Source organism: Zootoca vivipara, chromosome 12, assembly GCF_965207765.1.
Source record: "Zootoca vivipara chromosome 12, rZooViv2.hap1.1, whole genome shotgun sequence".
Lineage (NCBI taxonomy): Eukaryota > Metazoa > Chordata > Lepidosauria > Squamata > Lacertidae > Zootoca > Zootoca vivipara.
In genome coordinates, this window is record NC_142595.1 from 51,263,057 (window position 1) to 51,470,153 (window position 207,097).

At 49.3% G+C, this 207,097-nt stretch overlaps 6 protein-coding genes across 11 annotated transcripts; 3 read left to right on the forward strand and 3 right to left on the reverse strand.

The window, feature by feature from the left end:
* The first annotated feature begins 1,541 nt into the window (after nt 1–1,541).
* KCTD11 (potassium channel tetramerization domain containing 11) lies at nt 1,542–15,087 on the forward strand. 3 transcript variants are annotated; one of them, XM_088655604.1, is made up of 4 exons: nt 1,542–1,641; nt 6,480–7,606; nt 7,716–7,824; nt 13,923–15,087. In XM_088655604.1, exon 2 carries the CDS (start codon nt 6,502–6,504, stop codon nt 7,516–7,518), a length of 1,017 nt encoding a protein of 338 aa, XP_088511730.1. In that variant the 5' UTR covers nt 1,542–1,641; nt 6,480–6,501; the 3' UTR covers nt 7,519–7,606; nt 7,716–7,824; nt 13,923–15,087. The 3 variants fall into 3 exon arrangements, with proteins under 3 accessions (XP_088511730.1, XP_034992447.2, XP_034992449.2); XM_035136556.3 differs by lacking the exon at nt 7,716–7,824; XM_035136558.3 differs by lacking the exons at nt 7,716–7,824; nt 13,923–15,087 and adding an exon at nt 11,024–11,461.
* A 4,184-nt stretch (nt 15,088–19,271) lies between these two features.
* On the forward strand, nt 19,272–28,244 carry TMEM95 (transmembrane protein 95). Its single transcript, XM_088655605.1, has 6 exons — nt 19,272–19,661; nt 21,935–21,991; nt 22,160–22,240; nt 24,320–24,340; nt 25,885–25,965; nt 28,025–28,244. Exons 1-6 carry the CDS (start codon nt 19,418–19,420, stop codon nt 28,114–28,116), a joined length of 576 nt encoding a protein of 191 aa, XP_088511731.1. The 5' UTR covers nt 19,272–19,417; the 3' UTR covers nt 28,117–28,244.
* A 10,246-nt stretch (nt 28,245–38,490) lies between these two features.
* On the forward strand, nt 38,491–74,712 carry TNK1 (tyrosine kinase non receptor 1). Of its 2 annotated transcripts, none has more exons than XM_060281925.2 (14): nt 38,491–38,641; nt 45,960–46,130; nt 48,233–48,306; nt 51,870–52,067; nt 54,016–54,168; nt 57,249–57,517; nt 57,753–57,879; nt 60,959–61,105; nt 61,361–61,455; nt 62,695–62,898; nt 63,759–63,835; nt 65,158–65,519; nt 66,356–66,451; nt 67,813–74,712. In XM_060281925.2, exons 2-14 carry the CDS (start codon nt 45,968–45,970, stop codon nt 67,933–67,935), a joined length of 2,088 nt encoding a protein of 695 aa, XP_060137908.2. In that variant the 5' UTR covers nt 38,491–38,641; nt 45,960–45,967; the 3' UTR covers nt 67,936–74,712. The 2 variants fall into 2 exon arrangements, with proteins under 2 accessions (XP_060137908.2, XP_060137909.2); XM_060281926.2 differs by lacking the exon at nt 38,491–38,641 and adding an exon at nt 43,478–44,036.
* On the reverse strand, nt 73,805–100,141 carry PLSCR3 (phospholipid scramblase 3). 3 transcript variants are annotated; one of them, XM_088655606.1, is made up of 8 exons: nt 99,914–100,141; nt 94,161–94,281; nt 84,691–84,971; nt 83,169–83,211; nt 80,282–80,502; nt 78,757–78,918; nt 77,695–77,856; nt 73,805–76,809 (listed from the first exon to the last, which is right to left on the reverse strand). In XM_088655606.1, the coding sequence occupies exons 2-8, from the start codon at nt 94,171–94,173 to the stop codon at nt 76,747–76,749; spliced, it is 945 nt and encodes a 314-aa protein (XP_088511732.1). In that variant the 5' UTR covers nt 94,174–94,281; nt 99,914–100,141; the 3' UTR covers nt 73,805–76,746. The 3 variants fall into 3 exon arrangements, with proteins under 3 accessions (XP_088511732.1, XP_034992160.3, XP_034992159.3); XM_035136269.3 differs by lacking the exon at nt 99,914–100,141 and adding an exon at nt 99,440–99,560; XM_035136268.3 differs by lacking the exon at nt 99,914–100,141 and adding an exon at nt 95,958–96,430.
* A 2,494-nt stretch (nt 100,142–102,635) lies between these two features.
* TMEM256 (transmembrane protein 256) lies at nt 102,636–107,241 on the reverse strand. Its single transcript, XM_035135816.3, has 4 exons — nt 107,141–107,241; nt 106,163–106,200; nt 103,292–103,372; nt 102,636–103,118 (listed from the first exon to the last, which is right to left on the reverse strand). The coding sequence occupies exons 1-4, from the start codon at nt 107,226–107,228 to the stop codon at nt 102,975–102,977; spliced, it is 351 nt and encodes a 116-aa protein (XP_034991707.1). The 5' UTR covers nt 107,229–107,241; the 3' UTR covers nt 102,636–102,974.
* Nucleotides 107,242–124,045: 16,804 nt separating this feature from the next.
* NLGN2 (neuroligin 2) lies at nt 124,046–169,036 on the reverse strand. The gene is made up of 6 exons (XM_035135415.3): nt 164,995–169,036; nt 156,008–156,064; nt 145,000–145,149; nt 134,683–134,868; nt 126,705–127,494; nt 124,046–125,002 (listed from the first exon to the last, which is right to left on the reverse strand). The coding sequence occupies exons 1-6, from the start codon at nt 165,926–165,928 to the stop codon at nt 124,183–124,185; spliced, it is 2,937 nt and encodes a 978-aa protein (XP_034991306.3). The 5' UTR covers nt 165,929–169,036; the 3' UTR covers nt 124,046–124,182.
* Nucleotides 169,037–207,097: the final 38,061 nt, after the last annotated feature.

Consider the following 207,097-nt stretch of genomic DNA (forward strand, 5'->3'; position numbering starts at 1 on the left):
CTTGCTTTATATTTTCTGGGTGCCCCATGATCATATTATAACGGAGTTGTGTTGGATGTTACAAATCAAGCACTGCTTGGAGTCGTTTATTTTTGTTTCCCAATGTATTTCTTATCAATCAAAAAAAATCAGTGTGGAGCGAGCAAATTTTTATTCTGAAAGTGGGGCCCAGGAAAAAAAAGTTTGAGAACCGCTGCTCTAACCGCTATACTGGCTCTCAATTTAGAAGGAAAATCAACTAAAGCATTGAGGATCATTTAAAAATCATCTCCTCCCCCGCCCCCGTTGTTCTGCGCCTGAATTTGAAAGGTGATCTGACGACGCCTGTTTACTCAGGGAGTAAAGGGCCTTCCTGAGTTTGCACAGGACATGATTCACAGCCTCCTCCCTCCCAGTCCCAAGCTGACGAAAAGGGATCTTCCCGTTTTTTTTCTATCCAGAAGAATATTTTTGATAGCCAAGAAAAAGGACTCAGAAATCCCAGGCTGGCTCACTCCTGACGCCGCTTCCCTTCGGGTTTGCTGAGGAGGGAATATTCCATATTCTGGGCTCCCAAACTGATGCAACAGAAGATAACTGAGGAATGTGGGAGAAGATATAATTAGATTCTGCAAATGATGCTTTGCTGCAGTCTTTTAGATCCCAAGCAGCCTGCGGCCTCCTTTAATCTTCTGGCATCTTAGGCGAGAAAGAGGTCATATTGGGCGGCGTCAGCAGGAGAGGAGTGGGGCTCGTGGAGGGCAAAGGAAAAAACAAGACCTTTGCCCCTTTCCTTGTGCTTCTAACATAAGGTGCGCTGTTGGGCCTGAATCCTGCTTGGGACATCGCATCGCCTGACCTGTTGGTTCATTTTCCCAATCCATTCATAGAATCATAAGAGTTGCAGGGCACCCCGAGTGTCATCTAGTCCAACCCCCTTGCAATGTAGGAATCTCAACTAAAGCATTGACGGCAGGTGGCTATCCAACCTGTGCCGACTCAGGACTTTTTGGCAAAGGCACTCTTCACATGCTCAGAAATGCTACTTTATAACTTCATGGAAAGCAGAAAGTTAAGTACTGTATTATGCTTGGAGAAGGGAGGATTAAAGCAACTGGGGAGATCCAGGAGGGAGTTTTTTTAATTATTATTTCCACGGCTAGCGGATCAAGCGCGCTGGGAAACTTGCCCTCCATTTTCCAAATATATATTTTATTAAATTTCCAAAAAGTTCACATCAACAATCCGAGACATGATAGATTTTTCTTTTCTTTTTTTCGATTTCCCATCCCATTTTCCCGTGATGTTTCCTTTGGGGAATCTGGAGGTTCGTGGGGGGTCGGGGAGTTGGGTGCCAGGACGCCTGGGTCCCCTCCTCGCTTCTGGGAGGCGGGACTCCCGGATCCCCCATACCTGTTCTAGGGAGAGGCGCGAGGGCGGAGAGAACGCCCGCCCCGGACGCCTGGGTCCCTTCCCTGCCTCCCTCCCTCCTTCCCGGGCGTCCGTCGGGGCGGAGACCGGCGCCTGCCCGTCCCCCCGGCCGGTCCCTCCTTCCCTTATAAAGGGCGGCCGGCGCCGAGATAAGCTCAGCTGGGCGCAACGCTGCGCTCCACTTCCTGCGCCGGCACCGGGAGCCGCCCAGAGACATCGCCTCCGCTCCAGGTACAGCGACTCCCCCGGCAGGATCGGGCCCCCCCTGTCCTGTTTTCCTCTTGGGTGGTCCTCCCCCCCCTTAGGACAGCCCCCCTCCAAAGGATCCCGCCACCCCCGGCACTCCCAGGCCTTTTTGGGTTGAGTGGGTGGGGGGTGGGGTGGGGTGGCTTTTCCTGGGCTGAAATAGTTCTAGCCGACTAACCGTCCCTGAAATCTTTTCCTGGTACAGCCAGCCTCTTTCTGGAAGATCAAGTTTTTAATTTTATTTTTGGACTTTGATGTCATCTGTGCATTTCCTTCGGGTTGTTTTTGTTGTTGTTTTAGATACAATTTATAAATTTTATATAACAAACAAAAAAACAAAATTCAAAAATTCACGTCATGTATCTTAATTGACTTCCCTCCACTCCGCCTCCTGGTTCCATTACTTATTCATGCACATCATTAGAATCTGATATCTCTTAACAATCCAATTTTAAAACCTCGTTCATGTTGTTACAAGTGACCTTTAGGAGCTCAGCTAATGTAAAACCTATACACAAAAATGACAGAGTATGCATTGAAATTTTTCCCTTTTTGAAAAGGTTGGTTTTGACCGTAAGTTTGGGGGAGGTCTCTCCTGGATTGGGGATTTTTTTTTTAAAGAAGATTCACAGGTTTGTAGAGTTAGAAAGGGGGGACCCCGTGGGTCATCTAGTCCAACCCCCTGCAGTGCCAAACATGGAGCTCAAACCCATGACGCCGAGATGAAACTGATCAGACCTTCTTCCGCCTCCTCAGCTGGGGGCAGCTTTTGCCAACCTGGCGCCCCTCCCCAGATGTTTTGGACTACAGTGCCCATCATCCTTAATCAGCTTGGCCCAATTGTTGTGGACCTTCCCCTCGAATGTTATACCCGAGCTCCTTGTCAAAACTCCCAATTTTATTGCAGGTTTCCTGCTCAGATCCCAAGCTAGGTGTATTGTATTGGAACCCATATTTCGCTCCGCCTCCTGTCCGAATAAAAAAACTTTTCCAAGAAGAGGGCTGCAACATTTAAATTAGTCGGTTGCTTAGATGAATTGTCTTTAAAACTTTTAAATCTTTGAGAAGGAAAAGTCAATTTATTTTAGGGGAAAGCTGATTAGTAAACCTTAAGGGCTTTATGGGAAGGAATTCACACAAAGGACCCCCTGTTGTTATTTTACGGTATTTATACATGCCACTTAATTGATGGAAAAACTCATAAACTGAAATCCCATAAAATATGCATAAGAAAATGCTGGTAAATTTAAAACTTTACAAATAGGGAGATGCAAACTTTATCCAAAAAAGGAGAAGCCAAAATCGACAGTGTTAAAATGATACTAAGTGTGTGTATCTATCTATCTATCTATCTATCTATCTATCTATCTATCTATCTATCTATCTATCTATCTATCTCTAAAATAGAATTATAGGGTGTTCTAGTTCAACCCTGAGCTAAAGAATCTGACAGATGGCTATCCAACCTCTGTTTAAAAACTTCCAATGAAGATTAAAAACCCTCCAGTGTGTAGCTCCTGCATTTGAATGCCCTTTTATTATCTTTTCCTTACAACACATGCTTCAATCTTCCCCCTTTTCCCTTTGTCGAAATTAAATTAAATTGCAAGTTCTCTGGGGCAGAGCTTCCGCCCCTGCCTGGGCCCTGAGATTGCCTGTGCAACCTCCAGCCATATATTTGCAACCTTGAGGTCTAGAAACATTCCCCCCCCCCTCTGAAAAAAGAGAGGCAACAACAAGGACAGCAAAAGAACCAAGCAAGCTTTTCCGGAAGCCTAATTCTGAGGCCCGGACATTGTCGGTGTTTGTGTGAGGAACGCTAAAGTTTCCTGTGAATTTTCGACGGTGTGATGGATTTATGTTTTTAAATGTCTGCTTGGGGAAGCCCAAGCAGCAAAAAGTAATTACCTGTCTCGAGATGAAACAAGCCTGTGTCATAATAGCAAGGCGTCAAAGGGAAATGAATGCATTCAGCTCTTAATGACTGCCCTGACCTCAGCTTCTTCTGGTCTATTTGTAGGAAAGAATCTGCAGGGCAGGGCTGGGAAGTCCAGATGTTGTTGGACTCCAACTCCCATCAGCCCCAGCCAGGCGGGAGCCAGGGATTATGGGAGTTGTAGTCCAATAACATTGGGAGGGCCACCCCCACCCCTGCTCTCCTTTGTTGTTGTTTAGTCGTTTAGTCGTGTCCGACTCTTCGTGACCCCATGGACCAGAGCACACCAGGCACTCCTGTCTTGCACTGCCTCCCGCAGTTTGGTCAAACTCAGGTTCGTAGCTTCGAGAACACTGTCCAACCATCTCGTCCTCTGTCGTCCCCTCTCCTAGTGCCCTCAATCTTTCCCAACATCAGGGTCTTTTCCAGGGAGTCTTCTCTTCTCATGAGGTGGCCAAAGTATTGGAGCCTCAGCTTCACAATCTGTCCTTCCAGGGAGCACTCAGGGCTGATTTTCTTAAGAATGGATAGGTTTGATCTTCTTGAAGTCCATGGGACTCTCAAGAGTCTCCTCCAGCACCAGAATTCAAAAGCATCAATTCTTCGGCGATCAGCCTTCTTTATGGTCCAGCTCTCACTTCCATACATCACTACTGGGAAAACCATAGCTTTAACTATACGGACCTTTGTCGGCAAGGTGATGTCTCTGCTTTTTAAGATGCTGTCTAGGTTTGTCATTGCTTTTCTCCCAAGAAGCAGGCGTCTTTAAATTTCGTGACTGCTGTCACCATCTGCAGTGATCAAGGAGCCCAAGAAAGTGAAATCTCTCACTGCCTCCATTTCTTCCCCTTCTATTTGCCAGGAGGTGATGGGACCAGTGGCCATGATCTTGGTTTTTTTGATGTTGAGCTTCAGACCATATTTTGCGCTCTCCTCTTTCATCCTCATTAAAAGGTTCTTTAATTCCTCCTCACTTTCTGCCATCAAGGTTGTGTCATCTGCATACCTGAGGTTGTTGATATTTCTTCCGGCAATCTTAATTCCGGCTTGGGATTCATCTAGTCCGGCCTTTCGCATGATGAATTCTGCATATAAGTTAAATAAGCAGGGAGACAATATACAGCCTTGTCGTACTCCTTTCCCAATTTTGAACCAATCAGTTGTTCCATATCCAGTTTTCTCTCCTTTAACAACAATTTTAATGCGTCAGAATAGTTGTTTACTCATATGCAAAGGTTCAGAAAAGGGCAAGCAAAACTATTGACTGGATAGAAAGTTTGCAGCGTTTGAGATTTTGGTTTAGACTGAGAAAGGGTAATAGGCAGAAGTGAACAGGACAGATACAACAAAGTCTTTCTTCACATGGCAGGTGGTTTTTAAACTGTGGAACTCCCTGCTGCAGGAGGCAATGACGGCCACCAACTTAGATGGCTTTAAAAGAGGATTGGAGAAATTCCTTGAGGAGGAGAGGGCTATTTATGGCTGCTCGGTGTGACCTGACGTCACAGTTGCAGGTAGAATTGTAGAGTTGGAAGGGACCTCAAGGGTCATCTAGTCCAACCCCCTGCAATGCAGGAATCTCAGCTCAAGCATCCATGACAGGTGGCCATCCAACCTCTGCGTCCAAACTTCCAAGGAAGGAAGGAGAATCTACTGCCTCCTGAGGGTGTCTGTTCTACTGTCGAAGAGCTCTTGCTGTCAGAAAGTTCTTCACGCTTCTAGATTCCAGTTGCTGCAGGAGGCAAGAGTTGCCCTTGTGTTCGAATCCTGCTTTTGAATCTAGAGACTTCCCTCCACCCTTCCCTCGGTTCCACACTTATCCTTTTCTGCTGCATATTTTACATCACCCAATTGATAAATTATCCATTACTGTACATCCAAAGTCTTTGTTATATTACAAGTGTTATTTGAGTCCTGTTAAAGAGTGCAGTTGTTTACAGTGTTCTTCCAAGTACGATGTAAAGGTAAAGGTACCCCTGACTGTTAGGTCCAGTCGCGGGCGACTCTGGGGTTGCGGCGCTCATCTTGCTCTATAGGCCAAGGGAGCCGGCGTACAGCTTCTGGGTCATGTGGCCAGCATGACAAAGCCGCTTCTGGCGAACCAGAGCAGCACACGGAAACGCCGTTTACCTTCCCGCTGTAGCGGTTCCTATTTATCTACTTGCACTTTGACGTGCTTTCAAACTGCTAGGTGGGCAGGAGCTGGGACCAAGCAACGGGAGCTCACCCCGTCACGGGGATTCAAACCGCCGACCTTCTGATCGGCAAGCCCTCGGCTCTGTGGTTTAACCCACAGCACCACCTGTGGCCACATGACCCAGAAGCTGTCTGCGGACAAACGCCGGCTCCCTTGTCCTATAGAGCGAGATGAGCGTCGCAACCCCAGAGTCAGACATGGCTGGACCTGATGGTCAGGGGCCCCTTTACCTTTACCCACCTGCCCACCTAGCAGTTCGAAAGCACATCACAGTGCAAGTAGATAAATAGGGACCGCACCGGCGGGAAGGTAAACGGCGTTTCCATGCGCTGCTCTGGTTCACCAGAAGCAGCTTTGTCATGCTGGCCACATGACCTGGAAGCTGTCTGCGGACAAACGCCGGCTCCCTTGGCCTATAGAGCGAGATGAGCGCCACAACCCCAGAGTCAGACACGACTGGACCTGATGGTCAGGGGCCCCTTTACCTTTACCTTACCACCTGTGTCCCAAATACGATTTAATTTCCCCCTATTCGCTATTAAAGTTTTGCCTCTTCTGATTTCTGTTTTTTTTTTGCGGCCTTTTTTGCCATCTCTGAATAGTCCATCAGTTTGGTCTGCCAGCATTCTGGCAGGTGAGATACTTACCTGGCAGGGGAGACACCTTGCTCACAAATGCTTCTTTCGCCAGGTGAAATCCCTCCTTCGCAACGATGCCGGGCACCTGCGAGGCCCCGGGGCGGACGCCCAGCCTGGTGACCTTGAACGTCGGCGGGAAGCTGTACAGCACCACCCTGGACACCCTGACCCGCTTCCCGGACTCCATGCTGGGCGCCATGTTCCGCGGCCCCCAGCCGGCCCTCACCGACAGCTGCGGCAACTACTTCATCGACCGCGACGGCAAAGCCTTCCGCCACATCCTCAACTTCCTCCGCTTCGGCCGGCTGGACCTGCCCGAGGGCTACGCCGAGCTCTCCCTCCTGCGGGCCGAGGCGGACTTCTACCAGATCCGGCCGCTCCTGGAGGAGCTCCGGCGAGTCGAGGCGGAGCGCTGGCGGCAGAGGAGGAATGCGGTGCTGCACGCCGATGTGGACGTGCGGAAACGCCTGCTGCACTTCAACATCCGCCGCGGGCCGCAGAACTACGAGCTGAGCTCCAGCTGCCTGCACATCTTCACGGCCAACGTCTTCTGCACCGACAAACACTTCCTGGCCCTGCTGCGGAGGCGGCTGGGCCAGTCGGGTGGCGGCGTGGAAGAGGGGCATTCTGGGAAGGGTGTGGGGCAAGCCTCAAGGCGGACGGACTCTCTCGGCCGGCCGGACACCACGGCGAGGGATTCCATCGTCAGCAACGGAGATTTCGGAGGGCAGAAGCGGCGGCTGAGCGGTTCGGGAACCAGCGGCGAGCTGAGCATTTGGCCAGGCGACTCCACGGACGAAGACGAGGCGGAATCGGACGAGGAGGCGTGGGACTACTCCCCGGTGGGCACCAAGACGTGCCACCACCTTTGCCTGGAGTGGGCGCCGCGCCCAGCTGAGCTTCCGGTGACTGAGTACGCCAAGCAGAAGCTACAGCCTCTGACGGTTGGCGGGAGGGAGGTCCGTACGGGCCACAAGTTCCTGGAGGAGGTGCTGAAGGTGGCGCTGGCACAAGGCTTCCGCGTGGATTCCGTTTTCCCCGACCCGGCGGATATCCTGAATGCCCGCTCTTTGCGGTTCGTCCGGCACTGAGCCTTATAACCAAATGCCGGGGGCAGGGGGGGGGGAGAGTAGCAGCGTCGTGGAAAGATCAGCGCCGTCTTAAAGGAAGATGGAGATGGTAAGAAACTGGAGGGGGTGTAATGGAAGAGGAGGGAAGGTTGGTGCTTGTTGAGTTCAGCTCGCTGGGCGAGTTCCATAGTGCTGAACTGTGGAACTCTCTTCCGCAGGAAGCAGCGGTGCTTCTGAACGCAACACGAGGGAAGAGGCCTCTTGGGTTCGAATCCTGCTGGCAGGTTTCCCATGGAGGCATCTGTTGAGAAGAGGATTCTGGACCAGGTGGGCCATTGGCCTGATCCCGCAGGACTTTTCCGATGTTCAAATGCTTGTCAAACTTCACCCAGTGGTGTAAAATTCTGTTCTGAACTCAGAAGTGGAAAGTGCTCACCTCAGCCAAAGTCCTGGCATAATAATAATAATAATAATAATAATAATAATAATAATAATAATAATTTATTACTTATACCCCGCCCATTTGGCCAGGCCTCCCCAGCCACCCTGGGCAGCTTAAGGAGGAATTTACGTGGATTTAAAATCATAAACCTTATGAAATTATAAACGTCGAGTGGAACCTCGGTTTTTGAACTTACAGTGGTGCCTCACTAGACGAATTTAATTCATTCCACGGGTCTTTTCTTATAACGAAAAATTCGTCTAGCGAATCCCATAGGAATGCATTGAATTTTTTTTGAATTTTTTTTTTTGCCCATAGGAACGCATCAATTGAATTTCAATGCATTCCTATGGGAAACCGCGATTCGCTAGATGAATTTTTCATAAAACGAATTCGTCTAGCGAGGCAACCTCCGCTTGAGAAATCCCTTCGTTAAGCGGAAATTTCGTTAAGCAGGGCATTCGTTAAGCGAGGCACCACTGTAATTGGTTGCATAAGACCGTTCAGCTTCCGAAAAGTTTGAAAACCAAGGATCAATGGACTGGCTGCAAAGTCAAAAGGGAAAAAATGAAAAACGCAGCTCAGAAGCCGTTTGGCTTCCAAAAATCGTTCGAAAACGGAAGCATTCACTTCCAGGTTGTGGCGTTTGGGTTCCAAATTGTTGGGCTTCTGAAGCGTTCGACAACTGAGGTTCCACTGTATTTTGTATTTCATAAACTGCCTAGAAGTGTGTTTGTAAAAAACAACAACACAACAACCACCAATCAAGTGTTGTATAGGTTTTATGATATAAATTATCACAAACATTTATTTTTATTTTTATTTTTCCCAAACAAACCTCAAAGCGGTTTATGAAATGCAAAATGAACTTTTTGCAAATTGCCATTGTTTAGCGCCAGGCTATCTGAAGGATTGCCGTTCTCCCCAACGAACCTGCCTGGGTTCTTGAGATCCTCGGGGGATACCATTTTGTCAGTCCCACAACCCTCCCCGGGACGTGGGACAGGGCCTTCTCTGTGGTGGCTGCCCCCAAGCACCTTTGGAACTCCCTTCCGAGAGAAGAAAGATTTGCTCCCTCCTTGGCCACCTTGAGTCACGGTCTCGGGGATGTGTGTGAAAGGCAAAATACAAAGAATAATAATTGTCTATCCATGGTCCCGATAGAGCCCTTTGGATATACCGTATATAATATTTCCTTCCCCTAAATCAGAGATGGCCTCTGCAAGTCTGGGGAAATTTCCCTCTCAAGTCTGGGGAAAATATTTCTGAATTTGGACGCCGACGTCCCGGTTCCTCAACCTGCAGTGGATGTTTCAAAACAGCTGGGGAAGGACGGGAGAGAGAGAGAGACGGAGGCAGTTTTGGAGAGAAAACGTAAGAGGCCGTGCGGCAAATCAGTAACTTTTGGCAGGTTCAGAGTTCAAAACATCGGCAGTCAAAAGTCAGAGCTGGAAGCCAAGCGTTCTCCCTGCTGAGCAATGTTTGCCTAAGGATAGTAAGGGAACGAAGGGAATAATAATAATAATCACCAAAATTAATAATAATAAATTTATTATTTCTACCTTACCCATCTGGCTGGGTTTGAATGCTCAAAGCTACCTTATACTGAGTCACACCAGTTGAGCTCGGTGTTGTCGACACGGGCTGGCAGCAATTGTGGTCCAGGGCTTCAGGAAGGGGGGTATCTCTCTACCTGGAGATACCATCGGGGGTTGAACCCACAACCTTCTGCATCCCAAGCAGGTGCTCTCTCGCTGAGCCGCAGCCCTTGTTTTGAGCTGGGCGGAAGACCAGACCAATGAATTTCAGGGGAGGAGGTTGGCTGCCAAGAACACAGAATGTTCTGGGGTTTAAATGAGAGGTCCTGGGGCTCAGCCTGCGGGAAAGCCTTTCCTCCTGGTCCTAGCTCTGCTGTGGCCGTTGCCGGTTATTCTCTGAAGAGGGACAGGAACTTTGCACGTGTGCAGTGGTACCCTCGCTGTTCCCACTGCCCCGAAAGTGCTCGAGATAAGTTTCTGGCTTGTCTCAGGGGTCAGACGCTGACTCACCTGGGCGAGAGTGTTGCCAGGATCTGGGCGTCGCTTCCTCCAAAGTCGGCCAACCTGTCCTTACAAAAGATAAGGGGAGGGCCGGTCACGGGGGCCCCTCCCAAGCCCTACTCTTGCTCAAAGCAAGATGAGCTGGTTGTGTTTAGTGCAGGCACCCCCAAACTTCAGCCCTCCAGATGTTTTGGACTACAATTCCCATCTTCCCCGACCACTGGTCCTGTTAGCTAGGGATCATGGGAGTTGTAGGCCAAAACATCTGGAGGGCCGCAGTTTGGGGATGCCTGGTTTAGTGGGTTTAGTTGCAAGGATGGGGTGGGGATTGTAGGGGATAGAGCAGGACTTCCACCTGAATTGTGGTTCCATTATTATTATTATTATTATTATTATTATTATTATTATTATTATTATACATAGGGAGAGCCTGCCAGATCAGGTAATAGCCCCCCTAGTCCACTATCCTGTTCTCAGAGTGGTCAACCAACGGGAAACTCACAAGCCCCCCTTCAGATCCCCCTGAGCCTCAGAGTCCCCCTGAGTCGAGGTGAGATACTGTGGAGAGGGCAGGTTTCATCCCTGTGTCTCCCCCCACCCTGTTCTGACCCATTACGTATCCCTGCTCCCTATTGCCCCCCCCCTCCAGACAGGCCCCTACCTCCACTTGGCAATGTTGGTTATTTGGTGGGGGCCTAGGGGTCTGATAATGGCCGCCTTGGTGGTTTCAGTTGCTTGGTTGATGATGTCATTTGGTTTGTGGGTGTGGCTTAGATTTCACAGGAAGGGAGGGGGTGGAGGAGGGTATCACGCCACTTGAGGGCGCTGTTTGACTTGGTGGAAAACCAGGTCTATACCTGCCCAGGTGTGTGATTTGAGGGATTTTTGTCCCCAACAACGCTCGGGGAGTGGCCTGGATCGTTGTGTCAAAATTTCAGGATGATCGGTCAAGCTGTTACGGAGAAAAGTGGAAAACGCAGTTTCACGATTTTTACATTTTTTTATATGTAGATTATTATTATTATTATTATTTTATTTTACATAGGGAGAGCCTGCCAGATCAGGCCAATTGCCCACCTAGTCCAGCATCCTGTTCTCAGAGTGGTCAACCAACGGGAAACTCACAAGCAGGATTTGAACCAAAGATCCCTCTCCCCTCCTGTGATTCCCAGCAGCTCGTATTCAGAAGCATTTGCTGCCTGCAAACGAGAGGCCTCTCCTCTGTGAATTTCTCTGATTGTCTTTCAAAGCTGATCATCGCCGCTTCCTGTGGGAGGGAGTTCCGCAGGCCAGCTAAGCGCTGCCTGGAGGAGGACTTCCTTTTATCTGCCCTGCATCTTCCGACCTTCAGCCTCACGCCATGTCCGCGAGATCTAGCGTTAACGAGAGAGGGAGGAGACCTTCTCTCTTTCCCCGCGCCAGGCAAAATCTTATAAACTCCTATCATGGTTGTTCAAACTTGCCTAATAATAATAAATAATAAAAATAATAATTCATTATTTATACCCCACCCACAGGGCCAGATTTAGGTTTGATGAGGCCCTGAGCTACTGAAGGTAATGGGGCCCTTTATATGTCCAGCTGTCCTTTGTCAACAACAAATTGTCACTGTTTTTTGTGTTGAATATATATGGTCATTTATGGACCACATAGGTTTCTCAAGCCATTTGCCCATGTTGCCCTGCAACCAGTCCATGCAGAATGTAGGCACCCTATATATAGAAAGGAGCAAACTCGTGATATTTTAGGGAGCAGGCTAGCAGGCGGGACCCCTGACTTGCACCATAGGAGCCTACACAACACAAAACACTGTTGCCGTCTGTAGGTTTTATTTTACCGTTTTTTATCTTATGTTTTGGAAATGTACATCCAGGTTTTTTCCCCCTTTAAATTTTTTTGGGGTCCCCGAGAGAGTGGGGCCCTAAGCTATATAGCGTGTTTAGCTTATACGTAAATCCCTATAGTGCCCGCCCGTCTGGCTTGGTTTCCCCAGCCACTCTGGGCAGTTTCCAACAAAATATATTCAAATACGTTAAAAGATCAGTCATTAAAAACTTCTCTAAACAGTTACAGGTAGGTAGCCGTGTTGGTCTGAGTCGAAGCAAAATTAAAAAAAATCCTTCAGTAGCACCTTAAAGACCAACTAAGTTTTTATTTTGGTATGAGCTTTCGTGTGCATGCACACTTCTTCAGATATACTTGAAACAGAAGTGTCAGACCCTTATATATATACAGAGGCTGTTTCATTAGAGAGAAATTTCAGGAACAGACTGGAAAGAGAAGTTGCTGAATTGGAACTCATTACCAAGCTTAAAACCATGGAGCCACCTGGGATGAATAAAGACATCGGATTCTTATCTCATTATGCATGATCAAGCTTTCTTTAGCACCTCAGCCCTTGCTCCCCCCCCCCAGGACTAATTGCAGTCATCAGCAGTCGTTAACAGCGATCTACAGGTTTACCACTCCCATCAGCCCATCACCCATTCCCACCCACCCCCATGCACACGAAAGCTCATACCAAAATAAAAATAAAATAGCTCATACCAAAAGCTCATACCAAAATAAAAACCCAGTTGGTCTTTAAGGTGCTACTGAAGGAATTTTTTTATTTTGCTTCTCTAAACAGGGAAACTAAAAAGCCCTAAACGCTACAGCCATTCCTCATCAGGGAGTTGTTCCATTCCCTTGACCGTTTGGGTTGGACCTTTCCCAACTCGTAACAATCTCCGTTTTGAGGCGAGCTGACCAGAACTGTGCATGCCTTGTTCCAAACAGGGGGAGAGATGGGGGTGAGGTGTGTCAAGGCAAACACTGAGCCATTCTGGCTCTCCTATCGGCCTCTTGAGATCTCGGGGTGGTTACAGAGTGGTACCTCGGACAGGCCAGATGGCCGACGGAGAGGTTGATCTTTGTCCTTCTGGGCTGACAAGCAGGCGATTGTATTTTGGGCTGCCGGCTCCCAGAATGCCAGCCTTTGTTATGGGTCTGGGCTGTGGGGAGCTCAGTTCAATGGGGCTCACAGTCTCTCTCTGGTCGAGATTTCTTTTATTTCATTTTGCTATGTGAGAGAACGGCCACGACAACAGATGGACATTGAAAGGTGGAAAACATTCCAGCTGTAAAATAGGCACGCAGAATGAGTATCGTTGTGCGTGGGTTTGAATAACAAAGTGAAGAATATCCGTGTTGTCCGATTATCAAATTCAGTTATATGAAAAGTGTCTGGAGCAGCCTCAGCTTTGAGTCGTCAGACAGACTACAAATCCTATCATTCCTAGCCAGAGATGATGGGGGTTGTAGTCCAAGAACATCTGGAGACCTGAGAGAAAAGCTCCAGTCCTTGTTGAAATCTCAAATTATCCCTATTTTTTTCTGTTATGATAGCCATATTCCAGAGGGAGTGTCTCTGGGGCAAGATTTGGGACTGTTTTCTGTTGAGTTGCAATTCCTATTTGTGCTGCCCAGGTCACATATATATATATTTTGACATCTTATCTCCATCTGTGTCATCAAAAAAATAGTATTGTTTTGGGCAGCAAACAATTGTTTCTTTAGTAGTATTGATCATTTCGGTATAAATTAAATTCCGAAAGTCTTCCCACCGTAAGTGATCATATGTGCCAAGTTTATTGCATCCCTTCTGGCAGGAATGGAAGAAAACATTTTTGTCTTTTGCAAAGGAGTGCAATAGCATCTGTGTGGTAATTTCGAAGAGTTTTTCCTAAGGCAACTGGAAATGAATTTTAAGGGTTGTAGTCCAGCTGTTTTTTGGACTACAACTCCCATCATCCCTAGCTAACAGGGCCAGTGGTCAGGGATGATGGGAATTGTAGTCCCAAAACAGCTAGTTGGCCAAGTTTGGCCAACACTGGGCTAGATCAACTCTACAGCTCTATGATTCCCAAAGTTTAACAGTCTCTTTTTTATTAATTTTTTTCTAGGTTTTTAAAAAAAGTCTCCTCTGCCTTCGGCTTCCAGTTGCCGCAGCTCAGCTGAATTTCTGGGGTTCTCCGTCCTGCCTGACGTCACTCAAATCTTCCACCTTAGAACCACAGCAACGAAAAACCTTACGAAGGGGAGAATGGGCTGCAGACGGCTGGATGGGTTTCGAAACACACAAGTGCATTTTTGGGGGAGGAGGGGGGAACCATCGCCGTGCAAACAGGCATTTGTTAATGCTTTTCACCGAGGACACTTTGTCTGACATTAGGGTAAACGGGCTGCCTCCTGGCTTCAGCAATTGTGTGCCTTTTGGAAAACCCACAGAGCACTCACAAAATCGAACTTTTGAGGATTACTAGGGAGGTGGGTTGGGGGTCTTAATGATGAAACCGGTTTCAATCCGGTTTGGTTTTCCAAGGACCCCTCTGGCTTTTTGAATTTAGACCTGTTGTCTTGTTCTGAATATGTCTGTCGCTCAACTTCACTGCAAAAGACTGGGTCGTGGTGTGGGGTGGGGGTTCCTTCGCCCCTGCCCAAATCTTGGAGGGGGATTTAAGTCTAAAGATGCCCCGGTTCTGTATCCTGGTTTGTTTGTTTTTTAAGGCACATAAACACTTCTCAGGTGATGGGAATGTGGCTACTGCCTAGGCTAGCCTTCGCCAAACTGGCGACCTCCGGACTACAACTCCCATCGTCCTCAGCGTCGTGCTGGCGGGGCATGATGGGAGTTGTAGTCCCATCGGGAGGCCGCCATGTTGGCAAAGGCCGGTCTAGCAGAGTTCCTGGTCGCTAAGTTGCTGTGAACTTCACATTTTCCTCTCGCATCATTCCCTCGACACGAGAACATCGGGATATTTGCTTTTTGAAGCTGTGTTTTGGTGGTGGGAGACACACACCTCATCCTTCAGAAATGGCAGAGGCCTGTTGGAAGAAAAATATTGCATTTGCTACGGTGCTTCTCAGCGCACCTGGAGATGCCCCCTTTTTCTTAGTGCCCTTTGTGTGGTCTGTATTCTCGTCGGTTAGAGAGCCAAACATCTGTTTCGGGAGAGGAGTCGCCATCATCCTTCTTCCGCCGCTGCAGACGGATGGTGAACAGGTGTGTCGGCCTCGGAGGTTGACCGTGGTGTCACTATACAATAAAGCTTGCTTTTTAATAAAAAATATACAGACTTTGGGGGTGATATTGGGGGTGGGGGTGGAGGAAACTGGCTGAGAATTCCCAGAAAATGCACACCTTTGTTTGTGGATGGGCAGAGAAGCGAATGTAAAAATAAATCAAGCCATGTAGCTCGGCATCCTTGCAGTAGCTTTAGAGCAGGCGTCCCCAAACTCCGGGCCTCCAGATGTTTTGGAACTACAATTCCCATCATCCCCAGTGGTCAGGGATGATGGGAATTGTAGTCTCAAAACACCTGGAGGGCCGGAGTTTGGGGATGCCTGCTTTAGAGGTTCCCCCGATGGCCAAGGTTTGGTGGGGTCGACTTGAATGCAGAGCCCCAAACTCACGGATGAAAGGAGACTGGCAGGCAAATGAGATGAGAAGACCCCTACAGGATTAGGCCAAGGGGCTCATGTAGGCCAACATCCTGGTCTCGCTGTGGCCAACCGGAAGCCCCCCTCCTCCTTCTCTGCCTTCCCAGAAATGCACGTGTTCCTCAATATACCAGCGCGCCCTCCCCATTTGGCAAGCTGTGCGTTTTAAAAACTTATTCAGGTGAAAAGAACTAAAACCAAATCGTGAAGGCTCTGCTTATTTATAATCCCCCAGCTCTTCAACCAGCTCATGTCATGCTGTTTCCTTCTGAGCCCTCTTTGCAGGCTCTCCCAGAGGAACGTGGCTGTCCCCTCTCGGGAGCAGTGTACAGTGGTCCCTTGGTTCTCAAACGCCTTGGTACTCAAAACAACTTGGAACCCAAACACTGCAAACCCGGAAGTAAGTGTCCCGGTTTAAGAACATTTTTTTGGAAGCCAAGCGTACTCCGTTTTGAGTGTTACGCTTCCGATTTGAGTGCCACACTTCTGTTTTGAGTGTCTGCCTGTTTTTGCTATTTATTTTGCATTTTTGTGACTGTGCAGAACCCAGCTCAGCTACTGATGGATTGTGTGACTGCAGTACATTGTTGATTGCTTTCATGTTAATGTGTTTTTAAAAACCTGGAACGGATCAATCCCTTTTGCATTACTTTCTAGGGGAAAGCATGCCTTGGTTTTGGAACGCTTTGGTTTCGGAACGGACTTCCGGAACGGATTAAGTTTGAGAACTAAGGGACCACTGTACTGGGCTAGATCATGTCCAGCAAAAAGGCTCTCCTCCTGGCCGGCTTTTTGAATTGCTCTGTTCTTTAGCAGCTGCTTGCAGCTCTGGGAAGTGACCGGCAGAGGGAGAATCTCTCTCTCTCTCTCTCTCTCTCTCTCTCTCTCTCTCTCTCTCTCTCTCTCTCTCTCTCTCTCTCGGCAGGTTGAAGCACAAAAGAGGCATTACCTGCGTCGTCATCCTGTACCTGCTAAACCTGTTCAGCCTCACAACACCCACACATCCCCCCTCCTCTCTGGATCTATGCGCCAGCTCTCTCCCTGTGTGCATATCTGATGTGGCCCAGCTTAAGCACTCGGCAACAGGCCCCGACACGTACTGCTTAAATATTGAAACTTCTTCAAAGCAGGCCTGGAACGCCGGCACACTTTTGATGTGTAACGCACAGCAAAGTTTCCCTGGATATGGGTGGTGGTGGTGGTGGTGGGGAATGCCCTCTGCACATGCACAGAGGTGCTCTCTTCTCGGCAAGCCGCATGCCCTAAGAGCTGGTGCCTTGGGTGTTTGGAAACACAAGATTTGTAGGCTCGAGACGGGGCAGGAGGCTCTTGTCGCTCTCCCTGGAACGGTTGGCTTCTGCCTCGTGACACAGCACGGGAACGCAAAGACTCTCACCGTCACATGCTCTCACTTTTCTGTCATGCCGTGTTAGAAACTGAGATATGAAAGCTAGGAGCTAAAGGGCATTTTAAACCGAGGTTACGGGCGCAACAACGGAATACCCAGGCGCACTTTTTAAATAAGGTTTGTTGTTGTTGTTTAGTCGTTTAGTCGTGTCCGACTCTTCGTGACCCCATGGACCAGAGCACGCCAGGCACTCCTGTCTTGCACTGCCTCCCGCAGTTTGGTCAGACTCATGTTCGTAGCTTCGAGAACACTGTCCAACCATCTCGCCCTCTGTCCCCTTCTCCTTGTGCCCTCCATCTTTCCCAGCATCAGGGTCTTTTCCAGGGAGTCTTCTCTTCTCATGAGGTGGCCAAAGTATTGGAGCCTCAGCTTCAGGATCTGTCCTTCCAGTGAGCACTCAGGGCTGATTTCCTTCAGAATGGATAGGTTTGATCTTCTTGCAGTCCATGGGACTCTCGAGAGTCTCCTCCAGCACCATAATTCAAAAGCGTCAATTCTTCGACGATCAGCCTTCTTTATGGTCCAGCTCTCACTTCCATACATCACTACTGGGAAAACCATAGCTTTAACTATACGGACCTTTGTAGGCAAGGTGATGTCTCTGCTTTTTAAGATGCTGTCTAGGGCTAGGGCCTTTTCAGTATTGGCCCCAACTTGGTGGAACGCTCTTTCACAGGAGACCAGGTTAATAAGGTTACAAAGCTGAAAAGGAATGAAGTGCAGCTAAAGTATTACAGTGGTCCCTTGGTTCTCGAACTTAATCTGTTCCGGAAGTCCGTTCCAAAACCAAAGCGTTCCAAAACCAAGGTGCGCTTTTCCATAGAAAGTAACGCAAAACGGATTATTAATAATAATAATTTTTTATATATATACCCCGCCCTCCCCAGTCAAAACCGGGCTCAGGGCGGCTAACACCAATAAAATTACAACAAAACATAAAAAGCAATGAATTAAAATACAGATTTAAAATACAGTATTAAAATTTAAAATGCAACCTCATTTTGAGTAGTCAAATTCAAGCCATGAGGGAGGAAAAACGCAGGGGTCAGACTAAGTCCAACCCAAAGGCCAGGTGGAACAGCTCTGTCTTGCAGGCCCTGCGAAAAGATGACAAATCCCGCAGGGCCCTGGTCTCCTGTGAAAGAGCGTTCCACCAAGTTGGGGCCAATACTGAAAAGGCCCTGGCCCTAGTAGAGGCCAATCTAGCCACCTTATGGCTCGGGATCTCCAGAATATTGTTGTTTGTGGACCTTAAGGTCCTCCGCGGGGCATACCAGGAGAGGCGGTCCCGTAGGTACGAGGGTCCCAAGCCAGTTCCAGACTTTTAAAAACAACCCCTAAAACAGCCATTTAAACATGAATTTTACTACAAGACCATGGATCCATAAAGTGAAAGCAATAAACACAATGTACTGCAGTCACACAATCCATCCATCAGTAGTTGAACTGGGTTCCAGACAGTCACAAAAAAAGAGCCGCAAAAACACAAAATAGCAAAAACAGACAAACCTCAGCGTAACACTCCAATTGGAAGTGTGGCACTCAAAACGGAGCACACCCTGTGGAACTCCCTCCCACCAGATGTCAAAGAGAAAAACAACTACCAGACTTTTAGAAGACATCTGAAGGCAGCCCTGTTTAGGGAAGCTTTTAATGTTTAATAGATTATGGTATTTTAATATTTTGTTGGAAGCCGCCCAGAGTGGCTGGGGAAACCCAGCCAGATGGGTGGGGTATAAATATTATTATTATTATTATTATTATTATTATTATTATTATTATTATTATTATTAATTTACCTAGTGACTGCAGACTAGCAGTCCAGCAACTCACAGGACAAAAGGAAAATGGAAAAGAGGGAGGGTGGTAGCATGCCTTGGCCTTTTACCATAGCTGCCAAGTCTCCCGTACTCCCCGGGAAACCCCCGTTTTTCCAGCTGTTCCAGCCGAAAAAAGGGATTTTTTTTGTTTTTTCCAGGTTTATTCTGGCACGGTGGCCATTTTGGAACTGGGCGGAGCATGCTCAGAAGCGACTTTTGATGCTGCTTTGCCCAGTTCCAAAATGGCTGCAGCGCGACTTCTGGTGCGGTGGCCATTTTGGAACAGGGCAGAGCAGCATCAAAAGTAGCTTCTGAGCATGCTCCGCCCAGTTCCAAAATGGCGGCAGCGCTACTTCCGGTCTCTTACTTCTCAGGCCGGAACTTGGCAGCTACGCCTTTTACCAGGTTTGGAAAGGTCACGCCCACTTTCTATCACATGCAAAAGGAAGGATGCTCCAGGCCAGGAGGAACAGGAAACGTCGACTGGTTGGACCAAACATTCCGTCGCTTGTCCACTCTAGGAAAACAAGGAATGTTGTACTTGACTGCTTCTCATGGATCACATCCCACAGTTGTCCCTTTATGAACAGAACTCCCGCCCCCGGGACTCTGGAACCGGTTGCCCAAGTAGCAGCTTAGAACCCCGACCCTAAGAACAAAAAGGGTTCTGGAATGGGTTCCGCCAGCCACGCCTACAGCCTTCCTGGTGTTAAGCAGCTGGGGCCCAGTCATGGCCCTTTCCAAAGCGAGGGCTCTGGGACCTGCCTCTCGGTCGCCTGCGACTCTGGCTCTCCTGCTCCTCATCCTCGCCAGCCAGAGCCCCGAGACCGTGGGGTGCATCCAGTGCGGACTCCACTTCAAGAACCTGAAGATCCGTTTTGCCCACCTCTGCGCCCAGTACCGAGAGCGTTACAACCAGGCAAACTGTACCAGTTATCCCTGGGGTAGAGAGTCCACCCTGGGCTTGGCCTTAGGTAGAGAATCCGGGGCTCTTTGGGGATGTCTGGAAAGGGACAGGATTTATTATTAGCAAGCAGTTAATGGCAACTATTAGAACATAATAGTTTTATAATTAGTATAAAATTTAATAAAATAATATAAAATTGTTTAAATTTATTATAAAATAATTTAATAATTATTTAATAATTATTTTATTATTATTATTATTATTATTATTATTATTATTATTTCTAGGTTATTATTATTATTATTATTATTATTATTATTATTATTATTATTATTATTATTTCTAGGTCTCCTAGTCAGGCAAAAAGCCCAGCGGTTTCTACCTGCACACAATCACACGTATATAATGCCAGAAGGTTCAGGACAAACAAAAGCAATTCTTCCTTCATAGCTGACCTGTGGAACTCAATCCCACAAGAAGTAGGGACAGCTTTTAAAAATTAGCCAAATAAGGGGAGATATCACCACAGTTCTTCGAAGAGTTTGCGTTTTTCAGAATCCGCTGAAGTACTTTCGTAAATTCGTTATTCCTCAAGGGTCTTGACCTCTGCTAAAAAGGGGGGGAATACATTAGCCAAAGGAGCCAGCTTACCACAAAAGTTCACCTTTACAACATCTATACAATTGACTCTCAAACTGTGGGATTGTTGAAATATATACTGCCGGGGGGGGGGAATAAATCAATTTGAGCCGTACTAGACCCTTTTTTAAAAAATAATAATAATCTTTTCATTTGATTTTGAAAAGTATAAACATACAACGAAAAACAGTACAAAATCCAGATAGCGAGAATGCTCTGAATTTCCTGACTCCCCCCCCCATCCCTTCCATGGGTCCTTTCGATTCACTTTTCAACCGCAAATTCTCCAGTTTTTCATCTTCCTAAGTTATCTGTACATTCTGTTACATCACAAGTGCATTTGAAACCCTGCTAATGTTTTGACCTGTTTACAACGATTTTGTATATATAAACATTTCCCATTCTTCTTTAAATTTCTTGCCTTCTTGATTCCTGAGCTTCCCAGTTAGTTTTGCCATTTCGGCATAGTCCATCGATTTGCCTTTCTTCTCTGCTCTCTGGGCTGTCTCCTCTTTCCATAGACCCAGCGCTTTTTTTTCTGGGGACACGCAAAGCTCTAAACATTTTGTGAATCTTTGTACTTTTGTCCATTTGCTGTATTTATTTCCCCCGATTTGAACTATAAAACGGTGGTTTTCTTGAGTCAAAATGAGTGTACCCCTAAACATTTTTTTAAAATAGGAAAAAAGCACTGCATAGACCCATTTTTTTCCAGCAATAAGGGACTAAAGTCTCTTCACCGTAGATCTGCCCCTGGGGGCAATATGCTTTTCTGGGTGTCACAAGGAGGGACAGCACAGATCCTGCACCCTGGTCCTGCTTGCAAGCTTCCCTTTGGGGCACCCAGAAAGGGGTTTGTCTGGCTCAAGGCCCTCCTGCGGGTTCAACGGCTGTGTGGAGATTTGAACCCAGGTCTTTCTCCAACCTGGATTCAATACACCGGCTTCTACACCAGCCCACTCCCATCCTGTGCCTTCCTGCTGTTTGGGAGTTGCAGTCCAAACATCGGGAGTAACAACAACAACAACAACAACAACAACAACAACAACAATTTATTATTTATACCCCGCCCGTCTGGTTGAGTTTCCCCAGCCACCCTGGGTGGCTCCCAAAAGAATATTAAAAACACGACAAAACATCAAACATTAAAAACTTCCCTAAACAGGGCTGCCTTCGGATGTCTTCTAAAAGTCAGATAGCTGTTTATTTCCTTGACATCTGATGGGAGGGTGTTCCACAGGGCAGGCGCCACCACCGAGAAGGCCCTCTGCCTGGTTCCCTGCAACCTCACTTCTCGCAGGGAGGGAATCTCCAGAAGGCCTTCGGAGCTGGACCTCAGTGTCCAGGCTGAACGATGGGGGTGGAGACGCTCCTTCAGGTATACTGGACTGAGGCCATTTAGGGTTTTAAAGGTCAGCACCCACTCTTTGTATTGTGCTCGGAAACGTACTGGGAGCCAATGTAGATCTTTCAGGACCGGTGTTATGTGGTCTCGGCTGCCGCTCCCAGCCACCAGTCTAGCTGCCGCATTCTGGATTAGTTGTAGTTTCCGGGTCACCTTCAAAGGTAGCCCCACGTAGTAATCCAAGCGGGAGATAACCGGAGCATGCGCCACACTGGAGGGCGCCAGGTTGGGGATGGCCGATGTTGCAGACCCCCATGGCTCATGCAAGGCTCCCCTTTATTCCCTCCCACCTGCAGATTACATGTCCCTGGATCTGTTGCTGGAAAAAACGCACCGAGTTTTCCGAGTTATAGGTAAGGAGCCGTTTGGATTGTGCAGATTTCGGAGGGTGGCGCTCCCTTGGGAAGATGGGCGTAAAATGAAGGAAGGGGGTGAAAACTCTTGCTTTTGCATCAGTCCAGAGAAGCTGCTGTTGGTGGCAGCAGTGGGATTATCACCCTCTCATCCCTTCTCCCCGCCAGAAATAAACCAGAGCCTTGCTGACTTCCCAAAGTTTTGGAACTGGCTACATGAAGTTAAGATACCAGAGCTGAGCAGAGAAGGTACGAGAAAGGATGTTCGGTCTGAAACCCAGTCTGTGTTGGGACCGGCTCTGAAATGGTTTTCATACATTAAATTATTTTCATTGTTTTTATTTATGAAGTTGTTTTATTTTTTATTGTTATTTATGAAGTTGTTGTTTTTTATTGAGATGTTTCCTGGTGAGTGATTCGTAAATGGAATGAAAATAATAATAATAATAATAATAATAATAATAATAATAATAATGGTATATTCAGGGTAGGGATGCGGGTGGAGCCGTGGGTTAAACCACAGAGTCTAGGGCTTGCTGATCAGAAGGTCGGTGGTTCGAATCCCCGCGATGGGGTGAGCTCCCATTGCTCGGTCCCAGCTCCTGCCAACCTAGCAGTTTGAAAGCACGTCAAAGTGCAAGTAGATAAATAGGAACCGCTACAGCGGGAAGGTAAACGGCGTTTCCATGTGCTGCTCTGGTTTGCCAGAAGCGGCTTTGTCATGCTGGCCACATGACCTGGAAGCTGTACACCGGCTCCCTCGGCCAGTAAAGCGAGATGAGCGCCGCAACCCCAGAGTCGGTCACGACTGGACCTAATGGTTAGGGGTCCCCTTTCCTTTATATTCAGGGTGATATGTGTTCTAGGGTTCAGCCCCAGAGACACAGCTCTGCCACGGAACGTGCTGGAAAAACAGAGGGTGCTTCTGAGCATATGCAAAGTGTGTTTTCCCTCAAACGTGGGGTTCCGCTTATGCTCACGTGCGCAGCATCAGGACGTTACAATATCACACGCATGACATCGACCCCCCCCAAACCCCTCACAAGCTAGCACCCCTGCCCCTAACTGTTCCCCTATGAAAAACTTCACCACACACCAACTGCTGAAAGGAGGGGGACCTTGTCGCCATATGGCACCTCTGAATCAGAGATTTGCCCATTCGCTATGGGGTGTTGCTGTGAGTATCTAAAGCCCTTAATACCTGGGACCGGGTTTACCTGTGAGATCGCCACACCCAATACAGGCTGCCCACTTGACTGCTTTGATTGGCAGAACTTTTGCTGTTTCCACACGCTACCCGTTCTGCAATGCCGGGAACCGGTTCTTTAGTTGTGGCAGTGCCGACACCTTTGGAACTCGCTGCAACTTGACACCGGGCAGGTGCCCTTCAACTGTACTCTTCTTGGCGCCTGCTAAAACCACTGTCACTTAGCCTTAGACAAGCCTGCTCCGACATGCAGAATGTGGGTGTATGTTTTAATCTATTATTTATTGCTGATTTTTTGGGTGTTTTAAATGGTTGGTTTTTTAAAAACTGTTTTCACTGATAATTTCATTGTTTTGTTCTCTTTGCAACCTGCTTTGAGGGCATAGAAGGGACACAGGTGGCGCTGTGGGTTAAACCACAGAGCCTAGGGCTTGCTGATCAGAAGGACGGCGGTTCGAATCCCTGCGACGGGGTGAGCTCCTGTTGTTCGGTCCCAGCTCCTGCCAACCTAGCAGTTCGAAAGCACACCAAAAGTGCAAGTAGATAGATAGGTACCGCTACAGCGGGAAGGTAAATGGTGTTTCCGTGTGCTGCTCTGGTTCGCCAGAAGCGGCTTTGTCATGCTGGCCACATGACCTGGAAGCTATACGCCGGCTCCCTCGGCCAATAATGCGAGATGAGCGCGCAACCCCAGAGTCGGTCACGACTGGACCTAATGGTCAGAGGTCCCTTTACCTTTACCTTTGAGGGCAGAGAGAGAGAGACAGAGACAGAGACAGAGAGACAGAGAGAGAGAGAGAGGTGTAGATATTATGACATGAATAAATGAATGAATCATAATCTCACTCATCTGAGACAAGAGGGAAGAGGGTAATTTTTCCTCTTAGAATTTGCCCCCTAGGGCAAAGGAGAAATAATCTGATTCAGGCCTGTGGGTGGATAGCAACAGCACTCCCCAGATTTAAAAGCATCATTCGCTCCAGAAATCTTCAGGGTCCTATCCTGACCTCACAATTTCCAAGACAGGGACCAGCCCCAGTCCCTGCTAGCAGGCTGGAAAAACGAGCTCGCTAGATGACTGAGTGTCTCGCAATAAGGCTCTTTTCTCTTTTCTCTTCCAGCTCTGTGTCCTCCGGCTTGCCGTAAGTTCCAGGGACGGGATGGCAGAACGAGAAAAACTGGGATCAAGAGCCCCACCTTTATAAAAGATGGGAAAACACCCCCTCCCTTATTAACGTTCTGCACCCACCCCTGGCTACATCCATAGAATCATAGAATTGTGGAGTTGGCAGGGCCCCTCAGCGGTCATCTAGCCCAACCCCCCTGCAATGCAGGAATCTCAGCTAAAGCATCCATGACAGATGTCCACATTGCTTTAAAGAATTTTTGGTCTATTGCTCAGTTATCTGTGGAAATATCACTATAGCCCATGCATGGGGTCAAGATTAATAATAATAATAATAATAATAATAATAATAATAATAATAATAATAATAATAGGGTCTTTAACCAAGGTACAGTGGTACCTTTGGTTCTCAAACTTAATCTGTTCCGGAAGTCCGTTCCAAAACCAAAGCGTTCCAAAACCGAGGTGCGCTTTCTCATAGAAAGTAAAACAAAACGGATTAATCCGTTCCAGATTTTAAAAACAACCCCTAAAACAGCAATTTAACATGAATTTTGCTCTCTAACGAGACCACTGGTCCATACAATGAAAGCAACAAACAATGTACTGCAGCCACACACACAATCAATCAAATAGTAGCTGAACAGAGTTCCACACAGTCACAAAAACAAAACAAAGCCGCAAAAACAGACAGACCTCAGCGGCAACACTCAAAACAGAAGCGTGGCACTCAAAACGGAGCACATTCAACTTCCAAAAAAAGTTTGCAAACTGGAACACTTACTTCCGGGTTTGCAGTGTTTGGGTTCCAAGTTGTTTGAGTACCAAGGCGTTTGAGAACCAAGGGACCACTGTATTTGCTTAGGGATGAATCAATTAAAAACTGTCAGCAGCCACCGGGAATAGCATCCCTGCTTATTTGGGTGACATGGTTTTTTAAAAACTGAGTGTTGTTGTTTTTTAAATGTATATTAAAAACAGCAGCCAACAACTGCAGCTTCTCTGAGCCGTGATTCTTGTATTGGAGAATCGCTGCTGCCAGACGAAGCTAGGTGGAGCAAGGGTCTCCGATTCCGTATAAGGTGGCTGCCGTCTGGGCTCCTGCAGTGCAGCCCAAACTCCAGGAGAGCGCAAGGTTGGGGAAGGTTGGGCTCCCCCACAAGGCACTTCTCAGCGCCCGATCCTTTGAATCGAAGACGTTGCCAGCCAGGGATCAAACCCGGGCCTCCTCTTCCCTGTGCAAAGCAAGAGGAGCTTGTGGCTAAGCCTGCACTCAGGCACGTGTTTCCAAAAACCTGGGTCTCCACTACAACTCCCGTCGCCCCTAGCTAGCAGGACCGGCGGTGAGGTTAAGATGGGAGTTGTGGTCCAATTAAAAACACCAGTTGAGCAAACTCTGGCTGGCAGAACTCACTGCCTGAAAAGCAGGGGGTGGCTGCTGCTGCTGCTTCTGCCAGCCAGTGTAGACAGCATTGAGTTTCATGGACCTCAGCTTCTGAGGGGGTCCCTCTGCTCCAGGCCCTCCCCTGACCCCCCCTTCCCTCCTGACCCCATTTCCAGAGGGATCAGCCTCGGTGTTGAACTGCACCACTTGCCGGAGAGTGGAGGTCCGCTGCTGGGACATGAAGACCTGCTACCCAGGTGAGGGGCCCCTCTCCCCCCCACCTCTTCTGCAACCCCCCCCTCGGCTGTGCCATTCACCCGCCTCCCTTGGCCAGTCCTTGGCCCCCTCCCTCCCCTTTTATCCTCCAGGGTCTGGCTGTTCCCTTAAATACTTGGCCAGGACTAAGGCCAGATTTACTTCTGGTGGGCATTGCCTTGGGTTCGCGTAGGGCAGGCATCCCCAAACTTCGACCCTCCAGATGTTTTGGACTACAATTCCCATCATCCCCAACCACTGGTCCTATTAGCTAGGGATCATGGGAGTTGTAGGCCAAAACATCTGGAGGGCCGCAGTTTGGGGATGCCTGATCTAGACGCTATACTCCTATTGATGCATCCCAGAATTGCATTGGCTTTTTTAGCTGCTGGATCACACTGTTGACTCATGTCATGTTTGTGGTCTACCAAGACTCCTAGATCCTTTTCACATGTACTGCTCTCAAGCCAGGTGTCTCCCATCCTGTATTTGTAACATTGGAATCTATCCAGTCACAATTCCTCAGGGCCATTCTCAGGATCCCCCCTTCTGTTCCGGGTGCAATCATGAGATTGGAGACCGGTTGCCAAGCCTTTAGGTATGTGGCCCTGAAAGCGAAATTCTGGCTATGGCTCAAACTATGTTTCAGACCGATGGGTTTCGCCCCCCCTGATTCTGAGGGATAATTTTAAATCTCCTTGGGAAACGTAGAGGAAGTGCAGAAGTGCGGTGAGTCCATGACATATAGCGGTGATCGCTCAGAGATTGGGGGATATCGCCAGACAGGAGGACGTAGCCCGCGTGAAATCTGGGATGTTTTTAAGGGAGCAGGTGTATCGGTCTGCACCAGCCCGTTACCTGGCGGATATCCACTACGTGGAATACCGCAGACTACTTACTGCGGCTAGACTGAATGTCCTTGATTTGGCGGTTTCAAGGGGAAGATTTGGAGGAGTCCCATACGGTCAGAGAATGTGCCGTTGTGCCTTGGGTGAGGTAGAATCCACAGAACACATTTTACTGAGTTGTCCCTTTTATAATGATTTACGGCAATATCTTAGAATCATAGAATCATAGAGTTGGAAGAGACCACAAGGGCCATCCAGTCCAACCCCCTGCAAAGCAGGAAACACCATCAAAGCACTCTTGACATATGGCTGTCAAGCCTCCGCTTAAAGACCTCCAAAGAAGGAGACTCCACCACACTCCTTGGTAGCAAATTCCACTGCTGAACAGCTCTTACTGTCAGGAAGTTCTTCCTAATGTTTAGGTGGAATCTTCTTTCTTGTAGTTTGAATCCGTTGCTCCGTGTCCGCTTCTCTGGAGCAGCAGAAAACAACCTTTCACCCTCCTCTATATGACATCCTTTTATATATTTGAACATGGCTATCATATCACCCCTTAACCTTCTCTTCTCCAGGCTAAACATACCCAGCTCCCTAAGCCATTCCTTATAAGGCATCGTTTTCAGGCCTATGACCATTTTGGTTGCCCTCTTCTGGACACGTTCCAGCTTGTCAGTATCCTTCTTGAACTGTGGTGCCCAGAACTGGACACAGTACTCCAGGTGAGGTCTGACCAGAGCAGAATACAGTGCTTATAGCCCCATATTTATCTCAGTTTAGTTCCCGACTAAGAGAACGGCAGGCAGCATATTTGCTCAACAAGCCCACTGGGAAAATAACCTTCTCGGTGGCTAAATTCCGCTTCCTGGCGCTCAAGTGTCGGAAACGTATAATCGAATGTCTTGATGTGGGTTATCTGTAGGAGGTTCCGTAGCGCGGTTATACTTCATTTATGCCTTTATTTTTATATTATTTATATATATATACCGGTATTATATTATATTATTTTTATATTTGTATTGAGAAATGTTTTTCTTCTGACTATCGGTCAAATAAAGTATATTGTTGTATTGTAGATTTAGGTTTGATGGGGCCACCTTCCCATCTCTCTACCCCAAAACCTTCCTGGGTTCTTCCAAGCTCCCCCCCTTTCTTCTTTCTGCCCCACCCCCTGGCATTCGCTTGCCCATCTCTCTCCCTCTCTTTCTCCCCACAGAGGGCGGAAGTCTTGACAAGATCACCCGCTTACTCTGCTCCATCTCTGGGTCATGCCTCTTCCTGGGCACGGTTTCTTGCGCTCTCGAGTAAGTGGGGCACCCCATGGAGGAGGGGGGGCGGGCAAAGGTGGAGGGGCATTGCTGATGGAGAACCTCAATTAGTGTGATAATTGAGAGTACAATGGCACCTTGGTTCTCGAACTTAATCCGTTCCCGAAGTCCGTTCCAAAACCAAAGCACGTTCCGAAACCAAGGCACACTTTCCCATAGAAAGTAACGCAAAATGGATTAATCCGTTCCAGACTTTTAAAAACAACCCCTTACGTAGAAAACAGCCGTTTAACATGAATTTTACTCTCTAACAAGACCATTGATCCATAAAGTGATGATAATAATCAACGTACTGTGCTATAAAATAAAAAAGACAGTATTGTAGATGATAAAAATAAAAAAAAAATAAAAAAAATTTTTTAACTTGCCTGCACTGATGAGAGTCATTGTTTTTTGGGGGGGGGGCTTTTATCCATTTTCGCAGCCACACAATCGGTCAATCAGTAGCTGAACTGGGTAATAATAATAATAATAATAATAATGTATTATTTATACCCCGCCCATCTGGCCAGGTTCCCCCAGCCACTCTGGGTGGCTTCCAACAAAATATTAAAATACAGAAATCCATCAAACATTAAAAACTTCCCTAAACAGGGCTGCCTTAAGATGCCTTCTAAAGGTCTGGTAATTGTTATTCTCTTTGACCTCCGGTGGGAGGGCGTTCCACAGGGTGGGCGCCACTACCAAGAAGGCCCTCTGCCTGGTTCCCTGTAACTTGGCTTCTCGCACAGTCACAAAAAAACAAATTAACTGAAAAAGCCTCCCCCCCCCAAAAGCAAAGCGCAAAAACAAAAGCGCCCAATTTAATCTGTTTCGGGAGTCTGTTTGACTTCCGAAATGTTCGGAAACCAAGGCGCAGCTTCTGATTGGTGCAGGCACCCCGGAAACAATAGCCAACAGCCACATCGGGTGTTTGGCTTCCAAAAAACGTTTGGAAAACTGCCTTTCCTCCAAGGAACATGATCCACTTTTTACCTTCACAACAATCCTGTGAGGTAGGTTAACCCGAGAGCCAGTGATTGATCTACAAGGTCATCACCCAGTGATCTTCGGGTGGCTGAGTGGGGATTTGAACTCGGGTCTCCCAGGTTCCAGTCCGACGCTCTAACCGCTGGCTCTTTTTATGTTTTCTATTGAGGACAAATCAGGGGGTCAGTGTTTGGGCATCTGCATTACAGGTGATGTTGGTTACAACTCACAGAGACAAATTGGGTAGAGTTTCAGACTTGAACCTGGCAAGAGACGCGGGTTCGAATCGCCCGCTCGGCCACAAAGATCCCTGGGTGAGCTTGGGGGGCCTGTCAAATGACTTTGCTCGGGGTTGCTGTGGGGATTAACTGAGGGAGAGATCGATGTACGAGCCACCTCGAACTCCTTGGAGGAAAAGGTGCAATAAATTAATAATAATAATAAATAAATAAATGCAATAAATGATGTTGTTATTGATTAATTATGTGCCAAAATGGTATTGTCACGGTGGAGGCGAGAGATCTGCCGGTGGTTATGGCTCACGATGGCTCTATAGAAGCCACATGTTCTATAGAACCTCCATTCTCAGTGGCAGTCTATCTTTGAAGACCAGCTTCCTGGGGAGCGGGGGTAGGAGAGGTTTGTGGCTCACACCCCTTGCTTGCCAGACTTCCACAGGCCAGCCAGATATAGTTAGGTTTAAATTTCCACATCGGAACAGAGGAATAGAAGAACAGCCTGCTGGATCAGGCCGATGGCCTATCTAGTCCAACATCCTGTCCTCGCAGCAGCTGACCAGAGTCCAAGCAGGTCCTGAGTTCAAGAGCAGCACTCTCCATTGCTGCCTCCAACTGCGGAGCGCAGTGAATTTGCCCTGTCCCCCTTTTAAAGCCATCCAGGCTGTTGGCCATCACTGCCTCCTGTGGCAGGGAGTTCCGCAGTCTAACTGCATGCCATGTGAAGACATCCTTCCTTTCCTCTGCCCTGAATTTCCCAGCCAGAGTCTCTGGATGCAGCCGTGTGTGTGTGTGTGTGTGTGTGTGTGTGCATAGTTTCTGAATGAATCACTGTGCAAAGAAACAGGGGGGGGGGGAGGAGAAAAAACCAGAGGCTGTGCAAACCGGTTTCCCCAATGATGAATATTTTCCTTTCCTCTTCGGCAGGTTTTGGCTCCGCGCGAACACTAGAGAAGAGGAGGGGCCAGGATAGGAAAGGGGAGCAAACTACTTGCAGTCACCCCCCCTCCATAATCTCCTCCTTTGGACATGGGTGGGGGGGCGCTGTATAAGAGTCAAGATACGTGAGGCACGAGCTCGGAGAAGCGAAGCTGGCGACACCAAACATCGTGCAAGCAATGTTCAGGACAAAGAGGTCTTGGCTGTGATTGTGTCCCATGTGCGAAATAACTGCACTTTTTTTTTAAAAAAAAATGCACATGTAATTCAAAAAAACAATTTTTATTGAGTTATATATAGGGGGGGAATAGAAATTCAGATGCAAACAGGAACACTAGAAAGTGCCGATTATCCCCTACACTGCTATAACTCCCTAGATCCTAACATCATGCAAAATTATCCCATGTTATGAAATGTAGATTGATTTATACTGTATTTCCAGGTCAATCAGCCACAAAGGTACTATGCTGATTAAAAAAGCTCCACGGGCATTGGGTAAGGAAATCAAAGAGCGGGGGGGGGGTGTCTTTTAAAAAAGCAACCTCTGTTTGTGTTTAAAACGCCCAATCCGTTAAATTTATTGTCCGATTTAGCGAGTTCCAAATTGAAGCATATCGGTTGGGCGGGGGGAATTTATTTCATTGCCTTTGTTACAAATGTTACGTAATAAAACCGAACCGTGTCTTGATGAATTTGCCTGGTTTTTGAAATACTTATTCGCGCAGCGCATCGATAACCTGCGGAACTCCCCACCACAGGAGGCAGCGGCGGCCACCAACCTGAATGGCTTTAAAAGAGGACTGGGCAAATTCATGGAGGAGGAGAAGGGCTATTGATGGCTACTACAAGCCAATATGTCTATGCTCTGAGAGGGCTCTTGCGGTCGGATCCTGCTCACTGGTTTCCCACGGGCATCTGGTTGTCCCCCTGTGAGAACAGGATGCTGGCCTAGATGGGCCTGATCCAGCTGCCTCTTTGTGAACCAAGTGCACAAATATAGGCTGAAGGGCCTGTTGTTGTTCAACATCTTTATAAACGACTTGGATGAAGGAGTTGAGGCCCAGCAAATGTGAGTTCCGGAATGTGCAAAGGGTGTGTCTGAGCATGTGCAAAGGGCTGCTCACGGATTGGTACCCAGCAGCTGGTGGAGACGGGAGGGGGGCGTGCGGCAGAGATGTGTTGCCGTCAATGCGTTACATAACAGGCCCCAGTTAATTAGTGTTGCCTCCGCCAATTAAATGCTCAATTTACCCATTTGAAAACCTCAGAGGCAAACCGGTGGATTTTCTGGGTGCCTGTCACAGAATACGTCTCTTCCCCCTCTCCCCTTGCCACATCCCAATTGCCCTCTGCACCCCTTTCTGATGGAGGGAAGACACACCCCTTCCTCTCCAAGGTAGTGGCAGTGGTCTCTTTGGGCTTTCGTATAAGCAAAGACCTGGCTCCGGAACCTATGGGGGGACCCTGGGGGTCATCTAGACCAACCCCCTGCCCTGCAATGCAGGGATAATAGCTGAAGGATCGCTGTCAGGGGGCCATCCAACCTCTCTTTTAAAAACCCCAATGAATAAGAGTTTTGCGCCCTTCAGGTTCATATCCAGGACCGGATTTATGTCCAGCCGTCCTTTGTCAACAACCAATTGTCACTGTTTTTTTGTGTCAAATATATGCTGTATGGTCATTTATGGACCTCAGAGGTATCGAAAGCCATTTGCACATGCAGAATGTTGTTGTTTAGTCGTTTAGTCGTGTCCGACTCTTCGTGACCCCATGGACCATAGCACGCCAGGCACTCCTGTCTTGCACTGCCTCCCGCAGTTTGGTCAAACTCATGTTCGTAGCTTCAAGAACACTGTCCAACCATCTCGTCCTCTGTCGTCCCCTTCTCCTAGTGCCCTCCATCTTTCCCAACATCAGGGTCTTTTCCAGGGAGTCTTCTCTTCTCATGAGGTGGCCAAAGTCTTGGAGCCTCAGCTTCAGGATCTGTCCTTCCAGTGAGCACTCAGGGCTGATTTCCTGAATGTAGAATGCAGAATGTAGGCACCCTATATATAGAAAGGAGCAAACCCGTGATATTTTAGGGAGCAGGCTAGCAGGTCTGCTATTACAATTCATAGGAGCCTACACAACACAAAACAAAACACAGATATACTTAAGTATATCTGGCGCCGTGGTGCAAAGATCCCTCCAGCCGCCCGCCCCCCCCCCCCGTTTCCCAGAGTTGTCGACTTTTTTTGCGGGGCTGGAGGAGGCGGGCAGCGGCTGGAGGGTGGCTCCGAGTGCGGAAAAGAGGCAGAGGCTCCGAGCGCGGCGTTGCTTCGGTGATGCCGATAGGCGCTGCGCCCAGTCTCCGCCTCTTCCCTGGCGCCCTCCAGAACTTGGCGCCCTGGCGCCCCACGCCACTTACCTCTATGGGCAAGCCGCCCCTGACTGTTGCTGTATATAGGTTTTATTTTATTTGTTTTTTATCTTATATTTTGGAAATGTACATCCACTTTTGTTTTTTCCTTTAAATCTTTTGCGGGGGCCCCAAGAGAGTGGGGCCCTAAGCTAGAGCTTGTTTAGCTTATAGGTAAATCCGGCACTGAATAAGAGTCTTGCCCCCTGCAGGGTCATATCACTGTAGATATGAATCTCTGGCAGATGGCTGCCTCCCCTCTCTTTAAGAACCTCCACCAGGTGTCTGGAGTGGCCAAAAACAAGCTTGCTCCATCTTCCCTGTGATAACTGACAGCCCTTTGGATATTTGAAGGTGGCATGGAGGAAATAGCAAGCTTGTTTTGTTTTCCCCCTGCTCTGGAGGGCAGGACTCGAACCCGTGACTTCAAGTTACAGGGAAGGAGATTCTGACTGGATTTCTGGTGCGAAGAGCTGTTCGACAGCAGGGCGGTCTCCCTCGGGAGGTGGCGGACTCTCCTTCCTTGGAGGCTTTTGAGCAGAGGTTGGGTGGCCATCTATCACAGATGCTTTAGCTGAGATTCGTGCATTGCGGGGGGGGGGTTGGACTGGATGACCCCTGAGGGTCCCTTTCCAACTCCACGATTTATGATTCTATAATTCTTCCAATTAAGATTTCTCTTCCTCTTTCAAAAATTAATCAGGAGGTGGGGGTGGGGGTGGGGTGTTCAAAAGCCTCCTGTGGATTCAAAGGGGGGGGAAACGCAGGTGACTCCTTTTAATTAAGAAGGGCTCTATTTTTAATCTGCAATCAAAGCCTTTTTATTAGCTAATCACACTGATTAAGCAACGGGGAAGCTTTGAGGTTGTCACTGCAATGCTTGGGGATGTGTTTATGCCCTGGGTTTCTTTCTTTTTAATGCTTTTGAAACACAGAATCTTTATATCTTTTTATGATTAATGTGGAAATTGCTCAGTTTGGTTGTGTGTCTTTTTATGTTTTATTTATTGTTTACGGCAGCTTTTCTAATAAAGTTTTTCCCCCCATGTCGTAACTTTTTCATGGTTCGAACTATGGAAAGGTGGCCTAGAAATAAAATTATGCATGTGTGTATTTCATTTATGCCACTGATATTCCACCGTTTTTTTTCTCCAAGGAGCTCAAAGTGGCAGAAACGGTTCTCCCCCTCCTCATTTAATCTCCCCCCACCACAACAACCCTGTGAGGTAGGCTGGCCTGAGAGGCAGTGACTGGCCCAAGATCACCTGATTAATCAATTTGTTTTTCATTAAATGTAAACACATTTGGTTGGATTGCAAAAACAACCACGGCCAAAGTGGTTTCCAAATAAGATAAAACAAGGAGATGATCAATAAGAAAAATTGATGGAAATCATTTAAGACTTTTGGAAAGCTGAAACAGCAACAGACTAAGGTTAAAATTCACACCAGCATTTCTAAGCACCTGGGTAGGTTTGTTTAACCAAGAACATTTTTAGCAGGTGTTGAAAAGAGCAAGGCGATGGCCCTTTCCTGATATCAAGTGGCAGGGAGTTCCAAGGCTCACTAATGAGCTTCATGGCCAAGTGGGGATTTTATTTTATTTTATTAACTTTCTATTTATACTTTTCAGGTTTGTACATTTCATTAATTTCACAATCATTTTAACATTTCAAAGTTTGACTTCCTTCCCACTCTTTCTGCGGTTCCTTAAATTTATTTTTTGAATATCTTCTGCATATCCAAATTCAGTTAATTTGCTCATTTAATTATCTACTTTAAATATATACTTATGAAACTGCAAGTTATTACAATAACCCTGCCAGTGTTTTTATCTGTTTGCAATTTATTCAGTAAGCCATTTCCACTCTTTTATAAAAAGTTTGTTATCTTGATTTCTTATTCTTCCAGTAAGTTTCGCCATTTCTGAATATTCCATAAGTTTTTGCATCCATTCTTCCTTTGCTGGGACTTCTGCTTCTTTCCATTTTTGGGCAAGTAATTTCCTTGCCGCTGTAGTATAGCATACATGAATAAATTCCTATACAATTTAGGTAGTTCTGTCCCTATAATTCCAAAAAGAAAAGCTTCTGGTTGTTGTTGGGGTTTTTTTTACAAAGGTTATTTTGAACATCCTTTTCAATTCATATAATAATAATAATAATAAAAATAATAATAATAATAATAAATTTATTTATTTATACCCCGCCCATCTGGCTGGGTTTCCTCAGCCACTCTGGGCGACTTCCAACAAAATATTAAAAATACATTAAAACACCAGTCATTAAAAACTTCCCTAAACAGGGCTGCCTTCAGGTGTCTTCTAAAAGATAGTTGTTTATTTCCTAGTAAACTTTAACCTTACTACAAGACCACCACGTATGATAAACACAGGGCCGGATTTAGGTTTGATGAGGCCCTAAGCTGTCTCTGTTTTTTGTGTTGAATATATGCTATAAGGTAATTTATGGACCTCACAGGTATCTCAAGCCATCTGCCCATGTCGCCATGCAACCAGTCCATGCAGAATGTAGGCACCCTATATATAAAGGGACCCCTGACCATTAGGTCCAGTCGTGACCGACTCTGGGGTTGCACGCTCATCTCACATTATTGGCCGAGGGAGCCGGCGTACGGCTTCCAGGTCATGTGGCCAGCATGACAAAGCCGCTTCTGGCGAACCAGAGCAGCACACGGAAACGCCGTTTACCTTCCCGCTGTAGCGGTTCCTATTTATCTACTTGCATTTTGACGTGCTTTCGAACTGCTAGGTTGGCAGGAGCTGGGACCAAGCAACAGGAGCTCACCCCGTCGCAGGGATTCGAACCGCCGACCTTCTGATCAGCAAGCCCTAGGCTCAGTGGTTTAACCCACAGCGCCACCTGGGTCCACCCTATATATAGAAAGGAGCAAACCCGTGATAATTTAGGGAGCAGGCTAGCAGGTGGGGCCTATTTCTTACATCCTAGGAGCCTACACAACACAAAACACTGTTGTTGCATGTAGGTTTAATTTTATTTATTTCTTTATCTTATATTTTGGAAATGTACATCCTGGTTTTTTTTTCCTTTTTTGGGGGGGGCCAAGAGAGTGGGGCCCTAAGCTTTAGCTTGTTTAGCTTATATGTAAATCTGGCGCTGGATGAAAAAATAACCTTTATGTTCCGAGTGGGGATTTTTTAACCCTGGTCTCCCAGGTCTTAGTCCGGCAATAACCATTGGACCATACTGCCTCTCCTTGCTCACATTGAAGAAGGGGCAGTCCCCAACCTGGTGTACTCTCAAGGTTTCGCCTCCCATTAGCTGCTGGGACTCGTAGTCCAAAACCTCTGGCGGGCACCGGGTTGAGGATGGTTGCTGCAGGCTCTTGGACGTGGCCTTTTGCAAATCTCCCCCCAGTCGTGGACCCTGGAGCCCCCTTTTAAATCTGGACCCCCTGGGTTTCTCACCATAGCTGCCAAGTTATCCCTTTTTTAAAGGGATTTTCCCTTATGCTGAATAGGCTTCCTCGCGAGAAAAGGGAAAACTTGGCAGCTATGTTTCTCACCCTCCCATCAACGCCTGCTGTCTGCCCCCCCCCAAAACCCTGTTTTTGCAAAGATCTCAGTCATCTGCCTCATTACTCACCTTTTATGGCTTCCCAGCTGTTTTCAGAGGTGACTAATATAAAGCTCTGGAGGAAACAGACATATCCCAGTGTGGGCAGGTGGGGCCTCCTGTTTAAGAAAAAAAAATGTAAATAAAATAAATCCTTTGTCAAGGTAATGACAGTCCCTTGGAAGGGAAAGCTCTGCACTCTGCATAGGTTATGCAGATTTTTGCTCCGCATTGTGTTTTGCATAATATATTCTGCTATTCCACCACCCATCCCTTCCTTCTAGAGGTCATGCAGAGGCTGAAGATTCTCTCTCTCTCCCCCCCCCCAATTCAAATCTCATTTATTTGCCCTTCTGAGACTTGGGAGATTTCACATGCTTTCTTAGCTTATCTGTTCAACCATAGGGACTAGCCCCTTGGTGTTGTTTTTTTTAAGAATCACGGAACTGTAGATGGAAGGGGTCACAAGGGTCATCTAGTCCAACCCCCTGCAATGCAGGAATCTTTTGCCCAAGGTGCATCTCGAACCCAAGACCCTGAGATTTAGAGTCTCATGCTCTCCTATACAGTATATTTATTTCTCTGGAAGCCGAATGTTATACTTTACCTGGTGTAAACAAAACCCTGGCCTTTAAGGTGGTAATGTTTTTGTTGGAAGCCGCCCAGAGTGGCTGGGGGAACCCGGCCAGATGGGCGGGGTATAAATAATAAATTATTATTATTATTATTATTATTATTATTATTATTAACTTATTTTTCTAAAAAAATATTTAAATACAGTCAGTGCTTTTTTTCCTGGGGGTATGCATACCCCTAAGCATTTTGTGAATCTTTGTACTTTTGTCCATTTTTACTGTATTTATTTTCCCTGATTTGAACTACAAAATGGTGATTTTCTTGAGTCAAAATGAGAGTACCCCTAAACATTTTTAATAGAAAAAAAGCACAGTACAGTGATGCAAAGGGAGAAAATCTGTATTACATTCTTAGATTACAATTATATTTGCTTAATTTCTAAAATACAGAAATTCAGCGCTTTCTGGACTGGTAGCCCTGCCCTGGTAGCCCTGCCTCATAATCCCAGGGGACCAGCCACGTTGGCTGGGTCAGAGGTGGTAATGTTTTGGCAGTAGACTGCGGAACTCCCTGCCACAGGAGGCAGTGACCAAACTGGATGGTGCAAAAAGAGGTTCATGAAGGGGAGAGGGCTTTCGGTGGCCATAACTCATATTGGCCATGCTCTGAAACCATGGGAGGCGAGATTGTCGATCTTGTGTTCGAATCCTGCTTGCAGGTTTCCCAGCTGGTGGACCCCTGTGAGCTCAGAACGCTGGACCTGATGGGCCACTGGCCTGATCCTGCTGTGCTCATCGGATGTTCCCAAGCTCTTTGGCGATCCCTCGTAGCCGAGTAAGATTGTCTTCCATAAACACGGTTTTAACAATAGGTCCGTAAGGGACTGTGGAGGCCAATTCTGGATCCTCACGTCCTTCCACAGTGGGGAACATTGGTTTCCGGGTGGGAGTTGATCACGGTTTGGATTTGCCAAGTGTGCCTTCCTCTTAGCACGTTTCTCCCTTGCGTCCTGAGTTCGAGTGTCTTCAAAGGCCACAGCACCTTTGATAAAGGCTGTTCTCCAACTGGAGCACTCGCAGGCAAGCATTTCCCAATTGTCGGTGTTTATACTACATTTTTTTAGATTTGCCTTGAGAGTCTTTGAACCTCTTTTGTTGAGCACCAGCATTACGCTTTCCATGTTTAAGTCTGGAATAGAGTAGTTGCTTTGGAAGACGATCATCAGGCATTCACACAACATGACCAGTCCAACAAAGTTGATGTTGAAGAATCATTGCTTCAACACTGGTGATCTTTGCTTCTTCCAGTACCCTGGCATTACAGTAGTTCACTTGTCTTCCCAAGTGATGTGTAAAATTTTTGGAGACACCGTTGATGAAATCTTTCGAGGAGTTGGAGATGGCGTTTATAAGTGGTCCATGTTTCACAAGTATACAGTAAGCTTGGTAGTACAATAGCTTTGTAAACGAGTATTTCGGTTTCCCTGCGAATGTCCCGATCCTCAAACACTCTGCGCACTCGCAGGCCTTTTTGCTGAGCCTGTAATCTCACCCAGGGACCTCCCACTCCAGGGCGGAGGCTCCACCTGCTTCTCTCTGCCTCCTGCTTCACACCTGTCCCGCCCCAGGTGAGCTCTTGGGAGGCAGGCGGGCGGGGGGAGGAGCTTCCAACACCCAGCAGACTGGGGCTGGCAGGAGGCGAAGCAGGCAGAAAGAAAGAAAGAACGGACGAAAGAAAGAAAGAAAGAAGGATCCGGAGAGGGGAGGAAATCGCCACAGGTTCCTTCATCCAGGTGAGTGCCCAAGGAGTGAGGGATTGTGGGGCAGCAGGTAAGATTGCACCTTTCCTAATGGGGAAACCTTTGCCCCCTTACCTGTCTTACTTTCTTACGCCCCTCCCTTATCTCCGGTTGGTTCTGTCTATCACCTACTTTTTCTTCTTCCTCTTTTTCTGTTGATCTTTCTCTCCTTCTCCACCCACGCCGAGTTCTCTTCATTCCTCATCTCTCTCCTCCTTCCTGGCTGACCCACTTTATCAGCTTCCTCCTCGGAGGCGGTTTCTTCGACCCCCTTATCATCTCTCTCTCTTAAAGAATGGTAAAGTCGGAAGGGACCCCCAAAGGCCATCCAGCCCAACCCCCCTGCAATGCAGGAACCTCAACACCCAGGAAATCCCCATTCCCAACTTTTTGCTCACCTTAACAGACGGCCGGCTTGCCCCTCGGGGAATAGGAGGAGGATCGTTAATAAGGAAAATTAATGTCTTAATGCAGGAGTTAGACTTCCTGGCATCACTCATGGGTTATTCCTGAGACTGACTCCCCAACTTTGAAGCTCCAGGTTACGAGAGCCCATTTAAGTTGCTATATCATCATCATCGCCATCCCACACCCTTGGAGACGAAATTTTCTGGGGCGACGGTTGCTCATGTTCCCATTTCGCAGACGGAGGGAGGGAACTGAGCCAGGCAGGTAGCAGCATGCACCAGGCAGGCCGAAATAATGTGTCATAAGTGTGGAAGACGAGTCTGCTGGATCAGGCCAAGGGGGCCTAGCTAGCCCTGCGCATCCTGTTCTTGCAGCAGCCAACCACAGGCATACAAGCAGAGCAACATCAATTCTCTCCCCAGCATTCAGAGCTTAAAACACAGCCATCGTGGCTGGTGGCCATGGCTAAGCTCATCCGCTCTTAGAGAGCCCCCCAAGTTGGTTCGACGGGTCTGTGCATCTGGCTGTTAACCAGAAGGTTGGTGGTTCGATCCCACCCAGGGGACAGATAAGCGCAGGATCCCTGCGTTGCACAGTGTTGGGCTAGATGGCCGTTGCGGGTCCCAACTCTACAATTCAATGGTTCGGTGTTTCTAAGAGGGCGGCTGTCTCTTGAGGCAGCGAGTTCCACAGTTTAAATCTGAGCGGTGTGGATAAAAAGACTTTCTTCTTCCCGCTCTGGGTTCCAGTAGGATGAGAGAGGGAGAACTACCCCACCCCCACCGCGACTCTGGTGCCTCTGTGACATTCCCTGCAGGATCAGGCCCATGGCACATGCAGTCTAGCATCCTGTTCTCACAAGTGGCTTAACAGATCCTTCAATGGGAAGCCAGCAATCAGGATCCGTGCACTTGATTTAATTCAATCACACACTATAGGCACAAAGCGCATTCCCCACACACACCACAAAGAATTCTGGGCAATGTAGTTTTACCCCTCACAAAGTTACAGCACCCAGCGACCCTTAGCAAACTACAGTACCCAGAATTCTTTGAGGGGGAAAACATAACGTTTTAAAGTTACAGCCTCATAATTTGTAACCCAAACTCCTGGGAACATTCCGTAGATTCCTGTATTTCAGGGGGTTGGGCTAGATGACCTTTGGAAGAACAGCCTTTACGAAAAGTGTCATGGGCTTTGAAGAAACTCGATCTCAGGACACGAGGGAGAAATGTGCTAAGAGGAAGGCACGCTTGGCAAATCCACACCGTGATCAACTCCCGCCTGGAAACCAATGTCGTCACTGTGGAAGGATGTGTGGATCCAGAATTGGCCTCCACAGTCACTTACGGACCCATTGTTAAAACCGTGTTTATGGAAGACAATCTAGCTACGAGGGATCGCCAAAGAAGAACTTTACAGTTCTGTGAAGATAATCCTACAGTTTGCCCAGATATTCCTTTGACTAAGAAAGACAGCGAGAGTTTGGTGCCGGTTCAAACCTTGCCTTGCAAATCTTAAACTCCCAGGACCGATGTATACATAATCCATCCATTTGAATTGCATTGCGTTTTTAGGTGGGCGGAGCCTCAAACAATGGGAGGAATTAGTGTAACGTTTGCTAACTGTTTGAAAGATCTAATTAACAAAGCATTGGAAGGAAGGAGCCGGCTGTTTGCAAATGCGGTGGGTGGATAGAAAAGAAAGCGGGGCGCATTGGCAAAAACGCTCCAGACCCGAAATTGCAGAGCCGTAGAATTGTAGAGTTGGAAGGGGCACCCAGGGTTCATCTAGCTCAGCCCCCTGAAATGCAGGAATCACAGCCAAGGAATCCCTGACAGAGGATTCCTGTCCTCTGCTCAAAAACCTCCAGTGAAGGAAAGTCCAAATCGTGGACACCTAAGGAAGCTGAAGGTCTGGAGATTCAGGACAGATAAACGAGCAACATCATGCAGCGCGTGGTTAAACTGCGGAACTCCCTGCCGCAGGAGGCAAGGGCGGCCAACAACTTTAAAAGAGGATTGGAGAAATTCATGGAGGAGGAGAGGGCTATCGATGGCTACTGTGCCTCCACAGTTGAAGTCTTCCATGCTGCTGGGTACCAGTTGCTGGAAACCGCAGGAAGGGAGAGTGGGTCTTGAGTTCGAATCCTGGTGGTAGGTTTCCCTTTTCATTTTTAAATAATCTTTATTCAAATTTTTAAAAGACACATACATAACAAAGGAAAACAAAAATGATAATAATAATAAGAAGAATGTTCAAATTATATACATACACAATAATTTTATAAATTATAAAAAGGAGACCAAAGAACAAAAAGAGACATAAGCAATATTGTCACAAATAAAGTAAAAAAAGAAAAAGGGAAAGAAAAATACAGATAAAAAATACAGATAAAAAATACAGATAAAAAAAAGATATAAAAAAATACACCTGGTTGGCCACTGCAGGAACAGGATGCTGGACTAGATGGACTCTTATGTTCTTATGCTACTGCAAAATGAATGTGCTCCAATTTTCCTGCATTGCAGCCTTTTAAGATATATCATGCATGTCCAACAAGTAGATTGCGGCATGTTCCTGGTAGATCTCTGGCCCCAGCAATCTCCTTACAAAAAAGCAAAAAACAAACAAACTTTGTCTTGCTAAAAAAAGCTCCACAACTTTGGGTAGATCATTGCCAGTTTTTTTTACTGTGAGTAGATCGCAGTCTGTTGGGAGATGGGAGACCCCTGATATATATATTCATACATTGCCCATCTATCTGGGTTTTTCCAGCCACTCTGGACAGCTTCCAACACATATAAAAACATAATAAAATGTCAAACGTTAAAAACTTCCCTAAACAGAGCAGCCTTCAGATGTCTTCTAAAAGTCAGATAGTTGTTTATTTCCTTCACTTCTGATGGGAGGGCGTTCCACAGGACGGGTGCCACTACCGAGAAGGCCCTCTGCCTGGTTCCCTTCAACCTTGCTTCTCGCAATGAAGGAACCGCCAGAAGGCCCTCGGAGCTGGACCTCAGGGTCTGGGCTGAGCGATGGGGGTGGAGACGCTCCTTCAGGTCTACTGGGCCGAAGCCGTTTAGGGCTTTCAAGGTCAGCACCAACACTTTGAATTGTGCTCGGAAACGTCCTGGGAGCCAATGTAGATCTTTCAAGACCAGTGTTATGTGGTCTCGGCGGCCGCTCCCAGTCACCAGTCTAGCTGCCGCATTCTGGATTAGTTGTAGTTTCCGGGTCACCTTCAAAAGTAGCCCCACGTAGAGCGCATGGCAGTACTCCAAATGAATCAGGATGCCCCCTTTGTCAAGAATGTTTTTGAAACCAGGTAGTGATGGAGGCGGGAAGGCGTCAAGGAACCAGCCCCTGGCCAGCTTTGGGCCAGCTTTTATTGCAATAAAGCAGCTAAAACTAGCGAGGGGCAGTGTCGTGTAGTGGTTAGAGTGTCGGGCAAGGACGTAGGGGGAGAGCCACGTTCGAATCCCCACTTGGCCACGAAGCTCACAGGGTGGAGACCTCGGGCCAGTCGCTGCCGCTTAGCCTAAACTGCCTCGCTGGGTTGATGTTAGGGAGGGGAGAAATCATGTCTTGGGCTCCTTTGAGATAAAAGGTATGATGGGGAAAAAATGCAACAGACAGACAGACAGACAGACAGACAGACAGACAGACAGACAAACTATAATGGGATCAGGGTTTGGGCTGCCTGCAGATGTCTGAAGTTTGAGAGACGTGGGTGCATAGAATCATAGAATCGTAGAGTTGGAAGAGACCACAAGGGCCCTCCAGTCCAACCCCCTGCCGAGCAGGAAACACCATCAAAGCATTCTTGACATATGCCTGTCAAGCCTCTGCTTAAAGACCTCCAAAGAAGGAGACTCCACCACATTCCTTGGTAGCAAATTCCACTGCCGAACAGCTCTTACTGTCAGGAAGTTCTTCCTAATGTTTAGGTGGAATCTTCTTTCTTGTAGCTTGAATCCATTGCTCCGTGTCCGCTTCTCTGGAGCAGCAGAAAACAACCTTTCTCCCTCCTCTCTATATGACATCCTTTGATATATTTGAACATGGCTATCATATCACCCCTTAACCTTCTCTTCTCCAGGCTAAACATACCCAGCTCCCTAAGCTGTTCCTCATAAGGCATCGTTTCCAGGCCTTTGACCATTTCCGTTGCAATGTGGATAAAATTCATTCATCCCCCCCCCCAACAAAATATAGTCTGGTCCCCTACAAGGTTTGAGGGACAGTGGACCGGGCCCCTGTTGCAAACATTTGCTGACCCCTGGGCTAGAGACCCCGTTCTCCTTGCTCAAAAAAACAAAACAAAACAGCCTAGGCCTTTCTGTCGGGAGGCCGGCTTACGCGTAGTCCGCCGAGCATCTTGTCAATATTTGCTCATGCTTTGGACTTTGACGTTGTGGCACAGGGTGAGGCCACAGAGGCGCTACGGACAGGAGCCGGTTTGGACAACGGCAGGAGGGGTGGGGCAAGGAAGATGGTGGGTAGCGGCTTGGAGGAGAGGAAGAGGCTTTGGGGGGGAAAACAGGATTCCTACATTCCCCCAAAGACTCTCCAATGCTTCACCTCTACTGTACTTAGAAGCGCATTTAAATAATAATTTTTGCTAGCACTGCTTGGCGCCTTTAAGACCCGTGTGGTAGGTGGATGTCCAACAGGTGCTCCACCACCACCTCAGCACATAGGTGCAGAAATGCATTGCAGCGGGTTGGACTAGATGACCCTCGGGTTCCCTTCCAGCGATCGGTGATCAGAATGCTTCTCTGGCTGAATTCCGCCCTCTGAGGGAACTGGGAAGGGGATAACCCCCACTTTTGGGGGTCTGGGCAAGCAAGGGGCTGATCCCCCTGCACCCCCTCATTTATTTATCGCATTCGGATCCTCCTTTTTTCCACCCGAAGAGCTCAAAGTGGCGTGCGTGCTTCTCCGACCCTTCAAGCGATCCCTACAACGACCCTGCGAGGTAGGTTCTAGGCTGAGAGAGGTGGCGACCGGCCCCCGAGGTCCCAGCCAGCGAGCTTCGTGAGGAGTGGGGGAGCTTCGCACCCAGGTCTCTCCCAGTCCGACCCCCTAACCCCTGGGTAGGCAAACTAAGGGCCGGGGGCCGGATCCGGCCCAATCGCCTTCTCAATCCAGCCCACGGACGGTCCGGGAATCAGTGTGTTTTTACATGAGTAGAATGTGTGCTTTTGTTTAAAATGCATCTCTGGGTTATTTGTGGGGCATAGGAATTTGTTCATTCCCCCCCCCCAAATATAGTCCGGCCCCCCACAAGGTCTGAGGGGCAGTGGACCGGCCCCCTGCTGAAAAAGTTTGCTGACCCCTGACCTCTACGCCACTCCCTTCTCTTCTACTGCCCCCCACCCCCTAAGCCCACTGCTAGGGACCCCTGGGCTCCCATAGGACCCAACTCCCCTGCCCCATTGCTTAATTTGGGGCGTCTGAACCCGGTGACTCCTAGCTTTCTTCCCCAGCCCCTCAGGCTGATTCTGACTGTATTGCCTGCAGGTGAGCAAGGCTTTTCTGCCTGTGTGGCATCCCCGGCTGATCTGGAAACACCCAAGTTAGAAAAAGGAAAGGGAAACACCCCCCGCCCCAGGCGAGTCGAGCTTCCCAGGTTTCCCCCCTGCAAGGAACCCAGGAGTCCTGATTCAAGGCTCCCTCCCCTTCCCTGAGGACCCAGGAGTCCGGGTGTCTCCCCAGCAGCCAGGGAGGCCAACCCCTCCTGTCTTGCCGGCTGAGATCCTCCCCCAGCAGAAACAGGTTTGGCCAGGTTGAACTGCTCTTGGCGGTTCAGATTCTCTTCCTTTGGCCTCTTCCTCTTCACACACAAACGCTGGTAAAAAAGGTCAGGCAGCCATCACACAGGTGCAGCTGGTCTTAGGGACCCTGGGTCGCCGGGTCAGAGGGACCAGTTTTCAGGAACGCAGCTGGGCGTCAGGGGGGAATTCAGCAGGCAGAGAGGAGAACTTCCCGTCGCTTAGTGCTTGCTTCTACACCTGTTGAATTTCTGGCTGCTATTCAGGGCCCCTAAGGATTTCGTTTTCTGGGGTTCGTCAGCTGCAATTCCTATGTTACCAGGGGGTTGGATTCGAATGATGATCCTCAGGGTCCCTTCCAGCTCTAGGAATCCCGCCCCAAAAGAACGAAGGTGGATATCGGCTGCGAGTTCGAATGGCGGCAGTCGGAATTTGCTTTCGATGCAGCTGACCTGAATCTTTAATCCATTCTGCCTAGAGAGGAGGAATTAACTCAGGGACTCTTTACAGATCAATCAGCAGCATTTAGGCCACACGCTGAGAGCAAACTCGCTGCAGGAAATGATGACTCGAGTGAGTGAGTCAGGCTACACTAAGTAGGAGGAGGCCCAAATGGATTTTTAAAAACCCAGACTGACTGACCAGGAAAAAGACCCTGTGATAAAGGCAAATTCCATGGCAGGGATCATTAGGAAAATAATTGAAAATTAATCTGCCGCTATCGCAAGGGTGCCCGGACTTGAAATACTGTCTACCGTTCTGGTTGTCTCACACCAGAAAGGATATTGTAGTGTTGGGGGAAGGGCTTCATTCCCTCAGGCTTCCTCAGCTCCACCAGCCAGTCGATACAAGAACAACTGTCTAGAAATTGGCGCCTGCGTTTGGATTTTCCTCTTCCCTCCCTGTCCCTTTTTCCTTGTGTGCTGTGTCTCTTTTCGGATTGCAACCTGTGGGGGCAGGGACTGTCTTGTAAGCAGTTCTGGGAGCCTTTTTGGGCACAAACCCTCTAAATAACCAAACAGCAGGGGTACTTTTGCCCATCTTTAAATTGAGATTTTTATTTTTATTTTGCTAACCACTAGGTCCTGTTTTCTCTCTCTCCCCTCACCTTATAAAAACCCCACCAGGTGCTGTCATGGCACCAGATGATGGCACCGACTGGCTGCTCCAGTTGTTGTCCGAAATCCAGCTGGAGCAGTTTTATGGCAAAATCCGCAACGAGCTTCACGTCACCCGCCCAGGACATTTCGATTACGTCAAGCCCTCGGATCTGGAACGCATTGGCATGGGGCGCCCAGGTAGTTCATGTGTGATGGTGCAACAGGGTATATTTTGGGGGGGTGTGGTTTGCTGAGGCTGCTTGGGGTGGTCATGTCACGGGGGGAAGTCCGTGGTGATGTCATGGTTGTAACACTTGGAGACGGAGGTTAATTGGGAGACGGGGATGAAGAGGGGTCTGGGCACCTCAGAGTGTCTGTGGCAGGAGAGGATGGGAAGCGTAACAGCAAGATCCAATGACAACCAAAGAAACATTTAAGCCAGGCCTAGGCAAACTCCGGCCCTCCAGATGTTTGGGACTACAATTCCCATCATCCTTGACCACTGGTCCTGTTAGCTAGGGATCATGGGAGTTGTAGTCCCAAAACAGCTGGAGGGCCGGAGTTTGCCTAGGCCTGAAATTTTAAGCATTTCAGTGTAGTACAGCATAGAATAGCACCGATTATTATTATTTATTTATTTAGAGTCGGACACGACTAAACGACTAAACAACAACAATTTATTATTATTAATTGCAGAACATGGATAGATGTTTTTCAAAATGAGAGCACCAAGTGATACAGAGGACAATCTAGTTGTGATCCAGTTGTGTTCGACATTATAAAGCACTGCTAGGAGTTGCTTCTTTTTGCTTTCCAATGTATTTATCAATAAAAAAAAAAATCAGTGTGGCCCAAGAAAACTTTGATTCTGAAAGTGTGGCCCTGAGGGGGGGGAAAGTCTGAGATCCACTGGTCTGTACTGTGATTTGCAGCCAGCTCTTGCCAGGCTGACATTGCAGGCACATTAATATGTAATAATAATAATAATAATAATAATAATAATAATAATAATAATAATAATATAATATTAAAGATCATCTCACCCATTTGTGGCTTTTTTGTTTTGTTTTTGGACTCCAGGCAGAGTATTTATTTGTATTTATTTCATAAGATTTATACGCTGACTGATGTAAACAAACAAACCTCAAAGCTGTTTACAAAGAGAATAAAACGATAAAACTATCAGTAGAAGCAGCCCTTTTAAAACACCCGAAAGATAAGATCAGCAATAAACTTAATGCAGACCATTTTGCCCATCTGGAGATTCAAACCCTCCTGCTGCCTCTGGAAGGCTGCCAGGCAAACAACACGTTATAGAATTCGGAAGTCCTGGAAATGGACGTCCCTTTAACTAAATCAAGTTTCTAGTCCTCATGAGGTGCAGAGAGAAGAGCGCTTTTGCACGTGCACAGGCTGTGCATGGCATGAAAACCTGCCAGAAAAGCGGGACAAATCTTCCTGGGGTCAATAGTGGGCACTTTTCGTTTATAAAATGCAATTCTCCGCTTTCCAATGGAACCAGGCAGAGTGGATAAAAATCAATATTATGGTTTTTTTATTTTAAAAAAACCAGGTTTTTTTATAAAAAAATCGTATTAAAAAAACTAAAATGCTTTTGGAGGAAAAAAATTTCTAAAGATAATTTTCTATTTAAGTTATGGTACATTATAATCGAAAGGCTATTTATCAGGAAATAAGGATTTGTTTAAAGTTTTGCATGTGTGCTAAAAAAAAATCATTTAACCACACCAGTTACCAAACATGGATACATATGCTATCATGTTATTGCTTTAGTTAAATAAATTGTTTAAATTGTTGTTAAGGAAATGATTATTTTTCTCCTTCCAATAAAGTACGGCAGAAAAGTTGTCCAAATATAAACAATATTTTCATCATTACCTGTCTTTGCATTTCTAACAGTATAAGCAAATTAGTAATTTTTGATATAACTGTAAAAACTGCTCTGGAAATTTATTATTCCCAAAACTGAAACCTTCATTTGGTTGTAAATATTAAGATGATACCAGCAAGAATGAGTTTTTTTCTGTTTAAAAAAATGATTTAAATCAAGTCTTACTGACTAGGGTTTTAAATTGTGTTTTAAATTTGATTTAAATCAAATCCACCCTTGCACCAGGCATTGGGTAAAGGCTGGGCTCATTTTGTTCCATGGGGTAATTTTGATTTCCAGGGATGATGTGAGCCTTGGGGTCCTAACCAGTTACATCAAAAAAGCCAAAATGGGCCAAGAGTCATAATTTGCAATCATTTGAGACTGAGATTTCATCCCTCTCCTTTAGGACAGAGACGGTTGGAGGAAGCGTTGAAGAGGAGAAGACCTCAAGGCCAGCGCCCCATGTCCTGGGTCTATAAGGTGGGTACTTTCTGCCTGCCTTGAAGAAACACACAAATATTAGGGTCATGGCCATAAAATCGGAAGTAAATCGAGTTAGGGCCAGTCCAGGGACAAAGATGGACGTTCTCCATGTGAAAAGGATCTAGGAGTCTTGGCACATCACAAACTTGACATGAGTCAGCAGTGTGATGCAGCAGCTAAAAAAGCCAATGCAATTCTGGGCTGCATCAATAGGAGTATAGCATCTAGATCAAGGGAAGTAATACGGTAGTACCACTGTATTCTGCTCTGGTCAGACCTCACCTGGAGTACTGTGTCCAGTTCTGGGCACCACAGTTCAAGAAGGATACTGACAAGCTGGAACGTGTCCAGAGGAGGGCAACCAAAATGGTCAAAGGCCTGGAAACGATGCTTTATGAGGAATGGCTTAGGGAGCTGGGTATGTTTAGCCTGGAGAAGAGAAGGTGAAGGGGTGATATGATTTGTTGTTGTTTAGTCGTTTAGTCGTGTCCGACTCTTTGTGACCCCATGGACCAGAGCACGCCAGGCACTCCTGTCTTCCACTGCCTCCCGCAGTTTGGTCAAACTCATGTTTGTAGCTTCGAGAACACTGTCCAACCATCTCGTCCTCTGTCGTCCCCTTCTCCTAGTGCCCTCCATCTTTCCCAACATCAGGGTCTTTTCCAGGGAGTCTTCTCTTCTCATGAGGTGGTTCTCTTCTCATGATATGATAGCCATGTTCAAATATATAAAAGGATGTCATATAGAGGAGGGTGAAAGGTTGTTTTCTGCTGCTCCAGAGAAGCGGACACGGAGCAATGGAGTCAAACTACAAGAAAGAAGATTCCACCTAAACATTAGGAAGAACTTCCTGACAGTAAGAGCTGTTCGGCAGTGGAATTTGCTGCCAAGAAGTGTGGTGGAGTCTCCGTCTTTGGAGGTCTTTAAGCAGAGGCTTGACAGGCATATGTCAAGAATGCTTTGATGGTGTTTCCTGCTTGGCAGGGGGTTGGACTGGATGGCCCTTGTGGTCTCTTCCAACTCTATGATTCTATGATTCCTTCCTGGCAACAGACCCCTGTGTTGCAATATAGACAAGCTGAACAAAATAACACAACACGATGGCCAATAACAATGGCACTGAACCCTATTTATAGACTAATACAAACGATCCAAAATTACAACCAAGTCTCTAAATCTTCTTCACCAGTCATGGTAGAATAATTCAAAAGTTCGATATATACATAATCTGTCACCAAATATCGCCGGAACAGAGTTTCCGCCTAATCAATCTGTTTCGTTCAATGCTTCTTCAGCCAATCTTGATCAATTCTACATCAGCCAGACTTGTAAGAATTAATATGAGAAGGATGCACTTCAATTCCTTAACAAGCCCATCTTACATGGAAGCAAATATAAACGCTGTAGAAAATATCATCTACAATACTGTCTTATTACTTTTACAGCACCAGTACATTCATTATTGCATTCATTTTACGGATCCAGGATCAGTGATGACTACCGTATCATATGAGCACTGATCCAGAGCATATTTTCTACAGCGTTTATAGAATTGATCAAGATTGGCAAATGAAGCATCGAACGTGTTAGAATCATAGAGTTGGAAGAGACCACAAGGGCCATCCAGTCCAACCCCCTGGCAAGCAGGAAACACCATCAAAGCATTCTTGACATATGCCTGTCAAGCCTCTGCTTAAAGACCTCCAAAGAAGGAGACTCCACCACACTCCTTGGCAGCAAATTCCACTGCCGAACAGCTCTTACTGTCAGGAAGGCCAGGGTAGAAATTTAAGAAATTAAGTATCAGTGACTGATAGTTGTTGCTGCCGTTGCCCGAAATACAGTAATCAATGTAATTATTATATACTGTATATTCCTGTGTATAAGACTACTTTTTAACCCAGGAAAATCTTCTCAAAAGTCGGGGGTTGTCTTATAGGCCAGGTTGTATTTCTTATACGGCGAGTATATCCCAAACTCTATATTTTAACTGTAAAAGTTGGGGGTCGTCTTATACGCCCAGTCGTTTTATACGCCGGAATATACGGTATTAGAATAGAATAGAATAGAGTAATAGAATAAATCTTTATTGTCATTGTCCCCTTGCGGGAACAACGAAATTTCTTGGTTGCTATCTCTGTTTTATATAACTAAATTACATTCTCTCTCTTTTTTTGGAAATATTTTTTATTAGTTTTTACAAGAACAAATTTAAAGTAAAAGAAAAAGCCTTTAACCTATCCGTATATGAGATTTTCTGAATCTCATGACTTCCCCCCCATCCTTAAAATAATTTTTCTAAGGCTACATATCATTACGTTCTCCACAGTTTTCATCTCTCTAAATGACCCATATCTTTCGTTTCTTTGCAAGTTATTTTTAAAGCCCAGCTAAGGTTTTTATTTGTTTACAATGGTCTCCTAAGTAAGATACGAATTTCCCCCATTCTTCTCTAAAGTCATTATCTTCTGGGTTCCTGAGTCTCCCAGTCAGTTTGGCCATTTCAGCAGAATGCAGCAGTTTCGGCTTGCTATTCTTCCCTAGTCAGGACCAACATTGAATTACATTCTCAGTTGTAATGGGATGATATGAATGGAAAACAAAAGTTGTATGTTATGTTATATGCTATATGTTTTGTTTTAAGCTAATTATGTTTAATAAAGTTGTTTAAAATTAAAATTAAAATAAAATAAATTACATTCTCAGATTCTCAGACATTTATTGGCATATAAATGACCCACACAATATTGTGGGGGCTGAACTGGGGTCTTTTTGGCTGTCCTTGTGGGAGGAGGGCTAGGGATTTTACAGCGTTCAGCTCTCCTGGGGCAGAAATTTATAAAGCTTTTCCCCACTACCCTTCCTTATTTCTTTCTTTAAAAAATTTTTAAAATTAATTTTCCATTTTTAACAATATTATAACATCATAACACCTTTTATAAAAATTTATGCTCTGCCGAGCTCTCGACTTCCCTCCGCCCGTCTTCTGGTATTTGTAAAACGCATATTATACCCACACGTTTAATACATCTCGATTCTACAGATATCTTAAATTGTGTAAAACTTGAAGCACAAATGGAACGTTCCTTCTTTTAAACGTTGTGGGTTTTTTTTATCTCAGTCCTGCTAGTGTCTTTATATCATAGGTAGGTAAAATAAGGTCCAGGGGCCGGATCCGGCCCAATCGCCTTCTAAATCTAGCCCGCGGACGGTCCGGGAATCAGCGTGTTTTTACATGAGTTGAATGCGTCCTTTTATTTAAAACGCATCTCTGGGTTATTTGTGGGGCATAGGAATTCGTTCATCCCCCCCCCCAATATAGTCCGCCCCCCCAAGGTCCGAGGGACAGTGGACCGGCCCCCTGCTGAAAAAGTTTGCTGACCCCTGCTTTATATGTTTACAGTGATTGTCTAAATATTGAATAAATTTACTCCATCCTCTCTGAAACGTTTGGTGGCTCTGGTTTCGGATTTCGCCCGTCAGCTTTGCCAATTCCGCATAGTCCACCATCTTCATCTTCAACCGTTGTAATTCCCTTTCTTATTTCTGCCCGGACGTAGATGTTCACTGGCACGCGGATCCTGGAAAGCGACGAAGCCCCCAGCCCAGCCCAGCCCTGCCCGACCCCCCGGGCCGATGCCGAAGCTTCTCTCAAGTGCCTGATCAGCGAGTGGGACCTGCGCATCCGCGAGCGGCTGGGGGACGGCTGCTTTGGGGTCGTGCATCGCGCTGAGTGGAGCACGCCCAGCGGGGGAGTGGTACGTTTTCTTCCCCCCGACTCCGGACGCTTTGCTTCTCTACCTGTTGGACAGCCGCCCTCTGGAGCTGGGACCTTTGCTGTTGCATCTGAGCCAAGATGGGCTGTTTGTTTCAGGGGTGGGGAAACCTGTCGAGGGCCGCTTCCCACCTATTGGGGGCCGCGGGTGGGGCCACAGCCCAAAGTGGGTAGAGCCACCCTTTTCCCCTCTCTCTTTTCTCTCCCACCCCTTTCCTTCCCCCTCTTGCTTTCCCTGTGGGCTTTTCTGCCCGCCACAAAATAGGACAACTTAAGGACCGTGGCGGCACCGAGAGCTTGAGATTTGCCTGCAGCCCCCCAGGGAGCTTCGTGGCTGAGTGGGGATTTGAACCCAGGCCCATGTTAAGCATCAGAGATTCCCGATAGAAAGACCTTTGGCCTGACCCAGGGTGGTCAGAATCCTTCCTTTTCTACCCACCCAATAGCCGTCAGTTAATAGACGACTCAGTGGAGCCTCCAGGTCTAGAAGCAGTCTATCGCGCAATATCAGACCCTGGTGAGAAATGGCAGGAGAGAGCTGTTGGCGTCATGATACCTTCCTTCTGGGCATCTGCCAGGCAATGGCCCATCTAGTCCAGCACTGCCTCTTGTGGCAGGGAGTTCCACAGTTCTAACTATGTGCAAAGAAAGACTTCCTTTTATCCACCCTGAATCTTTTCATTGGGTGTCCTAGGGTTACGAGAGAGGGAGGAAAACTTTCCCCTATCCTCTTGCCATGCATAATGCGATAAATTTATACTATGTCTCTTTTTGGTTGCCCTTTCCCAAACCCTTTCCAAACTCTAGAGTGTTGTTGCTGTTGTTATATTTATTAAATTAAAAAGGATGTCATATAGAGGAGGGTGAAAGGTTGTTTTCTGCTGCTCCAGAGAAGCGGACACGGAGCAATGGATTCAAACTACAAGAAAGAAGATTCCACCTAAACATTAGGAAGAACTTCCTGACAGTAAGAGCTGTTCGGCAGTGGAATTTGCTGCCAAGGAGTGTGGTGGAGTCTCCTTCTTTGGAGGTCTTTAAGCAGAGGCTTGACAGCCATATGTCAAGAATGCTTTGGTGGTGTTTCCTGCTTAGCAGGGGGTTGGACTGGATGGCCCTTGTGGTCTCTTCCAACTCTATGATTTTATGAAATTCCTATACGGTGGTACCTTGGTTCCAGAAGTCCATTCTAAAACCAAAGCGTTCCGAAACCAAGGCGTGCTTTCCCATAGAAAGTAACGCAAAACGGATTAATCTGTTCCAGACTTTTAAAAACAACCCCTTAAAAACAGCAATTTAATGTGAATTTTAAACGTAATAATCAATTTACTGTACTAAATAAGATATTACTGTAGATGATAAAAATAAATAAGACATTACTGTAGATGATAAAAATTTAATTTTCCCCCCTTACCTGCACTGATGATAGTCATTGTTTGGATGGGGGGCTTTTATCCATTTCCACAGTCATGCAATCGAATAATCAGCAGCTGAACTGGGTTCCACACAGTCACAAACCCCCCCACAAATGAACCAAAAAAAAGGCTCAAAAACAAAAAAGCAAAATAAATAGCAAAAACAAAAGCCCCAAACTTCAATCCAGAAGTCTGTTCGACTTCTGAAACGTTCGAAAACCAAGGCGCAGCATCTAATTGGTGCAGGCGCCCTGGAAACAATAGCCAACAGCCGCATCGGACGTTCGGCTTCCGAAAAATGTTCAAAAACCAGAACACTTACTTCTGGGTTTACGGAGTTTGAGAACCAAAGCGTTTGAGAACCAAGGTACCACTGTACCACCTTTCATCTGACGATCACCAGGGCGGTTTACAATTTTTTAAAAAAAATCCTCTTTCAGGCGAGGCGACCAGAACTCTACTGGCTTCTAGGCGGGCTGGACAATTCTTTGGTCTCATCCCCTTTTCCCCCTTCCCCAGAAACCCGTCGCTGTCAAATCCCTGCGCTCCGACGTCTCCTGCGACCCAGGCGCCCTGATCGACTTCCTCAACGAGGTCAACGCCATGTGCTGCCTGAACCACCCCAACCTCCTCCGCCTCCATGGGGTGGTCCTAACTCAGCCCCTCAAGATGGTAAAGATCGGAGAGACTTCATAGAGACCCCCCTTACCCCGCAAAGGTCGCAGGACTCCTGGGTCCTCTTTCTGGGCACACAGAACACGTAGGGTGACGCCCGGACACTCTTGGGTTATCTTGGAAGGTGGGGCTTTTTTAAATGGGGGCGGGGGCTAATAGAGTCCAGAATGACTTTTTGGTGCTGGGGGGGATGGATAAGAAAAGGGACTTATCAGGCCTGTTTAGGGAAGCTTTTGATGAATTATTGTATTTAAATATTTTCCTGGAAGCCGCTCAGAGTGGCTGGGGAAACCCAGCCAGATGGGTGGGGTAATAATAATAATAATCCTATATAATAAAGTACAAGTGTCTCTGCGTCCAGTCCCTGTGTCCCTGTGTCCGCGCTACTGCGCATGTGCCCCATGGACACAGGGACTGGACGAACAGACTGCACACACGCGCGCTCTCCCCCCGCCTCCTCCAACCGTTGCTCGCGGCCGGACACCGCCTCACAGCAGGGCACGTCGGGGAAGCGAGGGTGGAGGCCGGTGGAGGTGAATGGGGGAGGAAGGGCGCCTTTGAGGAGCCCGGTCCAGCTCCCGCAGCCGCGGCCCCGGAACCCGATGCCGCCATCTTGATCCTCCTCCGCCTCATCCTCACAACCCTCCCTGGCCCGTGAGAGGAGCGGCGGGGCGGCGGCGGGAGGCCGTGAAGCAGCGACGGCGAGGTAGGCGTTTGTGTCCCGCGGAGAAACGGGGCTTCCCACCTTGCCAATGCAGGGTGCCGCCTCCAGCCAGGCCAGGCCAGGGCGGGGAAGGAGCCTCTCCTCCCCAGCGTAGGTCCTGGGGTTCAGAGAAGCACTGCGCAAGCACTTCTCCGAACCCCGGGATGTCTCCTTCTTGTCGGCGGCTGGGGGAGAGGAAGGAAGGAGGAGAAAGCAGCCCTTTCTCCTCCTTCGTTCCTGTCCCCCTGCCGCCGACAGCAAGGACAGGTCCCGGGGATCGGAGAAGTGCAACCCCGGGATGTTCTAGCGCCCGTTTATTGAACGGGCTGAATTACACTAGTAATAATAATAATAATATTCCTGCTGGTTAACTTTTGGGACGCAATTTCTGTGTCATACACATTTCTAGTGTATGATTTCCCCCCAAAGACTCATGGGAACTGTAGTTTAAGGATGGGCGCTCCTTCCATTTCAACCTCTGAAAACTTTTGTACTCCCTTAAGAAAACTTCTTTCCGTTGGAAAGGAGATTCTGACAAAACATTGGGAAGAGATTCCTGGTGGTAAGGGCTGTTTGGCAGTTGGAACTGACCATTATTATTATTATTATTATTATTATTATTATTATTATTATTATTACAGTTGTACCTTGGAAGTTGAACGGAATCCGTTCTGGAAGTCCATTCGAGAACCAAATTGCGGCTTCTGATTGGCTGCAGGAAGCTCCTGCAGCCAATCAGAAGCCCCGTTGGACTCCAAAAATAGTTCACAAACCGGAACACTCACTTCCGGGTCTGCGGCATTCGGGAGCCAAAACATCCGAGTTCCAGGGCGTTTGACAACCAAGGCGCGACTGTACTTTTATTTGGTCTTGAATTTATATACTGCCCTCTACCCGAGTGTCTCAGGGTGGTTTGCAGAATGAAACCAAGATATAAAACCACAAAATGCAAACTAAAAATAAAAACAGTAACTCAATAACACCCCCTCCCTCCACAAAAACCACATTTTAAAAGGGCATAGGATGTAAATCAGATCAACCCAAGGCCTGGTTAAAAAGGAACATTTTCGCTGGGAGCCTAAAGGTTTATAATGAAGGCGCCAGGCGAACTTCCCTGGGGACAGCATCCCTCAGATGGGGAGCCACCACAGAAAAGGCCCTGTTCTCATGTTGTCACCTTCTGGACCTCTTGAGGAGGAGGCACACGAAGGAGGGCCTCAGAAGATGATCTCAGGGTCCAGGTAGGTTCATATGGAGGGAGGACCATCCTTCCTTGAAGGTTTTTAGCAGAGGTTTGGGTGGCCACCTATCAGGAATTCTCTAGCTGTGTTTCCTGTGGGAATGTTCAGGGAGGCAGGAGAGGATATATTGTTTATTAATACCCTTCCTAACTTGCGCTAGCAAGTTCTTTCACTTAGCAGAGTTTTACGTTCCCCTTTTAAACGCACAGCGAATAGCTGGTTGCAGGCTTGTGTAAGCCTCTCCCTATTTGGTTCCTGGTAAGTTCCCTTATATCCCTCTTAAAAGAATAAACATGCCACAATCTTGTTTAAAGTATATAAAAGAAGTTTACTCACATCAGTTCACAGTGGGAGCCCTGAAGGCAGACTTATACATGTGGAGGGGACCCAGGTGGCACTGTGGGCTAAACCACTGAGCCTAGGGCTTGCTGATCAGAAGGTCGGCGGTTCGAATCCCTGTGACGGGGTGAGCTCCCGTTGCTTGGTCCCAGCTCCTGCCAACCTAGCAGTTCGAAAGCACGTCAAAATGCAAGTAGATAAATAGGAACCGCTACAGCGGGAAGGTAAACGGCGTTTCCATGTGCTGCTCTGGTTTGCCAGAAGCGGCTTTGTCATGCTGGCCACATGACCTGGAAGCTATACGCCGGCTCCCTCGGCCAGTAATGCAAGATGAGCGCACAACCCCAGAGTCGGTCACGACTGGACCTAATGGTCAGGGGTCCCTTTACCTTTATATACATGTGGATCTATCCCATATGGGCATGATCTCAGTGTCCTCTGAAAGCCAACAGAGCATTTCTAGCTAAAAATCTGCTCCAACGACAGAGGAAGTCAAAGAAAGAGTGTGGCAGCATGCCTTGTCCTTTTGTTACCTGGACAGGTAAGGTCACGCCCCCTTCTAGTCACATGCAAAGGAAGTATGTCCAAGCCAGAAGGAAACTTGAGTTTTCGACTGGCTGGACCAAACATTCCCCCGCATGTCCACTCTAGGAAAACAAGGAATGTTGTACTTGACTGCCACTTACGTATCACATCCCACAGTTCCCGCATCGCAGGAGGTTGGGCTAGATGGCCACTGGGGTGCCCCTTCCAACGCAATGGGCTCTTTTTAACCCAGCTCTGCCTCCCCGCAGGTGACGGAGCTTGCCCCCCTGGGCGCCCTCTACGACCGCCTCCGGCCCCCCTTCCCTCTCCACCAGCTCTGGAGCTATGCCCTGCAAGTCGCCCAAGGAATGTCCTACCTCGAGTCCAAGCTCTTCGTCCACCGCGACCTGGCCGCTCGCAACATCCTCCTGGCCTCCGAGGAGACGGTCAAGATCGGCGACTTCGGGCTCATGAGGCCGCTGTCCAGCAAGAGCGATCGCTACATCATGTCTGCGCACCGCCGCATCCCTTTCGCCTGGTAGGAGGTTTTGAACCCACCCAGCCCTGCAAAAATAAATAAATATAAATATCCCCCGCCCTGGGGTGGGGGGATCTGAGCCCCATTCGCACAACAGTTCTTCCTTTCAAAAATGGAAATTTGAATGGAATGTTTTCATGAATGCAATTGGAACCCAGGCCCCAGTCCTGTGCTCTAACCACTGCACCGCACTGCCTGGGTTCTTCTGATTGGCTCTCCCTCCCCTCCTTCGCAGGTGCGCCCCTGAGAGCTTGCGCATGGGAGTCTTCACCAGTGCCTCCGACGTGTGGATGTTCGGGGTCACCCTCTGGGAAATGTTCTCCTACTGCGAAGAGCCTTGGATGGGATACTCCGGACGGCAGGTAATTAATAATAATAATAATAATAATAATAATAATAATAATAATAATGGTTTTGGTTTAAAAACGGACTGCCGGAACGGATTAAGTTCGTAAACTGAAGTACCACTGTACTGTTTTTAGAAGTTTTTTAACTGTAATTGTTTTCAGAATATTTTGATTTGTTTTGCTTTTCTGTGGCATATCTATTTGCTGGTAAATCTTTTTCCCCAAGCTCCTTGGGAAGGAAGAAAATAACAACAACAACAACAACAACAACAACAACAACAACAACAATAATGAATAATTATTATTTATACCCCGCCCATCTGGCTGGTTTTCCCCAGCCACTCTGGGCGGCTTCCAACAGAATATATTAAAAACATGATAAAACATCAGACATTAAAAGCTTCCCTAAACAGGGCTGCCTTCAGATGCCTCCTAAAAGTCAGATAGTTGTTTATTTCCTTGACATCTGACAGGAGGGCGTTCCACAGGGCGGGTGCCACCACCGAGAAGGCCCTCTGCCTGGTTCCCTGTAAGTTCACTTCTTGCAACGAGGGAACCACCAGAAGGCCCTTGGAGCTGGACCTCAGTGTCCTGGCAGAACGATGGGGGTGGAGATGCTCCTTCAGGTATACAGGACCGAGGCAGTTTTGGGCTTTCAAGGTCAGCACCAACCCTTTGAATTGTGTTGTAAGAATCTCTGGACACAAACCACATGGCCGGCAGCTTCTTGTGGGCATAAGCACAGAATAATGGTTCTGCAGGATCAGGCCATTGGCCCATCTGGTCCAGCCTCCTGTCCTCACAGAGGACAACCAGTGCCTATGATGGGAAACCCGCAAGCAGGATTCGAACGCAAGATCCCTCTCCCTCCTGTGGCTCCCAGCAGCTGCTATCCAGAAGCATTACTGAATCCAACTGTGGAGGCAGAGTGTGAGTTTGTCTAATCCGTCCCTGCATCATGTGGGAGGGAGTTCCATGGTTTAACTTTATTTTCTCCTTCCTGAATCTTCCAGCATTCAGCTTCTTGAATGTCCATGAGTATTAGTGTTGCAAGAAAGAGAGAAAAACATTCCTCTTCCCACCTTCTCCAAAATGTTATAAACCTCTATCATGTCGCTTTTATTCACCTTTTCTCTACGCTGAAAATCTCCAAATGCTGCAACCTTTCTGTCTCCATCCCTTTTATGGTTTCAGTTGTTCTTTTATGAAGCTTTCCCAACTTTTCAATATCCTTTTTGAGGTGAGGCGACCAGAACCGTACACGCTATTCCAAATGCGCTCGCCTCACAGATTTGTATGACAGCGTTACAATATCATCAGTTTCACTTTCAGTTCTTTTACTAATGTTCCCTAGCTTTTAATTTGGCTTTTCCATAGCTGCTGCAGTCCTGGAGATTATCGGTTTATTTTCTTTTTTCTTTTTTAGTTTTCACTATATATTTTGTGTGTCTTATATTGTAATTTTACGCCGTGAACCGCCCCGAGATCGACGGATTCAGGGCAGCATACAAATTTAATAAATAACAACCACCTCATGCTTTCCGGATGTTTTGGACTACGAGTCCCATCATCCACTGCAAGCTCGGCCAATGGATGATGGGTGCTGTAGTCTTTTTGGTGGCCTTCCTTTTTCCAGCAAGCCTTTTAAGCGGAGGTCTTCATCCCAGCCGACTGGGGGGGCCTTTGGGAGTTGTAGTCCAAAACGTAGGGAGGGCACCAAGTTGGGGAAGAACCGGCTTCCTCTAACCCTCCAGAAACTGTGTCCCTCCTTAACCTCATTTTTCGCCAGTGACTCCCAGGCTTGTGCAGACAATCGGGGTCAGGAGAGTATTGTGACCCCAGATGCCCTCTTGTGATTCAAGTTTCAATCTGTGAACTTTTGCAGTGAAGCCTCGGGGAAGACCCAGTTTCTTTAACCACACACCCCGTCACACACGACATATGCAATGTAAGGATAAGTGCCATGGCCTAATTTGCAGGGCGGGGTTTGATTATTTCTTTCCATCGCCCTGAAAAAAAGAAAGGACAGGAGGAGGAGGAGGAATATAAACTGGCCACAGAAATGGAACAAAATTTGCACGTACGTTTTATTTCTTTATTGCAGTTCTAGATCCCACCTTTTCTCCTCTAAGGAGCTCGTCCACACAGTTCTCCCCCTCCTTGTTTAATCGGTACAACAACCCTGCGAGGTGGGATGGCCCGAGAGAGGGAGGGACTGGGCCGAGGTCGCAGCCAGACAGCTTTATGGCCGAGCCTGGACTCGAACCTGGGTCTCTTCCAGGTCTGTGTCCAGCAATCTATGTCACAGATTTTGACAGCATTGCAGGGGGTTAGACTAAATGGTCTTTGGGAACCTTACCAGCACTACGATTCTGTGATTCTAAGAGGAGAAACTTTGTAAAGGTGGTAGCAATTGTGTGCTGAGGTTGCAAACCTGAGAGGCGTGAAGCTGTCCTGCCCTCCGTTGGGGTGGGGAGTAAATCCTGACTATTATAGGACCATAGGCAGATTGCACCCTTAATCCCTGCAATTTAGGGATCTGCTGAATCACACGATCGTTCGGCCATTTGTTCCGCTCTTGAATCCACCGCGTCCTGCAAATCTTTCAATTGCTGCACCCTAACGACGACACCTAACTCCTCCTTGGCATGAGACATCTGTCTATGGATCTTTCGCCGCCACCATGAGTTAAAAGGGACACCACAATGTCATCTAGCCCAACCCCCTGCAACACAGGAGGGTTCAAGTATTCTGAGTGGCTCCCAGATTTTCTTAACGGGAATCTAATGTCCGAGGTTTTTAGTCGCCCGCACGATGAACCACCACAGCCTTTTTCCAACCCGGTGCCCGCCAGATGTTTGGGTCTGCCCCTCCTCTAAGCCAGCACGCCAGTTCTTATTTTGACAGGCATAAGAGAGACACTCACGGCTGCAAGATAACCTCTGCCACATTCGATGATGTGGGCTGTGGTTCACGACCGCCGCCGCCGCAACAAATCTGCAGGCTTCGTGGCGTCGCAAGACTCTTGAGACCGTGCATGTAGATAAATGGCGACCTAAATGCTGTCATTTTCCATCCTTTCCTCCCCGACCAGATCATGCTAAAGATTGACAGAGAAGGCAGGCGGCTGGAGCGCCCGGACGACTGCCCGCGAGAAATCCACGCCCTGGCGATGAAATGCTGGGCCCACAGCCCTGAGGAGAGACCCCGTTTCCGGGAGATTGTCAGCCTGCTGCAAGAGGTGAGAGAAGGGAAACCGGGCTGACCTGGGTGCGAATTTCTCCCATAAAAAATGAGGCTTTAGAACAGTGGGTCCCAAAATGGGTAGCAGCAGGGGGGTTGGGCTAGATGACCCTCAGGGTCCCTTCCAATGCTACAGTTCTATGAAAATGATGTCTTCCTTGGATTAGCAAGGAAGAATATCCACCCCAAATCCCATTGCTACGCTCACCTGCCTGGGCTTGTCTCCACCCTCCTCTCTCTCCCTCCAACGCAGCTCCGTCCCAAGGAAGTGAAGGCGTCCCAGGATCTCAACGAACCCGGCTGGCTGCGCCTGGAGGCAAACGATGGCATCACGGTGATCGAAGGCAGGTGAGTCCAGAACGCCTGGGTCCCCTTTGGAAGCGGGGAGTAGGGGCCGGAGGAAGCCCTTTTCCAAAGACTCCTTGCTGCGACCACGGCAGGTCCCTCCTTGTGTCGTGTTGGCTGTTGTGTTGTTGATTTTTCAAGTATCTAGTCCTCAATCTGTACCTCCCTCTGGCAGTTATTTCCCTTCGTTCTCTAGCCTTATTGCTATTGGCTTCTCCCTCCCTCCCTCCCTTCTCCCCATCTCTCCCTTTCTTTCTTTCTTTCTTTTTTTCTTTCTTTCTTTCTTTTTTTCATTCTTTCTTTCTTTCTTTCTCTCTCTCTCTCTCTCTTTCTCGCTCCATCCATCAAGAGAGGCTATTATGTTTGACGTCTAATGTTTGATATTTAATCGTGTTTTTAATATTCTGTTGGGAGCCACCCAGAGGCAGGGTATAAAATTGGGCAGGGTATAAAATTATTACTATTATTATTATTATTATTATTATTATTATTATTATTATTATTATTATTACCCCACCCATTATTAAAAACACAATACACCATTATTATTATTATTATTATTATTATTTATTATTATTATTATTACACACAGCCTGGATAAAGTGGGCAGAGAAACATCAGCCTGAATGTTGGGGTGCTGGAGTTACGCAGTTGGTCGATCATGAGACTCTTAATCTCAGGGTCGTGGGTTTGAGCCCCACGTTAGGCAGAAAGATTCCAGAATTGCAGAGGGCTGGACTAGGTGACTCTTGCGGTCCCTTCCAACCTTTCAAATCTGTGATTCAAAGATTCAGGAAGGATAAAAGCACACAGCGCAGACTATGGAACTCCCTGCCACAGGAGGCAGTGAGGGCCACCCACCTGCGTGGCTTTAAAAGAGGATAGGGCAAATTCACGGAGGAGGAGGAGGGCTGTCGGTGGACACTAGACAGAATAGCTATGATCTCGCTCCATCCTTCTGAATGCCAGTTGCGGGAGGAGAGAGTGGCTCTTGTGTTCGAATCCTGCTTGTGGGTTTCCCGTTGGAGCAGCTGGTTGGCCCCTGTGAGAACAGGAGGCTAGGCTCGATGGGCCATTGGCCTGATCCTGCAGGCATGTCTTGTGTTGTTCGCGAGTCCGGCTTGTGGAAAACAGTAAAGGAAAAGAACAGCGGTCCCAAGTTCTGGGTGCGGTGGACGGTTGGTGATACATCAGGCAGGGGAGGAATCTATCTCTCTGACCCACACCCTCTCTCTCTTCCAGCCCCGATTCCTCAACGTGGCGAGGCCAGAACAGGCGGACGCTGAGAGTGGGCATCTTCCCGTCGTCTGTAGCAAAGGCGGAGGACGAAGCGCCCCCTGCTGGCACACCACAAATCAGCCTCCCCATCCGAAGCTCCTTCGTACACCTAGGCCACGGGGACATCGACCCCGAGCGTGGATGGGGCGCTCCGGACCGGATAGAGGAGTACGTCGTTGTGCGGAGGGGGGTGGGAATGGGGAGCGGTCTTCTCTAGCGCGCATGTGTGCATGCAGGTAAAAAGGTAAAGGACCCCTGGACGGTTAGAGGGCCAGTCAACGTTGACTGTGGGGTTGTGGCGCTCATCTCGCTTTCAGGCCGAGGGAGCCGGTGTTTGTCCACAGACAGCTTTCCAGTTCATGTGGCCAGCAGGACTCAACCGCTACTGGTGTAACGGGACACCGTGACAGAAACCAGAGCGCGCGGAAACGCCGTTTACCTTCCTGTCGCAGTGGTACCTATTTATCTACTTGCACTAGCGTGCTTTCGAACTGATAGGTTGGCAGGAGCTGGGACCGAGCAATGAGCGCTCACCCCGTTGTGGGGATTCGAACCACCACCCTTCTGATCGGCAAGCCCAAGAGGCTCAGTGGTTTAGACCACAGCGCCCCCCCCCCCGAGAGAGAGTTGTGCGCAGAGACCATGCAGCCTGTAACATTACATGCACTGCCCCCTGGTGGTCGCGGGTGAGACTGACCCTAAAGCGAACTTGGATCCGCCGCCGACTGCATTGCGACGCACTTTGCAAGGAATAAAAGAAGCAATTAAATGGCAATTGAAACAAATAACTTAGAACCTCCTGGCAACAATGTTTTTTGTTTTTGTTTTTAAAGGGAAATATTCTGAGCTTCTTCGACAGGAAGATGAGGTTTTAAAAGTTGCTGGGGGGTGGGTGGGGGTGTGCAAAAGGATTTCGCGTTCGCCGGAAGGCCGGCCGGGGGAAGTAGCTATTAGTACAGCTAGGCAATTATTATTATTATCGTTATTTTAAATATATGTAATTAGAGGGTGTTTGTTTTCTACCCTAGGAAGAAACCGAAAGCGCGGGCGGTGAACTCCAACCCCCAGAATCGAGCTGGGGGCAAGCAGCTATTGCAGTTGGCTCGTGAGTGTCTGTTTCAGCCGCCTCTAACCTAGTGACCCTAGATGATATTGATGATAATTAATTGGTGCTCTAACAACTTAAGTCACTCTGAGAGAAGTTGTTGGAGCACCATTTGAATGGCAATGCCCATTATCTGGTGTGTGTGTGTGTGTGTGTGTGTGTGTGTGTGTGTGTGTGTGTGTCAAATCTTTTATTGGGGGGAGTGAATGCTCCGCGGCCCCTAGGCGTTGGCTTCTATTCCAGCAACCACGCTTGCAAGTTTTGCCACTCAACGCCTTTGTGACATTATCAAAGGTGGTATCGAGTAGGGAACAATCAATAGTCAAACACGGATCTTTTTAGGAATGTTCCAGCAGAATATTCCCATGTCAGGGCTGGTTTTCCTGGACATATCCAGGATCCGAAAATAGCTCAACAACTTTTCCACTTTATTGAAATACGGCAATCCTATCCCTTGTTCAAGCTTCATTAAATCCACTTCCCATTTCAGCGTGAATTAAACAAAGTACGATATACAGCTGTCCATGGAGGCACAGGCCAATTCTGTGTCCAGGGCAGCTGTCTATCAGCTCCATCTGGTACGCAGGCTGAGACCCTACCTGCCTGCAGACTGTCTCGCCAGAGTGGTGCATGCTCTGGTTATCTCCCGCTTGGACTACTGCAATGCGCTCTACGTGGGGCTACCTTTGAAGGTGACGCGGAAACTACAACTAACCCAGAATGCGGCAGCTAGACTGGGGATTGGGAGCGGCCGCCGAGACCACATAACACCGGTCTTGAAAGATCTACATTGGATCCCAGTACGTTTCCAAGCACAGTTCAAAGTGTTGGTGCTGACCTTTAAAGCCCTAAATGGCCTCGGTCCAGTATACCTGAAGGAGCGTCTCCACCTCCATCATTCTGCCCGGACACTTAGGTCCAGCACCGAGGGCCTTCTGGCGGTTCCCTCGTTGCGAGAAGCCAAGTTGCTGGGAACCAGGCAGAGGGCCTTCTCGGTGGTGGCGCCCGCCCTGTGGAACGCTCTCCCATCAGATGTCACAGAGAAAAACAGCTACCAGATTTTTAGAAGACATCTGAAGGCAGCCCTGTTTAGGGAGGCTTTTAATGTTTAATTGTTTTATTTCATTTTTCTGTTGTAAGCCGCCCAGAGTGGCTGGGGAAACCCAGCCAGATGGACGGGGTATAAATAAATAATAATTATTATTATACTTAATGATAGAACCCGGGAGTCCTGGCTCTGGGCTTATTTCCCGATCCTCTCCAAAAAAATATGCAACACCACCTTTCTCTCACTCCTGCTTCTTTTCTGTTCTTCCTTCCAGGTCTCTCCAAGAGTTTGGAGTCTCTCTCGGACTTCAGCGTCCTGCGCACCAAACCTCGGATCCCGGCCTTCAAGCCGGACCCTCCCGGCGTCCCTCTCCATCAGCGCCGTTTCAGCGATCTCCCGGCACCTTTGCCTCCTCCGGCACAGCAGCTGGAGCAACGGGGTCGGAAGCCTTTGTCCCGCGTGCCGAATCCGGCCCTGCCCTCCTGGGCCCTGCCCAAGCCCGAGGGCCCTCCTCCGGGGGCCAGGGAGAAGGAGCAACGGCCACCCAGACCACCGCCCCCCAAAGGGCCACTGGCCCCAGCCCCTTCTGGCGGACAGAGGCCAACCCTGGGGGAAATTGAGAAGAAGATCAAGGAGGTGAGGGCACGGAATTTTACCGGCGGAAACAAAACAATGCCAAAGACCGCAGCAGGGAGTCCTAGTTTGGAAGGGTCCCCGAGGGTCATCCAGTCCAACCCCTTGCAACGCCCAGGAATCTTTTGCCCAGCGCGGAACTCGAACACAGGACTCTGAGATTAAGAGTATTGTGTTCAACCAAATGAGCTAACACAGAAACTGCTTTTGGTTGAGGCTGAGGGTCACATTTACTTCTGGGGGAGGGACAATAAATAGATAAATATGATTGTTCTGTTTTACATCCTGTGCCCTTTTAAAATGTGTTTTTTTGTGTGGGGAGAGGGGGCGATTGGGTTGTTTTTTTATTTTCATTATGTATTTTGTGGTTTTATATCTTGATTTTATTCTGCGAACAGCCCTGAGGCCCCCGGGTATAGGGCGGTATATAAATTCAATTAAAGGAGGAGGAGGAGGAGGTGGGGGGGCCCACGGATCATAGGAAAGAAAAATAGAAGTCTATGCATGGTATTGCGGAATCGCAGCAGGGAGGGACCCCCAAGGGTCATCCAGCCCAACCCCCTGCAGGAACCAATAATGGGTGGGGCAATTATTGGACCACTGGATAGCTCAGTTGGTTAGAGCGTGGTGCTGATATTGCCAAGGTTGCAGGTTCAATCCCCATATGGGACAGCTCCATATTCCTCTGTTGCAGGGGGTTGGACTAGATGATCCTCAGGGTCCCCTCCAGCTCTACAAGTCTATGATTCCCTCCCTGACATCTTGCTCGCACCCGATTGCAGGGGTGGAGGTTGGCCTGGGAATCTTTTGCCTTTGACTCTGGTGGTTTGCCTCCCCAGGTGGAAGACAGGGTCCACGGTGCCACGACAGAGGAATGCCACGAAGCCTTGAGGGCGAGCGGCTGGGATGTTCAGAAAGCCAGCCAGTTGCTAAAGGTGAGAGGCCTGGTTCTCCAGCGGCGCCCTTGCCCCTCTCCCACGGGGAGACGGAGCTCTCGCTCGGCCTTCCCCAACTATTCCCATCAGACTCCAGCAGGCACAGCTGTTGTAACGAGGCTGAATGTTGGAAGGATTAAGGCTGAGAAAAGGGAGCCCTTCTTCACGCCAAGCATTGTTAAACTGCAGAACTCCCTGCCGCAGGAGGCAGCACCGATGGCCGCCAGGACAGATTCACGATCCTCTGCCTCCACAGCAATGCTTCTGAAGTTGAAAAGTGTCCCCAGATTCATTGAAAAAAATCTGGAAACCTTAGTTTAAGTGGCTGGCACCGAGAGGGAGAAAAACTGTCCACTTTCGCCGCCATAACTGTCCACTTTCACCATGATTTTATATCCCTCTCTCCTGTCTCCTCTTTCTCACCTTTCCTCTCAACTGAAAATACAACCCAAATGCTGTGATGTTTCTAAGAAATGGAAGCCCAGCCTGGGACCCATGGTGCTCCTTTTGCAATCGAAACCATGTACCTTCCGCCAAATTGGAAATGTAGAATCACGGAGTTGGAAGGGACCCCCAAAGGTCATTCAGTCCAACCCCCTGTGATGCAGGAATCTCAGCTAAGGCATCCAGGACAAATGGCCACCCAACCTCTGCTTAAAATCCTCCAAGGAAGGGGAGACCTTTCCCCTGTCAAACAGCTCTCCCTATCAGAAAGTTCTTCTGATGTCAAGTCGCAATCTCCCTTCTTGTTCCTTCCATTATTCCTTCCTTCTATCGGTCGTTTATTTATTTCGGGAAATTAATACACCACTTGATTGTAAGCAAAAGCCTCGAAGCAGCTTATCCAGAAGAACCAAAGTTACCACGAAGGAAAATCAACGCCATTGTAAGATTGTTGAAGGATTAAAAGTAACCATAGGCTAAAAAACAAAACCCTGCACCAGCTTTCTAAGCATCCAAGCTTTTTCTTAACCAAAAATGTTTTTAGCGGATGCCGAAAAGAGCACAGCGAAGGTGCCTGCCTGGTGTCAACAGGCAGGGAGTTCCAAAGTTCTGCACTATAAGAATGATTTCTGGCAAATGTGGAATGGGTATTTCATAGAATTGTAGAATCATAGTTGGAAGGGACACCAAGGGTCATCTAGTCCAACCCCCTGCAATGCGGGGGAAATCCCATCCACAGCCATCCCTGGGTGGGTTCGAACTACCAGCCTCCTGCTTAACAAACAGATGCGCCAACCCCTTGGACCAAGGGTCAGTTCTGTAAAGTGGCCCAAATGGGCCCAGAAGTGGCCCAAATGGGCGCGTATGGCACAAGGTGATCTTGGGTACCTCTGACGCAGTCTCCTTCTGTTCCACAGGTGAACCAGCTCTTCCACATGAGCTCTCACTCCCGGGAAGAGTGCCGGTGGATCCTGGAGAAGCACCGCTGGAACCTGGCTATGGCCTCACGCTATGTGCTCAGCCGGGGGCTGCGGACCTGACCTGCGTTTTGCGGAAGATGGGAGGGTGTGAAATCCTTCCGAGACGGAAGAAAAAGGTGCCTCCATTTTACGTCTTCCGCCTCCAAGCGGCAAAGCTCGTCGTAAATGCATAGCGAGGCAAAAGCATCTCCCTTAGGTGCCGACTCTAATGACTCACCGTGGGGCTTTGGGGGACTGAGACCTCCGGCAATCCTGCTCCCCTGCTCCTGGCTCTCATGCAGCTTTCGCCAACCTGGTGCCCTCAGCAGAACTCAGAAGTGCAAGGTGCCTTTATGTGAGTCCTAGAAGATTCTGCTGGATCAGAACGATGGCCCACTTCAGCATCCTGTTCTCCCAGTGGCCAACCCCACTGGGAAGCCTGCCAGGAAGAACACACCTAGGCCCTTTCTAAGATTTCACAGTAATAATACAGTCGTACCTCAGAAGTTGAGCGGAATCCGTTCTGGAAATCCCTTCGACTTCCAAACTGTTCGGAAACCAAGGTGCGGCTTCTGATTGGCTGCAGGAAGCTCCTGCAGCCAATCGGAAGCCGCGGAAGCCGTGTCGGACGTTCGGATTCCAAAGAACGCTCGCAAAACGGAACAGTCCCTTCCGGGTTTGCGGCGTTCGGGAGCCAAAACGTTCGACTCGCAAGGCGTTTGGGATCATGAACGTGAACATGAAATTTATTATGGTCAAAGACCAGCTTGTGAAACACAAACGTAACTACAATCCCAAAAGCAAAACAAACATTCAAAGCAATATACAGCAATGGATTTTAAGTTTAAAAATGCAGTAGGCATAAAGGTAAAGGGACCCCTGACCATTAGGTCCAGTCGTGACAGACTCTGGGGTTGCGGCACTCATCTCACATTATTGGCCGAGGGAGGCGGTGTACAGCTTCCAGGTCATGTGGCCAGCATGACAAAGCCGCTTCTGGTGAACCAGAGCAGCACATGGAAACGGCGTTTACCTTCCCGCCGGAGCAGTACTTATTTATCTACTTGCACTTTGACGTGCTTTCGAACTGCTAGGTTGGCAGGAGCTGGGACCGAGCAACGGGAGCTCACCCCGTCACAGGGATTCGAACCGCCAACCTTCTGATTGGCAAGCCCTAGGCTCTGTGGTTTAACCCACGGCTCCACCCGTGTCCCGCAGTAGGCATGTAAACACATACAAACTTTAAGATAGACTACCATAGAGAAATGACCCAGAGACGCCCGTGGATCCGAGTTTGGGGATTTTATTAACAAACTAGATTGAAACGGGGGATGCGTCTGCGCCTACAGATCTGTGCGCAGAATCTGGCGACCATCCGGGTCGTCTTGTGATCTTGCCTAACAGGAGAAGATCGAATTTTTTGCTTTACCGGGAGGTCAGCAAGCCTCACCAGCATTCGGGATCCAAGATACGACTGTACAGATAAAACCAGTAAGTACAGAGAGAGAAAGGAGAAAAATGACGACAATAACAATTTGTTAGATCGACTATTTTCTGTGCATGTGCCTGGGCAAATGATTTGGAGCGCTCCAATGTTTCCTTTCCGGTTGACTTATATTTCCTCGAAGTTCCGTCCTACGTAACGTAACTTGCCCTCTGCGCTCTTGAAACTGAAGCACCTTCCGTGTTCCTAAATACTTAACTTTGCAGCACAAAGAACAAGTGCCCCTTTCTCCAGAGCGACCCGCCCTGGGAGCCAATCCTTTTACTCTGATCGGCTCCGATCAGCCCAAAGGGTGAGAAGATTTATTCTCAGAAGCTAAAATTGCTCCCCCCGACTCCAGATCACAACCCCTCTGCCAGAGCTCCCCATTGGCCTCAGCCAAATGTTGCTGGGCCAGGTGGGAATTTGAACGCAAGGCAGTTATAGGAACACCATGTTGGGGAACGTCTGCTCTAACCCATTATCCATTTTTTAAAGACTTTGCAGCGGGGTTGGACTAGATGACCCTTGGGGGTCCCTTCCAACTCTGTTTAAGTCTATAATTCCACCCAGAGCAGAGAGGCATTTGCGACTTTTCTGTCTCTCTCCTCTTTTGTCCATTATGAAAAGGCAGGTGATGGGATAAGCTTGGGGTTCATTTGCGGTTGAGGGATCCCATCTTTTAAGGTTCTGCTCTCACTGAGAAGCCTACCATAAACTCCCATCTTTACCTGGAGCTCAGCATCACTACAAAACCTGCAAAAATAAAATTCCTATAGAAAGCAAGCAGCGCTGGAGGTGGAAGGCAGCCTCCCTCCCTCCCTCTGCCTTTGAATTTGCAATTCTGCACATTTCCCCGAACACAACAGATATTACCTCCAAGTCAGTGGTTCCCAAACTTCCCTCTCTCCCTACGGACCACTTGAAAATTGCCGAGAGCCTCGGCAAAGCCTTCCGTTGTCCTTTCTGCCTCTTGTAGGAATCGCAGTGCACTGTTCTGGATGATGTATGGTTTTTAATTGTATTTTTATTGCTCTGTTTATTTCTTACACTGTGCTTTGCGGTATGGCCATTTAAGTTCCGCATCGACACAGTCTTTCTTGCTGCTTCCCCTCGCTGTCTTTTCGGCTGCTAATTCTCTCCTTCCAAGTGGCCTCTCCCTCTTAAGTAAACCCATCCGGAACTGCGGTGCTTTTGTAGGGAGGGGAAGACCAACACAGGATCCACCCTTCCAGTCCAAATCGATAGGAGTCTGACAGGCAGCAGTTATCAGATTACATATCCCCCCTCTCCACACTTTTCCATCTATCTGGATGGTGTAGAATGTGCGCGTCGCATTTGTAAATACGGTGTAAATGAGCGAATAAACTGTGTAAATATTGCCGCTTTGCAGATGGGCTATTCTTTTGCTTTGAACACCTGCGTTTATTTGATGCATGAGCAATCCAACTTGGAAACACTGATATGGAGTTGTTTTTTGGAGGGGCGTTTTACAAATGTTTTGTGTTTTGCATGCACCAAGTCAGTGTGGACATGTTTAAAACCTGACTTATGTTTGAATGTGCTGCTACTAGAGATCTTAGTAGGCCACAAGCTAGATGAGAGTCCACAGTGCGATGGAACAGCAAAAAAAGCTAACACTATTCTAGTGTCCAGACAAGGGAAGTTATGGTTCTGTTCTGTTCTGCCTTGGTCAGACCACACCTGGAATACATTGGTACCTTGGTTCTCGAACTTAATCCATTCCGGAAGTCCGTTCCAAAACCAAAGCGTTCCAAAACCGAGGGGTGCTTTCCCATAGAAAGTAATGCAAAACGAATTAATCCGTTCCAGACTTTTAAGAACCCCTAAAGCAGCCATTTAACATGAATCATAGAATCATAGAGTTGGAAGGGACCACAAGGGTCTCTTAATTTTCATATGCTGATATTATTATATACTATTGTAATGATTGTTGAACGTTACATTATTTGATTGCTTATTTTAAAGCTATGTTTTATTATCATATTTTTGTATTGCATTAGATTGTTATAAGGTTGTTTTGTATTTCATTAGATTCTGTTTCTTCAGCTTGTAAACCGCTTTGAGTATTGTATGATAGAAAGGCGGTATACAAATTAAAAGTGATGATGATGATGATGAAGGGCCATCCAGTCCAACCCCCTGCCAAGCAGGAAACACCATCAAAGCATTCTTGATATATGCCTGTCAAGCCTCTGCTTAAAGACCTCCAAAGAAGGAGACTCCACCACACTTCTTGGCAGCAAATTCCACTGTCGAACAGCTCTTACTGTCAGGAAGTTCTTCCTAATGTTTAGGTGGAATCTTCTTTCTTGAAGTTTGAATCCATTGCTCCGTGTCCGCTTCTCTGGAGCAGCAGAAAACAACCTTTCTCCCTTCTCTATAGGACATCCTTTAATATATTTGAACATGGCTATCATATCACCCCTTAACCTTCTCTTCTCCAGGCTAAACATACCCAGCTCCCTAAGCCGTTCCTCATAAGGCATCGTTTCCAGGCCTTTGACCATTTTGGTTGCCCTCTTCTGGACACGTTCCAGCTTGAGTTTTACTATCTAACGAGACCATGGATCCATAAAATGAAAGCAACAGTCAATGTACTGCAGTCACACAATCAACCCATCAGGAGCTGAACCGGGTTCCACACAGTCACAAAAACAAAACAAAAAAGAGCCACAAAAACAAAAACAAAAATGCAAAATAAAGAGCAAAAACAGACAGACCTCAGCTTAACACTCAAAACAGAAGTGTGGCACTCAAAACGGAGCACGTTCGGCTTCAAAAAGAAGTTTGCAAACCGGAACACTTACTTCCCGGTTTGCAGCGTTTGGGTTCCAAGTTGTTTGAGTACCAAGGCGTTTGAGAACCAAGGGACCACTGTACTGTGTCCAGTTCTGGGCAACACAATTTAAGATGGATGTTGACCAGCTGGAAGGTGTGCAGAGGGGGGCGACCAAGATGATCACGGGTCTGGGAACCAAGCCTGATGAGGAATGGTCGAAGGAGTTGGGGATGTTTAGACTGGAGAAGAGAATGAGAAGAGAGATGATAGCCCTCTTCAAATATCTGAAGGGCTGGCCCATGGAAGGTGGAGCAAGCTTCTTTTCTCCTGCTCTAGAGAGAACTTGAACCAATGGATTCAAGTTACAAGAAAGGAGATTGTGACTAAACATTAGGGTGAGCTTTCTGACAGTAAGAGCTGTTCAGCAGTGGAACAGACTTCCACAAGGAAGTGGACTCTCCTTCCTTGGAGATTTATAAGCACAGGTTGGATGGCCATCTGTCATGGATGCTTTACCTGAGATTCCTGCATTACTGTGGGGTTGGGCTAGATGACCCTCAGGGTCCCTTCCAACTCCTAAGATTTTATATTGCTATGTTCTTCATATAATGCAGCGCACTTAAATCGATGCATCAATTTCCCCACCAATGCTTCTTCTAATAGACTTGCAAAGCAATAATAAAACATCACAGAAGCTGCAGAGTTGAGCTTTTGGGAGGTTGCACTCCCAGAAGCACACTGCAACCTCTTTGCGTTTCTTCCCCAACCACGACAACTACGTTCTTTTCCTCATCCACATCGTCAGTGCTGATTTCCCAAGTCCCAGTCTTCACACTCTAACCACTACACCCCACTGCCTTCCTAGAGTCCTTCTGTTCTGGGGCAGCTCTATAAATTAAGTAAGGTAAAAAGGTAAAGGGGCCCCTGACCATCAGGTCCAGTCGTGTCCGACTCTGGGGTTGCGGCGCTCATCTCGCTCTATAGGCCGAGGGAGCCGGCGTTTGTCCGCAGACAGCTTCCGGGTCATGTGGCCAGCATGACAAAGCTGCTTCTGGCGAACCAGAGCAGCGCACGGAAACGCCGTTTACCTTCCCGCCGGAGCGGTCCCTATTTATCTACTTGCACTTTGATGTGCTTTCGAACTGCTAGGTGGGCAGGAGCTGGGACCGAGCAACGGGAGCTCACCCCATTGCAGGGATTCGATTAAGTACCGGTAGGTAAATCAATAGGAGGAAACCAAAATGTCCTTTTGCGAAGGCTCTGAATATTTTCCTTGAAGCTCGGATGTGTTTTATTCTGCACTGTTTCAATTCGATGTTTTAACGTAAACTGCTTTGATATTCTTCCTTTAAAATATAAAGCAGTGTGGAATTGAAATGAATAGTAATAACAAATTCCACTGCAAAAAAGGGAGGTTCCTAGACCTTCCATTCTGGTGACCGCAACCCAGGTTGAAAGCAATTAGTTTTAATAGCTGAGTTTCGAACACAGCTCTGGGGGGAGGCAAAATTGCAGGGGGTTGGCCTAGATGACCCTTGGGAACCCTTTCCAATCCTACAATTCCAAGATTCCATGAATGCTGCTGGGCGGGGGGAGAAGAGCGGGCGAGGCGATGGGAGAAAAGTTATGAGATGACACAAAGGACTACAGGAGGAGCCCAGACGAACAACTACATACATTTATTCTTTGGTTTGCTGCGGAGGAACAGAAGGCGTGGTCAAAGAAACAAGGCACTCGCCTCTCTTGCAGCCCCCCCACCGCCCAAAAGAACCACTCCTTCTTCAATCCTGTTCGCCTGTCCGGCTAAACACCACCTCCGAAGACGGCCACCATGGCCCGGTTGATGAGACACAAGCCAAGTTGTCCGACTGTTTCCCAACTCGTCGGCCGCCAGCCAATTGTTTTGCCTCTCGCCTTGAGTTTTAACAGCTCGGTGGTGGGTGGATTTCTTCACGTGCAACCCCCCCCCCGATATCGTGCAAATCGTCTTCTGCTCCTTGGCAGCCTCCGTCCTCGCGAGCCACCGCAGTCAACTCGAGACTCTTTCATCCCACGAGCCTCAAAAGGCTTCGACTTTTACCCTCTTTGTTTTCTTTTGGTGCGGTGGTGATGGGGGGGGTGAGGAGGAGGGTCTAAAATACCCCCAACCTGTTTCCCCTCTCTCTTCCCCCTCCCGTGCCCCCAAACCCACCGCAAGACACCAGAGGTGTAAACATTTAAATATATATATATATATATATATATATATATAAAACACACAGAACATGAAGTGATAATTATGCAAGTATTGGGTTTCCTCGACGTACGGGGAGGTGCAGTTTGGCGCCTGGTGCAAACATGACGTTAGAGAGGAACAACACCCCCCAATCTTTTTTCCCCCCTTAAGGATAGGTAGGGGGCATTCCCAGGTGTAGTGGTTAAGGCAATGTGGCATGGATAACCAGTGTGCAGATCTGTGAAGTAGTTTGATATCTCGGTCAGAGACCAAAGGCTTTGGCAGAAGCCCAGAAGAGATTAAATGGGGCCGAGGGCCTAGTTCTGACAGTGAACAACCCCCCAACACACCCCCAGGTGTCTCTTGCGCTTTCTCTCATAGCATAACAACAAAAGCCTGCTTTCTTAAAGTCATTTTCTCCAAATTATAGTCCATCTCTTTCTTTCTTTCTTTCTTTCTTTCTTTCTTTCTTTCTTTCTTTCTTTCTTTCTTTCTTTCTTTCTTTCTTTCTTTCTTTCTTTCTCTCTCTCTCTCTCTCTCTCTCTCTCTCTCTCTCTCTCTCTCTCACACACACACACACACACACACAGGCTCTTTCCCATTCATTCAGTTAGAGCACACCGCGCCACTGCCGAAGGGGTATTTTGTGGCACCCGCAACAATACTTTAAATTTCCCAAATGTGCCCTCGGGTCCAAAGAATGCTGGGGACTCCCGCCCTAGGCCGACGAAGGCTAGTTTCAAAACCAAACGCCGAGCGAAAACAACCAGAAATGGAGCAGAACTCAGGACGGCGGCCCTCGCTCATCTTGCGCAGTATGCGTCTCAGAAATGGGACGCAAAACTCGCGCAGCAGCAACTGTGGAACTCCCTCCCGCAGGAACGGACACCAAACCCAGAAGAACTCTAAAAGGGGCGCGGTCGGAGGCAGCCACGCGTCTGAATACCAGTTGCTGGAATCCACAGGTGGGGAAGGGGCTCGTGTTCGAATCCTGATTGCGGCTTTCCCACTGGTTGGCTGCTGTGAGAACGGGGTGGGGAGCCAGATGGATCCTGACCCAGCAGGCTCTTAACTTTTTATTGAATGTTTACGACCTGGCTAAAAGCTCATCTTTGTGACGCCTGTAACCTCCCCCCTCCCGCACCCAAAATCACCCCTCTTTTTTATTATTATTGAAAGAGGCCGGCTAATGTTTTTTTCGGTGCAAGCGCATCCAAGCGTCATTGCTGGTTTCTGTATTTCCAGAAAGGAACATCCATTTCTCTTCCTGTCCCTGCGCCCTCCTATTGTCTCGGTAGGGAGCTTGAAACCCGACCCTTCAGCCTCTGTAAGCAACCTTAATTAAATCCAGCTCTCTGCCGCTGCAGAAATGAGACGCCGGCTGGATGGAAGAGGCCTGAGAGGCTCAAAGTCTTGCTCCCCACGTTTTAAGGCCACTTGCTTTGCCTGGGTTGCAAAGGGGGCTATGAAATCTCTTGGTCGTACGCCGAAAACTGCAGAAAAACTTGTGCGCATCAACAGCCGCACTATATCCACCTCTTCGCGTTCAAGGATGGACTAATCCCTCGGGAGCCCATATAGGCCCCCCAAAGCACAGGGATAAAAAACCACAGCCTGCCAGAAGGCTTTGGTCCCAATCCAGACCTTGCCAAAGGAAACGTCGATTCAGCCCCACGCACGGCCTTCGCAAGACATCCAGAACCTTTCACCGGAGATCATAAGCAACTAAACACCTCCTGCTGGATCAGGCCAAAGGTCCTGCCAGAGTCCTTGTCTCACCACCAGATGCCCACCATGAGAAGCCCCAAAGCAGGATCAGACCACAAAGGCCGCTCTCCCCTCCTGCGGCTTCAGAAACAGGGATACAGAAGCACTGCTGAGTCTGACCATGCAGGCAGGGCTCCTCTGTGAATTTGCCTAATATTTTTTTAAAGCCGTCTAGGTTAGCGGCCATCACCGCTTCCTGTGGCAATGAGTTCCGCAGCTTAACGACGCGCCGCGTGAAGGAGGACTTCGGGTTGGGCTAGATGACCCCCAGGTGCCCCTTCCAACCGTACACGTCTATGATCTCTGTAAGTAACAACCATCAGTGTGGGGTTGGGGGCCTCGGGCAGAAAGCAATTCCCTTGGCCGCCCAAATCCCACCCAGGCTTCCTCAAGCTGTTACGGAAACAAGTCGCTGCAGAGCAGGAACCTAGCACGTTTTAAATTTTTCCTCGTTTTTCCTTCCGTGTGGGTTCGAACAATGCGAGGGGGTGGGCCTAACTCAGGGACACTATTCCGTCACTCTTTCTTGCACACGCACACACACACACACCGATCCCGCACTGTCACGTCAGAACTGGGAAGGGGTCCATCGAGAAAAGAGGAAATCCCGGCTTTGAGAAGGTTCTAGCTTGTGATCACCGAACTCCTCTGTCCGACTTCCCCCGTCTTTTCAAAAAACATGAAATCCTGCGGAGAGAGGAGAGGAAAAAAAACAACGGTAAAGTAACGTAAAAATAAAACACAATAATCTATTAAACATTAAAAGCCTCCCTGAACAGGGCTGCCTTCAGATGTCTTCTAAAAGTCTGGTAGTTGTTTTTCTCTTTGACATCTGTTGGGAGGGCGTTCCACAGGGCAGGTGCCACCACCGAGAAGGCCCTCTGCCTAGTTCCCTGCAACTTGGCTTCTTGCAGGGAGGGAGGAGGGAGAAAGGTTGTTTTCTGCTGCTCCAGAGAAGCGGACACGGAGCAATGGATTCAAACTACAAGAAAGAAGCTTCCACCTCAACATTAGGAAGAACTTCCTGACAGTAAAAGCTGTTCGGCAGTGGAATTTGCTACCAAGGAGTGTGGTGGAGTCTCCTTCTTTGGAGGTCTTTAAGCAGAGGCTTGACAGGCATATGTCAAGAATGCTTTGATGGTGTTTCCTGCTTGGCAGGGGGTTGGACTGGATGGCCCTTGTGGTCTCTTCCAACTCTACGATTCTATGATTGTAGACGAATTTTTCGTAAAACGGATTCGTCTAGCGAGGCAACCTCCGCTCGAAAAATCCTTTCGTTAAGCAAAAAATTCGTCTTACAGGGCGTTCGTCTAGCGAGGCACCACTGTATAGTGGTCTACACATAATACACATACACATAATAATAGCAACAACAAGGCAGGATAGAAGCAATATAATTAAATGCAAAAACCAGAAGAATATCCAAGGGAAGGTGTAAGTTACTAGACCTCAAGCGACCTCCAAGTCAAACCCGTTCTCTGCCCTTGCATTTCCTGGCAAAACATCTAATTTAAGACTTGCGACACATTCCCTGCGATGCAAAGGCTCTCTGTTTGGGAGAGGGGAACTCACAATCAGGAAACAGGCTCCCAGAAGCACCGCCTTGATCTTGACGTCAAGGTCCATGGGGAACTGGATCCCAAAGTTGTCCGTGTCGGTGAAGACCTCCTTGAGAAGGCCGCTCCACTGCTTGCTGATCCGCCCGACACCTCGCGATTCATCGCGGGTCTTCACCTGCAGGAAGGTACGGAGAGGTGCGGTCAGCAAGGCAAGCTGTGACATCAGAGGCTCACTGCCCCAACACAGGAAGTGACCTCATAAGGCCATCCATTTGAAGGAAGTGACCTCACACACAAGCTTCCTATATCTTAGGAAGCCACTTCCTGCTCCACCCAGGACAGGAACCGAAGACTCCATCTTTGCTTTGGATCAGGGTGGATAAAAATCAATTATATATTTTTTAAAAATATATTTTAAAATCCAATTTTTTAAATTGAAATTGGATTTTTTTAAAATTTAAATCAGATTTTTAAATTTAAATCAGATTTTTAAAATAAAATGCTGCTGGAGGAAAAATCGTTCTAAAGATAGATTTCTATTTAAGTTACATTGTAGTCCAAAGGCTATTCATCAGGAAATAAGGATTTGTTTAAAGTTTTTCATGTGTGCTAAAACTCATTCTAAGTTTCTTTTTAAAACAAAAACAAAACCCGTTTAACCGCACCAGTTAACAAACATGGATACGTATGCTATAATGTTATTGCTTTAGTTAAATAAATTGTTTAAATTGTTTAGTTAAATAAATTGTTTAAATAAATAAATTTAGTTAAATAAATTGTTTAAAGATTATACCAGCAAGAATGAGTCTTTCTGTAAAAAAAGAAAAAAGATTTAAATCAAATCTTACTGACTAGTGATTTAAATCGTGATTTAAATCAATTTGATTTAAACCAAATCCACCCTGCCTTGGATAAAGTCCCTTCTTCCCAAAAAGGGCTGACTGGTTCTGCTTATTGCACAGAGCGGCCTTCAGGAGACACGGCTTCTGAGCATGTGCAAAGTGCCCTTCGCCACCAATGTAAATCTTGGGGGGGGGGTTGGATTTCCCAAACTGTTGCCCGCTCCCGTGAGCACCTCGAAGTTGATGTCCCCGCCGCAGCTGCAGGCAAAGCAAGGCCCCAGAACGCGAAGCACCGTCTCCTTCTCGACGTTCTGGATGGAGAATTTGGGGTTGAAGGGGTGCCACGTCTGTACCACGTACCCGATGGTGGTGCCCGGCGGGCACTGCACTTCCAGCTGCGGGGAGAAGAGAACAGTTTTGCACGGGGCACCACCATAGCTGCCAAGTACCCCGTTTTCCCCGGGAAACCCCCGTTTTTACTTACCTTTTCCCGGTGGTCTCCCGTATCACTTCGTCTCCCGTTTTTCTCCGTTATTTTCTCCAGCCGGCGGCCATTTTAATTTTTTTCTGATTTGCCCTTCTATGGGCACAAAAATGGCCGCCGCCGGCTTCAAAAGTCGCATCTACGCATGACCAGAAGTGTGTCGACGCAACTTCCGGTGTCGCCCCGCCCAAGTCGCATCTACGCATGACCGGAAGTGCGTAGACGCGACTTCCGGTGTCGGCGGTGGCCATTTTTGGTGCCCATAGATGGGCGGGGCGACACCGGAAGTTGCGTCGACGCACTTCCAGTCATGGGTAGAAGCTACTTTTGAAGCCGGCGGCGGCCATTTTTTGTGCCCATAGAAGGGCAAAGCGACACCGGAAGTTACGTTGACACAACTTCCAGTGTCACACGGCTGCCAGTCCCGGATTCTGCAGTCCGGGGCTTGGAAGGTAAGGGCACCACTCATTCATCGGGGAATCTTTAATTCCCGCATTGCAGGGGGCTGGACTAGGGGGTGGCCAACTCCCAAGAGACTGTGATCTACTCACAGAGTTAAAAACTGGCAGTGATCTACCCCCTTTTTAGGGGTTTGGGTCAAAGATGTTTAGCTTTTTTTAGGGGAGCCAAACTTGTTGAGCTTCGTCAGCGGGAGCCAGTGATCTACCAGTGATCTACTACAGATGTCCAGTGATCCACCGGTAGATCACGACCTACGTGTCGGACGTGCCTGGCTACTAATGACCCTGTGGGGTCTCAGGAAAAGCCAAAAAGGCCTGTTCTCGTCCTGTTTTTTTGGTTAGCCTAACTCAGGCATCCCCAAACTTTGGCCCTCCAGATGTTTTGGACTACAATTCCCATCATCCCTGTTAGCTGGGAATTGTAGGCCAAAACATCTGGAGGGCCGCAGTTCGGGGATGCCTGGCCTAACTGATGCCATTTTGCTTCTGTTAAAAGAAAAACAGCCTGCTTTAGAATTTAGGAGCCCACAAATTCTCTGCCAGGCAGCTCTCCCCTTCAAGGTCTCCAGGCAGGGGCCCCTGTTTCGATCAGCGCAAGGAACCTCGAAAGGGGTAAAGGGATATAAAAATTATGAAGAAAGGCTATTTCGGGGGCGGCTTGACCATCACACTGGTGAGTGTGGCTTGCCCACGAGCCGCTCCCTCCTTTTGATCCTTTTGCCCTTTTCTGAACCCTCCCCAACTCTTTTGTCAATATCCTCTTTGAGGCGGGGCGACCAGAACCGCATGGACCGGGCAAGGCGCACCGCTCACCTCCTGAAGGCAACAAGGGAACCAGCAGCTGACGCATTTCAGGGGGCGCACCATGCGCAGGACCTCCCGCCCCGTCGGGTCGTCCAACCGCATGGAAAAGCGCCGCAGGGACCCGCAACAGTTTCGCGTGCAGCAGTCGTTCTGCTCCTGGGCGTGGAAGATATGCTGGCCCAGGCTGTTGCGCACCTCGTACTTGTTGTTGCCTTCAAAGCCTATGAACGCTGGAAAAGGAAAGAGGGGGAAGAAATGGCGTCACTTACACGCCACCATCGACGGCCTTCCATGGCATCCTCTTCTCTTTTTTATTTCCAACTACTTTTCAGATATATACATTTCACTGATTTCACAATCATTTCGACACTTTAAAACCCGACTTCCTTCGCCCTCTTTCTGCGGTTCCAAAGTGGTTTCCAAATAAGATAAAACAAGAAGATGACCAGTAAGAAAAAATGATGGAAATCATTTAAGACTTTTGGAAAGCTGAAACAGCAACAGACTAAGGTTAAAATTCACACCAGCATCTCTAAGCAACTGGGTAGGTTTGTTTAACCAAGAACATTTTTAGCAGGTGCCGAAAAGAGCAAGGCGATGGCCCTTTCCTGATATCAAGTGGCAGGGAGTTCCAAGGCTCACTAATGAGCTTCATGGCCAAGTGGGGATTTTATTTTATTTTATTAAGTTTCTATTTATACTTTTCAGGTTTGTACATTTCATTAATTTCACAATCATTTTAACATTTCAAAGTCTGACTTCCTTCCCCCTCTTTCTGCGGTTCCTTAAATATATTTTTTAAATATCTTCTGCATATCCAAATTTGGTTAATTTGCTCATTTAATTATCTACTTTAAATATATACTCTTATGCAACTGCAGGTTTTTACAATAACCCTGCCAGTGTTTTTATCTGCTTGTGATTTATCTGTAAATATTCAATAAACAATTTCCACTCTTTTCTAAAAAGTTTGATATCTTGATTTTGTATTCTTCTGGTAGGTTTCGCCATTTCTGCGTATTCCGTAAGTTTTTGCATCCATTCTTCCTTTGCTGGGACTTCTGCTCCTTTCCATTTTCGGGCAAGTAGCATTCTTGTCACTGTAGTCACATACATGAATAAGTTTCTATGCAATTCAGCTAGTTCTATCCCTATAATTCCCAAAAGAAAGGCCTCTGGTTGTTTTTACAACCGTTATTTTGAACATCTTTCTCATTTCGTTGTATATCATTTCCCAGTAAGCCTTAACCTTACTGCAGGACCACCACATACAATAAAAGGAACCTTTATACATTTTTGCCAGTTTATGTGAACCTTCACCACTGCTTCAGCCTTCGTGGCTAAATGTCATGGCCACACCAAAGGCAACCAATATGGCAGGCTTGCGGGACGTCGCTCACTGTCATGGCTGCCACCTCACGGCTGATTTAGCGGTTGGGTACCATATCAAAGTCTCCAGATAAACTAAGGCAATCCTAACAAGAGCCTTGCAGGATCATACCAAAGGACCACCCAGCCCAGCGTCCAGTTCTCGTGACAGATGTCTGTGGGACTTGAGCGCAACATGTGATTCCCAGAAACTGGTTTACTGGCCTTCCTCCTGGAGGGAGTAGACAAGACGTTGTGGGGGTACACAAATGTAATAAATAAAGTAATAATAACAACATCACTCGGGAAGACAGGCGAACTAATGCCAGGGTACTGGAAGAAGCAAAGATCACCCGTGTCGAAGCAATGATTCTTCAACCTCAACTTTGTTGGACTGGTCATGTTGTGCGGATGCCCGATGATCGTCTTCCAAAGCAACTCCTCTATTCCGAACTTAAAAATGGAAAGCGTAATGCTGGTGGTCAACAAAAGAGGTTTAAAGACTGTCTCAAGGCAAATCTAAAAAAATATACAGTATAAACACCGACAACTGGGAAACACTGGCCTGCGAGCGCTCCAGTTGGAGAACAGCCTTTACCAAAGGTGTCACGGGCTTTGAAGACACTCGAACTCAGGACGCAAGGGAGAAACGTGCTAAGAGGAAGGCACGCTTGGCAAATCCACACCGTGATTGACTTTCATCTGGAAACCAATGTCCACACTGTGGAAGGACGTGTGGGTCCAGAATTGGCCTCCAGTCACTTATGAACTCACTGTTAAGACAGTGTTTATGGGAGACAGTCTTACTCGGCTACAAGTGATCGCCAAAGAAGAAGAAGAAGATAATAATAATAATAATAATAATAATAATAATAATAATAATAATCTATGCTTCCTGGCTTTGACTCATCTCCTTTCATAGCCATTCAGGTTGGCAGCCATTCACAACATCCCGTGTGAGCAAATTCTGTGGCTTAAACCCTTTTATTCTAATCTTCCACCCTCCAAACTTCATCCCTCCGATCCCTTTTCCTGCCCTTTTCTGAACCCTTTCCTCAATTCTCTAATACCCTTTTCTGAGGGCGAGATGATCAAAACCGTAACACCGTATATTCCAATTCGCAAAAAGGCATTGCTACGATTTCGCCGTGGGATTGCTTTATATGTGCTTTTTTGTAATTGTTTATTCGTTGTGAAGGGTTTAAAAATTACTATTGATTGTGAAATCACTTTGAGATACTTTATAGGAAGCAAGTCCCACGCGGAACGAAATAAACAATTAACAAACGGGCGGTTTTATTCTCCGGTTCCTTTCCTAATGACCCCTAACTTGGAAGTTTGCCTTTTCCACGGCTCCCGCTCTTGGGGCCGACATCTGAACTACAAACTCCCACAGCACCCAAATCTCAAACTAGAGGGCAGGCCCTCTGCGCGTAAGCTTTAAAAACAAAACTTTGCTGCAGATGTAAGAAACAGGTCACTTCCCGGGGGACTCTGAGCGCCGACATCTCCGCCATCTGTCTCTTACCTTCCACGAGCTCCACTTTCTGGTGTATCAAAATTTGGTCAACCTGAGGAGAGAGAGAGGCCACAGAAATCAGTAAAAAAATAAAATAAAATTGTGTGTCTCCCCCCCACCTCAAAAAAAAGAAAATATCCACAACATAGACCTAGGCCACATACATTTAAAGCACTGTGATGCCAATTTCAACCATCATGACTTCCCCCATAAGATAGCCTGGGAATTATAGTTTGTTGAGGGTGCCAGGAATTAGGAGACACCCCCCCCATTCCCCACAGAGAGCTAGAATTCCCAGAGTTCCCTGGGAAGAAAAATGGAAGACGGGATCACTCTGGGAACTGTAGTTGTGTGAAGGGGAACAGGGAGGTCTCCTACCGACACCAGCACCCCCAACGAAACTATGGCTCCCAGAATTTTTATTTTTATTTTATAATAATTTTTATTAAAAAATTTCAGAATACAAAGAAAAATGACACAGAAAGAAAACATTACAATAACAACACTAAAAAGAAAACAAACACACAAAATCTCGGGTTCCCGTCCACTGCGGTTCTTTGGCAAACTTATATTTTTAGCAATTTCTAAATCATTTTAATCACCTTATGCAAACTTATTTTACTCCTTTCACTTAACATATTCATACATTCCACAGTTTATTTTTAACCTAATTCTGATCTTAGTATATTACTTTTACATATTTTTTTAAAATATAACTTAAAATCTTTCCATTCTTCTTCTGTCGCTTCTTCCTCCCCCCCCCCCCGGTCGCAGATTCTTCCGGTCATCTCAGCCAATTCCACGAACTCCATCATCTTCATCTGCCAATCGTCCACTGTTGGTAATACATATGGCTCCCAGAATTTTACGGGGGAAGCCGGGTCTGTTTAAAGAGGCATCATAGCGACTGAAATATATGGCGTTTCTTGGCCTTAAAAAAATGAACTCCCTCGCCATTTCTGAACCTGGAAACTCCCCGATTTAGAGACACGGTTCAGCTCAGCCTACCTCACCTGGCAGCTTTCAACAGGGGCCACACCTGAGCCTCCACCTTTAAGATAAGGTGTGACCTGTTTGGTCTTCCCTGTGCTTATCCAAGAAAGAAATACAGCGGCACCCTTCCCCCTCTAATAGCTGCTTTTGCAAAGATTATTTTATACAACCGAGGTGGGAGGAGAAGGCTAGATTGTGCCCAAGCTTGTTGTTGTTTTTTAACAGGAGCAACTCGGGGCTAAATTGCAGCGGATTCTGGAGCAGGGTGCATTTAAGCATTTAAGGGGCCAGGATGTGTAGGGAGATGCAAAAGGCATCAACGGCAAGGATTCTGTGCGCCAGGAATGGGGAGTCTGTTTTCGGTAGAGGAAAAGATTGGGCTGGACTAGATGACCCTTGGGGGTCCCTTCCATCTCTGCCTCCGACCACAGAGACCTGAGCATAGCCACCGATAGCCCTCTCCTCCTCCACGAATCTGTCCCATCCTCTTTTAAAGAGGATGAACACAGGGAGAAGAGCGCGGGATATGGACCCTTACCTGCGCCAGGTACTCGAGGCCGGGGGGGATGTTGCTGGCCACGGGCAGGTAGGGAGTGATGCCCGCGTGGGGGTCCGGAGCTTGGTGGTGGTGGGGCGTAGCGGCGTGATCCCGAAAGGCACGAGGAGGAGGCTGGGGGGGAATGATTTGCCCCGCTACGGGGCTGCCGGCTGGATAGACGTTGTACCCGGGGCTCGGCGCCGTGGGGACAGGGTGAGGTGGTTGGTGTACGGGGTATGGGGGAGATGCGGTGGGATATCCAGGCTGTGGAACGTGGTACCCTATGGGATGGAGGATGGGGAAGAGAGGAAGAGAGAGAGAGACAGATTGTTTAAAACTCATCCACACCTTTAAAATCCTTTTTTTAAATGTTACTGTGCCCTTAAGAAACAAATGTTACTTTGAAACAAAATTTAAAATTCCTTCCAGTAGCACCTTAGAGACCAACTAAGTTTGTCATTGGTATGAGCTTTCATGTGCATGCACACTTGTTGTTTTACAATTCTTATTAAATTTTCTGTTTTACAATTTACGATATTCATTTAAACCAGGCTTCCTCAACCTCAGCCCTCCAGATGTTTTGGGACTACAGCTCCCATCATCCCTAGCTAGCAGGACCAGTGGTCAGGGATGCTGGGAATTGTAGTCTCAAAACATCTGGAGGGCTGAGTTTGAGGAAGCCTGGTTTTGCTGATGTTGTTTAGTCGTTTAGTCGTGTCCGACTCTTCGTGACCCCAAGGACCAGAGCACGCCAGGCACTCCTGTCTCCCACTGCCTCCCGCAGTTTGGTCAAACTCATGTTCGTAGCTTCAAGAACACTGTCCAACCATCTTGTCCTCTGTCGTCCCCTTCTCCTAGTGCCCTCAATCTTTCCCAACATCAGGGTCTCTTCCAAGGAGTCTTCTCTTCTCATGAGGTGGCCAAAGTATTGGAGAATCAGCTTCAGGATCTGTCCTTCCAGTGAGCACTCAGGGCTGATTTCCTTAAGAATGGATAGGTTTGATCTTCTTGCAGTCCATGGGACTCTCAAGAGTCTCCTCCAGCACCATAATTCAAAAGCATCAATTCTTCGGCGATCAGCCTTCTTTATGGTCCAGCTCTCACTTCTATACATCACTACTGGGAAAACCATAGCTTTAACTATACGGACCTTTGTCGGCAAGGTGATGTCTCTGCTTTTTAAGATGCTGTCTAGGTTTGTCATTGCTTTTCTCCCAATAAAAAGGCGTCTTTTAATTTCGTGACTGCTGTCACCATCTGCAGTGATCAAGGAGCCCCTTAATGGATCAATGCCTTGTCGTGGCGAAGGGGCTTGAATAACTCAGAGAAGCTATGAGCTATGCCATGCAGGGCCACCCAAGATGGACAGGTCATAGTGGAGAGTTTTGACTAAACATGATCCACCTCGAGAAGGAACTGGCAAGCCACTCCAGTATCCCTGCCAAGAAAACTCCATGGACAAAGACAACAGCCATATAAAAGCCTGGTTTAAACAACCTTAAAATGTCAGCGACTTCCCTTCTTCTCTTTCCCTGGTTCATTTTGCATATCGTCCATCCCTACATAAACTAAAACCCTTCCGTCTTCCATTATTACTTCCATCAAAACTTACTTACACTGTTGGATTTAGCTTGACGCTGCCAACGTTTTCAAATCAAAAAAATAATAGTAAACTTATTACCAAACTTAGTTGGTCTCTAAGGTGCTACTGGAAGGTATTAATTATTATTATTATTATTATTATTATTATTATTATTATTATTATTTTGTTTTGACTACGTCAGACCAACACGGCTACCTACCTGCAACGTTTTCAAATGTACACAATCTCCCCCCATATATTCGATAAACATTGTTATTAAAGGTTAATTTATGTCTGCCACTACTGCGGCCCGTGTTTTGTTAGCCCCAAAATGGAAAACGAGCGAGGTCCCAACCAAAGAAGAATGGCAACTTAAACTGGTGGAATATGCGCAGCTTGCAGACCTAACATATAGACTAAGAGAACAAGAAGAATATACATTTAAATAAGATTGGAAAACGTTTATTGAATACATGGGAAATAATTGTGTACAGCTGAAAACGCTGGCAGCATTAAGATAAATTCAACAGTGTAAATAAGTTTTGATGGATGCAGCAAGGGAATACTGAATGGTACAGTATAGTTTTTGTCAAATATGAATCATGGAAAGAGAAGGGAAGTCATAGAATCACAGAGTTGGAAGAGACCACAAGGGCCATCCAGTCCAACCCCCTGCCAAGGAGGAAACACCATCAAAGCATTCTTGACATATGCCTGTTAAGCCTCTGCTTAAAGACCTCCAAAGAAGGAGACTCCACCACACTCCTTGGCAGCAAATTCCACTGCCGGACAGCTCTTACTGTCAGGAAGTTCTTCCTAATGTTTAGGTGGAATCTTCTTTCTTGTAGCTTGAATCCATTGCTCCGTGTCCGCTTCTCTGGAGCAGCAGAAAACAATCTTTCTCCCTCCTCCATATGACATCCTTTCATATATTTGAACATGGCTATCATATCACCCCTGAACCTTCTCTTCTCCAGGCTAAACATACCCAGCTCCCTAAGCCGTTCCTCATAAGGCATCATTTCCAGGCCTTTGACCATTTTGGTTGCCCTCTTCTGGACACGTTCCAGCTTGTCAGTATCCTTCTTGAACTGTGGTGCCCAGAACTGGACACAGTACTCCAGGTGAGGTCTGACATTATCTCTTAAGTCATTATCTCTTAAGGATGTAAAAATGAGTACTTAAAATTGTAAAACAGAAAATTTAATAAAAATTATATAAAAAGAAATTATATAAAAAATTATATAAAAAGAAAGAAAAGAAAGAAATACAGAATGGGGAAAATAGAGAGGTGTAAAAAAACACAAAACCACAGCACCCCAGTGTCCCCCTTAAACCAACCAACCAAAAATGAATATTCCTGCAGAAAGATGCATATTACAAAAAGCAAAGCATAGCTGTGTCTATAAGAATATTCTAAGCTCCACAGCTGGGTAATACCTTTATCAGGGTCAACCTGAGAAGCCACAAAAAAGGGGGCAAGCTTTAGAATTTCCCAGATAATTTATGGAGAACTTGAAGGCACAGCCCGCTTCTGTGACTTTTTTGTTTTCCCTTATTATTTTTTTAAAAAGGTCTTTAAACGGCTTGCAACTTCCTAGCTGAAACTGGGGGTTCCAGGTCTGACGGGAGCTGAGCTGGGGAGGGGGCAAAAGGAAAGGTTTCGCGGGAGCTCCTGAAAGAGCGGTCGGAGGAGTTGACGCGCGTGCGGAGGAGGAAAAACACAGGGAGAAAGAAACGGCAGGGCGGAGAAAGCTGATAACAAAGAAAAAGGAAACTGCAAATGGAAAGCAGTGAGGGGAGGAAGTGACAGCAGGCTGTGAGCTTAAAATACTTTCCTTTAATAAAAAAAGGAGTGTTCAGTGTGCTACTGGTGTTCTTTGGGCAGCTATTTTGGGGTGGAGGGCAAAGCCCAGGGTTCGAATCCCCACTCGGCCATCAAGCTGCCTGGGTGGCCTTGGGCCAGTCTCTCTCTCAGTCAACCTCGCAAGGTTGTTGCTGTGAGTGGGCAGGGAGAACCATACAGGACATGGTGACCTTGCAGGAGGTGGCGTATAAATGTAAAAAAAGGAAAAAGGAAAAAAATAGAGGGCAATAAAGCCCAGGCAATTGTACTTTTTTAATAAGATGCTACTGTTTGTTGTTATTTTTAGTGATTTTTAAATTGTTTTTAACGCTGCATTTTAAACAGCTGCACCAGCCCAGGGTCTTCGAGCGAAGGGTGGTCAACAAATAAAAATAATAAAAGGGGTAAACTTGGGGCTCGGGTTTCCAAAAGAAACACGTTGTTGGTGTCTTCAAACGACTTCAGATTTGCCCGGCCTCCTCACCTAGGGATTAGCCCTCCTCCCTGAATCCCGATGTGCCAGAACTGGCTGCAATTGCTGAAGCAAAAGTGCGCTCTGCACGGGCTCAGGAGCACTCTCGCTTGCGGTATTTTCATGAGTCCGAGGTGAAGTCGGGCAGGGGGAGAGGGGAATCAAGCACACTCGGGAAGCGCTAGTCCAGGCATCCCCAAACTTCGGCCCTCCAGATGTTTTGGACTACAATTCCCATCATCCCCGACCACTGGTCCTGTTAGCTAGGGATCATGGGAGTTGTAGTCCCAAAACATCTGGAGGGCCGCAGGTTGAGGGTGCCTGTGCTAGTGAGATAAAAAGGGGCGGAAATAGGGAAGCTGGAAACAGAGAAGGAAAATCTCCTAACACGGCTTCACCTCGGACTCATGAAAATATCGCAAGCGAGAGTGCTCCTGAGCACGTGCAGACAGCACTTTTTCTTCAGTCACTGCATCGTTCAATGGAGCCACAATGGCTTTGCTCCACAGGCAGCAGTGTGCTTCTGAATACCACTTGCTGGAAACCCCAAATTTGCCCATGTCGCCCTGCAACCAGTCCATGCAGAATGTAGGCACCCTATATATAGAAAGGAGCAAAGCAGTGATATTTTAGGGAGCAGGCTGGCAGGCGGGGCCCATGACTTACATCCTAGGAGCCTAAAGGTAAAGGTAAAGGGACCCCTGACCATCAGGTCCAGTCGTGTCCGACTCTGGGGTTGCGGCGCTCATCTCGCTCTATAGGCCGAGGGAGCCGGCGTTTGTCCGCAGACAGCTTCCGGGTCATGTGGCCAGCATGACAAAGCTGCTTCTGGCGAACCAGAGCAGCACACGGAAACACCGTTTACCTTCCCGCCGGAGTGGTCCCTATTTATCTACTTGCACTTTGACGTGTTTTTGAACTGCTAGGTTGGCAGGAGCTGGGACCGAGCAACGGGAGCTCACCCCATTGCAGGGATTCGAACCGCCGACCTTCTGATCAGCAAGCCCTAGGCTCAGTGGTTTAACCCACAGCGCCACCTGGGTCCCACCTGGGTCCCTAGGAGCCTACACAACACAAACCCCTGTTGCTGTAGGTAGGCTTTATTTTATTTATTTTTTTATCTTACATTTTGGAAATGTGCATCCAGGTTTTTTTTTCCTTTAGATTTTTGGGGGGGCCCTAAGAGAGTGGGGCCCTAAGCTAAAGCTTATTTAGCGTATATACGTAAATCCGGCACTGAGAAGGCGTCTTGCAGGCGTCTCAGGTACATTAAAATAGCCGGCGGGGGGCCAGACAGTGACGCAGCACCCCTGCGCCCCAATCCGGCCCAGCTGCATTCCAGCCATGCGCCATCACAATAGGCCTCGCCCTGCCCCAGGGAAGGGGGTGACGAACATCACAGCCAATTTGGGTGGGGCTGCAGCAGCGCCGCTTTTCATGCCCCAATGCCCATGTCTGCGGCAGAGACAGGAATCGCAAGTTCCGCCTCTCCGATTTCTCTCCAAATCCCTCTTCTTTTCTCTTCCTCGCCCGCAGAACGTGAGAAGTGCTTCCAGGATCAGGCCGGTGGGCCCAGCCAGCCCAGCATCCTGTTCTCCGGGGGGGGGGGGGGGCGCAAGCAGATGTCTCTTCTGGGAAAGCCGCAAGCAGGATTCGAACACAAGAGCTGCTCTCCCCTCCTGAGGTTTCCAGCAACTGGCTTTCGGAAGCATTTACACCCTCCAGCTGCGGAGTCTAACCATTATGCCACACTAAGCTCTCGTATTCTGATATTCAGAAGCATTCCTCCCTTTGTCCATGTTGGAAAAGCAAAGCCATCGGGACTAGCAGCCATCAAGAGTCTTACGAATCTGTCCGCTCCTCTCAAGTTGCTGGCCGTCACTGCCTCCTGAGGGAGGGAGTTCCACAGGCGAACTGCAAACCGCTGTTCCTAAGCAAGGCGCCTAACAGCCCTTGCCCCTTTTAACATTCCTGTTCTGTAACTTCTCCTGCTCTGCGATGGCTCCTTCAAGAACCAAACACCAGTACAGTGGTACCTTGGTTCTCAAACGCTTTGGCTCTCAAACTCCGTAAACCCAGAAATATGTGTTCCGGTTTCCGAACGTTTTTCGGAAGCCGAACGTCCGATGCAGCTGTCGGATATTGTTTCCAGGGTGCCTGCACCAATCAGAAGCTGCGCCTTGGTTTTCGAACATTTCGGAAGTCAAACATAGACTCCCGGAACATATTAAAGTTGGCGCTTTTGTTTTTGAGGCTTTTTCGGTTCATTTGTTTTTGTGACTGTGTGGAACCCAGTTCAGCTACTGATGGATTGATTGTGTAACTGCGGAAATGGATAAAAGCCGCCCCCCCCCAAAAAACAATTACTATCATCAGCACAGGAAAGAATTTTATTTTGGGGGGGAAAAAATTATCATCTACAATACTGTACAATACAATACAGAGCAATGGATTCAAACTACAAGAAAGAAGATTCCACCTAAACATTAGGAAGAACTTCCTGACAGTAAGAGCTGTTCGACAGTGGAATTTGCTGCCAAGGAGTGTGGTGGAGTCTCCTTCTTTGGAGGTCTTTAAGCAGAGGCTTGACAGGCATACGTCAATAATGCTTTGATGGTGTTTCCTACTTGGCAGGGGGTTGGACTGGATGGCCCTTGTGGTCTCTTCCAACTCTACGATTCTATGATTTATTTTATAGTACAGTACATTGATTATTGCTTTCATTTTATGGATCCATGGTCTCGTTAGATAGTAAAATTCATGTTAAATGGCAGTTTGGGGGTTGTTTTTAAAAGTCTGGAACGGATTAATCCGTTTTGCATTACTTTCTATGGGAAAGCGTGCCTTGGTTGGTTTTGGAACGGATTAAGTTTGAGAACCAAGTTGCCTCAGTACAAAGAGAGGCGAGACCGTAGCAGGATTGGCATAAAGACCGAAAGGGCAAAGACGATTAAGACAGACGGGGAGAGAGCTCGCCATTTGCATAATGTAGGGATCAGCATTTGGCAACCTTGATGCTCCTTGGAGGAGAAGCAGCTACGACTGCAGACTCAGAGGTCATTTTGGGCGCAGTAAAGGATCCGCTGCAGCAAAGAGACTTGCCTGTCCAGTTTGGTCTCTATGGGGGCGAGGTGATCTATGAAAGGCCCAATATTTCACAGGCATGTAGAGTTGGAAGGGACACCCAAGGGACATCTAGTCCAACCCTCAACTGGTCCCATTTTGGAACGCAAAACATCGTCGCCTTACATATATACGGTACTACTTATTTCTTTATTGCATTTATAATCTCATAGAATCATAGAATCATAGAGGAAACACCATCAAAGCATTCTTGACATATTGCTGTCAAGCCTCTGCTTAAAGACCTCCAAAGAAGGAGACTCCTCCACACTCCTTGGCAGCAAATTCCACTGCCGAACAGCTCTTACTGTCAGGAAGTTCTTCCTAATGTTTAGGTGGAATCTTCTTTCTTGAAGTTTGAATCCATTGCTCCGTGTCCGCTTCTCTTGAGCAGCAGAAAACAACCTTTCTCCCTCCTCTATATGACATCCTTTAATATATTTGAACATGGTTATCATATCACCCCTTAACCTTCTCTTCTCCAGGCTAAACATACCCAGCTCCCTAAGCCGTTCCTCATAAGGCATCGTTTCCAGGCCTTTGGCCATTTTAGTTGCCCTCTTCTGGACACGTTCCAGCTTGTCAGTATCCTTCTTGAACTGTGGTGCCCAAAACTGGACACAGTACTCCAGGTGAGGTCTGACCAGAGCAGAATACAGTGGTACTATTACTTCCCTTGATCTCGCCTTCTCCAAAATTATAATAATAATAAATTTTTATTTATACCCCGCCCTCCCCAGCCAAAGTCGGGCTCAGAGTGGCTAACACCAAATACAAAACAACTGATAAAAATACAACTCAACAACAAGACTACATGCATCAAAATTAAATTAAAAATTAAAAATGCAGCCTCATATAAAAGGGGAAAAGAAAAGGAAAATGGGGGAGGGGATCAGGTTGGCTCCAGGCCAAATGCCACGCGGAACAACTCTGTCTTACAGGCCCTGCAGAAAGAAATCAGGTCCCGCAGGGCCCTGGTCTCAGGAGACAGAGCGTTCCACCAGGTCGGGGCCAGTGTTGAGAAGGCCCTGGTTCTAGTTGAGGCTAATCTGATTTCCTTCAGGCCCGGGACCTCTAAGGTGTTACTATTTATGGACCTTAAGGTCCTCCATGGGGCATACCGGGAGAGACAGTCCCGTAAGTACGAGGCTCCAAGAAGCTTGAGGTGTCGGAGATGATCTGCCCTTCCTCATTTAAACCCGAGTGGGGATTCGAACCCTGCTCTCCCAGGTCCTGGTTTGACCCACTAAACCCCTACACCACCCTGGCGCTCGCAGACTGTAGGAGCATAAGAAGGGCCTACTAGATGAGGCCAATGCCCCGTCTAGTCCAGCAACCTGTTCCCACAGGGCCCAACCCTTATGGGGAACCCTCCATCAGGATTCGAACACAAGACCGACCCTCTTCCCCTCCACTGTTTCCCAGCAACTGGCATCCAGAAGCACTGCTGTGGAAATTATGGCAGCGGCCTCCCCCACCCCACAAAGCAAACCGTTAAGCCAAAGGATCAGACTGACTTTTTTTAAAAAAAAAATGGTCTTTTATCAATTTTTGGAGAAAAAGGGGGTATGGATGAGGCTGGATCGCTCAGTCGGTCGAGCACGGGTCTCTTAATCTCAGGGTCGTGGGTTCGAGTCCTACACTAGGCAAAAGATTCATGCATTGCAGGGGGTTGGACTAGATTAGATTACACACACACACACACACACACACACACGGGTACCTTGGAAGTCGAACAGAATCCATTCCGGAAGTCCGTTCGCCTTCCAAAATGTTCGGAAGCCAAGGCACAGCTTCTGATTGGCTGCAAGAAGCTCCTGCAGCCAGCCAACCAGAAGCCGTGCCAGACATTTGGGTTCAAGAACGTTTGCAAACCGGAACAATCACTTCCAGGTTTGCGGCGTTCAGAAGCCAAAACGTTCGAGTGCCAAGGCGTTCAGCTTCTAAGGCACAACTCTGTGTGTGTGTGTGTGTGTGTGTGTGTGTGTGTGTGTGTGTAATTTATACCCCCGGCTTGGTATGCCAGCCAACTCTACAATTCTATGAGAAAGAGAGATCAAAGCAGTATTGAATAGGCACGCAATAATCACCGGCGTTGCGTTCCAATTTTTGTGTGTGCGGACAATGTAATTGAGGTGAGATCCCAGAGGCAAGTTATCGACCGCCTAGCTACGAGGCCAGATGGCCGTGCAACTGCTTGCGTCGTGCAAAATCAACTGCGTTATCGGAGGCCAATATATAGATCTCCCAAGGGGCGCAATCCACTTTGCATCCTCTGAAAACAGCTGGGTTGGATTTAACTTTAAATATACTGCCCACACGTAAGGATTCCTCCCCGCCCAAAATATACGTCCAAGTTACTACTTATGTGGGGAGAACAGCTCCTTCAATTCCTCCGTAATTTAGCAACGTAATTAAAAAGCAAGGGATGAAAGGCCAGACCAGACCTGGAGCTGCCATTTTTGTATCCGTCGTGCGAGGGGTGGGGGTGTGTGTGGGGGTGAACGACGACCCCACTTCCCGTGCCTTTCTGATCAGCTGCAGTGGCTGCCTTGCATCCGGACGTCCCTGCAAGGAAATAGGAAGAGAACAGGATCATTTCGGGATAGATCCATATCGGTCGCTAGCACAGCAAACAAATCTGTAAAATAGTAGGAGGTCTGGCCTTGGCTGGGCACGTGGAGGCAGGGAGACAATGAGAGACAACGGATGGTTTTTCAAGAGGTAAAGGTAAAGGGACCCTTGACCATTAGGTCCAGTCGTGGACGACTCTGGGGTTGCAGCGCTCATTTCGCGTTATTGGCCGAGGGAGCCGGCGTATAGCTTCCAGGTCATGTGGCCAGCATGACAAAGCCGCTTCTGGCGAACCAGAGCAGCACACGGAAACGCCGTTTACCTTCCCACCGGAGTGGTACCTATTTATCTACTTGCACTTTGACATGCTTTCAAACTGCTAGGTTGGCAGAAGCAGGGACCGAGCAACGGGAGCTCACCCCGTCACGGGGATTCGAACCGCCGACCTTCTGATCGGCAAGCCCTAGGCTCTGTGGTTTAACCCACAGCGCCACCCATGTCCCGTACTCCTCCAGGCTAAACATAACCAATTCCCTCAACCATTCCTCATAAGGCTTGGTCTCCAGAACCTCGATTGGCACAGGTCTTTAAAGGGGGTTAAAGGAGAAATAACCGCCCTGTGGTGAGGGATACTGGATTTGTGCCACATGCTTTTCAAAATCTGCACCCATACGGACATCCCACTTATCCTTGTATGCCTGAGCTTTATCGTTCGGAGAGAGTTGACTTCCTGTTGCTGCAGCAAAGCAGGGGGGGGCTGCTCTCCTAGATTCACACAAACACGCACAGCCTCCTCTCCGACTGGCACACAAGCGGGTAAACTTAGTTGGCACAGAGGTACCCCTTCTGCCGCCCTCTCTTGCCCTTTGCATTCATTCTTCATCACAATGCAGACCAGACGCCAAACACAGGTATTTACAACAACAACAACAAGCACCTACATGGAAAGCAAAAATGAAGACACACAATTGCCACCTCTCTCATTGGCAAGGCTCCTGAGCTTTTTAACATCTAGCAGGCAAGCAGAAATCCAGCGGGTGCTGGGAATTCCTGTCTGTGGCAGGTGACAAATGCTTCGCTGGTGGAACTGCACACAGCTTTACACGCACGAGAAGCTTTGGGTGGCATTCACACACGCACAACCCGTGTGGAAGTGCGCACACAGAGAATCAAATTCGCACAATCGCAGCGGCGTCAAAACACCAAAGATGGCCAGAGAGGAATTAAGTGGACATACAGAGTTCTCACTTCCTCTCTGACCATCATGAATCAGGGTTTCTTTAGCAGCGATTCCTGCCACTACAGGGGGTTGGGCTAGATGTCCTTCGGGGTCCCTTTCCCACTCTGCAATTCTACGATACACCAGAGCACAAAACCTGCGCGCACACACACCAGTCTCCCAAGCCCACCCAGAAGTGGAAACACATGATACCATCAACACACAAACACACACACACAGAACACAAATTGTGTACCCAGAGGAAATCGGGAAACAAACAGTTTAAAAGTCACCAGACCCTCTGGCCCAAATGCCAGAGGCCGCACACAGATTTGTGCAACCCTGCAGACATAGGCAAGGTGTTGCGTGTAAAGACACAGACACACACATACACACACACACACACAATCTCAAGTAGAACCAAACCCAGAAGCCTCCAGGCATTACTCACTTCTTCATCCCCGTCCCCGAGTCCGGCTTTCCAGAAATGGCGCCCACTCCTCTTGCCTAAGCAGGAGGCACATGATCCCAAGTGAAACTGGATCTCTGCTTCCCCCCCCCCCAAAGCCCACACAGACACATCATGGGGAGAGGGAGGGCAGGAGCAGCAGAGCTGAGCAGCAGGAGGAGAGGCAAACCCAGACTCCTCACCAGGCCTCTGAGCCTAACTTTCAGCCTCTTGCCCTCTCCAAGGAACCCAGGAGTCCTGACACACACGCACAAACACACCCCTTGGTCCTCCTCAGCCAAGAACTCTGGCTCCTAGATTGCCTCCCCATCGATCTCTCGCCTTGCGGAAACAAAGTCTGTGCCTTGATCTTTCTTCTTTGGGGAAGAAGAAAAACAAAGCCTTGCTCAAAACCACCTGACGGCAGCTACCCTCTTAAAAATAGGGTTTTCGGGCAGGCTACTCTCACCGGCAAACAAACAGCTCAGAGTCTTCCTGCCTCAAAACTGGGTGGCACTCAGTGTTGTTGGTTTTTTGTTTTGTTTTGTTTTGTTCCAAAGCAGGGATTGTTTGCTGGAGGGGGGGGGTGTTGAACGATTCAGGCCTCCTGTTTCCAGGCAGCGCTTCCAAGCTCCGGAGACCGCGTGGGATCCAGTCGGCTCTCCCAGCAAATCCCAGTGACCTTCGGGCGTGCCTGTATGTCTGTGCTGGGTTCTAAGGAGGGAGAGGCTGGGTTTCCCCGCGGAAAGATGGAGGCGGCTTTCCAACAAACCCAAGCAGCTGGCAAGAGAGCCTGTTTTCCACTCCCTTAAGATAAAAAAACAAAACAAAACACCCCACAATTCGCCAAGAGGGTATTTTCTCACCCTTTAGAGAAACAGGCTTTTTCGCTACCCAGGAATCCTGTATCTTTCCAGCCACACAGTGTCTACAGCCCAGGTGCACTCTAATCGCCCCTACCTCTCCCTCCTGGCAAAGCTCAAACACACATAAAATCATGGAATTGTAGAGTCGGAAGGGACCCAAGGGTCATCTAGTCCAACCCGCTGCAATGCCCAATGTGGGACTTGAACCCATGACCTACGAGCCTCATGCTCTACATGCTGTATCCCATCCCCTGCTTCATCCCCCCCAGGTATATTTGCGTCTTCTGACAGCATCGAAGCAGCACCAGGAGAATTTATTTATTAATTGCATTAATTCGCAACCTTTTCCTGCAAGGAAATCAAGAGGGAGGATATGGCTCTCCCCTTCTTTCATCTCCACAACAACCTTGTGAGGTAGGGTAGGCTGAGGGACAGCCACTGGCCCAAGGTCAGCAAACGTGCTTCAGGGCCGAGTCAGGATTTGAACCCAGCTCTCGTCCAGGTCCGACATACTAACCACTACACTCCCACTAGCCAGTGTTTACAGTTTAGATTGTAGCTTCCTAGAGAGCAGAGACCTCTCTCTAAATCACTTTGTACACTACACAAATAAAACAAAGCCCTACTTTGTGCGGCACACAAACTTCGGAACTCCCTGCCACAGGAGGCTGGGGTGGCCACCAAGTTGGATGGCTTTAAAAGAGGTTTAGACAAGCTCATGCAGGAGAAAGCTATTGGTGGCTACTAGCCAGGATGGCCATTCCCTGCCTCCACAGTCGGAGGCAGCGATGCTTCTGAATCCCAGTTGCTGGAAGCCACAGGAAGGGAGAGTGGCTCTTGTGTTCGAATCCTGATTGCGGCTTTCCCATTGGGGGCACCTGGTTGGCCACTGTGAAGGCAGGATGCTGGACTAGGTGGGTCACTGGCCTCATCCAGCAGGCTCTCCTTATGTTCTTAGAATCATAGAATTGTAGCGTCGGAAGGGACCCCCAAGGGTCATCAAGTCCAGCCCCCTCCAATGCTGGAATCTTTTGCCCAACGTGGGACTCGAACCCACTACCCTGAGATCTACCGACTGAGCTATCGCGATGTTAAAACTGGTGCAACTAAACTCTTTTCTAACTACAATTCTATGACTAGAGCAGGCATCCCCAAACTTCGGCCCTCCAGATATTTTGGACTACAATTCCCATCATCCCTGACCACTGGTCCTGTTAGCTAGGGATCATGGGAATTGTAGGCCAAAACATCTGGAGGACCGCAATTTGGGGATGCCTGGACTAGAGCCTAAGGACAGCCTGTTAGATCAGGCAAAGGGGGCTCATTTATTATTATTATTATTATTATTATTATTATTATTAGGACACTGCCCTATACCTGTAGATCTCAGGTCGGTTCCCAACAAAAATTACAATCTCGAAGGCACAAAATACACAATAAAAACAAAGACAACCCAATCGCCCCCACTTCCATGAGACATTTTTAAAGAGCATTAGTCCAGCATGCTGCCTTCACAGCAGCCAACCAAGTCCTTGTGCAAAACCAGCAAGCGGAACCCGGGTGCAAAAGCCACCCTCCCTTCCTAGCGCAGGCTTCTGGGTGTCACAGAACTCGCACTCAAGGCCAGGGAATCGAAAGCTGTGCAGGGGGAGCAAGAACAAAGGCGAAGGCTGGACAGGAAACCTGGGTGAAGGGGGGGGAAATCATTTTGTGGAGCCTTCCGAGAACCTTGGAAACCTATTTATTTCTGCAGTGTTTTGCAAAGCAACCACCACCTGGCTGCAAGGAGGCGTCACTCAGGCTGCGGGGAGAGAGAGAGAGAGAGAGAGAGAGAGAGAGAGAGAGAGAGAGAGAGAGAGAGAGAGAGAGAGAGAGAGAGAGAGAGAGAGAGAGAGAGAGAGAGAGAGAGAAGGGAGATTGTTGGGTTAAGGGAAGGAAGAAAAATCAGGAAGGATGTTGGGAGAGGAAGGGGGGGCTCCCACCATCCAGCCTGCGATGCAAAGGGCGAAACAACAAGAGCAAAATTAAAACCATCTGGTTTCTCTCCTCCCACAGCTGCCAACCTGGCGCCCCCCAGCTGCTGAGGAAGGTGGGTGGAGGGCGCCAGGTTGGCCAAGGCTACACCAAAGAGCCAGCAAAGGAGGAGGGGCGCGCGCCCCAAACCCTACCAGACCCCCCACCCTCTCTCCAAATAAACTTCGCTGCCTTCTTCCTCCCATCTTTTTTTTCCCCCAGCAGGATTCAGGCTGGGGGGTTTCCAAACAGGAAGCCCCTCCCTCCCTCTCTCTTTGCAAAACAACCTACCCGCTGTCCACATTCACACGACAAGGAGGAGAAAGAAAAGATAATTGCAAATCCGGCCTGAACTGAGAGCCGCCCCTCCCCGGGAAGAGGAAAAAAAAACACCAAGCGCGCAAAGGATGGAGAATGCCCATCTTTTATTTTCCTGGCGATCTCAGCTGGTTTCCCAAACAGTCCCCTGGTGGGGGGTAGAGAGGGAGGGAGGGCGAGCCAAGGCCAAGGACCCCCCACCCCACCCCGTGGCTTCTCTCCCTCCGCCCCACATTAGTTGGGCCTCCCCCTTGCCTCCCCGGCTACTTCTTCCCCACTCCGCGTTACCTTCAAGCCCTGGAGCCAGCAATGAAAGTGGCGGAGGGAGGAGGAGAGAGAGAGAGAAGGAGAAAGAGAGAGGAAAAGGATGGACCGAGGGAGGGAGGGAGGGGAGGGAGGAAAGGGCGAGGCAGGGGCCGCCCCCTCGCCCTCCCATCGCCGGCAGCAGCCCTGGAGAGGCGCCGCGCCCGGAGAGAAGCGAGAGGGGAAAAAATAGTGACGCGCGCCGGTCGTGTGAACGCGGCGTGTCCGGGCTTGCTCTTTTTCTTCGAGGGATGGGAGGGGAAGGAAAGAGCTTAGGGGCTCTTCTTAACCCGGGTTAAGAGTCTCGGCCAACCTGGCGCCCTCCAGCTAGTGGGTTTTTTGGAGTCCTCCCGGGCTGCCCTAGAGGGGCGAGAGACGCGCGTCCTGCGCGGCTGTTTGTTCGGATGCACCGCCACGCGAGAACGCGGCCCCGCTGCTGGCTGGCAGGAGGGAACTTGCCTTTGGGGCACCGACTTCAGTCCTGTTTCCACGACGCCTTGGCGAGAAGCACTTCCGCGCCACCCGATTGGGGCGTTCCACACGTGACAGCTATCTAGCCCACGCGCAAGCATCGCCTCTTTGTGTTTATAGCAAAAACCGGTGCGCAATGATGGCCCTTCCTGGCAGTTGCCACGGTCAAGCTCTCGTCCCTGTAGCACCTGACACAGAAAGAATCTCAGAATTGTAGAGTCAGAAGGGACCACGAGAGTCATCTAGTCCAACCCCCTGCATAGACGCCGCCCCCTTTTCCCTCCAGATTTAATCTCAAGACCAGGAACGGCTTCAAACCCCACTGATTTCAAGCGCTCAGACTTCCCCCAGCTAAAAAAGCCCTCTCCAAGTATCTTTTATGTTTTTAATAAAATATTTCCTTAAGTAACAATAGAACACACTGTTTTCAAGTCAAACAAATCAGTCACATTCAGAGTGAGACATTACAGTTACAGGCAATATGGGGTTGTGTGGGAAAAGAGAAAAGGAAATGGGGAGGCAGTAAAATTTCATTCTTTTGCAGTGTGTGTCAGCAAAGCCTTTGTGCCAGCGGCGTATGAACTGGTAGTTATTTTTGCTGGCGGTGCGAGAGCCTACAGAGTCCAGGGCGTGGTTGATTGGTTGCAGTGTGTTGTGTTTCTCAGAGCATGTGCAGAGTGACTTCACCACTAGAGCAGCTACAGTTGCCCCCCCTTAAATTGTGGGGCAGAGTTCGTGTGTAGGCCCACCCTCTCCCAAAAAACTTTCCTTTTGAGGGTGGAGATATTCCCACCCCCAACTAAGTCAACCTAAGGCTTTGCTGTCCTGAGAAAACTTCCCTCTGACCTCCTCCCTACCCCCCACCCCCACCCCCCGGAGTTTAAAATGCCACCGCTTATTTTTAGGCTCTGAGGCAGGAATAACTTCCCAAACTTTATTTCGCCCTGCTGCAGAAGGGGTTTTATTTTGGGAAGAGGGAGAACACGGCCACCACCCTACAGCCCATAGCAAAAAAAATAAAAAACCCACAATGTTTTTCCTTTCCTAGCTGGTTCACCCCACAGAGTGTGGGGCCCACTGTTCTCCCACGCAAACTTCTCCCAATGATGTCTCAAGTTGCCAGAAGCGTTCCTGAGGATTCCTTGGCCCCTGACGATTCCCTGCATGGCCTTTTCAGTGGTGGCACCAAAGCCACGAAATTAGTGTCTTGTGCTGCTGCTTTGAGAGCCCAAGTCCTGCCTTGATTTTAGCTGACTTGTAACCACCCCCCTCACCTGCCAGTTTTTTTAAAATTATGAACAGGTCAATGCTGGATCAGGCCAATATTGTACCATCTAGATCAGGATCCTGCCCGTGGATCCCTCTCCCCCTTTCTGTGTCTTCCAGAAACTGGCGTTCAGAAGCATCGCTGCCTCCCAATGGCAGAGGCAGAGATAAGATATCCTGGCTAGTGGCCATCGATAGAAAGCCTCTCTGTTGTGAATTTGCCCTGTCCCCCTTTTAAAGCCAACCAGGTGGTTGGCCGTTGCTGCCTCCTGTGGCAGGGAGTTCCACAGTTCAGCTCTGCGTTGCGTGGAGGACTTTTCTTTTATCCATCCTGAATCTTCCAACATCTACAGGTGAAACTTGGAAAATAAGAATATCATCGAAAAGTGCATTTATTTCAATAATGCAAATTGAGTTTCACCTGTACCTTCATTGGATGTCCATGAGTTCTCGTGTTGTGCTCGTTTATAAACTTAGAATCATAGAGTTGGAAGAGACCCCAAGGGCCATCCAGTCCAACCCCCTGCCAAGCAGGAAACACCATCAAAGCATTATTGACATATGCCTGTCAAGCCTCTGCTTAAAGACCTCCAAAGGAGGAGACTCCACCACACTCCTTGGAAGCAAATTCCACTGCCGAACAGCTCTTACTGTCAGGAAGTTCTTCCTAATGTTTAGGTAGAATCTTCTTTCTTGAAGTTTGAATCCATTGCTCCGTGTCCGCTTCTCTGGAGCAGCAGAAAACAATCTTTCTCCCTCCTCCATATGACATCCTTTAATATATTTGAACATGGCTATTATATCACCCCTTAACCTTCTCTTCTCCAGGCTAAACATACCCAGCTCCCTAAGCCGTTCCTCATAAGGCATTGTTTCCAAGCCTTTGACCATTTTGGTTTCCCTTTTCTGGACACGTTCCAGCTTGTCAGTATCCTTCTTGAACTGTGGTGCCCAGAACTGGACCCAGTACTCCAGTTGAGGTCTGACCAGAGCAGAATACAGTGGTACTATTACTTCCCTTGATCTAGATGCTATACTCCTATTGATGCAGCCCAGAATTGCATTGGCTTTTTGAGCTGCTGCATCACACTGTTGACTCATGTGAAGTTTGTGGTCTACCAAAAGTCCTAAGATCCTTTTCACATGTACTGCTCTCAAGCCAGGTGTCACCCATCCTGTATTTGTGCCTTTCATTTTTTTTTTTTTGCCCAAGTGTAGTACCTTACATTTCTCCTTGTTAAAATTCATCTTGTTTGCTTTGGTCTCTTCAAACTCTATGATTCTAAGTCATGACTGATGGAAGTTGTAGTCTAGCAACCTCGGGAGGGAGGGAGAGACGCACCGCAACGCTTTGTGTTTCCTGCTCTTAGTTTACGCGTGACATCTAGCATAGAGCCACCATTTGCCATGACATTTATTCACAGAAAAAAAAGAGCTGTGTGGGTTTTTTAAAAAGTTAAATCATTCTCATTGTTTATTAAGTTAAAAAAAAACCAATCGAAAAGCACTGATCAGACATTGCATGCCGAGGCCTAACCTCTTCCTCCATCGCAAACTCAAATCTGGTTGCAATTTTTTGGGGGGGAAAGGATCTTGGCTTTTTAACAAGGGATTCGGCATTCAGGGAATTCCAAGATGCAGGAGAGAGGCGTTCGGGGCGGGCTAAAGACCTCAAGGGATCCCACTCTGACATTTGGCAGATTATCGTCTCTCCTCTCCTAGGGCTCCCTTCTGGCTAGCCGAAGAGGGGCAATGAGGAGCAGGGCTGGCCGAAATGGGGGTGTCAAGGGGCCATGGCGATCCAGCCGAGGATGAGGAGGGAACCACCATAAGGGGCCGCCTTGGTCAGGATCGGGTCCCCTGTCACGGCGTGGTAATACAGGGCGCCAGAGAACATCCCCATGCCCAGGGACAGGATGCTGCCGGCCTGCGAGGAACAAAAGGTGCAACTTAGAATCGCGGAATGAATGAATGAATCTTTATTTGCTCAGAAATAAACCCTACACAAATTTGGAGTCTCTAAGGCGCTTGGGTGGCACCTTGTAACCCCCTCCCCCCCCCAAAAAAACCCCCAGCCAATTCTACATCGTCCATCCTTACCATCAGGGGATAGCGGCAATGGGGCACAGCCAGGAGGGCCAGGCTGTGAAGGAAGTGATATTTGTTGGCCGTCTCGTAGAGCTACAAGAGAAGGTCAAGGATCAAGGCAAGTGCAGTGATTCAACACACACGGTTCATCCCTGTGGCCTGCCTGTCACTGTCGGGGACTCACAATTCCCATCAGCCCCTGAAAGTGCGATGGTCGTTGTAGTCCAGCAATTCCTGGAGCCACAGGTTCCCCATCTCTGTACTTCAACCATTTGCTCCCCCCCCCTCACCAGATGTTGGACTACAACTCCCATAATCCACTGCAAGCTTAGGAAATGATAATGGATGATGGGCTTTGTAGTCTTTTCGATGCCTCCATTTGTCAACAAAGGGAGACCAGCTTCCCAGGCTGCCTCTGTACTGGATTTGAAACTGTTTTAAATTGGTTTTCATAGGTGGAACTGTTTTTAGGAACTAGAGTGTTTTCATGTTAAATTGGGTCATTGTTTTTTCCCTACGTGGAATTAAGCCATTGCTTTTGCTCAGGCATCCCCAAACTTCAGCCCTCCAGATGTTTTGGACTACAGTTCCCATCTTCCCCGACCACTGGTCCTGTTAGTTAGGGATCATGGGAGTTGTAGGCCAAAACATCTGGAGGGCCGCAGTTTGGGGATGCCTGCTTTTTGTTGCTGGTGTTTTTCTCTGGGGAAATAGCTTTGAGATCATTTCCACAAGCGTGGATACATCTTGGGGGGCTCAGGGTGAAAAAAAGGACCCAGTGTTCAAGTAAGGGGAGCATCTTACGATGGCAAATTTGGGAGTGCTGGTCCATGATCTCACCAAGAACGGGCAGCTCCACCCACCTGTGCCATCCCTATCTCCTTTCTGCAAAAAACCCAGGCATCCTGGTTCCCAGGATTGTAGCCCACCTGGAGATGGGTCCCAGGGGGCCTGACTAGCAGCCACAATTTCTCTCGAGGACACACAAGAAGAGTCAGCAGGATCAGGCCAAAAAGGGCACGTCAAGTCCAGCATCCTGTTCTCACAGCGGCCAACCAGATGCCCATTACGTTAATCCCACAAACAGGATTCGAACACAAGAGCCTCTCTCCCCTCCTGTGGTTTCCAGGAACTAGGATTCGGTAGCACCCCTGCCTCCGACCGTGGAGAACCGAGAATAGCCATGAACAGTCCTCTCCTCCTTCATGAATTTGTACTCTTAAATCCATCCAAGTTTGGTGGCCTTCACAGCCTCCTGCAGGAAGGCGTTCCACAGGTGAACTATGTGCTGGATGAAGGACGTTCTTTTATTGGTACTGAATTATTATTATTATTATTATTTATTAAACGTGTCAGTCGCTTTAAGCCAAACAACATCTCCCAAGGCTCAGCTTCACTAGATGTTAGTGGTGGAGTTTCATGCTCCGGCACGGGGGGAAGAGGGCAGACGGGGGTGGGGCTGGCGCACGTTCTGGGGCGGGGGGGGCAAGCCGTGATGATGCCCTCGGGATCACGCTGCCCGGGGCGGAGCGCCCCCATCGCACCCCTCTTCCTACGCGCCAGCTGGATGTGTCAGGAGCAAGGGAGCAGAAATAATTCTCTGCCTCCGTGCCCGGCATAATTTTATAAACTTCCGTCATTTTGTAAAACTTCTTCCTTCCAACTAGTTAGGAACGCACAAACTCTTTTTCCATCGTATCGCACCCAGCAGTGCCCCTTCCTCCACTAACCTGACCTACTTCATTCCTCTGGGGGTGGGGGTTTGAAAATTTGAACCCCCAGGGAAGGGTTTCTCTCTCCACCCACAAACAATGACAACCGGTGGTTCCGGATTAACTGGCTTAGCCGAAGGGACTGGGGGGGGGGAAGAGAACCAGTGTAGTGTAGTGGTTATGTTTTGGACTACAATTCCCATCATCCCTGACCACTGGTCCTGTTAGCTGGGGATCATGGGAGTAGGCCAAAACATCTGGAGGGCCGCAGGTTGGGGATGCCTGGGCCATTCTCAGGATCCCCCCTTCTGTTGTGGGTGCGATCATGAGATTGGAGACCGGTTGCCAAGCCTTTAGGTATGTGGCCCTGAAAGCTATGGCTCAAGCTATGTTTCAGACCGATGGGTTCGTCCCCCCTGGTTCTGAGAGATAATTTTAAATCTCCATGGGAAAGGGAAATGGTAGAGGAAGTGCAAAAGTGCGGTCTGTCCTCCCTTTATATTGAGTCCATGACGTACAGCCGCGCTAAAGCGATGATCGCTCAGAGATTGGGGGATATCGCCAGACAGGAGGACATAGCCCGCGTGAAATCTGGGATGTTTCTAGGGGAGCAGGTGTATGGGGCTGCACCAGCCCGTTACCTGGCGGATATCCACTACGTGGAATACCGCAGACTACTTACTGCGGCCAGACTGAATGTCCTTGATTCGGCGGTTTTGAGGGGAAGATTTGGAGGAGTCCCATACGGTCAGAGAACGTGCCATTGTGCCTTAGGCGAGGTAGAATCCACAGAACACATTTTACTGAGTTGTCCCTTTTATAATGATTTACGGCAATATCTTATAACCCCATATTTATCTCAGTTTAGTTTCCGACTAACTAAGAGAACGGCAGGCAGCATATTTGCTAAACAAGCCCACTGGGAAAATAACCTTCTCGGTGGCTAAATTCCTCTTCCTGGCACTCAAGTGTCGGAAACGTATAATCGAATGTCTTGATGTGGGTTACCTGTAGGAGGTTTAGTAGTGCGGTCATACCCCATTTATGTATCCCTCTGATGCCTTCAGTTTTATATTTTTATATTTGTATTGAGAAATGTTTTTTTCTTTCTGACTATCGGTCGAATAAAGTATATTGAATTGAATTGACTGAGCCAAATAAGACCGTTTACCTCTTTTAAGTAGTCATCTCGGTCGCTCCGACGGAAATCTGCGAGGAGGGCGGGGAAGAGAGAGATGAGTTAGCAGAAACTGCACAGGAGATAAACTGGGGGAAACGGGTGGGTCATAAACTCCTCCCCAACTGCTGCAAAATGTGATATGGGTGGAGGGAAAGTCTCCATGCTCTGAGCTTGGAAACACAAACAGGGGAGGCGAACCAGAGGGCCCAATGCACCCGGGGAAATCCTCAGCCGAAACAAACCAAAACCCTTACTGGACTTGATATTTAAGTGCAGCAGCAAGCGAACTTTGGAACTCCCTGCCAATTGACCTCAGGCAGGTGCCCTCACTATACAGTACTGTACTCTTTTCGGCACCTGTTTATAAAAAATATTGCTTAGAGAAGCCCACGCAGATATTTAGAAAGCTGATGGCACAAGTTTTTCATCTGTTTTTGGCCAGTTGTAACTTAATTACTGCTCATTTTACTTGCTGATAATTTTATTGCGTTACTATTAGTCCTAGCAGTAGGAAACCGCTTTGAGCGGTTTGGTTGGTTGATTTCATTTTACAATCAAGCGGCGCATAAATTTTATGAAATAAAACAAATCCAACCGCAGATTCCGCTATAGAACTTCCTGGTGGTGCCCCCCCCCCCGCAGTTTGCTGGTTTAATAAGCGCATGATAAAAGGGGGGTGGGTGGGTGGGGCAGCTGGCAAACCCCAGGGGCGTCATGCAATAACCCCCCCCCCCCGAGGTAATAAAGGACCCGCAAGCCTTGTTTGCAAAAACAGACCACACACCCTGCTTAACTTCGCACCGACAGCCCCATTTCAAGGCTCGCCCGCCACCTTAATTGCTTGCAACCTCCTTGGGGAGCTGGAGCTGCCCACAAATACCGTCGGGGGATCAACGCCAGAATTACATCCCCTCTTCTCCAGCCCCGTCTCCTGGCCCTTTTTCTTGCATCCAATCCGCCTGCCCTCACCATGAGCCCCGTAGGCGGCCGCCCCGACCGCCGCAGCCCCGCTCAGCGCTCCGAGCCGTCGGAAAAACACCCCGGCGCCCGCAACCATTCTTATCCCCGACGTGAAAATGTATCAACCTCGCTTCCGAGTCCCGGCGCGTTTTATCCAATCGGCGCCCTGGGTGGCTCGTTAGTATGCAGTCCCCGCCCCCGCAGAACGCCGCGTTTTAGCCAATCGGCGTTTTTAAGGCCTCCCTTCCTTCCGCATCAGCCCAGTTCGGAAAGGGCGGCCAATGGTGAGACGTGCGAGGCCGGGGATTGGAACGCGGGTGCGTCCAATGAGAAGCGTGCTTCCTCCTCCCCGCCACCACCGTCCGCCTCTCTTCTCCAGTTCCATTCTCCTGATAGGCTGCCTCCGGGAAGTCCATCTCAGCACGTCAACCAATCAGGGGGCGCCTGGAAGGAGCGCGCTTGCACCAGCTCCTGCCGCAGCTTAAAGAGGCAAGGAGGTTGTGTGGAATGAAAATTAAGGTGTGCGCTGCTGTTAGGATCCATACGGTAAGCGCGTGGCAAATAGGAAAAGCCGGCTGCGCGTTAAAATCCTACCAACCTCCACCCCATATTTTTGGAAGGAAGGAAGAAATTGTTCGGGCTCCTTTTTTAGAATATTTACGGCACTCCAAGTATCTCCACAGCGCCGCCTGGTGGAGTAAAAGAGATTCCCACGTGGTTTCTCCTTTACATCAATTGCCTCCTTCCTGCGGCCTCTTCCATCATACAGTACCAGGAAGCATTGTCTGTTTTAACCTTCCCCAACCTGGCGCCCTCCAGATGTTGCCGACTACAGCTCCTACCAGTAGTCCAAAATATCTGGAGGGCGCCAAGTGTTGGGGTTTTTTTTTGCGAGGGGGTCTATTTCCACATTCCATCCTGCAAACAAAAACAAACAAACAAACAAACCTCAAAGCGCTCGTTGGTTCTTTAATTATTTTTCATCATCAAGATGATTTATCTCCTCGCTCCCCCACCCCAATTTTTATTTTTTGCAAGCGTCGACCACCAGAGGGCAGCAAAGGCGCGACAATTCAGCGCTTGGCAACAGCATCGGGTCTTTAATGCTGAGTTTTGGGATGGATGGTGGTTCTTCTGGCATCTGCATTGCTGGCTTTAAATTAAATTTTAAAAAACACCCTGCCCGGTTAACTGCACGAGCGTCAATCGAGGAATCAATCGCTTTACCCATGCACAAAAAATGAACACGTGTATAACAGGTTTGGGTTTTTTTTAAAAAAATTAGAAGACGTTTTCCGTGTGTGACAGACGGGGGAAACCCCGCTACAAAGGCGACCTGCAGTTTTAGCAAATATTCAGGTTTTTAAAAGCGTTTACTGATGCCGCACCCCTAATTCAGGGAAGTTTTTAATGACTGATGTTTTAATGTACTTTTAATCTTTTGTTGGAAGCCGTCCAGAGTGGCTGGGGAAACCCAGCTAGATGGGTGGGGTATAAATATTATTATTTAACATTATTTAACATTATTATTATTTAACATTATTTAACATTATTTAACCTAAACATTAGGAAGAACTTCCTGACAGTAAGAGCTGTTCAGCAGTGGAATTTGCTACCAAGGAGTGTGGTGGAGTCTCCTTCTTTGGAGGTCTTTAAGCAGAGGCTTGACAGGCATATGTCAAGCAAGAATGCTTTGATGGTGTTTCCTGCTTGGCAGGGGGTTGGACTGGATGACCCTTGTGGTCTCTTCCAACTCTATGATTCTAATTATGGATTGGCCAGACCTCACAAAAAGACCGCAATCCCATTTCCATATGTGATCAGATCCAGATGTTTGCTTTGAACCAGGATCCCACGTCTTCTAAAATCCTCTCTCTCTCCCCCATTGCAGTCTTCCTCTAGATATTTTTTACTACAACTCCCATCAGCTCCCATTGGGACAGCCATGTTCCCATCAGCACTGGGGCACCCCCCCCTCCGGCTGTGCTGATGGGAGTTGTAGTCCAAAACATCTGGAAGGTGCCAGGTTGGCGAAGGCCCCTCCAAGCCGCTGTTCTTTCTCAGGTCCCCAGGTGCTGCCGGACTACAACTCCCATCGTCCGCGACAATTGGCTAAGGTGCCTCAGGACGATGGGAGTTGTAGTCCAAAACATCTAGAGGGCGGCAGGTTAAATAACGAAGGCTGTCTTTGTTTTTCGCCCAGGCCCGGGAGGTGTTCTGAAGGCAGATCGTCAAGACACACGAAATAAAAAGGGCATCGGAGCATGCGCAGAGTGGGATTCGAAAAAGGGTGGGGGGCACCCCTCCTTCCTGCCGCTATCCGATCACGCCACCTTCAGTCCCGAGTTGCTCATATGAGGAAGGTGCCAAGGAAGTATTCAGTGTAAATTGTATTTACCACCAACACCTCCTTCTCCTCTGCCCCAAATAGCTCATCCTGGGGTTGTTGCTTTTAACACACTCTCTCTCTCTCTCTCTCTCTCTCTCCATATATATATACATACTTTTGTTCTATAAGTGGCAGAATCCCGAGAATCAGTCTCCCTCCTGCCCCCCAAAAGAAACCTAGCAAAAGGGCAAGCAAGAGATCTTCCTTTGGCTATTTCCATTGCTTGAATTGTTCATGTGTTTCCATCTGGGGGATCTTTAGGGTGGAAGGCCAGGATATAAATTTAAATAATAAGGATGGCGCTACTCTGCCTCCCTGTTTCTGTAGTGAGAGGCCATTTCCGCCTTTGCCTCCTCCTCCCAACCTGCTGGGATTTATACTCCCTGCTCAGTCTGTCCATTTTCTCCTCTCCCATATTGGATCCCCTTTATCCACAAGACTTTATTCTGAAAAGAGGGAGGAGCTGGGGCTCACGGAGGCCTTCAGGCCGAGCTCAGAAGGTGGCGGAATCTCCTCTCTTGGAGGCTTTTGAGCAGAGGTTGGATGGCCTGGCACTCCAGGCAGGGGCTCCACCTCTGAACTGTGCCCTCTGGGTCGTGGGTTCGAGCCCCATATTGGGCAAAAAAAAATCCTGCATTGCAGGGGGTTGGACTAGATGACCATTGGGGGTCCCTTCCAACTCTAGGATTCCCCACAGGCCCTGCTTCTGTCTGCCCCTACTTCCTAGCCCTCTCTTCCTGCACCCAGGATAACTCCCCCCCCCTTGCAGGAACAGCTGGAGTGACGAGAAGGAAAGAAACTTTACAGTATTTTGCTTATTTATTGATGGCCTTTGTGCCCCGCCATTCCTTCAAGGTTGCATATCCAGTTCTCCTTTGCGTCTCATTCCCCACAACACCCCTGCGAGGTAGGTGGGGCTGAGGGGCAGTGCCTGGCCTGTGGATCTGAACTCTGGTCTCCCCAAGGAGCTAGTCCTCATTGAATCCCAGCGACAACAACCCTGCCAGGTAGAGGTGGATAGCCGTGTTGATCTGTCATAGTTATGTAGCTTATACTGTATTTAGTTGATCTTTAAGCTGCCACTGGAATTATTTTAAAAGATTTTTTCAACTGGTAGGTAGGTGCTCTACTGCTGAGCGATGGCCTTTTCTCCCAGATGATGTGTGTGTGTGTGTGTGTGTGTGTGTGTGGAGAATTCAGTTCCCTGGCTCAGCCTCAGCCCGGACGCCTGGGTCCTTGCCCCAGCCGAGAGGCAGGAGTCAGGCTCCGAGCAAACGCCCTGTGCTGGGAGGAAACGAAGCATCTTTAAATCTGCCACTGCCAGCGTATAAATTATCCATGCCAGCCACCGGAGAATATAAATGAACCAGGAAGGAGGCGTCTGAGAAACCCCACAAGACACCTCTGGCTGCCGCAGGTTATGGAGCAGGAATGTTAAATGCCTGGTTGGAGACGCAGCTCTCACGGGCTCAGCCCCAGGACCTATTTTTAGCCCAAATCGTCCTATAACACACACACCCCACTCGTAGCACATGTTTGCTGACATTTCCTTTTTTGCCAGTGGGCTGCGTGGCGAGGGCCTCTGAGCATGCACAGAGTGGCTCTTGCTCAGCACTCACCTGGCCTCATTTGTGTGTGTGTGTGTGTGTGTATTTGGAGGGGGAAAAAATCTCTGCGATGGGGAGCCTTGACTTCCTTCATCTGGGCCATCATATCACAATTTAGGAAAGTAGGGAAGAAGAACCATTTGTTTGTTTGTTTGTTGTGTTTATATTCCACCCTTTTCCCTCCAAGGATCTCAAAGCGGAGTGTAATGGTTCTTCCCTTCTTCCATTAAGCCTCTCAACAACCCTGCGAGGGAGGTTAGGCTGGGAGGCAGGGGCTGGATCCCAAGGTCACACCCCGTGAGCTTCCTGGCCCCAGCAAGGATTTGAACCCCGGTCCATCCAAGGTCCTAGTCCTCATTTAATCCCCACAACATCAATGTGAGGCGAGCGAGGCCTAGAAAGGGGATTTGAACTCTGGTCTTTCTTCCCCGACGCTCTAACCACTGCACACCACCCCCGGCTCCTACACTACTACACCCCGAGCTTGGCTTGAGCCAAGGCCTTCCCCCTTGCCCCTCCAGAACAAAGAGTTGGTAGGCTCTTATAATCTCAGGGTCTCGTGTTCGAGACCCACATTGGGCATAACGGGAGTTGGGCTACATGGCCCTTGCGACGCTAAGGGGAGGAGGCAGGGCCCCTGAGCATGTGCAGAGAGCCTTTCGGCAAGGAAGCCCGGCTGAAGGGATTCCCCTCTCTTGCCGCTTGCTGGATTTTTGGACTCTTGAGAGGGAAATAGAATCATAGAATCGTAGAGTTGGAAGAGACCACAAGGGCCATCCAGTCCAACCCCCTGCCGAGCAGGAAACACCATCAAAGCATTCTTGACATATGCCTGTCAAGCCTCTGCTTAAAGACCTCCAAAGAAGGAGACTCCACCACACTCCTTGGTAGCAAATTCCACTGCCGAACAGCTCTTACTGTCAGGAAGTTCTTCCTAATGTTTAGGTGGAATCTTCTTTCTTGTAGTTTGAATCCATTGCTCCGTGTCCGCTTCTCTGGAGCAGCAGAAAACAACCTTTCTCCCTCCTCTATATGACATCCTTTTATATATTTGAACATGGCTATCATATCACCCCTTAACCTTCTCTTCTCCAGGCTAAACATACCCAGCTCCCTAAGCCGTTCCTCATAAGGCATCGTTTCCAGGCCTTTGACCATTTTGGTTGCCCTCTTCTGGGCAACCAAATGTTCTTCGCTGGCCTCTGCACCCACACAGGGGTCCATTTACCTTCACCTTTACCCAGACAGGGCGTGGGGTGCTGAACCCCAATATCCCCAAACAAACACTCCCCCCATCCCAGGTCCCCTGGAATTCCCCTCCAGACCCCACCTGCGTCCCCCTCCCATGATGGAGACCCCCAGTTGCCTCCGTCCATCAGCCTCTCATCTCTCTCTCTCTCCCCCCCCCCCGCAAAACCCCCTTTCTTCTTCCTCCTCCCCTTTGCATCCCTCCTTCTCCTGAAAGAGGGGGCAACCAAGCAGGCGTTGCCATGACATCCCTCCGCCATCACAGCCGCCCCCTTCTCTCTCCCCCCCCCAATCCCTCTCCCTCTCTCTGCGACATAGTTGGGGGGGGGGAGGTAGAGAGAGGGAGAGAGAGGAGGGCTATTTTTAGCAGCCCTGAGCGCAGAGGCAGAATGCAAAAGAGGGAGAGAGGGAGCCCCCCCCCTCCCCACGCGACATCATCACCGCTCCCTGACACGCGTCGGCTCCTCATCTTCTCCATCCACACACCCCGCTCCCCACAACTTCCCTTCCCACGTCGACTGGTCCATGCATGACTTGGGGAAAGGGTCCCCCCCTTCCCGGCAAAAAATGACGTGTTCGGGGAGAGACTTGGGGGGGGGGTTGGTTCCCCTCCCTTCCAGGAGTGCCGGCCTCTCCGTTGCAGCCCCTTGGGGTGCCAATTGAATAAAAGAATGGGGGGGGGCAAGATAACCCCGCTCTGCATAATCGATCACACGATTTGCATGCACGTCATATGAATGGCAATGCTCATCGATTATTTTTTTGGGGGGTGGCAGGCCCCGTGGTCATAGCTAGGGGGGTGCAGGGGAGAGAGCTGCCCCCCCCAAACCAAGTAAATAAATAGAAATAGTTAACCAACTGACCAATTGCATCATAGATATAGTATCTCGGTTCTGCCCCCCACCCCATGGATCTTGCCAGGCCCCCTTAAATATTTTATTTGGGGGAGGGGGGTCGAAGGGACCTCGGGCCCCTAGGAATTGGCGCCTCTTCTGCTCCTTAAGGGTTGAGGGATTTTTTTTTCCCAGTGGGGGAGAAGGATTTATGGCTTGGAGCAAGGGAGGAGCAGAGAGAATATATGTTTTTGAGGTGGGTGGGTGGGTGAGATTAGCAGGCAGGGGCAAATGACCAGGAGGGAACGAGGGGGGGGAATGGGCCGGGGGTGTGGACAGGATTTCTGAATCGCAGGGGGTTTGACCAGATGACCCTTAGGGGTCCCTTCCAACCCTACGGCTCGGTGGCAGGGCGCCTACTTGGCATGCAGAAGGACCCCCCCCCCATGGCATCTCCAGTTGGGCGGGGAGGGATTTTCCTTGGCCGAAATTCTGGAGCGTTGCTGCTGCCAGTCCGTGTGGACAATATCGAGCTAGGTGAACTCGGGAGAAGGCAGCTCCCGGTTTCTCCTGTTTCTCGGGAGTCGTGAGGACTAGAATCATGAGGAGCACAGCTCAGCGGCAGAGCAGCTGCTCAGCATGCAGAAGGAAGCCAGTTTCGGTCCCCAATGGCATGTGCAGGTGGCCCCGAGTCTGAAGGCTTGGAGAGTTGTTGCTGCCGGTCAATGTAGGCAATGCTGAGCTAGGTGGACCCCCAATCGTCTGACACACTGCCTATATTTACAGGGGGGAGGGGCATAGGTCGGGGGAGGGGGCTTGCTTGGCCTGCAGAAGGTTCGATCCCTGGCAGCAGCTGGGAGAGACTCCGGCAGATGTTGGGTAGCCACCTGCCAGTCATTCTCTAAGTATGATTCCTGTGTTTCTGGGGTTGGGCTAGATGACCACTGGGGACCCCTCTCCAGCTGTACAATCCTGTGACCTTGCGAGGTGTGGTGCGAACTCTCCTTCCAGTGACGTTTTTAGACAAGAGGTCGGATGGCCATCTGCTGGGGGATTTTCTTTTTGTGATTTTCCTGCACTGCAAAGGGGTTGGTCTGGATGACCCTTGGGGATCCCTCCCGACTCTCCGCGACTCGCAAGGGAGAAAGGGAGGGAGGCGAAGAAGAAGAAAGAAGAAGAAGACAGGAGAGAAAGCGGAGGATGGATGAGGAGGAGAGGCAACCAATGAGGGTTGGAGGGAGCGAGGCAATTAAGGAGAGATGGATGTAGAGCTTAGAGAGGGGAAATGGCTCTGGATGGAGAGGGATGGAGAGAGGCAGGAGGGGGCCTGCCCCATAGCCCTGCCAAGCACACCCCCACCCCCTCCCTCTTCCAGGCCCTTCTCCTCGCCTGTCCCCTCCAAAATCCTCCGCAGTGTCCCCCCCCTCTGGGTTCCCCTGCGATGCCACGTTCTGCACTGTTTGCAAAAAATATATAGGTCACGTCGCTTTTGTGCCACAGCTCTGCAATGGGGGGGGGGGAGAAGCTGCAGGACCCATTGGCCTGCGCAATCCCACTCCCTGCCCCCCAACATAACCAGGAGGCCAAGTCTCCCTAGAGATATATTCTCCCTCTCATCCTCCCGACAACCTTCTGCCTCGGCCTGGATGCCCTGCAGAGGTTTGGGGGTCACAGCGCTTCTTCTTCGCTGGGGATCCTTTTAAGCTGCAATTTCCCTGGGTTGCGCTAGTTGATCCCTGGGGGATCCCTTCCTAGGCCACGGTTCTGGGATTCCAAACTGAAAGGTCCATAATGGGAGAGAGGGGCCTGCTGGCGGCTGGGATCTGTAGCCCCACACATCATAGAATCATAGAGTTGGAAGAGACCACAAGGGCCATCCAGTCCAACCCCCTGCCAAGCAGGAAACACCATCAAAGCATTCTTGACATATGCCTGTCAAGCCTCTGCTTAAAGACCTCCAAAGAAGGAGACTCCACCACACTCCTTGGTAGCAAATTCCACTGCCGAACATCTCTTACTGTCAGGAAGTTCTTCCTAATCTTTTGGTGGAATCTTCTTTCTTGTAGTTTGAATCCATTGCTCCGTGTCCGCTTCTCTGGAGCAGCAGAAAACAGTCTTTCTCCCTCCTCTATATGACATCCTTTGATATATTTGAACATGGCTATCATATCACCCCTTAACCTTCTCTTCTCCAGGCTAAACATACCCAGCTCCCTAAGCCCTTCCTCATAAGGCATCGTTTCCAGGCCTTTGACCATTTTGGTTGCCCTCCTCTGGACACGTTCCAGCTTGACAGTATCCTTCTTGAACTGTGGTGCCCAGAACTGGACACAGTACTCCAGGTGAGGTCTGACCAGAGCAGAATACAGTGGTACTATTACTTCCCTCGATCTAGACGCTATACTCCTATTGATGCAGCCCAGAATTGCATTGGCTTTTTTAGCTGCTGCATCACACTGCTGACTCATGTCAAGTTTGTGGTCTACCAAGACTCCTAGATGCTTTTCACATGTACTGCTCTCAAGCCGGAGGGCACAAGCCCCACGGCACCCCCTGTTGGAGAGACTGGGCTTGCTCCCTGCCCTTCATTTTTTCCCTGCAGGTTCCCGGAGGGCAGTCCTGGTAGGCTTGCCCCATAATGCCCTACACTCTGGAACTCCCTGCTACTTGACGTCAGGCAGGTGCCTTCCCTTGTACATTTTCCGGCACCTGCTGGAAGGATTTTTGCTAAGGCGAGCGGACCCAGGTGTGCAGAAAGCCGCTGTGTAGGTTTCAATCCCCTTTTCGTTTCTTGCTGATCTTAGCCTTTTTTTAATGTTCCGAAGAGTTGGTTTTGGCCGATAAGCTTACTGTTTTGCAAACCGCTTTGGGGTGGTTGTTCCTTTTATATAAGAAAAGAAAAAAAAATTGGCTGGTGTGAAAGTTTTATGAAATGCAATGAATTAAAGAAACCCGGGGATTTCTCAGCGCTTTGGAAATCCGAATAGGAGAGGTTCGCCATCCAAATTCAGGTGAGGCGTGCCCAGGCTCGTAATGGGCAGTTTGGCATCAAGGGAGAGGGGTGTGCATTTGGGGTGGGGTTGAGAAGCGAGAAAATGGGGCCTGCGGAGGAGCCCTGACGCGTCACGTTCCTGCATTTCCAGGGGTTGGACTAGATGGCCCTTGGGGGTCCCTTCCGACCACGGTTCTGTGCGCTGCCTCCAAAGTTTGCTATCTCAGCCGGTTTGGCCAAAGGAAGTTCTATTAACTCTCCATGCCGGGAAGAATCCAATTAAAATGAGCCACGGGGTGTCTTTGAACAGCAGGCTCGGCTGACGGTGTCCAAATTTCTCCCCCTGCCCCGCCACCCCCCCACCAGCCTCTGATCCCTGCAATTTATATGCGGAGATGGCTAGCTGATGCCCAGGGAGTGAGGAGGAGGATCTGCAGGCCGCGATGCATAAAGGAGGATTTGAACCCGGCACCTTATGGGGAAGGGCCATCGTAGCTCAGTGGTAGGGCATCTAGCTGCAGTGCATAAGGCCCCAGGTTCAATCTCTAGGTAGGGCCTGAAATCCTGGAGGGCCGTTGCTGCCAGTCATTGCATGCCTTCCTGAGGGACCCCAATGGTCTGACTCCTCGGGTAGAAGCCCACTTCCTAACTGGGGATTGAACCCAGAGATTCTGCATTCATAGCATGTGTCCTCGTCCCCTGCTTTAAGGCAAGGGCTTCTCTAGACGAGTGGCAGCCCCCACCCCTGAAGGCAAGGAGATGGATGAGGCATGGGGCACATCCAAGCAGCAACCCAACAGGAAGCATCCTTTGCAGGGGGTTGGACTGGATGACCCCCTGGGGACCCTTAGAATGCTACAGTTCTAAGATAGGCCAGGTTAGTCTGCCTGACCCAGCAGCACCTCGACTCAGGCTGATAATGGTGCTCCAGGGTTTCCTGCAGAAAGGGGGGGCGGTTCTCTTCTATGATGTGCTTCTAGATCCGTTTAACTGGAGCTAACTGGGATGAGATCTGGGGATCCAGCTAAGCTATGCCGGATACAAGGGAGGCAACAGCATCCGCTACCTTTGGCCGCTGCCGCACATGGTGCAAGGGAGCATCCTGGGAAGGGGCGGCCTTTTTCTGGGAAGGGGTAGCCGTTTTCAAACCGGCCTTGTGCCATTTGGAGCCCTCCAGTTGTTTAGGACTACAGTTCCCATCAGCCTCTGCCAATTACATCTGTTTTGGACTCCCATCAGCCCCTGCCTGCTCCAGATGTTTTGGACTCCAACTCCCATCAGCCCCTGCCAATTTAATCTGTTTTGGACTCCAACTCCCATCAGCCCCTGCAAATTCCATCTGTTTTGGACTCCAACTCTCATCAGCCCCTGCCAGCTCCAGATGTTTTGGACTCCAACTCCCATCAGCCCCTGCCAATTTCATCTGTATTGGACTCCAACTCCCATCAACCCCTGGCAGCTCCAGATGTTTTGGACTCCAACTCCCATCAGCCCCTGCAAATTCCATGTTTTGGACTCCAACTCCCATCAGCCCCTGAAAATTCCATCTGTTTTGGACTCCAACTCTCATCAGCCCCTGCCAGCTCCAGATGTTTTGGACTCCAACTCCCATCAGCCCCTGCCAATTTCATCTGTATTGGACTCCAACTCCCATCAACCCCTGGCAGCTCCAGATGTTTTGGACTCCAACTCCCATCAGCCCCTGCCAATTTCATCTGTTTTGGACTCCAACTCCCATCAGCCCCTGCAAATTCCATGTTTTGGACTCCAACTCCCATCAGCCCCTGTAAATTCCATCTGTTTTGGACTCCAACTCCCACCAGCCCCTGCCAGCTCCAGATGTTTTGGACTCCAACTCCCATCAGCCCCTGAAAATTCCATCTGTTTTGGACTCCAACTCCCATCAGCCCCTGAAAATTCCATCTGTTTTGGACTCCAACTCCCATCAGCCCCTGCCAATTTCATCTGTTTTGGACTCCAACTCCCATCAACCCCTGCCAATTCCATCTGTTGGGATGGGAGTTGTAGTCCAAGGCAGTCTGACAGCCCCAGTTTACAGACAGCTCTTTTCAAGGGTGAGGCCCAGGGGTCTTGTCCCCCCCCACAACCCGCCGTAGCCCCCCACAGCTCAAGAAGCACACCCAGCAGCTAAATCATTTTTTTTATATATTTACAATATCATTTTCCATTTCTTGCAAGGTTTAAAAATGTGTACAGCATCTCAGCTCAGACCCCCCGCCTCCCCCCCATTGCACCCCAAGTTCCTCTTCTCTCGGAGGGGGGGGGGGGAAATCCACCCCAGAGGTGTTTCGATCCACCAGCTGTCTCGATCGTAACAAACCAACGAAATAAAAAAAAGAAAGAAAAGAGGAAGAAGGAGAGCACCACCTTGGAATTGTGTTTTTTGATTTAAATCGCGCCTTCTTCCATAAGCTGGAGAAATGGTCCTTCTTTTCTGGGGTGGGCGGCAAGAGTCCGGAAGTTCGGGGAAGCGGCCCAGAGGACCCGGCCCTGTGTGTGTGTGTGGCCCCCGAGTGCAGGAAGGACTTCGCTTTTTCGGCTAAACCCCCAAATCAACCCCCTCCTGGCCCAAAACCTAAAGTCTCATAAAAATAGATTTCTCTCCAGTTTGCAAGTGGGGGAACAAGGGCAACAGGAGGGGAGGGGAGGCTGACGACGGAGGCCGGCCCTCCTTTTCGCGCCGCCTGAGGCGAGGTTCTTGGCAGCCATTTTGGGTCGCGGCGCTTGGCTCTCGAGCGCATGAAGGTGGGAAGGGAGGCGGCCATCTTAAAATGTCGACAGGGGCGAAAAGAACGGCGACGAGGACGTCATAATCATACCAAGAATAAATCCTCTGAGTCGGCAGCCTGGGAAGCCGACAGAGGCCGCGCTTGATTTTTAGAAAACGGAGTTGCGGAGGCGTCGTTTCCCAGGCGGCCATCTTGAATGGTGGGACGAAGCCGCCCCCAAGGAGGCCATGTTGGTTGGCTTTCGGGAAGTGAGGAGGGCCGCCGATGGGTGAGCCTTGAATTTAGCAAACGGGAAGGAGGACATCGTCGGAAACAAATGGAGGGGAGGCCCCGCACGGCAACCTTTCGATTTCGGAGCTGCCGCCATAGTTGTCGTCCCCAGGCGGCCATGTTGGGTCGGTGGAGAACCTCTGGGCTGCCATCTTGGATTTCCAAACAAAATGGCCTGTGCTTTTCTCCGCCGGCGGGTGGATCCGGGATATTGCATTTGGCGATTTTGGGCTGCGCAGGGGTGAAAAGAACAAGGGGGCGAGGGGTTTTTTTGGGGGGGGGTTCGGCATTTGGCAACAGTGTAAGGCGCTGACATCTCTCTTTCCAGAGGTGCGATCGCACCCCACGTCGGAACTTCATTCCGTTCCTTGGCACAGACTTTATTTTTTTTGTTCACAGGAGTCCCAGGAAACTCGGCATTTGCAAAAACAAGAGAACAGGCCCCCCCCTTCAAACAAACAAGCAAACAAACAAACAAACCACCCCGAAAAATATGCTCCCCACCCCCATCCAAGTTTGCAGAGTTTGGCACAGATTTTGTTTTTATTCCCCACCCCATCCCCCCGTCTATTTAATTATTTTAAATTTTTCTTTTTGTTGTGTTTTTTTTGTTTTTACAAAATAATTGTTTTCCTTTTTTAAAAAAATGGAGATATCTATATATATATTTATTTATTTATATTTATAATAAATTTCTTTTATTCTTTTCTTTTTTAAAAAAAAGGAAACCAACTCGGAACATCGCAAAGTTAGATGGAGTCTCAGAATGGCTTAGAACCGAAAGTGCCCTCCCCTCTCCCCGCCTTCATCCGCTCCCCTTCGTCTTTCCCCTTTCATTGTCGGAATATTTCGGAAACAATAATCCCATCCCCCCCCCCGAGAATGAACGGCAGAGGCACGAGAACCGAGGAAAGCAGCAGTGGGGACGGACGGGAGGGAGAAAGGGGGGGAGAGGGGAAAACGAAAGCCAAACACCCACCCAAGAACGATGTGCTTCTGAAAACAAAAATATCGCATTTCCCTTTCATGCATTGCAGGGGGTTGGAATGGATGACCCTTGGGGGTACCTTCCAAGTCTACAATCCTATGGTTCTATGATCCCCCATCTTACTGGAGCCAGCAAGTATAAGGTCGCCCTCGAAAAAGTGGACTGGGGCCAAGCAGAGGTTGAGGAGTCTCCCTGGGGATCTCAGGAGATCACTGGAAGTGCAAATGGGTGCATAGATGTGTTCATATTGCACGGCGGGATGGGAGACGGAAGTCCGGAATGAAGGATCACCGTGTCAGGATCACCCCATCTGAAAAAGAGCCACCGGCCCTCCTTTCCTCTGCAACCTGCACGACCCGGCCCCCAAGCACAGAGAAAAGGCACACACAGAAATGAGTGCCTCTTGTGGAAACAATAGCTGGCTCATGCAAGCTAGCCAAGCTGCGTATTACAGGGAGAGGCACGCAGGAAAGAAGGCTCGATTCCGCGGAGGTGGGCACTGATTGAGGGCAGGGTTCGATGGACAGGCAGAGCTGATGCAGGGCAAATGGGGTGGATTTGGCCCGCTGGATCAGGCCAATGGCCCATCCTCACAGTGGCCAACCAGATGCGAGCAGAAAGCATTCTCTGGGGGCAGAGCACAGCCATCCAGGCTAGTAGTCCTCGATAGACCTCTCCTCCTCCCTGAATTTGCCTAACCCTCCTCCTGTGGCAGGGAGTTCCATAGTTTAACTCGGCACTGCACGGAGAAGGACTTTGCACATTCAACTCGGTTTCCTGTGCTGGAGCTCCTCTCTTGATTGAAGGTTGCCATTTCCCAGCCTCCCCTGCTACCCCACCTGCCCCTTGGGTCGGTTGCCAACCCAAACGTAACTAGAGAGAATAAATTTAAAACTCCCATTTCACTCCAGGAGGAGAGATGTCAGATCCCGCCCGCGTCATGCGCGGAAAATCTTGCGCAAAGAGGGAATGAAAAGCTGGCCTTCCTGGAAGGAACAAGGGGGGGAAGAGCTTTGGGAAGGAGGACAACTGCCTTGTCTCTCGCAACTGGGTTGGGCTAGATGACCTTGGGGTAGGAAAAGGCTGCGAGTCACTAACAAAAGCACACTCTGCACTTTTTTTTTTGCAAAACTACAGACACCATCGTTCTTTGGAGGGGGAGAAGCGTAACTTTTAAACCTATTTCACACCAATTTAAATTTGCGGCTCTTGACCGACTGGGGCTGAATGTTGTTCATTCCTTCACTGGCAACTGCGTTCGTTTTTAACTTGCTGGATGTTTCACAGAAAAAGGGTCGGGGAGGGCGAACAGGCTGGCATTTCCGACGCCAAAAACGTCCTGCGGCGGGTTGTGCGGAACAAAACAAAATTGCACTTGCAAAACAACAACCCACACATCCCACAATACGGACCCACTTAAGAAGCACCCGCTCTGCAGAGATTTATGCAGGGAAACAGGGTCCTTCCGGGTGACCTGCTTCTTGTGCCTTGGCGCCAATTTATTTCCGGAAGGATCCGTTTGCGAGGAAATCGGGTGGCATTGCGTCAAAGCAAGCGCCCACCCTTTAATTCCCCATCGCCCACACATTGTTCACTAGAAACAACGGCTGCCCCCAACTCCACGCCCGGAAAGGACACCTGCTCCTCTTTAAAAGGGCTCCTGCTAGCTTTCTGTGATTTTTTTTTTAAATGGGCATTTTTTATGTCGAACAGCTACAGAGGCGAGGTTGCTTAAAACAGCAAATTGTGTGAAACGGGGAGAATGGACGGGTTAAAAAAAAAATCACACCTGGATGTAGGCTGCTCAGGTATGCACCGCCAGGGGCAAATTGATCACATAAAATGGGGGTTTTGTGGGCGTCACCCACACTTTTGTTTGACCCATATTTTGATCGTACTTGATCAGGTTTGAGGGCTTTCCCGTCGTTCCACGGCTGTGCTTTGCGGACATCTGATCTTGCCCTCTGAACCGGATCTTATCAGATGTGCGGAAAAATCCAAAAGAGGGGTTTTGTTTAACCGAGTGTCGATAGGATCTTAGCGAGACACGGCTGCCGAATGGCGAGAGAACCTCTCAGGACCCGGGAGACGATAAAATCAAAGCATGGGTCAAGAGAAAGTGTGGGTGGCCTCCCTCACTTTCTGCACTTGATGGTAAACGTACAAGCGAGACCTCCTGCGGTTTGCAGCAAGTAAAATACAGAAGTGTCACTGTCTTTGACCGTGAAGGCAGGGCGCAGCCATCATGGCCTAGCAGCCCCCGATAGCCCTCTCCTCCAGGAATTTGCCTCATTCTCTTTTAAAGCCCTGAGAAACGGCCACTGCTGCCTCCTGTGGCAGGGAGTTCCACAGTTTAACTCAAGGCAAGGGATGCTCCCCCCCTCCCAAATAGACTGAAACTCTGATGCCCCACGCCCCGCGATCGCCACTCCTTCATTTCCTTACTCAGATCTTTAAAAAATAAAAATAATAAAGCCTGGAACATGCAGCGTAGCTTTGTAAGTTTTCTTAACAGCTTCCCCCTCCTCCCCAAATCTTGTAGTCGCACCCTTCTGGGGGGTGGTGGAAAGCAGATTCAAAATTTCACCTTGGGAACATGCTGCCCGCCCGCCCCACCCTGCTTTGAACCCCCTCTCTCTGGATTCCCTTCTAGATGCTCCACATCCCCACACTGTCTGTTAAGTCCCCCCACCAAAAAACAAACAAACAAACCACCTAGAGATTCTGGGCAAAGCTTTAGCTCTTGCACCAAAATGGAGGGAGGTGGGGGCACCAAATTGGCGGCCCTGCCCCCCAGCGGACGAGAAAGGGAGGGTCAACTAACCCTCTGCAAATTGTGCAAGGAAGGCACTGGGATTTCGGCAAGTACCCACCCCTCGGTGAAGGGAGGGACGGCTCGCTCCTCTTTCCAGCAGGGCAACCCTTTTTCGGCAGCCACAAACTAGCCAGGACCCCTGCCTTGCAGAGGAATGCGCCCCTGCTTCTGCACTCTGGACACAGGCCTCCAAATCTCCTTCCATTCTCTCTCCCCCGCCCCCCACAGCTGAAGAGGAGGCTGGCCAAATGGCACTATTTGCATGGACTCGAAAAAGGAAATATAAGGGGGGGGGGTGAAAGAAAGGGGGGCAGGATCTGCCTTGCCTTCTCTAGCAAACCTCTCTCAGCCTGGAAGGAAATTTGTCTGGGCTGACCGGCTGCTCACTCCGCAGCAATCCAGCACTCATAACTTGACGCTGAGCGGACCACAGGGCATCTCGCCACCGAGAGAGATGTTGCGCCAAGACTAACTGGCTCCTCTCTCTTTTTCCTCCCCTCTCTCTGACCTTTGACCCCCACCCACCCCTCCTCTCCGCTGTCTGTCCATCCATCCAAGCCAAGCCGGCAGCTTTGAGTGGCATCGCTGACCCCCCTGGGGGCAGAGGGACTGCCTTCTTTTGTCAATCACAGCCACGGCGGGGGACTCTCTCCGCATGTTTCCCTGCGAGTCAGACTTCCCCGATCTCTGCCAGGAAGGACAAAGGATGCCTTTGCCGCCCGGGCACAGATGGACGAGGAACGGCAGCAGGCCAATCTTCCTCCCGGGAGCGCCAGCGAAAAGCATGACCGCTCTTCCGTTGCCCGTCCGGAAAATGAGGGGTGGAAGGCGACCCCCTTCTTCGCCTCGTGCTGGAAAGAACCCCCGGCACCCCAGCATTCCGAAAGGAGGCGAGATCTCCGGTGCCCCCCTGCTCTTCTCTGCTGCCATGCCATGCCGCGGGTGTCGGGACCCAAGCAGGATGGAGAACCGCCAGCCCGTCCGTGCCATGTGCCGTGGGGACAGACAGGCGGACCTCTGAATCTCCCGTCCCCTCTGTCAGCTAGACCCCCCTCCCCCCGCAACGTTGTACAAAAGACCCGTCCACGTGGCAGGAAAGGTGGCCCCCCTCTTTGCCCAAGCGGGGCGGGGCGGCCGAGGGGCACGGAGGGGAGGGCGACTATACGCGGGTGGTGGAGTGAGGGTGGGGCAAGGTGTTGTTGTGTCCGGTGGGGAAGGTGTTGAAAGGGTGAAGGGCCTGCATGCCCGTGATAGTGCTGGGGATCATGGTGATGGTGTTGGGGGTCATCAGGGGCACATCGTCGGGGGCACGCCGCAGCGCCAGGGTGTAGTCGGGGGGGCAGGCGGGGCGCAGGATCTCGTGGGGCCGCAGCGGCTCCAAGTCGTGGGCGTCGTGCTCCGAGTGCTTGATTTGCAGCGACATGATCTCCTCCTCCTGGCCGCCGTGCACCAGGTCGTTGGCCGCGTTGCGCTGGGGGCTGAGCCGGCGCCCGCTGCGCAGTTCGTGGCGCTTGTCCCGCTTGTAGTACAGGGCGGCAAAGGCCAGGATGTTGAGGAAGAGGAGCGAGGCCCCCACGGCCACCGTGACGCTCAGCTCGGTGGAGTAGTCCCGCGAGTCGCCCGGGAAGGGGACGTAGCGCTGGGGGCGGACCACGTCATCCTCGTCCGGCGGCAGGGTGGGGATGGGCCGGCGCGTGGTGCTGGGCCCCACGCGGGTGGTGGGCCAGCGGGTGACGTAAGGCGGGATGCGGGTGGTGGTGGAGGTGTAGGGCGGCTCGTGGAGGTTGTGAAGGTGTGGCACCAGCTCCAGCCAGAAGGCCACCTTGTTGGCACGGTAGTTGTCTCGCACCCGGGGCTTCAGGCCAATGTGGAGGTACTGCTTGTCCTTAGTGTTGAACTTGGTCCACACCACCTCCTCAAAGCGGTTGGGCTTCGTGTGGATGAACTTGGTGTCCTGCGGCACCGGCTGGTTGGGGTCCCTGCGGAAAGGGAGAGGGGAGACCGTCATCATTTGTGTGAATTAAACTTCTTTTGATAATTATTTCATTCATAAATTTTAACAAACAAACAAGGCAACAACATTTCAACTTTAGCAATTGATCATTCCACCTACAGCTTTTCCTCCAAATTTCAATTTATGCTGCTTAACATCGTTACTCTACACCAGGGGTGGCCAACTCCCGAGAGACTGTGATCTACTTTCAAATTTAAAATCTGGCAGCTATCTACCCCTGTTTTGGGGGGGTTCAGCTCGATGTTGTTGTGCTTTTCTTAGGGAGGGGAAATGCCCCGTTTTGAAGGGGTTCAGGGAATTTTTGCAGGCTCTTCTGAGGGAGAGGGAAAGCACATTATTTGGAGAAGGAACAGAAGCAGCCATGAACCTTATGATCGCTGACAAGATAAACTCCGGATTCCCTTCTGAAACAATAGAGGCCTGCTCTATACCATGGGTAGGCAAACTAAGGCCCGGGGGCTGGATCCGGCCCAATTGCCTTCTAAATCCGGCCCGCAGACGGTCCGGGAATCAGCATGTTTTTACTTGAGTCGAATATGTCCTTTTATTTAAAATGCATCTCGGGGTTATTTGTGGGGCAGAGGAATTCGTTCATTCCCCCCCCCATATATAGTCCAGCCCCCCACAAGGTCTGAAAAAGTTTGCTGACCCCTGCTCTATATCTTCACTTTATCTCACGATAAAAACAATAAATTCACTGTGATTTTTGCCAGCACCTGCTCTTGTGATTCGCTGCCCCTTGTAGGAGTCAGGGGAGAGCTGAGTTGGAAGAGTCAAGAGGGGCTGCAGGAATTGAGAGAAGCATTGGCTGGCTTTACGGTTCCCCCCACATTGTGATTTTTGCATAACACGCACGTCCTGATTCGCAATATATTGCCAGGTCAAAATTACGAAACTGATGTCACGATATGCATTTCAGACAACATTTTGCCTAGCCCTTGTAACGGCCACTCAGAGATCTGGATTATGTAAGTAAATGCTACTTTTACATCTTCACAAAACAATGTGTGTGTGAGAGAGAGAGAGATGGTGGGAGAAAAGGAATCATACCGGGGGGAATCCAGTCTGCCTTAAAGCATCCTGGATTATTGTTTCTAGAAGGTTAAATCAGCTTCCAAGTTTTAAAGTTTTAAATCCTCTGCTGATCTCACCAAGGAAGAAAAATAGCCAAGCAACATAACTTCTCCTAGTGCATCAATCCATTCACACAATGGATTAAAGCCCTAAACGGCCTCGGTCCTGTATACCTGAAGGAGCGTCTCCACCCCCATCGTTCTGCCCGGACACTGAGGTCCAGCACCGAGGGCCTTCTGGCGGTTCCCTCACTACGAGAAGCCAAGTTACAGGGAACCAGGCAGAGGGCCTTCTCGGTAGTGGCACCCACCCTGTGGAATGCCCTCCCACTAGAGGTCAAAGAGAACAACAATTACCAGACCTTTAGAAGGCATCTCAAGGCAGCCCTGTTTAGGGAAGCTTTTAATGTTTGATGGATTTCTGTATTTTAATGTTTGATGGATTTCTGTATTTTAGAAATTCTGTTTCGTTGGAAGCCGCCCAGAGTGGCTGGGGGAACCCGGCCAGATGGGCGGGGTATAAATAATAAATTATTATTATTATTATTATTATTATTATTATTATTATTATTATTATTATTATTATCGTCTCACCCCGTCTTGGCGAAGTTGGTCCAGTAGGTCATGACAACGGCGCTGAGCATGACGTCATTCTTGGAGAAGTTGCAGGGGAAGAGGTCGGTGGCGCCGATCATGGGCACCCCGAAGACGTAGGGAATCTCGTCCCCGTGGGCCGCGTCCGCCCACTCGGGGCGCGTATCCGTCTGGCAGTGGTGATAGAAGGTGTAGAAGTACACGGGCGACTGATACTCGGCGTGAAGCTTGGCGGTGGCCACAGCGGGCGCCACCCACTGGTGGTCGGTGAAGAGGGCCAGGAGGGTCTTGCGGCGCATCTCGCCATTGTCCCGGTCCGCCCAGTCCGTGTACATGAACTTGATGGTCTCCCGAAGGATGTCCTTGCCCTCCGGGTAGCCGTAGAGGTTGTCCACAAAGTTGGAGATGGTGAAGTCGAAGTAGCTGGCCGAGATGCCGTCCTCGCTCTCCATGGAGTCCTCCACGAACTTTAGGCCCTCGCCCTGGTTGACGCCTATGAGGATGTCGTAGTTGAGAAACTCGCCCTGCTGCATCAAAATCTCTGGGTCGTCCGGGACCACGTCCCCATCTACCACAGGGCCGAAAGCGATGTGGTAGCGGGCCGGCTGTATGTCCTGGTCTACCAGCTCTCGGTAGGCCTTGCGCCGCAGGCACTCCACTGTGTCGCTCGTGTCCATGTGGTCGCAGCCCACTTTGGAGGCCAGCATGCGGGTGTACTTGAGGGGCTGGTAGTTGACCGACCAGCTGGAGATGGCTGTGCCGCTCTGCGCGATGGCTTTCTGGAACAGACCTGGAAGGAAAAGGACAGTCAGCGGTCAAGAGGAGAAGGGAATGGCTGGAGAAGCCATTGGAACGTATTATTATTATTATTATTATTATTATTATTATTATTATTATTATTATTACACTTGGCTGTCGAACGTAATCCATTCCGGAAGACCGTTTGACTTCCAAGACATTTTACAACCGAGGCGCAAAGCACACGCTGCAAACTCAATGGAGAAAATGGACAAACGTGCTTCTTTCTCTTTTTTGAAAAGCATTTTGTTGAATTAGAAAGCCTCTCATCACTGCCAAGGTTGTATATTGTCTCCCTGCTTATTTAACTTATATGCAGAATTCATCATGCGAAAGGCTGGACTAGATGAATCCCAAGCTGGAATTAAGATTGCCGGAAGAAATATCAACAACCTCAGATATGCAGATGACACAACCTTGATGGCAGAAAGTGAGGAGGAATTAAAGAACCTTTTAATGAGGGTGAAAGAGGAGAGCGCAAAATATGGTCTGAAGCTCAACATCAAAAAAACCAAGATCATGGCCACTGGTCCCATCACCTCCTGGCAAATAGAAGGGGAAGAAATGGAGGCAGTAAGAGATTTTACTTTCTTGGGCTCCTTGATCACTGCAGATGGTGACAGCAGTCCCGAAATTAAAAGACGCCTGCTTCTTGGGAGAAAAGCAATGACAAACCTAGATAGCATCTTAAAAAGCAGAGACATCACCTTGCCTACAAAGGTCCGTATAGTTAAAGCTATGGTTTTCCCAGTAGTGATGTATGGAAGTGAGAGCTGGACCATAAAGAAGGCTGATCGCCAAAGAATTGATGCTTTTGAATTGTGGTGCTGGAGGAGACTCTTGAGAGTTCCATGGACTGCAAGAAGATCAAACCTATCCATTCTGAAGGAAATCAGCCCTGAGTGCTCACTGGAAGGACAGATCCTGAAGCTGAGGCTCCAATACTTTGGCCACATCATGAGAAGAGAAGATTCCCTGGAAAAGACCCTGATGTTGGGAAAGATTGAGGGCACTAGGAGAAGGGGACGACAGAGGACGAGATGGTTGGACAGTGTTCTCGAAGCTACCAACATGAGTCTGACCAAACTGCGGGAGGCGGTGCAAGACAGGAGTGCCTGGCGTGCTATGGTCCATGGGGTCACGAAGAGTCGGACACGACTAAACGACTAAACAACAACAACAACATCACTGCCTTACTGGCATCCCACACCACACTTATATCAGTTTTATTGATTGATTGGTTGTCCTTGCCCCCAGCATACTTTATTCCCTTGCTATTAAATTTACAGCAGTTGGGTGTATACCCCCTAGATTACTGCAAGGATTTATCAGCGATTCCTGAAGAGTTTTGTGCTCTTCTATCGGCGTTTGAGTTTGTTTGTTTTTATTTTATGGAGTGGAGGGCACACACAAAGATATAAATATAACTTCCTGCTTGGACTCTGGCTGACTGAGTGGGATACGCTTTATGGATTGTGAATTTCTATACATATTGGATTTTTTAAAAAAACAAAACAAAAGTAGTGGACTCCTGCATAATCTAATTGGGATTAGATTGCTTCATCCTTCCTTCCTGCTGACTGAAGAGGAAGAGAATGAAGGAGAGGACAAACAGTAAAGAGGGAAGGGGTAGAAGGAAAACCGGAATTGTGACATATATATACACACAGTGGTACCTCGAAAGTCAAATGTAATCCGTTCCGAAAGGACGCTCGACTTCTGAAACATTTGATTTCCAAGGCACGGCTTCTGATTGGCCCTTGGAATCGGAAGAGCCAATCAGAAGCTGCTTGTCTGCTGTGTTGGATGTTCGGCTTCTGAAAAACATTCAAACGCCGGAACACTTACTTCCAGGTTTCCGACATTCGGGAGCTGAAATGTTCAGCATCAGAGGTAATCAAAAACTGAGGTTTGACTGTGTGTGTGTGTGTGTGTGTGTGTGTGTGTGTGTGTGTGTATACATGAATGATATATTTAAAATGGATCTTGGAATCCTTTCATGGAATGTAAATGGACTAAATAACAAAACGAAAAGGAATAAAATAGCACATATCTTGACAAAGCAGAAATTAGACATCATTCGTTTACAGGAGACACATATAAAAAGACAACATAGAAAATTACTAATAAATAAAGGTCTGGGACAAGAGTCTATTCTGATAAAACGAAAAAGAGAGGAATAATGATGTATGTTAACCCCAAACTAGATTCTAAATTCACCTTTAAAGATGAAGAAGGCAGAATGATGGCTATTGAAGTAAGGCTAAATGGAGAACCAATTACAGTAATGGGAATTTATGCCCCCAATGAACAGAATTTTAAAATCTGGAAGAAAAATTGTTTGATCTGTGTGATACTAAAATAATGATGGGTGATTTTAATGCTATTGTTTCCCTTGACTTAGACAGAACTATTGAAAATGGATTCAAAAGAAGGGAAACTACCAAATGCCTTTTTAAAAAACATTGTGTCCAATTTTGACTTACCGTATTTTTCTGTGTATAACACGAGGTTGTTGTTTTTAAAATAAAAAAAACCTATGCGTAAAATGTGGGCTTGTGTTAAACATGGGTAGTGCTGAGGGATGACGGGCGATTGGTTGCAGCCCCGAGCATGAGATTCTCAGCGGTGATAGGGCGGGTGATTGGTGGCTGTGTGAAGGGCTGTTGGCGATTGGCTGCTGTTGCGTCAACTGGGCGGTTGATTGGCAGCTGCCAGCAGTGATCGGGCAGTTAATTGGTGTCTTCTGCGACGCAGGCAATTGTCAGCGTCAGGTGAGCAACCCCCCCCCAAAGCTTAACAACTCTTGGCAATCTCCCCCCATTTTTTAAATTTTGAGTCCCCCCAAATAGTCTTATACATGGGGCATGTTATACACGGGAAAATACAGTAATTGACCTATGCATCCATTAGAACACAGGTGTCAAACCCAAGGCCCGCGGGCCAAATGCGGCCCGCCAGACCTCCTCATGTGGCCCGCCGAGCGCCCCAGCCAGCAGGACCCAGCAGCGGGACCTTGGCCGCACCGACAAACAGGCCGCTATCTGGAGGCACGCGGGGAGCGCTCCGCTTGGAGACTACAGCTCCCAGGGGCTCCTTTCGGGAAACCGTTCTCGCCTCTTACTCTCGCGAGATGGCCCGCCGCTGCTCCCTTCCCCAACCCCACCTCTCGCAACTTCGCGCTCGCTTTCGGCGCGGTGGTTGAATGTGGGGCGGGGCGGTGGCAGCGATGACAACGCGCTCCGCTGCCGCGTCGTCTCCTCCGACGAAGCTGCCGTTCGTCCGGAAGCTCCGCAAGTCCTCCAAAGTCCCTCTCCTTTTCTGGCTAGAGGAGACAAGCGCGCTGCAGCCGCAGCTGCGGCTTCCAGGGGCGCCGAAATGAGCGGCAGAGGCAGGGCTGGCTGCTGCTGCTGCTGCTTCTCCCTCTCGCTTGCTTGCTCGCTCTGAACTACCCAATGAAGGGTTGCTTCACTGGGAGGGATCAAAAGAGCAGCGAGGGGTGTGGGGAGAGGGGTGGGAGAAATGCAACAGTGGAGAAACTGAGGTCGGGCTGCCTTTAAATGGGAGTTTAAAAAAAAAGGTTTCAATCCCGAGGAAATCAGAAGCAGATTTCAAGACATTTAATCACACACAGGGTGTCACTCTTGTGTGTGTGTGTGTGTGTGTGTTATGCTTTTCAAAATCTGCTTCACCCAACAAGGACAGCGAATTTGGGTTTCCTGTAAATTTCCCAAATGGAGAAGGATTGATTGGCGAAAAAGGGGAGGGGGAAGGGGTGGGCGGCTAGCAAAGGAGCGGAGAAGAATGGCATATTATCTGGTAGGGGAGGGGTGGCAGGAGGGAGGCAGCCCTCCATTCCTCCCTGGATAGTTTATATAGATCAGGGGTGGCCGACTCCAGAGAGACTGCTTGAGTTGTTGAGCTTTTTTTAGGGAGATATATGGTCCGTTTCCTGAGGAACGAACAGAAGCAGCCACTAACGTTACGGAAAGGGTTAAACTCCGACTTCACTTCTGCACAGGGAGAGGGGGCGGGGCCAGAAGGGCAGAGCCTCGCAGGGATCGACCAATAGACTAACTTGCAGGCTGCAGCTAGCTGCAACAGAATATTCTAAAGTAGAGCGGTTTGAGAATTTGTTGAATATAAAACATTTTTACTTGTCCTAGATACCTGCGTGCTTTGCTGATTACTGGATCCATGGTCCCTTGTGTTCACATTAATGTTTGCATATCGTATGACTTATGAGGCTCAACCCAAGGCTGCACTTCCACACCCATTTATACAAACCTATGCTCCATTGGGTATTAAAGATACATAGGCTTGCAGTGCAGAGAATTCTTACATTTGCCCTCTGCTCCATGAAGCGCCAGAGCAGGAGCCCCACCCAGCCCCCTTCTGCCCCCCCCAACCAGCAGGAATGAGGAAGGGCTGAAGGCTTCCTCACTCAGCCCCACACCCAAGCCCCTCTCCCCAGAGAACCCTGTGAGGCGCAGGGGGATGATGGGGGACCCTTGTAAATCCATCTTCCTGAACAGCAGCTCCAAGCGTTTGGCAATATTTGTATGTTTTAAAAAAATACTGTCTGTTACCAAAAATCATTTTTCAATAAATTGTACAATAATTGTACATTTGAATATCTACTTGCCATTATTCTGACTATTTTTCTGCTTTCAGAGCTAGTTATTACTTACATTATTACAAAAAACAGTAATAATTGAATGCAGTGACAATAATTTATGATAATAAAGAGTGGACACATAGTCCTACAGATGCAACCGGCCCTTTGAGGGTGACCAAACTGCTGATGCGGCCCCCGATGAATTTGAGTTTGACACCCCTGCATTAGAACGTCAATCTACTTTTTTCTCAAACACAAACAATTCTTCAAGCAGAATAGATTATTTATGGGCTCCGAAATAATTAACAACCAGGGTAGAAATTCAACCTAAGACACTATCTGATCACAATGCCATCTTGATGACAAGAACAGGTGAGAAATGATCTTCATTTAGGTGGAGGTTAAACGATGTGGTGTTGAAAAATGAACAAAATGTAAGGGGCAATACTCCCTGCAATAATTTTTTGACCTCAACCTAAATAAAGCATCTGATTTAAGTGTAGTGTGGGATGCCAGTAAGGCAAAGATGAGAGGCTTCCTAATTCAACAAAATGCTTTTCAAAAAAGAGAAAGGGGGGGGAAGAAGCAAGAGATATTAGATGCTCTACATCACAAAATCAAAGGATAAAGATGTATGTCAAGCGATTAAACTCCTGCAAGCACAATTTTTGGTGTTAGTTAATAATAATAATAATAATAATATTTTTTATTTATACCCCGCCCTCCCCAGCGAGAGCCAGGCTCAGGGGCGGCTGACACCAACAAGATCACAACAAAACGTAAAAGAAATAAAAACAATTGATTAAAATACAATCCAGATTTTTTAAAAATTTTTAATTTTTTAAATTTTTATAAGAAGAACATATATTTAAAGAGGAGTGGAAAACATTTATTGAATATATGGAAAATAACTGTATACAGCTGAAAACCCTGGCAGCACTAAGATAAATTCAACAGAGTAAATACCGTATTTTCCCCGTGTATGTTTCTATGTTTTGTTTTGTTTTACCAAGAAATTAGGTTTGAAGTTGGGGCTCGTCTTATACACGGGTAGTGCTGAGGGGGTGTTTTCTTAATTGGAGTCCCCCAAAATACATGGGGGCATCTTATACAAGGAAAAATACGGTAGTTTTTGACAGATGTAAAAGTGGAAAACTGATTTGAATGGTCATAGTAAAATATGCAGGAATGTATGATACGTAAAATGAACCATGGAAGGAGAAGAAGGGAAGTCATTTGATATTTTAAAGTTTGTGAAATGTTTATTTTGAAATGAATAATAATAATAATAATAATAATAATAATAATAATAATAATTTTCTCCGGAAATAAGCCATACCCCAAAAATAAGCCATAGTGATAGGCATACTTAATATAAAAAAAAATAAGACATCCCCTGAAAATAAGCCACCATGGGTTTTTTTTGAGGAAAAATAAATATAAGACGGTGTAGTCAGTCCCCAAAGGCCTGTGGGAATGAAAGAGTCTCTGCCTGCTGGCAGGACAACCAGGAGGGAGCCGGTCTGGCTTCTTGAGGGAGGGAGTCCCAAAGTCTGGGAGGAGCCACCACCGAGAAGGCCCTGGCTCATGCCCAGCTCAGTCAAAGCTGGCTGAACAGAGACTGGGGCCTAAGTCCCCCCCCCCCAAGAGGGTGTTCTGTGGGGTGGGACCAGATTGGGAGTACTTAGGCTGGATCCTAGGCCTGTTCAGTTTGGCCACACGGGGAAAATAACTACAGTGGAACCTCAGTTTATGAACACCTCGGTTTATGAATTTTCGGTTTACGAACGCCACGGACCCATCTGGAACGGATTAATTCACTTTCCATTACTTTCAATGGGAAAGTTTGCTTCAGTTTATGAACGCTTCAGGTTATGAACAGACTTCCAGAACCAACTACACCCATGCTTCGGGTTAAGTACGCTTCAGGTTGAGTACTCCGTGGACCCGTCTGGTACGGATTAATCCACTTTCCATTACTTTCAATGGGAAAGTTCACTTCAGTTTATGGACGCTTCAGTTTATGAACAGACTTCTGGAACCAATTGTGTTCATAAAACGAGGTACCACTGTACAGTGGTCCCTCGACTTACGAACTTAATCCGTTCCGAATGCACGTTCATAGGTCGGAAATTTCGTAAGTCGAAAAGCCGATTCCCATAGGACAAAAAAAATATTCGGAAAAATTTGTAAGTTGAGGAAACCTCATTTAAAAATTCGTAAGTCGAGTAAACCGCATTTAAAACCGCCAACGGTTTCCGTTTGGATGTAGAAAAATTCGTAAGCATTTGTCCCGTTCGTAAGTCGAAAACTTAGGATGTCGGGTAATTCGTAAGTCGAGGGACCACTATATTTCAAAGGTTTGTTTCCCCTCTGCCAGGTTTAGGCAAAACGGCAGCCCCTGTTGCCGAATGTGGTTTGGATCTGGTACAAAATTGTGCTGCCTTTGCTCGCTCCACTTCGCTTTACGCTAGATTCTCATGGACGGGGTCGTCTGCCTCCCCCCCCAAAAAAATAACCCTGCAAAGCTGCCGCCATAATGCCGAACGAGCCGGGCGCTACCTTCCGAGTGGTGGGATAGGATGAGGAGGTTGACGCAGGAGGCCCCGGCTCCTGAGCCGAAGATGGTGATCCGCTCTGGGTCGCCCCCGAAATGGCCAATGTTCTCGTTCAGCCACCGCAGGGCTTGGATCTGGTCGAGGATGCCGTAGTTTCCCTTGGCGGACTGGTCGCCGGTGCTCATGAAGCCTGCCGAGGGGAAGGGAAGGAAAGAGAGAAGAAAGCCATGTCAGGAGGAGGAAGAAGAGGACGAAGGTCTGGGGGGCGGGGAAAGGTGCAATTTAGTGCAGGCCGATCCACCTGCAGCTGACGTAGATTTAGGCTGCGTACGTCTTAGGACACAGCCGGGTCATTGCTTTTTCTCAATCCGGATCAAGGCTGGTATGGAAGAAACGAAGATGCGTGCGTAGACACACACAAATATATAAAAGGATGTCATATAGAGGAGGGAGAAAGGTTGTTTTCTGCTGCTCCAGAGAAGCGGATACGGAGCAATGGATTCAAACTACAAGAAAGAAGATTCCACCTAAACCTTAGGAAGAACTTCCTGACAGTAAGAGCTGTTCGACAGTGGAATTTGCTGCCAAGGAGTGTGGTGGAGTCTCCTTCTTTGGAGGTCTTTAAGCAGAGGCTTGACAGGCATATGTCAAGAATGCTTTGATGGTGTTTCCTGCTTGGCAGGGGGTTGGACTGGATGGCCCTAGTGGTCTCTTCCAACTCTATGATTCTATATTTCTTTTGATAATAGTAATAATATTATAATATTTGTATTAATTATACCCCGCCCATCTGTTTGGGTTGCCCCAGCCACTCTGTCACCTCAGATTTCTGTGGAAAACCACACACACATCCCTTTCGATGCCTCAGACCCCTACTTTAAAGAAAAGGGTTTTATTATTTTATTTTAAAAAACAGATTCAAATTGCCTCAACTTTCTAAGCATCTGGGTAGGCTTGTCTTAAATGATGGTAATTGTTGTGACGTGGGGTTTGTGATTTCAGCTCTCTTGACATAATATGCTGGAGACAGTTCTCTAGTAACAGCTCTTTATTAAAGTGAACAAGACTGAAGACTGAGGAGAGGAAAGCTACATTTATAGGGACAGGGGACTAGCTAGGAAGGGATACATTTTGGAGGGAACAATATCAAGCAATCACAGTGCTGCCTTTTGGAGGAAACCAATAAGACAGAGGATCCAAATACAGCAGCTTAAATGAACCAATAGTAGCTGTACCCTCTGGAACCAAAAGGCAGTTACTTTATCCTAATGCAAATACAGACAATAATAATACAGATATAAAATCCTTTGACTCAATACACAACACCCCTCCCCCCCTAGTGAGCACAGCAGACGTAATCCCTCAGGTACTGTGGGGTCCTACAACTTCTACCTGATCTCCTGACAACAGGTGTTGCAGGTTCTGGATTGGGTGTTACCTGTGGTGGAGGGGCTGCTCTAGGGGTTTCGTCAGGAACAGATGGAGTCCCAGACATCTCAGGGTCCCCGACCTGTACCTCGTCATCCTGAGGACTAGCAGACCCTGGTTCATTTGCTGAAGCCCCTGGTGACTGCACCTCTGGGCCATCTTCACTCTGGTCTCGCAGCTGTGCGTCATTAGCCAGGGATGAATTATCTGACTCCTCCCTGCTGAGCGCCCGGCGCCTCAGCTGATCTATATGTCTCTTCCAAACTTGCCCATTTTCCAAGGTCACATAATAGGACACAGGTCCACTAGCCCGGGTGATCACACCGGCCACCCACCGCGGACCTCGTGAATAGTTCCTCACCCAGACCAGATCTTCAGGGGCGAGATACCTTGTTGTGTCAGTCTCAGCCTGGGGGGTTGCTCTTGAATTACGGTTTGGCATTTTATCTGGGTGGACATAATCCAGCACCGTTACCAGTCTTCTACCTAAGAGCAGCTCGGCTGGCGACTTGCCCGTCGCAGTACACGGCGTCGCATGCTGCAAAAATAACATTCGCGCAATGCGAGCCGACCAGTTACCCTCCATTAAGCGCGCAATGGATTCTTTGGCTGTTCTTACCATGCGCTCAGCCTGCCCATTGGAGGATGGGTGAAAGGGCGCGGATGTGACCCCTCTTATAAAGTTATCAGCCAAGAATGCCCTGAATTCTTGGGATACAAAAGCTGCCCCATTATCTGATACAATGGTCTCAGGTAACCCGTGGGTAGCAAACAGCTGCCTCAACACCTTGATTACGGCAGCTGATGCCATGCTAGGGACCATCGCCACTTCTAACCATTTGGAATATGCATCAACGATAACCAAAAAGACCTTCCCTTGGAATGGCCCAGCAAAATCTATGTGCAGCCGGCTCCAGGGAGTCCTGGACTGCTCCCACCAGTGGACTGGTGCTCTGGCCACTTCTGGCCGCACCTCTTGGCATGCCTTGCATGTTCGTACCCATTGTTCTATGTTCTGGTCCATTCCAGGCCACCACACATAACATCGGGCTAGCGACTTCATCCTGACCATTCCCGGGTGTCCCATGTGAAGCGTCTCAAGAACCCTGTTTCTCAGTGGTGCTGGGATGATCACCCTATCTCCCCATAGGAGACAACCCTTATGCATGGACAATTCGTGCTGCCTTGTCGCATAAGGCCTGAATTTTTCTTCATGCGGACCACCTGGCCACCCCCTCCCCACCCAAGTGAGCACACGGGAGAGAACAGCATCTTTCCTAGTTTTCTCAGCTATATCCGTAGCTGTTACAGGAGCCCCCGGAAGTGTTTCTAGCATCATAATGTGCTCCGCCGGAGCAGGATCCTCATTGCTCCCGCCAGGAAGGGGCAATCGATTCTCCGTGGCGGTGGCCTCCTTCAAGGCTGAAGCAAGGGTAACCTCTTCTTTAGCCACGATGCGTCTTCTGGCTTTCTTGCTGCTCAGACCACCAATAAACCGATCCAGGAGAGTCTCTTCCAGATTTTGGAAGCCGCAGTGCTGAGCGAGCTTCCGGAGTTCAGCCAGAAATGTGGATACAGACTCCCCAGCACGCTGCTGCCTCTTATGGAACTCCATCCGCCGGGCCATCTTGGTCTCAGTAGGCGCCAAGTGGCTTGTTAGGCAGGCAAGAATATCTTGGAGAGATGTCTCACTCAGCTTCGCTGGAGCAAGCAATGCCTTGGCCAGCTTGAAGGTCTCGGGCCCACAGTAGCTCAGGAATGTGGCCCTTCTTTTGCTGGCATCGGTGATCCCTTGAGCCACTGCGAAGAACTCGAAGCGTTCGACGTAGTCTTCCCAGGTGTGGGGCTCTGATGGCTGGAAGGGCTCCAATACCCTTGGACTCTCCATTGTCCTAGCGGGCAGGGTCGTCTTCTCAGCTGGCCAGTGAGTCTTGTTCTCAGCTGCAATCCGGACTCTGAGGCAGGGTTGTGTTTAACCGCTCCTCAGCATTCTGGATCCCACCTTCGTCGCCAATTGTTGTGACGTGGGGTTTGTGATTTCAGCTCTCTTGACATAATATGCTGGAGACAGTTCTCTAGTAACAGCTCTTTATTAAAGTGAACAAGACTGAAGACTGAGGAGAGGAAAGCTACATTTATAGGGACAGGGGACTAGCTAGGAAGGGATACATTTTGGAGGGAACAATATCAAGCAATCACAGTGCTGCCTTTTGGAGGAAACCAATAAGACAGAGGATCCAAATACAGCAGCTTAAATGAACCAATAGTAGCTGTACCCTCTGGAACCAAAAGGCAGTTACTTTATCCTAATGCAAATACAGACAATAATAATACAGATATAAAATCCTTTGACTCAATACACAACAGTAATGATGATGATGATGATGATAATTTATTACTTTTACCCCACACATCTGACTGGGTGGCCCTGGTCAGCTTCCAACAGACTACAGCACGGGTGTCAGAGACAAGGCCCGGGGGCCTAATCCGGCCCGCCAGACCTTGTGCTGTGGCCCGCCGCTCGCCACTGGGCGGCCGCTCGCCCGCGCGGTCACATGGGCAGCCTGGGCGCCGCTTCCGGAGGAAAGGGCGGGACACAAAGTTGAATCCGAGGCCCCATTGGCTAGTGGTGCTGCTAATCTGCCGTTAGCAAGCGCGCCCGGCTCTGAGCCTTGCTCTGAGGCAGCGGGAGGTGAGTGCCATGAGGAAGCCGCTCGGAGTGCGGGACCGCGGTGGCACTAAGGGAAGGGCAGAGAGAGGAACTGGAACTGTTTGCCTCAAGAAGGAAGCAGCAAAGGGCGGGCGAGGTCCTCGCGGTTGGCTTTGGGGCTCAGGACAGAGAAGGCACAGCCTCTCACCCCCTGCCAACTTGTGCAGGGACAACGCTCAGGAAGCCCCATGTCCTCAGGACAAGCAAGCACGTGCAGGAGGAGGGCGACTTCCGAGTAATTTCTGTGAAGTGCCTGTGCAGTTGATCGGGCGTGCCTGCCGTTCGCTTTCCCCGCTGGCTAACAGTTCCCTCCCTCCCTCCCTCTCGCTCGCTATTTCCCTCTCACCCCTCCCTCCCTCCCTCCCTCCCTCCCTCCCTCCCTCCCTCCCTCCCTCCCAGCCCCTCCTCTCCCCTGCACCTTTGAAGGGCCACCTTTGCAAGGAAACACTTGCCCCACCACCCCAGCCCCTAACAGGACCCCCAAGGCTCCTGCTTCAGCTCTTCAGCCCCCCAAGGAGCCCTTCAGCCCCTACCTGGCTGGGAGCCCAGGGAGGCGATCCAGAGCGCCACAGGCAGGCTCTAGGTGTCAGCTGGCCAGAGAGGACATGCCATGTCTGTTCCCAAAGATGAGGCACAGAGGAGCCTGCCAGATCCTGGGACAGTCCATCTCCCTCAGTGCAGCCAACACTGGTTGGCAGCAACAGCTCTCCAGCTTTCAGCCCTGCCTGGAGTTGCTGCCAGGGAAAAGCTGCCAGGATTCCTGCATTGCAGGGGGTTGGGTTAGATGACCGATGCAGCTGTGTGTGTGTGTGTGTGTGTGTGTGTGTGTGTGTGTGTACCTTGTGGGTCTTTCATCCCCTGCAAGACAAAGCCCTCCCCATCAAGCCAAAGGGCAACCCTTTTGCTGGGGGCACCTGCTGGAGCTCTGAAACCTGCTGCCCAAATACATCCCTCTCTCCAAGCCCCCCTCTTGAGCAGCCACAGACAGACCCACGTGAAGAGGAGCCTCCTTCCATGGCTGCCCCAACCCAACCTCTTCCCCAACCCCAGACGCTGAGCTTTCATTTTTTAAAAAAGGTCTCTAGTCCTCCCAGAGAACTTTGGAACTCCCTGCCTAGGGAAGCTAGATGGGCTCCCTCCCTGCTTGCAGATGGGAACTGACTGTGTTTTGAGGAAAGGGCTAGCGCTGTGGTATTTTTATTGTTGCTATTATCTGTATTTCTAATAGATCTTTTCAATACATAAATACATAAATTGTAAAATAATTGTACATTTGAATATCTACTTGCCATTATTCTGACTATGTTTCTGCTTTCAGAGCTAGTTATTACTTACATTATTACATAAAACAGTAATAATTGAATGCAGTGACAATAATTTATGATAATAAAGAGTGGACACATAGTCCTACAGATACAGCCGGCCCTTTGAGGGTGACCAAACTGCTGATGCGGCCCCCAATGAATTTGAGTTTGACACCCCTGGACTACAGTATAACGTGTTTTTAGCGGGCGCAGAAAACAGGGCCGCAAAATGGCCTGCTTGATCTCTTGCTCGCTGCCACACTAAGCGATCGGGTTCTTACAAATGCGAAAAACGGGTATCATGAGGCCCCGTAGCAGTGCCAATTCTGCCGACCGAAGCGGTTGAGTTTGGCAAGGTGACTTTGTCGGTAAACTGGTCCCAAGTTCTTAAGTGTCCTCCGGCCCATCCTGATTCCCCCTCTGGATGTGGAACGGGGAGGTGGCAGACTCCCCTTCCTTGGAGGTTTTAAAGCAGAGGTTGGATGGCCATCCGTCATGGATGCTTTAGCTGAGATTCCTGCATTGCAGAGGGGGTTGAGCTGGATGACCCTCAGGGGTCCCTTCCAACTCTACAAATCTACGATTCTATGCTTCAACTCCAACCGGCCTCCCCCCCAAGAAAAAACATCTGGCACCAGGTTACATCAGAGGCTGTTCCTGACCCTCTTATCTTCCTCCCGTCCCCGATTCAACTCTCTCCTGCAGCCCCTTCTGCACAAAGGAAGCTGAGCAAAACGATCGATCAGAAAAGGCCTTTCCTTCTGCCTCTGCTCAACGCTCCCGTCCACATGGCCACGTCTCCTTTAAAATTAATCATCGCTCCATCCCGGGGGCGCCCGTTCGGGGTTTTTTTGTGCTGGAGATAACGAGGCCTCGCCGTTAATTATTGAAAGCTTTTTAATGAAATATTAATTTCGACTGCGCCTGGGTAAATTTCACACCCGTAGGCGAGAGGAAGGGCCCGAGACGGGGCTCGAACCGGCGGTCCGATGCAGATCCGGCAGGCGAGGCTGAGCCCCGGAAGAGGGGTCCACGCTCCAGGTCAGAATCCCACCCACCCCCCAGCACCCAGAGGCCGACGGGAGGCTGCCTTCCCACATTACGCAATGCCTGCGCGCAACCTCCCCTTTGCGGAAGGGACACTGTAGCTCAGCGGACACCTGCTTGGAATGCAGAAAGTCCCAGGTTCAATCCCTCATGGGCTCTCCAGGCAGGGCTGAGCTAGATGGAGCCAGAGTCTGTATCCGCTTCCTATCGTTGGCAACCGTCCGTCTCAAGAGACAATGGAGTGCGCCTCGGGGGGGGGGGAGCCAAACAGCTGACCTATCTGGGCGCAAGCCTGACCAGTGTGCTTGGGGCTCAGCCTCACAGGTGTGGTCCATAGGAAAGCAGAGCAAGACACTTGGCAACAGCTTGGCTGCAGGAGGGGGCGTACGAGGCCTCACCCAACCCCCTTAGGGACTCCACTTTGGATTTGTATAGGGTTCAATCCTGAGCCTTTTCTTCTCCCGCAGATGTCCCACAAGGCAGCAGAGTTTGAGGATGAGAGATTGCCTTCTCCAATATGGGCTCTCTTCCCATGAGGACGAGCCCCATCTGCCCCTCACTTCCCTCTACAGCAAATGCAGAGACTGTAATAATAATAATAATAATAATAATAATAATAATAATAATAATAATAGGGCCATCCAGTCCAACCCCCTGCCAAGTAGGTCCCAGTAGCACCTTAGAGACCAACTCCAGAGAAGCGGACACCGAGCAATGGATTCAAACTACAAGAAAGAAGATTCCACCTAAACATTAGGAAGAACTTCCTGACAGTAAGAGCTGTTCGACAGTGGAATTTGCTGCCAAGAAGTGTGGTGGAGTCTCCTTCTTTGGAGGTCTTTAAGCAGAGGCTTGACAGGCATATGTCAAGAATGCTTTGATGGTGTTTCCTGCTTGGCAGGGGGTTGGACTGGATGGCCCTTGTGGTCTCTTCCAACTCTATGATTCTATGATTCTAAATGCGGAAAACAGGTATCTTGAGGCCCCGTAGCAGTGCCAATTCTGCCGACCGAAGCAGTTGAGTTTGGCAAGGCCACTTTGTCGGTAAACTGGTCCCAAGTTGTTAAGTGTCCTCCGGCCCATCCTGATTCCCCCTCTGGATGTGGAAGTGTGCATGCACACAAAAGCTCATACCGATGACAAACTTAGTTGGTCTCTAAGGTGCTACTGGAAAGAATTTTTTTATTTTTGTTTCGACTACGCCAGACCAACACGGGTATCTACCTGTAATAACAATGATGATGATGATGATGATAATTTATTTACAGTGGTACCTCGGTTTATGAACACAATTGGTTCCGGAAGTCTGTTCATAAACTGAAGCGTTCATAAACTGAAGCGAACTTTCCCATTGAAAGTGAATTAATCCGTTCCAGATGGGTCCGCGGCGTTCATAAACCGAAAATTCGTAAACCGAGGTGTTCATAAACCGAGGTTCCACTATATACCCCACCCATCTGGCTGGGTTTCCCCAGCCACTCTGGGCAGCTTCCAGCAAAATATTAAAATAAAATAATTCATCAAATATTAAAAGCTTCCCTAAACAGGGCTGCCTTCAAATGTCTTCTAAAAGTCAGGTAGTTGTTTATTTCATTGACATCTGATGGGAGGGCGTTCCACAGGGCGGGCGCCATCACCGAGAAGGCCCTCTGCCTGGTTCCCTGTAGCTTTGCTTCTCGCAGGGAGGGAACCGCCAGAAGGCCCTTGGAGCTGGACCTCAGGGTCTGGGCTGAACGATGGGGGTGGAGACGCTCCTTCGGGTATACTGGGCTGAGGCCGTTCAAGGCTTTAAAGGTCAGCACCAACCTTTAAATTGTTCTCGAAATGTACTGGGAGTCAACGTAGGTCTTTCAGGACCACTGGACCCAATCCTGGTCTCGTCCGCTCCATCTGCCAGAGTCTGTCTTCGCATGCAGGGAGAGTCCCTATCTCACTGAGGGTTTGAGATCCATCGGCGGCCCTCACTTGGTTCATTGGTTCAGCCGGCCAGTCGAAGCCGTTCCCAGGGTGTGGCCCCTGTCACACAAGATCATCTGTCTCCACCCCCATCATTCTGCCCGGACACTGAGGTCCAGCACCGAGGGCCTTCTGGCGGTTCCCTCGTTGCGAGAAGCCAAGTTGCAGGGAACCAGGCAGAGGGCCTTCTCGGTGGTGGCGTTTGCCCTGTGGAACGCCCTCCCACCAGATGTCAAAGAGGAAAACAACTACCAGACTTTTAGAAGACATCTGAAGGCAGCCCTGTTCAGGGAGGCTTTTAATGTTTAATAGATTATTGTGTTTTATTTTTCTGTTGGAAGCCGCCCAGAGTGGCTGGGGAAACCCAGCCAGATGGGCTTCTAGGAGCCCAGCCGTTCCCAGGGTGTGGCCCCTGTCACACAAGAGCAGCTTCTAGGAGCCCCAGGTGAGAGCTGAGTGCAGGTGGGGCGGCCAAAAGGTGGACAAACTATCCCAGAAGGAGCACAATGTGTTCCCCCCTCCAGTAACACCCTAGCTTGCTATGTTCCTATTTATTGCAGCCATTCATTCAGAGCAAAGAGGACTAGAATCTTGCTTTAGCTTAAGGGCATTTGGGCATAGCTCAGGGAGTAGCGCTGCTTTGCATGCAGAAGGTCCCAGGTCCAGTCCCTCAGAATATCACCTGCCTGAAACCCTGGAGGGTCGCTGCTGCCAGTCAGTGTGGACAATATTGAGGTCTGACTCGGCAGCTTCCTATGTTCCTAACGGCCCTCCTGTGCACATAACGTTCATCTAGTCGTACAAGCAGAATCACGGAATTGCCAAGTTGGAAGGGACCCTGAGGGTCATCTAGTTCATCCCCCTGTGCTGCAGGAATCTTTAGCCCAACACGGGGCTCGAACCCACAACCCTGGGATCAAGAGTCTACCAACTGAGCTGTCACGGCTATTTTAAGTCCAGGGTAAAGGCGTATCATGGCTTGGACATCCAGGAGTATGAGGAGCAGAAAGAAATACGTTTTAACAAAACACCTTGCTTCACTTTTTGGCATATGGGCAGGGAACAGATTGGCTGCACACAAAACGGTGTACCGAACTGTTCCGAGATCAGAACAGGAGGCCGTATTTCTCTCGCGCCATGCACGACTTCCAGAACGCAACACCGATTTTCATCTCTCTGATTTTTCAAAATACATCCTTCGCAGGAGAGGCAGAAGCTTTCCCACACACCTTCCCAACACCTTTGCGTCCGGCCTGCTATGTTTGGTGTATTCATTTCATTTGATTTCAGTAGAAATTATACACTGCTTGATTGTTAAAAGCAACAAGCTCAAACCAGTTTACAAGAGAGAGAGAGAGAGAGAGAGAGAGAGAGAGAGAGAGAGAGAGAGAGAGAGAGAGAGAGAGAGAGAGAAAACAACAAAATTACCAGCACGGAAATTGCCAACAACAACACTTTAGGAAAGTTAACGTGACGATAGACTGAAATTTGCACCGCACTGCACATGACTTGTTGGCTGCGATTTGTTTTTAACGATCCGTCCGTTTCTTAGAAAATGCTGCATTTTTATGCGTCCGTTCCTCCCCTCCCTGCCAAACCAGTTTCAATCCGGCAGCGTGCATGCAACGCGAGAACGGCAAAGGGAAACGAGATCTGCGATTGTGCAAAAAGGGGTTTGTGCGGGCAGCAAGCTGCCCCGCACCGCCACCCCTCCGAGGTAGGACATTTGGGATAGAGGAAACAGAGAGCAACTATGTCAGGGGATACGAGAGAGGAGAGGAAGAGAGAGAGAAGAAGAGAAGTCAAGATTTTGGGCTCCGTTCCCCCAGCCCACCCCAGCGAAGGTACCAATAGGGCAGGACACAAGCCCCCCTACCCAGCACGCCGAGCCGGTAGTTCATGGTGACGACTATGACGTTCCCGTAAGCGGCCAGGACGCTGCCGTCGAACATGTTCCCGGTCCCCTCCATATAGGATCCACCATGGATGAAGAGCATCACGGGTTTCTTGCCGCTGTCCCGGATATCTGCGGGGCGAGAAGGGAAAGATGGGTGCCGTGAGGCTGGGACCGTTCCCTCCGCGACGGCCTCTCGCCGTTCCTCTTTGGGAGATGGCCCAGAGAGGTTGTCCCCTAGCATGCAGCAGACACGCCAGCTCCTCTCTGAGCGCTGCTGTTCCACCAATGGCAGGGGGTTGGGATGGATGACCTTTGGGGAGCCCCCTTCCGACTGTGTGGTTCCGAGAGCCCATGAATACGGAGCGGGAATCGGTAGCTGAGGAGGGCTGGGAGGTTAGCAGGATGGGAACGGGGGGGCGGGGAGTTATCGAAACCAGGCGCTCAAGGGGCCCCTGAAATTGTTGGGCCTTTGGGAGTCAAGTTGCGTGAAGGGTTAAGGGTGCAGAGCGCCCTAAGGAGCTACAGTCCTCCATCCCTTGAAAACAGGGGTGGATGTGTTAAGTCACCCTGGGAACTGTAGCTCACAATGCCCACCGCCCTTAACCAAACCGCAACTCCCAGGATTCCTTGGGGGAAAGCCGTGACCATTTTGACAGTCCATGTCACTTCCCAGGGAACTCTGGGAATTGCGAGCCTGCAAGGGGAAGAACAGAGGGGTGTCCTCTCGACCCTCGGCAAACTACAGCTCCCAGAATTCTCGGGGAAGCCATAACTGTTGATAGTGCTTTAAAGACAGGGTGCGAACATGGCTTTGGCTGGGAACCCCAGCGGATCAACAGGGTTACGAGGCGCTATTGCAGTGAGATCCAGAAAGTTGCGGGGACGTTTTGGGTTTTTGCGGTGTTTTATGTCCCGTCCTGTCCCCGCAACGCCTTAGCCCATCTTTGGCCACTGCGATAAGGTGGTCCGAGGCGAAAGGGCTTTGGGGGGCTGCGACCCGCTGTGCCCCCAAACCATGCCTCCCTGGGGGGGACGCGGAAAAAGGGCAGCCCCTCTCCTCAAAGCCCCTGCTTGCGTTTCTAGGTCACATCCCATTTCCATGGCAACCTGGAGCCTAATTAATTCGCTGCAAGGGGAGAGCGTTAATTAGACGCACCAAGGTCTTAATTAGCAGTTTCCACTCAGTCCCTCCCCCCCCACCCGCCTTTCCTGAGGGGAACAGATGGGGAAGAGGGTGGGGCAAAGGAAAGGGGATCGTGACTCATAACATCCCCCCCCAAAAAAACCACCACCCCACAAATGTGTTTGACTTTGGGGAATCTGGTCCCCCTCGCACTAGCCCGGCCTTTGCTCAAACCCTCCGTACGAATCCCGAGACACACCACCTATTTTCTCCCAACCCCTTCTCTTTCTCTTTTACACATATATTATCTCAAAACACCATAACTCATGGACTTCCAACGAAGCCGGATGTTGGAAAATTCAAAACAGGCAGCTGAAAAGTCCTGCTTCGTCCAGCGCAATCTGCGGAACTCCCTGTCACAGGAGGCAGCGGCGGCCGCCTTCTTCGGGGGCTTTCAAAGAGGACCGGGCAAAGTCGCAGAGGAGGAGAGGGCTGTCGTCGGCGACTAGCCAAGATGGTTGGAGGCCATTGGCCTGATCCTGCTGGGCTCTGCCGTAATGTTCCCATTTCCTTGTGAGCATACTGCAGACACCCTCATTCAGGTAATGTGTCATGTAACACAAGGCTTTATTTTGGTCCCTTTGCCCATCAAATTCACCGGCTGGCCTGAGTTCTCAGAACAGCAACAGGCCCAACGTCACCCAGTGAGCTTCATGGCCAAGCAGGGGGTGGGATTTGAACCCTGGTCTCCCCCTCACGTCTTAATCCAGCACTCTAACCACTACACCGCACTGCTGTTGGGACTCCAGCTCCCATCCGCTCCAGTCAACGTTTAGAAATGCCAGATCAGGCCGATGGCCCATCCTGTTCTCACAGCGGCCAACCTGTGGGAAAGCCAGCAAGCAGGATTCGAACACAAGAGCCGCTCTCCCCTCCCTCCTGCGGTTTCCGGCAACTGGGATCCAGGAGCGTTGCAGCCTCCGACCACGGAGGTCAGCGCACAGCCATCCTGGCTAGGAGCCACAGATATTCCTTCCTCTCTTTCTCCTCCACGAATTTGCCCGGTCCTGATTTGAAGATGTATTCCGCATGTGATAATTCATCTGGCGGCAAGGAATTCCCTTCGTCAATTACAGCACGGGATGCTTAAACTCAAGGTTGTGGGTTCGAGCCCCCCGTTGTTGCCAAAGACCCCTGCATTGCAGGGGGGTGGGTTGGACCAGGCACCCCCAAACTCGACCCTCCAGATGTTTTGGAACTACAATTCCCATCATCTCTGACCACTGGTCCTGTTAGCTAGGGATGATGGGAGTTGTAGTCCCGACCTTCATGGCCCCTTCCAACTCAATGATTTTTGTTGTGTGAAGATTGGCAGGTCCGTGGAAGCCACTGGGTGGTGGCCCTTGAATCATTTCAATACTGGCACCTTCCAGATATCTTGGACTGGAACTCCCATCAACCCCAGCCAGCAGGGGACGATGGGTGTTGTAGTCCAAAGTACAGTGGGCGCCGCCGATGAGCGCTGCTGTATGAAGGATCTGGAGGGCACCCGGTTGAGGGATGCTGTGGGGAGCCCTCGCCCTGCTGTGGGTGTTCAACTTCCTGTGGGTGCTGTGGGTGAAGAACTTCCTGACAGTAAGAGCTGTTTGACAGTGGAATTTGCTGCCAAGGAGTGTGGTGGAGTCTCCTTCTTTGGAGAATGCTTTGATGGTGTTTCCTGCTTGGCAGGGGGTTGGACTGGATGGCCCTTGTGGTCTCTTCGAACTCTACGATTCTATGATTCAATGAGAAATGCTGGGCGGTCCAGCTGTTTGCCAGATGTTTCACAGGAGGGGAGGGGGCAGGGCAGACTCCACATCAGGGAGACGAATATGTTGCCGACCTTCTTTTTTGCTTGGCATGCAGATGGCCAGTGGCAACCAACAAACCAGAGTTGCAAAAAGGGTCCAGGGAAGGGCAGCCCAAATTATCAAGGGGGTGGAGCGGTTGCGGCGTTTGGGAATTTCTGGTTTCAGAGGAAAGGGCAAATGGGAGGACGCCGTGAAATTAGGCCTTGCATAGAGACCGAGAAGAGTTTCCTTCCCTCTCTCGCAACACTGGAACTCGTGAACGGTGGAAGATAAAAGGAAGACCTTTTCTCACGCTTCTTCGTGCGGCAACTATGGAACTCCCTGCCACAGGAAAGCCAACCTAGATGGCTTTAAAAGAGGATTGGAGGACCAATTCACGGAGGAGGAGACGGCTTTGAATAACCAGGCACCTTCATCTGACGTCTTTAGGTGCCAGGCAAAAATGTTCCTCTCCAACCCAGCCTGTGTCTTTTTAATATTCCATGGACTTTTAAATGTGTTTGCAGGAAAGGGGGGGGGTTATTGTTTTAACCATTTATTAGTTCTTTTATGCTGTATTTTAATCTTGTGAACCGCCCTGACATCTTCAGATGAAGGGCAGTAAATAATAATAATAATAATAATAATAATAATAATAATAATAATAAATGGCTATATTCTACCACCAGTAGGAAACAGCAGGTGGAACGAGGCTCAGTTCCTGTGCTCGAGTCCTGCTTGTAGGCTTCCTCTTGGGGATGCAAATTTAATAACTTTGGAACTCCCTGCCTGTTGATGCCACGCACGTGGCTCCACACTTTTTGGGGTGCCTGCTTTAAACATTTTAGTTTAGGCAAGCCTCTTTAAGTCACGTAGGCCACTGACATGTTTGTTAATCTGTGCGGTGGTGTGTGTGTTTTTAGCTTATCGTTGATGCTAAATGATCTTTCGTCTTACCTCTCTCGCCCTGATCTGGCCACAGTGATCCATGCGACGATCACCTCCAGGCTTGACTATTATAACTCGCTCTACGTGGGGCTGCCCTTAAAGCTGACCCAGAAACTCCAGCGGGTGCAGAATGCCGCGGCGAGGCTCCTTACGGGGTCCCGGCCACGGGATCACATTCATCCAGTGCTTTACCAGCTGCACTGGCTCCCGGTGGAGTACAGGATCAGGTTTAAGGTGCTGGTTTTGACCTTTAAAAGCCCTATGCGGCTTGGGACCCTCATACCTACGGGACCGCCTCTCCTGGTATGCCCCGTGGAGGACCTTAAGGTCCACAAACAACACTATTCTGGAGATCCAGAGCCATAAGATGGCTAGATTAGCCTCTACTAGAGCCAGGGCCTTTTCAGTATTGGCCCCAACTTGGTGGAACGCTCTTTCCCAGGAGACCAGGGCCCTGCGGGATTTGTCATCTTTCCGCAGGGCCTGCAAGACAGAGCTGTTCCGCCTGGCCTTTGGGTTGGACTTAGTCTGACCCCTGTGTTTTTCCTCCCTCATGGCTTGGATTTATGGACTACTTGAAATGAGGCTGCACTTTAAATTTTAATACTGTATTTTAATCTGTATTTTAATTAATTGTTTTTATGTTTTATTGTAATTTTGTTGGTGTGAGCCGCCCTGAGCCCGGTTTTTGACTGGGGAGGGCGGGGTATAAATAAAAATTTATTATTATTATTATTATTCCTAAATGTTTTTTAAAAAGCTGCTTTTACCCATCCTCCTATTGCTTCATCCTTTCCATAAGCCGCTCTTGAGACCTTTTCCTTCTCCTTGCAATCGAGCGGTAGGTGCATTTTGACAAACAAAACAAACAATAGGTCAATAAGCCGGGGGGTCAGGCTAGCTGACCCCGGTGCACCCTTCCAACTCTACAATTCTATAGTCTCCCTTCAAGGCATTTAAACAGCACTCCGCTCTGAATTTGGACCCGTCTCATGCTGTATCCTCTTGCACTTTGCGGCGATATTTTAAATGAACGCCATGTCAGCTGCCCTAAAAGGGGAAAAAATAGCCCAGGGATATTTGATTTTGAAGACTTTTTTCCTTAGGTGGGATATGGCCCCGTGCTCTCTGGGCTGTCCTTCCCTCTGTCCCAACCTAAGGCAGCGAACGCCATTCGCTTCGGACATGTAAATGAAGAACATTAGGAAGAACTTCCTGACAGTAAGAGCTGTTCGGCAGTGGAATTTGCTGTCAAGGAGTGTGGTGGAGTCTCCTTCTTTGGAGGTCTTTAAGCAGAGGCTTGACAGCCATCTGTCAGGAATGCTTTGATGGTGTTTCCTGCTTGGCAGGGGGTTGGACTGGATGGCCCTTGTGGTCTCTTCCAACTATATGATTCTATGTACTGGCTGCTAAATGTGGTCCCAGGCGCCCCCAAAATCTTTGGGCAGAAGCATTATTTTTAGTTGGAAATGCTTGGGGGGAGTTTCCAGATGTAATTGCTTCTAGATGGAATTGTTTTTATAATGTTTCCACCTGTTTTTGCATTTTGCTTTTCAATTGCATATCTGTTTGTAGCCCTGGGACCCTTCGGGAGCAACAGCAGGCTATAAATTCAATAAATAAAAAGGATAAAGAAAGATGTATTATTCTTATTTTTATGTGCCTGGGTTTTCCTTGACCCATGAGACCACGCCCCAGCCTTCATTTTTCTGACTTCCTATATTCATTTGCTATTACTGTATACCGCTGTTTTACTGGGTTTTAAGTCGCGCTTTTCGTTTCAGCGATAAGGCTTTTTGGTTTTTAACCTACACCCCTGAAATGTTGTTGTTATAATAATAAGCTGTTTTAAATAATATAAAGGAAACATATGCAGAAATAGATCCTTGAAATAAACACCTGTCCTGTACTGCCAGAATATGGATTCAAACTACAAGAAAGAAGATTCCACCTAAACATTAGGAAGAACTTCCTGACAGTAAGAGCTGTTCGACAGTGGAATTTGCTGCCAAGGAGTGTGGTGGAGTCTCCTTCTTTGGAGGTCTTTAAGCAGAGGCTTGACAGCCATATGTCAAGAATGTTTTGATGGTGTTTCCTGCTCGGCAGGGGGTTGGACTGGATGGCCCTTGTGGTCTCTTCCAACTCTATGATTCTATGATTCTATTTAGTAGAATGGAATCGGTAAAATCCTGAGCAGGCACTGTTTCATGGTTTCCCCATTCAGGGAGTTGTTTGTTGTTGTTTTTTAAAGATAACCAGTCTTCCCTCCTCTGCTAGTTTTCTACTTGGATGGATGGATGGCGGCTAATGGATTGAAGTTGAGAATCCTGACAAGACAGAAGTACTGTTTTGGGGGGACAGGAGGCAGACAGGTGTGGAGGACTCCCTGGCCTTGAATGGGGTAACTGTTCCCCCCGAAGGACCAGGTGCGCAGCCTGGGAGTCATTCCGGACTCACAGCTGTCCATGGAGGCGCAGGTCAATTCTGTGTCCAGGGCAGCTATCTACCAGCTCCATTTGGTACGCAGGATGAGACCCTTCCTGTCCGCAGACTGTCTCGCCAGAGTGGTGCATGCTCTGGTTTTCTCCCGCTTGGACTACTGCCATGCGCTCTATGTGGGGCTACCTTTGAAGGTGACCCGGAAACTGCAATTAATCCAGAATGCGGCAGCTAGACTAGTGACTGGGAGTGGCCACCGGGACCACATAACACCGGTCCTGAGAGATCTACACTGGCTTCCAGTACGTTTCCGAGCACAATTCAAAGTGTTGGTACTGACCTTTAAAGCCCTAAACGGCCTCAGTCCTGTATACCTGAAGGAGCGTCTCCACCCCCACCATTCAGCCCGGACACTTAGGTCCAGCACCGAGGGCCTTCTGGCAGTTCTCTCATTGCGAGAAGTGAGGTTACAGGGAACCAGACAGAGGGCCTTCTCGGTGGTGGCACCCGCCCTGTGGAACGCCCTCCCAGCAGAAGTCAAGGCAATAAGTAACTATTCTACTTTCAGAAGACAACTGAAGGCGGCCCTGTTTAGGGAAGTTTTTAATGCTTGATGCTGTACTGTTTTTAATATTCGGTTGGAAGCCGCCCAGAGTGGCTGGGGAAACCCAGTCAGATGGGCGGGGTATATAATAAATATTATTATTATTATTATTATTATTATTATTATTATTATTATTATTATTATTATTATACTTGCAATGAGTTTTTTTTTATAGATAACCAGTGTCTGCCTTGCTCTGCTAGTTTTCTACTTGCAGGGAGTCTTTTTTCATATAAATTTTTATTATTTGCTCCTTCAACAATATTTCCAACCGTACAATGACATACATAAATCGTTCCACTCTGTGACTTCCCTCCCTCCCTTCAGTAGGTTTTCTGCTTTCAAGTCTTTGTCTCGCACTTTAACTCTTCATCTTCTAATGTCCACGTTGTAGGATTTATTGTATATTTGAATAATTATTGTAAATGTGAAGACACTAGCAGGACTGAAATTCAGGGAGTCTTTTTTTAGATAACCAGTGTCTCCCTTGCTCTGCTAGTTTTCTACTTGCAGGGAGTTTTTTTTTAGTTAACCCCCCTACACACACACACAGTAGAAGATGTGATCCTTCTCTTTCAGTCTAAAGCAGTGCAGCCCATTCTACACCCCAGATAAACCCTCGTGGATCTATTTGTGTGGCAGCACCTAGCCTCTGGAACTCCCTGCCTATTGATACCAGGAAGACGCCTTCGCTGGGCTCTTTTCGGGGCCTGCTAAAAAAAAAAATGTTTTTGTTCAGACAAGCCTGCACAGACATGTAGAACGCCGACGTACGTTTTAATCTGTTTTTACTTTGTTGCTGATTTTTGATTGTTTTTAGGATTTATTTATTTTTACAATCAAGCAGTGTATAAATTTTAAATAAGTAAAATAAAATGGTTCCACCGCCTCATTCTGACACCATCAGTACATGTGGCAATGGGTGCGTTTCTCTTTTTGCTGTGTCTTCTTTCCTCTGCTTCCATTTGTACATTTTTTTATGACAATAAAAACCACTCACAAATAGTTCTGCATTCGCGAGCCTCGGGTTCTGCGAGATCAGAAGTGTCAACTTCCGCTCTTAAAAACTAACTCCATTACATCCAAACTGCGGTTTCCTGGAAACACTGTGGTGGTTTGTTAAAACGAACCACAATCAAATTGTGGGTTTGACATACTGGCTTGTTCCGAAGCCACAGTTTAGAGAAACCACAGTTCCGGAGAATTGGACGTAATGGGAAACGGAGGTCAGTTTAAAAGCGGAAGCTTCTCACATCCTCCTCAAGGCTGAGCAAGAGGAAGGAAAGAGAGCGGGAGCAAGGGGGGAAAGTTGCAGAAAGGTTTGGGACGCTTTTCATTTAAAGAAAAGACGGTTAAGAAGCGGCATGATAGAAGTCAAGTATGCATGGCCCAGAGAAAATTATTTCCTCCTGCTCTCGTGGCAGCAGGGCATCTAATAAAAATAATAATATTAAATTTATTACCGGTACTCTGAGCAGCTTCCAACAAGAACTTAAAGATGCATTAAATGAAGTTGAACATTGGAAGTTTCAGAAGAGATAAAAGAAAGCCTTTTTTCCTGCAGAGGAGTTAAACTACAGAACTCCCTGCCACAGGAGGCAGCCATGGTCACCGACTTGGATGCTTTAAAAGAGGACTGGGCAAATTCTCGGAGGGCTAAGGCTATCCAGTAGCTCATTTACGAGAGAACATGGTCTGCACAGCCTTGAAAAGAGGCTGGAGCCAAAACGGGTGGTGTGCAAGTGTGCGATTTTGTTAACAGCAGAGAATTTCACACCGTTTTAGCTCGTTTTTCTTTTCCTACATGGGATTAAAATACCCAGGGGGGAGTTGCAGTTTGGCGAAATAAAGGGTTGTGGTTGCAAAAAGAGAAGGGGGAGAGAGAGAAGATATTTGCAGCCTGCTTTTCAGCAAGACGTCCCGCTTCTCCTCTGACAATTTCACGAAAACTCCCTGCTTGGCCATAATGGTGAGAGAGATAAATAATAATAATAATAATAATAATAATAATAATAATAATAATTTATTATTTATACCCCGCCCATCTGGCCGGGTCTCCCCAGCCACTCTGGGCGGCTTCCAACAGAAGAATAAAACACAACAATCTATTAAACATTAAAAGCCTCCCTGAACAGGGCTGCCTTCAGATGTCTTCTAAAGGTCTGGTAGTTGTTTTCCTCTTTGACATCTGGTGGGAGGGCGTTCCACAGGGCAGGCGCCGCCACCGAGAAGGCCCTCTGCCTGGTTCCCTGCAACTTGGCTTCTCGTAGCGAGGGAACCGCCAGAAGGCCCTCGGTGCTGGACCTCAGTGTCTGGGCAGAACGATGGAGGTGGAGACGCTCCTTCAGGTATACTGGACCGAGGCCATTTAGGGCTTTAAATTCCCGCAGGGTCACCCGAAACACAACCGTCTCATTGTTTTGGGGGCAAAAGGTGATGGAAAACAGTAAGGCCACTGCTGAGGGAGGGCAAAAAAAGGAAAATGATTCTTAGCTTGTTTGGTCTGCTGACTTCACCTGGGCTTTAAACGGGCGCATCATTGCACCCTAAATCGGTAAAAATATCACGTAAAGTATTTATCGGTTAGCTTTGGGGGCCGGCCCCCTTTGCTCAAGGGGGGCAGAGCACTTCGCTTTGCAGGCAAACAGTTGCGGGTTCAAACCCCGACAGAATCTCCGTTTTAAAAGGAAACAAGGAAACAGCTGACTCTGCCAGGGACCCCAGAGAGATGCTGCCAGTCAGAGAGGGTAACACTGGCCCAGATGGGCAAAAATGGCACAAGGCGGGGTTTTTTTCCTGCGTTCCTCTCAATTAGGCAACATTTCTTACGAGAAGCTGTGGGTGTCTCCTGTTAACCAAATTGTCAAAGTACCTACAATTCTTTCACTCTCTCTCTCTACTGTAGTTCCTTTCTTGCCACCCCTGAACTATAATTCCCACGTCACCCTGGTGCAAAGCGGCGGTCCGAGTCTGCAGAAGGGGAGCCAGGTCTCGTTGGACTCCAATTCCCATCACCCCCCTGGCGATTGGGCCACGCTGGCTGGGGCTGATGGGAGTTGTAGTACGTCAACATCTGGTTGAGGGAAGCCATTCTCGGCTGCTGACCAAGAAAACGAGGGAGCAAAGCAACTTTTCTGTAAAATGGGCGCAAGAGATCTTGGGTCACCATCCGCTTTAATTCCATCAGTTTGGGAGTGACAAGAAATGTTTCCCCCCCCCCCTCACAACTGGGGTTTGTGATGTCTTGTTTAAGAGAGACCCTGGTTGGGGGAAAAACAAACCCCAAATATATATTTTTTTAAGTTCGAAAAGGCAGGAAAACAATGGGAGCCAGAGAACGACACGAAACCCGTTCCTCTCTCACAATGAATTAAAAGTTGCCAAGTTCAGAAACTGAGAGGGAAATAACCCCCCCCCCCGGGGTGGTCTTTTCTCCACCAAAAATAAACCACTTTATTGTGGAATTTGTGAGCAAGAAAGATTATGGGAAACAGGCCGAAGCTTGGTTTGGTTTGGTGGGGAAACCAGCCACCTCCCCACATACCCCCTCACACCCTCACAAATACAAGCACACACCCAAGCCCCAAATGAAATTCTTCCCTTTGCAATAAAAATTCTTATAAATCCCAGTAAATCAGCTGGCCCTGGCTGGATTGGCGGGGGGGCGGTATTGTTATTATTATTGTTTGTTTCCCTTCGGAAAAAAAGGAGAAAAAAAAGAGAGGGAAAAGTAAAGAAAGAAGGGAGCGAAAATTGTGATGATTTCAGAAAACAAGAAGGGGGGGGTGCTTTCCCAATAAAAAGGGAAAAAGAGGGGAGGGGGGAAGGTTGCTTTCTTTTTCTTTGGCTTTTTCTCCCCAAAAGTTTATATATTATTTGTTCTGGGTTTTTTTTTAATCTATATATATATTTAAAAAGAAGAAGAAGTAAAAAACCAAAAAACCAAAACCAAAACCAAAAAAAAGGGGAAAATGTTTTGTTTTCGTTCGTTTTGTTTTGTTTTGTTTAAAAAAGCAAGATTTGTGAAACATGCAGGAAAAATACCTTCGTCTGGAGAGGGATTGTTAGTTGACACTTCCTCACGCTTTTTCGTGAGCGGACCTAAGAGCAAGAAAAAAGAAGAAAAAAGAAAAATGGGACAAGGGGGTAAAAAGAGAGAGAAAGATCAAGAAAAAAAGAGATCGTTTTTTTTGTCTGGTTCATCAAAAAGGGAAAAAAGCAATATTTCTTTTCTTTCTTTTTAGCAAAATACAAACAATTTTCGTTTTTTAAAGGTTGTTGGGTTTTTTCCGGGTTTGTTGTGTTGTGTGTGTTGCTGGGATATTTTTATTTTTCCTTTTTTCCCCACCGAAAAAAGCATATATATATATATATATAAATATATAATAGATTTATATATATGACACAGAATTATAGAGAAACCGGACGCTGTGAAATTAAAGGTTGGTTAGAGATGAACCAGGTTGGGGTGGGGGATGGGGTGGGGGTGGGGGGTTAGATCCTGCAATGGATAACAGAACCCATATGGACTACCTCGGAGGGAGGGATTCTTTGCTTACGGTTTCTGCATCTCAGGGGTTGGACTAGATGACATTTAGGGCTCCCATTCCAATTTTACCATTCAACCCCACTGGAGCAGTGGCCAGGGAGGGGGCAGACAAACTCACTCACTTAAGGGCTACACCGAATTCCTCTGTTCGCAACCCAGAGGGACTCGCTGGATCTTTCAATCGGCAACGAGCATCTTAAGAAACCTGTGCCTTTTTTTCTAAAGAAAATGTTTGGGGGTACTCTCCTCTTGACTCGAGAAAAATCAACATTTTATAGTTCGAATCGAGGAAAGTAAATACAGTAAATGGACAAAAGTACGAAGATTCACAAAATGTTTAGGGCTTTGCGTACCCCCAGGAAAAAAAAGCACTGGTTATTATATTGGGCATTTATATACTGCAAACCGCTCTTGGATATCAGATTCCTCTGCTCCCGAACAAATCGGCTCCCGAACAATCGAAACCCAGAAGTGAGAGTTCCGGTTTCCGAAGCCAAACGTCCGATTGGCTGCAGGAGTTTCCTGCAGCCAATCGGAAGCCGTGCTTTGGTTCCCGAATGTTTCGGAAGCCGGACGGACTCCCGGAACGGCTTCTGTTCGGCTTCCGAGGTACGACTGTATAGAACAGGCATCCCCAAACTTTGGCCCTCCAGATGTTTTGGACTACAATTCCCATAATCCCTGACCACTGGTCCTGTTAGCTAGGGATGATGGGAGTTGTAGGCCAAAACATCTGGAGGGCCGCAGTTTGGGGATGCCTGGTATAGAACTTTAATAAACGAATAGCAACAACACCTCCTCGTGTAACCGCTTGGAAAAGCTAAAAATGCTAGGAGCTTTTAAATAAAATAAAATAAAATAAAATAAAATAAAATAAATATGCTTCTATGAGACTTTTTCTCCCAAGGGTGCTGATTCCTATAGTCAGGATCAAGTCACTAACCCACTTCCTGGGTTTTTTGTTGTTGTTTTTGGCCTTGGTTCTTACGGCCTTTAACAGGTGTGTGACATCGTTTCCCAGTGATGCGGAGGGTCAGTTTGCCTGGCTGCTAAGCGGAAGGTTGGCAGTTCGAGCCCACCCACGGGCAGCTGTCGGCAGGAACCCTGCATTGCAGGGGGTTGGACTAGATGGCACCTTGGGGTCCCCCTTCCATCTTGACAATTCTATGAGACAGCAGGCATTCCACAGGTGCAGAACTGTGTGCAGAAGCTACACCTGTTGGACTCCTGCCTTCGTCCCAAGCATCCTTCCAGAAGATGTGGGTGGAATGAACCAGGAAGCAACTGGAGAGGGAGAAGGAAGGCAGAAAGCGACAGAAAGCGGAGCGAACCGGGAGCTCATTTTAATTGGTGTCCTAGAGAAAAGTTCATCTCTCCGAGGCGAAGCCAAGAGCCCAGCGGGACGCGGGAAAGAGGCGTCGAGACGGGACCCGCGGCTTCTGGGAGGCAGATGGGAGAGGGGGCGTGTGGCGCTGCCGCAAAGCTTCAGGACGTTGGAAGGGACCCGTGAGGTCATCCATCTCAACCCCCCTGCGGCAGGAGGAGAGGGTGTCGACAGACAGGCAGACAGCGCCGCCTGAATAGCGCAGAGCTGGAGGAGGAAGCACAGGAAGGGGGCAAAGGAAATGCCGATGGCCCGATCCTGTCCCTTCCTGGAGAAGGGGTCGGACTCTTAAGCCCGGCGGCCGGTGTCCGTGAAAGGGAGGAGAGAGGCGTTTGCCCGAAGGCAAGGGTTCTCCAGCTCCTGAGCAATGCAAGCAGGCCCCTCTGGATCTCTGGAACTCCCCGCTGCAGGAAGAACCCAGAGAGTTTGCCGGGAAGGCGGCAGAGTATCTGAGGAGGGGGAGTTGCAACCAAGAGCAGAGAATAGAGGGAGAGTTTTGGGGGACGGGGGAAGGAAAGGCAAAAGGCTTGGCGCCGTGCCTGGCTCAGCTCGGCCAGCCGAAATCTGGGGCAGCGCAGCGGCTGGGGCAACTTCCGAGAGTCTCCCTTTCCCGCCTGCTCCCTGACGTGATGGGGAACTGGGCATTTGCGGATTAAGACAGAAGGATTTTTCACGGGCTGGCGACTCGCCCCGGGGCAGCCGCCGACGCCGCTATATAAAGAGAGCAACGAGAGGGAGGGCAGAGCGGGAGAGCGAAAAACAGGGAGAGGAGGAGAGAGGGAGGGATGGACGGAGGGAGGGAGGGGGCTGTCCACAAGGGCCCTTTCACCCTCCTGACCTGCGCGGATCCTGCCTCTCTGCCGTGATGTCACCCCTCTTCTTCCGCCCGCCCCCAATTCAAAGCACGGCCTTCTCTCTCGACTCTCTCGGAAATTCCTGCGGCATGCCGTTTCGGAGGTTAACGGCCGTTCGTGCGGAGAACAACGACGAAAAAGGAAAGAGGAGCTTCCTGGTGTTTGGGCTGACCCAAAGGTGGGTGAATCCAGCCGCCCTGCGCTACTTATCAAAGGACCCAATCCAATAGAATTTAGCTGTGGTTGCAGGGGGTTGGACTAGATGGCCCTTGGGGGTCCCTTCCAGCATCTATGATTCAATATGAATGCAAGCGGCTTCCCACTGGATCAGACCCAAGGTGGGCCACCTCTGCCACGCTCCCATTGCTTTTTAACTATCCTGCTCCCCGGGAGTTATAGTTTGAAGTGAGCCCCGGACGTGCCTTATTATCCTGTCCTCACAAGCGAACAATTCCCAGGGTGCACTGGGACGGACACAGATATTAAATCGCCCTGAGCCTATAGCAGCCTTTGCCAACCTGGTGCCCTCCAGATGTTGGGGAAATTTTTATCTGCCATCAGGTCCATCCAACATGGTCAGGGATGATGGGAGTTGTAGTCTGACGCCTGGAGGGAACGAAAGATTGGGGAAGACGGCCGCGGAGGTGCCCCTGAGATTAAGTTTTGCCATAAATGACGGGTGAGTAGGTGAAGATTATTTTCCACTATTGGGGAGGGGTGGAATTGACCCTCAAAATTGAATTTAAACATCCATCCCGACAAACTTTATCTGCATTCCTGTATCTGTAAGCCATCTTGAGCCCCTGGGGAAAAGGTGGGATTTAAATTTAAATATATATATATATATATGTGAAAATTTGTCCAGAGGGGTTACTCTGAGGAGGTCCAGGCTTCCATACTCATTTCCTACAGCTGCCTGCAATAATAATAATAATAATAATAATAATAATAATAATAATAATAAATTATTTCTACCCCGCCCATCTGGCATTAAAAACTTCCCTAAACGGGGCGGGGGGGATGGGGACGGGAGCATCAAAAGATCGAGGCTGCAGGATCAGGCCAATGGCCCACCTAGGCTGCATTCATGCCAAATGTTAAAAGTGCTGCGATACCGCTTTAAACAGTCATGGCTTCCCCCAAAGGATTCTGGGAGCTGTAGTTTGTGAAGGGTGCTGAGAGTTGTGAGGAGACCCCCCCCCCGCGCTATTCCCTTCAGAGAACTGCAATTCCCAGAGTTCCCTGGGAAGAGAGATTGGCTGTTAAGCCACTCTGGGAATGGCAGGGTCTCCTCACAACGCTCAGCAAACTACAGCTCCCAGAATCCCTTGGGAGAAGACATGCCAGTTTGCCCTCCAACGCCACTTCCCAGTGAACTCTGGGGATTTTTGCTCTGTGAGGGGCGAGAGGGGTGTCTCCTCACAATTCTCAGCACCCTCAGTCAAACTACAGTTCCCAGGATTCCTTTGGGGGAAGCCATGACTTTTAAAGTGTTCAATCAATAACATCAGGCATCCCCAAACTTCAGCCCTCCAGATGTTTTGGACTACAATTCCCATCTTCCCCGACCACTGGTCCTGTTAGCTAGGGATCATGGGAGTTGTAGTCCCAAAACATCTGGAGGGCCAAGTTTGCCTACGCCTGGTCTGGAGGGTGGTAATGCAAGAACGGGGCCTTTTCTGTAGTGGCTCCCCATTTGTGGGATGTTCTCCCCAGGGAAGCTCACCTGGCAGCTTCATTACATATATTTAGGCGCAGTTTGAAGATGCCTGAATGACATGAATGTGGCCCTAGGCCAATGTTTCCCAAACTTGGGTCTCCAGCTGTTTCTGGACTACAACTCCCATCCCCCGTAGCTAGCAAGACCAGTGGTCGGGGATGATGGGAATTGTAGTCCTGGAGAAGAGCCAAGTTTGGGAAACCGCATGGTGGGGCAGATTCAGTTCAGGGGCTTCCAGTTGCTGGCTCCTCTTTAAATGAAGCTACCCCAGTCCTGGCCTGGCATTAAATCCACCTGTACCTGCTGAGATTGGCCCCCCCTAAACACCAAAAAAAACAACCCCCAACCCTTAGATGGGACCTCTTACCTGTGGGCCTCTCTTGGACCCACTACAGACCCACCAAGTGTCCCTATTTTCCAAGGTTATCCCCATCTGTGACACCTTTCGGACCGAGACAGTTGGGCCTTTGTGTTTTCTATCCCGGACCCTCCAAGTGTCCCTATTTTCCAGGGACAGTCCCCGATTTACAGATTTGATTTGATCCTGGAATGTCCCGCTTTTCCTTAGGACGTCCCTATTTTCATTGGAGAAATCATAGAATCATAGAATCGTAGATTTGGAAGAGACCACAAGGGCCATCCAGTCCAACCCCCTGCCGAGCAGGAAACACCATCAAAGCATTCTTGACATATGCCTATCAAGCCTCCGCTTAAAGACCTCCAAAGAAGGAGACTCCGCCACACTCCTTGGTAGCAAATTCCACTGCCGAACAGCTCTTACTGTCAGGAAATGTTGGAGGGTCTGGAGCTATCTGACCCCTGAGCCGTCCGAAAGCAATCCTGTATAGGGAACAGTTGTTGTTTTTTAAAATAATAATAATAATAATAATAATAATAATAATAATAATAATAATGCTTTATTATGTTTTTATATATGTTGGAAGCTGCTCAGAGTGGCTGGGGCCACCCAGGAAGGGTATAAACAGGAAAATTAATCGTGACGGAATGGGACGTCCCTATTTGCACCGGAGAAATGTTGCCTCGGCCTCATCCGGGTGAGGACAGGTGAGGGCATCCTCGTGGAGGCTGGACCAGGGAGACGCGAGAGCCTTCGCTGCTCAGGTGGGGAGATGGGGGGGGGGGAAGCAGTAGGCAGGAATCCCAAATGGGACCTGACATTTCTGTGCGACGCCCCAGGCGGCAGCTGGGGAAAATCATGTCACACGGAGGGGGAAAAGAGAGAGGAGATGTGGGGCACGGGGTGGGGGCGAGGGGCAGAGTGTGGGGAGGAAGGGGGCTGTAGGAACAGCGGGAGCAGGTGACCCGTGCAGGAGAAAAAATGCTCTGATGCCTTGTGTGTGTTTTTCCGCCTAGTGGTTTGGGATTTGCCCCCCCCTCTTTAAATGCAATTCCCCCCCCCTTCCCCGGCCGTTGCCAAGGAAACTGGCTTAGCAATGCTGCAAAAAAAAGAAAGAAAAGAGGGACGGCTTGGTAGGAGATGGAAGGGGTGGCGGTAGGGGGGGAGAGAAGAGGGAGCTGGTTTCTCCTCCTCCTCCTCCTCTTTCCCACCATTCCCTGCTTTTTGCCGAAAAGCTAAACATTAGGAAGAACTTCCTGACAGTAAGAGCAGTTCGGCAGTGGAATTTGCTGCCAAGGAGTGTGGTGGAGTCTCCTTCTTTGGAGGTCTTTAAGCAGAGGCTTGACAGCCATATGTCAAGAATGCTTTGATGGTGTTTCCTGCTTGGCAGGGGGTTGGACTGGATGGCCCTTGTGGTCTCTTCCAACTCTATGATTCTATGATTCTAAGCTGCTTTTCCCTCCCTCGCCATTGACCGGCTAAGCCCCCCGACCCTGAAGTTAGTCTTCCAACAGAAAAACGAAATTTTCTATTAAACATTAAAAGCCTCCCTAAACAGGGCTGCCTTCAGATGTCTTCTAAAAATCTGGTAGCTGTTTTTCTCTTTGACATCTGATGGGAGGGCGTTCCACAGGGCGGGCGCCACCACCAAGAAGGCCCTCTGCCTGGTTCCCTGCAACTTGGCTTCTCGCAACGAGGGAACCGCCAGAAGGCCCTCAGAGCTGGACCTCAGTGTCCGAGCAGAACGATGGGGGTGGAGAATATCATGATGATGATGATGATGATGATAATAATAATAATAATTTTGTTATTTGCACTATCTGACAGGATTCTGCAATGCATCTGAGGTTCTTAAATAGGGTTGGATAGGAACCTGCCAGGCATTCTTTAGCTGAGATGCCTGCATTGCAGGGGGCTGGACTAGATGACTCATGGGGTCCCCGTCCAATGCTATGATTTGGAGCAGAAAACTAAGGTTCACAAGCTCCAGTCGAGCTTTTCCCAACCTGCCGCTGCCTCCCTGATAACTTCTGGACTACAACTCCCACCAGCCTCTGTGGCTGTGGTCCGAAAGATCTGGAAGGCGTCAGTTTGGGGGAGAACGAATCCTGCACTTATTCGACCCAGCTGTGGGATTTTCATACTCCCCAAAGGAGAGCAGCTGTGCATTCAAGGCAAGCCTGAGGGCGTGAGATGCATCAGGCAGAAGAGGCTGCTGCCGATGGCCGCTAGCCGGGATGGCTCTGCTTCTGAATCCCAGTTGCTGGAAACCAGAGGAGGGGAGAGTTGCTCTTGAACTCGGGACCCGCTTGTGAGTTTCCCACGAGACGCATCTGTTTGGCCACTGCGAGAAGACAGTGCTGGCCTAGGTGAGCCCTTGGCCTGGCCTTAAGGCTACTGGCACAGCTCGATCGGTGGAGCACAAGGCTCTTGATCGCAGGGTTGTGGGTCCCACTTTGCAGGGGGTTGGACTAGATGACCCTCATGGGTCCAACTCTTCCATTCTAGGATTCTTACGTTCTGCTTGTGTGCTTCCTCTGGGGGGGAAATGACCCGGCCACTTCAAGAACAGGATGCATTTGGGCATTATTATTATTATTATTATTATTATTATTATTATTAGCCTTTTAAACATTTGTTTCTGGACATTTGGCTCAGTGGCATCCTCTTCGGGCTCTTGGAAGGGTGTCCTTGCGAGCCATGAGGATTTCCCAGCTCCCTCCCGCCATTTCTGGGCTTGAATTGAATCACTTATTTATTTTGTGCGCACAGATGGGGAGTTGCCTGTAATTGCCGCTGTTATAATAATAGCACAGTATACCTTTTCCATTCCCCCCCCCAATTTTCATTTTCCCTTCTACATTATAATCAGTCAATCAATGCCCACCAGACTCATAGAACCAGAGAGTCGGAAGGGACCCTGAAGGTCATCTAGTCCAACCCCCTGCAATGCAGGGATGTGCCGCCGACCCTGATGGGGGGGATCAAACCCGCAACCTTGGTGTCACCAGCACCACGCTTTAACCAACCGAATTGGTTCAACTAAACCAGGCACAGGCAAACCCGGCCCTCCAGATGTTTTGGGACTACAACTCCCATGATCCCTAGCTAACAGGACCAATGGTCAGGGATGATGGCGATTGTAGTCCCCAAACAGCTGGAGGGCCGAGTTTGCCTATGCCTGAACTAAAAAGGTAAAGGACCTGACCGTTAGGTCCAGTCGCGAACGACTCTGGGGTTGCGGCGCTCATCTTGCGTTATTGGCCGAGGGAGCCGAAGGCGTACAGCTTCCAGGTCATGTGGCCAGCATGACAAAGCCGCTTCTGGCAAACCAGAGCAGCACATGGAAACGCCGTTTACCTTCCCGCCGGAGCGGTACCCATTTATCTACTTGCACTTTGGGGCGTGCTTTCGAACTGCTAGGTTGGCAGGAGCTGGGGCAGAGCAACGGGAGCTCACCCGGGGATTCGAACCGTCAACCTTCCAATCGGCAAACCCTAGGCTCAGTGGTTTAGACCACAGCGCCACCTGCGTCCCATATGCCTGAACTAAACTGTTCTTTAAAGAATTATAATAATAATAAAGGATGCTGTGCACTCTGCACATGCCCAGAGGTGCTGCTCAAACTACAGTGGTGCCTCGCTAGACGAATTTAATTTGTTCCGCGGGTCTTTTCTTATAACGAAAAATTCGTCTAGCGAATCCCATAGGAATGCATTGATTTTTTAATGTATTTTTTTTGCCCATAGGAACGCATTAATTGAATTTCAATGCGATTTGCTAGATGAATTTTTCATAAAACGAATTCGTCTAGCGAGGCAACCTCCGCTAGAAAAAACCTTTCGTTAAGCAGAAATTTCGTTAAGCAGGGCATTCGTTAAGCGAGGCACCACTGTATTTCTCCAGCAGCTGGGAACCTAGCGATTTGAGGGGTTTCGGCTTACCAGCACAGGGGAGGCTGTTAGAGCTAAAGACGAGGACGGTTATTATTATTTTTTTAAAGAAACGGCTCTCTTAGGGATTGCGGTGTTAAGTGGGGAGGGAGGTTCCCTGATCCCTTGACCTACCGCGCTGGAGAGGGGAGTGGGGAGAGGTGCGAGACAACTGGGGGGAGGGTTGGGGGGGCTCGTCCGTGTCCGCTCGCCCTCCCCCCTTTGCACCCTTACCGTCTTCCATGGGGACGTAGATGTTGAGGTATAGGCAGTCTTCACTCTGGTTCTGCACGTAGCCTGCCACAATCTCCAGATTCTCGCTGAACCACACCGGGAGCATGATGCCCGGCAGCATTCCGTGGACGTTCTGGGGGCAGACGGGAGCGAAGGCCGTGGCGTTCCGCACCTCGGACCAGGAGGCGGGCGCCTCGGGGGGCTGGAAGCGTCTCTCTCCCACGGGCGGCGTGGCGTACGGGATGCCCAGGTACTGCACCACGGGTCCGAGGATCTCGTTGTTGAGGTCCTTCTTGATCCCGCGCAGCTTCCCGTAGTTGGTGGGGACCACCGGGTACTTGTCTTCGGGCTTCTGGCCCGAGAGGGGCAAGGAGCGCAGCGCCAGGCCCAGGAGCCAGAAGAGGAGGGCCGAGCCCGTGCGGAGATTCAGCACCCGCAGGACGAGCCTCGAGGGCGGGAGGAACATGGCGGACGCGGCGGTGGGGTGGCGGGCGGGGCGGGGTTGGGGAGAGAAAGGAGCGTCCTCACGCGAGGAGCGGGCGAAGAGGAGGGAAGAGGAAAGGGGCGCGGGGGGTGAGACGGAGCGTCCGCAGGGGCAGCAGCAGAAGAGGAGGAGGAAGAGGAGGAGGAAACTACCAGGAGAGCGGCCCAAGAGGAGAGGATTAGGAAGCCCAGAGGTCTTAGCGAGAATCGCAGGAGGGTTTTCCGGCAGAGGAAAGGCGTCTGTTGCGTTCCATCGTGGCCCGGGAGAGCAGGAAGCGTCCAGCCAGACTTGAGAAGCGCACCTAGAGGTCAAGAGATGGGGGGGGAGGGAGGGGGGAGAATCGAAGGGAGGGGTGCATAAGAGACAAAAAGGGAGAAATGGAAAGGAAACAGGCAGGATGGGTGGATAGAAAGAGAGAAAGAAAGAAAGGGGTTTTAAGAAAGAAGCCATCCTGCATTCATCAACCCCTCAATTAGTTTTCTTCGCCTAAAATCGACACACCATAGATTTAAAGCATAGTTTCCCCCTTTAAAAAAGAAAAGGATTCTGGGAACTGTAGTTTTTGCGGGTGCTGGGAATTATAGTTCCGGAAGGGGCGAACTACAGTTCCCAGAATTCTTGGAGGGTGGGGGATGTGCTTTAAATGTACAGTACACACAGCTCCCACCCGCCAAACCCCTTTACCTTCCCCTAAGTGCTCCCCCCTCACTTCCAAAATCCATAGCTGCCAAGTTTTCCCTTTTCTCGCGAGGAAGCCTATTCAGCATAAGGGAAAATCCCTTTAAAAAAGGGATAACTTGGCAGCTATGCCAAAATCTTTTTTTTTTTGCTTGGCAGCTGATCTGCATATTGACATTATGTAGATTATGTATGATTACATAACAATGAATTATGCAATTCACACTTCCTGTGAAGAGGAAGTTGAGGACAAAAAGGGAGATTGGGGATTTGGGGGGGGGGGGAAGAGGCGCACCCTGGCTCACCCCAGGCATTTCAGTTCCCTTAAGGAAAAACAGGTCCATTTGGACAAAATATCTCCTCTTCCTCCTTGCACAACTATTCTATGAACCACACTTCCATCTTTCACCTTCCGTCGGGAGTGACAGACCACGAAACCAAATGCAACATGAGAACATAAGCAGCCCATCTAGTCCGGCGCCCTGTTCTCACAGTGGCCAACCAAACGCCCATTCTGGGAAACCCGCAAGCAGGATTCGAACACAAGAGCCGCTATCCCGCTCCTGAGGTTCCCTGCAACTGGGATTCAGAACTCTTTACTGCCTCCAACCACGGAGACAGAACACAGCAGGCAACACCAGCCCTCTCCTCCTCCACGAATGGGTCCAATCTTCTTTCAAAGCCATCCCAGTGGCAGGGAGTTCCACAGTTTAACTACGTGCTGAAGGACTTCCTATTATCTGTCCCGAATAGCCTGGCCCTCGGCTTCGGTGGTTCCGGTGGAGGAGAACCAACAGATTCAAAGGACGAGAAAGGAGATTCCGACCAGGAAGAAGTTTCTGATGGCCGGAGCTGTTCGACAGTGGAACAGACTCCCACAAGAGGTGGTGGACTCTCCTTCCTTGGAGGTTTTTCAGCAGAGGTTGGGTGGCCATCTGTCAGGGATGCTGAGATTCCTGCATAGGGGGAACCTTTTGATTCAAAGAATCATACAGTAGAACAGCGTTTCTCAACCGCTGTTCCGCGGCACACTAGTGTGCCGCGAGACGCTGGCTGGTGTGCCGCGACATGCGGCGACGAGAAGGGCGATTTGCATTGTCACGTGCCTGGCGGCCGCCAATAAGCAACACTGACCTGCCGGAAAGGAAGCCGGCCGGGTCACGACGCGGGGCGAGCGCAGCTCTCAACAGCCACCACCACGGGAGGGTGGTTTTAGACAAACTTAAAGAAGCTGGCTGGATGAGCTCAACCTGAAACTTGCTGAGCAAAGGATTGTGCTGGCAGAGAAATCAGCGGCTTGTGAAGCCTTATTACAGGAGATTGCAACCAACACAGCAATTGGCAAGTGTTTCTTACAGTCATAATTATATAGTCAATATAGGGCGGCACAGAGTTAATTTTTTTAACTTTTTTAATGGTGGTGTGCCTCGTGATTTTTTTCATGGAACAAGTGTGCCTTGGCCCAAAAAAGGTTGAGAAACACTGCAGTAGAATGGCAATGATCTCAGCTAAAATCTCCAGGACACATGGCCATCCAACCTCTGTTTAAAAACCTTCAAGGAAGGAGAGACCACAACCTATTTGGCCAGAGGTAATCACCATGGAATGGGACCCAGGTGGCGCTGTGGGTTAAACCACTGAGCCTAGGGTTTGCTGATTAGAAGGTCAGCGGTTCGAATCCCTGTGACGGGGTGAGCTCCCGTTGCTCGGTCCCAGCTCCTGCCAACCTAGCAGTTCGAAAGCACGTCAAAGTGCAAGTAGATAAATAGGGACCGCTCCGGCGGGAAGGTAAATGGCGTTTCCGTGCGCTGCTCTGGTTTGCCAGAAGCGGCTTTGTTATGCTGGCCACATGACCTGGAAGCTGTACGCCGGCTCCCTCGGCCAATAATGCGAGATGAGCGCGCAACCCCAGAGTCGGTCACGACTGGACCTAATGGTCAGGGGTCCCTTTACCTTTACCTTTAATCACCATGGACTTTCCTGGACATGCCCCCTTTCAAGTCTGATTTCTTCCCAAACCAAGTGTGTATTTGCGTGACCACAGGCTGGTAAGCAGCCATTTTGGGGCGGGGCCCCAAAACACCGTCCCTTGAACCTCCACCCCAGGCAGACTGGAGTGTGCATCATTTCCCATGCCGAACCCGATCCCCGCGGGATTCTGCACGGCGCTGGGAGACACGGCGTCCTCGCCCGCCTCCCCATTTCCAACCGTACCAATCCTCCCCGGTGGATCTACCAGGTCTTTAATTAAATAAAACGGGAGTTTTTTGTTTATCATTCACAATGTGGCAATTAGAGGCAGGAACGTGTAATTAGTACCAAATTGCGTCTGGGAGAATCCAAAAGGCCCAGAGAGAAAAGGGGGGGGGTCGGTGTGCCGGGAGCGCATGCCAGAACCTGACGCCGTCGGAACAGCCGACGGACGGACGAACGGACACTTTGACGCAGGGGAAGGCGAGGCAGCTGCTGCGATGCAGAAGCTTGGCCTTCTCCCGACTTGCTGCCCAGCAGGCGGCCTGGACTACAACTCCCATGAGCCCCTGGGGATGTTGAGAATTTCATTCCCTGTGTATCTAGAAGAAGAACTCTACAATTCCAGGATTCCACAAATGCCAAAGAGTGAGCCAGCAGTGTGGTGCAGCAGCAAAAAAAGCTAACACTATTCCAGGCTGCATCAGCCGAGGTCTAGGGCAGGGGTCCCCAAACTACGGCCCGGGGGCCGGATGCGGCCCAATTGGCCTGCCAATCTGGCCCGCGACGACCCCCGCCGCCCGCCGCCCGCTCTTACGGCGCGCAGCGCTCTTCCGGGTCGGGAAAAAAGCGCCGAAAATCCTTTCTGGTGCACTTCCGGGTCGGGGGAGGCCCATACGCATGCGCACAAAGGATTTTCGGCGCTTTTTCCACCCTGGAAGCGCGCCGCCGCGCCAGTAAGCGCCCGTGCGCATGCGCACGGGCGCGCACTCCCCCCCCGCCGGCCCGCACAGCCGCACGCGCCCCCATCCTCCGGCCCGCCGCGCGATCAGCGCGGTGGGAACCGGCCCAAACGCCGGTAAGTCTGGGGACCCCTGGTCTAGGGTATCGGTCAAGGGAAGGAATAGTCCCGCTCTGTTCTGCCTTGGCCAGACCAATTACCGCCCAGTCAGCCTGACATCAATACCAGGAAAGATTCTAGAGCAGATCATTAAGCGAACGGTCTGTGAGCACCTAGAAAGGAACGCTGTGATCACTAAAAGTCAGCATGGGTTTCTGAAAAATAAGTCATGTCAGACTAATCTGATCTCATTTTTTGACAGAATTACAAGCCTGGTAGATGAAGGGAACGCTGTGGATGTAGCCTATCTTGATTTCAGCAAGGCCTTTGACAAGGTGCCCCATGATATTCTTGTAAAGAAGCTGGTAAAATGCGGGCTAGACAGTGCTACCATTCAGTGGATCTGTAACTGGCTGGCTGACCGAACCCAAAGGCTCCTCTTCATCCTGGAGAGTAGTGACTAGTGGGGTGCCACAGGGTTCTGTCTTGGGCCCAGTCTTATTCAACATCTTTATCAATGACTTGGATGATGGGCTTGAGGGCATCCTGAGCAAGTTTGCAGATGACACCAAATTGGGAGGGGTGGCTAATACCCCAGAGGTCAGGATCATACTTCAAAATGACCTTAACAGATTAGACAACCGGGCCAAAGCAAACAAGATGAATTTTAACAAGGAGAAATGTAAGGTGCTACACTTGGGCAAAAAAATTGAAAGGCACAAATACAGGATGGGTGACACCTGGCTTGAGAGCAGTACATGTGAAAAGGATCTAGGTAGACCACAAACTTGACATGAGTCAGCAGTGTGATGCAGCAGCTAAAAAAGCCAATGCAATTCTGGGCTGCATCAATAGGAGTATAGCATCTAGACCAAGGTAAGTAATAGTACCACTGTAATCTGCTCTGGTCAGACCTCACCTGGAGTACTGGGTCCAGTTCTGGGCACCACAGTTCAAGAAGGATACTGACAAGCTGGAACGTGTCCAGAAGAGGGCAACCAAAATGGTCAAAGGCCTGGAAACGATGCCTTATGAGGAACGGCTTAGGGAGCTGGGTATGTTTAGCCTGGAGAATAGAAGGTTAAGGGGTGATATGATAGCCATGTTCAAATATATGAAAGGATGTCATATGGAGGACTGCCTCACAGGGACAAGATTGTTTTATTTTCTTTTTTTAATTTATATACAGTACTGCCCTATACCCGGAGGTCTCAGGGCGGTTCACATTAAAAGATCGCAATATATAAAATAAAAATAAAAACAATAACCCAATAATACCTCCTCCAAAAAAAGGAGCCACATTTTAAAAGGGTATGGGATGTCAATAAGATCAACCAAAGACCTGGTGAAAAAGGAACCTTTTTGCCCGGTGCCTAAAGGTGTATAATGAAGGCGAAAGGCGAACTTCCCTGGGGAGAGCATTCCACAGAGGGGGAGCCCCTGCAGAGAAGGCCCCGTTCTCGTGTTGCCACTCTCCACACCTCTTGAGGAGGAGGTACCCGAGGGAGGGTCTCAGAAGATGTCTCAGGGCCTGGGTAGGCGGCTAACAGATTGAGGTTGAATCCTGACAAGACAGAAGTACTGTTCGTGGGGGACAGGAGGCGGGCGGGTGTGGGGGACTCCCTGGTCCTGAATGGGGTAACTGTGCCCCTGAAAGACCAGGTGCGCAGCCTGGGAGTCATTTTGGACTCACAGCTGTCCATGGAGGCGCAGGTCAATTCTGTGTCCAGGGCAGCTGTCTATCAGCTCCATCTGGTACGCAGGATGAGACCCTACCTGCCTGCAGGTTGTCTCGCCAGAGTGGTGCATGCTCTAGTTATCTCCCACTTGGACTACTGCAATGCGCTCTACATGGGGCTACCTTTGAAGGTGACCCGGAAACTACAACTAATCCAGAATGCGGCAGCTAGACTGGTGACTAGGAGCGGCCGCCGAGACCACATAACACCGGTCTTGAAAGATCTACATTGGCTCCCAGTACGTTTCCAAGCACAATTCAAAGTGTTGGTGCTGACCTTTAAAGCCCTAAATGGCCTCGGTCCAGTATACCTGAAGGAGCGTCTCCACCTCCATCATTCTGCCCGGACACTGAGGTCCAGCACCAAGGGCCTTCTGACGGTTCCCTCGTTGCGAGAAGCCAAGTTGCAGGGAACTAGGCAGAGGGCCTTCTCGGTGGTGGCGCCTGCCCTGTGGAACGCCCTCCCAATAGATGTCAAAGAGGAAAACAACTACCAGACTTTTAGAAGACATCTGAAGGCAGCCCTGTTCAGGGAGGCTTTTAATGTTTAATAGATTACTGTATATGGAAAGAGGCGGTCCTTGAGGTATTGTGGTCTTGAGCCGTTTAAGGCTTTATTGATCTACTGTGAAGTGTTGCTCTGCTCACTAGGCCTCCTGAGATGTTTGGCCTTTGAATAAATAGTTAACTTCGCTGATGCCGCGTGACTTATTGCTGGCTCGCTCCTGACACCCGCTCCTGACATTCTTCAAGCTGCGCTTTCCTTTACATTCATCAGACAATTGAACAAATACATACTTAGAAAGAGGAAGAATTGTAGGGACACCCACCACTCACACACTATCTAAGACATTCTTGGTCAAGATGGAAGGAAGGAAGAATTCCGACCAGGGAAGAACGTCAAACTAAGTTGATGGACTAGGCTGAAATGGCAAAATTAACCGGAAAGCTCAGGAGCCAACAACTTTAAAAAGGAATGGGGGGAAATAATGATTTACTTAGGACAGGCACGTCCAACAGGTGGATTGTGATCTACCAGTAGATCACTGGATGTCTGTGGTAGATCACTGCTAGATCACTGGCACCCCTAAACAAAGCTCACCCACAATTTTCCTCCTCCCTAAAAAAAGCTGAACTATGACCTGAAGCTCTAAACAAAAATGGGCCTCCTTCCCTCCTAAAAGAAGCTCAACAAGTTTAACCTAAACCCCCCAAAACAGGGCTTCCCTTCCTTAAAAAAACTCAACAGCTTTGACCTGAACCCCCCAAAAGGGGGTAGATCACTCCCAGTTTTTAACTCTGGGAGTAGATCAGAGTCTCTTGGGAGGTGGCCACCCCTGACTTAGGAGATCATTGTAAGCAGATGAAAACATTGGCAGGATTTTAAACTCACTTGTAAGGTAACAAAGACTATGGAGAACTCAGATGGATAAAAAAATGTGGATAACGGATTCACATGCAGGTGTAAATGTGGACAGCAGGAACCATGGAAGGGATGGGGGAAGTCCAGAGATTCAGAGGAATCTCTTTATATGGAGTTGTGATTGTATTTGTTATACATTTGTATATGTAAAACCGATATATATATACCGTAGATAGATAGATAGATAGATAGATAGATAGATAGATAGATAGACATTCTAGGTCAGGCATCCCCAAACTGCGGCCCTCCAGATGTTTTGGCCTACAACTCCCATGATCCCTAGCTAACAGGACCAGTGGTCGGGGAAGATGGGAATTGTAGTCCAAACGATCTGGAGGGCCGAAGTTTGGAGATGCCTGTTCTAGGTCAACCTGCTGCCCTATGTCCAACCAGGGATGATTCTCATTTATCCAATCTTAAACTCCACTTCTCCACATCCAATTGCATTTTTTAAAAAGGTACACCACGGTAATTCGTCAACATTTAAGTGCAAATTTCTCCTAACTTGCACACGCGGTCATATGCATATTTCCCCCAATATACCGTACACCTTTTTTGCAAAGGCATTTCTGTAGGTCATTTTCACTAATGCATGCATTTGTGCCCATGCCTTTACCCTAAAGGTATATAGGAATGCAACTTTGGACGAAGGAAACGTACACTGCAAAAACTGGACAGCATCAAATTAGCGAAGGGTGGCAGGGTTTCAGTTCCAACTCTCACTCCCGGAAATCTGAACTGGATTGAGTTTGCCTTTAAATGCAAATGACGTTGAGTTTCCCTGGCCTGCATTCCAACTCCTGGAGGCTGATGGGAGTTGTAGTCCAAAAGATTTTCCAAAAGATTGCATTGGTGGCCCAAACTGTTTCTCCCAGGAGCTCAATGTGGCAGGTTAACAACAACCTTGTGAGGTAGGGTAGGCCGAAAGAGGCAGTGACCGGCCCCGCAAGGCCACCCAGTAGATTTCATGGCCAAGTGGGGAGGATTCGAATCCTGGTCTCTCCCTCGTCCGACCACACTCAGCCTCCTTTGACAGAAGGATGCTTTCGGGCATCGTGACCCACTATTTCCCAGCAGAGATCATTTCATTAACAATGAACATGGGTTCTGAGAAAGGCTGGTGAGGGTGTTTTGGGTTTAATAATAATAATAATAATAATAATAATAATAATAATAATAATATATTTATACCCCACCCTCCCCGGCCAAGATCGGGCTCAGAGCAGCTAACACTGAATATAAATGCAGTAAAAGCATTAAAAACAAAACAAAAAGCCCAGTTGAATAAAATATAAGTTAGAATACAGTTTAAAATGCAGCCTCATTTTAGTGGTAGCCATAAGGGGAGAAAACTTCAAATATTCACCAGGGCCAACTCTCCATGCTGGTCCTACATGGGCCAGCAAAAAGAGCCGAGGGAAAATTAATATACAAATCTCATATAAGGGGTTCCATTAAAAAATAATAATGAGGGGGGGGGGGTTAGACTGAGTCCAGCCCAAAGGCCAGGTGGAACAGCTCCGTCTTGCAGGCCCTGCGGAAAGATGTCAAATCCCGCAGGGCACTGATCTCCTGTGGTAGGGCGTTCCACCAGGCTGGGGACAGAGCTGAAAAGGCCATGGCCCTGGTTGAGGCCAGTCTAACCTCCTCGGGGCTCGGGACTTCCAAAGTGTTGTTATTTATGGACCTTAAGGTTCTTCTGCGGGGCATACCAGAGAGGCGGTCCTGTAGGTCCAAGGTCCTAGGCCACATGGGGCTTTAAAGGTCAAAACTTTCAAGGGGGATAGTTCAGTTGCCTCCAAGTGTACAGGGAGAGGCCAGCCGTCCTGGCTAGTAGCCATTGATAGCCCTCTCCTCCTCTGTGAGTTAATCTGGGAGTTCCGCAGATTAACTAACTCTCCGCTGCATACAGGACTTTCTCTCTCCCCACCTGAGATCTGTCCCGAATCAAGACCCAGGCAAGAGGCTGGACTTCCCATCGCCGATGTCCGGCGCCACTTTTGGACCACAACTCCCATCAGCATCAAATCCCCCTTTGCTGGCTGGCTGGGGGGAAGGAGTTGTTGGTGGGAGTCGTAGCGCAGGAGATTCAAAGGGCGCCTGGTCGGCCGAGGCATTTACTGAAAAGCAGGTGATCTGGAGCCAACGTTATTCTAGATCCGTTCTGGCAGGCGGGGAGGAAGAGGCAGAAAGCTGTAATAGTACCACTGTATTCTGCTCTGGTCAGACCTCACCTGGAGTACTGTGTCCAGTTCTGGGCACCACAGTTCAAGAAGGATACTGACAAGCTGGAACGTGTCCAGAAGAGGGCAACCAAAATGGTCAAAGGCCTGGAAACGATGCCTTATGAGGAACGGCTTAGGGAGCTGGGTATGTTTAGACTGGAGAAGAGAAGGTTAAGGGGTGATATGATAGCCATGTTCAAATACAGTGGAACCTTGGTTTATGAACACATCGGTTTATGAATTTTCGGTTTACGAACGCCGCAGACCCATCTGGAACGGATTAATTCATTTTCCATTACTTTCAATGGGAAAGTTCGCTTCAGTTTATGAACGCTTCAGTTTATGAACAGAGTTCCGGAACCAATTACACCCATGCTTCAGTTTATGAACGCTTCAGTTTAAGTACTCCGCGGACCCGTCTGGAACGGATTAATCCACTTTCCATTACTTTCAATGGGAAAGTTCGCTTCAGTTTATGAACGCTTCAGTTTAAGTACTCCGTGGACTGCCTGGAACAGATTAATCCACTTTCCATTACTTTCAATGGGAAAGGTCGCTTCAGTTTTTGAACGCTTCAGTTTATGAACAGACTTCCGGAACCAATTGTGTTCATAAACCGAGGTACCACTGTATATAAAAGGATGTCATATAGAGGAGGGAGAAAGGTTGCTTTCTGCTGCTCCAGAGAAGCGGACACGGAGCAATGGATTCAAACTACAAGAAAGAAGATTCCACCTAAACATTAGGAAGAACTTCCTGACAGTAAGAGCTGTTCGGCAGTGGAATTTGCTACCAAGGAGTGTGGTGGAGTCTCCTTCTTTGGAGGTCTTTAAGCAGAGGCTTGACAGGCATATGTCAAGAATGCTTTGATGGTGTTTCCTGCTTGGCAGGGGGTTGGACTGGATGGCCCTTGTGGTCTCTTCCAACTCTACGATTCTATGATTCTATGCTCCTGTATATGGGAGAACACGGGTCCTCTAGGACGGGTCGGTTACATGGCCTCTCCTAGGACATGCCTTCCACCTGCACTGCCCCCAAAATATGTCTCTCCCCAGCTCTCAGGCTGCCTGGGGAGGGGGATTCTCTGTGGCGCCTGGCTGAGTCTCGGTGCAGCTGGCAAGGGTGAGGGGAGGAGGGGGCACAGGGCCGGAAACGGGATCCTCAATAGAAAAGGCTGCGCTGGACGTCGGCCAGGACAAGAAAGCCACCATCTCCCGGCTGGGCAGAGGGCCAGAGGCAGGCGGGTGGGGCAGACGCCTGCCTCCCAGGCCCCAAACCAGGCTCAGCCTTGTCCCCTCGGCTCGCGGGGCAAACTGGCAGGGAGGGGGCTGATAGGGGCAACTGCTCCTCTACCCCGCCACCCCAATTTTTCCGCAGGAACTTTCGGAAAGAGGGAGATCCGACATCCAGGAACCGATTTAGGCCTGGGCAACTTGGAGAGCCCTTCATCTCAGGGTCGTGGGTTCGAGCCCCACATTGGGCAAAAGATTCCTGCCATTGTTAGAAACTCCGGTATCTAAGCTAATCGCCAACAGCGCCTTAAAACCTCGGCTGTGGGTCTAGAATGTCTAGGCACCGTTTATTTTATTTTATTTTTGGAATGGAATCTATTGTTTTATTATTTGTTTCGTTTTTTCGGCTGCTTTATATTTGACAGAAACAGCCTCAAAGAGGTTTACAATCACACCGAAACATCAAATAAAACCATCTGGAATAAAAAGCAAGAGATTCAAGGAAAATATTTCTCTCCGTGACATTTTGCTTTCCTCATGTTTATTACCTACTTAATTTACAGAGCTGCCCTGCCAATGTGATGTAGTCGTTAGTGTCGGACGAGGACGTACAGCCTCCTAGCCTACCTGGCAGGGTCGCTGTGGGGAATAACTGAGGAGAGCTCTAATCACCCCCAAACGAGGAAGAGACATATTCCCGGCAAAGCCCGGCGAATCTGGACCTAAACCTGTCAGCCAGACAATGCTGATATTATTTACATTTTAACCGCTGCACTTGTTCTGTGTGCCCATTTTACAGTTCTGGTCCTCACCTTTCCGCCCGTTGTTAACAGCGGCCCTCTCTGTTTTAGACATGCGGAAACGAAGCAAAACAGGAAGAGGCCTCTGAGGGATCTGGCTTGCAGCTTGGGGGGGGGGAGTGGGGGCAGAGAGAGGGTGGCGGGGGGACCCAGGCTGGGTGCTACGAGGGTGCCAGGAAGACATGCCACCCGCTCGGCATTCCGCCTGGAGCCTGGCGTTTGCCGACAAAGGAAGGGGGGAATGAAATTGTCCGGGGGGGGGGGTCAGATTCTCAGTTTAAAAGGGGCAGGAGGAGGGAATTCCACTCTGGAAAGTGTGGACCAGCCGACAGCAGAGCTGATGGCGAACAGGGAAAGCGGGCGAGGAGATAAATATGGAGAAGGCAAGAGCGGAGTGTGTCAAATATTCTGCCGAAATCCTGCAGCAGGAGGGGAGAAGTGAGCGCTGCTGGCCTCCTCCTTTCCCTCCTCCTCTCCTCCTCCATGCCTTCCCCATTCCCTCCTTCCTGCGGTCACGGAGAGGAACAATCTTTTTTATTAATAATGGATGTCCCTTTAGGGCAGTTTTGCTGGATCTTTTATTTCCTTTCCCAACCCCCCTCCTTCTCCTTTCGGGGATCGGCCGGCCGTAAATCCACGGAAGGAGCCGCTCGCTCGCTGCTGCCTGCCTGCCTGACAGCCCCCCCCCACCAAGACACCCCCTATGCTGCAAAGCACACTGCAGGGGGGAAAAAGAGGGGGACAAATATGCACACGACGAGGAAAGGGTTATTACGCGTAGGGAGAGGAACGCACGGAGCATTTTGCACAGAGGCGCACAGCCAGCCGCCCTCCTCCGCTGCTGGAAAACCCGGGCCTGGATTTGGCCCACGCCTCCATCTGCCACCGGGGCAGCCCTCTCGCCCCCATTGCCCACCTACAGGTCTCTCCCATCGCTGCTCTCTCCTGGTCCCCCAGGTGTTGCTAAGGCAGCGATGCTCTCCCCGTGTGGCGGGGCCGTGCAAGGAGGGATGGCGATGCGGAGGAGCACAAGGAGGAGAGAGAAGGGGGGGCAGTTCAGGGGAGAGTACTTCCTTCCCTGCACCACCACCCTTCATTTTTTCCTCTCCCCCCCCCCAACAACCCCACAATCTCCTGGCTCGCCTCTCGTAAAGGCATGGGCCCGTTGCCGTGGCGGCAGTCACCACGGGTATCCGTGCATCTCCGTGGCAACCGGGTTTCCAGAGCCGCCGTTCCCGCTTACTCATCCCTGCCTGAAATCCCTGCGGTGGGCTGGGTGGGACCCCCGCCACCACGCAGGGGGGGCCTGGATTCAGAGCTAAGGGAGGCCTCTTTTGCACCCCGAAAACCCCGCAAATATCCATCCACCTGCCATGAGCTTACAGCTCTCTCTCTCTTTCTCTCTCTCTCTGCCAGGAGAACCTGATTATCTCTAAAGGAAAGAAGGCATCAGCAAAAATCGGCAAGAGGGCCTCTGAGGAAGTGCAGAGGGCCTTCCTCTCGGCAAGGGCTTCTCTGCCAGAGGGGCTTGCACTCCCAGACCTATTATCTCAGGCGTTAATAAAGGAGATTCCGACTGACCGTTAGCAAGAACTTTCCGTTCTGGCATTGGGCTCCCCCAAAAGGTGGACTCTCCTTCCTTGGGGGAACCCGCCTGCCAGGGATTCCTGAGCTGGGATTCCTTCCTTGCAGGGGTTGGGCTAGATGGCCCTTGGGGGTCCCTTCCAACATGATGGGTTCACGGCAAAGCTGCTGTCTTCCCCAAGAATCTGGCACCGTGGGTACCTCTCAGCCTACCAAGAGACTTCCTTGCCAAAGTAGGGCCCTGTCTCTCGGACCTAACATGCTCTGCACTGACCCGCCAGAACCCAGGAGTCCGGGCTCCTAATTCCCCCTGCTGAGCCAGGACTCAGCCCTGCCCAAGCTGGTGCCCTGGAAATGCCCAAAACAGGAACATCATGAGCAGTAGTACCATTAAAAATAGTAATCTTGTCCTGAAGGATGGCCCTGTTGGGAGAGCATGTCACTCCTAATCTCAGGGTCGTGGGTTCGAGTCCCACGTTGGGCGAAAGACTTCTGCATTGCAGCGGGTTGGGCTAGATGATCCTCGGGGTCCCTTCCAACTCTACAATTGAGCTCCTCCTCAAAAACCAACAACAACCAAATATCTTCCTTGGTCCTGGACTCCACAGACAAATACGCACACGCAAACACCCCTTACCAGTAATCTCCAGCCTTTCCAGCAGAAAGGATGTAGCTTAGAGCTGGAGCACATGCTTGGCATGTAGAAGGTTCAACCCCCAGCGGCATCTCTAGGCAAGACTGCTGCCTGAAACCTGCACACCAGGCCTCGGCTCACAACCATGAGGACTAGAATCTTAGCGGAAAAGCCAAGCAACTCCATGGCAGGACACCTGCTTGGCCTGCAGAATGTTCGATCCCAAGTGACATCTCCAGGCAGGGCCGGGAGACAAATGCACCCGAAATCCCAGAGAGCTGCTGCTGGCAGCCCGTGCAACCAATATTGAGCTAGACAGCCTGACTCCCAGGCTCAGACCTTCAGCCCAAACATGCATTTAGGGCACCACTTCTCGATTCGCTGGCACAGATTTGTAGGGTTCAGGTCAGGCTGCAGCCCAGTTGCACCCCCAAATCCACCGACCGAAGAACAGCCTTGGTGGATCAGGCCAGGAGCCCATCCAGTCCAGCGCCCTGTCCTCACAGGCGCCCATCATGGGAAACCTGCAAGCAGGACTTGAACCCAAGACCCATAGCCCATCCTGTGGTTTCCTGCAACTGGTAATCAGAAGCATAATCGCTGCCTCCAACTGTGGAAGGAGAGCCCAGCCATTGGGGCGCAACTGAAGTTTCCCCTCCTTCATCCTTAGTCACAAGGAAGGAAGGAAGGAAGGAAGGAAGGAAGGAAGGAAGGAAGGAAGGAAGGAAGATGGAATAAGAGGGATGGAAGGATGGATGGATGGAAGGAAGGAAGGAAGGAAGGAAGGAAGGAAGGAAGGAAGATGGAATAAGAGGGATGGAAGGATGGAAGGATGGATGGATGGATGGAAGGAAGGAAGGAAGGAAGGGAGGAAGATGGAATAAGAGGGAAGGAAGGAAGGAAGGAAGGAAGGAAGGAAGGAAGGAAGGAAGGAAGGAAGGAAGGAAAGAAGGAAGATGGAATAAGAGGGATGGAAGGAAGGAAGGAAGGAAGGAAGGAAGGAAGGAAGGAAGGAAGGAAGGAAGATGGAATAAGAGGGATGGAAGGATGGATGGATGGATGGATGGAAGGAAGGAAGGAAGGAAGGAAGGAAGGAAGATGGAATAAGAGGGATGGAAGGATGGATGGATGGATGGATGGATGGATGGAAGGAAGGAAGGAAGGAAGGGAGGAAGATGGAATAAGAGGGAAGGAAGGAAGGAAGGAAGGAAGGAAGGAAGGAAGGAAGGAAGGAAGGAAGGAAAGAAGGAAGATGGAATAAGAGGGATGGAAGGAAGGAAGGAAGGAAGGAAGGAAGGAAGGAAGGAAGGAAGGAAGGAAAAAGAGGGAAGGAAGGAAGGAAGGAAGATGGAGTAAGAGGGATGGATGGAAGGAAGGAAGGAAGGAAGGAAGGAAGGAAGGAAGGAAGGAAGGAAGGAAGATGGAATAAGAGGGAAGGAAGGAAGGAAAAGAATATGAAATAAGAGGGAGGGAGGGAGGGAGGGAGGGAGGGAGGGAGGGAGGGAGGGAGGGAGGAAAAGAAGGGAAGGAATATGAAATAGGAGGGAGGGAAGGCCTGCCCCTCTACACTGGCGTTAGGACTCCTCCTCCAAGCACATCATCTCAGGTGAGGGGTTTTGAGGCACACCTTCCCCATCTCCTGCCATTGCATTTCTACCCCACCTTTTTCTCCAAGGAGCTCAAGGCGGCCTCCATGGTTCTCCCCGCCCCACATTTAAACCCCACAACAAACCTGTGGGGCAGGACGGGTTGAGAGGTCCACATGGCAGAGTGGGGGATTTGAACCCTGGTCTCTCCCAGATTCTAGGCAGGCACCTCTAACCACAAACACACACACCTGCCTGCGCAAAAAAAAAACCCACACACACACTTAAGGGAAACTCTGTTGGGTCAGACCAACTTGGACAGCTCTGAAATCGGTTTAGACAAACTCTTGAAGCTATCGAAGGCCATGATGGCTCGGCTCGGCCTCCATGGTCAGATCAGAAGTGCAAGTTGCGGGAAATCACAGGTAGGGAGACTTGCTGCTGATGCATTCAGAGAATCATAGAGTCCGTAGGGACCCTGAGGGTCATCTAGCCCAACCCCCTGCATTGCAGGAATAGTTTTGCCCAATGTGGGCAAAACAGGATGCTGGCCTGGCCGGGCCCCCTTTGAACCAGCTGCCACAAGGCTCTCCTGTAGTTTCCACAGTTAGCCAGTGGAACTCGCTCCCACAAGGAAGGAGATTCCGAATCAACACCAGGAAGGACTTCCTGACGGTGGCAGCGGAAGGGAAGGTGGTGGTCTTTCCTTCCTTGGAGGTTTTTAAAGCAGAGATTGGGTGGCCCCGCCTGCCAGGGATCCTGCGATTCCTGCATTGCAGGGGGGTTGGCCTGGATGACCCTTGGGTGCCCCTTCCAACTCTACAATTCTATGGTTCGAAGGGGTACTGATGGCTGCCAACTTAGAGGGCTTCAAAAGAGGACTGGACAAAGTCGGGGAGGAGGGTGGGGTTACAGACGGAGGGTGAGACTGCCCCTGAACATGGAGGCTTAAAAATCCCTTGACAGACCCTCAAATTATCCGAGGCAGAGTTCTCAGCAGCTGCACGCGGGCGCCAGGTTGGAGAATGGCTGATCCAAGGCGACGGCCATTGGAACAACTTGCAAAAGTTAAATCAGAACATTAGACAGGATCAGGCCCGCCTGGTCCACTTCCCTCTTTCAGTCTGTGTCAACAGCCCCACCTGCCCTGCTATTTATCCCCACCGACCCGATATTCTAAGGTAGGCTGCCCCTGCGGAAGGAGGTTCTCTTTAGCGGTCACGGCTAGTGTCGAACAAATATGTTTGTCCTCCGCAAATTTACCAAATCCCTGTTATTTCCCCTGCTCCAAAGCGCCCACTCCATTGTACTGCTTCCTTCCACCCCCAAATTTGGGGGTTGGGGGGCTGTGTTAGCGCACGAACGACACCCCCAATTGGCAAATCAACTCCCCGTTCAGTTTTTGTTTTCTCCTCTCGTTGCAACATTGCAAGTGAGGCTTCCTCTTGTCCCACTCAGGGATCTGAAGCCACGCTAGCTTGTGCGTCAAACAAATAACAAACTTAAGAATCATCGAATGGTGGAGCTGGAAGGGATCCAAGGGGTCATCTAGCCTGACCCCACGCACTGAACTTTAATGTCACCAACCCACATGTCAATTCTACACACACACACACACACACACACACACCAGCCCCAAAGGAGAATCTAGAACGGGGACATGGCACCTGCGTGGACGCTCTCTGGATGCGTTGGACTCCGACTCCCATGATCCACAGACAGTCGTGGACGATGGGAATTGTAGTCCCCAAAATCCATTGCCATCGCTGTGCTGGCGACTAGGACCACACCTGGGAGAGAAATATCAGGAGGTGTCCTAGAAACACTATCTAATCCAGGCACCCCCAAACTCAGCCCTCTAGCTGTTTTTGGGACTACAATTCCCATCATCCTTGACCACTGGTCCTGTTAGCTAGGGATGATGGGAGTTGTAGTCCCAAAGCGGCTGGAGGGCCGTGTTTGGGGGTGCCTGACTAATCAGAAGACTCTGAAATGTTTCGCCCTGTGCGTAATGAGGACTAGAATCCTGGGGAAATAAAACATTGGGATCTGAGGACCTCCCCAGCCAGCAGCAAAGAGGAATATGTACAGTATATGACTGCTATCTACCCACAAGTAGGAGGTTGTTCCCTGAACCCTCAATAGTGAAAGGGGGGGCGTTTACAGGTGCCCCTGCTAGCAAGGTGGAAACAGAGACCCCCCACTATGCCCTCCCCCATTGGTCTGCGGACTGAGGTCGCCTTAGACCTAGACTCTGGCAGGGGGGTCCTCTCCGTGCTGGCGGGCAAGAGGGGAGTCCAGCTTCGTCCGGAGGGATCACCAAATTTAGGAAGGCTTCACTGATGCATAGGCCTTGCTGGGGGGGGGCAGGGAAGCGGGTAGACAGGGACACGGTTAAGGCCTAACCCGCCCCTCCTAATCCAGAAAAACAGTGGAGGTATTGCAGAGCGGTTTTGAGAGAGAAATTGGGCCGGAATCCTCTCTCCGACACAAGCCCATTTTCCCCTTCCTTGATCCCCGCCTCTTTTATCTTTTTTAAAAGAGTTTTCCCAAGGGGACTCCCTGCCCCTGAGGCCAAACACCGGCCTCCTTTTTCAATATCTGGAGCTGCCAGAGTCTGCGGCCTACTCAGTGTTGCCTACTCAGACAGGCAACAGCGAGCCGGACTCGAACCCGCACCCTTGCATCAGGGATTGAGACAAGGAGCGCTGGCTTGAAAAGCGGATGCCTTAGCACGACAGGGTTCCCCCAGCCGTGTTGCACCCCCCAGATCCACACACACACACACAGCACAACACTTTTGCCCTGCATCACAGCAGACAGGTGGAAAGAAAGAGATCTACAGCAGCAATAGCTGACAATGGACAGGGATGCTACAACCCTCCTGGTCTTCGCTCGAGCTAGTCCCAGGAGAGGGAGGCTTTGCTGAGGCTCAGCGGCCTCCAAAACGCCCCCCTCTCTCCTTCTCTCTCTCCTCCATCCCGTGCCCCCAATCTTGGGCCTGCCCCCCAAATTCTGGGCCCTCCGAAACCCCTCTTTTCCCTGCTCTGATGGATGGTCCTCAATCATTTCCCAACGCGCAGGTGGTCCTCATCCTCGACCCAGGCTTCTCCCTTCCATACATCCCAGGCCCGGGGATTATTCCTCCACACAACCGCTTTCTCGCTCCCTCTCTCTCTCTCCCCTGCCTTCCTTCTCTCCTCACCCCCCTGGCTCTCACATCAACCGTACCTCTGGAGAGATATTCTCCAAAGGCCCCCCTCCTCCCGCAAAGGCAACACCTCTGACCCACAATGACAGGGGTCTCGCCCCCCCCACCGCAAGGACCGCTAAAGGGGGGGTCCAGGGGTCTGCCAGGATCTCCTCGGCTTGCCGCATCCACCCCTGAAAGGTGTCTCTCCCCCCCCACCATGTTGGGCCTTGACTGAGCTGCAGGCAGGTGGGTGGGAGACAACCCCCCCCTCTCCTTTGCCAAAGGCTGGTCCAAAATGCTCCCCTGTTGCAGAGCAGGGTTCGACGGGGGATGGAGCAATGAAGGAGAGAGAGAAAAGGGTGAATGTGAGAGAGAAAGAGAGCAGGGAATGGGGAAATGGGGGGGGGGCAAAAGAGAGAGAAATGACAGGCCAGGTGTCAGGCGGAACAAGATGGATGGATGGAGAGATGGATAAGTAAGCAAGGAAGAAGGGAGCAGCCAGGGCTACAGGCAGAGCAGAAGGAGGAAAGGAAGAAGGGAGAAAGGAATTTACCGGGCCAGCTCCTCCTTTGCAGAAGGATGAGGGCTAGAGGAGGCAGGAGCGCTAACATGAAGGATGCAGGGAAATTGCATCTATTTGTTTTCTAAGCCGGCTGCACTGGGGGCTGGGGGCGACGCGAGCATTTTGCTCCAATTCCTGTGGGAAACGGGGGTGGGGGTAAAGAAGGGGAGAGGGGGGCATTTCCCGTGGTGGGGGGGCCGCTCTGGGGTGGCAAGGAGGTTGGAGGGGGAGAGAAGAGGCAGGGGGAGCGCGCGTGTGCCGGGGCCTACGTCCCTGAGTGCGTCCATTCAAATTGGGTTGCTGTTGGGGAGGGGAGAGAGATTGGGGGGGGAAGAGAAGCAGGTGCCAGTGAGGAAGAAGGAGATTATAGAAGTGGAGGGGTGAGGAATGGAGTCTTCTTTTTTTGGGAGGGGGGGATGATGGAGAGATGGAGCGGGCGAACGGAGGGATGGAGGCGCGCAGGGAAGATGGAGATGCGCGATGAAGATGGAGGTTCTGCCGTGGCCCGCGCGGCTCTGCGCCCCCCACCCCAGCCCGTCGTGGGTGGTCTGTCTCCCTCCCCCCACCCACCCACCCAAACCCCGGTGGGGTCGCGGGGTCCTTACCGGCCTCAGCAGCAGGAAGAGCAGGGTTGGGGCCGCCGGCGCCGCCGCCTGCGCGCTTCTCGGGGTGCCGGGGCCGCCGCCGTCGGGGGGTCTCGTCCGTTGCCCAGCGCTGCCCGCATCCTGGGAGGGGGGTGGGGGAGACGCGGGGGAGGGGAGGGAGGGGGAGAGCGGCTGCCTCTCAGCCGAAGGCCATCGGGGGGCGCGGGTGGTGGTGGTGGGGGAAGTGGGGTGCTGCCGGGGGGCGAGGGTGGAGGGGTGGGGTGGGGTGGGGGTCGTCCGCTGCTGCTGCTGCTGCTGTTGCCACCGAGGAAGGAGAGGCCGGATCCGGGCGGGATGATGGGTGGCCGGAGGGAGGTTCCAGAGGGCGCCCCCCGACGCCGCTGTGCCCGGCGGCGCCCCGGCTAGTTACGAGGGGAGGTGGCCGGTGCTCGCCCGCCGCCGCTTGGCCGCTCTCGGCGCCCGCCCGCCTGCCTGCCGGCCCTGCTGCCTGGCCCGCTCGCCTCGCCCACCGAGCCCGCATCAGCGGCCGCGTCAGGGAGGCGGGAGCCGAGAGAGAGAGAGGGAGAGGGAGGGAGGGAGGGAGGGAGAGGAGAGATGGAGCCCCTCCCTCCCTCCTGATGCAGGCGGACCCCGGCCCGGAGGGGGGGGAGAGGGAGGAGCGCGAGGAGGGAGGGGGTGGCAAGACGGAGGAGATGGGGGGGAAGGGAAGATCGGGGGGGGGAGAGGGGAGAAGCCGAGGAAGAAGGAGGGACTGGGGAAGAAGAGAAGGAAAGGAAGAAAGGAGGAGGAGAGGAGGGGGCTGCAGGACAGGGAAGGGAGAAGATCAGGGGGAAGGGGCAAGGAAGGAAGGAAGGAAGGAAGGAAGGAAGGAAGGAAGGAAGGAAGGAAGGAAGGAAGGAAGGAAGGAAGGAAGGAAGGAAGGAAGGAAGGAAGGAAGGAAGGAAGGAAGAAAGAAAGAAAGAAAGAAAGAAAGAAAGAAAGAAAGAAAGAAAGAAAGAAAGAAAGAAAGGAGGAGAAGGGAAGAGAAGATTGGGCAGAGGAAGAAGAGAGCTAGGGAGGCCTGGGAAAGAGGGAGGGAGGGAGGGTTGGGGAGAAGAGAGAGAATGAAAGAAGGCCAGGGGGAAAAGGATGGGGAAGGAAAGGTTGAAAGGGTGAGAGGGAGAGAACTACGGTAGAAGGAAGGAAGGAAGGAAGGAAGGAAGGAAGGAAGGAAGGAAGGAAGGAAGGAAGGAGCAGGTTTAAAGGCAGGGAAAGGGGCAGAGAGTAAAGAGAAGGAGCTCTTGAGAAATGGAAGACTGGAAAAGGAGAAGGAGAAGGCGCCCAGCTGGGAATGGAAGACAGAAAGGAGGAGATGGTGGAAGAAAGAATTCTGTAGGGATTGAGAGAGAGAGAAGAAGAAGGAGCATGAAAGACAAAACAGCAGAGAGAAAGCAAAGCTAAGCCTTGAGCATGCAACCCCAATAAGAAGTGCTTGGGCTCTGGCGAATCCCCAGTGGGAGGGAATTCCACAGGCCCAAGGCCCTGCAAGGGCCTCTCAAGGCAGGAAAACGGAAGAGAAATGAACTCCTGGGTGGGTGGATGGGTGGGTGGATAGGCTATGGGAGAAGAGGGAGAGCTGGAAGGAAGGAACAGCAGGGGAAGAGGGGCTCGGTCAGACCTCCCCAAAGTGGTGCCCTCCAAGACTGAATCAGTCTGAATCCAACTTGTGTCCAACCACCTGGCAGGTGACCAAAAGAGGGAGATAAATAGATGGATATCGGATGTATGAAGTTAAAGCAGAAAATGCCCACAGACAGCAATATGAAACGATAGCAAAAAAAGAGGAGAGGAGAACAGGCGGGAGATAATGGAGGGGTGTTGATGTCACAACAAAAGGGAGCATCTGCTCCCAGGGGGGCAGTCAGGTGAGAGAGTGGGGAGCCAGGACTCCTGGGTTCTATCCTGCCCCAAACTCCGCCCCCACCCGTCCAAAAAAAGAGAAAGTGCTTTGAAGCAGGCTGATGGATTGGCTAAGGGCGATCTCTGGGCCCATGCAAATTGCTATCGACAGGATTCAATTGACCAAAAACCAGGCACGAGAGGAGCATAAAGGCAGCGTCATCCTGGCCCTGGCAGATTTGGTTCAAGCTTGCAGCACGGGACGCCGCTAGGCCGGACTGGGTGGGCTTTGCGGCCCACCACCCAGTGAAGCAGAGGAGTCAAACGCCAGGGGGAACACATTGCTGGCAAACGTGCCTGCTTAGCCTTGGGGGCTCAGAGCCGACCTGAATAAGCAGAGCTTGGGCTCTGGGAAATTCCCAGTGGCAGGGAGTTCCGCAGGCCTGGTGCCCTGCAAAGCTCTTGCCTGGGCTCGGAGGAGGTCTCCAAGCTCTTCAGATCCCACAATAAAATAAGCTGGGCAGGTGCTGAACTGTGGAACTCCCTCCCACAGGAAACCACCAACTTGGACGTCTTGAAAAAGGAGTCGGGCATACGCTGCTACGGCTGCCCAAATGATTTGTGCCCAAAGAGGGAAAGAAGAAACAGTTCCGACAAAGGGGGACTGGCAATTAAAATGGATGGATTACGCAGAAATGGCGAGACTCCCCCCCCCAATAATTTTTTATTACGTTTTTCCATATCCCTATTTGTTACTCGTACACTTAACATTAGTCTTGATCTTAAATATTCCATCCAAATAAAGAAAAAAATAAAAACCCATAAAACTAAAAATACAAATAAAAAATCTGACTTCCACTCTACCTCCTTCTGCTTGTTTTTAAAGCCATCCTTTACATTGCGCAGTCTAACATTCTTTATACATTAGATCAAAGGTCCACTATTATTCAAGCGTTTTCACAATCACTTTTCATATTTTTGCCATTCCATCTTATGTACAATGTAACTTTGTCTACTTGTCTTTATTGATTATACATCAAATTTGTTGTTCTTCTTGAATGTCCAATAAAGAATTTTAAATTTTAGTCATGAGGTTATTTTCATTCTGCTGGTTTTTCATGTTTCCAATATCTTGTCCATATATTTCACAATTTTTCCCCATTCTCTCTCATACGTTTCTTGACCTTGCTGTCTTATTTTTGATGTCAATTTAGCTATCCCCATATATTCCACCATTTTCTTACGCCAATCCTCTATCCTTGGAATTTGCTCTTGTTTCCAGACCTGAGCTAAGTTTATTCTTGCTCCTGTTGTCGCATAGAGGAATAATTTTACCGGTACATCGTTTTTTTCCAATGTCGTCCCCCACCATTCCTAACAGGAAGGCCTCTGGTCTTTTCTTTATTGTGCATCTAAGGATCTTTCTTATTTCATTATATATCTTCTCCCAGTATTCCTTGACCTTGTCGCGATGCCACCACATAGGGATGAAATTTCATATGGATGAGAAATGACGAGACTTACCAGGAGAATAAGAAACCAAGAAGAGAGACTCTTGAAAAACAGAATGGGGGAAATGTATTGATTATTTGAATATATATTTGTAAACAATTTAAAACATCAGCAGGATAGATTTAAACACGTGCAGTAAGAAATAATTAAATGGGAAGATAAGGGGAAATTAATCCATTGCGGACACGGAGCAATGGATTCAAACTACAAGAAAGAAGATTCCACCTAAACATTAGGAAGAACTTCCTGACAGTAAGAGCTGTTCGGCAGTGGAATTTGCTGCCAAGGAGTGTGGTGGAGTCTCCTTCTTTGGAGGTCTTTAAGCAGAGGCTTGACAGGCATATGTCAAGAATGCTTTGATGGTGTTTCCTGCTTGGCAGGGGGTTGGACTGGATGGCCTTTGGGGTCTCTTCCAACTCTACGATTCTATGATTCTATGATTCTAATAAATGGTTTTGTATCGGAGATGCAGTCATAAGAAGATATGAATTAAGTAACCACGGAAAGGAGGGAAGTTGAGCGAAACGTCAATTGAATTTTGTAAAGACTTTGTTTTCCTCATTTAAAATATTTGCAAAATGCGAGAATAAAATTTGAGAAAGAAAGATAAAGGAGTCAGAGAGGATGATTGACAGCTGTGCTCTGCCTCCACAGTCAGAGGCAGTGATGCTTCTGAATGCAAGTTGCTGGAAACCGCAGGAGGGGAGAGCTGGCTCTTGTGTTCGAATCCTGCCTACTGGTTCTCCATAATGGGCACCTGCTGGGCCGCTGTGACAACAGGATGCTGGACTAGGCGGGCCATCGGCCTCATCCCGCAGGGCTCTTCTGGCTGCTCAGTGTCCGACAGAGTGTCTTGACTGCAGGGCAAAAGGCCACATGTGGCTCCCCCCCTCCCTGTTAAAGCACCTGTAAGGGCTGTGGCTCAGCTACTCCTGGACCAAGTTCAAGGTCCTGGAACTGCCTGAACCAGGGCTGGATTGAGGTTTGATGAGGCCCTAAGCTACTGAAAGTGATGGGGCCCTTTAAATGTCCAGCTGTCCTTTGTCAACAACAAATTGTCGCTGTTTTTGTGTGTTGAATATATGCTATATGGTAATTTATGGACCTAGGAGGTATCTCTCTCTCACACCTTGCCTACAAAGGTCCGTATAGTTAAAGCTATGGTTTTCCCAGTAGTAATGTATGGAAGTGAGTGCTGGACCATAAAGAAGGCTGATTGCCGAAGAATTGATGCTTTTGAATTATGGTGCTGGAGGAGACTCTTGAGAGTCCCATGGACTGCAAGAAGATCAAACATATCCATTCTGAAGGAAATCAGCCCTGAGTGCTCACTGGAAGGACAGATCGTGAAGCTGAGGCTCCAAGACTTTGGCCACCTTATGAGAAGAGAAGACTCCCTGGAAAAGACCCTGATGTTGGGAAAGATGGAGGCGGGCACAAGGAGAAGGGGACGACAGAGGACGAGATGGTTGGACAGTGTTCTCGAAGCTACGAACATGAGTCTGACCAAACTGCGGGAGGCAGTGGAAGGCAGGAGTGCCTGGCGTGCTATGGTCCATGGGGTCACGAAGAGTCGGACACGACTAAATGACTAAACAACAACAACAGGAGGTATCTAAAGCCATTTGCACATGTTGCCCTGCAACCAGTCCATGCAGAATGTAGGCACCCTATATATAGTAAAGGTAAAGGGACCCCTGACCATTAGGTCCAGTCGTGACCGACTCTGGGGTTGCGGCGCTCATCTCGCATTATTGGCCGAGGGAGCCGGTGTACAGCTTCCAGGTCATGTGGCCAGCATGACAAAGCCGCTTCTGGCGAACCAGAGCAGCACACGGAAACGCCGTTTACCTTCCCGCCGGAGCGGTACCTATTTATCTACTTTAACATGCTTTTGAACTTCTGGGTGGGCAGGAGCTGGGACCAATCAACGGGAGCTCACCCCGTCGCGGGGATTCGAACCGCTGACCTTCTGATCGGCAAGCCCTAGGCTCTGAAACCCTATATAAAGAAAGGAGCAAACCGGTGATATTTTAAGAAGCAGGCTAGCAGGCGGGGCCCATAACTTACATCACAGAAGCCTACACAACACAAAACCCTGTTGCTGTATGTAGGTCTTATTTTATTTGTTCTTTATCTTACATTTTGGAAATGTACATCCAGGTTTTTTTTTCCTTTAAATTTTTTGGGGGGGCCCAAGAGAGTGGGGCCCTAAGCTAGAGCGTAAATCCGGCACTGGCCTGGATCCTCCTACCCCAGCTCAATCACGGAGATCCAGTTGATCCTGCCCCGGAATGAGTTGTAGTTCATCTGGAGGCATAGCTGCCAAGTTTTCCCTTTTCTCACGAGGAAGCCTATTCAGCATAAGGGAATTTCCCTTAAAAAAAGGGAGAACTTGGCAGCTATGTCTGGAGGGCCAGAGGTCCGTGCCCCCCCCCCACCTGACTGAGTGTCTTTTGAATGGATGGGCTCCATGCTATGGGGAAACCCAGCCAGATGGGCGGGGTATAAATAATAAAATTATTATTATTATTATTATTATTAACCTATAGGCTTCTTTTGCCTACAAAGGTCCGTATAGTTAAAGGTATGGTTTTCCCAGTAGTGATGTATGGAAGTGAGAGCTGGACCATAAAGAAGGCTGATCGCCGAAGAATTGATGCTTTTGAATTATGGTGCTGGAGGAGACTCTTGAGAGTCCCCTGGACTGCAAGAAGATCAAACCTATCCATTCTTAAGGAAATCAGCCCCGAGCGCTCCCTGGAAGGAGTGCCTGGCTTGCTATGGTCCATGGGGTCACGAAGAGTCGGACACGACTAAACGAATAAACCACAACAAATAGGCTTCTCGGCCTTGCCCGGCTAGGGCTGATAGGAGTTTGTGATCCAAAGGATCTGGAGGGGCACCGGCTTGGGGAAGCCTGGCTGAGATTCCCTGCCCTGCCCACAGCCGCAAGCACTCCGAAATCCCCCAGAGGTTTTCAAGCGGTGTTGGGGACAGCGAGTGGGAGATCCGTCATCAGAAGGGCCATCAATACACGAGTGACACACGCCTCTATCTGTCTGCTCCATCTGAAATCAGGAGTGGCGTTTGAAGTGCCAGATCACTCCTCGGAGGCAGGGACAGGCTGGAAGCTAGCCAGGAAACAGGAACCAAATCCTAAACAAAAAAACAGCGCCGTTGTGCCTCCTGAGTCCTTGAATCCGTGAGGTGGGAAGGCGGCTGGTTTCGAACACTGCTGCAGACCCCCAGGAGGATGGGGCTCATAGCTTGGGGGTCCTCCTGGCTCAGGTGGCCTCAACGGCTAGCAGGGTCCATCCCCACTTTTCGGGGATGGACCCTGTTGTCTAGCCCCGTCCCTCTACATGTCCCTATTTTCCAGAGACACTCCTGGCTTAAAAAAGATGCCTCAGTTTCTGATTTGATCCTGGAATGTCCCGCTTTTCCTTCAAAGGTAAAGGGGCCCCTGACTGTTAGGTCCAGTGGCGGACGACTCTGGAGTTACGGCGCTCATCTCGCTTTACTGACCGAGCGTGGTTTTTCCATGTCATGTGGCCCGGAAAAGCCGCTTCTGGCAAACCAGAGCAGCGCACGGAAATGCCGTTTACCTTCCCGCCGGAGCAGTACCTATTTATCTACTTGCACTTTGATGTGCTTTCAAACTGCTAGGTTGGCGGGAGCTGGGACCGAACAATGGGAGCTCACCCTGTTGCGGGGATTCGAACTGCCGAGCCTCCGATCGGCGAGCCCTAGGCTCTGTGGTTTAGACCACAGCGCCACCCGTGTCCCTCGCTTTTCCTTAGGACGTCCCTATTTTCATTGGAGAAATGTTGGAGGGTATGGGACCCAGGTGGCGCTGTGGTTAAACCACTGAGCCTAGGGCTTGCTGATCAGAAGGTCGGCGGTTCGAATCCCTGTTGCGGGGTGAGCTCCCATTGCTCGGTCCCAGCTCCTGCCAACCTAGCAGTTTGAAAGCACGTCAAAATGCAAGTAGATAAATAGGAACCGCTACAGCGGGAAGGTAAACGGCGTTTCCATGTGCTGCTCTGGTTTGCCAGAAGCGGCTTTGTCATGCTGGCCACATGACCTGGAAGCTATACGCCGGCTCCCTCGGCCAATAATGTGAGATGAGCGTGCAACCCCAGAGTCGGTCACGACTAGACCTAATGGTTAGGGGTCCCTTTACCTTTACCTTTTATGGAGTTGTTTGACCTCCTGAGCTGTCCGAAAGCAACCCTGTATACTGTACAGTGGTACCTTGGTTCTCAAACTTCATCCGTTCCGGAAGTCCGTTCCAAAACCAAAGCGTTCCAAAGCCAAGGTGCACTTTCCCATAGAAAGTAACGCAAAAAGGATTAATCCGTTCCAGACTTTTACAACCCCTAAAACAGCCATTTAACGTGAATTTTACTACCTAACGAGACCATGGATCCATAAAACGAAAGCAATAAACAATGTTCTGCAGTCACACAATCAATCCATCAGGAGGTGAACCGGGTTCCACACAGTCACAAGAACAAAACAAAAAAAGAGCTGCAAAAATGCAAAATAAATCGCAAAAACAGACAGACCTCAGCGTAACACTCAAAACGGAAGTGTGGCACTCAAAACAGAGCATGTTCAGCTTCCAAAAAAAAGTTCGCAAACTGGAACACTTATTTCCAGGTTTGCGGCGTTTGGGTTCCAAGTTGTTTGAGCACCGAGGCGTTTGAGAACCAAGGGACCACTGTAAACACCCGGGGGAACTTTCTGACGGCAAGAGGTGTTCAACCACAGAACGGGCCCCCTCAGAAAGTGGTGAGCTCTCACCATCTGTCAGGGATGCTTTAGCGGCGATTCCTGCATTGCCAGGGGGTTGGGCTGGATGGCCTTTGGGGGTCTCTTCCAACTCGACAATAATATGATTCTCCGAACCCATCCCAGAACCGTATGTTGAAGGGTGAGTAAGAAAACTTATAAGTACATCAGGCCTGAGGAACCTTTGTCCCTCCGGGCGTTTCTGAACTACAACTCACATCAGCCTCTAGCCAGGCTGCCTGGGGATAATAATAATAATAATAATAATAATAATAATAATAATAATAATAATAATTTATTATTTGTACCCCGCCCATCTGGCTGGGTTTCCCCAGCCACTCTGGGCGGCTTACAACAGAAAAATGAAATAAAATAATCTATTAAACATTAAAAGGTAAAGGTAAAGGGACCCCTGACCATTAGGTCCAGTCGTGACCGACTCTGGGGTTTCGCGCTCATTTCGCATTATTGGCCGAGGGAGCCGGCGTATAGTTTCCAGGTCATGTGGCCAGCATGACAAAGCCGCTTCTGGCAAACCAGAGCAGCACATGGAAACGCCGTTTACCTTCCCGCTGTAGCGGCTCCTATTTATCTACTTGCATTTTTACGTGCTTTCGAACTGCTAGGTTGGCAGGAGCTGGGACCGAGCAACGGGAGCTCACCCCGTCACGGGGATTCGAACCACTGACCTTCTGATCGGCAAGCCCTAGGCTCAGTGGTTTAACTACAGCGCCACCTGAGTCCCTATTAAACATTAAAAGCCTCCCTAAACAGGGCTGCCTTCAGATGTCTTCTAAAAATCTGGTAGCTGTTTTTCTCTTTGACATCTGATGGGAGGGCGTTCCACAGGGCGGGCGCCACCACTGAGAAGGCCCTCTGCCTGGTTCCCTGCAACTTGGCTTCTCGCAACGAGGGAACCGCCAGAAGGCCCTCGGAGCTGGACCTCAGTGTCCGGGCAGAACAATGGGAGTGGAGATGATGGGAGTTGTAGTTCAACAATGTCCAGAGGAGCAAAGCGTCCCCACCACATGAAATAAATCATCCTACTGTGGGTCCTGAAGGCGGATGATGAGAGAGAGAGAGAGAGAGAGAGAGAGAGAGAGAGAGAGAGAGAGAGAGAGAGGGAGGGAGGGAGGGAGGGAGGGAGGGAGGTTCTGTAAGAGAAGGGAAAGGATAAGTGTCAGAAGAGAGGGTGGGGTGTTTGAAACTAAGTCAGATCTTTATCTTATCTGGTGCTCATGTGCAATACACGAGGCTAGATAACAGTCATCTTCACGGGTAAGGCCAGTTTTAATTAATATGAGCGTCTTAGAAAACGTGTCCGTTCGATTTTGACATCTAGACATTAGACTGAAGAGAGACGAACGGGGACGGATTCTCAAACAGGTTCTCCTAACTTGAATTTCCTTGTACAAATCTGTGTTGTTGTTTTAGATTTGGAGTGATTTGGCTCCCGCCCCCCATCATTAAAATATATATCATATTCAGTGCTTTTTTTCTGGGGGGAAGACGCAAGGGTACGCGTACCCCTGAACATTTTGTGAATCTAAGTTTGGCCTCATTGAGGTGCAGTATTTCAATATGAGTAGGAAAATGAGAGTGCCCCTAAGCATTTTTTTTTAGGAAAAACAACAACACTGATTATATTTTTATAAATGTTCTTGGATTTTGAGCTTTTTTTTTAGAAAGGAAAGGAAAAAAGGAGACACAAAATAGTTTCAAAGACTGAATCGGGGCTGACTGCCTAAAAAAAAAAAACCCACTGATCTAGGAGATTCAGTTTGTTTTTTAAATGGCATCCATCAAAACTGAACTTTAGAATTGAAGAGCTGAGCGTTGGAAGTGTCAAATGGTTAGGTTCGCATTTTTGAAAATGTGCCTAAATTCAGAATCGGTGAAAATTTTTATTTTTAATTTCTGTGTTCCCATTGAGAATATTATGATTGTTTTGGGTGCGTCCTGTTCCCTCTTACACTCCTTTATATTTTTATTCATGCAAGACATGAGAAGTACTCTGACAATATTTTCATTATCACACTACTGCAAATGTGGTCACAAAAAGTCTCCATTCCGATCATCACAAGCAAAACAGATGAAATGTTTGCAGAGTGTTAGAGACTACAAAACCTGTGATGCAGCGTGCCACAATTGAGCTCAACGTGCGCAGAAACTCTGGGTGAGCCCTGTTGCGATAGAAAATATTCCATGGGTCGGAGAAGCAGGTAGACTCCTTGCCACAAGCTATGACACCAAATTGGGAGGGGTGGCTAATACCGCAGAGGACAGGATCACACTTCAAAATGACCGTAACAGATTAGACAACTGGGCCAAAGCAAAGAAGCTGAATTTTAACAAGGAGAAATGTAAAGTACTACACTTGGGCAAAAAAAATGAAAGGCACAAATACAGGATGGGGGACACCTGGCTTGAGAGCAGTACATGTGAAAAGGATCTAGGAGTCTTGGTAGACCACAAACTTGACATGAGTCAACAGTGTGATGCAGCAGCTAAAAAAGCCAGTGCAATTCTGGGCTGCATCAATAGGAGTATAGCATCTAGATCAAGGGAAGTAATAGTACCACTGTATTCTGCTCTGGTCAGACCTCACCTGGAGTACTGTGTCCAGTTCTGGGCACCACAGTTCAAGAAGGATACTGACAAGCTGGAACGTGTCCAGAAGAGGGCAACCAAAATGGTCAAAGGCCTGGAAACGATGCCTTATGAGGAACGGCTTAGGGAGCTGGGTATGTTTAGCCTGGAGAAGAGAAGGTTAAGGGGTGATATGATAGCCATGTTCAAATATATAAAAGGATGTCATATAGAGGAGGGTGAAAGGTTGTTTTCTTCTGCTCCAGAGAAGCGGACGTGGAGCAATGGATTCAAACTGCAAGAAAGAAGATTCCACCTAAACATTAGGAAGAACTTCCTGACAGTAAGAGCTGTTCGGCAGTGGAATTTGCTGCCAAGGAGTGTGGTGGAGTCTCCTCCTTTGGAGGTCTTTAAGCAGAGGCTTGACAGGCATATGTCAAGAATGCTTTGATGGTGTTTCCTGCTTGGCAGGGGGTTGGACTGGATGGCCCTTGTGGTCTCTTCCAACTCTTGGATTCTATGATTTGCAGAAAGTTAAAGACAACAAAACCTGCGATGCAGCGTGACTTCAATGGATAGCGCCACTCTGGTTGATACATAGAAAATATTCCACGGGTTGGAGAAACAGATGGATTCCTTGCCAAGATCCACCCTTCGGGACCAGTGGAACTGCAAATGGAATTTCCTCCTTTCTCTGTTTTGCACGCCTTATGAAAACAGGAGCGTTTGGATCTTCACAGTATGCGGCTGGTGCGATGTCATGACACGGGCATGAGCAACCGAAAACAAGATTTATTTAGGGGGCTCAGGCTGTGATCCTATGTACTGTACTTGGGGACGTGGCAAGGGCGGGCAAGCAAAACGATCAAGGGGGTGGAATAAAAATGAAGAAAGGTTGCAGCGTTTGAGATTTTTTTCTTTAGAGGAAAAGTGAGCAGAAGACAAAATGATAAAAAAAAATTAAAAACCGTGCACGCCAAGGGGAAAGTGGGTGGCAGAAAGTTTCCCTCCCTCTCTCGCGACACTAGAACTTCCAATAAAGCTGAATGGGAGCAGATTTGGGACAGGCGAAAGGAAGTCCCTTTTTCAGGCAGCGCACCGTGGAACTCCCTGCCACAAGAGGCAGTGACGGCCAACTGAGATGGCTTTAAAAGAGGATTTCGTCGGAGAAATGTTGGTGGGTATGTTACACATAATAAATAGCCTCAAATAAGCATGGATTCTCAAACAAGGATGGACGTTCTAGGTTGCCAAATGCAGAAGCTGGCCGTGGCGATTCTGTCTTATTAGGTGCGCCAGCTTACTACGATCATGTTTGAAAATACGAGGTGTGTTTAATTTTGACTATTCCTCTCTCCCCGGCTCTTTCCCACTAGCTGTTGCTGTTAGAATCATAGAATCATAGAGCTGGAAGAGACCACAAGGGCCATCCAGTCCAACCCCCTGCCAAGCAGGAAACACCATCAAAGCATTCTTGACATATGCCTGTCAAGCCTCTGCTTAAAGACCTCCAAAGAAGGAGACTCCACCACACTCCTTGGCAGCAAATTCCATTGCCGAACAGCTCTTACTGTCAGGAAGTTCTTCCTAATGTTTAGGTGGAATCTTCTTTCTTGAAGTTTGAATCCATTGCTCCCTGTCCGCTTCTCTGGAGCAGCAGAAAACAACATTTCACCCTCCTCTATATGACATCCTTTTATATATTTGAACATGGCTATCATATCACCCCTTAACCTTCTCTTCTCCAGGCTAAACATACCCAGCTCCCTAAGCTGTTCCTCATGAAGCATCGTTTCCAGGCCTTTGACCATTTTGGTTGCCCTCTTCTGGACACATTCCAGCTTGTCAGTATCCTTCTTGAACTGTGGTGCCCAGAACTGGACACAGTACTCCAGGTGAGGTCTGACCAGAGCAGAATACAGTGGTATTATTACTTCCCTAGATCTAGATCAGTGATGGCGAACCTATGACACGCGTGTCAGACGTGACACGCAGAGCCCTTACCACTGGTACGTGCCCCATCGGCCCATTCACGCTGTTGTTGTTGTTTCCCCCCCATTTGTTCTCCCACTCCTCCTACAGCTTGTCTCCACTAAAGCTTGTCTCTGCTACAGCTTGTCTCCGCTGTTAAAACCTGGATCCATTTTTGTTGTTGTTGTTGCTGGTAGCCAGAGATTGGCTTTTTAAGCCTTTCTGTGCTGTTTGGTCAGCAGCTCCCCCCAAAAAGCTCAACAACTCTGGGCACTTTGTGATAAATAAGGGTTTTTTGGTTTGGTTTGGTTAAATAGTTAGTTTTTGGTTTTTTAAATACAGTTATATATTACAATTATACATTTTTGTTATTTAAACTATAAATATCGCAAAATTGTGGTTTTCTTTCTCGAAGTGACACACCACCTGAGTTATGCTCGGTTTTTTGATGAATTTTGACACACCAAGCTCAAAAGGTTGCCCATCACTGATCTAGATGTTTGTTTATTATTACTTCCCTAGATCTAGCTGTTTGTGAGCACACCAAGTGTCTTTGACGGGGCAGCGACGAGACCCCTTTAGTCCAGCATTCTGTTCTCACAGAGGCCGGCCAGGGGCCTGGGGAAAACCCGCAAGCAGGATTTGAACACAGGAGCAACACGCTCCCCTCCTGCGCTGTCTGGCAACGGATCTGGAAGCCTTTGCAGCCACGACCCTGGAGACAGAGGAGCAAAGCCGTTGTTGTGTCTAGTAGCCCTCTCCTACCTGTGAACTGAGAGGAGGCCTGACTCTGTCTCCCATCAGATGCCCCTGCGGCAGAGGGGGGGAGCGGCACAGGAGCCCCCCACATCTCTCCCCTCCCCACGTCTTGCACCAACAAGACAGGAGGAGTGCAAAGGGTCAGCATCGATTTGACCCCCGCGTTGCATATTCATGGCTCCTTGCGGGTGCCCGAAAGCTGACTGCGTGGAAAAGAGAGGAGGTGTCGGATCAGGCGTTGATCTCTGCGTTGAAATCGATGCGGGAGAGAAATAGACATGAACCAGACCCATCTTCCGTCAATAGAGCCCGTGGCCCCTGGGGGGGGACTTTCTCAGCTGGAAAGAGCAAATGGGAGGTGGTGAGGGGGGGCACACAGCACGGCCCAGCTGAGATTCAGAAGGAGGGCTGGGCAGGCCGTGGAATCAAAGAAGTGTCGAGTTCGAAAGGACTCCCAAAGGTCATCTAGCCCAACCCCCTGCAAGGCAGGAATAACATCTGTGACAGACGGCCATCCAACCTCTGCTTAGAAACCTCCCATGAAGTAGAGCCCGTCGCCTTCCCAGGGTTCTCTGTTTATCATGCATCTTGTGTCCTGTGGTTTTATGCTGTGAATTTATACCCCTGAGACCTGTGGGTATAGGGCCTTATACATTTTTTAATCATCACCAGTGCTATTTTTCTAGAAAAAGAGGTGCCAGAACTCACCACGAAAGAACTCCCCTTGTTCTTTCATAATGGCAATGGCGCTCACCTGAAAATAATAATAATAATAATAATAATAATAATAATAATAATAATAGACCACCAGAAAGTTAATTCTGGTGTCCAGTTGCAATCTCCTTTCTTGTAACTAGAATCGATTGGGTCAGGTCCTTCCCTCTGGGGCAGCAGAAAACAAGCTTGCGTCATCCTTCACGCGGCAGACCTTGAGATATTTGAAGATGGCTCTCCGCTCTCCTCTCAGCCTCCTCTTTTCCAGGTTAAACATACCCAGATCCCACGATGGATCTTCATAAGGCTTGGTTTCCAGACCCTTGATTTTGGTCCCCCCTCCTCTGCACATGTTCCAGCTTGTCAACACCCTTCTTAAACCGGGGCGCCCAGAACTGGGCACAGAAATCCAGGCGGAGTCTGACTTCATTGCATTTCCGTCCAGATCACCTACCAGCTATTTATTGAACCCTCCTTCCGATTGTTTGCAGCAAGGTTAGATGACATTGTGTCGAGGCAATGGCGCCTGTATCTATCACTTTTCCCTTATCGCAACAAAAAAAAGGCTGGGTCAGAGCCTAGAGAGATGTCGCAGGGCATGAGCACAGCCTCCCCCTCCTTCTTCCTTGCTGCTTGGTCCGGTAGACTGCCTCTGATCCTGGAGGCTCTGCATATTCTACATTGGCTCCCAGTACGTTTCCGAGCACAATTCAAAGTGTTGGTGTTGACCTTTAAAGCCCTAAATGGCCTCGGTCCAGTATACCTGAAGGAGCGTCTCCACCTCCATCATTCTGCCCGGACACTGAGGTCCAGTGCTGAGGGCCTTCTGGCGGTTCCCTCGTTGCGAGAAGCCAAGTTGCAGGGAACTAGGCAGAGGGCCTTCTTGGTGGTGGCGCCCGCCCTGTGGAACGCCCTCCCAACAGATGTCAAAGAGGAAAACAACTACCAGACTTTTAGAAGACATCTGAAGGCAGCCCTGTTCAGGGAGGCTTTTAATGTTTAATAGATTACTGTGTTTTATTTTTCTGTTGGAAGCCGCCCAGAGTGGCTGGGGAAACCCAGCCAGATGGGCAGGGTATAAATAATAAATTATTATTATTATTATTATTATTATTATTATTATTATTATTATTCACCATAAGCGGCAGCTGCGAATTGGCACCTGGGAATTATTCAGAGGAAATAAACAGAGCCGGAATTTTATTGCCCTTCGGAAATCTACCAAACACACACACACACACACAGCCAGTGTAGACAATTTTGAGTTAGACTCAGGAAAAGGGTTTCCAATCTGTTGGCAAATGCTTGTCCTCTCTGCCGAACGAGTGGGCCGGGTTGCTCTTTGTGTGGGGTGGTGCATTACTGCATTTGGCCCCAATTTCTCCTGATCACCCCCCTCCTGCTTCTCCCAGCTCCAAGCAGATCCCTCCTTCTTCACCTCTTTGCAGCTCAGACCTCCTTCTCTGGGATGTTTGCAAGCGGAAGTTTATGTAAGGATAACAGAATATCCCCCGACGCTCGCCTGGCCATCTGGCTTCCGCAGAGCCTCGCCTCGCTACGCTCACATGCCTTCGAAAAACCCTTCTTTGCATCTCTCGCGCCTTTACGCTCCCGTCTCTGAAATGGGCACATGGAAAGGCCTCATCCTCAGGGGGTGAGGAGCTGCTCAGGCTTGGGGGCCCAATGCAGACCTCCAAGGGCTCTCTGGATAGAGGTCCTCTTCCAGCAACCTCAGGCCCAGGATGTGGCCCTCCAGACCTGCCTGCCTGGCCCTCGGAATGCTCCCCAGGCCCTGCCTGGTCTCTCCAGGCCCCACCCCTCACAGGCCCCATTTTCCTCCCAGCTTGAATGTTTCTGCTCACCTGGAAAGTGCTATTGAACCCGGAGTGGAGGACAGAGGGGTGTGCCCCAGGGCGCGTGTGTGTGTGTGTGTAGAATCCACCCCATTGGGCAAACATCAACCTTAGTTGCCCCACCTACTTTTTCCTCTGGCCCCGCTCCCCACTGCCCCCTCCCCAAAGCTACCCAGAAGCGGATGCGACTCTCAGGCTGAGAACCTGCATTGCAGGGGGTTGGACTAGATGACCCTCAGGTGTTCCTTCTGGCTCTACGATTCCTTGAAACGGTCCTTACTAGCCCAGCATGCGCTCCAACATCCTGCTGATCAAAATCAGGACGCTCAGGTTTTTTGGACCAAAAAAGCAGGACGTTCCAGGATCCGATCGGAAACCAGAACGCATGGAAACGCCGTTTACCTTCCCACCACGGCGGTACCTATTTATCTACTTGCACTGGCGTGCTTTCGAACTGCTAGGTTGGCAGGAGCTGGGGACAGAGCAATGGGAGCTCACCCCGTCGTGGGGATTCGAACCGCCCCCATCTTCTGATCAGCAGTGGTTCAGACCACAGCACCTCCCGTATCCTTAGCATATGTGCCCAGGGTTTTTTCCCAAAAATTATTTCAGCGAAGGATTGAGTTGGCCAGGCTCTCGCTTCTGCTCGCCCTAGGCGACCCCCTTTGGCTCTGAAGCCCCTTTTCCGAAGCCCAGGCTGCCTGCTTGCCCCCTAACCACTCTCTCCTACGTCAAACCACCCGCATGCCTGCAAAACAGCCACCACATTCCTCCTCCTCCTCCTCCTCCTCCTCCTCCTCCTCCTCCTCCTCCTCCTCCTCCTCCTCCTCCTCTCTGCGTTGGAGAAGCAAATTCTCCTTCGCTCGCCCCAATTCTCCTGGCCTGCAGGCTACAGCGCGATGGGTGTGTCTGTGTGTTTGTGGAGATATAATTAGCATCTGCTTCTCACATCTCGGATGCTGTTGACACCCAGCTGCGTAGATGTTGCCACCCCCACTCGGCCCAAATCCGACCCCCACCCTCCCCATCACACCCTGTCACAAACCAGGGTGCAGGGCGACATTTGCACCCAGGCCCGGCAGCACCTATTTTGACTCTCTCTCTCTCTCTCTTCTGTCTCTCTCTCTCTCTCTCTCTCTCTCTCTCTATCTATCTATCTATCTATCTATCTCTCGGGACAAAGCGAAAAGGAAACGAAATAGAAAGCCACCCGCCAGCTCATGAGTGAGAAAATGGAATTTGGACGGAAAGCCATCCTCGAATGAGACACCGTGAGGCCTTATAGTCTAACCCGGGTTCGGCCAACCAGAGAAGGCCATGAAGCCTATTAAGTTGCATTGCAAAGCCCATCGAATTACCCTGTTTCTCATATTTTAAGACATACCCATAAAATAAGCCATAGCAGGATTTTAAGCATTCAAGGAATATAAGCCATACCCCGAAAATAAGATATAGTGATAGGCGCAGCAGCAATGCCGGCTGCGGCAGGAGGAGGAAAAAAATAAGACATCCCTTGAAAATAAGCCATAGTGTGTTTTTTTGAGGAAAAAATAAATATAAGACATGTCTTATAATATGAGAAACACGGTATAAAGTGCCCAAGCAGGTGGCGGGGGGGGGACCTTTGGCTCTGTTTGATAGTGGGAAGGACTCCCTCGCAGGGTCGTCGTGGTGGGGGAGTTGAATGAAGATGAGGGAGGAGCTTGTACATAGCACCTTGAGCTCCTCGGAGAAAGAATAAAATGAAATGAAATGAAATTTTGCCTGGTCCAGACCTCAGTGGATGGAGAAAAACATTTCCCCCCCCCCCCCCCGGTCTTTTTGCTCTCTGGCATGAGATTTGAGCGCTGTCTGGCTATATCTCCACCTCAGCAACATATAGATCTGGCTGCTTCTAGGACGCGCCGTCTCGCAAGTGCTGAGGCATTGCTTTTTTTCTGCAGCTCTCGGTGAAGCCGAGTTAAAATCCCGCCCGCCGGCCAGAATCCTCTTCTAATCTTTACGCACACAGAGTAAGCCCCCTTTCGTTCGGCAAGGCTTCCCCGCAGCAACGTTAATTAAAAGCTTCTTTCTCGTGGGCTCTGCCTGTTTAACGCCTTCCTGATCTGGGAGCTGGGAGAAGCGAGGACGGGTGGCCTATAAATTGCCCTTTGAATAGCCTCCCTGAATTGCCCCAAAGTCAGATTCAGCAATTGCACCAGGACCCATTCCTGCAAGGGGCGCTAGAATCTGCGCTTTCTTTTCCTCCTTCCCTCCCTCCCTCCCTCCGGTCCTTCCTTCCTTCCTTCCTTCCTTCCTTCCTTCCTTCCAAGTCTCTAGGCTTTCTGAAAGTGATAGAGTGGTTAAATAAGTTTTTCTCCCCCTCTCCCAACGGGATTCATCCAGCTCAGCCTCCTGTTCTCAAAGAGGCCAACTGGACAGGATTCGAACACAAGACCGACAGCAACTGGCATTGAGAAGCATCTCTGCTTCTCCGGTGGAGGCAGAGCACAGCCACCCTGGCTAGTAGCCATCGATAGCCCACTCCTCCTCCATGAATTTGTCCTGCCCTCTTTCCTGTGGCAGGGAGTTCCGCAGTTCGCAATGCGTGAAGAAGGACTTCCTTTGGCCTGGCCTGTCTTGAATCTTCCTGGCTTTCACTTGCCCAGCTCAACTTCCTTGTGTGCTGGCGGCACGCTTAGATCTGCTGCGGACGGAAGGACTTTCGAAGGAGGGGAGAGACAAACAGGCACGTGGCGAATCCCTTCCCACCTCACCTCCTCGTTCCTGCCTGCCTATGTGTGGGTGCTGGTGAGGAACAGATCTGCTTTGACAAGAAAGAGTGGGGGCTTCGATGGGAGAGAATTATTGGAGTTCAACACACGCACAGCCTCCCCAATCTTCCTCGCCAACCCTTGCCCACTTTCACAGTGCAAGTCTGACTTTGGTGGGGTTTCCTCCCAGAGTCCCAGGGTTAAGGGTTGCAGCTGAAATCTTTGAGAATAGAACTGAACCCAAGGCTTATCTAGTCCAACCCCCTGCAATGCAGCTAAAGAAATGTCATAAGAAAATCTGCTCCCTTTCCCTTATGGGATACAGTCATACCTCGGTTTAAGTATCATAGAATCATAGAATCATAGAGTTGGAAGAGACCACAAGGGCCATCCAGTCCAACCCCCTGCCAAGCAGGAAACACCATCAAAGCATTCTTGACATATGCCTGTCAAGCCTCTGCTTAAAGACCTCCAAAGAAGGAGACTCCACCACACTCCTTGGCAGCAAATTCCACTGCCGAACAGCTCTTACTGTCAGGAAGTTCTTCCTAATGTTTAGGTGGAATCTTCTTTCTTGTAGTTTGAATCCATTGCTCCGTGTCCGCTTCTCTGGAGCAGCAGAAAACAACCTTTCTCCCTTCTCTATATGACATCCTTTTATATATTTGAATATGGCTATCATATCACCCCTTACCCTTCTCTTCTCCAGGCTAAACATACCCAGCTCCCTAAGCCGTTCCTCATAAGGCATCGTTTCCAGGCCTTTGACCATTTTGGTTGCCCTCTTCTGGACACGTTCCAGCTTGTCAGTATCCTTCTTGAACTGTGGTGCCCAGAACTGGACACAGTACTCCAGGTGAGGTCTGACCAGAGCAGAATACAGTGGTACTATTACTTCCCTTGATCTAGATGCTATACTCCTATTGATGCAGCCCAGAATTGCATTGGCTTTTTTAGCTGCTGCATCACACTGTTGACTCTTGTCAAGTTTGTGGTCTACCAAGACTCCTAGATCCTTTTCACATGTACTCCCAGTTGCAACAGGGTCCCCACTCACCACACGCAGGAGGGAGGAGAACCCTGAACAATGGTATGCAAGCCCTGATATAGACTCTTGAAATCGCCCACCCTGTAGCTGTAGACCACTCCCCCCCCCCAAAACACACACATTGTACATACATCACAGAAGTAGGCGGTCTACAGCAGAAATCCTGTCTGCCAGGATACCTGATAATGGTCCCTGATTGTTTTACCTGGGCAGCCTGGCCATTCTTTTGTGATAGTTAATACTTTAGTTCCTGAATCCAGGTCACAGGCTCACCCTATTCATACACAAATTAAGACAGGATTTGCAAGCGAAAAGACCAGGGGTCAGCAAACTTTTTCATCAGGGGGCCGGTCCACTGTCCCTCAGACCGTGTGGGGGGACGGACTATATTTTGGAGAGAGGGAAAAAACAACGAATTCCTATGCCCCACAAATAACCCAGAGATGCATTTTAAATAAAAGCACACATTCTACTCATGCAAAAACACGCTGATTCCTGGACCATCTGCAGGCTGGATTTATAAGGCGATTGGGTTGGACCCAGCCTCCGGGCCTTAGTTTGCCTACCCATAGAAAAGACAATGGGAAGGCTTTCCCCATTTGCAGAGGAATATCTGAGGTCATTGGGAGAGTCCAAAAGGCTTCAGGATTGCTCTCCCAAACTATTTCAGACAAACGGTACATATATTTTGATATGTGTGCATATACGTATGAATATTTATTCTATATTTGAGACCTTAAAATTCTCATCACAGAACCCTTGGCAGGTGGCCACCCGACCTCCAAGGAAGGAGTGTCACCATCTTCAGAGGGAGGCCGTTCCACTGTCAAACGTCTCTTACTGTCAAAAAGTTCTTCCTGAAGTTCAGTCGGAATCGGAATCCTTTGTCTCCCTTGGTTCAGGACCTCCGCTCTGGAGGAGAAAACAAGCTTGCTCCATCTTCCATGCGAAAGCCCTTCAGATGAATTTTAACAAGGAGAAATGTAAGGTACTACACTTGGGCAAAAAAAATGAAAGGCACAAATACAGGATGGGAGACACCTGGCTTGAGAGCAGTACATGTGAAAAGGATCTAGGAGTCTTGGTAGACCACAAACTTGACATGAGTCAACAGTGTGATGCAGCAGCTCAAAAAGCCAATGCAATTCTGGGCTGCATCAATAGGAGTATAGCATCTAGATCAAGGGAAGTAATAGTACCACTGTATTCTGCTCTGGTCAGACCTCACCTGGAGTACTGTGTCCAGTTCTGGGCACCACAGTTCAAGAAGGATACTGACAAGCTGGAACGTGTCTAGAGGAGGGCAACCAAAATGGTCAAAGGCCTGGAAACGATGCCTTATGAGGAACGGCTTAGGGAGCTGGGCATGTTTAGCCTGGAGAAGAGATAGGTTAAGGGGTGATATGATAGCCATGTTCAAAAATATGAAAGGATGTCATATAGAGGAGGGAGAAAGGTTGTTTTCTGCTGCTCCAGAGAAGCGGACACGGAGCAATGGATTCAAACTACAAGAAAGAAGATTCCACCTCAACATTAGGAAGAACTTCATGACAGTAAGAGCTGTTCGGCAGTGGAATTTGCTGCCAAGGTGTGTGGTGGAGTCTCCTTCTTTGGAGGTCTTTAAGCAGAGGCTTGACAGCCGTATGTCAAGAATGCTTTGATGGTGTTTCCTGCTCGGCAGGGGGTTGGACTGGATGGCCCTTGTGGTCTCTTCCTTCCAACTCTATGATTCTATGATTCTATTTGAAGAGAGCCATTGCATCACCTCTCGGTCTTCTCTTCGCTAAACATCCCCAATTCCCTCGACCGTTCCTCATCAGGCTTGGTTTCCAGACCCTTGATCACCTGGGTCATTATCCTTCCAGCTGCTCAACGTCCATCTTCAATTGCGCTGCCCAGAACTGGACACAGTATTCCAGGTGGGGTCTGACCAGGGCAGGATAGAGCAGGCCTATGACTTCCCTTGAATCAAGAGGATGCTAGATTTCTGTGGATGCAGCCTAGAATCACTTTAGATCACATCCTGCCAATTCCCCCCCCCTCCAACAGTGTTTCGTTCTCGCGCTTGCTCTACTGAGGATATTCCTCGTTTATTTCTTGTTCTGGGACTGAAGGTGTGGGCTGCTGATCTCGGCATGTGCTCACTTGCCCCCTGTCTGTTCACGCAAATTCTCTCCTGCTGTCATGTGGGGCATGTGACACATTTTATTGTTTGCTGTGGGAAAGGGGGGGATCTGCTATATTTGTTAGGGTGTGTGTGTGTGTGTGTGTGTGAGAGAGAGAGAGAGAGAGAGAGAGAGAGAGAGAGAGAGAGGGAGGGAGAGAGAGAGAGAGAGAGAGAGAGAGAGAGAGAGAGAGAGAGAGAGAGAGAGAGAGAGGAGAGAGAGAGAGATTGACTCAGCTAATCACAGAATTATGCCTGTTGTCTTTGTCCATGGAGTTTTCTTGGCAGGG

What these genes read in the sequence shown, in the direction of transcription:
- TMEM256 (XM_035135816.3), bottom strand. Translation starts at nt 107,228, where the DNA reads ATGGTTGCGGGCGCCGGGGTGTTTTTCCGACGGCTCGGAGCGCTGAGC. An exon ending in GAGATGACTACTTAAAAGAG is followed by an intron (nt 103,373 to 106,162) that starts GTAAACGGTCTT and finishes CTTCTCTTGTAG; the next exon opens with CTCTACGAGACGGCCAACAA. An exon ending in ATTGCCGCTATCCCCTGATG is followed by an intron (nt 103,119 to 103,291) that starts GTAAGGATGGAC and finishes TGTTCCTCGCAG; the next exon opens with GCCGGCAGCATCCTGTCCCT.
- KCTD11 (XM_088655604.1), top strand. Translation starts at nt 6,502, where the DNA reads ATGCCGGGCACCTGCGAGGCCCCGGGGCGGACGCCCAGCCTGGTGACC.
- PLSCR3 (XM_088655606.1), bottom strand. An exon ending in GCGGGGACATCAACTTCGAG is followed by an intron (nt 77,857 to 78,756) that starts GTGCTCACGGGA and finishes ACCTTCCTGCAG; the next exon opens with GTGAAGACCCGCGATGAATC. An exon ending in TGGGAGCCTGTTTCCTGATT is followed by an intron (nt 76,810 to 77,694) that starts GTGAGTTCCCCT and finishes CTCTCTCCGCAG; the next exon opens with GATTTCATGTTTTTTGAAAA.
- TNK1 (XM_060281925.2), top strand. Translation starts at nt 45,968, where the DNA reads ATGGCACCAGATGATGGCACCGACTGGCTGCTCCAGTTGTTGTCCGAA. An exon ending in CCATGTCCTGGGTCTATAAG is followed by an intron (nt 48,307 to 51,869) that starts GTGGGTACTTTC and finishes GCCCGGACGTAG; the next exon opens with ATGTTCACTGGCACGCGGAT. An exon ending in TTGAGAAGAAGATCAAGGAG is followed by an intron (nt 65,520 to 66,355) that starts GTGAGGGCACGG and finishes TTGCCTCCCCAG; the next exon opens with GTGGAAGACAGGGTCCACGG.
- TMEM95 (XM_088655605.1), top strand. Translation starts at nt 19,418, where the DNA reads ATGGCCCTTTCCAAAGCGAGGGCTCTGGGACCTGCCTCTCGGTCGCCT. An exon ending in ACCAGAGCTGAGCAGAGAAG is followed by an intron (nt 22,241 to 24,319) that starts GTACGAGAAAGG and finishes TTTCTCTTCCAG; the next exon opens with CTCTGTGTCCTCCGGCTTGC. An exon ending in TCTGTGTCCTCCGGCTTGCC is followed by an intron (nt 24,341 to 25,884) that starts GTAAGTTCCAGG and finishes CCCCATTTCCAG; the next exon opens with AGGGATCAGCCTCGGTGTTG.
- NLGN2 (XM_035135415.3), bottom strand. Translation starts at nt 165,928, where the DNA reads ATGGCTTCTTTCTTAAAACCCCTTTCTTTCTTTCTCTCTTTCTATCCA. An exon ending in CCTATCCCACCACTCGGAAG is followed by an intron (nt 127,495 to 134,682) that starts GTAGCGCCCGGC and finishes TTTTCCTTCCAG; the next exon opens with GTCTGTTCCAGAAAGCCATC. An exon ending in ACCAACTTCGCCAAGACGGG is followed by an intron (nt 125,003 to 126,704) that starts GTGAGACGATAA and finishes CCCTTTCCGCAG; the next exon opens with GGACCCCAACCAGCCGGTGC.